The sequence below is a fragment of the Schistocerca nitens genome, chromosome 1 (genome assembly GCF_023898315.1).
Source record: "Schistocerca nitens isolate TAMUIC-IGC-003100 chromosome 1, iqSchNite1.1, whole genome shotgun sequence".
Classification (NCBI taxonomy): domain Eukaryota; kingdom Metazoa; phylum Arthropoda; class Insecta; order Orthoptera; family Acrididae; genus Schistocerca; species Schistocerca nitens.
In genome coordinates, this window is record NC_064614.1 from 671,167,369 (window position 1) to 671,455,726 (window position 288,358).

Below are 288,358 nucleotides of genomic sequence, written 5' to 3' on the forward strand. Positions count from 1 at the left end.
GAGTAAAAGTACGATACTTTCGGGTGGAATGGAATCACTAACTAGAATGGAATTGTTGAATCAACCAGTTCGAGATTACCGGAAGGGTGTTTAAGAAACGCAAGCGGGATCACTGCTCCGCTTTTTTCGAAGCCTGAATCTAGTGAAAAATATGTCAAGATCATCACCATCATCAGACCGATGACGTCAAGTTCTCCACCCAAACCTGGAGCGGTACAGCAGCGACCCGAAATGATCATTTGGACTAACAAGTGAACGGTACTGAAATAAAAATAATTAGAAGCTACTCAACTTGAAAAAGATTCCAGGTTTTTGTGTAGGTGTCATTAAATTTACATGGAATTATTACGGAACTATCCACTGTACCGAGGAAGGAGCAAAAATAATTCTTTAAGTATACGTTTCTGAGGTGATAATACTTTGAGTACTCTTCGTACCAAGATGTACAGGGAGGCACGCAGAGCCAAACTAAAAACGCTTTCTAATTTTAATTTCATGACTAAACTGTAGGCACACACTTCGAAGATAAAGAATGGACACAGTCCATTTAAAGGATGCTAACTCACCGCTTTTGCCAAAAGAGCAATTGTTTACTGATCTCTTACAAGAAATGAAAGGAAATAATTTGCCGCTTTAAAAATAAATGAAAGGAGGCAAAAAAGGAAAATAGCAGAAATATTCAGCGCTGGCTCGGTCTTCGCTTGAGAAAAAATTATCTCAGTAGTCTGAAGCAATGCCTGCGGTCTGCCGATCGAAGCAGCTGAAGTCCTGAAAGCTTGCATCATAAATAAGGTCATTTGCATCTCGATTTCTGAAATAACGGGATTTGCCAATAGGGCAGTGCTGGCTCTGATTTCTCATTTATTCGCGAATTAGCGGACTTTGGCAGCCGACTGCATTCTCATATCCAATTACTGCTCCCCGGCAAAGCGAAATCTGTGCGTCACAGGCCCAGCGCTCCGTTAATGGAAGTGATTGTATTCCCCCGAGCAGTCCGAAGGCGATAGAAGCGAATGGATGTCGGAAAGAGGTCTTCCGTGCGTTAGTGCTAAGCAGGACGAATGTTTCAGCACTACGGCCCCCAAGTCACAAGAAAGTAATGAATGGAAACGATGCGCGTAGCTGGCGCTATTGTCGTAGGTATTTACAGTTAAATCGGTACTACGGTTATTTTTATCTAACTTTTTAGAGGAACATCGTACGAGACGGAATGGCAGTAAGGTGTCCTTACGAGATATGAAAATTCGCACATTCGTAATAAATCGATTATTTTGAGTCATATTAGTCCTACACAAAGCTGTGCCGGATCTTCCTGTGCATTTTTCATCCCCGCACGGCGTTCCGCCACTGTGCTGCCATCGCCGTGCTGCGGCACCGCCAAATGTCGCTGAGAAAACTCAGCAACCTGCACAGCAAGAGACGGGGAATCTGTGCTCGGCGGCAGGGCAGCTGAGCGTACACCAACAGTGGCAACAGCGACTCCAGTTTGAGCGTGGCGGTTGAGCAGCTAAGCAGGAAGCAACCCGTTTGGACTTGCTGAACTTGTTTGCTACCAGTCCGCCGATATGTGAATACCTCACTGTAAACTATGGTGAGGGACAAGACGGTTGTTTTGAGAAATTTCGCAATGAAGTTTCAATAAAATCTCATAAATAAGGTATTTCAAGTACATCAATTATGATTTTTTGATTCCGATAGGTCATTGTTTCCAAATATTTGTAGAGCCATCGCATATTTTTTAAATCGTAGATTCCGTCCAAAATTTTATTCTCAACAATGTGTACTTAACATTGTTTACTTCCAAATTTAGTGCACTTAACGTGGGTTAGAATTAACTTACCACTATTTACTTGCGCGGTGAGTTCGAAAAACATTATAATGAAATGTCTACATGTGAGATAAAATCATTGTGCGAGTACACGATCATTATCACTAATCAGTATACCCCTTTAGTCAGCCATAGTGCCGGTAGTGTCAGTGTCGTCGTAACTGCCGTCTGCTTCACGTCTGCTGTGCTGCGAGCTACGTTAATTTAAGTATTAACTGTATTTTTATTACTTGTTACTTCTTCTTCCGTGTGTTTTTGCTTTTAGGAAGCTTTAATTGTCGAGTGCTAGTAATAGTGTTCCATAGATTTCGTGTTTGTTTTGAATACAGTCAGAGAGAGTACCTTTAGTCAGCCATAGTGCCAGTAGTGCTAGTGTTTGTTTTCAATACAGTCCAAAGACAGGTAGTGCTGTTTTCATTGTTTTCTACAAGAAGTGTCCAGCAACCACAGTTTAGTCAACAATCAGCCGCCGTTAGTGAATTAGCAGTCTAGTTAAAAGTTGATTAACTCTCTACAGTAAATTGATTTCTTAGGATGGATAGCATGTGGACTGCTGTGTACGGACGCAGGAGGAGCTGGCCGCTGTTCGCGAACATCTGAACGTGTTGATGGCCGCGGTCAGCCGTCTACAGGCTGCTGCCTCGGAGTGCAGCGGCAGTGGGGAGTCTGGTGCGTCGCATGGTACACCCCAGGTGTTACATGCTTCACCCACTGTCCCTGCTGTCGAGACATCTTCGCGGGTACCGGACGCGGTTGGGCCACCCTCTCCCCAAGGGGAGTGGCGGGTTCAGCGGCGTTCGCGGCGCACGAGGCGGAGGGTCAATGTGGAGGCTGGCCGTGTGCCATCGCCCGCTCTGAGTGGACATGTGGCCGCTCCTTCAACAAGGTCCGAGCAGGCACACGGGGGGAGGGGTTTATTAGTTATTGGGAGCTCCAACGTTAGGCGGGTGATGGAGCCCCTTAGGGAAACAGAGGAAAGGTCGGGGAAGAAGACCAGTGTTCACTCTGTCTGCTTGCCGGGGGGGTCTCATCTGAGATGTGGAGGAGGCCCTGCCGGCGGCGATAGAGAGCACTGGGTGCACCCGACTGCAAATTGTTGCTCATGTCGGCACCAATGATTCCTGCCGTCTGGGTTCAGAGGTCATCCTCAGTTCGTACAGGCGGTTGGCGGAGTTGGTGAAGGCGGAAAGCCTAGCTCGCGGGATGGAATCTGAGCTAACTATTTGTAGTATCGTTCCCAGAACCGTTCGCGGTCCTCTGGTTTGGAGCCGAGTAGAAGGCTTAAACCAGAGGCTCAGACGATTCTGCGGAGATCTGGGGTGCAAATTTCTCGACCTCCGCTATCGGGTGGAGAAATGTAGGGTCCCCCTGAATAGGTCAGGCTTTCACTACACGCAGGAAGCGGCTACAAGGGCAGCGGAGTACGTGTGGAGTGGACATGTGGGTTTTTTAGGTTAGAGAATTCCCTCCCTAAGCCCGACAAGACGCCTCCTGAGACGCGGTAAGGTAGGAGTAGGCAAAATGCAACAGGGAATAACAATATTAATGTGCTAATAGTAAACTGCAGGAGCGTCTATAGAAAGGCCCCAGAACTGATCTCATTAATAAACGGTCACAATGCCCATATAGTACTAGGGACAGAAAGTTGGCTGAAACCAGACGTAAACAGTAATGAAATTGAAACTTCCTGGCAGATTAAAACTGTGTGCCCGACCGAGACTCGAACTCGGGACCTTTGCCTTTTTTCCAGGAGTGCTAGTTCTGCAAGGCTCGCAGCAGAGCTTCTGTGTAGTTTGGAAAGTAGGAGACGAGGTACTGGCGGAAGTGAAGCTGTGAGGACGGGGCGTGAGTCGTGCTTGGGTAGTTCAGTTGGTAGAGCACTTGCCCGCGAAAGGCAAAGGTCCCGAGTTCGAGTCTCGGTCCGGCACAAAGTTTTAATCTGCCGAGAAGTTTCATATCAGCGCACACTCCGCTGTAGAGTGAAAATCTCATTCTGGAAACATCCCCCAGGCTGTGGCTAAGCCATGTCTCCGCAATATCCTTTCTTTCAGGAGTGCTAGTTCTGTAAGGTTCGCAGGAGAGCTTCTGTAAAGTTTGGAAGGTAGGAGACGAGATACTGGCAGAAGTGAAGCTGTGAGACCGGGCGTGACTCGTGCTTCGGTAGCTCAGATGGTAGAGCACTTGCCCGCGAAAGGCAAAGGTCCCGAGTTCGAGTCTCGGTCGGGCACACAGTTTTAATCTGCCAGGAATTTTCATATCAGCGCACACTCCGCTGCAGAGTGAAAATCTCATTCTAGTAATGAAATTCTAAACTCAGATTGGAATGTATACCGCAGAGACAGGCTGGACAGTGAAGGGGGAGGCGTGTTTATAGCGATAAGAAGTGCAATAGTATCGAAGGAAATTGACGGAGATTCGAAATGTGAAATAATTTGGGTGAAGGTCACGGTTAAAGCAGGCTGAGACATGGTAATTGGATGTCTCTATAGGCCCCTTGGCTCAGCAGCTGTTGTTGCTGAGCGCCTGAAGGATAATTTGGAAAATATTTCGAGTGGATTACCCCACCATGTTATAGTTCTGGGTGGAGATTTTAATTTGCCGGATATAGACTGGGAGACTCAAACGTTCATAACGGGTGGCAGGGACGAAGAATCCAGTGAGAAATTTTTTTAAGTGCTTTATCTGAAAACTACCTTGAGCAGTTAAACAGAGAACCGACTTGTGGCGATAACATATTAGACCTTCTGGTGACAAACAGACCCGAACTATTTGAAACAGTTAACGCAGAACAGGGACTCAGCGATCATAAAGCGGTTACTGCATCGATGATTTCAACCGTAAATAGAAATATTAAAAAAGGTAGGAAGATTTTTCTGTTTAGCAAAAGTGACAAAAAGCAGATTACAGAGTACCTGACGGCTCAACACAAAAGTTTTGTCTCAGGTACAGATAGTGTCGAGGATCAGTGGACAAAGTTCAAAACCATCGTACAATATGCGTTAGATGAGTATGTGCCAAGCAAGATCGTAAGAGATGGAAAAGAGTCACCGTGGTACAACAACCGAGTTAGAAAACTGCTGCGGAAGCAAAGGGAACTTCACAGCAAACATAAACATAGCCAAAGCCTTGCAGACAAACAAACATTACGCGAAGCGAAATGTAGTGTGAGGAGGAATATGCGAGAGGCGTTCAATGAATTCGAAAGTAAAGTTCTATGTAATGACTTGGCAGAAAATCCTAAGAAATTTTGGTCTGATGTCAAAGCGGTAGGTGGATCAAAACAAAACGTCCAGACACTCTGTGACCAAAATGGTACTGAAACAGAGGGTGACAGACTAAAATCCGAAATACTAAATGTCTTTTTCCAAAGCTGTTTCACAGAGGAAGACTGCCCTGTAGTTCCTTCTCTAGATTGTAGCACAGATGACAAAATGGTAGATATCGAAATAGACGACAGAGGAATAGAGAAACAATTAAAATCGCTCAAAAGAGGAAAGGCCGCTGAACCTGATGGGATACCAGTTCGATTTTACACAGAGTACACGAAGGAATTTGCCCCCCTTCTTGCAGCGGTGAACCGTAGGTCTCTAGAAGAGCGTAGCGTTCCAAAGGATTTGAAAAGGGCACAGGTCATCCCCGTTTTCAAGAAGGGACGTCGAACAGATGTGCAGAACTATAGACCTATACGTCGATTCAGTTGTAGAATTTTGGAACACGTATTATGTTCGAGTACAATGACTTTTCTGGAGACTAGAAATCTACTCTGTAGGAATCAGCACGGGTTTCGAAAAAGATGATCGTGTGAAACCCAGCCCGCGCTATTCATCCACGAGACTCAGAGGGCCATAGACACGGGTTCACAGGTAGATGCCGTGTTTCTTGACTTCCGCAAGGCGTTTGATACTGTTCCCCATAGTCGTTTAATGAACAAAGTAAGAGCATATGGACTATCAGACCAATTGTGTGATTGGATTGAAGAGTTCCTTGATAACAGAACGCAGCATGTCATTCTCAATGGAGAGAAGTCTTCCGAAGTAAGAATGATTTCAGGTGTGCCGCAGGGGAGTGTCATAGGACCGTTGCTATTCACAATATACATAAATGACCTTGTGAATGACATCGGAAGTTCACTGAGGCTGCTTGCAGATGATGCTGTGGTGTATCGAGAGATTGTAACAATTGAAAATTGTACTGAAATGCAGGAGGATATGCAGCGAATTGACGCATGGTACAGGGAATGGCAATTGAATCTCATTGTAGACAAGTGTAATGTGCTGCGAATACAAAATAACAGGTCAGCAACTGGAAGCAGTTAATTCCATAAATTATCTGGGAGTACGCATTAGGAGTGATTTAAAATGGGATGACCATATAAAGTTTATCGTTGGTAAAGCAGATACCAGACTGAGATTCATTGGAAGAATCCTAAGGAAATGCAATCTGAAAACAAAGGAAGTAGGTTACAGTACGCTTGTTCGCCCACTGCTTGAATACTGCTCGGCGGTGTGGGATCCGTACCAGATAGGGTTCATAGAAGAGATAGAGAAGATCCAACGGAGAGCACCACGCTTCGTTACAGGATCATTTAGTAATGGCGAAAGTGTTACAGAGATGATAGATAAACTCCAGCGGAATATTCTGCAGGAGAGACGCTCAGTAGCTCGGTACGGGCTTTTGTTGAAGTTTCGAGAACATACCTTCACCGAAGAGTCAAGCAGTATATTTGCTCCCTCCTACGTATATCTCGCGAAGAGACCATGAGGATAAAATCAGAGATTAGAGCCCACACAGAAGCATACCGACAATCCTTCTTTCCACGAACAATACGAGACTGGAATAGAAGGGAGAACCGATAGAGGTACTCAAGGTACCCTCCGCCACACACCGTCAGGTGGCTTGCGGAGTATGGATGTAGATGTAGATGTAATTGGTCTTCACAGGTATTTATATTTTACTTTTTTTTAAAATATCCATTTAACGCTAATGGATCAGACCCACCATAAGCATCACTTTTAAAATCTCGATACACACTGTCCTGACAATTCACTTGTACACTTCTACGCTTGTGATGTGTTTGACAAAATGAAATATAAATAGCGATAATGACGGACAATTATACTAATTCCTATAGAACCTCTCTAAAACACAAATTTGAGAGGTCCAATCGGTATCAGTTTATGGTACTAAGATTTGCATTACTAAGTTTTGCAACAATACTCCAACAGACACAAAAAGTAATTTATGAATCAGCACAATGTTAAATTAATTTTATTGTCGCCTTACTAACGCACGTAAACAATTTTAAGAACGGCCATTAGCATTTATGCCATCACAGGATGACGTAACTTCACGTAAATAATATAAAGACACATAGAACTGTTTACTTGCTGAAATAATTATTCACATCCACCTGATTAGCAACAACTTTTAAACCGCATTCAGGAAGATATTCAAAATTTGTATCTAAGTCGATATTCTCCACATCATCCTCTGATTTGTACAAATCGTCTCTGAAAGCATTTTCCTGGCACGGACAACGCACACATTGTGGTACTTATCAATGTTCACGCGCAGAAGTCCTGAGAAATTTCCTGAAGTGCTAATCTGAAATTAGAGATACATGTGCCATTTGTCTGTTAATCTTGGAAATATTAAATATTAAGAATAAAACACATCATGTACCATGTTTCACATATAATAATTATGTTTCTCATCGACAATCACTTATCATTGTTTCAGCTCAAGTCCACATACGTACAGTCTAAGACAAGAGAAAGAGACACCACGAAGGAATTCTTGGTATGGGATGGAAGTCGATAGGTGTGATGTACATATACAGACAAGCAAATGGTTACAGTTTCAATAAAGTTGGTTGATTTATTCAAGAGAAAGGGCTTCCAAATTGTGAAAGTCAGTAAAGAGTTAGTCCACCTCTGACCTCTTCGACTTCGTATTGATTGACAGAGTTGTTAGATGTCTTCCAGACGGATATTGTGCCAAATTCTGTGCAATTGGCGCGTTAGATCGCCACAATTGCAAGCTGGTTCGAGAACCCCGCTCCTAATGTTCCAAACGTTCTCAATTGGTGAGAGATCCGGCGGCGTTGCTGGCCAAGGCACGGTTTCGCAAGCACGAAGACAACCAGTTGAAACTCTCGCCGAGTGAAGAAGGGCCTTATCTTGCTGCCAGGATGGCTTGCCGTGAAGCACAGCAAAACGGTGCGTAGAACATCGTCGACGTACCGCTTTGCTGTAGGGTTGCGGGGGATGACAACCAAAGGCATTACCATGTTTTTCTGTAATAATGTATATGAAAAGAAATGGCGGGCTGTACTTCCCGCCGTCAAGGGTGTCTCCAGACAAGTCTTCACTGGTCATCACGCCTCAGTTCGAAGCGTGACTCATCACTGAAGACAGTTCTACTCCTGTCAATGAGATTCCAGACGGAAGACGTATCTAGACACGCCATAGACAGCGGTTGGGTACCAGCCTGACTGTCGCCCGCCCTACGGCCCGATAACCGGGAGTGATGGTCTGGGGTGTCATTTCATTTCATAGCAGGACTCCTTTGGTTGTTATTGGCATCACCCTTACAGCACAGCAGTACCTCGATGATATTCTACGCCTAGTTATGTTTCCCTTCACGGCAAACCATCTTCGGCTTACATTTCAGCAAGATAACGTCCGCTTGCTCACGACGATAGTTTCTACCGCTTGTCTTCGTGCATGCCAAACCCTATCTTGGCCGGTTAGATCGTCGGATCTCTCATAATTGAGAACGTTTGGACCATTATGGGCTGAACCCTCCAACCAGCTTGGAATTTTGACTATCAAAGGGTCAACTGAACAGAATTTGACACAATATCTCTCTGGAGGACATCCAACAAGTGAATCAATCAAGCCAAGCCGCATAACTGTTTGCATAAGGGCCAGAGATGGACCAACCCGTTATTGACTTGCTCAGTTTGTGAGGCTCTTTCTCTTGAGTAAATCATCTATTTCTTCTGAAACTGTAATCATTTATTTGTCTGTACATGTACGTTGAATCTACCGATTTCCATCCCATTCGGATAGTTACTTCACGCTGCATCGTTTTTTTTGTCTTAGATTGTGTGGTATAAAATCATTGTTCGAGTCCACTATCATTATCACTAACTAATGTAACTGTCCGTATTAGCCGCTACTTATATTTTATTTTTTCAGATATACATCTCAAGGCTTTTCGGCCACAGCCATCATCAGAGTCACATTGGAATCTTGATACACTCCATCTTGGCAATTCGGATGTACACTTGTATTGTAAGTAGGCAGCTTAGGTTTTTATACAAAATTGTTGAGGCTTTCGTGGCCACTTGTTGACAAACTGCCTATTGGCTTCTGTCTCGGGTTCTTCGGCCGACGTTCATCTAATGATTTTTCTGACGTTTCGCCAGCACGAGTGGCTGGCATTGTCAAAGCTTCACCACCGGCAATGGAGGGTGAAGCTTTGACAATGCCAGCCACTCGTGCTGGCGAAACGTCAGAAAAATCATTAGATGAACGTCGGCCGAAGAACCCGAGACAGAAGCCAATTAGGTTTTTATGTTGGTAACGCCACGTAGCGCTCTGTATGAAAATCGCTGACTGCGCTGTGTGCAGTCTGTGGCTGGTTGGACTCATTGTTGGAATATTCGCTGTGTAGTGTTGGGCAGTAGGATGTGAACAGCGCGTAGCGTTGGGCAGTTGGAGGTGAGCCGCCAGCAGTGGTGGATGTGGAGAGAGAGATGCCAGACTTTTGAGAGGTTACAATGAGCGGACGATCTGGAAGTGTGTCCGTCAGAAAAAGGAAATTTGTAAGACTGGATGTCATGAACTGACATATATATTATGACTTTTGAACACTATTAAGGTAAATACATTGTTTGTTCTCTGTCTAAATCTTTCATTTGCTGACCATGCCTATCAGTAGTTAGTGCCTTCAGCAGTTAGAATCTTTTATTTAGCTGGCAGTATTGGCGCTCGCTGCATTGCAGTAGTTCGAGTAACGAAGATTTTTGTGAGATAAGTGATTCATGAAACGTATAGGTTATTGTTAGTCAGGGCTATTCTTTTGTAGGGATTATTGAAAGTCAGACTGCGTTGCCCTAAAATACTGTGTGCCAGTTTAGAAATGATCAGAATAAGTAAAGAGAAAACAGCCTCAGTACGTTTAGTTTTGCTCAGCTGTTTGAAAATCAAATAATGTAAGAGTTTCTCCAGCACAGTCATTCCTTAATTTTCAAAGGGGACGTTTCATAGTATGATTAAGGCGTATATTTTCAAAAAATAAACCATAAATAGCGATCAAGATGCACAACTACATTGACAACTGTGAACTTCTCAAAAACACAAATTTCAAGGGTACGAACTGTTTCAGTTTACGGTTCTGATTTGCTTTACCAAGTTTTTCAATAATAAGGTATTACAAACTCAAAAATTAAGATATGATGCAGCACAGTGTAAAATTAGTTTCCTTGTCTCCTTACTACAGCACATAAACAATCTTAGGATGGCCATTAACATTTCTGCCATCAGTCACGTAAATTCACGTAAACGATGTCAATAAAGACCAACTTGGCGTTGTTTACTTCCTTTTATAATTATTTACATCAGCTTCATTAGCAACAACTTTTAAGCCGAATCTACGTGCAGAAACATATCCAGGATCTCTATCTGAGTCGCAGTTACCCACATTATCCTAGTAGCTGTACTTATCATTCCTGCAAAGAATTTTTCCGGCACGAACACCGGACACATTGATGTTTTTGGCACTTACCATTGTTTACATGCACAATTCTTGACATGACTGCCATTAGTGATAATCTTAAATCAGAGATAGAGCTACCATTTCTCAGTTTATCGTGGATCTATCAGGTAATAAGATTAAAGCACATCAAATTACGTGTTTTGTAACCAATAACTCTGTTTCTCATTGACTGTCTCTTACCATTGTTTACAACTGATATATACTTCTACTTCTCCAGTGGTCGCACAGCAGGCTTTGTTAAGCAACGCTATCATTTGGTCACGGAGTGCGAAATTGAATGTAGGGAACTTTTTCATCAACAAGTTTGATGTTTGACCAATATAATACTTCCTTGTTCTTGGAATCTCCCGCATAGCTGTTATTCTGCAAGTTACATACTTCTTTTCCATTCCCGCCTTCATATGCAGTGGCACACGTCATGAATATTGTCTATATTGATAGTTTTCAACATCTTTATATGTGTAGGACAGGCATCTTGGTCTGAGCATTGTCCATTGTGATCTTATTTGTTGAAACCTGTAGAAATAGTCTTGTTTGTTAAATAATCTAAATGACTTATTTAGAAAGTCTTATTACAATCATACAGAACTCTGTAGATCCAAAATCAAAACTTATTTTTCTTGTTGGTAACTATTTTTAGTGAATTTGATTTTGTTTATATTAATAAATTAAAACTTGCAAGTAAAAATTCTTTCCAAGTAAATTTACTCCCTCATCAATGGAGCATCTATATTTCCAACTTACACCTCCTCTCGGGTAATTTTTCTTTTTGCATACTTTCTAATAAAGTTCTTTTTTCTCTGTTGTGGCTCTACAGGTCACTGTGAACCTTTGCTTCTTCAGCAGTTCTCCATCAGTTACCACGATTTAGCGCTTGCACCTTCCACCCTCTTACAGCCCATTTCCTGTATGTCTGTAATGGCTCCATCTATCCATATGGTTCTGCCTTAAATTCAACTTCTTTGATCCCGTCGATTTCCATCTAACACTCTTTTAGCTACTTCCACATCACTCATCGGTGCCACATACTCTGTCCATCTCAGTCTGGCCGATTTCACTGTTCTTCAAAGAAATGGTTCAAATGGCTCTGAGCACTATGGGACTTAACATCTTAGGTCATCAGTCCCCTAGAACGTAGAACTACTTAAACATAACTAACCTAAGGACATCACACACATCCATGCCCGAGGCAGGATTCGAACCTGCGACCGTAGCAGTCCCACGATTCCGGACTGCAGCGCCTAGAACCGCAAGACCACCGCGGCCGGCAGTTCTTCCAATTGGTGGATCTAACATGCAGTGTATAGCACATGATCGTACCTCCTCATCCACCTTCTTCATTCACATGTTGCGCCAACGATTGTTTGAAGTATCTTTATCTCAAAGCCATCCAGCACTGCAATATTTCTGTTAATGAGTCAGGGGGAAAGGCAGATGATTCGAGATGTGATAGTATTAGTTGATTCTGAACAAGAAACGTCGTAAGGACAAGCCCTGTTCTGAGTGGTTCACGAGACAGAACACATTTTATGCAGTTTGTTATTTATTTTCCGAGTTATTCAAACTCTGTTAGAGTAAGTTGAGAAGAACAATTTGGTACAGGACACTTGTGGCCTATCAAGTGCGGAAGTTACTTCAAATGGGTCTACAAAAATTGTATAAGCTACAGTGCATGAGCAACGCACGAGATTTTCGGAATTCTTGCGCTCTCTTCGCGCAAACCATAAACAAAAAATTAACATGGCCATTTTTGTAGGAAATTTAATGTTATTCAGTTATGGACATGGAACAAGCGGCGCTCAACGACTCACAGCAGTGAGTGCCGTGGTGGCCGCCTGTCATGACAGTAATACACCGGACACAGTTTGACAGCCTTGACAATTTGCTGTTTCCATTGTAGCCCTATTGGTTACATCTAACAATGTGCTTCACGATAGCAGTTGAGTTAGGAGCTATGGCACTTTACAGATAAAGCTATCGTCAACCCAAAAGTTGGATCGAGCACGACAGTTCTTTCCTAGGCATTGTCCTGTTGGAAGTGGAATGCCGTTGCCTTCCCCCGACCTCTGAACTGACTTACCCAGCCAGTTACCTGAGGTGCGAATCGGCATTTTTCACATTAACGAACATTGTTATAGGTGAAAAAAGTGACAAATGAGAGATATGTATCCTAAGACTGATCCCACTCTAGCCCGAGACCTTTGGATCCGTAGCATGGCACATTACCACTTATCCATCGACTCGCTCCATGGTATGTTATCACGTTTTAACTTTTAAATTTTTTAATTAATCTGTTATATCTTGAGATTTTACTAATGTAATTAACTTAATAATTACCGCTAACCTCAATTTTCTTGCAGATCTGAACATAGTAGTTCGACTCTGTGACTGGCTGTGTAGCTGCTTCTACAAAGTACGATCAGGACTTGTAGAGGGGACAGTATTTTGAATTGGAACCCCTTCCAGCCGCGCGGTCTAAGGCGCCTTCCACAGTTAACGCAGCTCCCACCTTCGGAGGTTCGAGTCCTCCCTCGGGCATGGGTGTGTTTGTGGTCCTTAGCGTAAGTTAGTGTAAGTTAGATTAAGTAGTGTGTAAGTTTAGGGACCGATGACCTCATCGATTTGTTCCCATAAGATCTTACCACAAATTAAGTTTTAAAAACCACTTCCCGGCACCATACAAATTCCATGCTATAACGGTCTGAAATGCACCCGTGGTCTAGTGTGTTTTACCAGAGGGTTAGCTACCCTCTGTAATAAAAAAAACTGATTGAACGGATAAACAAAGAACCTGAACGGGTGTCACGGGACCTCCGCCCCGAGCAAATAGAACGAACTATATAGCCCAAAATGAAATCAACAACTCAAAAAGGGTAGCATCTTTGATTAGTAATCAAAACGTCCTCGGTCCCGGGTTCGAATCCCGCCACTGCTTAAATTTCGATTAATAATCAGCATTGGCGGCCTTAGATTTCCGGCATAAAAAGTCACCCTCGTTCTGCCAACGGCCTTGTCAAAAAGCGCAGAGGAGCGGACAGAGGTTCAGGGCACTCTCTTGTCCTAGGGGTGGGCAACTGCTCCTAAAGGTGGAAGAATCAGCAGTGATCAGACGCATGAGAATGCAGAAGACAATGGAAACCACTGCATTAAAGACACGTAACGTGTATCCACAGGACATGTGGCCTGTAATTGAAGAAGTGTTATGATGATCTCTCCATTGGCAAAAGATTCCGGAACAGACCATTATACCGATCTCCGGGAGGGGACTCCCAAGGGGCAGGTGACCATGAGAAAAAGATTGAATAATCAACGAAAAGATAACGTGCTATGAATCGGGGCGTGGAATGTCAGAGGCTTGAACATAGTAGGCAAACTAGAAAATGTAAAAAGGCAAATTCAAAGGTTCAATCTAGACATAACAGGGGTCAGTGAAGTGAAATGGAAAGAAGACATTGATTTCTGGTCAGATAAGTATAGGGTAATATCAACAGCAGCAGAAAGTGGTATAACGGGCGTAGAATTCCTTATGAACAGGAAGGTAGGGCAGAGAGTTGGTTCAAATGGCTCAGAGCACTATGGGACTGAGGTCATCAGTCCCCTAGAACTTAACTACTTAAACCTAACTAACCTACGAACATCACACACATCCATGCCCGAGGCAGGATTCGAACCTGCGACCGTAGCGGTAGCGCGGTTCCAGACTGAAGCGCCTAGAACCGCTCGGCAACACAGGCCGGGCGGGCAGAGAGTGTGTTACTGTGAACGGTTCTGTGATAGGGTTGTTCATATCGGAATCGACACCAAACCAATAACGATAGTTCAGGTATACACGCGGACGTCGCAAGCCGAAGATGAAGAGATACAGAAAGTATATGAGGATACTGAGATGGTAATGGGAGACTGGAATGGATTTGTAGGGGAAGGAGTAGAAGAAAAGGTTACAGGAGAATACGGGCTTGGGTTAAGGAATGAGAGAGGAGAAAGACTAATTGAGTTCTGCAATAACTTTTGAGCTGGTAATAGCTTTTAAGCTAATAATAGCGAATACTCTGTTCAAGAATCACAAGATTAGGAGGTATACTTGGAAAAGGCCGGGTAATACGGGAAGATTTCAATTAGATTACATCATGATCAGACAGAGATACCGACATCAGATACTGTATTCTAAGGCGTATCCAGGAGCAGATATAGACCCAGATCACAATATAGTGGTAATGAAGAGTAGACTGAGGTTTAATACACTAGTCAGGAAGAATCAGCACGCAAAGAATTGGAATACAGAAGTAGTAAGGAATGACGAGATGCGCTTGAAGTTCTCTAAGGCTATAGGTTCAGCAATAAGGAATAGCTCATTACGCAGTACAGTTGATGGGGAATGGACATCTCTAAAAAGGGCCATCACAGAAGTTGGAAAGAAAAACATAGGTAGAAAGAAGGTAACTGCGAAGGTAACAGAAGAAATACTTCATTTGATCGATGAAAGGAGGAAATACAAAAATGTTCCGGAAAACTCAGGAATACAGAAATAATGTCGCTGAGGGATGAAATAGATCGGAAGTTCAGGAAAGCTAAGATGAAATGGCTGCATGAAAAATGTGAAGAAATCGAAAATAAAATGACTGTCGAAAGGACAGACTCAGCATACAGGAAAGACAAAACAGCCTTCGGTGACATTAAAAGCAAGTGTGGTAACATTAAAAGTGACGCGGGAATTCCACTGCTAAATGCAGAGGAGAGAGCGGATAGGTGGGAAGAATACATTAAAAGCCTCTATGAGGGGGAAGATTTGTATGATGTGGTAGAAGAGGAAACAGGCGTGGATTTAGAAGAGATAGAGGACCCAGTATTAGAATCAGAATTTAAAAGTGCTTTGGAGGACTTAAGTTAAACTAAGGCAGAAGGGATAGATAACATTCCATCAGAATTTCTAAAATCATTGGGGGAAGTGGCAACAAAACGACTATTCACGTTGGTTTGTAGAATGTATGAGTCTGGCGACATACCATCCGCCTTTCGGAAAAATATCATACACACAATTCCGAAGACTGCGAGAGCTGACAAGTGCGAGAATTATCGCACAATCAGCTTAACAGCTCATGCATCCAAGTTGCTGACAAGAATAATATACAGAAGAATGCGAATGAAAATTGAGGATGTGATAGATGACGATCAGTTTGGCTTTAGGAAACGTAAAGACACCAGAGAAGTTACGTTTGATATAGCGTTCGACGATGTAAAATGGTACAAGGTGTTCGAAATTCTAATAAAAATAGGAGTAAGCTATAGGGAGAGACGGGTAATATACAATATGTACAAGAGCCAAGAGGGAATAATAAGAGTGGACGACCAAGAACGAAGTGCTCGGATTAAAAAGGGTGTAAGACAAGGCTGTAGCCTCTCACCCCTACAGTTCAATCTGTATATCGAGGAAGCAATGATGAAAATAAAAGAAAGGTTCAGGAGTGGAATTTAAATTCAAGGTGAAAGGATATTATTGATACGATTCGCCGATGACGTTGCTATCCTGAGTGAAAGTGAAGAAGAATTAAATGATCTGCTGAACGGAATGAACAAGCTAATGAGTACAGAATATGGACTGAGAGTAAATCGAAGAAAGATGAAAGTAATGAGAAGAAGCAGAAATGAGAACAGCGAGAAACTTAACATCAGGATTGATGCTCACGAAGGAGATGAAGTTAAGGAATTCTGCTACCTAGGAAGTAAAATAACCAAACACGGACGGAGCAAGGAAGACATCAAAAGCATACTAGCAATGGCAAAAAGGGCATTCCTGGCCAAGAGAATTCTACTAGTATCAAACATAAGCATTAATTTGAGGAAGAAATTTCAAAGAACGCACGTCTGGAGTACAGTATTGTGTGGTAGTGAAACATGGACTGTGAGAAAATCGACACAGAAGAGAATCGAAGCATTTGAGATGTGGTGCTACAGACGAATGTTGAAAATTAGGTGGACTGATAAGGTACGGAATGAGGAGGTTCTGCGCAGAATCGGGGAGGAAAGAAATATGTGGAAAACACTGATAAGGAGAAGGGGCGGGATGAAGGACATATGTTAAGACATGAGAGAATGACTTCCATGGTACTAGAGAGAACCGTAGATGGCAAAAACTGTAGAGGAAGACAGAGATTGGAATACATCCAGCAAATAATTGAGGACGTAAGTTGCAAGTGCTAATCTTAGATGAATCGATTGGTACAGGCGAGGAATTCCGTGCGGGCCGCATCAAACCAGTCAGAAGACTGATGAAAAAAAAAAAGAGGGAGAGAAAAGAAACACGCAACAGGGTAGTTATAATGGGGGAGCTAGGATGGTTATGTCGAATCGACTGATGTCCTTTGACATCTATGAACGTTAGAGCAACATGGTGGAGTACACGTTTGCAGAATACACCAAAAAGATTCTTCCGTATGGCTAAGCTCATGGTAATGGAAGAGCTGCTTGTCACCTTTATCAAGATCGTTATCCATCTGACTTTCACAAAAACATCAGCCACTTAATTCCGAAGACTGCAAGATCCGACAACTGAGAGAGTTATCATCTTAACAGAACATGCTGTCAAGTTGCTGGCAAGAATAATACACAGCAGAATGGAAAGGCAAATTGAGGATGTGTTAGAATACGATCAGGTTGGCTTTAGGAAAGGTAAAGGCACCAGAGAAAGACTAAAGAAAAATTAAGACACGTTCATAGGATCAGTGGGCATGGAAAAAGCATACGACAATATAAGGTGCAGTATGTTCGAAATTGTGAGAAAGACAGGCGTAAGCTGGAGGGAAAGCCGAGACATGTACAAGAACCAAGAGGGAACAGAAAGGATGAAAGACCATGAACGAAGTGCTCGGATTAAAAAGAGTGTAATACAGCAATGTAGTCTTTCGTACATACTGTTCAGTCCATACATCAAAGAAGCAATGAAGCATTAAAAGAAAGGTTCAATAGTGAAATTAAAATTCAAGATTGAAGGATATCAACGATAAGATTCTCTGAATACATTGCTATCCTCAGTCAAAGTGAAGAAGAATTACAGGATCTGCTGAATGGAACGAACAGTTCAATGAGTAAGAAAATCGATTGAGAGTAAATCGAAGAAAGACGACAGTAAAGAAAAGTAGCGGAAATTAGAACAGCGAGATAACATCAATGATGATTCAAAAAAAAAAAATCTACAACGTCTGACTCCATCGGACACCCTTTTCGCCATAATTACGCAACGTCTTCGTGAAAGGGGTATCTTCACCGTCGGCAGGCGTGGCTGTAGTGCCCTAAGAAGACGCCATACGCCCGAAGAGAGCATACTGCATCACGCTGAAGAGAACTCGTCAACAGTCCACGAGCGATTGCGCGCGCACCTGATGTTGCTACCACCACTATCTGGTCGAATGAAGAGTTTGGTTTATGAGGCTTCTGAAGAGACAGAAGAAGGACTGGTGGCACTAGTTGTGGGCGCTGCTGGGCAGACTACAGAGGCACCAGGTGTGAGAGGGCGTGTGTACCACAATACATTCGTGGGTACACTGAACTTTGTGGTCGACACATCAGATCTCATTTGCAGTGGATCAGAATGCCAACCCTCCTTTGAAAATGACAAAAACGGTTTAACTGTAAACAACAGTGTTTGTAAAAAATGATTAAGTTTCTTTTTTGTTTCTTGGAATCGTAAAAAATTGATGCACTGAGTCACGCCTAATAAATTACTTGTAAATGTGGTCGCGTTAGTAACACGTTTTCAAATGGTTGTAGCACAGAAACGGAACCTTTTCGGGCATGGGATCCAGTTCAAAATATTATCTACTCAGCCCCCTGTACAAGTCCTGCAAGTTTGTACGGGGAATTTTAGAGTACCATATAATGATACTCCAAAGAGTTAAAGGTACTACAACGCAAAGTACGATATTCATTAGCTGTCTACAGCTGAATAGTGTGAAGAACGTATCACAAATCAACACGTACCATTGTTATATAAGAAAAGACTATTCAACAGTTTGCAAATATTTGAAAGCGGAGTCGTTAAGTCAAATCGGACGAGGTAGAGAGTGGTCTTGGGCAGGCAGTCTAGTAGCAATGCAGTCGTGTAGAGTTGCAAAAGCTGGTACGAGGTACATAAGTCAACGGACGCATCAGAGCGAGAATGGCGTCATTTGCGACTGAAGGGAGCAGACGGCCATACTGCCGTTACGCAAACTTCTACTGCATTGCCTGGTCACACCAAGGATTATTTGTTTCGATCACTCTAGCCGTCCTTCACATTTGACCCTCTCAGTATCGCGTGACACGTAATCGATAGTAATCAATGCGTGCCCTGCAGGAATGCCAAGCTATCGTTTTCTCTGGCGAACGGGGTCATACTGTGTAGGTCGCAGGCGCGTCAACTTTCGGTATCATGAACGACAATTTAACAACACAGCACAGTTCTTGGATCTTAGTGTTTGTCTTATGGAGCCATCAGTTATTATGTTCCACGGAATTTCGTCTTAAAATGGCGTCTACTTTCAGTAGACGATTTATTTATTATTTATTTCTCGTTCAGCTACAGGCAAAGCGTGATACACTTACAAACATCAACATAAAAATTTAAATTAACATTAACAATGATTTACAATAAAATTTTCAGGGTTTCCAGCCACAAAAGTGCTTGGTCACTTATCACATGTATGTCCACCAGATTTCCTCCCTTAAGTCCGTGTACGTCGCACTCAACTACATGCTGCATGGTTTGACTCTCTCCGCACTCACAATTGGGGTCCTGGGAGAAACCCCTCTTTTTCAACAAATATCCGCACCGACCAACACCTGTCCGCAGACGATTTAGAGTTACCCACACTCTACGTTGGAGTTGAAGCCTGGAACTCGTTGAGATGGGTCCTCAATAAGGAAACTGTTATTCACTTTGCTTTCCTGCCATTGCTGTTTCCACAGGTTATCGATATCAATCTGTTGTTTGAGTTCTTTCCAGAAGGGATTTCTTGACATCAATCTGTCAGGGGGAGGAGGTAGGTCCCTAAACTTTTCTTTGTACCTCTGGATTGCTCTTTCACGTCTAATCGAGGGTGGTTCGATATTGGCAAGGACGGGCAGCCAAGGTTTCGGGGTGGGTCTTACTGTTCCTGTTATGAGCCTCATTGTCTCGTTAAGTTGCACATCAATATATCTGACATGCCTACTGCGGGCCCAGACGGGTGCGCAATATTCCGCTACACTATACAGAAGTGCCAGTGCTGATGTGCGTAGAGTTTCAGTGGAACATCCCCAGGTTGTTCCTGCCAGTTTCATTATGATGTTGTTTCTTGTTTTCATTTTTTGGGCGACTTCGTACAGGTGGCTCTTATATGTGAGAGTGCGATCTAGCTTAACACCCAGATATTTTGGCGTTCTATCGTTTTTCAACAATTTACCTTTTATTTGCACTTTTAGCTCACGATTTGCATCTTTGTTACACAAGTGCATTATTGATGCCACGGATTTAGTCGGATTTACTTTGAGGTGCCAGTTGTCATAGTATTGTTGTAGTCGTTCCAGATCCCTGTTTAAAATTTCTTCCAGTTCTTCGAAAGTAGACGATGTTTCTGTACGCATCGAAACGTTACTCCGTATATTAAGATATGGAGCTCATTCGCTTTCCTTCCTTATAATTTGTCAGACGTTGCTTGACACTTAAAGAGAACGTCAGAGCGTCAAACCTTAAAGGTTAGTAGCACTCATGGAAGGTAGTAATAACAGAGATGTTTTGGCTATTTACAGTGCACTAACAAAACACTCACTTTAAAATTTAGGTATATAAACCACCCTAATTTACTCTAAGATCACGCGTGAAATATAAGCGACTTGAAAAGAATACCTCGACGACCATGTTAAGAGATTTTGACAGTGGTTGTCACAAGTTTGCTACTGATTCGCTTTGGGGGAGGCAGTAGGCAGCTTGAAGAACGAGTGAAAGAATTTTTGCCAAGTTGAGGCTACTACGAGTTCCTGACGGCTAAGAAAAAGTGCAACAAAGTGCAAAAGTCAAACAAACTAGCATCATAATACTTATAAGGGGTCTACAGCTTTACGTGGAAGAAACAAGACAAGAGGAACTGCGCGGGAAACGTAGACTGTGTCTGTAGCAGAAATCTTGGAGTAAACGCCAAGAGACAGTCGTTAGAGCAACAACGACCTCCATAATTCGAGGAAACAACACTGAAAGCGCGGTCTTTGATTCCGTTTGTTGCAAAGGAAGGACATCTCTAGAGCTGCAGCTTCCTAAAGCGTGAGACCCTTCTCCCTGCAATATCGCGGGACGATCCAGGTGCAGAAATGTCGCCTTCTAACCTAAGCTCGTATTACACCGTCAAAGGTCTTTGAAAAATCTTCTATAAAAGCTGGGGCCCCAGTATACGCCAAAGATTTTTATAAAAAGTTATTTGACCTTAAAGGGAACGGTTAGTGCCTGTCAACAAGAGTAACTGTCTCTTGCGTTCCACCAGTTTAATTCGGCCGTACACAGGACAAACATTACCTGCGGTGCATCAAATATTGTGACAAAATTAAGTTATTGCACGTGTTATCACCCATCTGATATGCAGAGTTCACGGTGGCATATTCATAAGAATTTTTTCAGCTGACGCTTCAAAACTAGATTTATTAGGAAACTGAAGTAGGTGATGCAGGAATTTTCGCGTTGTACTAATTACACTGAAGAGCCAAATAAACTGGTACAGCTTCAAATGGTTCAAATGGCTCTGAGCACTATGGGACTCAACTGCTGAGGTCATTAGTCCCCTAGAACTTAGAACTAGTTAAACCTAACTAACCTAAGGACATCACACACACCCATGCCCGAGGCAGGATTCGAACCTGCGACCGTAGCGGTCTTGCGGTTCCAGACTGCAGCGCCTTTAACCGCACGGCCACTTCGGCCGGCACTGGTACAGCTGCCTAATATCTACATGGCCCCCGTGCGCGCGCAGAAATGCCGCAACAAGACGGCGCATGGGCTCGACTAACGTCTAAAGTAGTGCTGCAGAGAAATGACACCATGAATCCTGCAGGCTGTCCATTATGAGGGGGAGGAGATCTCTTCTGAACAGCACATTGTAAGGCATCCCACATAGGCTCAATAGTGTTCATGTCTGGGAAGTTTTGTGGGCAGCGGGAGTGTTTAAACTCAGAAGAGAGTTTCTGGAGTCACTCTGTAGTAATTCTGGACGTGTTGGGCGTCGCACAGTCCTGCTGGAATTGCCCAAATCCGTCAGAATGCACAATGGACTTGAATGGATACAGCTAATCAGATAGGACGCTTACGTACGTGTCACCTGTCAGAGTCGTACCCTAGACGTATCAGAGGTCCCGTATCACTCCAGCTGCACGCGGCAAACACCATTACAGAGGCTCTACCAGCTAGACCAGTCCTCTGATGACCTGCTGGGTCCATGGATTTGAAGTTGTCTCCATACCCGTACACGTCCATCCGCTCGGTACAATTTGAAACGAGACTCGTCCGACCACCGATCGAGGTGGCGCAGCGATTAGCACACTGGACTCGCATTCGGGAGGACGACGGTTCAATTCTGCGTCCGGCCATCCTGATTTATGTTTTCAGTGATTTCACTAAATCGCTTCAGGCAACTGCTGGGATGGTTCCTTTGAAAGGGCACGGCCGACTTCCTTCCTCATCCTTCCTAACCCAATGAGACCGATGACCTCGCTGTTTGATCTCTTCCACCAAATCAACCCAACCCAACTCGTCCGACCAGGCAACATGTTTCCAGTCATCAACAGTCCAATGTCGGTGTTGACGGGCCCAGGCAAGGCGCAAAGCTTTGTGTCGTGTAGTCATCAAGCGTACACGAGCGGACCTTCGGCTCCGAAAGCCCATATCGATGACGTCTCGTTGAATGGTTCTCACGCTGACACTTGTTGATGGCCCAGCATTGAAATCTACAGAAATTTGCGGTAGGGTTGCTCTCCTGTCGCGCTGAACGCTTCTCTTCAGTCGTCGTTGGTCCCGTTCTTGCAGGACATTGCCGGGCGCAGCGATGTTGGGGATTTGATGTTTTACCGGTTTCCTGATACTCACGGTGCACTCGTGAAATTGTCGTACGGGAAAATCCCCACTTCATCGCTACCTCGGAGATGCTGTGTCCCATCGCTTGTGCGCTTACTATAACATCACGTTCAAACTTAAATTTTGATAACCTGCCGTTGTAGCATTAGTAACCGATCTAACAACTGCGCCAGACACTTGTTGCCGACCACAGCACCTTACTCTGACTGTTTACATATTTCTGTATCTGAATACGAATGTCTATACCAGGTTCTCTGGCGCTTCATTGTAGTTCAGTAACTAGCGTCCCTTTCGCAACAAAGTAATCATCACCAGAAATGGGACATTTATGTCCTCTCATCAAAAAACGTCGTAGCACACAAGAGTTGAGATGGAATGCTTGGGTTTTTTATTAAATTAGGCCATAAAGACACGCACAAACACACATTAAATTAGGCAAATTAGGCCATTATTTCTTCATAATTGGCTACAGATTCATAATATCTCCCTGGTCTAATGCGTATAGTCTCTTGATTTTTTTAGAGGTTATCGTCGCGCCGGCCGGAATGGCCGAGCGGCTCCAGGCGCTTCAGTCTGGAACCGCGCTGCTGCTGCGGTCGCAGGTTCGAATCCTGCCTCGGGCATGGATGTGTATGATGTCCTTAGGTTAGTTAGGTTTAAGTAGTTCTAAGTTCTAGGGGACTGATGACCTCAGAAGTTAAGTCCCATAGTGCTCAGCGCCATTTTTTTGAAGTTATCGTCGCAATTCTTTCATTTGTGTGTTCGTTATCTTTTTCCTTTTTCCCATTTCAACATTCTTATAACTTTACTTTCACTCATATTTTGTTCCAAAATTCAATTCCCTAGTTGTCTGCATTTTTACTTTTTTTTTGGTTTCTGCAAAATATATTTCTTTGAGTCTACAAATAACACTTCAGAACTGCATGTTTCTAATGTAATTTTATTTCAAATGAATTTCCATTGTCCTTTAATCTCGCGTCAGGTGTCATCATAGAAACAGGCAGGTTTTTATTGTTCCCGCGTCAAATTTTGAAACTGAAAGTAATAAGGTTTTTTTACGATACCTGGTTACTGTTAATGTGCTCAAGCGTCACCCTAGAAGAGCCGCATTTATCCTTAGGGTTTACATCCCTAGGAGAATTGGCTTAACTTTGTCTAAACAGAAGCTTCCCTCCCAAGGTGAACACACGTTTTCTCTGGCTCCACTGCAAACTCCTGTCGACTCTCTGCTGCCCACAGCCTCATCAAAGTAGAGAAACCCCGCAAACTAACACGGAAGGTACGTAGCAGTGAAACAGTGCTAGAAAGATATTTTGTACGAATGTGACGGCAAATTTACAAAGAAGCAAGATTTTTCAATGGTTCCTCGAAGTTTTCAGTGACTGTCGCTCATCAAAAACATTAATGTGCGGATTGTAGTAATAAGTAAAACACAGCAACAGAGTTTTTGTCTCTTTGAAACAGAATTGCGAGTAACAAGCAATACTCAATAAACTTATTTATTGATCTGACTAACTCGTTTAAGTGCGATAGTGGCCGTACTAAGTGTCGACCAGAATTTTTGTAGCCATTACAAAATAAGTAAGATGCTAAAAAATAGATCAAAAATTATATCGAGAATGGCAGAAAGTGTATACATCAAATCTATCCATGATTGTAGAATATGCTGGTTCGCAGTAGAAGAATCACTGTGTAAGTGTAACCTAAGCTGTTTTGTTATTCACTATCTTCACACGCCGCGTGCAAAGGCCGCGCGGTTTAAGGCACCATGTCACAGATTGCGCGGTCCCTCCCGCCGGAGGTTCGAGTCCTCCCTCGGGCATGGGTGTGTTTATGTGTTGTTCCTAGCATAAGTTACTTTAAGTTAGTTTAAGTAGTGTATAAGTCCGGGGGCCGATGACCTCAGCAGTTTGGTCCCTTAGGAATTCACACACATTTGAACATTTTATCTTTTCATCTACTGTTAATTCATACAGACTTACATCTTCCCTGATGTGGACTGTGACAGTAATACTAGTACAAGCGATATTAATAATCATTCTGACCATATTTATTCTCTTTTCCATTTATGATATTTTTTATGCTATTTATCAATATAAATGTTACATTTCTCTGCTAATACCTGTATGTGTAGTCTGTGCAATATCAATAGACGAAATCAGCTGAAAAATTTATTAGTGTTTTTGTTTTGCATAGTTCAGGCGAACAGACTTTAATCAAAAATGGTTCAAATGGCTCTGAGCACTATGGGACTTAACTGCTGTGGTCATCAGTCCCCTAGAACTTAGAACTACTTAAACCTAACTAACCTAAGGACATCACACACATCCATGCCCGAGGCAGGATTCGAACCTGCGACCGTAGCGGTCGCGCGGTTCCAGACTGTAGCGCCTAGAACCGCTTGGCCACCCGGCCGGCGACTTTAATCACAAGACAAGTAAAACAACCAATTTAGTTTTTAGAAAAACAAAAAAAAAGAGATGAGTCGCTTGGAAAACTTCTGAACGCTGGAACCACCACAGAATTCCTGGCCCAGTTAATGCCAGGCAGATTTACATTTATGTGACCTAAGTACGGCGTCCAACCCAAGGAAGGCCGGTTCATTCTCTCGGCGGCAGCACGGGGGAAAGAGAACTTCGCCACTCCGCTAATGTGACGTGTAGCCTTTGGGGACGTGCTTGAAGTTATGTTGGAATGAAATTACGCGCGCGGAATAAAGCTGTGCTTACCGGCAAGAGGTGTACCATTTATACTAATAGCCTAATGGTGCACAGCGTCTTTCATCGCGGAAGCTATGGCATGCCCTTTGCTGAAATTAAGCTCTAAAGCTTCGAAACAGATCAGGCAATTTGTCGCTTTATATTCCTAAAGAAATTTTACGATTTAGAAGAAATCATGTCAAACTATCACAGCAGCACCATACAATAATTATATATATATAAAGAGAGAGAGAGAGAGGGTGGAAGAGTAACGGGTATAAGTGCAGATATTTTTATATGTGGTACCTTAATATGTACACGTATGTGTTGATGGTTTTTTCTCTGTGTCGAACAGCCTTCTCACAAACTTTCCTACCTTGATTTTTCCTGCATGGTCGTAACTGCACCACTAAGAGGACTGCTCCTGTCATATAAACTAACTGTTTTGCGTCCACGCGTCAACGTTCAATGCCTGACCTGCTGCCCAGCGGAAAATAAACATTAATGATTTGCTCTTGTCACATGTGCTTCGAGGTATTAACCAACCTACAAACATACGACTTGTAATAGCTACGAGTATAATAATTAGTTACAAATGACGTAAATACTGATGTAATGCTGTTCAGTACACCGACCTCAGTCACCAATAGATTTCCTTTTATCATCTCCATCCGCACAAAACATTTGTTATTCACTGCTGGATGTGGGCCTGCTCTAGACTTCTCCGTACATTATGACATTCAGCGTCTCGCGTACCGATTAGTCCTGCTTCTTCGTTTGTGCTGTCAATCGATCTTCCGTTAGGTCGTCCTTCTAACTTTTCTTATCAGCAATTCCCCTGTAGTTAGAGCACACAGTACTATCACCTTTCTTCTGAATTCGTCATTTGATACCACACCAGCAACTACGGACAATATGGCCACGCAAATGAAGAATTTAAGAAGTTTATTTGCCAAAAGAAAATGCCAGCCATTCTGTGGGAAACGCCCTCGCCTTTAAAGACCACCCGATCGGGCGAGGCCACCACCCTTTAGCCGGATTAGTTGGGCTTAACCCGTTACTTTCAGTCAGGAGAATAGCTACAATCCCACGGACACTGGCAAACTGCCCCTGTCATTCACAATAGCGATCAGTGCTCGCCGACAATCGCGGTCCATAAATTATCCCCTACAACTTGAAATAAAATTTACAGGGAAGATATGGATACGCTGTTCACGAGTGGATTAATCTCTTCTCGACTCTTTCTTTGTTTTCGGCCTTGTGCAGCAGCCATGTGTTGTCTTGCGAATGTTCTTAACACGTGGTGTGACACTACAACCATTTGCACTGTATTCATTCCTCATTCCTTAGGACTCCTCTACAATTTTAACCGCACTTTCTGATGATCCCTAGCTGCCTCAGGATGTGTCCTATCAACCCTTCTTTCAGTCAAATTGCGCCACAAATTTATTTGTTCCGCAGTTCGATTCAGTACCTCCTCATTAGCTATTCGATCTACCCACCTAATCTTCGTTTGTAGCCCCATATTTGAAAAGTTTCTGTTCGTTTCTTCACTTAACTGCTCATCATGCATATTTCACTTCCATAAAAGGCTACACCCAGAACAACGCGACTGTGTCCGTAACTTAATTATAAATTTTTAATAACTTGCTATCAGCATGCTGATTGTATATTATCTTGCCCTTACTGTAATTAAGCTTCAAGCCTATTGTCATACTTCTTCCGCTCAGATCCACCATTTGCTGAAGTTCTCCTGGATTCAAAGCAAACAAAATAATGCCATCTGTTAAAGGAAGGTTTATTGCATTTTCGTCCTTCATCCCACCTTAATGATTTGAAGACTTCGTCGAAGGCTGCAGTGGAAAAATAGTGTCACCATGCCTGCTTGTACATATTCCTCAATAAATTGATGTTGACACATTAGGATAGACAGCAAAGATATTATTGTGGCAGTCAACCACTGTGACTGTGAACCACAACAACTGTGGTAACTTGTTCTCGTTTCTTCTTCCCATGACTTCGTTAACAATTTGTGTACAGTCTGCTGTACAGTGCTATGCCCACTGTAGAGTCGGATTGTCCTTTCTCCTGCCTAACTTCGAAAAAATCAATAAAACCGCGGCACTGAAATACTTAAGACATTCTATGCTAAGAAAACAAAATCGTGCAGGACGGAAGTAAGTTCATAGAATGAGTTGGTATAGTAGCAGTAAGCCTAGTTACACTAGTACTAACTCTGTTTCATTCGTACGTAACGTGCAGTACTAAGATTCAGGCCCGGATCTAGGAGGGGGGGGACCTGCTATCCGCCCCGTGCGACAGTGCGGCAATTTCAAGGGGCGCCACGCCAATTTATATTCCTGAAGAAAAAGCCTTGTTTCACAAAGCGCCTAGTATTCCGCGCATGTTGGTCTATAGATTGTTCATATAATTTTGAAATGCATCCCATTTACTTTTTGAACATTTTTGAACACATTCTAAGTTAATCTGTGAACGAATCACAAGTTCATTTTTGAATGCTTGCATAGTGTACGTGATGTCTCTGCCAGGAAAGTCCAGGTCGCATCTAGAAAAAAAAGGGGGACGGTCCTATACGAGGCAGGCCGAATAAACCCGAACGGGTGAATGAGAATCGCTGTTTGTTTATGTGGTTGACTGGGTGTGCGAATGATCAGCGTTGTTATAATTATAAGCGAAATCCATAGTTTCAGGCTTCCAGAGTGGAAATAAACGACTAACAGGAATAACATCTGTGGTCATCAGTCCCCTAGAACTTAGAACTACTTAAACCTAACTAACCTAAGGACATCACACACATCCATGCCCGAGGTAGGATTCGAACCTGCGACCGTAGCGGTCACGCGGTTCCAGAGTGAAGCGCCTAAAACCGCACGGCCACACCGGAATAACAGGTACGTAAGATTACATATTATTCTAGCTGTATGAAAATGAAATTTTGGATGAAAATGTTTGCCAGTTCGTTACACTACTAAGGACCAGTTGTACAGTCCCCGGTTAGTGGCCGCTTATATTCTCAGAATAACGCGGAAAACGCTATGTACGAACAAGCAATAACGCCTACCCGGAGAATAAACGAGGGATACCTGAACCGTTGATTCTGGCAAGATTAGTGAAGTTAACCGAAGAATAAGTTTTGACAACTGCAGTAATAGTTATAGAATTAGTGATGACAAGAGTGTTTGTTAGAACGAGGAAGGAGAAGAAATGGAGACATCACACAGATTATATGGAAGAATATGGCAATTCCAAATTTATATAAAAATTTCGTTCTACTACCACTTTTCGATCTCATGCTTGAGAAACCGGAGTCTGTGAATAAAATGTGAAACTATTTCCTAACATAAAACTTTTTGCTCGTGGTAGGCCTAATAGGCATTTGATATTGGTACCTCGTGAATTGCATTCTGTCGTTTTATTTATGTAAAAGAAGTAGATAAAATGACTATTTGTGATAAAACAGTCTCGCTTATTTGGGGTATGCCACAACTGCTGTAATATCAGAAAGGCCTATTTCGTTTTATCTAGCAGACAGGGACAAAATAGACGTAATCAAATCGAAGAATCAGAACAGTCTTGGGTACGATTCGCTTTAACAGCTTTTTCTGTATTAGACAGCGACATTTTGATTTTTCATGTAGCAAAACGTTTGACAAACTCTGATGTAATAAATTTTTCGCAGAAAGGAAACCACGCCATGTACAACTGTAGCAAGATTAGAGAGAAAAAAATGCTGAGACCTAAGGATAGAAGAAATGCTTGTCTCTTACCTTTACTGGTTTTATGTTTCCTGTATTTAATTTTAAGTCACACAAAAGAGAAAGCTACCACCAACAAAGAGTGCAAATTTTCTGAAGAGTTGTTATCCTCCCGGTCACAAATAATCCCGCCCAATATTAGTCGTGAGTTTTTTTTTTTTTTTGGGGGGGGGGGGAGGGGGGGTTGTCAAACTGGCCGACTGGGAGCAGGAGAGGCACCACAAGACGTTTTAATTTCCACTGTTCTGAATATAGGTTTGATGGCTTCCATTACGAAATATATACGTTTGAATTCCACAGAGCGAAGTACAGTGACGTGCGATAGAAGAATTCTGTGAAGAGGCTTGGCACTGCACTTTAGCACACTTAAGACCAAATATATGTTTTATATTTCAAACTCTTCAGAAAGATGTTCGCTACAAAATGAACATATTTTTGAAAAATCCTATTTCAAACGCACGAGGGGGAGGGGTGGGGGGCGTCAATATCATGTATTTGACGCTGTTCGGAAATAAGGTAGATTCGGGGCTGCTAAGATTATTTTAAGAGCAACAGGGTAGACATCGATACACTAGCCTTTACATTTATCATAGACTCGAACAATTATCTCTGTGTTTGTGTAAATTACAATGACAGTAATGGAGAAGACAGGTATAATTATGCCTCTCGTACCAGTCCCTATTATGACAGCCATTTTTTTTTTTACGATGTAATGTGAGATGTTCGTGTCAGGCACCCATTGAACAGTTGTAATGCCGCCCGGGGTAGCTGCGTGGTCTTGGGCATCTTGCCATGGTTCGCGCGGCTCCCCACGTCGGAGGTTCGAGTCCTCCATCAGGCATTGGCGTGTGTGTGTTGTCCTTAGCCCTTAGCGTATGTTAGTTTAAGTTAGATTAAGTAGTGTGTAAGCCTAGGGACCGATGACCTCAGCAGTTTGGTCCCATAGGAACTTACCACAAATTTCCAAAAAAAAAAAACAGTTTTAATGATAACGAAATTATCACGACTGACGTTTTAACAACGTTTTAATAACTTTCTTTGTTTCTTTTCGGTCGAAAAAGAGGACACTAGAGAAACATGTTAAAAACTAAATGGATATTCGCCTAGCGGACACATGGCAACAACAGAAATTAATATGTAAATCTATGTCCGGTTCAGAGATTTAGCTACATTAGTTACGAATTCCGCGGAACATTACTCCGGTACATCAGTTCGATTAACTTATTAGCTCCAGTTCTGGCATGATGGCCGCGTTGTTTGGTTTCTTAATACCATATTTGTACATACACTATGATCCACATGACTACAGTAATACTGCGTACACCATGCTCACAAGTAATACAATAATTCTGTTCTGAAGAAGAGAGCAAACTGGTAAAGAAATGAAATTTTTGTTGTGCAACGGGTTGCTGATTTATTCAACAAAAAAAGAAAGTAACAATTTCAACTGTAAACAAAGCAGTTGCTGACTGGTGTAAATATTACCGAACTACCGGTTTAATAAGTCATGGTCACAAAATACTGACACTGCCGATAGAGCCGGCCGCGGTGGTCTCACGGTTCTAGGCGCGCAGTCCGGAACCACGCGACTGCTACGGTCGCAGGTTCGAATCCTGCCTCGGGCATGGATGTGTGTGCTGTCCTTAGGTTAGTTAGGTTTAAGTAGTTCTAAGTTCTAGGGGACTGATGACCTAAGATGTTGAGTCGCATAGTGCTCAGAGCCATTTGAACCATTTTTGAACTGCCGATAGAAGGCAAGCTCTGAAAGATTAGTTTGAGTCATGGAGAAATGTAGGAACAAGCGAAGAACTACTGACTCTACGACTTACCTTAGACGATCTTAAGGGAAGGCAAACTTAGGTTTATAACATTTGTAGACTTAGAGGACGCTTTCGGCAATATTGACTGAAATACTCTTTGAATGGCTCTGAGCACTATGGGACTTAACTTCTGAGGTCATCAGTCCCCTTGAACTTAGAACTGCTTAAACCTAACTAACCTAAGGACATCACACACATCCATTCCCGAGGCAGGATTCGAACCTGCGACCGTAGCAGTCGCGCGGTTCCAGACTGTAGCGCCAAGAACTGCTCGGCCACTCCGGACGGCTACATTCTTTGAGTTTCTGAAGTTAGCAAGGAGCGAAAGGTTATACACAGCTTGTGCAGAAACCAGAGTACAGTTGTAAGAGACGAAGGATACGAAAGGGAAGTAATAGTTGAGAAGGAAGTGAAATAGGATTGCAGCCTACCCCTAGTGTTATTTACTCTGTTCATAGAACAAACAGTAAAAGAAACAAAAGAAAAATTTGAAAATTGTAGAGGGAGAGGTAGACGCGGATGTAGTAGACAGGTTCAGATGGATGCGGATTGCAGGGGGAGTAAATAAGAACTTCGAGATTTGCTGATGACATTGTGATTTTGCTAGAGCCAGCAAAAGACTTGGAAGATCATCTGAACGGAATGGATACTGTCATGAAAAGATATTATAAGATGACCACCAACAAAAATAAATCAAGTGTAATGAAATGTAAAATTAAAGCAGGCGAAGAACTAGAAAACCAAATTAGACAGCAATAGTAGTAGATGAGTTTCGCTATTTGGGCAGCCAAATAACTGATGATGGCCGAAGTAGAGACGATACAAAATGCAGATAGGCAAGAGCGAGAGAAGTATTTCTAAAAAGAAGAATTTTCTGGCATCGAATATAAACTTAACTGTCGCGAAGTCTTTTTTGAAGGAACGAGGGGCATTCAATAAGTAATGCTACACTTTTTGTCCCCCCATGAACCATGGACCTTGCCGTTGGTGGGGAGGCTTGCGTGCCTCAACGATACAGATAGCCGTACCATAGGTGCAACCACAACGGAGGGGTATCTGTTGAGAGGCCAGACAAACGTGTGGTTCCTGAAGAGGGGCAGCAGCCTTTTCAGTAGTTGCAGGGGCAACAGTCTGGATGATTGGCTGATCTGGCCTTGTAACATTAACCAAAACGGCCTTGCTGTGCTGGTACTGCGAACGGCTGAAAGCAAGGGGAAACTACGGCCGTAATTTTTCCCGAGGGCATGCAGCTTTACTGTATGGTTGAATGATGATGGCGTCCTCTTGGGTAAAATATTCCGGAGGTAAAATGGTCCCCGTTTCGGATCTCCGGGCGGGGAATACTTAAGAGGACGTCGTTATCAGGAGAAAGAAAACTGGCATTCTACGGATCGGAGCGTGGGATGTCAGATCCCTTAATCGGGCAGGTAGGTTAGAACATTTAAAAAGGGAAATGGATGGGTTGAAGTTAGATATAGTGGGAATTAGTGAAGTTCGGTGGCAGGACGAACAAGACTTCTGGTCAGGTGAATACAGGGTTACAAATACAAAATCAAATAGGGGTAATGCAGGAGTAGGTTTAATAATGAATAAAAAAAATAGGAGTGCGGGTAAGCTACTACAAACAGCATAGTGAACGTATTATAGTGGCCAAGATAGACACGAAGCCCATGCCTACTACAGTAGTAAAAGTTTGTATGCCAACTAGCTCTGCAGATGACGAAGAAATTGAAGAAATGTATGATGAGATAAAAGAAATTATTCAGGTAGTGAAGGGAGACGAAAATTTAATAGTCATGGGTGACTGGAATTCGACAGTAGGAAAAGGGAGAGAAGGAAACATAGTAGGTGAATACGGATTGGGGCTAAGAAATGAAAGAGGAAGCCGTCTGGTAGAATTTTGCACAGAGCATAACTTAATCATAGCTAACACTTGGTTCAAGAATCATATAAGAAGGCTGTATACATGGAAGAATCCTGCAGATACTAAAAGTACATAATGGTAAGACAGAGATTTAGGAACCAGGTTTTAAATTGTAGGACATTTCCAGGGGCAGATGTGGACTCTGACCACAATCTATTGGTTATGAACTGCAGATTAAAACTAAAGAAATTGCAAAAAGGTGGGAATTTAAGGAGATGGGACCTGGATAAACTGACTAAACCAGAGGTTGTACAGAGTTTCAGGGAGAGCATAAGGGAACAATTGACAGAAATGGGGAAAGAAATACAGTAGAAGACGAATGGGTAGCTCCGAGGGATGAAGTAGTGAAGGCAGCAGAGGATCAAGTAGGTAAAAAGACGAGGGCTAGTAGAAATCCTTGGGTAACAGGAGAAATTGATGAAAGGAGGAAACATAAAAACGCAGTAAATGAAGCAGGCAAAAAGGAATACAAACGTCTCAAAAATGAGATCGACAGGAAGTGCAAAATGGCTAAGCATGGATGGCTAGAGGACAAGTGTAAGGATGTAGAGGCTTATCTGACTAGGGGTAAGATAGATACAGCCTACAGGAAAATTAAAGAGACCTTTGGAGAAAAGAGAGCCACTTGTATGAATATCAAGAGCTCAGATGGAAATCCAGTTCTAAGCAAAGAGGGGAAAGCAGAAAGGTGGAAGGAGTATATAGAGGGTTTATACAAGGGCGATGTACTTGAGGACAATATTATGGAAATGGAAGAGGATGTAGATGAAGATGAAATGGGAGATACGATACTGCGTGAAGAGTTTGACAGAGCACTGAAAGACCTGAGTCGAAACAAGGCCCCGGAAGTAGACAACATTCCATTAGAACTACTGACGGCCTTGGGAGAGCCAGTTCTGACAAAACTCTACCATCTGGAGAGCAAGATGTACGAGACAGGCGAAATACCCTCAGACTTCAAGAATAATATAGTAATTCCAATCCCAAAGAAAGCAAGTGTTGACAGATGTAAAAATTACCGAACTATCAGTTTAATAAGTCACAGCTGCAAAATACTAACACGAATTCTTTACAGACGAATGGAAAAACTAGTAGAAGCCGACCTCGGGGAAGATCAGTTTGGATTCCGTAGAAATGTTGGAACACGTGAGGCAATACTGACCTTACGACTTATCTTAGAAGAAAGAGTAAGGAAAGGCAAACCTACGTTTCTAGCATTTGTAGACTTAGAGAAAGCTTTTGACAATGTTGACTGGAATACTCTCTTTCAAATTCTAAAGGTGTCAGGGGTAAAATACAGGGAGCGAAATGCTATTTACAATTTGTACAAAACCAGATGGCAGTTATGAGTTGAGAGGCATGAAAGGGAAGCAGTGGTTGGGAAGGGAGTGAGACAGGGTTGTAGCCTCTCTCCGATGTTATTCAATCTGTATATTGAGCAAGCAGTAAAGGAAACAAAAGAAAAATTCGGAGTAGGTATTAAAATCCATGGAGAAGAAATAAAAACTTTGAGGTTCGCCGATGACATTGTAGTTCTGTCAGAGACAGCAAAGGACTTGGAAGAGCAGTTGAATGGAATGGACAGTGTCTTGAAAGGAGGATATATCAAAAAAAGGAAAAAGAGGATAATGGAATGTAGTCGAATTAAATTGGGTGATGCTGCGGGAATTAGATTAGGAAATGAGACGCTTAAAGTGATAAAGGAGTTTTGCTATTTGGGGAGCAAAATAACTGATGATGGTCGAAGTAGAGAGAATATAAAATTTAGACTGGCAATGGCATGGAAAGCATTTCTGAAGAAGAGAAATTTGCTAACATTCAGTATAGATTTAAGTGTCAGGAAGTCGTTTCTGAAGGTATTTGTATGGAGCGTAGCCATGTAAGGAAGAGAATAGAAGCTTTCGAAATGTGGTGATACGGAAGAATGCTGAAGATTAGATGGCTACATCACATAACTAATGATGAAGTATTGAATAGAATTGGGGAGGAGTTTGTGGCACAACTTGACAAAAAGAAGGGACCAGTTAGTAGGACATGTTCTGAGGCATCAAGGGATCACAAATTTAGCATTGGAGGGCAGTGTGGAGGGTAAAAATCGTAGAGGGAGACCAAGAGATGAATACACTAAGCAGATTCAGAAGGATGTAGGTTGCAGTAGGTATTGGGAGATGGTGCTTGCACGGGATAGATTAGCATGGAGAGCTGCATCAAACTAGTCTTAGGACTGAAGACCACAACAACAACAACAACAACACTTTTTGTCCGAAAGCAGGTTTATTTAATTCAGGATTCCATAAAACCAAATTATGCCCCACTCTTCTGACTTTTTTGGCTTTTTTCAGTATTCTGACCCCCACGAATTACTCTCTTGTGCTAAGCTTTTCATCTCAGAGTAGCACTGCAAACTACAACCTAAATTATTTGCTAGATGTATCCAGTTCCAGTCTCTTTGTTCCTCTACAGTTTTTACCCTCTACAGCTCCTTCTAGTACCAAGAAAGTTATTAATTGATGTCTTAACATATGTCCTATCATTCTGCCTTTTTTCTTCTCAGTGTTTTCCGTATATTCCTTACCTCACCGATTCTGCGGAGAACATCCTCACACCTTACCTTGTCAATCCATCTAATTTTCAAATTTCTTCTTTTAGCTACAAAACCCTGTTTGTCAACATAATATCTGTTCAATTGACGGCCTTACGCCACCTTATCGGGAGCGCCTGTAGGTCCGCGTGACACCACTCTACTGGTCGACGTAGGGACCAACGTCTTGCTGCGTCAATAATCCTACATCATCCATGTAGAGCTTCCCACGGAATGTATCGTTCATTGGGCCAAAGAGATGGAGGTCGGAAGTTCCGAGATCCGGGCTGTTGGGTGGACGAGGAAGAATAGTCCTTTGAGTGCCCCAACCTTCGGACGAGTGCGAAAAAATGGTTCAAATGGCTCTGAGCACTATGGGACTTAACATCTATGGTCATCAGTCCCCTAGAACTTAGAACTACTTAAACCTAACTAACCTAAGGACAGCACACAACACCCAGCCATCACGAGGCAGAGAAAATCCCTGACCCCGCCGGGAATCGAACCCGGGAACCAGGGCGTGGGGAGCGAGAACGCTACCGCACGACCACGAGATGTGGGCGGACGAGTGCGCCAGCACTACTAACAGAGACATCCAGTCGAGCAGTGAGGTGTTTGATTGTGATTCGTCCGTCACCTCGAATGAGAGTGTCCGCACGTTCCAAAACTGCAGAATCACAGCTGTGGGCTACCGCCCGTCACGCTGGAGATCGGACCGGTTTGCGTGGCCTTGTTGCAATGATGACAGACGCCTCGCCCAAGGACTCACCATGCTTTCGCTCACTGCCAAATCTCTGTAGACATTCTGCAAGCGCCTGAGAATATCTGTGATGCTCTAGTTTTCCACTAAACGAAGCTCTCTGCTTCGAATGCATCTCCGTTGGGGACGCCATTTCGAATGCTTTATATTGTGCCGCTACTTATCGGATCTTCATGAAACTATAGAGGCTGAAGCGAGGATATTCTATTATGGCCAACAAGAAATGCTGCATTTTTTTCAACCGAAACTGGCAGAGAAAAAAATGTGTTGCATTACTTATTGAACGCCCCTCGTATTCGTCTGAGTTGTAGCCATGTTCGGAAGTGAAATGTGGACGAAAAGTAGTTAAATAAAAAGAGAAGCTTTTGAAATACAGTAAAATGCTGAAGATTACATGTGTAGATAGCGAACTAATGAGGATGTAATGAATATTACTCGGGAGAAAAGAAATTTGTGACAGGACCTAAGTAAAAGGAGGGATAGATTATGGAACATATTTTGATCCGTCAACGAATTGTCAATCTAGTATTGGATAGTAGAAAGCATGAGTACTTCCCGGGTTCGATTCCCGGCGGGGTCAGGGATTTTCTCTGCCTCGTGATGACTGGGTGTTGTGTGATGTCCTTAGGTTAGTTAGGTTTAAGTAGTTCTAAGTTCTAGGGGACTGATGACCATGGATGTTACGTCCCATAGTGCTCAGAGCCAGAGCCATGAGTACAGTAAACTACAGTCTACAGTAAACATGATAAAACGGATGTAGATTGCGGCAGTTATTCGGACATGAAGATGCTTGCGCAACATAGACTTCCATGGACATTTAGGGCAAAGCAATCTTCGGACTGAAAACCAGAGCAACAAGATCCTTAAGTTTACCAAATTATGAAAACAAAACTTTTTGTTCATTTTCATGTACAACAAAAAAGGTCCTATCAGGAAATCGAGAAAGTTTTTACGACCAATCTGAATGGATGATGATGATTAGTGTTTTAGGGCGCACAACAGCGAGGTTATCAGCGACCGACCAATCTGAACACCGATTGTGAGTAATGCTTTGAATGAAATAAATCTTTTAAACCGTAATTATGATTAGTTGCTGTTTCCAATTTTAAACTTTGTAATTATAAAATATGAGTATCTGAACTGTTACAGTAGTACTTTTCACAGTGGAACCCCACAACCGAGACCCTCCCCACAAGGTTCCATCTCTAATGACGTCAACTCAGTGTTAATCCCTATCTTCCTTCCTTTCTATCATACAGGAGTGCAGAAGAGACGGGGGCAGAAATTTGATTCCACACCCAGAGTTGAATATGTTGCAACCTTATTGCGATCCCAGCCATACCTCCCAAAGATCCTTCCGTACATTATAAACGATATGCGTCGGTCAGAGATGGAAACACCATATCGATGGCCTTAAATTCACTGTCGACCACTTGGAGTGGGTTGATGCCACAGGAAGAGGCGACATACAACACACCGACCGGCCATCCGACTAGATGTTCAGCACCTGCGACCGGTGATAACAGAGGTGACGATGACGACAGCGTCGTCAGACTGGAGAGCAACACGGCCACCGAGACGTGCCTCCTAAATCCACTCTGTCAGAGTTCCTTTTGCATGACTTACGTGTGCCAGTGACAAAAGGAGATCATAATATCTTCTCGTGTTGACAGCCCAGTCAATGCGTCGTTCTCCGGCAACGTTTCAGCAAGCTTCTTACTTGCCATCTTCAGGCGAAGTCTGATATTTGTATAAAATACCGAGTGTTTGAGACTGTGGCTGTAGCGGGCTGGCCGAGGCTGAGTGCCAGCGTTGAACGCCGAGTCAAACAGTCCACCCTCCCGACGCCTGGTAGACTGCGAAATATCCTTAATGAACTTTTTTGTAAGCTGCATTTGTTATTACGGTGCTTTTCTTGTTCTTGAAGTCTGAACTTATCTTTTATAAATTTTGTAAAACTCAAAGAAATTTTGGGCAATAAACAGGTTTTAATACCACTTTCTGAGAGGAAATATTGAACTCTGTTGCTTTGTCTCGCAGTAAACTAAGAACTTTTTTTTTCAAGGAATTTGAATGAGGACTGTTTTTTATAGAAATAAGTGTAATTCAATGGCACTGTGTTTTTTTATTACTTTTTCATTCATGTGAAATGTGACTGCATTATGAAAGAGAGATTTTACTACTTTCAACTGTCAGAAATTTTTTCTTTTGTGTTATTGCTCAGTGTGGAATTTGAAAATATTGTAAGTGGGCTGCTTCTGTGTTGGCAGCGCTGTGTAGCGCCATGCATTGGATCTCTGACTGCGCTTTCTTTGTAAGAGACTCTGTGGCTGGTTGGACTCGTTGTTGGAAGTTAATCGCCAGTAGTGTTGGGCAGTTGGAAGTTAGTCGCCAGCAGTGATGGAAGTACTGTTGGGCAGTGGGAGGTGAACAGCCGGCAGTAATGGATGTTAAATGTGAGAAGTTTGCATTGATGTAGGGTAGAGGTCAGAAGTGTTAGCGTCGGCCTACGATCTGGAAGTATCCGACTTGGAGACTGAAAATTATTCATGATTATGTATCTTTGTGTTGGATGTCAATGACGATTTATATTAGTGTTTGAACTGGATGCCACATTATTAAGGTGCAAAACAAAAGATTCTAACTACTAAAGCCACTAACTAGTGATAGGCATGTGGTTAGCAAAGGAAAGTTTTTTTTTTTTTTTGCACACTTGCAATTTGAACCATTTTGAACAAATTTCTTATCTTTATTACGCCTCTTTCTTACCTTGATTCGGCTTTATTAATAGGAAGATCATCAATATTGTGACCAAGAACTTCTGTTACAGACTTAAGGACATAAAGAGAGGCTCTAACTCTCAGCTGACATCCGTCTAAAGTAGACACTAATTCCCCTTGCGCGTCGTTTCATAACATCCTGACATCTGGAAACAGTAAACTGGCGCGGAAACACTCTCCCTCTGACTTCGGCTGAACTATAGAACTCTTTACGTTAATCATCACACGTTGAATTGTGCAAAGCAGCTAAAGAAGTGGATGCGCATATTGGATGTTTCTCTTTTCTGTTCTTATATTTTCCTCCTCCTCGTTTTGTCTTCCTATTCAGCTAGCCTTCTGTCCACATCGGAAAGATAGCCTATTCTTCCTGGTTCTGTACGTCACAGTAAGAAGACTTTAAGAGTATGTGGAGCACATTTGCAATATTAAATAAACTATCAAAATGTTCTTGAAAACTAGGTAGCCCGTGCAGAACTTACGGGTCAGTCGCGTGTCTTAAGTGCCTGGAGCACTTCGTTATGATTCTGCAGCACTGTACAAGTGGGCACCTAAGCGCAAACAATGATGGGGAATTTGGTAGTTCTCCAACCTTCTCAGCTTTGTTAGTGTCTAACTTCTCCCACGTGTACAAGATTCAAAACATTTCCACACTTTTCAGACGACGGTTCAGATCCCCATCCGGTAATCCACATTCAGCTTTTCCGTGATTTCCCTAAACCTCCAGCCAAATGCCGGGATGGCTACTCTGAAAGGGCACGGCCTATTTCCTTCCCCATCCTTGAAACAATCCGAGCTTGAGCTCTGTCCCTAAGGACCTAGATATCGGCGGGACGTTAAACCTTACCCTTCTTTCTTTCACAAATTCACAACAATGTACCGTAATATATCGAAATAATCAGCAACCAGTTTCATAAAAGAAATTTTATTTCTTAACCGGTTTCGGAACCTTAGTGCCCTTCTTCAGAAGGCTGTACAGAAAATATACACAAATAAGTAGAAGTCAGATAAGAATATTAAAATTAAAGACGTAAAGTTTAAAAAATTTAAAGATAACAACTAGTACATACTTATAATTATCGCATTTTTTGCTGTGGTTCTAAGAAATACAGAAGCAGTAAGCATTACAATAATGAAACCATTAATATAATAAGGACTCGTAAATGCTTGCGTGTACTTCATAGTGCCTGTACAAAAATGGTCGTTGGTATTCACTTATTTTACTTATTATTATCTTTTTACATATTACTTGTTACGTTGCTCATGTGCATTTATATTTCTGTTTGCGACTTATGACAGTTATAATTGTATACAGCTTTGTTTTATTATTTTATAGTGCTTTTACCGCCATCCTGAGACCAACCCCAAGACATGCATGTCATTAGCTGATTAGCTCAGTTCTGGTATCATGTCTGCACTTGTTGTTTGGCTTCCTTATACCATTTCTGTAGAAGCACTATGAACCACATGTAAGCATTTATGAGCTCTTATAAAATTAATGGATTCATTAATATGTTACTTATTGCTACTATATTTCTTAGGACCACAGCAATATGCTGCATGCATCTTATTGTTGACACTTGCAAATAATGCGACTTTTATAAATCTCCGTCCGAACAGCCGTTGGTAGGCCCAACGGTACCAAATGACCGCCGTCTCGTCCTCAGCTGTTAGGAATCCCTCGATGCGGATATGGAGGGACATGTTATCAGTCAGCAGAACGCTCTCTCGGCCGTTGTCAGCTTTCGTGAGCGAACCGGTACTTCTCAGTCAAATGGTGCCTCAGTTGGCCTCAAAAGGTCTGAGTGCAACCTGCTTACCGTCAGCGCTCGGCAGACTCAAAGGGTCACCCTTCCAGGTGCTAGCCAAGCCCGACAGCGCTCAATTCCAGTGATCTGACGGGAACCGCTGTTATCACTGCGGCAAGGCCGTTGGCTGACAGTTATAAGCACGCCCCATTCTTATCTTTAAATTCTTAAATAGTTTTAAACTTTTCGTCTTTAATTTTAATATTCTTATCTAACTTCTACTTATTTGTGGTATATTTTCTGTACAGCCTCCTGAAGCAGGACACTAAGTGTACTGATTATTTCAATATATACAACTACAGCTGCCGAAGATGGATAAAATACTAAATGTAGCTTAAATGTGTTTTCATGTCACGTTAACCGCCGTTCATCTGAGTACGTCTCTAATACGCAGTAGTCTGTACTGTCTAAATATCAGAAAAGAATATTCAAACAAAATACCTTTGCTTATCCTCAAAAATTCTCCTTTCGCCACAATATACCGAATGCAAAGTTTATAGAGGTACTGGACAATAAACAAACATTCCTTTACTTATTTAAAACACCACATGAGAAGGTACAGTTGAGCATGTAACATGGATTCAAATTTTATATTACAACGACCGGGACATAAGTAAATTGTAATTAATAGGAGAGTTACAAGGATCCTTATACATAAGTACTGGACCACATACATCGATATTATAAAGTGAACAAAACATTGTTTACAATGAACCATATTACAATTACAATATTAAAACATTATTTACAATGATGCGTGACCTGTACCATAATTGAATGTGTGAGAACGGTGGTTAGGACATTGTATATTGAATGTTAGCCTCAGTTTGTATTACTGAACCAGTAAAGTATCAATTTAGAAATTTTAAATTATTGCTACTCATGGATATCTGACGAATGACTGTGCTGGTTGAGAAAGGAAGTTTGGTATATAAGCTTTCAGATATGGAGAGGATCTCCTCTGAAACAGTATTAACTTGTAATCCATTGTAAATATTTCTGTTTCTAACGAGCCATTTAGCATTTAATGTGATTCACCATATCTTAAGTTTGTTGGTATGTGCAGACGCTGCATGTCCCCATATGGGGCAGGCATACAACATGACTGGTTGTGTTATCGACAGTAGGAAACAGGTTTTCCTGTTTAGAGAAGCTCTTCTGTTTATTAAAGGATTTAAGCCAGCTAATACACATTTTTCTACGTCGGTTATTTGTTTCTTAAAGAAAAGACTTTCAGTTAGGTGAGCCTCCGGATATCTGGAATGTGTTTCAGTACTGAAAGGTGATGCTTACAGCAGTGCTCTGCGACCATCGTGGTTGCTGGCCTACCACCCAGAAGGAAATGGGAGGGGGAGGAGTAGCATTTCTGTGAATCTACTAAACCGCCTGTTTAGCATTTCCGGACTCTACGTGAAATAATGTTGCTATCGCATTTACTAATTAACTCTGTTTTTGTAAAAGAGGGATAGCACAACAGGCAGAGGACTGAACTCACATTTGCAAGGAGCAGTGTTTAAAAATTCCTGTAGCCATTCAACTATAGGTTTGTCGCGTTTTCACTAAACTACATTGCGAATTCTTAGATAATTTCTTGTACAGAGTCACCTACATCAAATATTTTACTCGAGAAGTAAAATTACGTTTCGGTGAATGATCGTATTTACGTCATTGAGATGTAGATGTTGTGGGACTGGCGACATTTCTATAAAGTACTGTTTCTGAGCTGTACAGTTTTACCATTAAATATTACACAAAAAAACTTTTATCCCTGAAAATTAGTGGTCTATGTTAATTGCCTGTGCAATAATACGTATTGCACAGTAAATGGTCCAGGGTGATTAAGAACATATACACACTTCACGATATTCCATTGACAAACGTACACGATGAAGGAATTTATTTCTAGAATACATTGCCTTACTTATCTATACTCATAGAATTTACGACAGCAAATACACAATAACGTGTACACTTTCTTTTTAAGGTACGATCAAACGCCTCGCTGTAGAATGGGTGCTGTGATTTACAGGCGCTCTGACAATAACTGCAGCTACCCGTATCAAACACAATATATTCATAAATGTTCCACATAAATTTTAATCGTTGTCTGATATTTTTATGATGCTGCGTTTATTTATTTATTGTACGACATAGTAGATATTAGTGCTGAATAATCTACCGAACAGAATGAATTAACACCAAGCGAACTCAATAATACTACAGCTTCACAGTTACAGCAGTCGAAGCAATTGGCCGCTGTGCACTTCGAGAGTCCAAGTGAAGCAGAAGGAAGATTCCGTGACTCCTCTTCACTCGTAAGAAACTATATGCCAACTGTTCAGGAAATTCGTTCATGTCGGCTATATACTACACCATCAGTTATGTCAGAGTTACCTATGTTGTTTCACATACGATTTCTCCGTTTATACCGAAATCAAGACCTATGATTAAGAAACAATGGCATGCTATTTTGCAAGAGTGTTATAATTTGCACTTTCCACACAAGGTGGAGTGCTTACCGGACGCGATTTTAATGACGTCGACATTAATTACACGGTAAAGGAGCCGTCCTTAACAGGTGATGGTACTATCGTGGTTTATGGACACCTCGGAAAAGGAAATGGGTAGTAATCTTGTTTCTGAAAGTTTCCCGCTGTCAATTAACGTTTCAGAAAAATAAACATTTTCCCTGCTGGATCATAGCTAAACAATAAAACGGTACTTCTGTCTTCGATTCCAGTCACTGACCTCAAACAAATTGTAGTGAGACTATGGATTTCGATCCATATGATTTGCCAAGTTATGGTCTGTGGTACAAAATGGTTCAAATGGCTCTGAGCACTATGGGACTTAACATCTATGGTCATCAGTCCCCTAGAACTTAGAACTACTTAAACCAAACTAAACTAAGGACATCACACAACACCCAGTCATCACGAGGCAGAGAAAATCCCTGACCCCCGGTCTGTAGTAATATTTTTGTAATGTTTATATTTCGTTCTTAGTTAAATTGTACATTCATGTGTTGTACGCTAGTTTGCTTCCGATATAATAAATAAATAAACTAAACTTGCTCAATATAGCATGTGGATTGGATGAGATATCTGTGAGATTCTACAAAGATTAAGCCTAATATTATCGCCGGCCGGTGTGTCCGAGCGGTTCTAGGCGCTTCAGTCTGGAACCGCGCGACCACTACAGTCGCAGGTTCGAATCGTGCCTCGAGCATGGATGTGTGTGATGTCCTTAGGTTAGTTAGGTTTAAGTAGTTCTAAGTTCTAGCGAACTGATGACCTCAGATGTTAAGTCCCATAGTGCTCAGAGCCCTGTGTGTGTGTGAACCTTATATTATCCTAATATGGCTAAGCTAAATCGGCATCATCATAAGGTGGAAACACCCTTATCTTCGCATCGTCAGGCAAGTATAATAATACAGTACGGGCCAGGCCACAATGCCAGGAGAATCAGGAAGTCAACGGCGTTGTTGCAAAGCGTTAATGTCTTACGACGCCACTTTGGTTTTATCTGCGACTGTGTCGCAAACTGTAAAAATTAAGCAGTAACGACACAAATGATATTTCTCACAACAGGGGACAATGTTAAAAAAATAAGATAGATTTATAGAACGTAAAATTGTTCCACTGTACGAGATCGCAATATGTTTCCTGTTTTCAACCGTTGTATAAAAATCGAAATACCAAAGTGATCGGGGATTGGAAATTAACCAAAATCGGGAAGCACAGCTAATCTCCGCGTTCTGTGACTGTGAGAATGAGGAGACGTCAGGCCACTCCTGCCGTCTCATTTATGCCGTCTCGTTCACTGTGCAGGACTTGGCACAAGCTACGAACAGAAATTGCCAAGTTATGGTCTGTAGTAATATTTTTGTAATGTTTATATTTCGTTCTTAGTTAAATTGTACATCCATGTGATGTACGCTAGTTTGCTCCCGATATGATAAATAAATAAACTACACTTGCTCAATAGTGCATTTGGATTGTATGAGGTATCTGTGAGTTTCTACAAAGATTACGTGAAAGAACTTGCTTTTCTTCTGGTAGCAGTTTATCTAGGCCGCTGGAGCCACGTGGTACCAAGTGGTTGGAAAAAGGCTCAGGTCATACACATTACGAGAAAAGGTCGTAGGAAAGACACGTATACCTGTACAGCTATTTCGCTGACTTCAATCTGTTTTAGAATTACGGAACATGTTTTTACGCTCGGGCATTATGACTTTTTTGAAGAACGAAAATCCCCTCTATAAAAATTACCTTGGATTCTGCAGACAGACTGTTTGCGTGGCTCAGCTCACTCTGTTTGTCCACGATTGCAGAGTGCCGCATACAGCTGCGCCAGGTTGATAACGCCTTTCTTGACATCTGGAAGGCATTAGATGCGCTTCCTCGTTGTCGTTCAATGAATAACGTAAGTGCTTCCCGAGTACCTGAAACAAGTGTGTGAAGAATTTCTGCTGTTGAAGGGAAAAACTAATTTCTTATGTATGCAATACGATCCATTTCCACGAAATAATGGACGCATTTACACACTACATAATTATAACTCCTTTCCATGGTAACGTGGTCTTACCTTTCTTTTTCAGGATAATCGAGTAAAACGCTTGCGGCAGAAGAGCGTGCAGCTGTTGTTAGAGCACGATAGCGCGGGTTATCATATCCGGAGGTGCAACATGAGTTCACTGGGAAATTTCACAATCCTGCACCAACAAGAGCAAACATCCTGCTAGACGTCAATAAGCCCCGAAGAACTAGAAATGTTACCGATGAATCATGCTCCGGGTGTGGTGTCACTGCCAGACACCACACTTGCTAGGTGGTAGCTTGAATCGGCCGCGGTCCATTAGTACATGTCGGACCCGCGTGTCGCCACTGTGTGATCGCAGACCGAGCGCCACCACACGGCAGGTCTCGAGAGACGTACGAGAACTCGCCCCAGTTGTACGACGACGTTGCTAGCGACTATACGGACGAAGCCATTTCTCTCATTTGCCGAGAGACAGTTAGAATAGCCTTCAGCTAAGTTAATGGCTACGACTTAGCAAGACGCCATTAGCCTTAAATAGCTTGTATATAAAGAGTCACTTGTATCGCCACAATCTCCAGATGTCTCATCAAGAACGATGTATACAAGGATGTATTAAAAGTTAAGTATATTCCAAAGATAAGTATTTTCTTTATCACATTCATTAAGTCTCCTGTTTCAGACCTCACTCCATCCTTCGTGAGTTAGCGCGTGCATCTTGGCCGCCTCTTTCAATTAGTGTGCGTAGTGTTGGCAAGTCTGCCGACACTACACCGGGAGACTTCCTGTACGACAGAGACTATTCAGCGAATGATAGAAGTAATCGATAGGCCCGAATGCAATAACTCGTCGTTTAAGCAAAGAATTACACGCGGATCAATAATTTTTAAAGATTTACAATTTACGCTACAGAAAATGCCGTGATACAATCCGAAACATAATCTGTGTATGTATATGTATTGCAGAAAAATAATAGAAAATTTGCACTCAGGATGCCACGACTGCGATGAAATGTGTTTGGTCCTTGAAGCGAAACAAAATAATTTGTGTACTTCCAAAAAGGCGAACCCATCCTTAATTCTTGATCACATTGTGTTTAGTGATCATGCCTCATTTTCAGTAGCCTCACATCAGAACAGGCTCTCCACTTTTTTCCCTTCCTTTTTTTTCTTTTTTTTTTTTTTTTTTGTTTCCATTGTCTTATCCGTCCTCCTCTTCGGTGTTTCGTGTTCCTCCTTTTCTTCTTCCTCCCTTTGCACTCCAGAAGGCCGGCCCAGGTGTCTGACGTGTAATAGGTGACCGGGTAATGCGTAATGACCTGGGCTGACAGATAGGGTTTGCATGTACTTCCTGGTGAAGGCCAGGCCCAGGGAGGAGTGACTGCCTGAGCTGCTACCTTCCCGTATTGCCAATTGGTCTCTTTGTCAGGTGTTCAGGAGGCCCCTGTGAGGGGGAGGGGGGGGGGCAGTTGGAAGGAGCACACCATCGGAGCTGCTGGAAATCATGAAGGATTTTCTCGCAATTAGCCAATCATTTTCCTCACAGTCAATGTCTACTAAAAGTAAACGGAATGAGGCTAACGATTCAAAGACCCTCCCAGCTGTACCACAGTTCCCTGTGTTTACACGTACTGAAGACATTCAGCCCTTTGCTACTGTAAATCTGTTTATTATTCAGAAAGGTGTTGATGCCATTGCTGGCACTATGAAATCCTGCTCTCGTTTATGCAATGGCACTTTGCTTTTGGAGACTACTTCTTATTCTCAAACACAGCAACTGCTTGCAGCTTCGCTCCTTCACATAGAGGGCCATCGAATGCTGAGTTCTTCCCACAGTGTTATTTACACTAGGCTGCTTCATGATCTGACCCAGGCAGAAATCCAAACATACCTCTCGGATCAGGGCGTCTTTGCAGTCCATCAGGTGGCAAAAAAGATAGCTGCATCCTTCGTGCCCACACGTACTCTTTTCCTCACTTTTGATACAGTGGTGCTTCCATCAGAGGTCAAAGTAGGTTATCAAGTTATCGCAGTCCGACGATACATTCCGAATCCAACGTACTGCTACCAGTGTCATCGTTACAACCACATTCGAATGTCCTGTCGACACCCGGCCAAATGTGCAACCTGTGGTAGGTATGCTAACGAGGGCGATTGCCCACCTGCTTCTTCCTGGTGTATCAATTGCAATGGCGACCATGCAGCCTCCTTCTGAGAGTGTGTCTTACGCTGTCGCTCACAAGTTGCTGGCTAGTCGGAAACCCTGTGCTCTACCATCCGGCACTTATAGTACTGTTTTTGCTACATCTCGCTCCACAATGGACAGGGCCACACAGATATGCGACCTCCAATTCAGCACCGCAGTCGTAAAATCGTCCATTGTCACTGTACCGTCCACATCTCGTCCTCCAGCTGTGCAACAAGCCACCCAACTTTCACCTCACGTGTCAAAATCGCCCGATACGCAACAGGCAGGCCAGAAAGGACAGGAGGAATACTCCCACGAAAACTTTTTGCATCACTCCAGCCAACAGACATCTGAGTCTTCCTCTGCCAACCGGAAAGGCTCCAAGAAATCAAGCAGAGGCAGACAGTCTTCTCCCTCACTGGCTCGGAGATCCTCTTCAATGTTGTTGCCATATGATACCCTCACCTGGCTGTCGTCCGTGCCACCGGTGTACACCGCCAACCATTTTTCTACCTTAGGCTCCACAAAACGACAGAGGGAGAATGCCGACGCCTCTGTAGATCTCTAGGAGCAGGATCCCCCCAGTCTCTGCACAGTATAGTAATGAGTCTTCGAAGGCTGGCACTCGGAAACCGCCGAGGTGACACTCTTTCATTTTTTCTCTCCTCCCCTTTCCTCGTCATGACTCCTCCAATGGAACGTTTGTGGCCGTAGGTCCAACAAAGAAGAATTACGGCTGCTCTTGGAATTGCAGGGTCCACTGCTTCTCTGCCTCCAGAAAACAAAATTGTGTCCTCACGACCGCTTTGACGTCTCACATTTCTTTCTGGTCCACTTTGACCATCCCCACAAGGACGGCATTCCATCTCGTTCCCCCCATACTGTTCATCCGGTATGACGCTCATAGTCAAATCATCTCCTTGACTATCCAGCTTCAAGCTGTTGCCGTCTGCACTTTCCTTCCTCACTTGACCTTTTACCTCTGTACTGTCCATCTCTTGGTGTCAACAGGGCAGATTTCCTCCAGTTTATTGGGCATCTCTCTCGCCCCTTTTTGCTGCTTGGTGACGTTAATGCACACCATCCCCTTCGAGGTTCTCCCAGCACCTGTCCGAGATCTGCCGTCTTGGCTGACCTTCTCAATCAACTTAACGTTATTTGTCTTTACACGAAAGCACCCACATTCCTTTCAGACTTCATACACACCTAGTCCCATTTGGACCTATCCTTCTGCACTGTCCAGCTTGCTCATCGTCTCGAGTGGTCCGTTCTCTCTGACACGTACTCGAGCAACCAGTTCCCGTGTGCTAGCCATTTGCTGACTCCTACCCCACACCCAAATGCCAGCTTTCTAAGGCCGACCGGACGTTCTACTCCTGCCTCGCAATCTTCTACGAACAGCATTTCCCCAGTTGTGATGACCAAGTAGAATATCTTACAAACGTTATCCTTACCACCGCAGAATGTTCCATTTCTCGCACTTCCTCTTTACCGCGCCGTATCCCAGTCCCTTGGTCGACTGAGGTATGCCGCGACTCAATCCGCGCATGAAGAACTGTCATCCAACGATGGAAAACTGCATTCGTTATAAACAATTGCACGCACAATGTCGTCGCGATGTTAGAGATAGCAAAAAATCGATCAAGGACGATTCCCCAACTTCGGCACTGACCCTACCAGATGATGTCATAGTGGACCCTATTGCTACCTCCAACACGTTGGGTCGCCATTTTGCGGAGATTTGGGGCTCCTCCCGCTATCACCCTGCCTTCCTCCATCGGAAACGAATGGAAGAGACTCCGATACCCTTCTCTTCACAGAAGCATGAGTGCTACAATGCCACCTTTACGATGAGGGTGTTAGATCATGCTCTCATTTCATCCCTATCCTCCGCAAAGGGCCGGACGATGTTTACATTCAGGTGTTGCAGTATCTTTCTCTTGCGGGCAAGCACTTTCTCCTTCACATGTACAATCGCATCTGGGCAGAGGGCACGTTTCCCAGACACTGGAGTGAGGCCACTGTCATACCCGTACCTAAGCCTGGCATGGATAATCACCTTCCTTCTAGCTACCGCCCCATTTCTTTCACTAGCTGTGTCTGCAAGGTGATGGAACATATGATTCATGCCCAGCTGGTGGTGGCTCGAGTATTGCAGTTTACTAAACACTGCACGTTGTGGATTTCGAACGAGTCGTTCTGCAGTCGACAATGCCACCTTTAGTATGAGGGAGTTACATCATGCTCTCATTTCATCCCTATCCTCCGCAACAGGAGACCGGACGATGTTTCCATTCAGATGTCGCAGCATCTTTCTCTTGCGAGCAAGCATTTTCTCCTTCACATGTACAATCGCATCATGTTGTGAATGGTTTTCTGCGGAAATACGAGACAGTGGCCGTGATTTTCGATTTGGAGAAAGCCTACTGTTGTAACCGCGACAGAGACTGTCGCGGGGTTGCCGCTAACGAGAACGTGGCAGAACCGACGGGAGCCGTCCGCGAACAATCAAGACGGACAAACGGGAATGAAAGAACAAGCATGACGACAGACAACCGAGCAAGACACCAAGATCAACAACAGAGTACTAAGCCACGGGGTCACAAGAGACAACCTCACGAGATCAAAATAACGCCCACTCGTAACGGAAAGTAAGCATACGCAACGTAAACACGATGTCCGTAAGCAAGATGTGAGCTGAATCAACACGAATACCAGACTGCCTCGATGAGTGAGATGCAGTCGCCTAAATACACGATAGAGTATGTCGCTATTGGCCACTGAGACCACGTGCTCCACAGTGGCGCCCTCGCGTTACACTCGGGCACAGACAAATATATGTTACTCTGTGACTCGGGGCCAGGAGCGTGTGCAGCCAAGGCTTGCGGCGCGACTGCTGCAGCGACCTCTAGTGGTCATCGAGGTCTATGCCGTCTGGCGCGGATTCGAATCGAAACCCGCGGTGCTCAGTACCAGACCTACGAAACCTGCTGAAGGACTGGTATTCTCCGTACTCTCTCTGTGGCCACATGCTCCATTTCCTTCAGGAATTTCTAAAATACCGAATTTTCAAGGTACGTGTGGGTTCCGCTCTATCGGACACATTTATCCAGAAAAAAGGTGTACCTCAGCGTTCCATCCTGAGTGTCGTCCTTTTTGCTATTGCCGTTAACCCTATTATGGCCTGTCTCCCGCCAGACATGTCCGGTTGACAGTTTTGCTTTCTATTGCAGTTCTCCACGGACTTGTCTCCTTGAGCAGCGTCTTCAGCGTTGTTTCGATCGCCTTTACTCGTGGAGCGTCGACAATGGCTTTCGCTTTTCCACCGATAAAACCGTTGCATGAATTTCTGGCTGCACAATTGGTTTCTTCCACCGCTGTACGTCTTGAGGCGGTTGCTCTTCCATTCGTTGAAACTACGAAATTCCTGGTGTCATGTGTCTTACCTTGCCGCCCACTGTACACCATTCCTCAGTGTCCTACGTGTCCTCAGCAGTACTTCCTGGGGAGCGGATCGGACCACTCTCCTCCATTTGTACCGGTCCCTTGTCCGCTCGAAACTAGAACATGAGAGATTAGTTTATGCATCTGCACGCCTCCATCTTACGCTGTCTCAATACAATTCATCATTGCGGCATCCATTTGGTCACTGGTGCCTTTTACACTATCCCGGTTGAGAGTCTGCATACAGAAGCTGCTGAACTACCGCTGTCATGCCGCCGTGATTTCCTCCTCAGCAGATATGCATGTCATTTGTCTGCCATGCCAGTCCACCCATCCTATGCCTCCTCCGTCAATGCCTCCTTTGATCGTCAGTATGGGGCGCGTCCCTCTTCTCTGTTACCTCCTGGAGTTCACTTTCGCCTGTTGCTCCGACAGCTTAACTTGACGCTGACGCCGCTTTCCCATTGGGTGTGAACCCTTTACCAACTTGGCTTCATGCGGCAACCCGTGTTCACCTTCGCGATAGTATCTTTTTGTACACTAATGGCTCTCGGACTGACCGTGGCGTCGGATGGGCCTTTGTCGTTGGTACCAGCGATTTTCGGTATCAGCTTTCGGAACACTGCATAATATTTGCAGCGGAGCACTTCGCCCTGTATCAGGCCACGCAGTACATCCGGCGACATAGTCTTTTCAATTGTTTCATCTGCTCCAGCTCTCTCAGTGCTCTTCAGAGTCGCTGAGTGCTGTACACCGTCCATCCCATAGTGCAATGGGTCCAGCAAAGCTTTCACTTTCTCACTTGTGATGGAGCCACTGTGATATTTATGTGGGTCGTTGGTCACGTCAGTCTGATGGGAAACGAGGCCATTAACTCTACTGCCAAGGCTGCAGTCCTCGCACCGTACCTCGCCCCACTAGTTCTTCCATTTCCTCCGACGATCTCTGTGTTGCCGTCTGTCAGCAGGTGGTGTCACTTTCATATCATCATTGGTCGTCCGTTCATAGGGAATTAAACGTCTCCCAGCGGCTTGGATGACCTCCTCTCGGCCCTCTTGCTGCGAGGAGATCATTAGCTAGGTTGCGTATTGGGCACTGTCGTTTTAGCCATCGCCATTTGTTAAGTGGTGATTCCCCACGACTTTGTGCTCATAGAACTCAACCTTTGACAGCTCGCCATTTCCTGATGGAATGCCCTTTCTTTAACCACGTATATTCTCATTTATGTTTACCGTTTGACTTACCGGTCGTTTTAGCGACCGACGAGCGGGCTGTCGACGGCGTTTTACTTTTTATCCTCCATAGCAATTTGGCGAAGGACATTTAATCTTCAGTTCAGGATCTCCGTTGTCTCTATGGCGTATTTTATGGAGCTATCTCACAGTCCCTGTCTTTATCCGTCGACTGGGCTTAACGTGTAGTCGTTTTTAACTCCTTTTTCATCTTCGTGTTCTACGGTTCTGACATCAGCGCATATGACCCTACTTGTTTTTGCGTCTTAAAACATAACAAAAAAATTCTTGCTATGGGGACATTTAATAATGCTGCTGTTTTCCACATCTGTCGCCAACGTACAAACGTCAGGGATCATGTGACCAAATACAAGGGCAGCCAGCAGCACTTAAAAAAGTTCATTTTCTTAGAAGGAGAGTTGAACAATGTGAAACAATAAGTGATAAACACTTGTTATGACCAGCGCTCCTCCCTCTAATGACCACAGTGTGTAGCGAGTAGAGAACTGACGGAAGTAAAGCTGTGAGGACGGGGCGTGAGTCGTGCTTGGGTAGCTCAGTTGGTAGAGCACTTGCCCGCGAAAGACAAAGGTCCCGAGTTCGAGTCTCGTTCCGGCACACAGTTTCAATCTGCCAGGAAGTTTCAAGTAGAGAACTAAACAGTGGCTCTGGAGGTCCTGGGTTCAGTGTCGGAGGGGGAGGGGGGATTTCTCCTCGTTCCAGTCACTTGAGGGCGGTTCCAGGTCAACTCAGCCTGCTATGAAATGAGTAGGTACCAATTTTTGCCAGAGGAGAAAGGCGGTCGGAATTATAGGTCCTCCACCAAGCCCCTACCATACCATAAGTGAGGCAACTGTTCACGAACTGAAGCCGCCTTTTGCAGGGACGAATATTAACATTGACCTAGTGATTCGAAGGATACGAGAGGCAACGAACAAAATAAAAAGTTTTTGTTTTACAACTCCTACCGAGCCATGAAGACTATCTCAAATGAATGTTGTTTCGAATGTTGTTTCCTAGCTTTCTGCAGTAAGTCTACAACAAAAGCCGGGAAGCTATAGATATCTGTTCCCGTTTTAGAAGAGCAATGCTTACAACTAGGAGCGAAAATGCGAGAAGGTTTCGATTCAAGGCAGTCGCATGAAGCTAGGTCAGAGTGACTGCGGTATCGGCCGCCATCCGGTCGGCCGCACTTTAAAACATGTGCGCCGCCAGTCACACCCCCGCATTTCCTACCGCCACCACTGCGGCATCAGGGCGCTGCCACGAACGCTTACGCTGCTGCTCCTACACGGAGTTCCAGCGGCGGATCTATTTAAATTCAAACATCGATGCACAGAACCCATTTTGTGTGTTTTCTATTTCATAACATTTGCAGACTTTCATAGCGGTCAGATCTCGTCATCTACGGAACAGTCGTTGTCCTGAAGACTGACTTATTTGTAAACTTTATGCCTGTATATATTTCAACTTTCAGACCTACTGTTCGGAACTGACGCTGCAACTACAGTTATGTATTCTTCCACTATTTGGTATTAGATGTAGAATGAATTAATATCCGAATTCTCTATGCACGAACCACATCTGTTCCTCGCTCTTGTATCCACTAACGAACCATAAAGCATGCAAAGCGTGTTACAACAGTGACGAAGAGTAATAGCAGTGACAACGTTTTAAGAATACCATGTCCCCTGCATGGCTGCCCTACGCACTGGATGGCGTCTCACAGGAACACCGTACATTTATAGTATTGATACTGAGCTGCGTGTCGTTATTCAGGGTGGACATTGGCAGTTTGGAACTACTCTTAGCAGTATGAGAAGTGCAAAGACTTGGGTGCGAGCTAGCTTATCAGCAGCTAGCAGCGTAAGACATCGTAGTTTCCTGACTTTCATTGCTTACATATTCCGCCCTCACAATCATATTCCGCACATCAAGACGCTTCATTCGAACCCAAACTCGATAAGATAAAGTCAATGTTGTATGAATTCATGTAAACGATATGCAAATAACTAATAAATCGCAAATGCGCACCGTGGTTGAAATACTCGAGGCTGGCGTACACACATACATTCCAGACACGACGGTCACAGGAGCTTTTAGTTCTAGAGAGGCAACCGCACGCCAGGAGGCCGGTCCCAACCGATCTACGTCGGCCGGTGACCGCCCTTAGAGCAGAAAGACGACCCCGTGTTCGGCTTAACAGCAAATTCCACTACATTATGTGGGAGCGGCCAGCCTACGCATTCTTTACACGTAGCACGCAATTTCAGAGATTTTCACAGGCAGACAGCAAACGCCAAACGCCGATATTACAGATTTCCGGATTGGTCGCCTTAAACGAAACGTCATTCTCCCGTTTTAGAAGAGCAATGCTTATTGGCAGACGATATTTCTGACGCCTTGAGCTGAAGGAGTAACGGAAGAGATCAAAAGATATACGCCTTCACATTTGGCGTGGAGAGAGGCCGTTCCATTGGCGCTCTTGGAGCGAGAACATGTAACAAGAGCGTGCGCGCTCGTACGTGTACTCAAAGAGCGAGAAACAAGTCTCTCCTCAGTACTTCACTGGGAGAGCACCTCTGTCGAGAACAAATCTAAGTGTGACTCTATACTGAGTCCTTACGATTAAGCGTTGTTCACTGTGTTGGCCGCCACACTTATTGTGTGGTGTGAAAGGACAGAGATATAGTTAAACGCCTGCAAGCGAATTTTTGAGTGGCATCATGGTGGACTGGTTATCTGACCGGTGTACCACACTAATAGTTAGACTATGGGGCATAGGGAGAGTTTGATTGACGAAGGTCAATCCAGATAGAACGAGAGTTATCTTATTTGTCAGCAGCGAGCGGCGTAGACAGCAGTCATTGCAGCGTACGCTATTGTGCACTACAGCTATTGCGAGCCCCCTATTTCCTCTACAACAGTACCCTTCACTGCATTTCACATGTGACAGCCTCAACCGTACCTAGCAACATTCTTTTTTTTTTTTTTGTCATCAGTCTACTGACTGGTTTGATGCGGCCCGCCACGAATTCCTTTCCTGTGCTAACCTCTTCATCTCAGAGTAGCACTTGCAACCTACGTCCTCAATCATTTGCTTGACGTATTCCAATCTCTGTCTTCCTCTACAGTTTTTGCCCTCTACAGCTCCCTCTAGTACCATGGAAGTCATTCCCTCATGTCGTAGCAGATGTCCTATCATCCTGACCCTTCTTCTTATCAGTGTTTCCCACATATTTTTTTACTCTCCGATTCTGCGTAGAACCTCCTCATTCCTTACCTTATCAGTCCACCTAATTTTCAACATTCGTCTATAGCACCATATCTCAAATGCTTCAATTCTCTTCTGTTCCGGTTTTCCCACAGTCCATGTTTCACTACCATACAATGCTGTACTCCAGACGTACATCCTCAGAAATTTCTTGCTCAAATTAAGGCCGGTATTTGATATTAGTAGACTTCTCTTGGCCAGAAATGCCTTTTTTGCATAGCGAGTCTGCTTTTGATGTCATCCTTGCTCCGTCCGTCATTGGTTATTTTACTGCCTAGGTAGCAGAATTCCTTAACTTCATTGACTTCGTGACCAACAATCCTGATGTTAAGTTTCTCGCTGTTCTCATTTCTACTACTTCTCATTACCTTCGTCCTTCTCCGATTTACTCTCAAACCATACTGTGTACTCATTAGACTGTTCATTCCGTTCAGCAGATCATTTAATTCTTCTTTACTTTCACTCAGGATAGCAATGTCATCAGCGAATCGTATCATTGATATCCTTTCACCTTGTATTTTAATTCCACTCCTGAATCTTTCTTTTATTTCCATCATTGCTTCCTCGATGTACAGATTGAAGAGTAGGGGCGAAAGGCTACAGCCTTGTCTTACACCCTTCTAAATACGAGCACTTCGTTCTTGATCGTCCACTCTTATTATTCCCTCTTGGTTGTTGTACATATTGTATATGACCCGTCTCTCCCTATAGCTTACCCCTACTTCTTTCAGAATCTCGAACAGCTTGCACCATTTTATATTGTCGAGCGCTTTTTCCACTTCGACAAACCCTATGAAAGTGTCTTGATTTTCCTTTAGCCTTACTTCCATTATTAGCCGTAACGTCAGTATTGCCTCTCTTGTCCCTTTACTTTTCGTAAAGCCAAACTGATCGTCACCTAGCGCATTCTCAATTTTCTTTTCCATTCTTCTGTATATTATTCTTGTAAGCAGCTTCGATGCATGAGCTGTTAAGCTGATTGTGCGATAATTCTCGCACTTGTCAGCTCTTGCCGTCTTCGGAATTGTGTGGATGATGCTTTTCCGAAAGATGGTATGTCGCCAGACTCATATATTCTACACACCAACGTGAATAGTCGTTTTTTGCCACTTCCCCCAATGATTTTAGAAATTCTGATGGAATGTTATCTATCCCTTCTGCCTTATTTGACCGTAAGTCCTCCAAAGCTCTTTTAAATTCCGATTCTAATACTGGATCCCCTGTCTCTTCTAAATCGACTCCTGTTTTTTCTTCTATCACATCAGACAAATCTTCATCCTCATAGAGGCTTTCAATACATTCTTTACACCTATCTGCTCTCTCCTCTGCATTTAACAGTGGAGTTCCCGTTGCACTCTTAATGTTACCTCCGTTGCTTTTAATGTCACCAAAGGTTGTTTTGACTTTCCTGTATGCTGAGTCTGTCCTTTCGAAAATCATATCTTTTTCGATGTCTTCACATTTTTCCTGCAGCCATTTCGTCTTAGCATCCCTGCACTTCCTATTTATTTCATTCCTCAGCGACTTGTATCTCTGTATTCCTGATTTTCCCGGAACATGTTTGTACTTCCTGCTTTCATCAATCAAATGAAGTATTTCTTCTGTTACCCATGGTTTCTTCGCAGCTACCTTCTTTGTACCTATGTTTTCCTTCCCAACTTCTGTGATGGCCCTTTTTAGAGATGTCCATTCCTCTTCAACTGTACTGCCTACTGCGCTATTCCTTATTGCTGTATCTATAGCGTTAGAGAACTTCAAACGTATCTCGTCATTCCTTAGTACTTCCGTATCCCACTTCTTTGCGTATTGATTCTTCCTGACTAATAACTTGAACTTCAGCCTACTCTTCATCACTACTATATTGTGATCTGAGTCTATATCTGCTCCTGGGTACGCCTTACAATCCAGTATCTGATTTCGGAATCTCTGTCTGACCATGATGTAATCTAATTGAAATCTTCCCGTATCTCCCGGCCTTTTCCAAGTATACCTCCTCCTCTTGTGATTCTTGAACAGAGTATTCGCTATTACTAGCTGAAACTTGTTACAGAACTCAATTAGTCTTTCTCCTCTTTCATTCCTCGTCCCAAGCCCATATTCTCCTGTAACCTTTTCTTCTACTCCTTCCCCTACAACTGCATTCCAGTCGCCCATGACTATTAGATTTTCGTCCCCCTTTACATACTGCATTACCCTTTCAATATCCTCATACACTTTCTCTATCTGTTCATCTTCAGCTTGCGACGTCGACATGTATACCTGAACTATCGTGGTCGGTGTTGGTCTGCTGTCGCTTCTGATTAGAACAATCCGGTCACTGAACTGTTCACAGTAACACACTCTCTGCCCTACCTTCCTATTCATAACGAATCCTACACCTGTTATACCATTTTCTGCTGCTGTTGATATTACCCGATACTCATCTGACCAGAAATCCTTGTCTTCCTTCCACTTCACTTCACTGACCCCTACTATATCTAGATTGAGCATTTGCATTTCCCTTTTCAGATTTTCTAGTTTCCCTACCACGTTTAAGCTTCCGACATTCCACGCCCCGACTCGTAGAACGTTATCCTTTCGTAGATTATTCAATCTTTTTCTCATGGCAACCTCCCCCTTGGCAGTCCCCTCCCGGGGACTATTCTGGAATCTTTTGCCAATGGAGAGATCATCATGACACTTCTTCAATTACAGGCCACATGTCCTGTGGATACACGTTACGTGTCTTTAATGCAGTGGTTTCCGTTGCCTTCTGCATACTCATGTCGTGGATCATTGCTGATTCTTCCGCCTTTAGGGACAATTTCCCACCCCTAGGACAAGAGAGTGCCCTGAACCTCTATCCGCTCCTCCGCCCTCTTTGACAAGGCCGTTGGCAGAATGAGGCTGACTTCTTGTGCCGGAAGTCTTCGGCCGCCAATGCTGAATATTTATCAAAATTTATGTAGTGGCGGGGATCGAACCCGGGACCGACGACGTTTTTGATTATGACTCAAAGACGCTACCCCTAGACCACGGGTATGCAACGTTCTAACGGATAATTATTCAAGCTGAGTAGGCACGGCTCTCAGCCATACTGCCAAGTCAATAACAATCTTAAACTTTGTACAGAAATTTCATTAGCGAATCGTATCCTTGAGAGGTAACTTCACATTCCGAAAAGAACAGGAAATAACGTGTTAAGTTCATAACTAAAAGTGCTATTGTGATTTCTCAGAATTTTAGTAAAATAAATAATAATTTTCGTTAGTTTCATGTTTTTCTTACACTAACTAGCACTACTCCAGTACCCAAGTATCCCACTAGTTACGTAAGAAATTTTGTGAATTTTTGTGTCATTTCCTTACAGCAGACTACTCCAGAAGATATTTATTGCTGAATGTTTTTCAGGCATTTCTTCTGTAGTAGTGTGGGGGTGGAAATTGCATCTTGCAGGAGCCATAGGGTAAAGGATACATCTCAGATCAATCCCTCGCTCACAGCAGCTAGTGACATTAGTATCATTCACTAAGTTTTTCGCTCTCGGTTTTTGTTTAACACGTCCTGGCACATTTTCTGTGTCTATCTTTTGAGCTTACTTTTCAGTCTTTAACTTATTTTCGTATGACTCAATTTTGTCTACTTTCCTTTCCACAATTTTATCGTACTTTTCATCCAGCTGGCTTGGACTTGAAGAACTGGAATCTCCATTATAACTTGAACTAGCTACTTCATTTCTACACTTGTTTGTAAGAGGGATGCAGAGTCATTATGAACGTCATTTGCATTTGTTAAATCATTCTGTATGCAATGTTTTATCAGGTACTAGGTGAGCACCCACCATTGACCGAGTATGCAGTTATTCCGTTTATATTAGTCTGTCTCCTCCTCCCCCTCCGTATGTTCGTCTCCTCTGCCCACAACTGTGTCCTTCACCCAATCTTTCTGTCCTCCTCGTCCACAACCTCTCTCTGTCCATCTCTTCCTGCCCCTCCTCCCAACTCCCTCTCTGCCCATCTGCTACTCAGTATCCTCTCTGTCCATTTGCTCCTTCCCCCTTCCCCTGTCCATTTGCTCCTTCCTCCTCTGTCCTCTTTCTCTTCCTCCCCCTCTCTAAGTCCATCTGCTCCTGTCCCCTGCATCTCTTCCTCAACACCTGTATCTTCTTCTCCCCCACTACCTCCTCCTTCCCCTTTCTCTCTTCATCTCCTCCTCCACTCGCTCAGTTCACCTCCCCCTCCCCCCTCTCTCTGTAAATTTCCTTCTTCCTGCGTGTGTCCACTTCCTCATGTCTCTCACTCAGTCCATCTCCTCCTCTCTGTACAACCCATAACAAGGGATGGCTTTTCTGATAGTGCATACGCGTGAATAGTGAGTTTCGGCATTAACATCTATTTATAAGTAGCTATTTAACCATGCGTAACGCCACGGTCCAAGCTAGTAACATATATAATTCTACTAACCCCCTAAGACATCCCCTCCACTGGTAAAAGCACAAATCGCACCCTGCTTCGAAGGAACCATCCCAACACTTTCCAATCTGTAACGTAAAGTGCCAGCTGCAGACACGTCAATCTATTTAAAGATGAACTTACAGTTATCGCAACACTATCTTACAGAGTTATTAATCTGGATAAAAAGAGACTTATGGAGACATTATTTGAGGTCGAGGAAAGGAAATCAATGTGTTATAAACCGTTGGGAACGCCAATTCTATACCACAAAGAACAAAGTAAACACTTGTGTTAAAATCTTTCATCCACGCTCTCTTTATCTTAAATTAAATGTGTTGTAATATGATTAATAGGCACGTCCTCAATCGTAGAAGGAATATCGCCAGATCAAATCGGATGTGACGTAATCGTGAACTAACTCCGCTGTTAAATCCAATGTATTTTGTAGTCAGAGACTTGACTGCGGGAAGGGATGATAATTGTGGGGTGTATATATTTGCAACAGCAACCTGTTGAACACCAAAATTTAGAAATAGACAGCAGATAAGCATGATAATGTAATTGGGCCAAAGAAAACATGACATTCGAATAGGATGTTGCAGTTCTTCTGGCATTAAATATTGACCTCGAACTGGTGTGGAAACTCCTGCAAGTGTACTTCTGCAACGAAGTACAGCTTCATAGAGCAGCCATGGAAACCAAGTGAAGTGCGAAGGTATGAATGGATGTTAATAAAATTAAGTGGGGTAGCAAGAAAAGGAGAAAAAAGTAGAAAGTGCGAAGGTATGAAAGGATGTTAAAACACTAAGTGCATCATCAATGAAAGAAATTAAGAGGTAGTACCTATAATTGCAGAGGAAATTTGGAAACAATCCTTACATGAAAGGGGTATCTAACCTTAGGTTTGTATAGCAGTCTTGCTCAGTGACAGAAGACTCGGAGGAATACGGTTAGTATCCTGACGGCGAAAAAGCTTTTCATGGTCAGTATTTCCCCTGTAAAAGTAGAAGTGCGTCGATATTTTTGGCTATGTACTAGACCTCTGTGCAGGGGTTATATTGCTGAAAATAATCTCAGATTACGATGTTCAGTTCGGTGGCACCTTTGGTGCGGTTAAAGAGTGCAGACTTTACAGTTGTACCGAGTTTCACCCTCTCACTTCCCTCTCGTCATCAAAACTCATTCATTGACGCTTTTCGAGTGCACGAATTGACCAATGATTTCCTGTGTCTAGAGGAGGCTGAGTGTTGCTATTTTCATTGCGGAGGCTTCTTTCATGTTCATCCTTACATTTTGTTTTTTATATTGTGGCAGAATAAATGAAGGTCAGATTTGCACCTTACATGAGAGCTTTATACATCGCAACAGGAAGGTGAATATGACACCTAACTTAAGTCGGTGGTTATGAATTAATGTGCCTATCAGTATGTGATGCAAAACAGGGATGATAATCAACAGTAATTAACACACCGTTCCAATATAATGCATGTCTAAGAGCAGAAGGTGCAACAAGCAGCGAGAGGCGTTTTAGTTTGGAATTTCAGAGGGGCGAGCAGAGGTAAGGCCGCGCTACAGAGGGTACCACAGAAACCACTTAAAGGGGAGTCCCAGGCGGAAGGTCAATGACAGACCAGGTGTCTCAGATGGGGAGAGCGAGTATAACGGCGCATCTGAGGGAGGACAGGAAAGAAAGCTTTTAGAAAACTGTGTTTCAGATTCCAAATGGATTCGAAACAAGACCAGTGACACATTTTCGATCATTTGTCCAGCAAGTAGTACATACACGAGAGAGTCAATGTACTGATTTAGGCGTCTGGAACGGGCACAAAATGTCCGATTGGCGGAAACGCGCTAGGAAGGAGAAAAGAGCCAAAGTTTCGACGCAATTTAATGTTAGGGATCTTACGATTCATAGAGAAAGTTTCCACAAAATAAGAGGAACGCTCCTATTGGTCGAAAAAAGCCGTGACGTGAAGAACAAAAGAACCCAGGTGGGGAGACAGTTCAGCTATGAGTAAGACAAGGTGGGAAATTTTTGAGGACTCTTCTCTGAACTGGCGTCAAGTTCAGAACAGAGCGCATAACGCTCTGTATGACGCAGAGCAGTAATTTGTGTGAACACTGCGTTCACAGCGGTTGATACCCAGCTAGAAATTAGCTGTAGCATTATTTAGCTCCAACTGTGGAGAAATGAACCAGACAATTAGTTAATTGTTCTTGCGAGAACTGAGAGGGCATGGTTGGAGCAGTAAATACCGCATGCTAAGGCATAAACTTGTTGGTTCACCAGCTTGCGTCTACTGTAAACTCGAGCGACCTTTGGTAATCTTTTGCTCAACTTGTCACATATGCACACTGCTCCAACCATGCGCGTGTATACCGCCACATTCTAAGACTAGGGATGAGTATATGGTCTCTCGCCTAACGAGAAACATAAGAAAAGTTTCTGCTGAAATTTCAGCAAAGGTGTAGTTAGTATTCAGCGGAAGATAGCTGACTAGCAGAAGACAGCTCATCGCAGCTTAAGGTAAACAGCAAATACCGCGTGCTAAGGCATAAACTTGTTGGTTCACCAGCTTGCGTTTACTGTAAACTCGAGCGACCTTGGGTAATCTTTTGCTCAATTTGTCACATAACTAACCATCCACTGTAGACTTGATTGTCATCCTAAAAATAGTACCCAACTTCGAACCAGAATAGGACGATTTTCGTAGTGCTGACCAACATCATAATGTAAGTGTAGGAACAATTTCGTAAAGAAACTTCTAGTTAAACTTTAATATTGTCGTGTTTAGGATAATGTAACCTTCGGAGAGTTAATATTTAATATTGTTGTGGTTAGGATTATTTCACTTTTTGATGTTGACGAGATGCGTTATCCTGACAACTGTTTTGTTTGCTGTCACATTGAGAACTGTGTAAAAGCGTGTATTTTTGTGCTAATATTGCGACATTAAACATGTCATTTCAACTTACACAGTTGTTTTCAGTACTAGAATAAGTAAACCACAAATATTGCACCTTACAATATTATTCGCTTCTGGCATGATTTAATCATCTAATACGCACATTCAAAAATACCCTCTACACACCGTCATTATAGTCACTAACACTACACACTCACATACCTGACATCCAAAGCTTTGAAATGGCTCCCTGTTGAAAGGCTATTAACATGAAGTAAGACACACGGGACGTAAGTAGGAGATCAGGACCATACCGCGGGGGTTATGAGATAGGCTCCAGTCGCAGACCCAGAGTGTGCCCAAAAACCGACCAAGAAAATCGGTAAGGAAAGGCGGTTTAAGAAATCACTGTAGAGGTATGTGAGTTCTCTTAACACTAGTGGCCCTATATGCTGCCATCCGGAAAAAGAATTCCCCTCGACCCAAGAATGTAAAATCAATTTGTTTTCTCAGTGCCATTCCTATAGCGTCGTTTCGTCCAAGTAGCTTCCTACAGAAACGACCACTACGAACAGACGTCTACCGTTAACTTGGCAAATGTGGCGAGACTACACTTGGGTCACACAGTTGTCACCCACATAGTTACTCATGTTCAACGACGAATTCTTGTTGTTAGGATCTGAAAGGTAGGTGAGAGAGAGAGAGATGAAGCAGATATGCTGTCTGACCAAAGACTTCCGCTTTGTGGCGAGGAGTTGCGAGAGACGTGACGATGGAGGGAGTAAGCAAAATGGATGGACGGGACGCGTGATGTACTTTCCCCTCCAGCCAGTACTTTTTCTGCTCCTAAATTACAATTACGTGTCACATTTTTCATCAATATAGTTCATTTAAGTAATATTTTTCGACAATAGTTCAGTTTTTTGCAGAATTATACGAGGGATGTTAAATACATAATGCAACACACATTTTTCTTGGCCAGTTTCGGTCGGAAAAATATGCAATTTGTTGAGAGGCATCTCGGAATATTCCCGCTTCAGCCATTATAGTTTCATGAACTTCCGATAGATGGCGGCGCTATACGTAGGCTTCAAAACGGCATTTCTGAAAGAGGTGCGTGCCAAGCAGAGAGCTAACATTCCGTTTCTTTTGGCGGCAAACCAGGGCAGTGCAAATATTCACACACATTTACAGATTGCCAAAGGACACCTGGCGGCGAACAAAAGCGCAATGATTCGTTGAGCGAGGCGTCTGTCATCATCGCACCAAGGTTGCGCAAATCTGTTCGACCTATCACGGACACACGCAGCTACGACTCTTTCAGTGTTACAACGTGCAGACACTCTCATTCAGAACACAGCAAAACACCTCGCTGTTCAACTGGACATCTCTGTTGGTAGTGCTGACACATTCGACCACCACCTCGGGCACTCAAAGGTGTGTGGACGCCGGGTTCCTCGCCGTCTAACAGAATCTCTGCGGAATTACTTGCGCTTTACGAGGTTGATCGTCACAATTTTTTTTAGCGATGAAGGTCGAGCCGGAAACAAAACGGTAATCCATGGAGTGGCATCACACCAACCGTCCTCCGAAGAATAAGTTGAAAGCCGCACCCTCGGCCGGTGAAGTGTTGGCGATAGTCTTCATGATGATATAAAATTAATTGTTGGTAAGGCGGGTGCCAGGTTGAGATTCATTGGGAGAGTCCTTAGAAAATGTAGTCCATCAACAAAGGAGGTGGCTTACAAAAAACTCTATCGACCAATACTTGAGTATTGCTCAGCAGTGTGGGATCCGTACGAGGTCGGGTTGACAGAGGAGATAGAGTAGATCCGAAGGAGAGCGGGGCGTTTCGTCACAGAGTTATTTGGTAAGCGTGATAGCGTTACGGAGATGTTCAGCAAACCCAAGTGGCAGACTGTGCTAGAAAGGCGCTCTGCATCGCGGTGTAGCTTGCTGTCCAGGTTCCTGGATGAGGTATTGAATATATTACTTCCCCCTACTTATACCTCCCGAGGAGATCACGAACGTAAAATTAGAGAGATTCGAGCGCGCACGGAGGCTTTCCGGCAGTCGTTCTTCCCGCGAACCATTACGCGACTGGAACAGGAAAGGGAGGTAATGACAGTGGCACGCAAAGTGCCCTCCGCCACACACCGTTGGGTGGCTTGCGGAGATGTAGATGTAGACTGTGAAAGGGTTATTTTGTTTGATGTTCTCCCTCGTGGTGCAACGATCAACTCTGAAGTGTATTGTACTGCCCTCAGGCCATTGAAAAAACCGTTTCAGCGAGTTTGTTGCCACAAAAAATGCGAAAGAACTTCTCCTTGTTCATAACAACGCAAGGCACCCGAGAGGAGCTAACAAATCTTCACTGGGCTGTTCCTCCTCACCCACCCCACAGCGCAGATCTCACATCTTCCGCCTTCCGTCTGTTTGGCCCAATGAAGGATGCACTCCGCGGAAAGCAGTGCGCGGATGGTTTGACAGATTATTGATGCAGAAAGACGATGGCTCCGACGTCGACCAATACGAGTGGTACCATGAGGACATACAAGCTCTCGCGGTAAGGTGGCAAAAGAGTAGGAAACAATACGGTGTGCTGGAATTCTCAATAAAACAAACTTGATTTCGGAAAAAATTGTGTTCCATTACTTATTGAACGCCCTTCGTAAAATTCCCTTAATCTGCATAGAAAAGGAATTTTTATGGGTGGTATCGCGAGAGGGGTTGGGTGGGGGAGGGTACAGCTTTACAAATTCTGCCAGGGTCGTAGGATCATCCCGGTATGGCTCTGCGTCCGTTACAACATCTCGAAAGAGTTAAATTGACTCTCGACGAAGCATTGGAAGGGAATTTTGCAAAGGCATTAAAAAATTAAAAAGGCAGGAGGGATAAAGGAGAACAGGCGAAAGTAGTACGTAAAGATAGGAAGATTAACGTCACAGGGCTATGGGCGACGCCAGCCGATGAAATGTAGGCGCCCAATGAAACGAAATGCAACTCTACTGCTCGTAGCTCAAAAATTTGAAACCATGGACTATACAGCCTCCTGCTTCAGACGAGAAGAATTAAATCGTTAATTAGCGTTTCTGAATTTTAAACCAACGCCCAGGGAGGCTTCACAATAACGCCGATTCGTAGCTGGCCTGCTCCAGACTGACGTTAATGAATTATCATATTAATCACCGTATTATCCCTGTCTCACTTTTCTAGAACAGAATTCCTCGTTCGGTGCCTGTAATCTCCTTTACGTCGGGTCGGTTTTTTCAACCCTTTTTGGCGTTCTCACTCATTTTTGAAAAAAGTATTTGTTTGACGGTTTCTGAGTCACAGTTCCACATACGCTTTTCTTGTTGTTAGGGAAGGTAGTAAAACAAAAAGAATAGACAAATTCGACATGACTTTTATGCCTAGTCAATGCCAAAATTTTTCGGAAGTCATTAGGTAGTCTATATGGACATAAGAATAATGACTTTATAGTTCGACTGCAATTCAAAAATGATTTAAATGGCTCTGAGCACTATGGGACTTAACTTCTAAGGTCATCAGTCCCCTAGAACTTAGAACTACTTAAACCTAACTAACCTAAGGACATCACACACACACCCATGCCCGAGGCATGATTCGAACCTGCGACCGTAGCGGTCGCGCGGTTCCAGACTGTAGCGCCTAGAACCGCTCGGTCACTACGGCCGGCTCGACTGCAATTACTGAATATGAAGATGGCACTGAAAACCACTTATAATTGTACAACAATCTAGTTTTTGGCGCAAACCATTGACTGGACTGTAGGCCCGAGTCCAGGTAGCAGCCTTTCTGTTAGACATGGTGCTAGGAGGGGAGGGGCTGCGGACCTTTCTCCCCAGCCGCCTTTTACCAAAGGTAAACATCCCTGGTACTCATTTTGACAGCAGGCTGAGTGGATCTGTGGCCAACCTGCAGGGACTGTAACGAGGAATAATCCGCGCCCCTGTCAGGATTTGAAGTTGGGACTGTAGGACCAAAGCCCAATGCTCTACCCACCAGACCACCGCGGTCACCAATGGCATTGAAATAAAATTGTTGGCCGAAAGCCATGCATATGATAACTGCACTAGTACTGAATGTTACGTCTACAGTAAAAAAAAAAAAAAAGAAACTGTATATTTCACTGGTTAGTCATTTAACATTTATGAAACCCTTTTGTTGCGCAGTGGTTTTATGTTGCTACAATCTGACTGCGACGTGCAAAGTTTATTGTTGAATACTGGATGCCATTGTTCTAATTTTGAAAGTGAGTTTTGATCTGCCCTCTACGCCCGAAGTGATGGTTCCTGTACCAGGCCAATAATGTGCTCTGTTTTATCTGTATCATGGCGGTTCATGTCTGGTTGACTGCGTCGTTCCTATCACGATGACATCACCGTAAATTATTGTAGAGATATTCTTATGAAGATAATTATATTCAAAATGGCTCTGAGCACTATGGGACTTAACATCTGAGGTCATTTGTCCCCTAGACTTAGAACTACTTAAACCTAACTAACCTAAGGACATCACACACATCCATGCCCGAGGCAGGATTCGAATCTGCGACCGTAGCAGCAGCGCGGTTCCAGACTGAAGCGCCTAGAACCTCTCGGTCACAGCAGTCGGCTAATTATATTCAATAAAAGTCCACAACTGTAGTCGTTGTTAAGTTACGAATTGTTATCAATCACTTAGATTTTTGGCATGAACTGTTAATGTACAGAGCTAGTACTGAGTGCGCCATCTGCATCAAGCACGTTAGAGAGTTCTACAAACATTGAAAAGAACTCAGTACTTTGCCAATTTCTCGTAATTTTATATATTTGTCTTTGCTCAAAGATTTCATCAAGATGTCTGATGCGTTGTTTTCTGAACTTGCTTTACAAATATATGTAATTTCAGTCATATAACATTCATTCAAAAGAGGATAGGGTACTTCAATAAGCTTTGCAATTTTAGAAGAGTTGCCATATCTGGCAATAATGATGGATCTCAGTTGTCTGTCTTTGTACACTACAACAGGCTCATCAGCCTTTGGATCAAAAACATTCAAAAATTATGAATTAACTTAATCTCAATGACAGCTTCTGACAGTGATACAGCCAAAGTAGATTTTGTAGCACTTCACTTTTTCTTGGATTTTCAAAACATTATATTTTCAAATAAACTAATTGCATAGCCTGATGTAGACTTTTATTCCACAAAATCGTCTGCCCAATCCACATCTGCTAAACAATCTAATAGATCAATATTTTCAGTCCTTCCATACATTAACTTCAACCGTTTTGTTTGATACAAAAATTTCATTACTCCCAAAGAATATATGAATTTAGTTAGCATCTTGCAATAATTTTGAAATATACTCAAACATTTTATTCTGTAGCTTATATCTGGCCATGGCCTGAGCTAATTTACAGGAAAACACATATAAAGTTCCTGCACTTAAAACCATGACTTGCATCTTGTATTGGTTCTAATTCCAAATTAACTTTCATCAGAGTACTGTACACTTTGAATACTCAGTTTGATATTTCTTACCTAGAGATTCAATAAAACTTTCCTGTCTGAGTTTCATTACATTCTTTTCACAATTATAAGTAACGTTTATCCCAAAATAATTCTCTATTTCTCCTAAATCTTTAATTTGAAATCACATGGATGACAGATTCTTCATTTTTTGTATTTTTCCTTAACTTTTACCACTAATTAACAAATCATCAACAAACATAATTATATAGGTCACGTAATTTGCAGTTATCATAACATGTAGACAATAATCGTATTTAATTCTTTTATGGGGCTCTGGAAAGTCCTTCCTTTCCAATGATAAAATAGCGATTCCAAATTACATGTTTTCTCATAAAGTATTTGAGCTAGAAAGTTGAAATTTTTGCACGTTATTTGTTGGAGTATCGGCTACAACGTAACACAAGGATTTTTTAAAATTTGGATTCAGTTGTTAGAGATTAATTTTTTCCATTGTTAAAAATTCTCTACCTTTTTGTGCCATTTTCTGTTTATGAATTCAACTATATACAGGTTTTTGGAAAAAGGCTGTGTTAAGTTACGCAGAATGGACTGTGTAACATTTGAAGCAAATTGGTTTGGTAGATCCTGAGAGAAGATGTAATTTTTTTGGAAAATTAAACTTTTAGGAATCGAGCTACGAAGTTAGGATTGCCTTTTTAATGCATTCTAGGTTCATAAGATGGACTGTCTTCACATTCTGAAAAGTCATCCTCCAGAATCCTGTTTACCGTGGCTTGTATTTCTAGGCTATTTACAGCCATGTCAGCAGCCCAAAGACGTTCCTTGTCCAAAGCAAGCATCATTCATACCATGTTGAAACCTAACTTCATTCCCAATTTTGCAATACTTTGCACTTTACAACGTTGCTATCATGAAAGTAGCAACCGCATCACACACACCATATAACACTATTTACACTTTCTTTGGGGTTTTTGAGTTTTTCCATGAACACACTATTTCAACAGTGCAGGTGCTGCTAAACTTCTAAAAATAGCTTTTATCACCTCCATTACTGCATCAGCCAGTCTATGTTAACGAGTGTACACTTCGCCAATTAGCAATCCCTTGTTGTACTTACACCAACTGTTTTCTCCTTTGGGACACAATTAACGATGGGAACTTTGATCGGTTGAAAAAGTAAGAAGACAAGAGCCCAAACAGCCTTCTTCACTTCATTAACTCTGTATGTGTTTTGAATAATAGCCGTTCCATAGTAGCTCTATATTTTGTCAATTACACTGTCAGTTAACCTTCGCTTCCCATCCAACCGTTTACCACCAATGAGTATTTGTTTTTTGTACGAAGCTTTCAGCGGCCAGTCTTGATCGCATTCGTTTCTATACGTGCCCATTAAATTCAAATTTCTGCACTACAACATCATCACCATAGGGCTTCAGTTCTTGAATATGTTTGAAACTTTAAGAACCCCTGACACCACTGTAATTCACATATCGCACTTTATCACACGCAACAGAACGCTGAAATATACTAGCAACACCAGCCACTTCCATTCCTCCAATACTGCCACTATAGTTAGCTGTGCAATTATTTTCATGTGTACCTTTATTTTTTGTGAATACCTACAACATTTAGATATTACTTTACATCTAAAACTTTCCCTGTATACATACTGGTGGCAGATACTACACCATGAAGAGATGTGTGTCCCCGTTTAAGCCTGGTACCATCGAATGCTGCAGTCAAATCTCTATTGCCACTGTTTTATATTACTGCCTCTTCCGCAGCTTTCTTCGTATATTCTGTACAGACATCTTCTACTTTAGACCTTATAAGTCTATTATATTTCGTAAACTTGGTTGGGGGATTTGGAAGATTCATCATGCCACCGAAAACTGCACCTGCAGTAGCGCCCTTACCAATTGTACGCAACGCATAAACAAATCTAATGTTGTGTTCATAGATTTTGCTACCATTTTCTTCATTTGGAGTTATTGCTACACTGTTCCAAAAGGTGGTCATGTATGAGCACTTACCACGCTCCCATTTCATTGGCAAGTCCTACATGATTATTTGTAGAGAAAAAAAACTGGTTCAAATGGCTCTGAGCACTATGGGACTTAACTTCTGAGGTCATCAGTCCCCTATAACTTAGAACTACTTAAACCTAACTAACCTAAGGACATCACACACACCCATGCGCAAGGCAGGATTCGAACCTGCGACCATAGCGGTCGCGCGGTTCCAGACTGTAGCGCCTAGAACCGCTCGGCTACCCCGGCCGGCGGTCAACAGTCCCCTAGACTTAGAACTACTTAAACCTAAATAAACTAAGGACATCGCACACACCCATGCCCGAGGCAGGATTCGAACCTGCGACCGTAGCGGTCGTGCGGTTCCAGACTGTAGCGCCCAGAACCGCTCGGCCACTCAGGCCGGCTTTTGTAGAGAGTTCCAGACCTATTTAATTACACTGAATACATCTTACACAGTTTGCAAAAATTCCATTGAGAACTGACATATCAAATATTTGATTCACATCCGATTCGCCCATAAAACATTCGTACTTTTCACTGACTGAACCAAGGTTCCTCTGGTAAGTACTTTCTTTCTCACTTTCATTGCAATGGGCAGGGGTACCAGCAAGGTTAGGTTCACACAATCGTCTTTATTGCTTACGGTAATAATCCAACATTTCTCCGTTTTTCAAAATCTTCAGAGGATTTTTAGTCACTTTACGTTTACCCATAATTATCCTCCAATAAAAGAGAGACTTCAATGAACAGAACCGATTACGAATATTTTCAAGATTACGAAAGTGTAAATAAACATGCAACACACGACAATCGAGCGAGCGATATATATCGAACTATCACGGGTTAGCCGCAACAATTATTTCGTAACACTTATTTTCTCTTACATCACTGAAATGTACATGCCGAGCACATAAATTCATGAGTACAACATTTGACAACAGTTTAACAGCGCCACAGTGTGTCATGCTCATGCAGAACATACTTAGAAAATAAAAATAGTTATAGTCTTCCGAACTGAACAAATATCAGTTGAAAGGGGAAAGTCTGTTCTTAAAATGCAAAAAAGTAAATATTAAACATTTCATGATTTTGAACCTTTCTGGAGCCCCTTAAAACCTAGACCTTTTAAAGACCCATCCAAACATCGCATCATCTCTCTCTCTCTCAAATAATGTAATGCCTTAAATAACTCACAAACTCTGCCTGATTAGTCCTCAAATCCTGGAGGATGCTTTACATAAATTTCCAAGAAAACTATGCCGCTAACAAGCGCAGTGTGTACATCCAGTTGTTCTAATATTAAACGATTTTGATAACAGTATAACAGAATAATTTCAATGTTTATGTCATAGCAATTGGTGAATAAATACCATTCGCAACTTCCTTCTGTTGAAAGACCTTAATAAGGCAATCTTGCTTTAGTGATATCTGTTTTTCTTGTAAAAAAAGTCTTCACATCAAGAACATTTACATTGACCGGTTTAATTTCTAGCTTCCAAAATTCATTTTTATTCAGAAATTATACTATTTTGAAATTCAATTTCGTCACCTACTTCTAAATTCCAAAGTTTTGAATCGTTGCTACTCAAAATTTTTGAACTATCAGCACTACAGAAGTTGCTCATGACGAAACCATTAAATCTATTAGGCTCTACATTCTCTAGCTGACTTTGTCAGTTCTCTTTCTTGATCATGATTATGATTGCTTGAACGCACTTAGATACCCTTTTCTTCAATTTGCTCATTTATGGATTCATTCTCTATGTTTCTATTCTCACTGTCCCTGAAATGTTCACTCCCAGAGTAAGAGTCCTTTAGATCAATACGCCTGACGTCCTATCCCACAGTTTCAACATATCTGGCAACGGTAACTTCATTGTTAGTCAATACTCTGCATCCAGCTTCACTGTTCTCATACACGTACAAAAACTCTAATTTTATACAACTTTAAATGTATAACAATAGGTTTCTTCCCAAACAATACATCATAAGAACGCTTTCCTTTCAGTAGTATTAGTTAACATTCTGTTTTAAAGATACACACCTGCACAAACGATTTCAGGACAAATTCTCCTATCTACTCTTGCGTCAGCTAACAGGCGTCATAAGATATCCATAATCGATCTGTTGTGTTTCCAGTGTGTGTGTGTGGTCTTCAGTCCTGAGACTGGTTTGATGCAGCTCTCCATGCTACTCTATCCTGTGCAAGCTTCTTCATCTCCCAGTACCTACTGCAACCTACATCCTTCTGAATCTGCTTAGTGTATTCATCTCTTGGTCTCCCTCTACGATTTTTACCCTCCACGCTGCCCTCCAATACTAAATTGGTGATCCCTTGATGCCTCAGAACATGTCCTACCAACCGATCCCTTCTTCTGGACAAGTTGTGCCACAAACTTCTCTTCTCCCCAATCCTATTCAATACTTCCTCATTAGTTATGTGATCTACCCATCTAATCTTCAGCATTCTTCTATAGCACCACATTTCGAAAGCTTCTATTCTCTTCTTGTCCAAACTATTTATCGTCCATGTTTCGCTTCCCTACATGGCTACACTCCATACAAATACCTTCAGAAATGACTTCCTGACACTTAAATCTATACTCGATGTTAACAAATTTCTCTTCTTCAGAAACGCTTTCCTTGCCATTGCCAGTCTACATTTTATATCTTCTCTACTTCGACCATCATCAGTTATTTTGCTCCCCAAATAGCAAAACTCCTTTACTACTTTGTCTCATTTCCTAATCTAATTCCCGCAGCATCACTTGACTTAATTCGACTACATTCCATTATCCTCGTTTTGCTTTTGTTGATGTTCATCTCATATCTTCCTTTCAAGACACTATCCATTCCGTTCAACTGCTCTTCCAAGTCCTTTGCTGTCTCTGACAGAATTACAATGTCATCGGCGAACCTCAAAGTTTTTATTTCTTCTCCATGGATTTTAATACCTACTCCGAATTTTTCTTTTGTTTCCTTCACTGCTTGCTCAATATACAGATTGAATAACATCAGGGAGAGACTACAACCCTGTCTCACTCCCTTCCCAACCACAGCTTCCCTTTCATGTCCCTCGACTCTTATAACTGCCATCTGGTTTCTGTACAAATTGTAAATAGCCTTTCGCTCCCTGTATTTTACCCCTGCCACCTCCAGAATTTGAAAGACAGTATTCCAGTCAACATTGTCAAAACCTTTCTCTAAGTCTACAAATGCTAGAAACGTAGGTTTGCCCTTCCTTAATCTAGCTTCTAAGATAAGTCGTAGGGTCAGTACTGCCTCACGTGTTCCAACATTTCTACGGAATCCAAACTGATTTTCCCCGAGGTCGGCATCTACTAGTTTTTCCATTCGTCTGTAAAGAATTCGTGTTAGTATTTTGCAGCTGTGACTTATTAAACTGATAGTTCGGTAATTTTCACATCTGTCAACACCTGCTTTCTTTGGGATTGGAATTATTATATTCTTCTTGAAGTCTGTGGGTATTTCGCCTGTCTCGTACATCTTGCTCACTAGATGGTAGAGTTTTGTCAGGACTGGCTCTCCCAAGGCCGTCAGTAGTTCCAATGGAATGTTGTCTACTCCGGGTGCCTTGTTTCGACTCAGGTCTTTCAGTGCTCTGTCAAACTCTTCACGCAGTATCGTATCTCCCATTTCATCTTCATCTACATCGTCTTCCATTTCCATAATATTGTCCTCAAGTACATCGCCCTTGTATAGACCCTCTATATACTCCTTCCACCTTTCTGCTTTCCCTTCTTTGCTTAGAACCGGGTTTCCATCTGAGCTCTTGATGTTCATACAAGTGGTTCTCTTATCTCCAAAGGTCTCTTTAATTTTCCTGTAGGCAGTATCTATCTTACCCCTAGTGAGATAAGCCTCTACATCCTTACATTTGTCCTCTAGCCATCCCTGCTTAGCCATTTTGCACTTCCTGTCGATCTCATTTTTGAGACGTTTGTATTCCTTTTTGCCTGCTTCATTTACTGCATTTTTATATTTTCTCCTTTCATCAATTAAATTCAATATTTCTTCTGTTACCCAAGGATTTCTACTAGCCCTCGTCTTTTTACCTACTTAATCCTCTGCTGCCTTCACTACTTCATCCCTCAAAGCTACCCATTCTTCTTCTACTGTATCTATTTCCCCCATTCCTGTCAATTGTTCCCTTATGCTCTCCCTGAAACTCTGTACAACCTCTGGTTTAGTCAGTTTATCCAGGTCCCATCTTCTTAAATTCCACCCTTTTTGCAATTTCTTCAGTTTTAATCTACGTATCATAACCAATAGATTGTGGTCAGAGTCCACATTTGCCCCTGTAAATGTCTTACAATTTAAAACCTGGTTCCTAAATCTCTGTCATACCATTATATAATCTGTCTGAAACCTGTCAGTATCTCCAGGCTTCTTCCATGTATACAGCCTTCTTTTATGATTCTTGAACAAAGTGTCAGCTTTGATTAAGTTGTGCTCTGTGCAAAATTCTACCAGGCGGCTTCCTCTTTCATTTCTTAGCCCCAACCCATATTCACCTACACGTTTCCTTCTCTCCCTTTTCCTACTACCGAATTCCTGTCACCCATGACTATTACATTTTCGTCACCCTTCACTATCTGAATAATTTCTTTTATTTCATCATACATTTCTTCAATTTCTTCGTCATCTGCAGAGCTAGTTGGCATATAAACTTGTACTACTATAGTAGGTGTGGGCTTCGTGTCTATCTTGGCCACTATAAGGCGTTCAATATGCTGTTTGTAGTAGCTTACCCGCATTCCTATTTTCCTATTCATTATTAAACCTACTCCTGCATTACCCCTATCTGATTTTGTGTTTATAACCCTGTAGTCACCTGACCAGAAGTCTTGTTCGTCTTGCCACCGAACTTCACTAATTCCCACTATATCTAACTTTAACCTATTCATTTCCCTTTTTAAATTTTCTAACCTACCTGCTCGAATAAGGGATCTGACATTCCACGCTCCGATCCGTAGAATGCCAGTTTTCTTTCTCCTGATAACGACATCCTCTTGAGTAGTCCCCGCCCGGAGATCCGAATGGGGGACTATTTTACCTCCGGAATATTTTACCCAAGAGGATGCCATCATCATTTAATCATACAGTAAAGCTGCATGCCCTCGGGAAAAATTACGGCCGTAGTTTCCCCTTGCTTTCAGCCGTTCTCAGTACCAGCACAGCAGGGCCGTTTTGGTTATTGTTACAAGGCCAGATCAGTCAATCATCCAGACTGTTGCCCTTGTAACTACTGAAAAGGCTGCTGCCCCTCTTCCGGAACCACACGTTTGTCTGTCCTCTCAACAGATACCCCTCCGTTGTGGTTGCACCTACGGTACGGATATCTGTATCGCTGAGCACGCAAGCCTTCCCACCAAAGGCAAGGTCCATGGTTCATGGGGGGGGGGGGGGTTCCAGTAGTATCATATAATTCATGTACATACGGAGAACATGCACTTTTTATTATTATTATTTATTTTATGGCCTTCATTGGACCACTGTAGTCAAAAATACAAAGTTGTAAACAATAACTTATGTGATATTTAGGTAATATAATTAGTAGAGTCTATATTCTTATATGAAAGGTGTTTTGCTCTTCTGTCTGCCCAATATTTCTTCATTCTTTCAGATATTTTCTTTCTTTCTTCATCTGAGACTACTCTTCCTGTACTCCTTTTATTGATTTTCGTTTGTAGTCTGGTTTGCGGGTCTTGCAATATTCTGGTTTTCTCTGTCTTGTTTTTTAGGTCATCTACTGTAATTTGAAGTTCTTTTATATCTTCCTTAATTTCTGTGATCCATTTAATGTCGCTCTTGCTATTCCACAATTTTTGTATTATTTTTTTTACTAATTCTGTTTTCTGGAGTTCTCATCAGATGTCCAAAGAATGAGCTGCGTTTCTTCCTGATTGTGCTCATGACTGGTTCTATTTTCTTATATACTGTTTCATTTGATGCTATTCTCCAATGTCCATTTATTTTATACTGTTTATTTATACATGTCCTAATTACTCTCCTATTTTTAGTATTCTGTCAATTTCTGCTGTATTAGTTGTTCTGAAGATAGTTTCATCTGCATACATTATTTCTGGTTGTGTAACTGTTTTATAGTGTTTTAATTTTGCTCTATAGATAGGCTTTTTTTGTTGTATGTAGTTTTGCTAATGTAATTTGCGTAGTTCAGTTTTTTTAATTCTATTCTGCCATGATGGCTTCTCATTTAGATTGTATGTTATTATTTCGCCTAAATATTTAAATTTATCAACAACTTTGATTTCTTGTTCTCCTATTGTAATTTTGTTTGCAAGTGGTGGATCAGTTAGCATAATCTCCGTTTTTTCAAATGATATTCTAAGGCCTATTTTCTCTGCTATTTCTTGTAGTGATTTCACTTGTTGCCTGGCTTCTTGAACGGTGTTGTCTAGGAGAGCAAGATCATCAGCGAATCCCAAGCAGTTTAAGTTAATATAATCTTTTGCACTTCCAATTCTTATCATGTTTGGATTGTCCTTGTACCATTCTCTCATTATGTATTCCAGTGCACAGTTGAACAGTAATGGTGATAGGCCGTCACCTTGTCTTAAATCTGTTTTTATGAGGAATGGTTCCGAAATTTCTCCTCTAAACTTCACTTTTGATTTGGTGTTGGTTAGAGTGAGTTGTATTATTGTAATTAGTTTTGGATGGAGTCCTAGATTTCTTAAAATTTTTAATATTGAAGGTCTGTGGAGACAGTCATATGCCTTCTTAAAATCTACAAATGTTATTGCCAGAGGTTTGTTCCGTTTCTTGTAGTATGCCAAAATCAATTTTAAACTAATTATCTGCTCGGCACAGCTTCTCCATGGTCTGAAACCTCCCTGATATTCCCCTAACTCCTGTTCTAATTGCTCCTTGATTCTTTCATATAGGATCTTGGATAGAATTTTGTATGTGCAATCTAGGAGAGAGATTCCTCTGTAGTTGTCTGGGTTGCTCTTATCTCCCTTTTTGTGTAGTGGGTGGATGATAGCTGTGGTCCAATGTTCGGAAAATCGTTCTGTTACCCAAATTTTTGTTAGAGCCATGTGTAACGAGGTCTTGACTGTGTCACTAGCATATTTCCACATTTCAACAAAAACGTGATCTTCTCCACATGCCTTATAATTTTTTTGTTCTTTAAGAATTTTTTCTACTTCTTGGAAAGTTGGAGGGTCTAGTTTGTTAGGTTTGGTTTTATTGGGGTATTTATGTTGATTTGTAAGGGTTCTTTGGGTTCCTCGCAATTCAGAAGTTTGTTAAATGCTTTTGCCATGATTTCTGCATTTTCTTTGTTAGTGTGTGTCATTCTTCCATCTTCATCTTTCAGTATTAGTGTAGGGGCCTCATATTGTTGTAGTTGTTTCCCAAAGATTTTATAGTAGTTCCTGGAGTTGGTTTTATGATACTTACCTTATATAGAGTTTATAATATCTTTATGAAATCCTCTCTTGATTCTTCTAATATTTTGTGTGAATTTTTTTCTTTCATTTTTTAGGTTGATGGTATTTTCTTCAGTTTTATGTGTTTGAAACTTTAACCATGCTTGGCGTCTATCTTCATGGAATTTGTCACATTCTTATGTCCACCATGCATGTTTCCTTCGTGGGTTCAAGGGAGCTAGATTCTCTTCTTCTTTTTTAAGATTAGGCACTAGTTGTTCTAGATCATCTGTTAATTTGATGGTTTGTGTTATTTGTTGGTACTTATTATTTTTAATTAGCTGATGTGGGTCAAACCTCCTTTTTATTATATTAGTTTTCTCTTCTTTAATGGAGTGAATTTGATTTTAATTTTAACCATATAATGGTCTGAGCCTGTGTCTACTCTTCTCAGTACGTTAACATTGTGGATCTCCTTATGAAAATTTTTGTCCATACAGACATGGTTTAGCTGCCACTCGCCCTTCCTCCAGTCCAGATGTTTCCATGTTTTAAGTTTACTTGGCTTCCTCTAAAAGTATGTTGATTTAGATATAAGATTGTGTTCTCTGCAGAGTTCTACAAGTCTTTGACCGTTTTTGTTCGTAAATTTATGTGGACTCCATTTTCCAATTATATCTTTATATTTCCTTTCTTTTCCCAACTGAGCATTTAAATCTCCCAATATGATTTTTACATTCTCTTTATTTACTCAGTTCACAGTTTGTTCTAGAAGGTCCCAAAATTTATCTACCTCTCCCTTTGTTTTTGTTAGACATTTTTTTTCATTTGTTGGGGCATGAGCATTTATTATTGTATAGGTTTTATTCATTGTTTTAAAGCTTAGAGTCGCAATTTTTGGTAATACGGCTTGGAAATCCGTTACTGAATCTATTATTTTTATGTTTACTAAAAACTCTTTTCCAAACTGGGGACATTGTTTCATTGCCCTCGGTCCTGGTTTCCCATTATAAATTCTGTATCCTTGTGATTCGAATGGGTCCTCTGTGGTGTTTCTCATTTCTTGGATCCCTGTTATTAAATTTTTTTGTTTATTTAGTTCATCTGTGAGCTCCTTGAGTTTTCCTGTCTGAAGTAGTGAGTTTATGTTGTGTGTTGCTATATAATTTATTTGCTCATGTTTAATCTTCTTGTTATGTTTTAGTGTGCATTTGGATGGTTGCTAACGCTCCGATTCGTTTCTGTCTTCTAGTTGACTACCCGCCGAATCCGATGTAGCCTTTTCCTGCCTTTTTGAGCAGGACGGTGGAATTTTTTTCCTAAAAGACCTTTCCATTTTTGACTGTCGAAGGTTGTCAACCTTAGTTGGAGCAAGCTCCGATTTACAACTACGGTTGTTAACCGCAGATGGTGTGTTTGGTCCGCGAGAGCTATTTTATTTCACTCAAGTCCGCCAGTGAACCGGTGAGGACTTCCCTATCCGCCACCTGGGACGCGCCACGTAGGAGTATCACCTCTCATCCTACTATGACAGCATAGTAGGTTCGTGGAGAACATGCACTTAATATGATTCCTTTCAGTTTTTCAAAATTATAAGCATGTGAATTTAAGCATTCTTTCCCGTTGTCGCATCTCAATTTCTTAATAATTCTATTAGTTAAATTTTTAATTTATTAACATATTACACACAACTTACTTTTTAGATTTGAAAGTGTAGAAGCTAGCTGCCTTACTATAATCAGCAATAAAAGGGAAAAAACTCAGGTCATATAAGTCAGTATGAATAATCTCTCATTTTTCTTTTACTGTGCTTCTATTGATTTCAGAACGTAAATTGTCCATTTTATCTTCATTAAAACTGCACACTTGATTAAGTCTGATTCTAAATTAGTTTGTAAAAGATTTGCTAATTAATGTTTACATGAAATATTCAAATTGTTAAAATTTACATGCCACTCTGTATGATGCCATTTCTCCTTTAGTAACATTCTATCCTTACTAATGACACTATTTACATTAATCTCTTTCTTATAAATTCTGCTGTCATGTTATACAGCATGTCTTCTTTCAAAGTAATAACAATTATAGTCTATAACAAAAACTGTTGAGATCTTGCTTAAAGAAAAAATCCTGTTTCCTAGAACGCGGTCGGCCGCTGATGGACCACAACCGCACTCACTCTTGCACTTCCTCGTCCCACTGAAACAGACGCCCACGCACGTCTTTCTACAGATCACCAAATATGTGAAATCACACTGTGAAAGATCCCAGCTGTCCGGAGGATGTTGCAATGTCCCCCAACCAAATCGGTGCAGCGTAGCCTTCGTCGGACTGACAGCGCGGGGAGGCAGGCATTATCGTTTGCTGTCGAATGTGATGAGAACAACCCTATCCATCAACTGTTCACAGTAGCTCTCTCTCTGCCACACTTTCGTATTCATAACGAGTCCTACTCCTGTTATACAATTTTATGCTGCTCTTGCTATCTACCGAGTTGTCTGACCAGAAACTCTTACGTACTTTCCATTTCACTTCGCTTATCCCCCACATTATCTAGACTGTGAATTTGCATTTCCTTTTACAGAATCTCTAGCTCTCCTACTACATGCAAATATCTCAGACACCATGCCCCGACTTGTAGAATGTTATCCAGTCATTGGCTATCCCATCTTTTTCTCATGGTCTCCTCCTCCTCGCCGGTCCCCTACCAGAGATCCGAATGGGCACTAATCCGGAATCTTTTCGGAATGGAGAGATCATCATGACACTTTTTCAGTTACACACCACACGTTTCTGAATACGCAAAATATGTCTTTAATGCAGAGGTTTCCATTGCCTTCTGTATCCTCATGCCGTTGATCATTGCTGATTCTTCCACCTCCTAGGGGCAGTTTTCCATCCCAAGAACAAGACGGTGCCCTGAACCTCTGTCCACTCATCTGTCCTCTTTGGGACGACAAAACAAATGTTCAAATGTGTGTGAATTCCTAAGGACCAAACCGCTGAGGTCATCGGTCCCTAGACTTACACACTACTTAAACTAACTTATGCTAAGAACAACACGCACACACCCATGCCCGAGGGAGGACTCGAACTTCCGGCGGCATGGGTCACGCAGTCTGTGATATGGTGCCTCAAACCGCGCGTCCACTCCGCGCGTCTTTGAGAAGGCCGTCGGTAGAACGAGGATGACTTCTTATGCTGGAAGTCTTCGGCCGCCATTGCTGATGGTTCTTATTCAAAATTTCTACAGTGGCTGGGTTCGAACTCGGGACCGATGACGGTTTTAGTTGTAGTCAAAGACACTACATCTAGTCTACGGGTGTGTATTCCTGCTCTAGGCTTTTTTACATTACCACAGTCAGCAGCACAGTAAGATTATGACAATCAGTATCACAGTTTATGGTACTGCTGTGGTTTTGACATTGCTTTGTGTAATCTATGTCTGCTTCAAGCAGAAAACTGCCTGAAGTATTGAGCATTCAGTTGCCAACGAACTGGGCTAAACACAGAAAATAACGTTTAGAATTAAGGGAATGTCAATCAACCACGTGGTGTATGCTAAGAATTAGGGCAGAAATTTTGTGTTTCTATATCAGGTTGTAAAACATATGTTAAGTTATTTTTTGCCCAGAAATGTAAACAGGTCCTAATGCTTACACTGAGTTTCTTGAAGAAGGGAGGAGTGTTGCACCACGACTCTGTCGAGTGGGGTGAACTGCTCTTGCGACGCTCTGTAAATCGACGTTGTACAGAGGGACGCGAGCATCGGTCTGAAGCCTGGACACTGTTTCACAAGCAGGTGTATTCAAAACGAAAGGGCGCTTTTTCAGGAAGCTGACGCAGCAGAAGAAGCTAGCCAATGCCTCTGAACGGTGGAGTTGGGCAAGACCGCATCGGAGCTAGGCTTCTGCAGCAGCTGACGAAACAAGAAATGAATGAAGCTGTCACCATCCAAATGGCGACATCCGGTTGCGACAGCCTATTGTCTCTTCCATGGTGGCGGTGTTATTGTTAAAGTATCGACAAGCAGACTTTTATAAACAAACCCCCACACCCAGCTCAAATATTCTCAGATACTTGCCGATGTTCTGTGTAAAAAACTGTATGGGAATGTGTAAATGGTGCTGAACACCGCTCTGTCCATCAGATGTTGGCTTCTTGGTGGAAATCACCGCAGTGCTAGACGAAATGTCCAGTCATCGACAAACGACTTGTCCAGTAGCCGCAGGCAACCACCTGAGCTGGCGACTTGCTGCATTCGCACTACTGCGTCCCCTGCTGGTAACTGCCTTCTGCTGGCATATTCAAGCTTTGGCTGCGGGGTGGAACAGTCTCTCTGTTCCTACACACCAGTTTCCAAGAGCCTCCATCGTTACTGATCAGCACTCAGTGCGGGAATACGCCTCCGACCTTGGCTGTGCTGGATGTTTTGCTTCAACCACACGGATGAGAAGTTAGTTAGGCTGCAAGGAGTTGTGTGTGAGACACTTCAGTGCAGTCCGGCACCGCGCTGCTGGTATGGTCGCAGGTTCGAATCGTGCCTCGGGCATGTATGTGTGTGATGTCCTTAGGTTAGTTAGGTTTAAATAGTTCTAGGTCTAGGGGACTGAAGACCTCAGGTGTTAAGTCCCATAATGCTTAGAGCCATTTGCACCATTTGAACTTCAGGGCAGCATCGTTGACGCCGCTGCCCATCATTGCTAACATTTGCTGTACTGGCTCCCGAACTAACAGTTGCTGATCCCAGCACAAGGCGTGCCGGCAGCCACCGACGTCACCGAAGAGCAATAGCATCCTGCCTGCTATACTCTGATCTGCTGTACTGCAGTCACTGTACTAAAACGAATAAAGAACTGTTGCAGACACGGATGTTCCATCAAGGCGTGCAAAGCGGTTCTAATCGCCACCACCATTACAACCTACGTCCAGGCGGTGAAGCGGCACCAATTCCTGACTTACAAACGGCCGATTTCTCCGCCGCCCTGGTGTCACGGCCCGACTGCAACAGCGTTATACACTGAGGAGACAAAATTCATGGGACAACTATATGCACATACACAGATGACGGTAGTATCGCGTACACAAGGTATAAAAGGATAGTGCACTGGCGGAGCTGTCATTTGTACTCAGTTGATTCATATGAAAATGTTTCCTACATGATTATGGCAGCACGGCGGGAATTAAGACTTTGAACGCGGAATGTTAGTTGGAGCTACACGAATGGGGCATTCCATTCTGGAAATCGTTTGCGAATTCAATATTCAGAGATCCACAGTGTGAAGACTGTACCGATAATACCACTTTTTTTTTCATTACGTCTCACCACGGACAACGCAGTGGCCGAGGGCCTTCACGTGACGACCGAGAACAGTGGCATTTGCACACAGTTGTCAGTGCTAACAGACAAGCAACACTGCATGAAACAACCGCAGAAATCGAAGCAGGACGTACGACGAACGAATCCGTTAGGACAGCGAGACGAAATTTGCCGTTAATGAGCTATGGCAGCAGACGACCGACGCGACTGCCTTTGCTAACAGCACATCGCTTGCAGCGCCTCTCCTGGGTTCGTAACCATGTCTGTTGGACCCTAGACGACTGGAAACCGTGGCCTGGTCAGATGAATACCGATTTCAGTTAGTAAGAGCTGATGGTAGGGTTCTAATGCGGAGCAGATCCCACGAAAACGACGCCATGTTGTCAACAAGGTACTGTGCGAGTTTGTGGTGGCTCCATAATGGTGTGGGCTACGGTTATACGGACTGGGCCCTCTGGTCTATCAGAACCGACCATTTATTGGAAATAGTTAAGTTAGTTGAGAGACCATTCGCAACCATTCATAGACTTCATGTTTCCAAACAACCAAGTCATGTCGCTGGACCACATTCGTTCGCGATTGGTTTGAAGAACATCTTGGACAGTTCGAGTGAATTATTCTGCTGTGCAGACTGCCCGATATATATCCCACTGAACGTTTATGGGACATAATGGAAAGGTCAGTTCGTGCACTAAATACGGAACCGCGATGTTATGGACGGCTAAAGAGGCAGTGCAGTTGAAGAGGAATGGACATTTCTAAAAGGTCAATCACAGAAGGTGGAAAGAAAAACGTAGGTACAAAGAAAGTAACGACGAAGAAACCATGGGTAACAGAAGAAATACTTCAGATGATCGATGAAAGAAGGAAGTACAAAAATGTTTAGGGTAATTCAGGAATACAGAAACACAAATCTCTAAAGAATGAAATAAATAGTGTGGGGAAGTAAGACGAAATGGCGGTATGAAAAAGTGAAGAAATCGAAAAAGTAGTGATTGTCGGAAAGGCTGATTCAGCATATAAGAAAGCCAAAATAAACTTCTGTAAAATTAAGAGCAAGGGCGGTAATGTTAAGAGTGCAACGGGAATTCGACTGTTAAATGCAGAGCACATTGAAGGCCTCTTAGAGAGAGAAGATTTGTTATCTGATATGATAGAAGAAGAAATACAATTCGATTTAGAAGAGACAGAGGATCCAGTATTAGAATCAAAATTTTAGAGAGCTTTTGAGGAGTTGAAATCCAAACAGACAGAAGGCAGAGATAACATTCCAACAGAATTTCTAAAATCGTTGGGGGAACTGGCAGCAAAACGACAATTCACGTTGGTGTGAACAAATTTTGAATCTGCCGACATACCATCTGGCTTTCGCAAAAATATCATCCATGCAATAGCTGAGAAGTGAAGGAATTATGGCACAATCATCTCAAGAGCAAATACATCCAAGTTACTGACAAGAATAACATACAGAAGAATGGGAAAGAAAACTGAGGATGTGTTAGATGAGGATCAGTTTGGCTGTAGGAAATGTAAAGGCACCAGAGAGGCAATTCTGAGGTTACGTTTGATAATGGGAGCAAGATTTTAAAAAATCGAGGCACGTTCATAGGATTTGTCGACCTGGAAAAAGTGTTCTACAAGGTAAAACAGAGCAAGATGTTTCAAATTCTGAGAAAAATAGGCGTAAGCCACAGGGAGAGATGGGTAATATACGATATGTACGAGAGCCAAGAGGGACTAATAAGTGTGGACGGCCAAGAGCAAAGTGCTCGGATTCAGAAGAGTGGAAGACAGGGTTATAGTTTTTCGCCCCTACTGTTCAATATGTACATCGAAGAAGCAGTGATCTGAATAAAAGAAAGGTTCACGAGTGGAATTACAATTCAAGGTGAAAGGATATGAATGATACGATTCGTTGATGACATTGCCATCCTCTGTGAAAGTGAAGAAGAATTATATGATCTGCTGAATGTAATGAACAATCTAATGAATACATAATATGGGTTGAGAGTAAATCGAAAAAAGACGAAACTATTGAGAAATAGTAGAAATGAGAACACCGATAAACTTACCATCAGGATTGATGACCACGAAGTAGATGAAGTTATGGAATTCTACTACCTAGACAGTAAAATAACCAAAGACGGACAGAGCAAGGAGGACATCAAAAGCAGATTAGCAATGGGCAAAAGGGCATTCCTGACCAAGAGAAGTCCACTAATATCGAACATTGGCCTTAATTTAAGGAAGAAATTTTTGAGAATATACGTTTGGAGCACAATATTGTATGGTAGTGAAACGTGGACTGTGGGAAAACCGGAACAGAAGAGAATCGAATCATTTGAGATATGGTGCTGCAGGCGAATGTTGAAAACCAGGAGGAATGATAAGGTAAAGAATGAGGAGGTGCTGCGCATAATCGGCGAGCAAAGAAATATGTGGAAAACACTGACAAGAAGAAGGGACAGGATGATAGGATATGTCTTAAGATATCAGGTATGATAGCACGTGGAATAACCTCCATGGTACTAGAAGGGGGTGTAGAGGAAGACAGACATTGAAATACAAATGATCCAAATGGCTCCAAGCACTATGGGACTTAACATCTGAGGTCATCAGTCCCCTAGACTCAGAACTACTTAAACCTAACTAACCTAATGACATCACACACATCCATGCGCGAGGCAGGATTCGAACCTGCGATCGTAGCAGCAGCGCGGTTCCGTGCTGAAGCGCCTAGAACCGCTCGGCCACACATTGGAATACATCCAGCGAATAATTGAGGACGTAGGTTGCAAGTGCTACACTGAGATGAAGAGGTTGGCACAGGAGAGGAATTCGTGGCAGGCCATATCAAACCAGTCAGAAGACTGATGACTCAAAAATTTAAAAAAATATATAGAGGCCTGCAGGGGATTTCAAATGACTTGTTGGGTCCATATCACATCGAGATGCTGCACTACACCGCGCAACAGTAGGTCCGACACGATATCAGAAGGTGTGCCACGACTTTTGTCACCTGAGTGTATTAAAACATCAGCGTAACTGATGGCGCGCAGATATCCTGAACTTATTCGTCCAGAATGAGAGCTCTTAGCAACCTGCAATTACTTTTACAAGTAATTTCAAACCTTCATGAAAGTTTTCTCCCTGACACCCCACAAAATGGTGAGTGAAAAATCGTTCATCGCTTACTACACTTCTGTACTACTAGCTCCACTCGCCACGCAGTTTACAGACAGTATCTACACATACCATTGAATGTACTTGCAACTAGTTTTGCTTAAAATGCAACGCAAATTACCCAGACTGTACTCATTCAGTGTTTCGTAATGAGAGCACTCAGCGAGTTCCAACAACCGTTAAGCATAATTTCAAACATATCCGAAACCGATTCTCGCTTACATGCAAAACATTTAACACGTTAACTCATTTGTAACGTAATCAGGCGTTTGATGCTGTTTTATACTTGGGAATTCAATTCTTTGAAGAATTGGAGATTAACTGGTAAATAAACATTACTATTTCATCTATGAGCGCTAGCAGCAGCTGACATGAGAGGAAGCAGTGAGGAGAGAGAGAAAGGGAAAGACGCTAAGAAGCAACGAAGATAGGGAGAAATGAAGTGACGTGACTGGTCGGGTAAAGATGAGGGAATTTGCTTTCTTTCTTTCAGAGATCAAAACTGGCCATACACGTTAATTTTTTGGGAAACTGTTCGAGGATTGTTATGAATGTGACAGAACAAAGTGCTTCAGTTTATGCTCAAAACAGCAGGGTATTTATCTGTGGGCAGAGTGCAGAGTGGTTTGTTATAGAGGCGGACAGCAGCAACAGCAAAGGAGTTGGCGAACATTTCTGTTTGTGGATGGGCACGGCTAGGATACTAGATAAGCCGGACTTTATGTTTCAGTTATGAGGAGATGACAGGCACTTAATCCCGGGTGCGCGGTAACTGGGCTACATGAGCACTGAGGAGCCGATGTAGACATAGCGTATGGTAGTCACGTAATTTCTCCTGCCGCAATCAACCTAACTGGCCGGATGAAACACTGACCCGGTCAAATAGACTGATGCTGCAGATGTAACGCACATAAGTATTCGTGGTTAGCTCCAAATGCCTAGCGTTCTAACGTCGCCTGCCCTGTTGGATTGCAACGCAACAGCAGACGCTCGGTAGAACGAATGATTGCACACGTTCACATCTTTCAGCCTGTGGAAATGTGTTTCGGAATTTTTTTGAGAGCACGTAGGAAAGTGGAAGTCGTCTTGTAGGTGGCGAAGGTATTTTCTGCCCATCTGAAACGCTCATCTAAAATTACTCACAAGTTCTTCACTGTTTCCTTGTATGGTACTGAAATACGACCGAGAAGGGAGAGAGACAACTGTTGGTGAAAATCTGAACTCACTCATTCCTAGTGATATAATAAGACTACTGACTCACGAGAAACCGACGCTCCATTTTCGAGTTCCCGGTGTTACCATGAAAGGGTACAGTACCGCCCGACATTGAAAATAGGTACAACATACTTCATTATTTTTGTCAGAACAACACATTTTTTTTTGTAAAATAACTCAATTTCAATTAATACAGCGAAGCCGGGTACCAGTGTAGGAAAGAATGACAATGTATTTATTTAATTGATCACATGTGCACTCCCACAAAATAAATCCCTACATCCAGTTTGGTGAGATCTGTGAAATGAATGAATGTATGGTCGTCTGCTAACCGCAGATAGTGAATGTGACTATATGATCATCTTTGAGACGATCCTTTGGCCACCTTTGGTGGGGCCAAAGATATGAAATTTACCTGAGCTTTGAGCGCCTGAAATGTGGCTGACCAATACGGTAGCAAGGTGCTCCCCCACTTCGGCAGAGGTGCGAGACAACCTGAAGAATGGCCATGTTTCAGCACTCTGCCACTGGATCTTGTGCTGTTAAGACCTGTCTTAGTTGTGCTCCGTAAACACAAAAGAGTGGAGACATGGTATGCGTGTGGAATATTTAAGAGTAGTTTGAAGTAATAATTTCTCTATTTCAGGAACTTTTGTGGGGAGAATTAAATGTCAGGCAGGTAATATTAATGGGATCATAGTAATCTTCGGAAGTGACCAACGGTCACAATGAAACTACGTGTAGCAATAAGTTGAAATACTTCCGTGTGCTTAAGTTAAGCTGAATTACTAGCGTGTGTACTATAAGTTGAAATATTTAAGAAATAGCGTGTGCAGGACTTGAAATTAGAGGCGAGTAGTTCCACGTGGTGAATACTGTGTGAGTCTCAATATGTGTATGAGACAAAGGTTAAAGAGAAGTACTCGTCCATGGTATCAGTTGAGGACTCGTGTGTGTGATGAATATGTTCTTAATATTACTTTGCGAGATATGTTTCCGTGTGACGCTTGATTCAAACTATAACACTCTGAGAGAGAAACAAGGTGAGCCAGCCGTCTATCCAGCAACGCCACTTGGCTTGCATTGCACAGGAAGACGTGCATATATCTCCAGAGTTCATAGTAGGAAAGTAGAATTACGAAGTGGGGCAGCGTCGTGTGAAACTGGGATAAATATTAATTGAAGTGGGAAAGCTGAAAGTGATAATGTTGTGACTATTCCCTGTGTAGTATTTCATGTCGTAGTGTTGTGTATGTCATGTAATTTTAAGTATGTGTGGTTTGCATGGGAGAGTAGCAAGGTAATTTCAGAGGTAGTGGGTTATGCGTGTTCCTTTTGTACTGCTCGGTCTGGAGGAAAGTTTCGTGATGATGATTGTGAGAATCGAAGTGTGAGAAATAATAAAAGATCCACCATCCTATCCAGAAAGTGCACTGTAGCGTTAAATAATTACGAGACCATAATATAGAGATTCACCAATGTAAAGCCATGCCCACTGGGCGGAATTTCTCATGTGTTATTGTTGTAGGTTATAGAATTTGTGTGTTTAGGTTATAGAATTTATCGGAATAAATAAGATAGTGAAAAGAAAAAGATTGGTGGACTTTTCCTTCGAATTTTATGTTGTCAAGATATCCAGAAATTATAATGTGTGCGCCACTCATATTCAGTGCGATGGCCACGTGTTGATAAAAGCCGTTAAATAAAAAAATGAAAGAAAATGTGGTATTGCCAGTGCGTAGTGAACAGTCAGAGTTCTGTAAATTACTGATAGTCGGATGCGTGTTTCCGTTGCGTATTATTCATATAGGAGGATAACTTGTAACTTAATTGTGAGTACGAGAGTTCATGTTACTCGATAAATAAGAATGAATCCACTCGCTTGGCAGACCACTCATCTTGCAGGCCTGACTGCTTGATGCCACAGTATGAGCAAGGCATGTGGGTGCCTCTCAACCATAACTCACTATTTACTAACAAAAAACGTAGTTTTCTTCTCACCATAAACTGAAGCTTCTGTAAATGGGACTAGCCTTTCCTACACTCTCACTTTCAAACAAACGTTTAATAGCTGTGACGAACGAGCTCCTCAGGTGATGTCGGATGCCTTGCAGCCGTCTTTGTCCAGGCTATAGAGCCCCACCTTCGTATCCCTTTTCGTAGGGCCTGTTCATGACAGAACCACCACATTTCTGCTTCCTGTCAAAAGGACGTCAGCTCCTTTCTATCAATAACAGATTTCCGCTGGTAACGATTCAGTTACACTGGTCAAAAAGTCAGGCCATGACGAAAGATACTCTACCTAATCTTGACGAGCATAGGAAGAGGAAGAAGCACGCTCCCCACAGCTACGTGACATGTGCGGCTCTGTCGTTGCGTAACCGCTCTAAAATTCATTTCAGTACGCGTAACCGTAGTGAGGCGCCTCAGCTATGTTGTTTCCTGGAAGTATAGATGCAGTCAAGCATTGGTCATTGCACGAGGTAACAAGTGCCAGATGATTCAGTGAAAAACTTACGTGTTGTTAGGTGGAGTTACTTTTCGTTTTCGCCATTCAGCACTTCAGTTGCATTTGTGAAACCTTGTTCAGGAGATGTTCATATAGAAGAGTACTGTATACTTTTAAAAATATGATCTCCAACTCCGCCGACAAAATTTCAGGTCCCTTAATATATACGAGAGACCCTTGATTTCCTATGGCTCGCTAAAGAGTAATTGCATCTCATTTGATTTCGTGCCCTCATTTATGTTTTTATATGCATTGCTCTGAAAATACACTAACAAGGGGAGGCCGCCAATTGTGAAATTCAGATTCGATTCATACTGCGCATAATAAAAGCTCATGGCCAGAGGTGTAATGTGTCAAAGCACCAAGATGCACTTCTCAGCCGTTGTCGAGAAAATCGACAGTTAGAAGAAACCGTTGCGGTGACATACTCTCTACGATTAATAACGTTCTACACCATCGTGGCGCAGCGGTAAGCGCTCGGGTTCGTAATCCGAAAGTCGCCGAATCGAATCTCGCGCCATGCAACATTTTTTTATTATTAGTTTTTTGTAATTCAAATATAAACTATTAATGAATTGCTTATGCATGTTGGTGAAGACGGATCGCTCTCCAATTGTACAGCCTCCATTTTCCCGTTTTTTTTTAACAGGGTGTACCAAAGCTCTCCCGTCCGCACTGATTTTCGACGATGTTATCAGTTGCGCTAGGGACCGCATCTACCTTCTTTCGAAGTTAGCAGGCAACTACGCTGTTATGCGGCGGCTCATTTCGGCCCATTCAACATCTGTCCTTCAAGTGATCTGTCCTTCAAGTGTAACGAGCGAGTAACGGAGTTTATATTTCATACCTGCCACAGCAAATTTGTGTTCGTGGGGTCTCTATTCTAATTCGAACGTTTGACTTAAGCTATACGTATTCGTTTCGGAATATCGTTTCTACGTCTTCCGTTAACTATACGTGGTTAACATTATGAAGACAATTAACAACATTTGTGAAATACAACTTTGTTTGCGGAAAACATAATGATGTTCGAAGTCGCCAGTTTTTCCACGACAAACGACTTTCAACAACTTATTATATGCATAATTGTTGCAACTGATTGCCGGGAATTATATACGTGTGTGTGTGTGTGTGTGTGTGTGTGTTTATACACACATTTCAATTACAAAAAACAAATACTAAAAAAAAAAAAAAAAAAGAAGGTTGCATGGCGCGAGATTCGATCCGCCGACCTTCGGATTACGAACCGGAGCGCTTACCGCAGCGCCACGACGCTACAGAAAATTCACCGCAACGGTTTATTTTAACTGTCGATTTTCTCGACAACGGCCGAGAAGTGCATCTTAGTGCTTTGCCACATTACTCCTCTGGCCATGAGCTTTTATTATGCGCAGTATGCATCGAATCTGAATTTCACAATTGGCGACCTCCCCTTGTAAGACAAAAAGACGACGTACCACGACGGAACTAACCAAATGGGACAAATTGGTAGATATGATGTAAATATACAAACAAATGAGAAAAATTTCAGAAAAATGATTTCTTCAAGAGGAAGAGTGAGCAAGTCAATAACGCCCTCTGGGCCCTTATGCAAGTAGTTATACGGCTTGTCACTCATGGACAGAGTTGTTGGATGTCTTCCTGAGGAATGTTGGGTAGTCAAAATCCCGAGCTCGTTGGAGGACCCAGCCCGTGATGCTCCAAACTTTCTCAACTGGGGATAATCCGGCAGCCTGTGCTAGCGGACACTATCTTGCTTAAATGTAAGCCCGTGATACCTCGCCATGAAAGTAACAAAACTGGGCGTCAAATGTCGTCGACGGACCGCTGTGCTGTAGCGGCACCGCGGATGACAAACCGAAGAGGTCCTGCTACGAAAAGAAACGGCGTCTCAGGCCATCACTCATGTATGTGGGGCTGCATAGAGCTAGGTTGGTATCCCACCGCGGTCTCGGGCATATCCAGACACGTCTGCCGCAGCTCGTGGTCTAGTGGTTAGTGTTGTTGCCTCTGGATCACGGGGTCCCGCGTTCGGTTCCCGGCCGGGTCGGGGATTTTGTCTGCCTGGGGACTTGGTGTTTCTGTTGTCCTCACCATTTCATCATCATTCGGGAAAGTGGCGAGACTCGACAGCGAACAGGTTGGGAATGTGTAAGGGCGCTGATAACCGTGCAGTTGAGAGCCCCACAAGCCAGATATTGTTATTATCATCATCACACATCTTCCTGGTCATCAGGGCTTAATTGAAAGCGGGACTCATCACTGAACACAATTCTGCTCCAGTCAGTGATATTACAGGCCGAGGACGTTTCTGGAGACACCCCAGAGAGGTGTGGAATACGAACCTGACTGTAGCCCTCCACACGGCCCGACATCCAGGATTGGGGTCTGGGGTGCTATTTCTTTTCATTGCAGAACCCCTTTCGTTGCCATCCGCGGCATGCTTACAGCACAGCGTTACGTCGACAATACTCCATGCCCCGCTTTGTTGCACTTCATTGAAAGCCACTCTGCGCTTACATTTCAGCAAGATAATATCCGCCCGCACACGGCAAGAGTTTCTACTGCTTGTCTTCGCGCTTGCCAAAGCCTATCTTGACCAGTAAGGTCGCCCGATCTATCCCCAGCTGAGAACGTTTCAAGCATTACGTGCAGGGTCCTCCAACCAACTCGGAATTTTGACGAGCTTACTCGCCAGTTGGACATAATTTGGCACAACATCCCTCAGGAAGACATCCAACAACTCGATCAATCAATGCCAAGCCAAACAACTGCTTGTGTAAGGGCCGTGGTGGACGAACGCGTTATTAACTTGCTCAATTGTGAAGCTTCTTCTCTTGAGTAAATCTTATAGTTTTTCTGAAATTGTGGTAGTTTGTTTGTCTTTATATGTACATTACATCTACCGAGTTCCATCACATCTATCGATTTCTGTCACATTCCGGTAGCTCCTTCGTGGTGCTTCTTTTTTTTTGTATGAGTGTACTTTCACAGAAACAAGGGTAATTACTATAGCTATTTACAGTTATATTAATGGTGTACTTCTGGGTGTTAAGCCGAGTTTATATTTCCATTTTCGCACAATGTCTTTTTCAGGGGCTGCGAGTTTTGCCGTTATGTGTACTCGCTGCTTGGACAGTCTGGTTGGATTCCAGGCAGCGAATACACGTAACAGCAAAGGTTGCAGCACCTGAAGAACAAACATTGTGCGAAAATCAAAATACAGGCTCAGCTGAACATCCAGAAATACACCATTAAAAATAACGCTTGAAAACCTAAGATATCACGCAAAAATGTTATTTGTAACGAGCCACCAGAGCCACATTATGCCAAAACACTCACTTATGACACTGCAGCTAGGCTTCGCCAGTAAATTTCATCCTTTAAGATTTACCTTACGTAGAAGCCCGCTTTGGATTGATGATAGGGGTGGGGGGTTGGGGGGGGGACAGGGGGGGGGGACGGATGTAGTACTCAAAAACACCTAGAGCACATGTTCGAAGTGAGTGTTCTCATCTTGACGGTAGTGAAGTGGTACATTATTTTGTTTTAGATGGAACCTACAACGGAACTCTCGGAATGGAGGAAAAGACAATATCTGTAGCACATCTGACCGCTGTAAGCTCCAAATAAGAGGGGACGAGTCGAACCGCACTATGACGTACCACACTACAAAGCAGGTTATGGTAAAGTCATTGCCTCGCCTCGCAATAAAATACCATTGAATCTTAATTGCACTTCTGCAGAACAGATAAATTTCTCTGTCAACTCTTCATCTTCCTGGACATTGTAATATCTGAGGCTTCTTACGGCTTGACTTCGTAACGAACTGGTGTTGGAACAAATGCTTTCCACATTGCCGCCACTAGATGATCCCATACACTATATCGACTTAGCTCATTTTCACGTGCATTGCGATTCTCAGGTTTTGCTGTCACCATGTGGTTGGCTTTTCCTTTGCTTATGCGCACCGTGAATACTACTGTGGGCCTTACACTCACAAGCAATTGAAATACAGACAGCTGCATAGTCCGAATTAAATTAGTTGGCATTTGACAGCGCTTGACTGCTCCCGCCAGCTATGCACCAATAGAGGTCACGAGTTATTGGCCTCCACTACATTACCACTTACGTTGCGCAAAGCATTGTGTCAATCAGTTCTCAAGCTGGAAACTTCTCCGGGTGCAAAAGTTTCATCTACTCTGTCCCTATTTAAAATTAAAAGCATTTTACGTCCTGTTGGGTCTGCTGCACGGTGTACAACGGTATAAGACATTACGGAAATGAATGCTCCAGACCAGCTGCAATAAGGTAATATGTTTTTTAATGTTTTACACGACAGGCCTGTTCCGGCTTATTGCCATTATTAAGCGATGTCTAGTTGGAAGTGACGACCGTATTGCATCTGTAGTAAAGTCTTTCTGTCATGTCTCGGTAGGTATAAAAGTTCTTGTAGTTACGAAATGTAAAAATATAGGATCATAGTAAAGAACTATCGTAGCTGAACTGCCAAAATACCGGGTGATCAAATAGTCAGTATAGATCTGAAAACTTAATAAACCACGGAATAATGTAGATAGAGAGGTAAAAAATGACACACATGCTTGGAATGACATGGGGTTTTATTAGAACCATCCCATATTGCTAGACGTGTGAAAGATCTCTTGCGCACCTCGCTTGGTGATGATCGTGTGCTCAGCCGCCACTTTCGTCATGCTTGGCCTCCCAGGTCCCCAGACCTCAGTCCGTGCGATTATTGGCTTTGGGGTTACCTAATGTCGCAAGTGTATCGTGATCGAACGATATCTCTAGGGATGTTGAAACACAACATCCGACGCCAATGCCTCACCATAACTCCGGATATGCTTTACATTGCTGTTGACAACATTATTCCTAGACTACAGCTATTGTTGAGGAATGCTGGTGGACATATTGAGCATTTCGTGTAAAGAACATCATCTTTGCTTTGTCTTACTTTGTTATGCTAATTATTGCTATTCTGATCAGGTGAAGCGCCATCTGTCGGACATTTTTTAAACTTTTGTATTGTTTTGGTTCTAATAAAACCCCATGTCATTCCAAGCAAGTGTGTCAATTTGTACCTCTCTATCTACATTATTCCGTGAGTTGTTCATTTTTCAAATTTATACTGACTTTTTGATCACCCGGTGTCTGACAAAAACTTATTTTTAGGTTTCGTAACTACAAGAACTATTTATACTTACCGAGACATGGCAGAAGGCATTACTACAGATATGGCCGTCACTTCCAACTAGATGTCATTTAATAACGGCAATAAGCCGAAACAGGCCTGTCGTGTAAAATACTAAAGAACATATTACCTTATTGCAGCTGTTTTGGAGCATTCATTTCCACAGTTTAACATGTTAAGTCACAGATGCAGTTCAGATATTTTACGTAACTTTTGTGAGAGAAAGAGATTGTAAAGTGATTTTCTGTCGCCGCGGGCAGCGGAACGCTGTGGTGGCCGCCTGTACACTGTACAGTGCGGCACCTCCTAATATCCTGTCGACTTCCTTTTGCCCAGCGTAGAGCAGTAACTCGACGTGAAAGTCTATTGCACAAATATAGAGCCATATTGCCTCTATAGCCGTCCATAATTGAGAAAGAGTCGCCGGTGCAGGATTTTGTGCACAAACTGACCTTTCGCTTATGTCCCATAAATGTCCAATGGAATTCATGTTGGGCGACCTGTGTGGACAAATCATTCACTCGAACTGTCCAGAATGTTCTTCAAACCAATCGGGAACAATTGTGGCTTGGTGACACGGCGCATTGTCATCCACAAAAATTCCATCTTTGTTAGGGAACATTAAGTCCACGAATGGCTGCAAATGCTCTACAAGTAGCCGCATATAACCGTTGTCAGTCAATGATCGGTTCAGTTGTACCACAGGACCCAGTCAATTCCATGGAAAAACAGCCCACACCATTATGGAGCCACCACCTATAAACGCAGTGTCTTGTTCACAACTTCGGTCCATTGCTTCGTGGGGTCTTCGACGCTCTCTAACCCTACCATCAGCTCTTACCAAATGAAATCTGGACACATCTGACCAGGCAACGGTTTTCTAGTTGTCTAGGGTCCAATAAATATGGTCACGAGTCCAGGAGTGGCACTGCGGGCGATGTTGTGCTGTTAGCACACGCATTCGCGTCGGTCGCCTGCTGTCACAACCCATTAACGCCTAATTTCGCAGCACTGTCCTAAGGGATACGTACGTCGTACGCCCCAGATTGATTTCTGCGGTTACTTCACACAGTGTTGCTTGTCTGTTAGCCCTGACAGATCTATGCAGATCAGAATATTTAATTTCTGATGAAGGCACTCGTAGAAGTGTTCAAACCTGGTAAAAAGACTTAAATTTCGTGACCGAGGGCTGTAATTCCTTTAACTTTAATTTATAAACGGTCTCTGACTACGCAGCCATGTTTGAAACTGTCACATGATAACATATATCACACTAGTGTTGGACGCAGAGCGCTTCTGTTGCCATCAACAACGTATATCACGTGACTGGGACGTGGTGAGACCGTGTTCTGTACGCGGGCGTGACATCTGCGCGCACAATGGACAAGACGTGCGATATCAGCGCAGCTGATCGCGACCGCACTGTGAGAGCGCTACGTGCAGAACACTGCAACGCAGAGCTCGTGTAGGTTTTCACTTAGCATCTTATCCAGGGCCTCCAACGTAGTATTTTAGTTCTGGAAAAACCGCCGTCACCAGAGTCAACTGCCTAGGCGACACCGTGTTGATGCCAGGTGCTGTTGCACATTACCACAGACTGTAAACGCAGGCCAGAGGCGAGCAGATTGTCCCCAAATTCAGTGCCATAAAACAACTAGCAAGGAGCCATATAACCCAGAACTACTCCTCACCAGAAGGTGGAAAACTAACCCCTCTCACACTGAAAGTTATTAATGACGAAATGGTGTGTTATTACTTTCAGAGTTAGAGAAAGTTGCTCTGATTAAAGTGTAACATTAAAGAATATCTGACTGGTACTGAAAATACAAGCACATTAGACTGATACCATATTTAAGTGCAACTCATCAATACTGCACATCTGATTAGTAATTTATATTATACTTGACTCTAACTGAATATGGCATCTGACTAAGTCTGACATATCGAGTGCAATGAAAAATAGTTATGCACCCAAGGATTAACTAACGTAACTCACTAAGAAGTGTACAGAAGATAAAATTCTGACTAGCAACGGAATTAATTTAGTATTCTTCAAATAAAAGTTTATACCAGATGCGTTTCTGACTCCACAAAGACAGCCCCATTCTATGTGTACTGCTATTCTGCAGCTAACCACATCTTAAATATCCGGCAGTCCTGTAGAACCAGAGAACAATTTGGCACCTACCTGTAATCATGTTCATAGCCTGCACCACACCGGGACTAAAAGCTCAAAGAAAAGTGTCGTGCATCAAGTGATCGCGCAATGGACTATCTTGGTCCTGATGACGTGCTTACTAAAACATTCGCATCTTTTCACCAAAGTATTTTCTTACTGAATGGTTCAAATGGCTCTGAGCACTATGGGACTCAACTGCTGAGGTCATTAGTCCCCTAGAACTTAGAACTAGTTAAACCTAACTAACCTAAGGACATCACAAACATCCATGCCCGAGGCAGGATTCGAACCTGCGACCGTAGCGGTCTTGCGGTTCCAGACTGCAGCGCCTTTAACCGCACGGCCACTTCGGCCGGCTTTTCTTACTGATTCTTCGTCTAAAACAATAGATTAATCTTCACATAGAAGATCTCATCTACTGAGGAACAGTCAACAAATGCTGTTGTGGCATTAATGCTAAAAGCTAAAGTTGCAAGTGTTGAACGGGTTGTCATGTCAACATAATTCTAAATCGAGTCGCCACGCCTGTCCCTCATGTAGGCCACTACAAGCTGAACACGCATCGTCTCAGAACTGAGTTCTGTTTATAAGCGGTTGTGGATGGTAAGAGACAGCTATCAAACATCTGGCGAGAAACTCAGAGAACAGTTGTTGACTTTATTGAAAGCAGTCAATGTTCACTTTTGATGTTATCTCTCAGAATCGTTAAGTCCCAATGTGCAGCTTCGAAATGCAGGTTTAATGTTGACCTCATGGTGAGAATCAGTGTCATGGAGGATACCTCAAAGGTTAAACGTAAACTCGTTATTTTACAGAAATACTGCGTAAGAACATAAGTCCCTCTCATAATAGAATTGCAGGTGTGATCCACTGACAGAAGATTTCGGTAAAAACATAATTAATTTGTGGAACGAAATAAAATAAAACGCTTTGGTAATCCTCGTGGCACAGTTCTGTGGTACTCGTACAATATAGTGCCAACAATGAAAAGATATGTTAGAAGAAGAGTCAAACAACATAATACTTCCTTCCACAAACATATCTCGGAATGACTTCCACAGAAAAATCAGAGAAATTCGGGCTCACGCGAAGTCTACATGACAGCCGTTCTGTCTGCACGTCATTTGCGCCCTGAACAGGAAAGGGAAATTATAGTAGTGCCTAAGCTGCCACCATACACTGTAAGCTGGCTTGGGGAGTATACATGTGGGTGAACATCAGTGTCGATCACGGAGTGCCAAACCGCGAACGAGCGAGCGTGCGGGCTGTGTGCTGGCCGAGAATCGTTCTGGCTTGTGTTTGCTCGGTCCTTCTACGCATTATCCGCTACTGCGCGACGTACCGTTTCATTTAGGACAGCGGTGTGGCATTTTTCGGTCGGCATAACTCTTCATATCGGCAGAAATGTTGCGTCAGCGGCGTTTACCCTACCTATTTGTTCACGGTGTAAAGGAGGTCTACAGGTCCAATGGCTGTTTACAAGAAAGGAGGCAGTCTAGAGATCCATCGTTACAAGCCCTTAAAGTTGAATGGAAATGACGGCAGAACAGGGATGAGAATTCTCAGTATCTGTTATGCACTTTTATAACTGACAGGGGCTGCAAATCTGCTATGGAACAACACTACAATACCATGCAGAAGGAATTTAAAGATTTAGGTAGCAATGAATGTGCGAAATATTACAACGATCCCTAGACAGGATTCATTGTCCTGTACATGAAGAAGCTCCTTGTGGCAAATTTTCAGGTATGGAGCACGTAAGAAATTGTTGGTACAACAGTAAAATTCCTGAGGAATTTTCAACAATTTTGGATGGAACTGAACCAAGGGTATGGAGGCGTTGCTTAAGTCAACAGAAATGCCTGGAACGATTTTTCGATTTAAAACTATTGTTCAATTTATAGAGAAAAAAGAGTGCAGAGATGAATATTAGAAGATCTAGAATGACTTCCAAACCTCGCATTTTAAATGGACTTGGCTGCACTCCGTCCATAGTAAGGCATTGCAAGCTGAGAAACAACTTCTGATTTGATGTGAAACATTTAAAAACAAAATCGCCTTGTAGAACGGACTCATTCTCACAAATATAGTCCATTTCCCGAAGTTCACAAGCATTAAAGGAAACTTGAGGTTTGTAGAATTCATTGTGGCCTTGAAAAAACTACAAGATAGTTATTTGAACGTCATGAGGACACTGCAAGTCTTGCATCGGTTTTCGATTTATTTTCGAGACCATTTGACATTTGACTCGAAAGAGCCCCTGTGCATACGCAGGTGTAACTGATTAATCAGCAATGTAATTCCTGTTTGAAGATAAATCCTTTTACGTTATAATTTTCCATGGCGTCTACAGTGTTTTCCTCAGGTAGAGCTTCCAGATCTCCTCAATGTTTCAATATTTCGATAAATACATGTGTCCGTAAACGACCTTGTTTTCATCATGAATTACGTGTCAACCTGAGTGCGAAAGTCAGCGAAATCGCCCGCGTCTGTCCGTATGCCGACAATGTGTACTAGATAAAAACTGTATTATGTCTTCTGCGCGCCAAAAGTAATCAAATAATAACGAAAATTTCTTCTGTTTGTGATCCACGTTGTTAGGAAATGTGAAATATGAAACCAAGTCGTATGCATTGCGACTGCACTGCCACTGAAATGCAGCGCGTTCACAGTTTCCTCCTGTTCGCCCTCCTCAGCTCAGACATATGCTGAGCAATACGGCACTCGTGCCAGAGAGTGGATCGTGAGCCGATTTCTTGGTCAGTCTTTGATGCTTGTCTAAGCAACGCAGATTATGATCATTTTTAAACTTCTAGAATTAAATTTTCACTCTACAGCAGAGTGTGCGCTGATATGAAACTTCCTGGCAGATTAAAACTGTGTGCCAGACCGAGACTCGAACTCGGGACCTTTGCCTTTCGCGGGCAAGTGCTCTACCAACTAAGCTACCCAAGCACGACTTACGCCCCGTCCTCACAGCTTTACTTCTGCCAGTACCTCGTCTCCTATCTTCCAAACTTTACAGAAGCTCTCCTGCGAACCTTGCAGAACTAGCACTCTTGAAAGAGTTTGGAAGGTAGGAGACGAGGTACTGGCAGAAGTAAAGCTGTGAGGACGGGGCGTCAGTCGTGCTCGGGTAGCTCAGTTGGTAGAGCACTTGCCCGCGAAAGGCAAAAGTCCCGAGTTCGAGTCTCGGTCCGGCACACAGTTTTAATCTGCCAGGAAGTTTCATTTTTAAACTTCGTTAGTGGGTTGATTGAAGTCTGTGGCTCATTGCCTGAAGAATGCAGAGGAAAAATACCACTCCAGTTACAACCCTCCGGCTGTGAAGGCTGGTCTTGAGCTGTCTCCAGAATGGTTTTGGGCGCTGAGGAAACGCATGAGCGCCGGCCGTTGTGGCCGAGAGGTTCTAGGCGCTACAGTCTGGAACCGCGCGACCGCTACGGTCGCAGGTTCGAATCCTGCCTCGGGCATGGGTGTGTGTGATGTCCTTAGGTTAGCTAGGTTTAAGTAGTTCTAAGTTCTAGGGGACTGATAACCTCAGAAGTTTAGTCTCATAGTGCTCAGAGCCATTTTTTTGAACTCATGAGCACTATAAAAACACAAGTAAAATAACCATCTGAGCCATGAATAGGAACATTTAGCTAAACAACCTGTTTCATCCTAGTGACTTCTCCAACGTTCCAGCGAAATGGGTGCGCTTATTGCTGGAGGGAGTACAGCGATATGACAATGACAGAAAGAGAGGACAACACCCCGTAAGACACGCAAGAAAATGGCAGAACTTAAACGACTCGTAGACCAGAGTACGCAGTACTGTCATGCTGCTAACTGAGCAAGCGAACATTCATTCATTCTGAACACTAAACGCATTTTCTATATCCGCTGTAGGATGTCAGAAATTTTTTATACAGACGAAATGCATTGGGTTGCGTATTATCCAACTGGCCAGTTTCAGCTTGTGTTCATGATCAGATGCCTACGATATCAAATATTAATGAGAGAAAAAGGTGAAACGCTTCCTCAACATCTTTACAATTCGCAAATTGCAGCTTCTGTTATATTACTTTCAGCTGTATCGGTGATTTGTTTCTCATTTTTAAAAATTACTTATTGCTATACAGCACGTCCAAAATCCATAAATATTGTCTTTAGCATCGCATTTGTCACACGGAACGCATTGTTTTACGCATCATACAACTGAAATGCTTTTGGCAAATTCCTTCCTTGTCCTTTCTTAACGTATTTAACAGTACAACGTGTCCTCCCACTTCCTTAGACGTAAACACAGTCGTTATAAAAACGCGGAAGCAGGCAACGCTCAAAAGATATATTTATGTTGTGACGCTTTATAGAGTCGATGTATACCGGCAGAAAGTGCAACAGTCGCCTAGCTACAGTACTGCATTCGAAACATGCCTCACCGTTATTCTTAATAAAAAAAACTGTTACACAGTTTACATTAATACCGCTTACACTAACGTCACGAATACGAGGGGCGTTCAATAAGAAACGCAACACTTTTTTTTGTGAAAGCAGGTTGTTTTACTCAGGTTTCCAATACAAAATATTATTCCCCACTCTTTCGGCTATAAAATCCTATTTTTCAACATAACCTCCTTTCAAAGCGATGGCCTTACGCCACCTTCCTGGGAGGGACTGTATCTCGGAATGTTAGCACTCTGCTGGTCGACGTCAAAGCCAACATCTTGCTACTTCAGGAACCTCCTGGGTATCCACTCAGGGCTTCCAGCGGAGTCCATCCTCCAGTGGGCCACACACATGTTCAGCGGAAAGTGAGATATCCGAGTATAGGCTGGATAGGAAGAACACTCCCGTGGAGTTTTATGAGCTCCTCTTGGGTGCGTGGACTTGTATTAGACGTCCAGTTGAGCAGCGACGTGTTTGATTGTGATCCGTCGATTACCTCGAACAAGTGTCCGCACATTCCAACATTGCAGGAGTCACAACTATGTGCGGCTGGCTGGCATGCGGGAGATCGGACAGGTGTGCTTGGCCTTGTTATGACATAACAGACGCCCTGCCCGCCGATTCACAGTGCTTTTGTTCTCTACCAGATCTCCGTAGACATTCTGCAAGCGCCTGCGAATATCTGGCCTGTTTGGTTTTCCGCCAAAAGAAACTCAGTGACAGCTCTCTGCTTAGAACGCTCCTCCGTTACAGATGCCAATTTCAAGGCTACGTGTAGCGCCACCACCTATCGAAACTTCATAAAACTTTGGGGGCTGAAGAGGGAGTCTTCCAAAATAACCCACGACAAATTCCGCATTTTTAACCGAAACTGGCGGAGAAAATAAAAGTGTTGCATTAATTATTGAACTCCCTTCGTACAGTGAACTATTCTCGTTATTGTTGCATAAAATATACAGCGGTATGTCAAAATTCTTCTGTATCCGTAGTATAGGTGTTCTTTGAGTTCATTAGATAGCATGGTACTTAAAAATTCACAGTACTTTCGCTAATAAGATAAGATACGACAGTCATTACTACGTGTCTGTCCTGGTGGTCTAGCGGTTTGCTGGCACGGTATCTCAGCGTGTTCGATCAGGGGACTGCCTACCCTCTGTGATAACAAAAAAGTGAATGACGTTTGCGTGAATGGTATTTACTAGGTGTCAGGTGACATCCGCACAGGATTCCTGACGAAAAATGACGAACTAACGGATAGAACGAACGAAACAAAGCGGTGAGGCCCGTGACCAGAGACTCAGACGTCACGGGATCGAATTCCGGTCGGACCACGGCTACTCTGAATTTGTCTTTAATCTAGCTTTCACCTATCAACGATGTTAGGAGTTGCGAGGTGCCGGGGCTATCAGTGTATTTAACACTAAATTCTTCTCGAATCTTCATACGGAAATGATGCTCTAAGCCCCCCCTTTTCTAACTCCTACTTTTGCTGTTGCACATGGATTAAGAAGAAACGCGAACTGACTGTAATCGACCCTGCAAGTGGAGTAGAAAAGAGTTTGGCACCTTGTAAGACGTATGCGTTGCCGGCGATGGGCGAGGCATGGCAGAGTCTCTGACCAGAGAGTAGTATGTCGTTAGTTGTTGCTTGTCGCTAGTCTGCGCTTGTCTGCGCGAGTCGACAGTAGTCTTGAGTAGTCTGCGTGAGTCGGCGGTAGTCGGCGCGTGTCGGCTGTGTGCTCTGCTCGGGACTCTGGTCAGGACTCTGGAGGATGAGTATTGTTGTAGAAGGTAAAGAAGCAGCCTTGCGTATATCTAATAATGTATGTTAATTGTCATTTAATTTGTTCCAAAAAAATGCCCCAATAATAATTTTTACAATATAAAGTAACTTTTTTTAAAGAAAAGCATTCATTCCAATTTAAAGAATATTTTCAATGCACGATCATTCCTTCCAGAATAAAAAAAAAAAAATACGCCAGCATTGCACGAAGCTGTGTCAAAAAATTTCTACATAAGAGCAGATATATTTGCAGTTTTTAGTGAGGTAAGAATATTTGCTTTTTTTTATTCAGAATACAGGGCCGAAGGGCAGCGCTGCTGTCTTCATCAAATTTATCAAGTTACAAATTTTTTTTTATTATTTTGGTGTTTAGGAATTTTTTTGTTTCGAACTTAACATTAAATGAGAAAAGAATTTTGTGGGAACATTAAATGTGAATGCATTTCTGCACACAGATTATAAATGGGAGCCAATTTTGTTCAGAGGTTAGAATATTAGGAAAATTCATTTAATTATTAATTTTGTGGGGAGTTTACGTTCGGCTCATGATTCATGGTTCATGGTTAATGGTTTCATATAAAATTTCTGAGGGGAGGTTACAACCTGCAATAATTTAATTGGATAGAAATTAAGGAAAGTTTCATTAACGTAGTGAGAATTGAAAGGGTTGCTCTACCGAATAACGGAATGAAATTTCCGTCCGGAATAACAATTTGATTTATTATGACTAAACTCAAAATAATAAACAAAACACACGAAACGTTTACAATACATCAAATTGGATACTCAAATAAAGGCTGTGAAGGTGAAGTTGTCCATAAACTAGATTGTGACATTTATGACCAAGTGGTATGTGGAGCCAATTCCTTGCAACTCAAATCTTAAGAGAAACACACAGCCAACCCAACATTAATTGCTCCTACAGTAGTGATAACTCAGACAATGAACACCCAAGACAGAACAAAGTTAGAAAAGACGAACAGGCGCGCTCTGCTGAGCTCTGATTATCACCTAGCAAAGTTGCCTGCTTTGCCGGTGCTGCGGACATACATTACCAAGCTGTCTTCTTAACTGCAAGGACACGATCTGGCATACCGGAGGCAATGGCTGGTTGCTTCGACGTCCCGTCGTGGTGATGATAATGTCGCGAGTATAGCCCGAAACTAATTATCCTGGTCTGGTTGTTCCAGACTAAAAGTCTAGCAATACAAATGCGCCCCTGAGGGAGACGAACAAGGCTGGTTCAAATGGTTCAAATGGCTCTGAGCACTATGGGACTCAACTGCTGAGGTCATTAGTCCCCTAGAACTTAGAACTAGTTAAACCTAACTAACCTAAGGACATCACAAACATCCATGCCCGAGGCAGGATTCGAACCTGCGACCGTAGCGGTCTTGCGGTTCCAGACTGCAGCGCCTTTAACCGCACGGCCACTTCGGCCAGACGAACAAGGCTCGCCACACAATGACTGACGGTACAGTGATTGATTTTAACAAGCGAAGTCACACAGTAACTCCGATACAGTCAACTTTAGCCAAAACTGCCCAAGACAGACAACATAGGTGGCTTGTATGCAGAACGCTCAATTGTCAACTGTACTCAGAAAGTTACGTTGAAGTCGAAACTTCAGCAACTTCGTCAAACAGTTACAATCAAATAAAAGTATATTAGACAGCCAACGGAAGGCAGGCTGTCCAGAGCAGCGAGAGCTCAGTCTTGTAACCTACTCCGACCGAAAGACGAGAGCCGACTCCTCAAGAGCACCCGTACAAGCCGAACACTGAACATTGCCGCCCCCACGACAGTGGCCGTGGTTAAACGTTCCAATCAGCAACTCGAAAACCGGCGGAAAATTCCACTCTATTGCCGAAACACAACCATTCCACCAGTGGATATTCTTGGCGCCAATTTCTGCGCCGATTTTGCTACGTTACGGAGCTATGCCCTGAGCAAGCCAATCACAGTTAAGATTTTGCAGAAAACGCGGGAATTAGCCCGCCAAGACTGCCTGGGAACACAAGTCATTCCCACGCCTCGCTGGTAGCCCGCCAGAAACGGATTTCACTAAGTTTGCCGGCCGAAGTGGCCGTGCGGTTAAAGGCGCTGCAGTCTGGAACCGCAAGACCGCTACGGTCGCAGGTTCGAATCCTGCCTCGGGCATGGATGTTTGTGTTGTCCTTAGGTTAGTTAGGTTTAACTAGTTCTAAGTTCTAGGGGATTAATGACCTCAGAAGTTGAGTCCCATAGTGCTCAGAGCCATTTGAACCATTTTTCACTAAGTTTCTGTGAAGTAACGTAATCTCTAGCCCAGCCACCCCTTCCCGCCCATCTGGGCGTGTCGCTCCCGCTCTTATGACAATGTCGGCGTCTGGAAAGCATCCACTCGACTCCCTCACACCCGTTGGCTTATCCCCTTTCAAGCTCAGCTACACGTTTTTTACTAGCCACTCGACGAGCACACTGGATCGGATGTGTGTTTCTGACGGATTAAGAGATCACGTGTTGGCTGCTGAACGGTGGCCCACAGCTTTTATGGTTCACCTTGCATATTTATGCACGTTAACCCTCCCACAGCAGCGGGTCTGGCAGGGCAGTAGTTTGTGGAAACTTAATTCATCCTTATTTGTGGATCCCGAATGTCGTCATCGGATAGAAGAAGCGTGGCACACATGCATTTGCTGTCTCCCGATGCACCGTATGGTTCTTTTATGGGGGCTATAATGTGCAAAGCCGGCGATACGAATTGCTCTCACAACTTTTAGCGAGAAAAAAGTGACAGGACTCCGAGATACAATTGAGTATTACTACATGGAGCTTCCCCCAATGATTTTAGAAATTCTGATGGAATGGGGGAAGTGGCAACAAAACGACTATTCACGTTGGTGTGTAGAATATATGAGTCTGGCGACACACCATCTGACTTTCGGAAAAGCATCATCCACACAATTCCGAAGATGGCAAGAGCTGACAAGTGCGAGAATTATCGCACAATCAGCTTAACAGCTCATGCATCGAAGCTGCTTACAAGAATAATATACAGAAGAATGGAAAAGAAAATTGAGAATGCGATCAGTTTGGCTTTAGGAAAAGTAAAGGGACGAGAGAGGCAATTCTGACGTTACGGCTAATAATGGAAGCAAGGCTAAAGAAAAATCAAGACACTTTCATAGGATTTGTCGACCTGGAAAAAGCGTTCGACAATATAAAATGGTGCAAGCTGTTCGAGATTCTGCAAAAAGTAGGGTTAAGCTATAGGGAGAGACGAGTCATAGTACAATATGTACAACAACCAAGAGGGAATAATAAGAGTGGACGATCAAGAACGAAATGCTCGTATTAAGAAGGGTGTAAGACAAGGCTGTAGCCTTTCGCCCCTACTCTTCAATCTGTACATCGAGGAAGCAATGATGGAAATAAAAGAAAGGTTCAGGAGTGGAATTAAAATACAAGGTGAAAGGATATCAATGATACGATTCGCTGATGACATTGCTATCCTGAGTGAAATGCATGGGGCTTAATTAAAATAGAATGCAAATAATTTTAATTTTTTGCTTTAGTAGCTGTCTGTCCGTTTACGAAGTCTCGTAAACGGTTGGCCCTGACTAGTATTATTACGCAATCTGACTGCTTAGAACAATAACAAAGAATGAAATGGAAATTTTCATTAACACAATTAATTAATTAATTAAGTCCCCAGCAACTATAAAACCTACGAAACCAAAGCACAAGTGTAACATTTCTGTGTGTGGGAGTATGACTCAACGTACGCATCTGGCACGGTTCTTCTTCAACAACACAAGAAATTTTAAATATCATTTATACTGAATTAATTAAAGAAAATAGAAATACCATAATTACTCAAGAAAACCAGAATTACACTCTAATCCCAGAACACAAGCCAGATGCTTTGTTGACTGAACCTGTAATGAAGCATTATTTACGACATGGAAATAATGAAAAATAAATCAAGTTTCGTTACCTTCATATATTGACCAAAATCACTCTAATCATTACAATATATCTCCACACCGACTCGCTATTACCACATCTCAACAAGAACTTTTCAGTATCACATCTCAGCAAGCACTCCCTACTAGCACATCTGAACACGAACTGACTACTACGAGTCCTCGACAAGCACTGCCAACTACGACATCTCAATAATCACTGCCCGTGGAGGCGGCGGAACAATGCTCTCTAGCGATCTCTGGCGCTGTGGCTCAGTGTAGCCACCTTTCAGAAAGTGAAGAAGAATTTAATGATCTGCTGAATGGAATGAACAGTCTAATGAGTACACAGTATTGTTTGAGAGTAAATCGGAGAAAGACGAAGGTAATGAGAAATAGTAGAAATGAGAACAGCGAGAAACTTAACATCAGGATTGATGGTCACGAAGTCAATGAAGTTAAGGAATTCTGCTACCTAGGCAGTAAAATAACCAATGACGGACGGAGCAAGGAGGACATCAAAAGCAGACTCGCTATGGCAAAAAAGGCATTTCTGGCCAAGAGAAGTCTACTAATATCAAATACCGGCCTTAATTTGAGGAAGAAATTTCTGAGGATGTACGTCTGGAGTACAGCATTGTATGGTAGTGAAACACAGACTGGGGGAAAACCGGAACAGAAGAGAATCGAAGCTTTGAGATGTGGTGCTATAGACGAATGTTGAAAATTAGGTGGACTGGTAAGGTAAGGAATGAGGAGGTTCTATGCAGAATCGGAGAGGAAAGAAATATGTGGAAAACACTGATAAGGAGAAGGGACAGGATGATAGGACATCTGCTAAGACATGAGGGAATGACTTCCATGGTACTAGAGGGAGCTGTAGAGGGCAAAAACTGTAGAGGAAGACAGAGATTGGAATACGTCAAGCAAATAATTGAGGACGTAGGTTGCAAGTGCTACTCTGAGATGAAGAGGGTAGCACAGGAAAGGAATTCGTGGCGGGCCGCATCAAACCAGTCAGTAGACTGATGACCAAAAAAAAAAAAAAAAAAAAAAAATACATGGAGCTCCGCGGCGTTTCCTATAGGGCCCCATCGCCCGAGCGTCAAGAAGTCCATCGTATTCAGGCGTGCATTTTATCGATCACGAGACTGATTGGAGAGACTTCCTATCCGTGCTCGGAGCTTGGGTAACGCCGATGGCGAACGTATTTACATGCATCATGTGTCCAGGGAACAAGCGCGTAATCGGCAAACCTTGAACACAGTGCTACATATTAATGATGTTCGGGTCTCGACGTCAGAACAGGGCATTGCTGCCGGATTTCTGGAGCATTAGCCCTCCTTTTCAGCCAGCCGCTGTGGCCGAGTGGTTCTAGGCGCTTCAGTCCGGAACCGCGCTGCTGCTACGGTCGCAGGTTCGAATCCTGCCTCGGGCATGGATGTGTGATGTCCTCAGGTTAGTTAGGTTAAGTAATTCTAAGTCTAGGGGACTGATGACCTCAGATGTTAAGTCTCATAGTGCTTAGAGTCATTTGAACCTCCTTTTCACCGGAACGCCGGCGGACAATGGGATAGGAGAAGACATTTTGCGACAGATGCAAACGGGGGTGACTGGTACGGATGTAGAGGCGTTATTAACCCCTAACTGAAGATGACATACCTATGGCGCTCACCAAGGGTGCGATGCGTAAATCCCCTGGGTCAGATGGGTTGACACTCGAATTTTACCGCGAATTTGCAGCCCTAATGATGTCCCAATAGGTGTTGATGAATAATGAGTTATTGCGCCGTGACACGGACGTCCCCTCGAAATTCATGGCGGGAATACTTATTACCAATATCGAAATTGGCAGGGAGTGTCAGCGCCCATCAATTTCGACCGCTCATGATGTTCAACACTGGCTACAAGGTCTCTGGACGAATGTTGGCGTCAAGGCTCTAAACTGTAATATCCAAGACATTACTACCAGTAAGGGGTAGTCTTGGGGTTCGAAGCAACATCCATTCTATTCTAGGTGAATGATCCAAATTGCAAGTTCTAAGTGAAAGAAATACATATCGTTCTGACTGACTGAATATCAAGAGCACAGATACTTTCTCGTTCGTACATCATACTCGAAATTTTATGGAACGCGCACGCTCTTGTTACAAGCTATTGAATTGTTTAGTACTGTTGGAAGAACTGTGGCAATCGTCGACTGATAGAACATCCGTTGAACAGTGATTATTGTGTGTTCTATACACCGTGTTTTTGCATTAGACGCCATCATTTAGATAGCAACCTTATACGTCACAACGGACGCATACTTGAGTACAAATACTCATCTCGTCCATTGTAGAATAATGTTAATTGTGAATAGTGCAGCCCATCCTGTGAGAGTGTTTAACAGAATACAGTTAATTCTACCAGATCAAATTGATATTTTTGGTGTGAGTGGCTCCTCTCCCTGCTAGACAATAGTTATTACTGGACACGTCGTAGCAGGCAGTGCAGAGAGCAGCAGATCAACCGCCGCGGGAAGGACCGGGTACGTGGGTTCAGGCACACGGTCGTTAAATATCCAGCCCCGTTCCTACGTCTAGGGATGTTGTTCAGTCTCAAACGCTAAAGGCTAGCTTTTATTAGTACTGTAATCTACCCCATTTCCTCCCGGGCGTGTTACACCTACCTTAACAGTCCACCAAATTTTCAGAATTCGTATTAGCACCACATCTCAAATGATTCGAATCTCTTCTGTTCCGCTTTTCCCACAGTCCGTGTTTCACTGCCATACAATGCTGTGCTCCAAACGTATATTCTCAGAAATTTCTTCCTCAAATCAAGGCCCATGTTTGATACAAGCAGACTTCTCTTGGCCAGGAATGTCCTTTTTGCCATTGCTACTCTACTGTTGATGTCCTCCTTGTTTCGTCCGTCATTGTTAATTTTGCTGCCTAGGTACCAGAATTCCTTAGCTTCATCTACTTTGTGACCATCAATCCTGATGTCAAGTTTCTCGCAGTTCTCATTTCTGCTACTTCTCATTACTTTCGTCTTTCTTCGATTGACTATCAGTCCGTATTCTGAACTATTAGACTGTTCATTCCATTCACAGACCATGTAATTCTTCTTCACTTTCACTTAGGATAGCAATGTCGTCAGCGAATCGTATCATTGACATCCTTTCACCGTGAATTTACTCCTGAACCTTTCCCTCTTGGCTCTTGTGCACGTTATGTATTACCCGTCTCTCCCTAAAGCTTACCCCTGTTTTTCTCAGAATTTCGTACATCTTGCAACATTTTACATTGTAGAAAGCATTTTCCAGGTCGACAAATTCTATGAACGTGTCTTGATTTTCCTATCTCCTTCCTTCCATTATCAACCGCAACGTCAGAATTGCCTCTCTGCTGCCTTTACCGTTCCTAAAGCAAAACTTATCGTCATCTAATACATCCTCAATTTTCTTCTCCATTCTTCTGTTTATTATTCTTGTAAGAAACTGTGATGCATGAGCTGGTAAGCTGATTGTGCGCTAATTCTCGCACTTGTTAGCTCTTGCAGTCTTCGTAATGGTGAGGATGATATTTTTCCGGAAGTCAGATAGTCTGTCGTCTGTCGCCACACGCATACATTCTACACACCAACGTGAATAGTCGTTTTGTTGCCACCTCCCCTGATGATTTTAGAATTCTGATATAATGTCATCCATCCCTTCTGGTTTATTTGGCCTTAGGTCCTCCAAAGCTCTTTTAAATCCTGATTCTAATATTGGTTGCCCTCTCTCTTCTAAATCGACTCCTGTTTCTTCTTCCATCACATTCGACAAATCTTCCCACTCATAGAGGCCTTCAATGTACTGTATCCACCTACACGCTCACTCCTCTTCATTTAACAATGTGATTCCCACTACGTTCTTAATGTTACCGCCCATGGTTTGACTTTCCCGCATTCTGAGTCAGTCCTTCCAACTTTCATGTCTTTTCCGACTTCTTCACATTTTTCGTGCAGCCGATCTGCCTTAGCTTCCCTGCTCTTCCTTTTTATTTCATTCCTCAGTGACTTGTATTTCTCTATTCCTGATTTTCCTTGACTATTTTTGTACTTCCTTATTTCATCGATCAACTGAAGTATATGGAGTAAGAAGGGCAACCACCTTACGTACTTCGTTCTCTGACTGGACGAGTATCATAAAGTCGTCGACATATGCACGACACGTGAAGGAACTCGCAAGGGGTCCACCGAAGTTCGGCATCAGTGGTTCGAGAACTAATTCAAACACCACCATCGACAAAGGACATCCTTGCCTAACTGAGCTGCAAACAGAAATCATTCCTGCCTCCCTGCCGTTGTCTCTCACCGTTGAAGGAGCGCCGCGAAGGAGGCGCATGAGGACAGTAATAATTCCTGAGGTATCGCCAAGCATTGCATAGTCGAGTCAAGGAAATCATTATTGATCCTGTCAAAGGCACGATCAAAATCCACTAATACGAACGCCGCTCGCATGTGACATGCTTCCATAAGGGCGGTTGGTTGTTGTTCTCCCGACACGACACACGAAACCGAGAAACGTCACCTTTTGTTTGAACATTGTTAGTGCTTCGTGAACACTGAAATTAAACGCAAAACGTGTGTGGAAACATATTCAGTTATGTCACCATAACTTGTAAGATAAATGCTGCAGCCACAGCACCAACACAACACTCCACCCACGGCTCCTCACAGTTGTTCTGCGCTCGGCAGACAGGCGACTATCGATAGTCAACGATAAAATTCTATGCTCGAGGAGATTCTGCGCAGAATCGGAGAGGGCAAGAATATGTGGTAAACACTGAAAAGGAGAAGGGACATAAAGACATAAAGAATGACATCCATGTTACTAGAGCGAGCTGTAGAGGGCAAAAACTGTAGAGGAAGACAGAGATTGGAATACGTCCAGCAAATTGAGTACGTATGTTGCAAGTGCTACACTGAGGCGGAATGTTTGGCACAGGAGAGGAATTCGTGGCGGGTCGTATCAAACTGATGACTCAAACTGATGACTCAAAAAAAATTTCCAGTTGGAAATAATTTGGCACGATGTCCCTCAGGAGGACATTCAACAAATCCGTCATTCAAAGCCTAGCCGAATAACTGCTTGCATAAGGACCAGAGGTGGACCAACGTCATTGACATGCTCAATTTGTGAAGCTGTTTCTCTAGTATCAATCATCGATTTTTTCTGAAACTGTAATATTTGTTTGTATATCTACGTCACTTCCACAGATTTCCTCCCATTCGTATAATTCCTTCGTGGTGCGTCGCTTTTTTTCCTTCTTTTTTCCTCTACCTATCTCTCTCTCTCTCCCTCTTTCTTAGAGTGTCTGTAGATGTTGTTTATCAGCTATTGGTAGCTTACTGTTTACCTGATGCAATGGTGTTTTTCAAAGAAAGTATTTACCTACATCTATATCTACATCCCCCCCCCCCCCCATGAACCATGGACCTTGCCGCTGGTGGGGAGGCTTGCGTGCCTAAGCGATACAGATGGCCGTACCGTAGGTGCAACCACAACGGAGGGGTATCTGTTGAGAGGACAGACAAACATGTGGTTCCTGAAGAGGGGCAGCAGCCTTTTCAGTAGTTGCAGGGGCAACAGTCTGGATGATTGACTGATCTGGCCTTGTAACATTAACCAAAACGGCTTTGCTGTGCTGGTACTGCGAACGGCTGAAAGCAAGGGGAAACTACAGTCGTAAATTCTCCCGAGGGCATGCAGCTTTACTGTATGGTTAAATGATGATGGCGTCCTCTTGGGTAAAATATTCCGGAGGTAAAATAGTCCCCCATTCGGATCTCCGGGCGGGGACTACTCAAGAGGACGTTTTTATCAGGAGAAAGAAAACTGGCGTTCTACGGATCGGAACTTGGAATGTCAGATCCCTTAATCGAGCAGGTAGGTCAGAAAATTTAAAAAGGGAAATGGATAGATTAAAGTTAGATATAGTGGGAATTAGCGAAGTTCGGTGGCAGGACGGACAAGACTTTTGGTCAGGTAAATACAGGGTTATAAATACAAAATCAAATAGGGGTAATGCCGGAGTAAGTTTAATAATGAATAAAAAATAGGAGTGCGGGTAAGCTACCACAAACAGCATAGTGAACGCATTATTGTGGCCAAGATAGACACGAAGCCCACGCCTACTACAGTCGTACAAGTTTATATGCCAACTAGCTCTGCAGATGATGAAGAAATTGATGAAATGTATGATGAGGTAAAAGAAATAATTCAGATAGTGAAGGGAGACAAAAATTTAATAGTCATGGGTGACTGGAATTCGGTAGTAGGAAAAGGGAGAGAAGGGAACATAGTAGGTGAATATGGATTGGAGGTAAGAAACGAAAGAGGAAGCCGTCTGTTAGAATTTTGCACAGAGCATAACTTAATCATAGCTAACACTCGGTTCAAGAATCATAAAAGAAGGTTATATACATGGAAGTATCCCGGAGATACTAAAAGGTATCAGATAGATTATATAATGGTAAGACAGAGATTTAGGAACCAGGTTTTAAATTGTAAGACATTTCCAGGGGCAGATGTGGACTCTGACCACAATCTATTGGTTATTAACTGCAGATTAAAATTGAAGAAACTGCAAAAAGGTGGGAATTTAAGGAGATGGGACCTGGATAAACTGACTAAACCAGAGGTTGTGCAGAGTTTCAGGGAGAGCATAAGGGAACAATTGACAGCAGTGGGGAAAGAAGTACAGTAGAAGAAGAATGGGTAGCTCTGAGGGATGAAGTAGTGAAGGCAGCAGAGGATCAAGTAGGTAAAAAGACGAGGGCTAGTAGAAATCCTGGGGTAACAGAAGAAATATTGAATTTAATTGATGAAAGGAGAAAATATAAAAATGCAGTAAATGAAGCAGGCAAAAAGGAATACAAACGTCTCAAAAATGAGATTAACAGGAAGTGCAAAATGGCTAAGCAGGGATGGCTAGAGGAAAAATGTAAGGATGTAGAGGCTTGTCTCACTAGGGGAAAGATAGATACAGCCTACAGGAAAATTAAAGAGACCTTTGGAGAGAAGAGAACCACTTGTATGAATATCAAGAGCTCAGATGGAAACCCACTTCTAAGCAAAGAAGGGAAGGCAGAAAGGTGGAAGGAGTATATAGAGGGTCTATACAAGGGCGATTTACTTGAGGACAATATTATAGAAATGGAAGAGAATGTAGATGAAGATGAAATGGGAGATACGATACTGCGTGAAGAGTTTGACAGAGCACTGAAAGACCTGAGCCGAAACAAGGCCCCGGGAGTAGACAACATTCCATTACAACTACTGACGGCCTTGGGAGAGCCAGTCCTGACAAAACTCTACCATCTAGCGAGCAAGATGTACGAGACAGGCGAAGTACCCTCAGACTTCAAGAAGAATATAATAATTCCAATCCCAAAGAAAGCAGGTGTGAAAATTACCGAACTATCAGTTTAATAAGTCACAGCTGCAAAATACTAACGCGAATTCTTTACAGGCGAATGGAAAAACTGATAGAAGCCGACCTATACCAACGGAAGATCAGTTTGTATTCCGTAGAAATATTGGAACACGTGAGGCAATACTGACCTTACGACTTATCTTAGAAGAAAAATTAAGGAAAGGCAAACCTACATTTCTAGCATTTTGACAATGTTGACTCGAATACTCTCTTTCGAATTCTGAAGGTGGCAGGGGTAAAATACAGGGAGCGATAGGCTATTTACAATTTGTACAGAAACCAGATGGCAGTTATAAGAGTCGAGGGGCATGAAGGGGAAGCAGTGGTTGGGAAGGGAGTGAGACAGGGTTGTAGCCTCTCCCCAATGTTATTCAATCTGTATATTGAGCAAGCAGTAAAGGAAACAAAAGAAAAATTCGGAGTAGGTATTAAAATCCATGGAGAAGAAATAAAAACTTTGAGGTTCGCCGATGACATTGTAATTCTGTCAGAGACAGCAAAGGACTTGGAAGAGCATTTGAACGGAATGGACAGTGTCTTGAAAGGAGGATATAAGATGAACATCAACAAAAGCAAAACGAGGATAACTGAATGTAGTCGAATTAGGTCGGGTGATGCAGAGGGAATTAGATTAGGAAATGAGACACTTAAAGTAGTAAAGAAGTTTTGGTATTTGGGGACCAAAATAACTGTGATGGTCGAAGTAGAGAAGATATAAAATGTAGACTGGCAATGGCAAGGAAAGCGTTTCTGAAGAAGAGAAATTTGTTAACATCGAGTATAGATTTAAGTGTCAGGAAGCCGTTTCTGAAAGTACTTGTACGGAGTGTAGCCATGTATGGAAGTGAAACATGAACAATAAATAGTTTGGACAGGAAGAGAATAGAAGCTTTCGAAATGTGGTGCTACAGAAGAATGCTGAAGATTAGATGGGTAGATCACATAACTAATCAGGAGGTATTGAATAGAATTGGGGAGAAGAGGAGTTTGTGGCACAACTTGACGAGAAGAAGGGACCGGTTGGTAGGATATGTTCTGAGGCATCAAGGGATCACAAATTTAGCATTGGATGGCAGCGTGGAAGGTAAAAATCGTAGAGGGAGACCAAGAGATGAATACAGTAAGCATATTCAGAAGGATGTAGGTTGCAGTAGGTACTGGGAGATGAAGAAACTTGCACAGGATAGGGTAGTATGGAGAGCTGCATCAAACCAGTCTCAGGACTGAAGACCACAACAACAACATATCTACATCTACATCCATACTCCGCAAGCCACCAGATGGTATGTGGCGGAGGGTACTTTGAGTACCTCTATCACTTCTCCCTTCTATTCCAGTCGCGTATTGTTCGTGGAAAGAAAGATTGTCGGTATGCCTCTGAGTGGGCTCTAATCTCTCTGATTTTATCCTCATGGTCTCTTCGCGAGATATACGAAGGAGGGAGCAATATACTGCTTGACTCTTCGGTGGCCGGCCGGAGTGGCCGAGCGGTTCTAGGCGCTACAGTCTGGAACCGCGCGACCGCTACGGTCGCAGGTTCGAATCCTGCCTTGGGCATTGATGTGTGTGATGTCCTTACGTTAGTTAGGCTTAAGTAGTTCTAAGTTCTATTGGACTGATGACCAAAGAAGTTAAGTCCCATAGTGCTCAGAGCGATTTGAACCATTTGAACTCCTCGGTGAAGGTATGTTCTCGAAACTTCAACAAAAGCCTGTACCGAGCTACTGAGCGTCTCTCCTGCAGAGTCTTCCACTGGAGTTTATCTATCATCTCCGTAACGCTTTCGCGATTACTAAATGATCCTGTAACGAAGCGCGCTGCTCTCCGTTGGATCTTCTCTATTTCTTCTATCAACCCTATCTGGTACGGATCCCACACTGGTGAGCAATATTCAAGAAATGGGCGAACAAGTGTACTGTAACCTACTTCCTTCGTTTTCGGATTGCATTTCCTTAGGATTCTTCCAATGAATCTCATCTGGCATCTGCTTTACCGACGATCAACTTTATATGATCATTCCATTTTAAATCACTCTTAATGCCTACTCCCAGATAATTTATGAAATTAACTGTTTCCAGTTGCTGTCCTGCTATATTGTAGCTAAATGATAAAAGATGTTTCTTTCTATGTATTCGCAGCACATTACACTTGTCTACATTGAGATTCAATTGCCATTCCCTGCACCATGCGTCAATTCGTTGCAGATCCTCCTGCATTTCAGTACAATTTTCCATTGTTACAACCTCTCGATATACCACAGCATCATCCGCAAAAAGCCTCAGTGAACTTTGGATGTTATCCACAAGGTCATTTATATATATTCTGAATAGCAACGGTCCTACGACACTTCCCTGCGGCACACCTGAAATCACTCTTACTTCGGAAGACTTCTCTCCATTGAGAATGACATGCTGCGTACTGTTATCTAGGAACTCTTCAGTCCAATCACACAATGGTCTGATAGTCCATATGCTCTTACTTTGTTCATTAAACGACTGTGGGGAACTGTATCGAACGCCTTGCGGAAGTCAAGAAACACGGCATATACCTGGGAACCCGTGTCTATGGCCCTCTTGAGCCTCGTGGACGAATAGCGCGAGCTGGGTTTCACACGGTCATCTTTTTCCAAACCCATGCTGATTCCTACAAAGTAGATTTCTAGTCTCCAGAAAAGTCATTATACTCGAACATAATACGTGTTCCAAAATTCTGCAACTGATCGACGTTATAGATATAGGTCTATAGTTCTGCACATCTGTTCGACGTCCCTTCTTGAAATCGGGGATGCCTGTGCCCTTTTCCAATCATTTTGGAACGCTACGCTCTTCTAGAGACCTACGGTACACCGCTGCAAGAACGGAGGCAAGTTCCTTCGCGTACTCTGTGTAAAATCGAACCGGTATCCCATCAGGTCCAGTGGCCTTTCTTTCCTCTTTTGAGCGATTTTAATTGTTTCTCTCTCCCTCTGTCGTCTATTTCAATATCTACCATTTTGTCATCCGTGCGACAATCTAGAGGAGGAACTACAGAGCAGTCTTCCTCTGTGAAACGGCTTTGGAAAAAGATATTTAGTATTTCGGCCTTTAGTCTGTCATCCTCTGTTTCAGTACCATTTTGGTCACAGAGTGTCTAGATATTTTCTTTTGATCCACCTACCGCTTTGACGTAAGACCAAAATTTCTTAGGATTTTCTGCCAAGTCAGTACATAGAACTTTACTTTCGAATTCATTGAACGCCTCTCGCATAGCCCTCCTCACACTACATTTCGCTTCGCATAATTTTTGTTTGTCTGCAAGGCTTTGGCTAAGTTTATGTTTGCTGTGAAGTTCCTTTTGATTCCGCAGCAGTTTTCTAACTCGGTTGTTTTACCACGGTGACTTTTTTCCATCTCTTACTATCTTGCTTGGCACATACTCATCTAATGCATATTGTACAATGGTTTTGAACTTTGTCCACTTATCCTCAACACTATCTGAACTTTTGTGTTGAGCCGTCAAGTACTCTGAAATCTCCTTTTTGTCACTTTTGCTAAATAGAAAAATCTTCCTACCTTTTTTAATATTTCTATTTACGGCTGAAATCATCGATGCAGTAACCGCTTTATGATCGCTGATTCCCTGTTCTGCGTTAACTGTTTCAAATAGTTCGGGTCCGTTTGTCACCAGAAGGTCTAATATGTTATCGCCACTAGTCGGTTCTCTGTTTAACTGCTCAAGGGAGTTTGCAGATAATTCACTTAAAGATATTTCACTGGATTCTTTGTCACTGGCACCCGTTATAAATACCAAGTCCTAACTGTAATACAGGAGGACTTGTCCTGTAGAGTTACGACGAATACTGCTGTTTGCCAGTGTTGCCAAGAGAACTTTTCAATCCATGAATACAGACACTCAGACAATTTCTGGAAACAGTAGTTAATGACGAATGTTTTAATTTTCTTTTGAATCTGTGGGAGTCTCCCAAACTCGCGACTTATAGTAGACGTAAGATAGTTGAATACCTTCCCACCAGAGTCCGTCATTCCATTCTGAACCTTATACAACGAGCCACGAAAATTATTTTAGCGGCGGAAGTGAAAAATTTGCAACCCAATGGATCCACTTAACCAGCCTACAACAATCAGTTCTTAATGCGTGGGATGAGATGTTTTCATCGAATGTCCATTCCGTACAATTCTGTCCGTCAGCAGAATCCTTTTTGTCCGTCCAAGTGTTCCCCCCTTTCCTTTCCTCTCCTTTGCTGGCCATGCAGCCTTCTTCTGCACTTCCCTGCAGGTCCTTTAGCGCGTTGTCAATCAATCAATCAACATTCTCGTGCTTCCCACAAGTTGACGCCTGCAGCAGAAGTCACTGTCTCCCGGATGACTTAGCACTCCTTTCCACCCTCCAATTGAGTTTGACAGAGACCATCCAAATCGTAACGGTTCGACGTTTTTTTTTCCACGTCAGTGTGCGGATAATGTTTGATAAAGAGATTGCTCATGCATAACCAGAAAAAGACCAAATTATTTCTCTTTTCTGCAGCTCCCGCGAAATATTTTTTCCCTCCACAGATGAAGTCACACATCAAAATTTTGTTTCAAACACAGGAGATACTGGCTTAATTTGTGATTGATACAAAGCTGTTTATTATTACCCTCTTTTACGCTGACAGAAAGTTATAAACGTTACTGGCATATTACAGACAGAAATAAAAAAGAAACCAAAATATACAGCCAACGAACGTGCGGCCTTTGTAATATGCACTGCTATGCACACCTCGAACATCGCACACCGGCTTTTATCACAAACAGTGAATGGTACATAAATAGTGATACCAGTACAGTAATATGCTACAGGAAACAACTAACATAATTTGTATGATAAAAAAGAAATATTACTGTCATAATCTACGCACAAATAAGAGGAATAATAATAATAATAATGAACGCAATGCAAGACGTATAGCGATTGTCGACAATGGACAGAACATTGCCTGTACGTGGAAATAATAAATAGTACTAGTGTTCTGTAGCCTATTCGAAGACCTGATCTGCATCTGAGATTAATGAATATCTGGCTTGTAACTTTCATTCAACGAAACAGAAACCAGATTATTTAGAGGCTGTTGGCATGATTATTGATTGTTTATTCTCGTTGAAATGATGGCTTGTGACCCGTTCTTGGAGTATTGCTAGGAGATTCTCTCCTGACCAGCTCTATAGGTGCTAGTGACTAGCAAACGTTACATAACTAGAAAATAGCGTGAACAGTCCGTCGGTATACGTGCCAGGGGACCTTAATAAATCGCGGCTACTTCGGTTTAATCATTGTCTTTGACTCAAAGTGTCATTTCTGCTTGGTTCAAATGGTTCAAATGGCTCTGAGCACTATGGGACTTAACATCTGAGGTCATCAGTCCCCTAGAACTTAGAACTACTTAAACCTAACTAACCTAAGCACATCACACACATCCATGCCCGAAGCAGGATTCGAACCTGCGACCGTAGAGGTCGCGCGGTTCCAGACTGAAGCGCCTTAACCGCTCGGCCACCAGCGGCCGGCATTTCTGTTTGTCTCATTACATATTTCTTATACTTACCTTCTGTACTGTACTACAGCAGTTCTTTCTCTGGCTGAAAGTATCATTTCCGTTTGTCTCATTATGGTGTGGCAACGCCTGCTAGAAATACTGCATTACACGTTACCGTTCCCTTTCTTTGCATGGGTCTCACAGCTAGTAAGATGGGTTTTTGACGCAGATGCTTCTCCTACAGACGCTGCACGTGGACCAACAGACGTGTATCTATCCAGTAGTTCGCAACCAGTCACGAACAGAGTGATTTCCGAAATGTTTTATAGTGCATCTTAATGAAAATTAAGGAAAATTAATAATTGCGCTTTGTCACTGTGCCGTTTCTAACAAATAGTATTTCTTCCCAGATATTAGAGAGACCAACTGATATATTTCTGATCATTTGATATGAACATTGTATCAACTTTTTTGCTAACATGCCGCGCAACATTGAAAGTAGTAAGCCGCGTACCACAATCAACTCGCAGAAAACTGATTTGCAAAATTCAACAGTAATGTGATTTTGGATCACGCAGTTTCTAATATCAGTCAGCTTAATTTAGATCAATAATGCACGACGTTGTTATGTCCCGTTCGGACAGTTAGAGTAAAATTAATACCGACAGTTATGAATCAGACCTGATTCTAAATCCAAATAACAATATTATTTCATATTTGAACATTTCTTTCTCTGAGGACGGTCAAAACCCGATATTAAATGTTGTAAATCAGCTCCTTTGAAAACCACAGCCTCTCAAAAAATGCAAAATTTTCCAGACACAAAAGTCATAAAACCGGATCATCACTCACCAGACATTACGAACTCTTTGCAGAACAATGACCTCAGTCTTCTGTTTCAGCAGTTATTACAAGAAAATAACAAAACAATGTCAAACCAATTTGGCACTTTACTCAAATCTGTTCAAAAGGCGCAAAGAGAGGCTGAGGTAGACGAAAGGCTCAAAGCAAACACTGATACATACCGCCAAGACAAAGCTTTAACTATTGCTAAGATCAAAATGGTAGTTCCTAGCACAGTCGTGACCAAATTACAAAAGAAGCCACACAAACATTCGGAACAGATACAAGAAATAGAAACTGACGCAAAAAATGATCGATGCTACAACGAATGAACAGTGCGAAACACTGATCTGAGGTCGACGACCTTTCAAGTAAAGTAACGCAGTTACAGCTAAATGCAGATGACAGTCAGATGGAACCCAACCGGTACACTTTACAGAAACAGAAGAATACCAATCGCTAGAAAATTTTAAGCAAGAGCATATGACAATTAACAGGCATATCAAGCAAGAAGTGAACAAAACTCGCGCTCATCTTGTAGAAACTGAAAAGAGATTAACTTCTCAGGATTGTACTCACAACTGCACAGAAAACTACAACGAACGCGAAATGGAAAATATTCAACAGCAACATTTAAGCGAACATTTGTGAGAAAAAGGCTTTGCACAAACACACGGACATTCTCACACTTACTAGGATACACAAAAGTTTTACGATACACAGAGACGTCACAGCTTTGACAAAAAACTGTCTTTATCAGTAAGGAAATTTAAAGTTTTTCGAATCTGAGCAAACGACTTACATGCCTCTAGACTGGGTCCAAGAGTTTTTCATTAACACCTACTGGCCAGTCAAGCACAAATTAGAATTTACTTGCAATTTTTTGGAACGAGAAGCAGCAATGAGAATGCACGACAATGTTTTTCAGTTGAAAAATTTCAGAGCGCACAGCTTGGTGTCAAGGACAAACTTCTAAATTTACCAAACTTTGGAAGCTCGCAATCTGGAACGCCCATACAATTTTTTGAACACATGATACAACAAAAGTAACATTTGTTAGAACCTTGCAGCTCATCAGCGTTAATCCAACTTCGTATTTCGAAACTTCTAACATCATTACGGAATTCGCTACTGACAGGGCACTAGAATTATAATATTCACGCATTTCGAGACGTTTTACAGTTACTAGAGATTGAGAAGGAGTCTTACACCCAGTAGAGGAATAACAATTTTTCACAGGAAAACTGCAACTATCAGGACAGAAACAACAGAGGTTAGTCAGGGTCACTTAATAAAAAGAGACGAAATCATTTTGGCAAACGACAGACGATATCGAAACCAAAATTATAACAACCAGAACTTCAATGGATCATATCAGAATAATTACCAGCAGAATCCTAATTTTCATCGCAACAGTCGGTAGACATTCAACATCGCAGGCAACATGAACCACTCCTCACACCAACAGTCATGGTCACGGTCACACATACACAACGATAATTCAGGAAATCATTACGTGCAGACGAATAGCAATTTACACAATCACAGACAACAGCCATACCATCAGAACTCAACTGGTGATAGGTAACACTACCAGAATCAAAATAACCGTTATGGGAACAGAAATAACGAAAATTGGAGAAGAGGAAATTTTAATAACCAACAAAATCTTTCTTTAAATGAACCAAATAGCCATTTCCATCCACAGCAGCCATCGCCGAATAATCAGGAATAACAAAGACCAGTGCAGATAGTTGAAATTTCATCACTCAGCACACAGACATGACAGCGAAGTTCGACAACAACCAGAAGTGCAGGTGACAGAAGATGCGCTCGGGGAGACAACATAGGATACTTCTCATTCAGACAACATTATTGAAAATATGATCTGCTTAGAAGCCATAAGATATTCGTTATTACGAGAGAAAGAAGAAACAAATGGAAACACATTTACCATCCAGTCATCAGTACACAAATAAGAAAACACACTTTAAATGCAGTTTCAGACTAAGGCTCTCCCGCCGCAACAAAATTAGAATAAAAGGTGCTGTTGCAGGAAAAGGAGTTGATGTCAGATCACAAACACATCTAGAATTCATAGTACAAGGTCACACTTTTGAGCACACTTCCTGATCGTACCTCTAACTACAACAGAAGCAACCCTGGGTATTGATTTGCTGAACAAACACAAAGTACTACTGGATTTGCTCATTGCTGTACAACAACGATGCACAGATTTCATTCGGCTTTGAACAAAGCTCATTTAGCAGCCGTTAATCTGTGTGAACCTGTTACGACTAGTAGACAAGGTTTTTGTAGCTTACTTTCAAATGTTCGCACCATTGAGGAAAGCAACTGCCAAAACTGTCTCCGTAGCACTTGTCAAGAACTGCTTAGCAGCTGGACATACTGACAAAGTTATTTCTGACAACGGACCTCAATTTAGATCAAGTTTTTGGATTCTCACTTTAAACAATAGGAAGATTAAGACAAATTTTATATCCCGCTACCATGCCTCATGCGATCCAGCTGAAAGGATCATGAAGGAAACTGGGAAGTTATGCAGACTTCACTGTCATAAGAAACAAAGAGAATGGGACAAGTACATCAAAATTTTTCGGGATGCCATGAATTCTTTACGAAACGATTCTACGATACTTTCTCCTTACTCAGTGCTCAAAAACACCAGACAGAATTACAGAAATCATACCAATTCCTAAGCCACGATGCTTGCGACATCGACAGATAGTAGACATTGCACTAGTAAACATCAAGCAAGCAGCAGAGAAGAGTAAACTACTTCAAAAGACAAAAGACAGAGCGAAATTTCCAGGTAGGTGAAAAAGTCTTGGTGCGTTCACATCGAATATCACATTTTCAGCAAATTCTTTTTAACTTACAATGGTCCTTACCACATTCGGCGAATTTGTCATCCCAGTGCCTTTGAGGTGGAATCATTAGAAACTTAACGCTGTCTTTGCCTACACCAGATTCCCAATGTCAAAAAATTTCGCGAATAAAGTCTGTTCTTGCACTTTTTATACTGTTCACACACAATGATGGAGAGAGAATGCAGTCAGCAACAGTATCTGTCTATGGCGATTTCGAACATTTACTTGTATGTAGAATTAAGACAAATTTTTATTTCAACCTGTACATATGCATCTCATCATTTATCTTGTTAGATATAAGAGGAAGCCTTAGAGAGTAGATTTTGATTTTTTTGATGATTTTTGCCTCACATGCATGTCTTTATACAATTTACTTCACTGCAGCAGATTGTGTTTCACACAAGTAATCTTTGTATACCAACTCTTTATTGTTTACCCTCTACCTGACATGTATTTGGAGTACTTTAAACAGGTACTTCTTAGATAAGATTTCTTAGTCAGTTCATACGTATATAAGATACCCTTGTGACCACAAATTTTACTTATATTATGTTTGACAGACTGACGACTGACTCTGTAATAACGTCAATGCTAATTTACTGAGATTATTTTGTTTTACTGATTAGGAATGAACTTACATTTTTTACTGTTTATTGCTTATGGGATTATGTCATTTGTTTAGCAATGTGATTTGTAAAACTCTGACTAAGCACCGTTGAGTGATTCTGTAACTTCTATGTTTGCCCACGTTTTTAATATGTTACAACGTTTACCTCTATGTTATTCTTTGAGTGTACATATGATTTTAAGATTTATGCTTAGACATCTGCACTGTTGTGAAACTAAGCTAAAAAATTTGCGATTTCACAACAGAGACAGCATAGCCCTCTTCAATTGCAATGAAAAAATATTTTTGTGTCAAATATGGAACTTTACGCTTAGCAGTATGGTTGTGAGATATATTTGGCTTTGTGTTGTCAGCGTAGAATTTAATAGAGTGATACAGTTTCCTCTGGGTCTGCTCCTAACCTACTGACACATTAACCTACTCTGCTTATGCTACGGTTGTCGATGTCAGTGGAAAGAAAGTAATTTGTATCTTACACTGAATCTTCGGCAATGATCACTTCAAGAAACGATTCTACAAGACTTTGTACAGTCATGTTATTGTAGAATTCTGTTGCATATATTTTACTATCGGCAGTACTCTTTACTCAAGACACTACAAAACTAGTGCAGTGGATATCTGACATTCGTGAGGAAACTAATTTTTAGCAAGAAATTTCACAAAATATACGCAGTGTGTTTTTCTTGCTGCAACTAATGTTATTGAAGACTTTCACATTTGCTAACTTGTATCTCATGAACACTGATGTTTACGACTATGTTTGTGCGCCTGTGCACAACGAATTATTCCTTTTGTACTCATTATAGTTATTGTATTATTTGGACTTATGTACTTCTTCATCATGATTGTAGCACTTAGAAAATTTTAACTTCGTTAACGAATTTTGAAGGTTAACCTTTGTCAATTACTAATATCGTTCACAAAATTTTGGCTGGAGAGGCCGAGGGACTGTGATAGAGGGCTGTAGATATTTTCATGGGCATCCCTGTAGCATTTGGATGTCATGAACGCGTAAGCGCCTTTGTACTATTTGAAATTACAAGCACGCGCAGTATCATCAGAGATGCTGTGTCACCTGGCGGCTTGCTTGGACCATCTCTGCTTTTCAAGATTCACTGTTAGCCCCGACATGAGGATGAGGAGTGAGAGCAGTCATAAGTAACAGTACGGCATAGGCAGTTATATACTGAGCAAGTGGAACACGTTCTTCTGTTGATTAATTGTTTGAGATGAGGAAAGAGAGCGAAACATTTTGAGAATAATATTTTGTTATGATTATTTTGGAGGCTAATAGAAGAGGATTTCATTTAAGGTAATTCATTTCATATTTTATACTTTGTTGCAGTGGCTTGTAGTTACGCACTCTTGATTCAGACAGCCAGGGACTTGAATACAGGGAAAGAAAAACTACCGTGCATAATTTTCTGTTTGAATTTGGGGTAGGAATAACCGTTGAATATTTAATGTCATTTTTACGAGCTGCATTTTTGAAAGGATCTCATTTTATGTTAAAGGCTACTTCCGTTTGTCCTCTCAAGGATTTTTTTTACTTTTTTGTGGCTATTAATGTTTGTGAACCAAAGAAAGAGATAATTTTTCAGTGTGGATCTTTTCTAATCAGAAAACAAATTACAATTGATGTCGTAATTGATCCCAAGTCTTTGTCCGCATCCAAAGTCCACGCCAAAATATGAGTTATCATTTTTACTTATTCGAATTTATTGTAAGCCAAGTATGCTTTGCCTTTAAAAAAAATCGAGAGAGCTTATTCCACCAGGTGCACCTCAGTAATTAGTTGTAGCTCAGCAAATGCGAAGCTATTTCATGACAAATGCAATGTCTCGGTGTTTCCATTGTGCAACATGTAAGCCAAAATTAAATAATAAAAAAGGGAACATCGAGTTTTTCCAGCGCCATTTTATTAGCTTAAAATTTTAATGATTCACATATTAAATTCAGACTGTATTCTTGCCATTACGAATGTTTAAAGAGACAGAGAAACCGATAGTACTTTCAAATTGCTTTCTCGCTGTCAGATTTTGCAACACGAATTGTTATATACAAAGCTTACGAATACTGGTACTAAAACGTGCGTTTCCATATAGATAGCTTGCACTACCAACAAACAACAATTTTACTTGATTGCAAGTAGCATATTATCTATATGAAACTAATTTTCAGAGTATCATTATCTGCATAATCGAAGGCCTACTACTAAACCTAACTCCGCGGCCGGCCGGCCACTCTTGTGTTCATTACTTTTTCAAATATTTTGGAAAAGTAGGTCAGTAAGGAAACGACGATAATTGTTTTAAACCTGTCGTGTCACGGTTTTATGAAGTGGCTTAATAATTGCATATTTTAACTTGTCTGGAAAAATTTCCTTTGCCAGTGATGCATTACATATACAATACCACTAAGGACATTACTTATTTTGGAACAACATTCCAGGATTCTGTTTGAAATACGATCAATCCTACAAGAGCTTTCGTATTTTTAGAATTGTTATAATTGTATTTATTACAGTGAAAGATGTTGGTGCTATTTCTAGATGCTACATGCGAGGAATGTCTCCTGTTGGTTTGTCCGACGTTTTCGTTACACGTCGTATATTTATATCTTAAGCTGATTAAAACAAGAGTTGCAATCAGGGAGTGGGAATAAAACAACAATGGTAATATTGCAGTGAGGAACAAAATGGAGTGTGGGCTGTGGCAGCGCGACCTTGTTCGTGAAGGCAGAGACGCAGAGAAGGCTCTGAGGCGCCTCTTCAGATGCTTGCGACGCTGCGAGAGGCGCCGTATGCAGTGAACACAACGCGAGGAGCAGTGTGCAGCCTGGTGCAGGGCGCCGTACAAGCGCATTATTTTGTGTGCCCGGGAGAGGGCGCGCCAGCTGCCGATGCTAGCTCAACCGTGCCCTTCACGCAACGGCCAAAAAGAGAGCTGCACAGCTCCAAAATTAACAGTCGCACAGCGATCCGCTGCAATAAAAACAAAAAAAGCGTGTGCAGTACCCCATTTTCGCACTGTTCATTGTGGTACTGCCGCGGCATCACGAATATTGCTGGCAAAAAGCTGTGAATCCGGAACGAATAGTTAGCAGCTTTTAAAGCATATTTGCTGTCTACGTATGGCAAATGAAACCTATAAGGGGCAATCAAAACGAGGCAGGTGGAAAAAAGTAATTAAAATGTTATTTCAAAAGCAATCGCCATAGCAGTCAATACATTTATCCCACTGGAAGACAAGACGGTCAGTGCCTTCCTGGAAGTAAATTTGCTGTTACCTACGGAAGCATGATTGTATCCTGATATGCACCACGAGTGTTTTATGATGGTCCCCCTGGTCGAGAAATAGAACGCCTTATCACAAGAACTTACTGACATTGGGGCCACTATGCGAGCGCGTTGCGCAGTTGGAATCGTTGTCCGTCGTATTTCATCACACACCTTATTAAGAACATGTCCCGCTTTCATCTCCCACATGCGAGGAATATGTATTGCAGGTCTGTCCGTGCGTTTTCGTTACACCTCCAGATATATGGAAATAGCGTTTGGAGAGATCAGAACTGTATCGTGGATGTGTAAGTGCTCCCCAGCGAAACTTCTGCAACGTAGTCGAAACAACAGGCACGCCAGCCCCGGGAAAGTCATGATGATCTTTTTCTTTGACTACAAGGGCACGCTGCTCATTGACTTTCTGAAACACGGCGCTCTAATTAACGCACAGAGGTACATGGACACTCTCCAAAAATTGAAGCGCGCCATCGAGTCCAAACGCCCAGGAATGTTGACGGAGGGCCAAATGTCCTTTTAACCTAGGGAACAGGTGATAGTCACTGGGTGCCAAGTCAGGACTATAGGGTGGGTGGGTGATTATGTTCCACTGAAACTGTTGCAGGAGAACAACGGTTTTCCGAGCGATGTGTGGGCGAGCGTTGTCATGGAGCATGTGAACGCCCTTGCTCAACATTCCTCTTCTCCGGTTCTGAATTACCCGTTTGAGTTTTTTCAAAGTCTTGCATGGGGGCTTAGTTAAAATAGAATGCAAATAATTTTAATTTTTTGATTCAGTAGCTGTCTGTTCGGTTACGAAGTCTCGTAACGGTTGGCCCTGACTAGTATTATTACGCTATCTGACTGCAAAGAACAACAACAAAGAATGAAATGGAAATTTTCATTAACACAAATAATTAATTAAGTCCCCAGCAACTATAAAACCTACGAAACCAAAGCACAAGTGTAACTGTTCTGTGTGTGGAAGTATGACTCAACGTACGCATCTGGCACGGTTCTTCTTCAACAACACAAGAAATTTTAAATATCATTTATACTGAATTAATTAAAGAAAATAGAAATACCATAATTACTCAAGAAAACCAGAATTACACTCTAATACAAGAACACAAGCCAGATGCTTTGTTGACTGAACCTGTAATGACGCATTATTCAGGACATTGAAATAATGAGAAAGAAAAGAAAAGTAGTTTGTTACCTTAATTTATATTGATGAAAAGCACTCTAGACATTACAATCTCTCCACACCGACTCGCTACAATCACATCTCAACAAGAACTTTTCAGTATCACATCTCAGCAAGCACTGCCTACTAGCTCATCTCAACAAACACTCCTCACTACGACATCTCAGCACTGACTACTACGAGTTCTCCCAAAGCACTGCCCACTACAAGTTCTCAATAATCACTGCCAGTGGAGGCGGCGGAACAATGCTCTCTAGCGCGATCTCTGGCGCTGTGGCTCAGTGTAGCCACCTTTCATATGCCCTTCCTCCACGGGCTAGAATTTGATGGTATTTTTGCCAGCATTGGTGGTGAAAATACCACCAAATTCGTAAAAAAAATACAGACAAAAATAAAAGATAATATTCATGCGTAAATATCATATAACTAGATAAAATTTTGGCTTTGCACTGACCTTTCAATAACCTAATATATAAAATACAGTAAGCAATACAAATTCTTTCATACATGTGACTTTACATAACAGTTTACACAAGTATTATGTGGTTAAACAGTTCAATCAATAGCGTCAGCAATGACGAATATGTGCAGGTAAGAGTCTCATAACTTTTCACAAACAGTAATACACAAAAAAATCAGTTTATACAAATATTCACATAAACGCTTTCCATAGCTCAAGAATAAGCAGTTGACAGTTCCAGCAGTAGCACCCAGCAATGGTCAACAGGTGCAAATACCTACAAGTGACATTTTTTCAGTAGAAACAGTCCATCAGTGGCACACAGTAATGTTGAATAGGTGCAGACACCAACAAGTAACACCATTTCAGTATAAGCAGTTCCATTAGTGGCACCAGCAATGTTGAGCAGGTGCAGACACCAACAAGTAACACCATTTCAGTAGAAGCAGTCCATCAGTGGCACCCAGCAATGTTGAGCAGGTGCAGACAGCAACAAGTAACACCATTTCAGTAGAAGCAGTCCATCAGTGGCACCCAGCAATGTTGAGCAGGTGCAGACATCAACAAGTAACACCATTTCGGTAGAAGCAGTCCATCAGTGGCACCCAGTAATGTTGACCAGGTGCTGACTGCAGTCCATAAAATTCACTATCACTAATCACACTGTTCATCAGCAGAAATTAAACACGTCCTAGTGGCACCAATCATGTAGAAAAAGTGCAAATAACAGTTCATAATATTCCCTATCACTAATCACACAGTTCATCAGCAGAAATTAAACATGTCCAGGTGGCATCCACCATGTTGAAAAGTGCAGCACCATCACTAATCAGACAGTTCAGGCATGAACAATAGTTTGAATACACATACAATGCTTTTACACTAAACATACAAATCATAACAAACACACAAATGATATCAGATAATTGTCCTATTAACTATTACAATACACAAATACCAGTAAACCTATAATATTTATGGGTGTCAGTGCAAGCCAAAATAAACAAGTAAAATAATATTTAGGACATAGGTTGGGATCACTTCTCTGGGATTATAAAAGGAAAACACACAAAACACACTCACTCATCTTTCATCCACATTAGTGCTACTGTGTAATTGAATAGTGTTAACCGTGTAAATGCAATTCTGTCAAAATTTTATGTTCATCATGTGTATCAAGTGGTAGTGGCAGCAATGTATAACAGTCAATAACACACTCCTGGAAATTGAAATAAGAACACCGTGAATTCATTGTCCCAGGAAGGGGAAACTTTATTGACACATTCCTGGGGTCAGATACATCACATGATCACACTGACAGAACCACAGGCACATAGACACAGGCAACAGAGCATGCACAATGTCGGCACTAGTACAGTGTATATACACCTTTCGCAGCAATGCAGGCTGCTATTCTCCCATGGAGACGATCGTAGAGATGATGGATGTAGTCCTGTGGAACGGCTTGCCACGCCATTTCCACCTGGCGCCTCAGTTGGACCAGCGTTCGTGCTGGACGTGCAGACCGCGTGAGACGACGCTTCATCCAGTCCCAAACATGCTCAGTGGGGGACAGATCCGGAGATCTTGCTGGCCAGGGTAGTTGACTTACACCTTCTAGAGCACGTTGGGTGGCACGGGATACATGCGGACGTGCATTGTCCTGTTGGAACAGCAAGTTCCCTTGCCGGTCTAGGAATGGTAGAACGATGGGTTCGATGACGGTTTGGATGTACCGTGCACTATTCAGTGTCCCCTCGACGATCACCAGTGGTGTACGGCCAGTGTAGGAGATCGCTCCCCACACCATGATGCCGGGTGTTGGCCCTGTGTGCCTCGGTCGTATGCAGTCCTGATTGTGGCGCTCACCTGCACGGCGCCAAACACGCATACGACCATCACTGGCACCAAGGCAGAAGCGACTCTCATCGCTGAAGACGACACGTCTCCATTCTTCCCTCCATTCACGCCTGTCGCGACACCACTGGAGGCGGGCTGCACGATGTTGGGGCGTGAGCGGAAGACGGCCTAACGGTGTGCGGGACCGTAGCCCAGCTTCATGGAGACGGTTGCGAATGGTCCTCGCCGATACCCCAGGAGCAACAGTGTCCCTAATTTGCTGGGAAGTGGCGGTGCGGTCCCCTACGGCACTGCGTAGGATCCTACGGTCTTGGCGTGCATCCGTGCGTCGCTGCGGTCCGGTCCCAGGTCGACGGGCACGTGCACCTTCCGCCGACCACTGGCGACAACATCGATGTACTGTGGAGACCTCACGCCCCACGTGTTGAGCAATTCGGCGGTACGTCCACCCGGCCTCCCGCATGCCCACTATACGCCCTCGCTCAAAGTCCGCCAACCGCACGTACGGTTCACGTCCACGCTGTCGCGGCATGCTACCAGTGTTAAAGACTGCGATGGAGCTCCGTATGCCACGGCAAACTGGCTGACACTGACGGCGGCGGTGCACAAATGCTGCGCAGCTAGCGCCATTCGACGGCCAACACCGCGGGTCCTGGTGTGTCCGCTGTGCCGTGCTTGTGATCATTGCTTGTACAGCCCTCTCGCAGTGTCCGGAGCAAGTATGGTGGGTCTGACACACCGGCGTCAATGTGTTCTTTTTTCCATTTCCAGGAGTGTAGTTAGTCAACGTCATAGTCATCATGTCAAGACCAATGTTTGCCAACCCAGATCAAAATGTACAGTTGCTGAACAACTGTCAGTGAGCCAAGATATGCAATTACTTCCTCTCTCCCAAAAAAAAAAGTATATACTGCTTAGTGATTTAACAAAGTGTGTGTGTAGACAATCTTCCTTCTACTTGAGTGTTCTAGTCTGCCATCTTTATCCTCCTTGTTCCATATAGACCAACAAAAAAAAATATGCTCCTCACTTACTTCACCTCTTATCGACCAAAACTCCAATAATCATCAGCATCAATACATCGATACATATAAACCTTTGTCCACGAAAACTCCAATAATCATCATCATTACTTTACCTCTTATCCACCAAAACTCCAATAATCATCAGCATCAATACATCGATACATATAAACCTTAGCACCAATATCATTTCACTTCCATAACAACTCTTTCCTCTAGTCAGTCTCCTCGAACAAGTACAGACAAAATCCTAGTGCAACTTCAATTCAGCATCCCATACAATCCGAAGACACAGTGTCCACACACAACCTCTGTATAATCCATCTGACCCAAATCTTCTACTCATTATAAATTATAAGATACATTTTGGTTCCTTGTCCATCATTAAATAAAAGAAATGCATACATGACCTCTAACAGCCTTTTGTTTGAATAACTTTCAGTAAGTAAGTACGATTACGAAGTGTTAATGATCATAATATTTCAGTGTGTACGCCACTTCAAGAATTATGGCAAACAGAAGCAAACTTGTGGAGTATTTCTTGTGTCAAGTGTCACTTCCTATTTCAATTACTCACGAAAAATGCAGTGTAATAACTGTCAATGGTCTAACCTAGTGTTGGTATGTCATGTCGTTAGCTTCCTTCCTATTAGCATAAATTTATACAGCTTCCATAAAACGTCCATCTCATGTGACTTCTATGAAATTTCTTGTACTAATGTCGTTCGTAGCATTATAGCAGTTCATTTTCTTATCTTAAAAATATCAGGCACTGAGCGTAAGCAAAACATGCAATAGCGAGTAAATATACCAGTAGAGAACAGAATGTCAACAAGTGGATGCAACACAATCCCTACAACGAGGCTCTGCCAAGCGAACAATCTATAATTAATACCATAGTGTGACCTAAACTCTATGTTTGTACACAGTATATCAGCATTTCTATATACCAACTTGTAGTTATGACAACAAAACAGAAGTGTGTAAATATGCAATCCATACGCACAGCAGCAAACATATATCTTACGTAATAAACAAGTCATTAGCATCATTCAGCATAAGCAAATAAATGTTCATATGTAATCTTAATAAGTAAACATGAAGGCGCAAGCAGATAAATCACAAAGTGTAACCTACATACCTAACTACAGTCAGCACAATTAATCAGTTGACAATTACAATTTAAATAAATAAGCACAGCAGGCACATAATAAAAAAAATATAACATCAGTGAAAAAGCAGTGCAGCCAAGCGATGCATAATATACACAAGTAACAACCCTATTCATTAATCACTCATTGTCAAAATCAGTTAATGTGCGCAAGCACGTCGCTTCACAAGTAAATTCATAGAACATGAAATTTAGCACAAAGTATGAGTCACGTAATCGCAAGCAGCAAATTACGTCTAAAGTACGTACCTAAGTGGAAATATGTTACCTGAAAAATAAACTCAATTAACAGTTACCTTTTTTAGTTTATTACTTTTTTTTTTTTTTAATTACATTCTTCCTGAAATTTTTCTCCATAGCAAGTCGTCTTAATGTCATACACACACAGAATTTACCTGAAGGTCTTAAATACTTTATACAATCGTATCCTGAAAAATACTGAACGTTAATAACATAATTCATCAAGTCACTATATCTTTATACTGAATTTAATCCGAGAAATTAGACTGTGTATTTGTTTACGTCTGTCAGTGCATTCGCACTGAGCGCTCGATCAGCTGTAGGCGCGTGACGTAGGAAGTAATTGTTTGCGGTCAACGACAGCCTTGTGCGGCGCGCAGACTGACTGTTGCTTTGAGTATGTGCCGCCGCCAAAACACAGCGCGGTATCCTTGTACTCTCCGTGTGTTTACGTAGCTGTTAGTTTCTCACAAGTATGTCATTCCACAAAAATGTTAACGTTGCCTGTTGACATAATTTGCATTTGGCAAGAACAGAACGAATACGTTTTTCCATATTATTGAAGTAGCAATTTTCCCGTAATTTATGAAAGCATTTTCTGGGACCAAAGTGCGCATAACTAAAATGTGTGTACCAAATCAATTTATTGACCCACTCATCAGGAATACAAACTAACCAAACACAGTTGTCGACCGATTTTCGTTTGAAAAGAATATCATTGCGAACTAAATAATACTGTCTGATCGCTACGCTTTCCTTTCTCCTCCACTTCTCCTTAATGTCCTTCCAGATTGGATCCTTATTTTGCTCCTTAGCGATGTCATGGAGCGAAGACGAAATAAAATTCTCAAACGCAACACCTTGAATGTACATCAAACAATAATGGTTTTCTTTGCAGTCTTCTTCAGCACTTTGTTTCAAACCCATAGGTGCACGTGATAAAGCATCAGCAACAATATTTGAAGATCCCTGTATGTAAACAATACTAAAATCAAATTCCTGTAGATACAGCGCCCATCGTGACAATCTGCCATGAGTTAATTTTGTCGACATAAGAAATTCCAAAGCTCGATGATCAGTGTAAACCTTAGTATGTCTACCAAACAAAAATGTGCGAAATTTTGTGAAAGCCCATACAACAGCCAAAGCCTCAAGTTCCGTAATCGAATAATTCTTTTCGGATTTAGAGAGAACACGACTTCCAAATGCAGTAGTCTTCTGTACTACAACGCCGGTTTCTTCTATCTCTTGAAATAAATGTGCACCTAGGCCTTTGTATGATGAGTCCGTCGCCAAACAAAAATCTTTAGATAAATCCGGATGCGAAAGAAGTGGAACAGCAACTAAAGCATCACGAAGTTGTTCAAATTCTGACTGAGCTTCCTCATCCCAACACCAATTAGAATTCTTTCCAGATAGTTCACATAAACGAGGTGTGGCCAAATTGTCCAATCTAACAAAGCGTCTAAGAAAATTACAGACACCAAGGAAACTACGAACATCACGTTTTGTGGTAGGAACAGCATAATTACGAATAGCGTCTAGTTTCTCTGGATCAGGGAGAATACCTTCTGTAGAAATAATGTGACCGAGAAATTTCACCTGTGAACGACCAAATTCAGATTTTTCTAAGTTCACTGTAATGCCAACTCTTGCAAAAATACGTAATAATGAATCTAAAATTTTGTTGTGCTCACTCCAAGAATGTTTAGCAATAAGAATGTCGTCAACATATGAAGTAATATTGTCACGAAGATAAACAGGTAAAATTTCATTTAAACTACGAATGAATGCTGCAGAAGACACAGTAAGTCCAAACGGTAATTTCCGAAGTCACTTTTGGGTAAATCAGTCAAATCGTGTTATTCTTTACCTACTGTCTAGATAGATGGATAGTAGAAGAGTTGTTTTTATCGATGCAAAGAATAGTGAAAGAGGAGGCAGCGGTGCATAAAACTAAAAGGGAAATAGCACCACTACAGCTCGGGGCCCTGTGAACGCTACGGCACAGGGTGTAGTGAATCCCCTGAGGACATTAATAGCTGCACATAAATTTCAGTTTGTGACTTAGAGGCAAATTTGGCGGAAGTGCGTACGTAAATTGATCTAACCATGAACATGGATGTATGTCATTCTTAGAATTGCGGAAGATCTTAAATTTCCGAACAGTCAAAAAGTGTTTATAGTCAAAGTTTTCGCCTCGTGGCGACAAAGACCTACCGCGTCTGTCCCAGTCCCAATGTCGATTATTGTCAAGTTCGCGCGCCTGGCGCTCTCTTGTTGCATCCCGTAAATGAAACAAATTACTTTCTTCAAACCCCTCTGCTATCTGTGATTCTAAATTTCATCTACTGTCTTTTCCTACAATTTCGCCTTCGATTTGTTTGACTTGCTTCCGTAATGCCTCAACTTCCCTTTTAGCGTGTTCATTAAATTTTCCCTGATTGTCAACATGTTTATTTATGCTCTGGTACTCTTCGGTTTCTGCAAATGGTAATGGAGCTGTATCATCTGAATCTCTATCCCCATTTAAACTAAGACTTGTCAATTTATCTGAAATTTCCTCAACTCTTTCCGATGAGTCACCTAATTGTTCTTTCTGATTATTTACGTCTTCCGTAAATGTCGCGACTCGGGTTTCGGTATTATCACATTTAGTAGTTAACTGTTCACATTGTTGTGTTAGATTATTTATTCTGTCATTTGGTACGGATTCCTCGATTCTCTCAAATATTTCTTCCTTATCGTGTGCATGTTGTAAATTTAACTCTGAAAATTTTTGTACTATCACGCGATCTCTTTCTTCCTGTTCTCGATCCTGTTCCCTTTGTCTAATCTCTACTGCAATTAATCTATTATTGTGAGAATTCAAAATCGGTTGTACTTCTTCTCTGATTTCTTTCTTTAATTCATCTTTCATATTTTTGAAACATGTCCCTATTCGTGAGTCTAACCGTGTTTCCATTGTTTCCATCTCTGTCTTTAATTCAGATCCAAACCGTGTTTCCATTGTTCCCATATCAGTTTTTAATTCAGATCGTAAAGTTCCCATCTCTGTTTTAATTGTTCCTATTTGTGATCCCAGTGATTCCATTGTTCCCCTCTGTGTTTTTAATTCAGATTCAAACCGTGTTTCCATTTTTAATATAGCACTCATCAACTGCTCCATAGTAACTGATTCGAAACTCCTTTCGCCCCCTAACATTTCCCGCAAAACCAGTTTCCTTCGTCATAGCTGTAAAGCTATCTGTGTTCGATACTATTTCAGACTCTTCTATCGTTAATCTCGTATTCTGTGAATTTCCTGATTGAGAAAAATTTTGAAATGGTTCCGGACTATTTTCCCGACTTATTAAATTGTTTTCCACTCCATTATTCATCATACTGTTGTCCTGTGTTGGCGAGTTCGCCATGTCAACAATTTCGGCATTCTCACTGGCCATCATTTTTGCCTTTTTCATCGACCGCGTAATCATTTACAAAACATACAAAACTCGTCACTCCAACAATACCATTCACACGAAATGTTTCCCTCAAACACGATTAATCGAACAATTGAAATAATTGCACTAATTGTCAAACCCGTAGACAAGACAACAGAAATGAAATTTTGCAAAAAAAAAAAAAATACCATTAGAAGAATGACAATTACCAAATCTACACATGCAAAATAGACTACAATTGCTAAACTACAAATTACTACAACAATACTACTGTCTACTATTTTTACAATCAGAAGATTCCAAGGGACGATCCGAAGCAGCGGTCGCCACGTGCATGGGGGCTTAGTTAAAATAGAATGCAAATAATTTTAATTTTTTGATTCAGTAGCTGTCTGTTCGGTTACGAAGTCTCGTAACGGTTGGCCCTGACTAGTATTATTACGCTATCTGACTGCAAAGAACAACAACAAAGAATGAAATGGAAATTTTCATTAACACAAATAATTAATTAAGTCCCCAGCAACTATAAAACCTACGAAACCAAAGCACAAGTGTAACTGTTCTGTGTGTGGAAGTATGACTCAACGTACGCATCTGGCACGGTTCTTCTTCAACAACACAAGAAATTTTAAATATCATTTATACTGAATTAATTAAAGAAAATAGAAATACCATAATTACTCAAGAAAACCAGAATTACACTCTAATACAAGAACACAAGCCAGATGCTTTGTTGACTGAACCTGTAATGACGCATTATTCAGGACATTGAAATAATGAGAAAGAAAAGAAAAGTAGTTTGTTACCTTAATTTATATTGATGAAAAGCACTCTAGACATTACAATCTCTCCACACCGACTCGCTACAATCACATCTCAACAAGAACTTTTCAGTATCACATCTCAGCAAGCACTGCCTACTAGCTCATCTCAACAAACACTCCTCACTACGACATCTCAGCACTGACTACTACGAGTTCTCCCAAAGCAGTGCCCACTACGAGTTCTCAATAATCACTGCCAGTGGAGGCGGCGGAACAATGCTCTCTAGCGCGATCTCTGGCGCTGTGGCTCAGTGTAGCCACCTTTCAGTCTCACAGTACCTGTCAGCGTTAATTGTGGTCCCAGCGATTCAGCTCCGACGACGAGATAGAAGAAGAGGTTCATAACTTTCTGAACAGCATGGCGGCGAGCTGGTATGACATGGGCATACAAAAACTGCCACAGCGTCTAGAAAAATACATCGACAGAAATGGTGATTATGTCGAAAAGTAGCTAAATGTTCAAGCTGATAACTGATTTAAACAATTGTAAAAATAAACAGATCTATGTACTTGTAAAAAAATAGGAGATCTTACTTTTGGGATTACCCTCATATTAAACAATATTCGTAATACAACGAGGGCTGTTCAGTAACTAATGCAACACTTCTTTTCCTCTAAGCAGACTGGTTTTATTCAGGATTCCGATACACCATGGTATACCGCACTCTTCTGCCTACAAAACCCCTTCTTTCAACGTAATCTCCGTTCAGTGCGAAGGCCTTAGGCCACCTTACTGGGAGGGGCTGCATGCCCTCATGGTACCACTCTACTGGTCGACGTCGGAGCCAACGTCTTATTGCATCAATAACGTCCCCACCATCCGTGTACTGCTTCCCGCGAAGTGCCCCCTTCATTGGGCCAAACAGATGGAAGTCGGAAGGTGCGAGATCTGGGCTGTGAGGTGCATGAGGAAGAACAGTCGAATGAAGTTTCTTGAGCTTCTCTCGGGTGCGCAGACTCGTGTGAGGTCCTACGTTGTCATGGAAAAGAAGAAATCACTTTTTGCATTTTTGTGGTGACGAACGCGCTGAAGTAGTTTCTTCAATTTCCAAAAGCAGCAGAGTACACTCCAGAGTTGATCGTTGCACCGTGAGGAGGGACGTCAAACGTAATAACCCCTTCACAGTCTCAGGAGACCGTTACCATGACTTTACCGGCTGATGATGTAGTTTTGAACTTTTTTCTTCGGAGGGATGATGGTGTGGTGCCACTCTATGGATTGCCGTTTTGTTTCGCGTTCTAAGTGATGAACCAATGGTTCATCGCCTGTGACGACGTTCGATGAAAAACTGCCACGATAATCCTCATAACGCACAAGCAATTCCGCATAGATGGTCCATAGTTGCTGTTTACCGTCTTCTCTTAGGCGGCGAGGAACCCAGCGGGTTGGTTCAAATGGCTCTGAGCACTATGCGACTTAACATCTCAGGTCATCAGTCCACTAGAACCATTTAAACCTAACTAACCTAAGGACGTCACACAGATCCATGCCCTAGGTAGGATTCGAACCTGCGACTGTGGCGGTCGAGCGGTTCCAGACTGAAGAGCCTAGAACCGCTCGGCCACACCGGCGGGCGAACCCAGCGGGTAGATGAAAGAGTGTGTCAGCAATACCAACACAGACGTCCAGTTACACAGTGAGGTGTTTGATTGTGATCCATCGCGTTGCTCTTGTTTTCGACGAAAGTAACTCGATGACAGTTCTCTGCTTGGAACGCACCTCCGTTAGAGACGTCACTTTGACGACTACATAGACCGCCATCACCTATCGGAACTTTATGAAACTATAGGGGTTGAAGCAGGAATATTCCACGATGTCCTAAAACAAATTCTGCATTCTGAAAGTGAGCGAGAAAAAAAAGTGTGCTTTACTCATTGAAAGGTCCTCGCACATTGATTGAACCGGGTTGAAAGGTCAGAAACATATACAAACAAAAATCACAAGAAAACTGTCAATAAAAAGCCAAACGAATGCCATAGTGATGAATACTAAACGATTCCGGTTGGTCAGAGGATCACGAAACTGAAATTTAATTTTGTCTAGGGAAAGTGTTAATTACTAAGTGTTAATTAGTTAGCAGAAATGAGACCTTTTGACCTCGTGCTTCGAATGAAATAAATGAGGTACTTCAAAAGGCTTTTCACAAATAGTGTGAAAATTGAGAGGAGCAGTGCTGTCATATCAGGCTTTGCAGTATTTCATGATGGAAGATATCCTCCACATAACCTATTACGCCATAGCGGAAATAGATGGTTCTGACTTACGAATACATCGCAGTAAAGTGGGGGACAATTTTTAAAACACAATCCAGGCAAAACCGTGCAAATAATGCTTATAAAGTAAATAAAAGTGAAAACATCTTTTCTGAAAGAAACGGATAATTTCAAGCAATTTTATGTAGTGGCGACCCCTGTCTCTTATGCTGCATCAGAATCAATTTTTATTACATAGCATTTAGACGATGACGAACAAAGCCATTTTCATCTGAACCAATCGATTCAGTGGTCACAGTCGTACAAGTTTCAGTACATAAGGTATAGGTTATTAGTGAGGGAGCGAAAGTTCAAACTGGACAAGTATAGGACGAAATTGCCGTGGCTTTTCGTTTGAAGAAACCACTGCGGAATTTCCATAAACTGACTAGGCGGAAGCCACTAGATATGTAAATCTGGATCGCCGGACGGAGTTTGAATAAGGGATCACTGCTTCAGGAAGCGTGAGACCTCTCCGGGCCACGAAAGGTCTTCACAACTACGGTTTTCTGTATAGCAATAGAAAAATTATTGCGATGAGAACTGAAGCAGGCTAGCTCTAGAAAGGGTTTGTACATCACCTGAAGATCGAGCGGCGGCTCCGAAACGCTTTACAGTGTTTTAGAAAGAGGAAAACTGCGACTGATGGCATTTGTTCTTTTCCTTTATTATCACTGTAAATCAAAAACATAAAAACGAATCTCGACTAAAATCGACAGGTTTTGACGCAATTCTTCTCCTCTTCGAATCTTGCGCCTGTCTTTTCATCGCTACGTCGCTACAACCCAAGATCTTCATTTTATTCTACAACCATCTCCTCCTTCTGCGTCAAGCTATCCCCGGATACCGTAGCAGATGTCGCACAAATCTGTCTCCCCTTCTTCACACGGTTGTCTAATACTTATTTCTCTGCGTACACTTTAGTGTCTCTTATTTTCCTAACTGACCCGTCCAATTAATTTTTAAGGTTTTCCGCTAACACGTCATTTCAAATACTTCCAGTTTCTTCTCCATCTATCTCACTGCCCACATTTTACTTTCAGACCATATGGTAGTATTCCATATTAACAATGTGCTCCAGCGGAACCGTCTACGACTAGTAATCAAAATGTGCTGAGTCCCGTTTTCGATCTCAGCCACTGCTTAAAGCTGGAAGAATAAGTAATGATTAACGGCACAAGGAAGCGTATGGCAATGTAAACCACTGCATTAATTATTTACTATCAAAAACAGTCTTGATCACAATTTATTTATTACGGTGACCGGTTTCGACCACTACTGTGGTCACCTTCAGACCAATGAATAAGAACCTCCTTGTGGTGGTAAATCACTACCAGTGATTGAGTAGTGATTTGAGTAGTGATTTACCACCAGAAGGAGGTTCTTCCTCATTGGTCTGAAGATGACCACCGTAGTGGTCGAAACCGGTCACCGTAATAAATAAATTGTGATCAAGACTGTTTTTGATAGTAAATATTTGTAACACATTGATCACTGTTCACTCCCACAATGTATTCAAAAGTAATTCACTGCATTAAAGTCAAATAATGTGTGTCCACAGTGTATGCGGACTACAACTGAAAAAATGCCATGATGATCGGTGTGTTAGCAAGAAGATTTTGAATTAATTGCCCTGTCGGATCTCCAGGAGGGGACTGCCAAAGGATAGGTGGTCATGAGGAAAAGCCTGAATAACAAAAGCGGAGAATGGAGAGACGGTATTGATTTATGGTCAGACGAATATAGGGTAATATCAATAGCAACTGAAAACGTTTTAGCGGAAGTAGGTTTCGGCATAAATCGGAAGGGAGGGCAGAGAGTGAGTAAGTTTGAACAATTCAGGGAGGAAATTATCGTCATCAGAGTTGACAGCAAACATCAACAACAATAGTTCAGGAGATGCTGACTTGCAAAGCAGAAGATGAGATAGTGGAACTATGCGAGGACATTGAACGCATAATCCTATACGTAAAGAGAGTTGAAAACTTAATAATCATGGGGGCCTGGAAGGCTGTAGTAGGCGAGGGAATAGAAGAAATTCAGTTTTTACTGGATAGTATGGGCTGGGTAGTAAGAATGAGAGAGGAGGAAGACTGGTTAGGTTCTGTAATAAATTTTAGTTAGCAATAGCGAATTCAGTGTTCAAAAATAATAAGTGGAAGAGATACATCTGGAAACGGTCTGGGGACCTGGTAAAATTCCAGCCGTATTGCATCATGGTGAAACTGAGATTCCGAAATCAAGACAGTGAATTGTAAGGCGTATCCAGGAGCAGATATACAGGGTGTTACAAAAAGGTACGGCCAAACTTTCAGGAAACATTCCTCACACACAAAGAAAGAAAATATGTTATGTGGACATGTGTCCGGAAACGCTTACTTTCCATGTTAGAGCTCATTTTATTACTTCTCTTCAAATCACATTAATCATGGAATGGAAACACACAGCAACAGAACGTTCCAGACTGACTTCAAACACTTTGTTACAGGAAATGTTCAAAATGTCCTCCGTTAGCGAGGATACATGCATCCACCCACCGTCGCATGGAATCCCTGATGCGGTGATGCAGCCCTGGAGAATGGCGTATTGTATCACAGCCGTCCACAATACGAGCACGAAGAGTCTCTACATTTGGTTCAAATGGTTCAAATGGCTCTGAGCACTATGGGACTTAACATCTTAGGTCATCAGTCCTCTAGAACTTAGAACTACTTAAACCTAACTAACCTAAGGACATCACACACATCCACGCCCGAGGCAGGATTCGAACCTGCGACCGTAGCAATCCCGCGGTTCCGGACTGCAGCGCCTAGAACCGCACGGCCACCGCGGCCGGCCTACATTTGGTACCGAGGTTGCGTAGACAAGAGCTTTCAAATACCCCCATAAATGAAAGTCAAGAGGATTGAGGTCAGGAGAGCGTGGAGGCCATGGAATTGGTCCGCCTCTACCAATCCATCGGTCACCGAATCTGTTGTTGAGAAGCGTACGAACACTTCGACAGAAATGTGTAGGAGCTACATCGTGCATGAACCACATGTTGTGTCGTACTTTTAAAGGCACCGATGTCGACATTACATTGGGCCAACTGGCGGTGAATCGAGGAAGTACAATACATACTGACGAAACTAAAATGAGCTCTAACATGGAAATTAAGCGTTTCCGGACACATGTCCACATAACATCTTTTCTTTATTTGTGTGTGAGGGATGTTTCCTGAAAGTTTGGCCGTACCTTTTTGTAACACCCTGTATAGACTCAGAACACTATTCAGTTGCTTCTTTTCTCTGCTGCTTCACCTTTCCTCATCTTTACGTAACGACAGGGGCAAAGTGATAAAAACTACAAAGCTTCAGAGAAAATTTATTGTCTTTGACCTCTTAAAGCACACAAACGTAACAGATTTAATGTAATAACTATTAAGATTTTAGTGGCTGTAGTACGAGGGTAATCCCAAAAGGAAGGTCTCATATTTTTTTGTAAGTACAGAACTCTGTTTGTGTGGCTGTTGGTCACACTGTTACGAAGAGTGCTTCACGCGCTGTGTGTAAACATGCGCACGCCGCGCTGAGGCGCTCAGTCTTGGCTTGGCAGCCGTTGAGAATGGAGCTCCCGTTGGATGTTACCGCCAAGTGCGAATTGCGCGCAGTTATTCGGTTTTTGAACGCAAAGGTCACTGCGCCGACTGAAATATATCGCCAACTGATGGAAGTGTATGGTGAGTCGTGCATGGATGTCAAAAATGTTCGTAAGTGGTGTAGAGAGTTTGCAGCTGGTCGGACCGAAATTCACGACGAACAAAGGAGGGGGAGACCGTCAATTTCTGAGGAGACAGTGTCGAAGGTTGAGCAAAGCATGTGCGAAGATCGGCGGATCACCCTGGTTGATCTCTGCACGTTGGTTCCTGAGGTTTCCCGAAGCACTGCTCACAGAATTTTAACGGAAACATTGAACTACCGGAAGGTGTGCGCAAGATGGGTGCCACGTATGCTGGCTGAGGACCACATGCGGCAACGAGTTGATGGTTCCAGCGCATTTCTTCACCGCGTTGCAGCCGAACAGGACAACTTTCTGGACTCAATTGTCACGGGTGACGAAACTTGGGCATACCACTTTACACCTGAGACCAAGCAACAATCACGCCAGTCGCGGCATCCTTCTTCGCCAAAGCCCCGGAAATTCAAACAAACACAGTCTGCCGGTAAAGTCATTACAACCGTTTTTAGGGATCGGAAAGGGGTATTGTTGGTCGACTTTATGCCCACTGGGACCACAATTAACGTTGACAGGTACTGTGAGACTCTGAAAAAACTCAAACGGGCAATTCAGAACCGGAGAAGAGGAATGTTGAGCAAGGGCGTACACATTCTCCATGACAACGCTCGCCCACACATAGCTCGACAAACCGTTTCTCTCCTGCAACAGTTTCAGTGGAACATAATCACCCACCCACCCTATAGTCCTGACATGGCGCCCAGTTCCGTAGGTTAAAAGAACATTTGGCCGGAAATCGATTCAGCTTCGACGACTAGGTGAAAGAAGAGGTTCATAACTTTCTGAACAGCATGGCGGCGAGCTGGTATGTCATGGGCATACAATAACTGCCACAGCGTCTACAAAAATGCAAAGGCAGAATTATCTGGGAGTACGCATTAGGAGTGATTTAAAATGGAATGATCATGTAAAGTTCATCGTCGGTAAAGCAGATGCCAGACTGAGATTCATTGGAAGAATCCTAAGGAAATGCAATCCGAAAACAAAGGAAGTAGGTTACAGTACGCTTGTTCGCCCACTGCTTGAATACTGCTCAGCAGTGTGGGATCCGTATCAGATAAGGTTGATAGAAGAGATAGAGAAGATCCAACGGAGAGCAGCGCGCTTCGTTACAGGGTCATTTAGTAATCGCGAAAGCGTTACGGAGATGATAGATAAACTCCAGTGGAAGACTCTACAGAAGAGACGCTCAGTAGCTCGGTACGGGCTTTTGTTAAAGTTTCGAGAACATACCTTCACCGAAGAGTCAAGCAGTATATTGCTCCCTCCTACGTATATCTCGCGAAGAGACCATGAGGATAAAATCAGAGAGATTAGAGCCTACACAGAAGCATACCGACAATTCTTCTTTCCACGAACAATACGAGACTGGAACAGAAGAGAGAACCGATAGAGGTACTCAGGGTACCCTCCGCCACACACCGTCAGGTGGCTTGCGGAGTATGGATGTAGATGTAGATGTAGATGTAGACAGGAATGGTGATTATGTCGAAAAATAGCTATGTGTTCAAGCTGTAAAGTGATATAGACCACTGTAGAAATAAACAGGTCTATGTACTTATAAAAAAAATAGGAGACCTTACTTTTGGGATTGCCCACGTATAATGCGAAAGCACTGCATGATCACCACAGTAGAGTCACACCGATTGCTTCTGTAACGAGTAATTGGACTGTCACTGAAAGAATTGTGTCTATCTGGTAACGGGCTGCTGAACAAATAGTGCTCTTCGCTCTACGCACCGTAGATGTTGATGACGCGGCTGACAACCGGGCCACGGGCACGCTTTCCGCTACAGACGCAGCCAGCATTATGCAACGACGTGTGCACCGCTACCCGCGGCTCCCACACTGCGCAACAGGCCGCTTCTGCCAGATTCAGAGGCCTCTCACGTGCAACCTGATGTGGAGGCCAGCAATACCTGCTCTGTCTACTACAAGCAAAACACGGTTACTCGCTAAGCATGCAGAGTTTCAATTTTTTACCCGTTATGAACCTCAGCACTGTTAGAAGTAAGGCATTTCTTTTTATTTTTTATTCATTTTTTTTTCAAACCGTCAGTCTTTACACTGATTTGATGCTGTCCTAATATCTTCTATCTTTTGTTAATGTTCTCATCTGTAACTAATGACCACACCCCACATATTCCATAATTTGACTTGATGTTCCCCTGCTATTTTCCACTCTTCTGCTCACTCCAGTTGTAGGTAAACTATTGCCGGGCCCCTACCAGATGTCTCCTAGAGCCGCCCCTTCTTGTGGCAAGGTTCTTCCACGGATGTGTTTCCTAATGTTCTTTTTAGTACAGGAAGATCGCGATTATTTGAACGCGGATTGTCCGGTTTGCGGATTATTTGTTCATAGTTAGGTAAAAAAAAAAACAGAGATACTTCAAGGAAGGTTTACTAGGAAAATAACGGGTGCAACCAACTACAGGTGGTTGAAACATGAGAACTAATGACATATACCAAAAATACACAAAAAATATAGAAACCATTGCAAAGCGAAGGTTATCTTCCTTGCACACCTCTACTGAACGATTAGGAACAGCTAACGAAACCAATATTCTTGTATTTCTCGAAAAACGTGTGATGATTTGTGGCACATCTGCGACTTAGTGCTTGGCGGTGGCGCCATTGCTGGCCAAATTCGGAGGAGTGTGGAGTGGGGGTTATTTGGCTGCTCTCGGTGCGGCAACATTAAAGGGTAAAGAGCACGTTGAAAACGACGGTGGCGTTAATAAAGAAATAACACTGCAGTTTCTCTAAAAAGCTTTAGGTTTCGCACTGGCGAGGAATGGTCTGAAAATGGAAAAATGTGTTCTGTAGGGATGAGTGGTGTGGCTAAAGGATATGGGGGTCCGTGGGTAGTAACTATGGAGATGAAGGAACGTGATGGGCTGGACAGGGAAGAGAGAGAAGCGATGGGAAGAGACAGGTAGGGAGGAGAGAGGCGGAGTCCGGCGCGCAGTGGGGTGACGGGGCGTATTTGGTTGGAACTGCATTGAAGGGGATATGGAGCGTGTATAAGAGTTGGTATCGCAGGATGTGTTGGAAAGGGACGGCAGCTTACCAGGATCGGTGATCAGACGGGAACCAATGGGGTCGTAAAAGTTGATAATTTTCAACTCACTTAAACCGACGTTTTGACTCTCGGCAAAATAAGAACCGTCGTCTGGATAAAACAGAATGAAAAACAGAAAAAATGGACGATTCTCTCCCGAAAGCGAACTGAAAGCAAGCGATATCAAATACAGTGTGTTTTAAGTGTAGCTGTATAAATCATTTGTCAGTTTTCGACGAGTAACACGTATGTAGTGCACTGGGCTTTCAAATCTGACGCACAGCACTTTTTATAAATGCAGTACATAGCAATTTCTGGTAAAAACAAGTGTATTTCGTGTTATCTGTGAGTTCTGTTTAAATGTTTGCAAGACTACACTGGATTTTGGGGTATGATTTGAAAGGCTACAGGCGACTATGAGTTTACACCCTGACAGCAATCACTTTAACTAGTAAGTCTTCCACTTGGCTACCTGGTCCATGAGTCTGCTAAATCGGTTTTCCCCGTTGACTGTGATTGTTGTTGCTAGCCTGCATTATAGGTTATCACATTTAGCAGAATCTAAATGAACCTAAATGCTGAAATATTTTAATGAAATAGTGGCGCTGTCATTTTGTAGTCAGTTGTCGATGGATGATTAATATATCAGCAAGGGACTGATCTTTTATAAAAATTATGGCACAGATTTAGGGCAAAAAATACAAGTGGTGACAAATAAATCATGATCTATTGGCAACACAAATAGACGGAACAAAGAGTTAACACTCCACTGGGTGGCGATTGGTCGGCAAAGACTAAGGTTTGTCTGACTAAAGTATTTACCCTGGCTCAAAACATGTATAACGCAATCTGAAATTATCTAATGCTGAATAGACTTTGACAGATTTATTCTGCACAGAATTTATATTACGTTGGTGCAGCTGTGAACAAGTAGTGAGACTGCGGTTCTGTTCTAAAAAGCCGGAGCATAGTGTTCCCCTTCCACGATGTGTAGCACTGTCTCAAAAAAATGTCCAAATGTGTGTGAAATCCTATGGGACTTAACTGCTAAGGTCATCAGTCCCTAAGCTTACACATTACTTAAAGTGGACGACAGATTGGTTTAAGGGGCGTAAAAGATGGTTCACTAAAACTGGTTAGAGAACTAAGACTGAACGAAAAAAAAGAGTATCATAATTTTTTGTGTGTTGATGGTCCAACATTTTGTAGACTACTGGAAATGGTTTTCCCCATACTCTCGCATAGGATACGTTACGTTACGTTACCGACCCCGCGGATAAATTTCTGCAGACGCCTACATCCCCACCATCAAAAAACTCAACAGCAGAATGACAGACGCAGTTTCACCAAGTCTGTATTTACCTATTACGCTACAACATGTTGTTACTGGCAAGTCTCTCGAAGATTTGAAATTTACAAGCACAATTTCACCTTATAGTATTTGAGATATAGGTATGGAAACATCTCATGCAAGCGCATTATAAAAATGAATGGATGTATGTGTGTATGTTACACGTCCCCTCCTAAACCAGTGGACTGATTTCAATCAAACGTGGAACGCATATCCCTTATTGTCAGGCAACAATCGCTGTGAGGGTAAGAACAACTTATCTGTCATAGTTAAGTGATAAACAATGATAATCTGCGAAAAACTGCTGCATCATGTATGACGTTTAAATTTATTACTTCTGTGCTACTAACTGTATTCTAAATAAACTTCGCGGACAGTGTCCACATAAGCCGGTAAATGCATCTACGAAGTTATGTCAAGGCACTACACATAATTCAGGAGATATGCCGTTAACACTGAAATATGTTATAACCTGTCGCATTTACTATTTCTCTGCTGCTAACTCTATTCGAAACACATTTTGCAGACAGTATCACCACGTGCCACTGAATGTACCTACAAAATTATATCATTGTATGACACACATGGCATGAGGTATGACGTCTTCAACACTGAGAGGCATGAAAAAAATGAAGCACCATGCATGAAGTTTTAATAGATTTATTCTTTACTACTAAGACACTCCTACAGTGGAGTCAACTTACGGAACTCCCTAGTCATCTTAGTCATCTGGCAGCGCTTTCGACAGATTTCAACCATAAAGCGCCAACGGCTGTAGGTGGAAACAATAGCCGTCTATAGGGCTATGAAGAGGTGGTGCCATAGAGACGTTTACAGAATCGCGTTGTGCACGTAGATGTGCGAAATAACTGCGCCCAGCGAAGAGAAACTGTTTCACAGATTCAAAGGTGTTTTCACGACTATATGAAATGAAATGTTTTCGATATTACTCTACATACACATTTCATTTTTTGTTTTAGTTGTTAACAGAAAATTGACAAAATGGATATTCCGGAAATGCCGTGTTTTTCAGCTAGTTGCATAATACGTGCACTGAAGGATTATATTCGGGTGAGTAATGTATACACAGACATAAATATCTACATACACTTTTATTCATAAATTTGCATTAATTAAAATTTTTAGAAACATATTTCTTCGTGGCCGTTCCCTCTATTTTCTGAGCACTAAATCAAGTGATCCATCATTCTCACGACTTCTGTTATTTGTACTCATATGCTTCAACATCCCACTATACCGGTAATGATTTACACATTTCGATGCTCCCTAATAATAACGGTCGTTCGCCTTATTGTGTACTCATTTCCTGCACAACAGAAACAAACATAACATAACCTCCTTGGTCTGTGTTACATGCGAGAGACCGTAACAAGGATAATGTCAGTACTAGCCACAGACGTGATATTTCAAGGCAGTGCAATAAATTTCCGAAGTTCTTACGTTCTCAGTGTTATTGCGCAATCACTCAATCTCACTCCTAATCGATAAACATTATTGAACATACGGGAAATGTTGCAATTATTATTGACCGTCTGGGGACCGCTTTAAAAACTACAAACACACACACACGAGCGACGGTTGTGTTATTTTGTTTCGTCTCGTTTTGTCCATGTTGGATAACAAATTTACGTTTGAATTTGTGCTACTCATGGACCACGACCTATTCTGAGAATAGCAGTGGAGCCAGAGGTGCCAAATATATTAATAAATAATACAAAATAGACCCATTTTGCAGTGACTAGCATTTTGAAACTTGTATTGTAGAACATGAAAACCACATAGCAACGACGATACACTGGACGGATGATTGAGTTTCTTATAAAACAATTACGTGCATTTTTAAACTTTTTAACTTGCAAACAGAATGACGTGCTACAATATTAAGCGGACATTTTAATTTAAATGTTCAGGGCACAACTATCAGAAAGTTATATCGAAGTATTGTCATATCACATAATCTAACTCTCCTTTATATAGTTTATAACAAGCGTTATGGTAACCAGTAGTGCCGCTATTAACATCTCCATAGACACATCCAAATTGCAAAACAAAATGCGTAAGTACTCGAAGTTAAACTACAAGATTAATGAGTGAAAATTGAATTGAGGACTAATGATCGAAAAATGCTTTGTTTTAGCACAATGGAAAGATGTATACAAACCACTTGGCGTCATTAAAAATTTAATATATTCTGTAACGTAGCCTACAGCTTCCAACAACAGCGTTTCTAAACCACTTTAATAAAATTAACTGAATTTTCGTCGGTGCTTGGCAGTACCTGATAATGACATTAAAAAGGAAAACGCTTCCTAGTGTTCTCCAAAGCTATATTTATTTGGTCACGAACCGGCATTCGGTTTCTCAGACCATTTTCAAGTGACGACAGACTGTCGCAAACACAGATAAGCAAAATGTGCGACTTACGCAGATATTATCGGGTACAGTAGACTCAAAAATTGCCAAGTGTTTACATAGGAAAACATTACAATAACTACATTAACTGAAAAAGGGGATAAAGAAAGTTTCTGTGTGGAGATATATTTAATAGGTAACAGATAACATGAATTTATTTTGAATCTAGTATTTGTAATGAAAACTTAATTTAACAACGGGGAAAATGGAAACTGAGTCAGATCATTTAATACTTTCTGCGTCATATCAAAAATTTATCTAATAATAAAGACACATTGCAACTGTTGGCACAGAGTGGTGTATATAAAATCACAGGCAAGTAGAGAGAACAAGAGTATATTGGTCATCCAGAAAGAGCTGTGGGCATTAGGCTACGTGAACAATAGAGAACCTGGAGATTAAGGAAGGAACATTCGGCCTTGATGATAATCTTTCACCAGAAAAACCATTCCTATGATGTAAAACGCGAAGTTTTACGGTTTATAATTTATATAAAAAACAGCTACCTGCCACATGTATGGTTTAAAAAGGTTTATTATCTTCAGACCATGACCGGTTTCGGATTTTCCTTTACAAATCCATCTTCAGATGGCAGATTACACGCATTCTTAGTTGGACCTAGTTTTGTTTGTGTTATTCGTTTGCTGCACTGGGAAAGAAAAGAAATATTTTGTTGTCATATCGGTAATGGTATTTTTACAAAAGATTTACTTCTTTTACAAGATCTAATTGCTCATGAGATGGTTTTTATAAACATTAGTAAACTTGCAGGTTAGTGTACTTACGAGCTGTGTAGTTCTGCCTGACGAAATATTCGTGCGTTTATGTTTTCGAACGCAAGCTTCATTCACTTTTCAATATGCGCTATGTGAGTGCTATTCCAGTCAATGGGCGTCACTTTTAACCTCATCATTTTAATTACACACGCAGCACACACGAATAACGTTTACAAAACGTGGCCCAGCTTCACATTACAACCAAGAAACAACGTTTGCAAAGAGCTTACAGTCATAACAATGTTAACTTACAGATGCTGTATGGTCGATATGGGTACAGTAAAATATCTCTTTGCTATTGTATGAAATTAATCTAAAATGGAATAAATAAAATTATATAGAAATAAGATTACAAACATTATATGTAGTACAGAATAACTGTGTGTTACTAATTAGTTGTTACAATAGTAGGAGATAAATTCAATATATGACATAATATGCAATGCACATGTTTTCATTATGCAATTTTCTATATTCTCAACTGTATGATTGTTTTCAGCAAGATGGGTGGCAAGTGCAGATTTGCTTAGGTTTTTCAGACATAGGGCATCAAGGTGTTCCTTGAATCTTGTTTCAAAAGCTCTACCTGTTTGGCCAATGTAGAATTTAGGACAGTTGTTACACTTGAGTTTATACATTCCAGATCTTTTATGGGGTATGCTATTGTGTGGGAGTGAGTGTATGACTCTTTGTTGGAGTTTGTTATTGGTAGAGAAACTGATTTTGACATTCTTTTTCTTGAATAAGTTGGAAATTTTATATGAAAGTGGGCCTATATATGGTAGGGCTACATATTTTACTGATTTTTTGTCTTTCACAGTTATTGTGGCTGTTGCTTGTTGCAAAGACTTATTGCTAGCAATTTTTACTTTTGTTTTTTGAGAGAGTGTGTCTATGATTGAAGCATCATAGCCATTATTTTGGGCAATTGATTTGATTATGCTGATTTCTTTGTGCTGTTCAGTGGGGGTGAGGGGGACTTTATGCATACGATGTAGCATTGACCGGAAGTTAGCCATCTTATGTTGGTTCGGGTGGCAGGATGTGTTACTGATGGTAACATCTGTGGTTGTTGGTTTTCGAAAGATACCAAAATGGTGTTTGTTATGTATGCTTGATATTTTGAGATCCAGAAAATTGATCCTATTATTTATTTCATGCTCCACTGTAAATTTGATGTTGTTGTGTAATTTGCTCAGATCTTCAGCTAAGGCATCAATTTCGCTGCTGTTACCATCAAAAAGTAATAGAGTGTCATCTACGTATCTCTTGTTGTAAATTATTTTACTGTTCATTTGGTTATTAGATGAGAAGAACTTTTGCTCAAGATGGTTAATGTAAATATCGGCTAATAATCCAGCAAGACTGCTACCCATTGCAAGGCCATCATTTTGTTTATAGACTTTATTATTGAAGGTGAAGTAATTATTAGGCAAAATGAGTGTGAGGATCTCTATTAACTCATATATTTCTGGTAGATTGATCTTTTTGTGTTTTAAAAGGTTACTTTTTATTATGTTAATTGTTTCATCTACTGGGATGTTAGTGTATAGGTTTACAATATCTAGTGAGACAAATCTAGCTGTTGGTGGTATGTGGATGTCTTTGATATGTTCTATAAGGTCCATTGTGTTTTTAACTGTATAACTATGTTCGAACATGTAGTAAGTGGTAAGGAGATCCTTCAATTTTCTGCTTATGTAATATGCTGGGCTGTTTCTTGAGTTCACCACAGGGCGTATGGGGGAATTTTCTTTGTGGATCTTAGGCTGTGACCGAAGTTTCGGTGCAGTTGGATTCATGGTAATGCAGTCCCGAATTTCATATTTATTTAAAAGGGATTCAAAGCTGTTGAGTAATTTACGAAGTTTACCTTCAAATCTTGTTGTGGGGTCGGATTCTAGTTCTGTGAAGTTATTGGACTGAATAACGTTTACAAAACGTGGCCCAGCTTCACATTCTGCCAGTCAGACTCTTAAAGATATCAATAATAAACTTACTGCTAACAAAGCTCTCATGGTAAAGGCTGATAAAGGAAATTCAGTAGTTGTTTTGTATGAATCAGAATACATTGATAAAACTCTTGAATTTTTTCAGTCCAATAACTTCACAGAACTAGAATCCGACCCCACAACAAGATTTCAAGGTAAACTTCGTAAATTACTCAACAGCTTTGAATCCCTTTTAAATAAATATGAAATTCGGGACTGCATTACCATGAATCCAACTGCACCGAAACTTCGGTCACAGCCTAAGATCCACAAAGAAAATTCCCCCATACGCCCTGTGGTGAACTCAAGAAACAGCCCAGCATATTACATAAGCAGAAAATTGAAGGATCTCCTTACCACTTACTACATGTTCGAACATAGTTATACAGTTAAAAACACAATGGACCTTATAGAACATATCAAAGACATCCACATACCACCAACAGCTAGATTTGCCTCACTAGATATTGTAAACCTATACACTAACATCCCAGTAGATGAAACAATTAACATAATAAAAAGTAACCTTTTAAAACACAAAAAGATCAATCTACCAGAAATATATGAGTTAATAGAGATCCTCACACTCATTTTGTCTAATAATTACTTCACCTTCAATAATAAAGTCTATAAACAAAATGATGGCCTTGCAATGGGTAGCAGTCTTGCTGGATTATTAGCCGATATTTACATTAACCATCTTGAGCAAAAGTTCTTCTCATCTAATAACCAAATGAACAGTAAAATAATTTACTACAAGAGATACGTAGATGACACTCTATTACTTTTTGATGGTAACAGCAGCGAAATTGATGCCTTAGCTGAAGATCTGAGCAAATTACATAACAACATCAAATTTACAGTGGAGCATGAAATAAATAATAGGATCAATTTTCTGGATCTCAAAATATCAAGCATACATAACAAACACCATTTTGGTATCTTTCGAAAACCAACAACCACAGATGTTACCATCAGTAACACATCCTGCCACCCGAACCAACGTAAGATGGCTAACTTCCGGTCAATGCTACATCGTATGCATAAAGTCCCCCTCACCCCCACTGAACAGCACAAAGAAATCAGCATAATCAAATCAATTGCCCAAAATAATGGCTATGATGCTTCAATCATAGACACACTCTCTCAAAAAACAAAAGTAAAAATTGCTAGCAATAAGTCTTTGCAACAAGCAACAGCCACAATAACTGTGAAAGACAAAAAATCAGTAAAATATGTAGCCCTACCATATATAGGCCCACTTTCATATAAAATTTCCAACTTATTCAAGAAAAAGAATGTCAAAATCAGTTTCTCTACCAATAACAAACTCCAACAAAGAGTCATACACTCACTCCCACACAATAGCATACCCCATAAAAGATCTGGAATGTATAAACTCAAGTGTAACAACTGTCCTAAATTCTACATTGGCCAAACAGGTAGAGCTTTTGAAACAAGATTCAAGGAACACCTTGATGCCCTATGTCTGAAAAACCTAAGCAAATCTGCACTTGCCACCCATCTTGCTGAAAACAATCATACAGTTGAGAATATAGAAAACAATCTGCAGATATTACACCTCAAAGACAAAGGTTTCACATTGAATCTCCTAGAGGAGATTGAGATTCATACACATAAAAACAGGTTCCCTGATCTCATTTTGAATGAACAGACAGAGTCAGTTAACACCCCCTTCCTAAATAACTTTGAAGAAGCTTTCACTTTTTTAAAAATAACTTAAGCCTAATATTCCATCAAAAAGATTCAGTATACAGGCCCCAAAAACTGCTTATATGTCATTGAAAAAAAAATTGCATAATGAAAACATGTGCATTGCATATTATGTCATATATTGAATTTATCTCCTACTATTGTAACAACTAATTAGTAACACACAGTTATTCTGTACTAGATATAATGTTTGTAATCTTATTTCTATATAATTTTATTTATTCCATTTTAGATTAATTTCATACAATAGCAAAGAGATATTTTACTGTACCCATATCGACCATACAGCATCTGTAAGTTAACATTGTTATGACTGTAAGCTCTTTGCAAACGTTGTTTCTTGGTTGTAATGTGAAGCTGGGCCACGTTTTGTAAACGTTATTCGTGTGTGCTGCGTGTGTAATTAAAATGATGAGGTTAAAAGTGACGCCCATTGACTGGAATAGCACTCAGATAGTGCATATTGAAAAGTGTATGAAGCTTGCGTTCGAAAACATAAACGCACGAATATTTCGTCAGGCAGAACTACACAGCTCGTAAGTACACTAACCTGCAAGTTTACTAATGTTTATAAAAACCATCTCATGAGCAATTAGATCTTGTAAAAGAAGTAAATCTTTTGTAAAAATACCATTACCGATATGACAACAAAATATTTCTTTTCTTTCCCAGTGCAGCAAACGAATAACACAAACAAAACTAGGTCCAACTAAGAATGCGTGTAATCTGCCATCTGAAGATGGATTTGTAAAGGAAAATCCGAAACCGGTCATGGTCTGAAGATAATGAACCTTTTTAAACCATACATGTGGCTGGTAGCTGTTTTTATATAAATTATAAACCTTAAGTACAACAGCCACGTTTCTCAACATGTCGTCTTTCGACAAAATAGCGCGAAGTTTTACATTCTGTCAAGAAAAGCAGAAAGTGACCCTACTCGAAATCAACAAACGCGTGAAATATTTGCCGGTCTAGTATCAAATAATCAGACTCAGTTTTCATTTTCCCCTTGTTTTCGTTACAAATACCAGAGCCAAACTACAAATTCATCTTATTTCTCAGTTGTTAAATGTACATCCACACAAAAACTTTCTCTATCCCCTCTTTTACTTAATGTATTTATTGCAACGTTTTCCTACTCAAACACTATGTTCTTTTTTATTATCTGTGCAGGTAATATCTGTGCAAGTCGCGCATGATGTTTATTTGTGTTTGCGACTTTCGTATGTTACCTGAAGATGGCCTGAGAAGCCGAAAGCCAGTTCGTAACCAAAAAAATATAGTTTTGCTGAACATTAGAAAGCGTTTCCCCTTTTAATATCAAATTTAATGAATTACAATTCACGTTTTCTTAATTTATTTTTTGCAAGTATTCGTGGGGATACGCAGATCAACTGCGACTGTTGCTGAACGTGCTAGTCCATAGTCCGTATCACAACTTCTCGCCACAGTGGCGTTCGTATTAGCGGTTGAAATTGCTTGGCAAATCGCTCGTGTGTGGCGGAGTCGAGACACGCAACCGATTGCAGGGATATCACGTGCGACGGATCGCTGCGATCCGTCGCTCGTGTATGTGGGGCCCTTTAGAGACGCAGAGACGAGAAACTTTGTGCGGAGGCGCGGTGCGGTTTCCCTCTGTTCTCTGTAGTGCGAACGCAAATGGCCCCAGCGGGCAACAGTGTGTACGGGACGGGTGGCGGCGCCGCGATAGGGCGTCGGATAAGGCCGGCAACTCGCTACCTGGCCCCTCTGGCACGCCGGCTTCCGGTCTCGCCTGACCTCCCGCATACCTGGCCGACTCGGCTCACGCCTCACAGCAGCCAGTGAACAGCGCACGGACGCCCCACACCACACGCTGTCTCGTCACCAGCCGTCTCACCGTCGAACCGACACAGGACCAATCTCAGCACGTATCGTATTGTACTCACAAGGGAACCTCCCCACCGCACCCCCCTCAGATTTAGTTATAGGTTGGCACAGTGGACAGGCCTTGAAAAACTGAACATAGATCGATCGAAAAAACAGGAAGAAGTTGTGTGGAACAGTGAAAAAAATTAGTAAAATATACAAACTGAGTAGTCCATGCGCAAGATAGGCTACATCAAGGAGACTCTCAGCTCAGTAGCGCCGTGGTCCCGTGGTTAGCGTGAGTAGCTACACAACGAGAGGTCCTTGGTTCAAGTCTTCCCTCGACTGAAAATTTTACTTTTTTTATTTTCGCAAAGTTATGATCTGTCCGTTCCTTCATTGACGTCTCTGTTCACTGGAATAAGTTTAGTGTCTGTGTTTTGCGACCGCACCGCAAAACCGTGCGATTAGTAGACGAAAGGGGAACCGAAAACATTTGATCGTAAGGTCATAGGTCAACCGATTCCTCCACGGGAAAATACGTCTGATATATTCTATACGACACTGGTGACGGCATGTGCGTCACGTGACAGGAATATGTTGTCGACCCACCTAACTTGTACACTTAGCGAATGGTTAAAAAGATTCTTCTACCTTGCCCGATGTAGGTTTTCTTGTGGATGTGATAATCACTCCCAAAAAAGTGATGAAAACATGAGAGTTTGTCACATAAACTGAATATAAAAAATTAAACTTTTCACTCGAGGGAAGACTTGAACCTAGGACCTCTTGGTCCATAGCTGCTCTCGCTAACCATGGGACCACGGCGCTCCTTGACTCCAAGTGTCCTTGATGTTGCCTATGTTCGCATGGACAACTCAGTTTGTATGTTTTACTAATTTTTTTCATAGTTTCACAAAACTTCTTCCTGTTTTCTCGATTGATCTGTGCTCAGTTTTTCAAGGCCTGTCCACTGTGCCAACCTATAACTAAATCTGAGGGGGGTGCGATGGGGAGGCTCCCTTGTCAGCACCGGGGCCGTATTTAGGATCTGCAGATCCCTGGTCTGAATCTGCGATGCGGACCCAACAGACAAAATTTTTTGATAAGTAATCCGCAACAATAATACACTGACGGAAAAGAAACCGCAACACCCAGGAGGAGGTGTGCTACATAAATGAAACTTTGTAGACATTTTCTACATATGAAAGATGGTGTTTGTTCAAAATTCGCTCCAGTCACATAAGAGTGGCGTTAGTAGTAGAGGATGCAAATCAGATTTGCTTTAAATATAAACTGTAACGGTCGTGAGCGTTAGTTACCTTTGACACTGTACGTCGTGAGTTGATGTTAGTTAAGTGTGCCTTTGAGCCCACAAAGTCGCCATTATCAACACCTCCCTGAGTTTGACCAAGCTCGCGTAATAGAAGCTGGATATTCCATCTGCGTTACTGCAGAAAGACTTGGCAGTAATACAGCCACTATATATGATTGCTGGCAGCGGTAGTAGCGAGAATGGGAGGAAAGATCACCTTGTTTGGTGTATGGGTCTGGCGCATCGTATTGCATCTGCAGCAGCGATTTGAGCAGCAATTGGGACCACACTGACAATGAACTGTCATGTAACCAATCGGTTACTTCGAGGACAGTTTCGAGACAGACGGCCTGTAGTGTGCACTCCACTGACCCCAAACCACCACCGTTTGTGACTTCCGTGGTGTCAAGCGAGAGCTCATTGGAGGGCAGAGTGGAGGTCTGTTGTGTTAGCCGGTCGCGGTGTCCGAGCGGTTCTCGGCGCTTCAGTCCGGAACCGCGCAACTGCTACAGTCGCAGGTTTGAATCCTGCCTCGGGCATGGATGTGTGTGATGTCTTTAGGTTAGTTAGGTTTAACTAGTTCTAAGTTCTAGGGGACTGATGACCTCAGATGTTAAGTCCCATAATGCTCAGAGCCGTTTTTTGGTCTGTTGTGTTTTCTGATGAAATCCGGTTCTTCGTAGGTGCTAGTGACGGCCGTGTGTTGGTTAGAAGGGGCCAGTTGAGGGCCTGCAGCCATACTGTCTGCGTGCTAGACAGAACAGGGCTACACCTGGTTCAAAATGGTTCAAATGGCTCTGAGCACTATGGGACTTAACATCTGGGGTCATCAGTCCCCTAGACTTAGAACTACTAAAACCTAACTAACCTAAGGACACCACACACATCCGTGCCCAAGGCAGGATTCGAACCTGCGACTGTAGCAGCAGCGTGCTTCCGGACTGAAGCGCCTAGAACCGCTCGGCCACAAAAGGCCGGCGCTACAACTGTTATTATGGCCTGAGGTGCGATTTCGTATTAGAAAAAGAACATTCTCGTTGTGTCTTAGGAGTCTTTTCCGGCGTAATAAGTCTTGAAAGTATCTTTGGTTTGTTGCCGGATCCTAAAACCAACTCGATACAGTATTTCGGCGATCCAGCTGTTCGCCATCTTCAGGTGAACGCTGCTTCTGCTGCTGAGTCCCGCTAAGATCAGTTCTCAGTGGGACTCAGCAGCAGAAGCAGCTTTCTCCTGGTGATGGCGAACAGTTGGATCGCCGAAATATTGGTGGTTCAAATGGCTCTGAGCACTATGGGACTAAACTTCTGAGGTCATCAGTCCTCTAGAACTTAGAACTACTTAAACCTAACTAACCTAAGGACATCACACACATCCATGCCCGAGGCAGGATTCGAATCTGCGACCGTTGCGGTCGCGCGGTTCCATACTGTAGCGCCTAGAACCCCCCGGCTACCCTGGCTGGCGCCGAAATATTGAATCGAGTTCGTTTTAGGATCAGGCACTCTGACTGCAAATTTGTGCATGAGTCTGGTGATTCGACCTGTTGTGCAGCCATCCACGAATAGCATTCCGACAGGATAACGCTAGTCCACATACCGCTGTTGCAACCCAGCATGCTCTGCAGAGAGTAGATGTGTTACCTTGGCCTGCTCGATTACCGGATCTGGGACATCATCGGACGACAACTCGAGTGTCATCCACAAACATCATTAACCATCCCTGTATAGACCGAGCAAGTGCAACGGTGGTGGAACTCCATACCACAAATTGACATTTCCACCTGTAAAACACAGTGCACGCATCTTTGTATGCTTGCATTCAAGATTATAGTGGTTACAGCGGCTGTTAATGTACCACCAGTGTACTTGCAATGGCGTATCTCGTGTTTACATTAACCTGTGATCTTACAATGTTAATCACTTAAATATGGCCGGCCGTGGTGGCCGAGCGGTTCTAGGCGCTACAGTCTGGAACCGTGTGACCGCTACGGTCGCAGGTTCGAATCCTGCCTCGGGCATGGATGTGTGTGATGTCCTTAGGTGTTAGGTTTAAGAAGTTCTAAGTTCTAGGGGACTGATGACCTCAAATGTTAAGTCCCATAGTGCTCAGAGCCATTTTTTTTAACTTAAATATGCCATCTAGACAAATGTATTCCCGAAACTTCGTTACTCTACATTAATTACTTTTTGGTATTGTGATTTCTTCGGTCATTGCGTTTCACAGCAATTCTCGATTTAAAAGTCTATAATGCAGTAGTTAAGGTTTATTATTTAACTGTTTAATTCTCCACCAGTCGCACCATTGTATTTTAGACAGGACGTGGCTTGTTTTAATTGCCCTTCGCCTCTGGTAACTTTCTCGGTATAACTGATGCCAGGTATTCCTTGCGACAGTATTCTTCTTCTTCCCTGGCTTTCCTCACCGCTTCTTTTCTGCACACAACAGTGTTACCAAATCAGCTTTCTTAGAGCTAACTCTGGCTTGTTTTTAGTACCATTTTGTTAGCAAATGAGTGATTTAGCTGGAGTCCGGAAGTATGGCCTTTGGTATTTTCTATGGCTTTCGTTTTCTTAACTACAGAAAAGTATTAAAATATATGTAGATAAAAAGAAAACTATTTGCACTGAGCTAGGATTTCAAAATACGCTTTAATATTCCGTGAAAATATATTACTAGACAATTAAAAAGCAGAAGAAAGCAAACTTAAGATGTGTTGGTGTGTGTGCGCACGTATGTTCGTGTGTGTATATGCGTGTGTGTGTGTGTGTGTGTGTGTGTGTGGGCGCGCGCGCGCGCGCGCTTTCTGGGCTCGTCAGAATACATACAGAACAAAAACATAACTACAAAATATAATCAATTGGAAGCGTAACTGGAAACACTGTTGCAGCATAGCGGACATCAGCAAAGTATCGCAACTTTACAATAATGAATGAACCTCTTCTATGCAAATCAGAATTTGATTTATGCCAGATAAATCATAAGTCGTACGATTCGTAGTTTCAATAAATAATGTGCCACCGACTGAACAGAGGAGAGGAACAGTGTAGTAGCTTGAAATTACAGATTAAAACTGTGTGCCGGACCGAAACTCGAACTCGGGACCTTTGCCTTTCGTGGCTTGTTAAGCTGTTAATCTCACTACCAACGGATTCCAGATAAAGAAAATAAATTATTGGAAAAATAAAATGTCACTTAATACACGTTATTTTATTTCAGCTTTTTCTGGCTTCTTTTTGTAGACACGGCTTATTTCGTTTTGGAAAGCTTATTTCGTTTTCGAGAGCTGGTAACACTGGCCCACAAACAATTTAGTCAGTACGTGCTTCGCTGTTGTACGGAATGCAATGCGTGACCGCTCTCGTTCTGGCCCTTTTCGCTCACGTTTATTCTTCATTAAGCTGTTTTTTTTTTTTTTTACGTAATGTAAGCAAATCGTTTTAGTTTTTTCTTATTTTTAATATCAGTGAATAGAGCAGTACACATTCGAAATGTTTTAGTAAGTGGAGCCCAATAAAACTTGAAGAAATTCGTAGACATTTGCAAGCTCAGAATCAATCAAATCGAAATTTTGAGAAGAAGCGATTCCGATTTCATCGAGGAAGAAATAACAAATACTGACCACAATTCAGAAACTGAAGTCCAGGGTAGTGACATAGAGATCTAAGATGAAACAAGGCTGAAGATTTTTTATGTTGGGAAGGATAAAATGAGGAAACGATGCAAATCAAGTTTATTGTAATCTTCAGAAATTAAGAAACAATACTGTAAAATTTTTACCTGGCCCAAGAAGAACAGTAAGAGATTCCTTATCTCCTATTGCTGTATTTTCGAAACCTTTCGATGTAAACGTGTTTGTTGAAATTCTAAGAAACACTAATTCAAAAATCTAAAAATCACGCTAACTCTATGCGCGACCCTGAGACTATACTGATCTAACCGGTAAAGAATTACTGGCCGCTATCGCTAATGGTAAGTGGAAGTGTTATGAGCAAAGGGTAGGCCAGAATGGCACTTCTGAGAGCAGCCATTACTTCTCACAGGCTTCTACTAATTTTCAGGATCCTCCGATTTAATGATAGCACAACCCAGCAGGAAAGGAGGAAACTTGATAAACCTTCTGCCAAAACATGTACAAAATCCTTTTTGTTTGCATTTCATATATCATGAAAAAGTTAATACAATTATACACTCAAAACACATAATATTTTGAACATAAAATGCTTAAAATACGTTATTTAATACATTTAATGTAAAATATGGCCAATAATTAAAGCAAAACAAAGTGTTGTAATGTGCAACCGCTCCTGTGATTGATGTTGGCGCAACCATCAGAAAGTTAAAATAGTGCTGTACCATTCATGATCTGATGCACTGAAAGTACTAAAAAACGCAAGTAATTTAAATCAGTAAAGCATTCAAAACGATATCATCCCTACGAACAGCTGTCATTTGTCTAAAAAGAAAAAGAACAGAAAGCTATGCAGAATTCAATGCTTTCATTTTAAAAATACCGCATTGTACATTACTATAAGCAACCATGTTTGTTACGCAAACGCTAGATAATAAAAATAATATAACAACCGTGCACATTATACCCATATTTAATTAGAATACAATACTTTTCCAAACAGGCTTAATTATATGTAAGCAGCCCGGGAGCTTAAATGAACAAAAGCTCACTGCTGCTACACATAAACACCTAACACACAGGTAAGTGGGTCGGATATTTTATGACCGTGCGCCTAAATCACACGTACCTGGTTACCCTCGGCACTAGTGCTCCTCTCGTTGCCACCGCCAACTAAAGATAATCCTGTAATGTTCGTTATTTAACTGTAAGCTGGGGGAGCATTCGCACAATGAGGATTATACATATCTGATAAAGAAGCAAATACAATCTTGAAGTAAGAGAATGTGGGTTACACTATTCACAACTGATTCGCTTACAAACTCGATACAAATAAACTCAACAATACATTCTTGAAGTAAGAGAATGTGGGTTACACTATTCACAACTGATTCGCTTACTAACTCGATATAAATAAACTCAACAATACATTCTTGAAGTAAGAGAATGTGGGTTACACTATTCACTAAACTCAACAATTTGGGAATATATGAACTCAAATAGAACACATGCCAATCAATATACATAGGACAAACATCCAGGAACTTAAGCACATTTGCTGACCACTTAATAGCCCACAACCACCACCCAACGACAATAGCAACAGACTTAAAAATATTGAAATACACCGACAGCCTATACCACAAACTAACAGTAGAAGAAAACTTCCACATACAGAAGGTAATTGCAGAAGGCAAACAAGTTTTAAATCAATACACTATACTCTGTAAAGCCACATTCTTTAAAACGGTAAAGGAACTTTACAGAAAAGGCAACATAAACAGCAAAAGGAGCTTACACACACACACACACACACAAACACATACACACACACACACACACACACACACAAACAGGCAAACATAGAAACAGAGAGAAAAAGTAAACAAAATTCAAATTCCGTGCCAAACTCAATCGAGACCAAATGAACAAATCAAGGTACGAACAAAAACTGTCTTTAGGCCTCATTTTGTTAGATCAGTTACAACTTAAAATTTTTTACTTTTACAGATGTCCAATAAATAAAATCCACTGATGATGGTACGGAGGTGTTGAAACATATTTGGGTAACAAGGCAAAACAGTGTTTTGCGTAAAAGGCGGAATCAAGTGGTTCAGATGGCTCTGAGCACTATGGGACTTAACAGCTGAGGTCATCAGTCCCCTAGAACTTAGAACTACTTAAACCTAACTAACCTAAGGATATCACACGCATGCATGCCCGATGCAGGATTCGAACCTGTGACCGAAGCGGTCGCGCGGTTCCAGACTGAAGCGCCTAGAACCGCTCGGCCATAACGGCCGGCTTAAGGCGGAATCCATATCCAATAATTTTAACTGCAAAACGCGGAAGAAATGCAAGGGATGCAAATCGAAAAGATGTAAATATTAATTGATACTTCAGCCTCGTGGTCTTTTTGGATGAGAATGAAATGTATTGTCGTGCCGTTTAGTCATTCAGTTCGATTTTAACATCGAAATCACGCAATATTCCAATATACTGTTTTAGGTTTGACACGCGGACAGTTCTAAACAGCCTAATGCTGCTACCGAGCGTTTTCACAAGCGCACGCGTGACCGTTAGCAACGCGGCTGACTTGATCTATCGACACGATATCTGAACGAAAGTATCTCCACTCGTCAGTTTTAATAACACATTTTACAGGGTAATTCCCGTGATGATGTTACCAACTTTCAGGGATGGTGGAGAAGGGTAAATGTATCAATTTGAGGTAAGCACTTTGGTCCAGAAGCGACGGAGTCGAAAATTATAAGCGAAAATCGTTCTGATATCTCTGACAGTGGAATATATGTACTGGTACCGTTGTTGCTAAGATTGTAGGGTAGGCAAGATGCGAGGTCCCGTGGCTACCAGTGTATTTAATACTAAATTCTTCTAGAATCTACATATGTAAATGATGCTCTAAGCCCCCCTATTCTAACTCCGACTTTTGCTGTTCCACATGGATTAAAGAGAAACGCGAACTGACTGTAATCGACCCTGCAAGTGGAGTAGAAAAGAGTTTGGCACCTGCAATAATTTCATTTGATAAATAAGTTAAATAAAGGAAAGTTTAATTAACGTAGTGAGAAATGAAAGGGTTGCTCTACCGATTAACAGAATGAAAGTTCTGTCCAAAATAACAACATGATTTATTATGACTAAAATCAAAATAATAAACAAAACACATGAAACATTTTACAATATATCAAATTGGCTCAAATTGGATACTCAAATAAATGCTGTGAAGGTGAAGTTGTCCCTAAACTAGATTGTGACATTTATGACGAAGTGGTATGTGGAGCCAATTCCTTGCAACTCAAATCTTAAGAGAAACACACAGCCAATCCAACATTAATTGCTGCTACAGTAGTGAGAACTCAGACAATGAACACCCAAGACAGAACAAAGTTAGAAAAAGAAAAACAGGCGCGCTCTGCTTAGCTCTGATTGTCACCTAGGAAAATCCCTATCTGCCGGTGCTGCGTACATACATTACCAAACTGACTTCTTAACTCCAAGAACACGATCTGGCGTACCGGAGGCAATGGCTGGTTGCTTCGACGTCCCATCGTGGTGATGATAATATCGCGAGTATAGCCCGAAACTAATTATCCTGGTCTGGTTGTTCCAGACTAAAAGTCTAGCAATACAAATGCGCCTCTGAGGGAGACGAAGAAGGCTCGCCACACAATCACTGACGGTACAGTGATTGATTTTGACAAGCGAAGTCACACTGTAACTCCGATACAGTGAACTTTAGCCAAAACTGCTCAAGACAGACAACATAGGCCGCTTGTACGCAGAACGCTCAATTGCCAACTGTACTCGGAAAGTTACGTTGAAGTCGAAACTTCAGCAACTTCGTCAAACAGTTACAATTAAATAAAAGTATATTAGACAGCCAACGGAAGGCAGGCTGTCCAGAGCAGCGAGAGCTCAGTCTTGTAACCTACTCCGACCGAAAGGCGAGAGCCGACCCTTCTAGAGCACCCGTACAGGCCGAACACAGAACATTGCCGCTCCCACGACAGTGGCCGTGGTTAAACGTTCCAATCAGCAACTTGAAAACCGGCGGAAAATTCCACTCTATTGCCGGAGCACTACCATTCCACCAATGGAGATTCTTGGCGCCAATTTCTGCGCTGATTTTGCTACGTCACGGAGCTGTGCCCTGAGCAAGCCGATCACAGTTACTATTTTGCAGAAAGCGCGGGAATTTTCCCGCCATAACTGCCTGGGTACACAAGTCATTCCCACGCCTCGCTGGTAGCCCGCCAGAAAGTGTTTTCGCTAAGTTTCTGCGAAGTAACGGAACCTCTAGCCCAGCCGCTACTTCAGGCCCCTGCGGGCGTGTCTTTTGACAATGTCGGCGTCTGGAAAGCATTCACTCGACTCCCTCACACCCGTCGGCTTACCCTTTCAAGATCAGCAGTGTCCGCCTGTCACCGGACCACCAGGGTGACGAGAGACGCTGCGTGGGAAGTCCGCGTGTGAAGGAATAGCGACTTTTCACCGCATGCAATTAGAGAGGAAAATCGTAAGATAGAAATAAATATGAGAGGGGGCTCATGCCACCTCTCAAAGATTCAGAGGTGGTAGTACAGACATAACAAGAGAAAAAGTCAAGCAAACATGGGCTCTAAAACGCATACCTTAGGAGTTATGAGCAGTTGTTCATCTTCGATACTGTCAAACATATCTGTTCTGCGGCAAGCTCTTTGGTTTCCATATTTTTGGAGGAGATATGGACCAAAACAAGAAAAATGTGCCCAGTAAACATGGGCTTTAAAATTCATACGTTCAGAGCAATGGGCATCTGTTCAGTTAAAGAGATGTTTTTCCGAGTAGCAAAGATGAACAAGTGTTCATAGCGCTAAAGGTATACGTTTTAGAGCGAATCAACGTCCCTGAAAGTTAGTAATATCGTTATGGGATAGCTCTGTATATGTCTCTTAATTAAAATGCTCAATGTATTACGATGACGTTCACATTTGTTGATGCCGTAAGCGTCGCGACGCGGCTCATTGTTGGTATCGTGACAAGACACACAAATGTTGAATTTCCACATTTCCGTAGTAACGTACTGATACTGAACGCTTGCAACTGATGCAAGACGTAATATTCGTGGCGAAGATTTCAGTCATTAGCATCGAATAAAACAGCTTCGGTTTTGCAAGCGACTGTTGTACTGCATGCTGAGTCTATCAGGAAAGCTAATGCACGACTCTCTAACAATTACCCCCTGCGCTTTCGAAGGATGCGACTATCGATAGGTAGTCTGGTATGTTATAGTGTGCTTACAAGCGGAAGTTTCGATTAACGTTATTCGGTAACTAGTTTGCGTCTGTATTTGATCAGCCAAGTGATCTGCTTGGAGTAGAACGAAACCTACTGTCGTCTCGTTTGATCAATCAGTTGAGTTACTAGCGCTTCAACCACGCCAAATCACTGTTCGGGTAGTTTGTTCTAGATTTGGCAGGCTTGGCGTCGTAGCTTTGCCGTTTTAAAATAGAGCTTTAAATACTGAGCGAAGGCAGAGCTTCTCGCCAAAACGCTCACGGCAGCAACTTTAACGAATAAAGTTATCTAAAATGGTTTTCTCCAGCCTCGATAGCAGATCTCGCATATGGCTATCTCAAACCAAAGTTCCACCTTCAAGTTATTTTATCTTGACAATTCTCAAATCTGCTTTGCTTCAAAGACTCAATATTGGCCAGTCGGCAATTTTATCAAAATTAAAACATAAATAGCCTAACCGTAAGCATTATGTTCTCTGTGTGCAATCACACAGATTTTGAGAAAAAAACAGACCACACATGACATCTAGAAATAATTTCAACCTTTTCTTAAAAGCAAATGTGTCAACTATTACTTTTAACCAGAGCAGGTTCAAATGTAAAGCAAGTAATCCTGGCCTGAAATTTTAGACTAACAGGTATTCAGACAATGCTCAACAGCAATATTTAAAAGAGGGGCCACAACCAATGCCTAACTAGATATTATCAAACATCAAAGGCTGTAAGAAGCGAGTCCTTCCATTATTCGTCAGTCGGTTTGGATCTCTGGCGGAGCGCCTCTCCATCCAGTCCAACGAGCACATTCCTATCTACTGAGGCGGCAGAGCCGGTACACATCCACGGAATTTGTATTACATGAAAGCACAAAACAGGTCACTCATCAATTAGCGCCGAATAATAGGGGAACGAAAGACAGAAATCGTGGCGACGTGGCCGCCCGTACACAGTACCCGAATAACGCCGCACAATCCAGACGCAATATCGACGCCGGGCTTCCTGCCTGGCAGGATATTTCACGTGCAGTATGTTTTCATCCACAGTCTGCTCCTCTACCACGCGGCGTGCGGCAGCTATCCCTCTCTTCGCACGGGCACTACAGGAAAACAGACTGCCAATTCCCGCGCCGGATATCCCGTAGGCCAGCAACAACTTCCGCCTCCTAGAACACTACCCGTGCTCGTTTTCCTTTTCGAGTCCCGCGCTCGACCAGATAAGCGACTCCTAGACAGAGAGGTCCCAAACATAGTCGCGAGGAAGTGTGGTCAACCTAGGCGGTTAGTGCCAACGATCACTGTCTAACAAATACAGTCACGGCACTCTGGTGCGAAAGTTGTTACCGTTTGACCGATGGAGCGACACTGGCGCTCCAAGCGGTGAGAAAGCAGACAGTCAAACGCACCGTAAGGATGTTTGTTTTTAATTATTTTCTACTTAATTAACGAAATAATTATTGTACTTTTGTGTTCACTGCGTTAGTAAGTTATCAAGAGACGCGATTTATCGTGAAACTAATGTAAAAACAGCTGAATCACATTGATTCAGTGATATAAGCTACAACTCATTCCTGAAGAAATACTTTCGAATAAGTCTGCTTGCAGCTTATTCTGCTGAAAGCAAGAGAATATAAACACATTTCACGCATGAAGTGCATATATTTCTGTTGCTGTCTGTTGTCGTTATCTTAGGCGCTCTTTCTAATACACGAATACTTTTGTAAAGGTTGTAACACCGAAAATGCAGAATACATGGGCACCTGCTACCGGTATATATATATATTAATCGTATGTAAATATTTGTAATTTAAATGGTTCAAATGGCTCTGAGCACTATGGGATTTAACATCTGTGGTCATCAGTCCCCTAGAACTTACAAATGCCGGGATGGTTCCTCTGAAAGGGCACGGCCGACTTCCTTCCCCATCCTTCCCTAATCCGATGAGACCGATGACCACGCTGTCTGGTCTCCTTCCCCAAACAAACCAAACCCTAGAACTTAGAACTACTTAAACCTAACTAACCTAAGGACATCACACACATCCATGCCTGCGGCAGGATTCGAACCTGCAACCGTAGCGGTCACGCGGTTCCAGACTGAAGCGCCTAGAACCGCGCGGCCACACCGGCCGGCTGTAATTTAAATGCTTTCTTTTAATAAGTAAGGACATTGCTTCACTGTATGTGTACATTTAGGTAGAAGTCTATTTACGTTTCATTGTATTTATCTGTGTTTCACTGTGAAACTTATAAGCTCTGGGAAAAAGTCAAAGGAATTGTCATTTGCATCGACTAGCAACGATAATAGCAGTGCTTGTGCGTTGTAAAATCTTTGGGTAGGGAGATGTTGCGCAGAGCGCGCGGAGAGAGCGACAGACGGGTTCCAGCGCTTGTAGTGTGCGGGAAGTGTGGTGTTGACGCTCTCGCAGTAGAGAGTACCATTTCGGCAGCATCATGTACGCGCGCCGGCCAGATGACTAGTAGCAGGAGGTAGGGCAGTGGACGGGCGGAAGAGGCTGTATTAATTACGATTGCCCATTCCTGTAATTAGCCGTGGCCCCACAAGATGCTACCGTCTTCAACAACAGCAGCAGTTCCAGCAACACAGATTCGTCATGGCTCCGAGTTTCGTCGCAAGCACAGCACTGAAGTAAGACTGTTCATTGGTAGGAAGTATTAACGGCTAACCCAGCAGCACAACTGAATGTGATGTGATTAATGAACTTTATTTAAATAATAATCGGTTAAATTCAGGGTGATTGTGTCCTCATTGCCCCCAGACATTGTTATCAAGCAGGGTCCTTGTCCCCTTTTTCCTTATATGCTAACCGAAGTTTCAGAATCCATCACTGGAAAAATTCCAAATCTATAGAAAATGCACAAATTATGAGTGCGGAAGTTTTATTTATTTTACATATAGCATGGAGCACATGGCTGTTTGGTTTGGTACGCATTCTAGTATTTAATTCTGTTCAAGTCAGTAAAAAAAGCTCAGTTGTTCAGACAATAATGTGAAATCTAATTTGAAAATTAAGTAACTGTAAAATAAAAAGTGCTTGCCTTTCTCTGAATTTCTCTGATAACGTTTTGTTGAGGTTTCTGAAAGTCATTGTTCACGTAACGATGTTCAATACTAACATACAGTTTAAGTGGATATTTTCAAATCATTACTCGATTACCTTTTTCAGAACTTAACGACAAACTGAACGTAAAAGTGTCTTTTCAGTTTTCTTTATCATTACATACTCACTTAAAATTAGTGTCAAAAAACGTGACAACCTTCAGTTGCCACGTCAGTGTTTAATAATAAATGTTTTTCTTTCCCATCATCTTGTACATGATTTTGGATGTAAATCCCCCTAGTGGGCTGGCGACCGTAATTATTTCATTTTCGTTAATTAATGTAACTTTTGGATTCATGATCAGTGGTACCCCTTTTCTGTCCAGTGTTGTTCGTGAGTGGATGCACAAAATAACTTTCATTTTTCCAAATTGTAGCCCTGTTCGGTTTAATTACTTTTTTTTATTTTAGTAGACTTTTCTATCAGAATGATCGGTTGTACAATTTCGCCCTACTTATCGGTATTACTTATTCGGGAAAGATAGCCTTATCCAATTAGAAAAATTCCATTACGTATACACTCGATCCACGGTCATATTTTATATCGCAAGCAGGATAGGTCGATCAGTACGGGGGGAGGTTACAAGGTAATTACTTTTGCTTCAAAAGCAAATGTGTAGAAAGTTCTCGTTGTTTGTGGCTCGAATTTAGCAACAATTGTGGAACTGATTTCTTCTGTGTTGGGAAACAGTTTTATTGCTTTTGACTATTTATTATCACGTCTTTGTAGTTTTCTCCTAAACTACAGTTGTGGTGACTTATTTGGTACGTTAAGTAATATAGCTGTTACTTTCGGATAGGCTTCCTACGTTCCACACTCACACACTGGGCTGAAAGCGTAGCGAACGAAACTCAATTTTGTTACATAGATATACGATGTCTTTCTGTAAGAGGTCAGCTCTTCTGGTGTTAACAAGCAATTTTGTGTTGTTAACAGAAAACGACAGTATTGAGTGAATGTCCGTACGTTACAAGAGAATCGTAAATAAACTTTCTTAGCCGGCCGGAGTGGGCGTGCGGTTCTAGGCGCAACAGTCTGGAGCCGAGCGACCGCTCCGGTCGCAGGTTCGAATCCTGCCTTGGGCATGGATGTGTGCAATGTCCTTAGGTTAGTTAGGTTTAATTAGTTCTAAGTTCTAGGCGACTGATGACCTCAGAAGTTAAGTCGCATAGTGCTCAGAGCCATTTGAACCGTTTTGAACCAAACTTTCTTATAATGCATCGTTTCGTGATTCTCCCAGCGCCCTTAGGAAACTAAATAAGTACAAATGTGGTGTAATTTTTTAGTTGTTGTCGATTTTTACGGCACTACATACACTCCCCATCGTCAAAACAATGTTACAGACCAATGTAATCCGATGTCGTATTCAAAAGTGTCGCTTGCTGGCTGCTTTGGACGCTGCTACCGTTTGGGGCAGGGGGGGGGGGGGGACAAAAATTAGAGGGAATGTTGCGACTGTTACGTTAGACTGTGGTGCCAACCTAGGTTCATAGTGCCGTACAGGGCACAATCCCTCCTGTTGCACGTTCGTATGTGCTGCACCGACATCTTACAGTCCTAGCAACGCGTCTCTGGATTCGCCCGATTTCTGATGCCATGTCTTCCTGATAAAGATTCCAAACGCTGGAACAGAACTCTAAAACTGTCGTGCCAAGTGCGTTATCGACTGCATCTTCGTCGCCGTACGCACCGTTGACTGCTACGCGGGAGACGACACATTAAAACTATCGACAGTGTCTGCAGCGCGACCTCGCTCACTGTCTCCGTGGCGAGGGGGGGGTCGTCAAGTAGACACGCCACCAGAGAACTCCGAATTAACACGGTGTCACTCTCTGCGAATCTGATTGGCTGATGCAACGTTTTAAGCAGCCGCAGACTAGCCCCACTTTGTTAGTCCACAGACTTGCCAACCTTAGTGTGGAAGCCTGCAATGAGGAAATTAAATCGACTTAGCACGACGCTATTAAGCATTACTATGTCTCAGTGACTCATCGTATTGTATCAGCATTCAAGATAGTTTCCATCAACAACATTACTCACACTGTGTACAACTCAGCACCACAAAACGACCTCGCCACACTACAACTTCATGTATACATCAGTTGTGACAGTACCATCACACATATCGCTTTGTGAGTAAAATTGGCAGGTTAACTGTGCTGGGGGGGAATTCATCGTTACTGGCTTCTGGTGTAAGATTCGTGAATTTCTCTTCGCTGAGGCAGGCCTCAGTGGTCACACCAATATGAATACGGGATGGCTTAAGCTCTCATCTACTGGGTTACTGGTTCGCAGAAATGTTGTGGCAACATTTCCGGTTGCCCTCGAGGTGGCACTGTCTTGGAAGGTAGCTGGATGATCACAGGCCCCCTGAGTATTTCTGCTGTAACGAATCTGCATTTCCTGCCGGTGGTTGCAAATGTGCAACACCGACATTGTGCCTTGTCCAGTGTGGGACAAGTCTACAATCTAACTGTCCTGATGGTGTCAGCCAATCAGGAGAGCCATCGGCATAGCCACTGTAGTATAAACGTCTGAACCAATGAGTGGCGACACGGCATATACGGTATATCAGCCTCCGGACAGTTAATGACAATAACGTAAGCGATAGTGGAGAAGTTTTGGTAGGCAACCCCAGCGTGTTGAGCGGAATTGTTGGTCGTCATTGCGGCGAAAGTTGTAAATCCTCTCCTCCAGGCGGTAGTTTTCCGGTAGCAGAGAGGAACGTTAGTTGCCGTGGAGTCGGTGCGAGGATGCATGGCCGAGAGGTCACATCGAGAGAGGAAGGCAACTGGGCACAGCCTGAATCGATCGGGTAAGTGTCGCCTTTTTAGCACTAGCGCGGATTTTGCTCTGAGCAGCTCACGTTTTGCTAGGTGAATTCCGCACCTTGCGTTGCTTTTTCAGTGTCTTTACTTGTTTGGATCTTGCATCTGGTTTTAACTAGCGGTTGCGATCTGCACATAGTTTGGAAAGCCAGCCGCGGTTCCAGAGCAAACTTTTGCTCAATTAAAACTTGTTAGCGGAACATTGTGTCCTAAGTGAGCTTCGCTCAAGCAAGCATTTGTTGTACTTTTGGGCATATCAACGTGCATTCCATTGAGCAAATTAATTTCGTTGGATTTTTGCAGAGACAATTTGTCTCTTACCTGGGCATTAAATAAGAACCGTTCATAGATCCATTTTCGAGAAAATTTTCACTTTGCTGGTGAACCAATTTAGGGAAAATAAATCTTATATTTAAAAAGAATTTATTCATTTTCCTCCTTTTCTTTAGTCCTATAAACAAATTTGGTCAGGCGACTCACAATAAAGAAATATAGCCGATTTGTTCTGCATAACTGAATTGTGCTCTTACTGTGACGGTTTTCCATTGTAAAGCAGGTGCCTCTAAACAGAAGAATATACGTGTGGTAGGAAATCTGATTAATTTATGCGACGAACAGTTGATGAGAATTGCCCTTATTTATGTTCAACAGTTTTGGAATCACAGAGCACTATGCCGGCCGGTGTGGCCGTGCGGTTCTAGGCGCTTCAGTTTGGAACCGCGTGACCGCTACGGTCGCAGGTTCGAATCCTGCCCCGGGCATGGATGTGTGTGATGTCCTCAGGTTAGTTAGGTTTAAGTAGTTCTAAGTTCTAGGGGACTGATGACCACAGATGTTAAGTCCCATAGTGCTCAGAGCCATTTGAACCATTTGAACAGAGCACTATCACTTTCTGTGGTTAGCAGTTTACTAGGTTAAGAGAATGTAAGGCTTACACCAGTTTGAATATCGTTTGTACGATGAGCACATAGGTGTGGCAGACAGATAGCACTTTCCACTGCCGATCCCCAGCGTGTCACACTCACACAGCAATAATCCTATGAGCTGCACATTTTAGCTATTAAGTGTACATATTGTAAATAAGCTTATTAATGTGTTATCTTCTTGTCGGGGTCGGATTCTCCTTATTGGCAACCTCAGCTACTGACTCATCAACAAGATCCGTAGAAAAAAATGAGGTTTAGCTGTAAGGACTCAGTGCTGCTGTTGGCTGACACTGTGACGTCACTGAGGAACAGCCTCAGTCATGGGAACAGCACTATAACGTGGGGGCCACTCACTTATGCTTCACTATGTATTTGTGCAATGCTTTAGTTTCTGTTGTGCTAGTGACCTGTATGGCATTTTCTTTACAGATGCGCTACACTTTCCCTGAGCCCTTGAGAAAATCCAAGCCTTCTTTGGCTTTCCGTATATGGTCGTCGCAGTTCATGTGGCTTCCCAGTCTTCTTTCGAGGAGCAGGCGATTCGCTTGTTACAGTCACAGTACAAGTTATCCTCAGCAAGTTAAATCATGTGGCGTGTTCCAGACTTTCATCACGAGATATGCAACTGCACAGTATCATTTGTTATGGGCATTAGCTCGACATGTCCTCTTTTAAATAAAGCTGCCATTCATTTCACTATGTGGAAAATTTATCCATTTCTCTCTGCATTTGACCGAGCGAGGTGGCGTAGTGGTTAGCAGAGTGGACTCGCATTCAGAAGGACAACGGTTCATACCAGCCACCGGCCAACCTGATTTAGGTTTCCCGTGATTTCCCTAAATCACTTCAGGCAAATGCCTGGATGGTTCCTTTGGAAGGGCACGACCGGTTTCCTACCCCGTCCTTCTGTAATGCAAAAGGACCGATGTACTCGCTGACCCCTCACCCGAATCAACCAGTCAACCTTTCTGCATTTGTTTTGGGGTCATCCAATGACGATAGTTTCCCGAAGATGACAGAATCGTCAGCAAACAATCTGATACTATTGCCCATAGCTCGTTATCTTCGTTTTCTCAAATATTCACCGCCCAGTGTAACGTAAGTGGTTCTGTTAGAGAAAAATGCAACGCTCTTATTTCACGCACCTATAACAGGCAGTCAAATGAAAACGACACTGGTGGAAAAAAACAAGTAAACTGTTTATTATTTAAAATGTAATCGCCACAACTATTAATACATTTACCTCCCTGTGATTCAAGACAGTCAGTGTCTTCATGGAAAAAATTTGTGGTTGCCTACTGAATGACATCTACTCGTGCTTCAGCTACACATCCCGTTCAAATAGTTAGACTGAAAGCGAGCCTAATGCTAGTTTGCAAGAAGTAAGTCTCAGTTAACTAATTTAAGAACTGATTAACATTTAAATCAACTTTGCTTGCATTGAATTAGTGAGATGTTATCTCCCTAAGTAGTATAAGATTAGATTCGAAGTAAAACTCTCGTATGAACATCAAGCGAAATATAAAACAGCAAATATTTCATAAAATCAGATGGCTCTGAGGGAGCCTGACTAGAAGTTGGGCGGGTTACACAAATAACGTCACAACCACACTTTGGTACCCAATTAAAATTTATTTCACGAAACAAATAGTAAGAATATCAAATTACGAACAATAAAGATCAGTACAGGCCTACCTGATACAGCGTTCATGACACAGTCAATATTGTATGACTGTTTCTAAACACGTGGCAAAGGTCTCGGTTTGGTATAAGAAGGGGTTCATCTCATCTGCAAGCACATGCACATTCATACTACAACACACGCACAGAAGGAAAAGAACATAAAGATTAGCTTGATAGGTTCCCGGGATTTACGCCGGATAATATTGTAGAAACCGCACAATATTTCAGCGAGACAACTGCCCGCCATCTTCAGGTGCTACTGTCGCGTCGCTGAGAAGCGCGCCAATTTATATGCTGGCTTTCTAGAACAGCGCAGGCGCCAGCGGGGCATAACGTCATCGAAGACCAATCGTAGACAGCGTCGAATACCAGAGTCCTCTGCTGAAGAAACGGGTCGCGGTCTGCGGAAGCGCGCCGCGGCGCGGGAAAATGCGGCCGGGAGCGACGGAATACGTATAAGCAGTGACCTAATAAACAGAGACACGGGGTTTCACCTGAGCAAAGCCTGGGAACCAGCCTTGGCGGCACTAAGGAATCGTCGGCCACAGATTAGCAACCGCATCGAGTCAACGCAGATGGGAAGCCTTAGCGCAGATGCTTAAATCGCGCGCCAACACCTCGCGCGCGCGAACGGGGTCCGTCGCTCCCGGCCGCATTTTCCCGCGCCGCGGCGCGCTTCTGCAGACCGCGACCCGTTTCTCCAGCAGAGGACTCTGGTATTCGACGCTGTCTGCGATTGGTCTTCGATGACGTTATGCCCCGCTGGCGCCTGCGCTGTTCTAGAAAGCCAGCATATAAATTGGCGCGCTTCTCAGCGACGCGCTCAGATTGCAAAGCCTGGGCTACTCTCAGGGTGGAATCTCCGTCTTCGAAGATTGTGTGTGTTTGTCTGTGTGCCCGCCGCTTGTTGCTGTCGCTGTTCGTTCGTTCGTTCGTCCGTCCGTCCGCCTGCCTGCCTGCCTGCTCGCTGTCCATCGCCGTCGTCGTAACTGCCTGCCTGCTCGCTGTCCATCGCCGTCGTCGTAGCCGCCGCCGCCGCCGCCGCCGCCGCCGCCGCCTGCTGTTCGCCGCCGACCATCGCCGACGCCGACGCTGACGCCGCCGCTGCCTGCTGCACGTCCGTCTGTCCGTCGCCGTTCGTCTGCAATGAGTACTCCCACCTCCACCGTCATCTACACCTCCCCCTCCCCTTCTCCCACAGTCACTTCCTGGAGTGCCGCCCCTGGCCTCCCTCCTTCCGCCTCCCCTTCCCTTCCCCCGCTCACACATCCCCCTATCTCCTCCCCTGCTGTATACCCACACCTCTACACCCTTCCTCCAGCTTCCACACCCTCAACAGCTCCCACTCCTACCCCCGCCCTCACGTACGCCTCTGTTGCCGCCTCTGCTGCCGCCCCTCAGGTCGTTGGCTTCCCCTCTCTCACCGACCCCGTCGCTTCGTCTTCTGCATCTCCCGCACGCATCACGTCGCGCCGAGCCACCATCGCCACCACTGAACCAGCTGCTTCTCCCGGTGCCTCCGCTACGCCACAGGGATCTGCCACCCGCCACCTCCCTCTCCTCCCCGTCCCTCTCCCCTCCTCCCAGCCTCCAGTCTCCAAAAAACCCCAAAAGCGCGTCCTTACCGACTCTGCTCCCGAGACTTCCCACAAAAAATCAACACCACCTCCCCCTCCCCCTCCCCCTGCCGTCACCATGGACACCACCCCTCCTCCTGCCACCCATACCTTGGCCCCCACCCTCCACACCTTCGTCCTGTCAACTCCCGATCCTAAGTTCCTCGACGCTCGTACCCTCACCAAGGAAATACGAAAGTACTTACCTGGTGCTCCCATTTCCCAACTCATTCCCCGCAGGGACTCAGTCCTTATCAAGTCCCCGTCCCCATCCTTTCACACAGACCTCCTGCGAAAACTCCCACGAGTTATGTTTGGCCCCCACGCCTCTCTGACACCCTTCCTTTCCGCTTCCACTCCTCGTCAGCCCCAGCCTCCCCGACGCCCCCCCACCTACACCGCTGTGATCACCAAGCTCAGCCCGGTGATCACAGAGGATGAAGTGTTGGTAGAACTGAACTCCCACCCGGACTTGGAAATCCGCTCTGCCCGCCGTATCCACAATGCCTCTGGTCCCACCTACCTCATGCGGGTATTCTCTGAATCCGCCCCATCCATAGACCATCTCCTCACCCAGGGTGCCCTGATATACCACCGTCGCCACCCTGTTGAATCCTCCAAATCCCCTCCCCAATCCTACCGTTGCCAGCGGTGCCTGATGTACAATGACCACCTGACTCCCAACTGCAAAAACCCCCCCACCTGTCCCCATTGCAAGGCCTCCCACTTTCTTAAAAACTGCCCCAACCTCGCTGCTCCTCCTTCCTGTAATACCTGCAATGGCCCCCATCCCACATACTCCCACAAATGTAAAGCTAAACCCCCTCCAGCCACCCCTGAACTTACGGTCCCAGTTCGTCCCGTCGATCCCCCTGTCCATCCCAACAATTCCCTCCGTCCACCCCCCACGGCCGAGGACATCATCCGGTTCATTACCGTTGTCCTCCAAAACATTCACCCTTTTCAGCGCCCCCACACCTTCCAACAAATATCCCTTGCTGCTCGCTCTGTTTTCCACCTGAACGCCTTCGCCACTTACTCCCACAACCAAGCCCACTTCACCTTCACCCGCCTCGACACCCTAGTTTAAGTCTCTTCCCTTCCCTCTCTTCCCCCCCTCCTTCCCGTCATGGCGCGGCACGAGTCTCGCATCCTCTTCCAGAACATTCGCTCCTTCCGCTCCAACAAATACCTCCTCATGCACACCCTCTCCCACCACCAGGTCGACACCTTCCTCTTGAACGAAACCTTTCTCCAGCCCCACCATTCTATCCGCACCTCCCCCTATATCCTCCACCGCACTGACGCTCCTGGTCCTCGTGCGCAGGGTGGAGTCGCGATTGGTCACCTTAAGCATATCCCTGTCCGGCCACAACCTCTCCTCAATGACCCCACTGAACACCTTATCCTTAGCGTCTTCTTCCCCTCCCTCACCATTACCTGTGCCACCATCTATGTCCGCCCCACTGCTCCTCTTCCTTATGACTTCATCTCACACATTGACCACACCTTCTCCACCTATGTGATTGCCGCCGACCTCAACATCCATAGCCGCACTCCTGCTGCCCTTCGGCGGTGGCATCAGTTCCTCTCCACACTTCAAGGTGACCTAGTTCCTCTTCCCCAGCACACCCGACCTGAAAGTAACACCACCCCCGATGTTGTCATTGCCTCCGCCAACCTCCTTGGGCGTATCACTGTCGCCGTCCTTGACCCCACAGGTAGCGATCACCTCCCTGTCCTTCTCACCATCGCATCTGCAAACCGCCCCCCTCCGGCTCCGCACCCTGCACCCCCTCCCAAGGTCGTCCATGACTATCGCCGTGCCAACTGGGATGCCTACCGGGACTCCATCTCCGCCCAGGTCGAAAGCCACCCTCTTACCTATCACCATCCTGACGACATCAACCACGCCTCGTCCTTCCTTCAGCAGGTAATTACTGACGCCGTGGAGGCCCATGTTCCTACTAAAACCATCCACCCACACCGTCCCACTCTCCCTCCGCGGGCTGTCCTCCTCCTCCGTGAATCCCGCCGCCTGTATCGCTCCTTCCTGCGCACTCGTGACAGGGATACACTCCAACGCCACCGGCAAATACAGCGACACGTACGGAACCTTATTGCAGCAACGAAACGCCGAGACTGGCGCCAGACCTGCACACGACTCAACGCCACCCTCCCTATCAACTCCTCCAAGTACTGGTCCGCCTTCCATCGTCTTACTGGTTCCCTTTCCGCTCCCCACTACCCCCTTCTCCATAACGATCGCCCCCTTCCTGACAACCTCAGTAAGGCCAACCACTTCGCTTCCCACCTTTCCGAGGTCTTCTCCATCCCCGATGATCCCCACTTTGATTATTCTCTTTTCCCCACGGTCATGGAACGTGCTGATACCTCGGTCGCTCCTCTTGCTCCTAGTCTCCAGTACTTGGGGCAGTTGCCCCCCTCCGACATAAACACTCCCATCACAGCACAAGACATTAAACTTATCCTCCGGTCCAAACGTAACACGGCCCCTGGTCACGACTGTGTCACCTACCGTCACCTTCGCGAAAGCCCCTATTCCTTCCTGACTGTCCTCGCCCATCTCTATAATGTCGTCCTCTCTACTGGCTTCTACCCTGACCTGTGGAAGACCTCCCGCGTCCTCTTATTCCTCAAACCCAACAAACCCCCTTCTGCCGCCTCTTCCTATCGTCCCATCTGCCTCACCTCCGTCTTCAGTAAGGTCTTTGAATCCATCCTCTCCCGCCGTATCCATCAGCACCTTGCTCAACACCACCTCCTCCCCCTTACCCAGTGTGGCTTCCGACCCTCCTTCTCTGCTGACGACCAACTCCTCAACCTTGTTCACCTTCTGTCCCTCCAGCTCAACTCCCGTCGCTCCGCCATTTTTGTTTCCCTTGACCTCCAAAATGCCTATGACCGTGTATGGCATCCCGGTCTCCTCTTTAAACTCCAAACCTACGCCCTGCCTATCAATTTTGTCCGTCTGGTTGCTTCCTTCCTCTCGCACCGTCCTTCCTATGTCACCCTCCACAACACCAACTCCCGTATCTTTTATCCCACGGCTGGCGTCCCCCAGGGTTCTGTCCTCTCCCCTCTCCTTTATCTCTTGTATACAGCTGATATGCCCAAGCCACCCCCACCAGTCCACCTTCTCCAGTATGCTGATGACACCGCCTTCCTGGCTCTCTATCCTACCCTTCAACGGTCTCAACGTACCCTCCAAACCCACCTTAACCAGTTCACCACTTGGTGTAACCAGTGGTTCCTCCGTCTCAACCCCTCCAAAACCCAGGCAATCATCATAGGCCGCACCACTCGCTCCTTCCGCCTCCATGATTTCTACCTCACCCTTTATGGTCGTCCTATCCAACTCACCCCCACCCTGAAATACCTTGGCCTCACCCTTGACCGCCACCTCACCTGGACCCCTCATCTCCTGACCATCCAGCAGAAAGCCCATTCCCGCCTCCGCCTTCTGAAACTCCTGTCTGGCCGGACATGGGGCTTGCATCCTTCTACCATCCTGCACACCTACAAATCCCTCATCCGTCCTATCCTCTGTTATGCCAGCGTTGCCTGGATCTCCGCCCCCACCCGCTTTTACAAGGCCCTCCAAATCCTTGAACGCCATGCGCTCCGCCTTGCCTTCCGTATCCGCCTTCCTTCCCCCACACGGCTCCTGTATGAACTGATCCCCTTCCCCCACCTCCTCCTGTTCCTCCAACATCTCCGCATCCTTTACATTGTTCGCAGGCTTGATCCCCCCCACCCTCTGGTTTCCTCCTTCCTCTCCACCCCCCGCCCGTTGTCGCGCCTCTATCGCTGTATCCCTCCCTCTCTCCACCTCCATACCCTCCATCTCCTTTATCAGGGCAATTTCCAACGCCTCCCCCTCCCGGATGACGAACTTTGCCGTGACATCTACCCTTCCTTCCAACTATAACCTGGCCTTGTCCCCCCCCCCTCCCCAGGGCCCCTTTCCCTCTTTCCTCCTTCTCCCAGAGCGGATTTTCCTCTGTCCACCCCTCCCCTGAGACCCTGCACCCCATACTTGCCTCTCTCCTTCCCACATCCCTTCCTCCCTGGCCCTCTTCCACGCGCCCCCCCGGTCACCTCCCCCATCTCTTCCCCTCCCTCCCTTCTTCAGGTCTCCCTCATCTCCTAGCGCCTGGCAGATCCTCTGTGTTGCTCTTCATCAGTGTGCCACATCAGTGTTGTTTAGTGCTGTTTCTCGTGTGCGTCAAGAGGTGTGATTTTAATTGTGTCCTGCCTTGAGGTTCGCCGTCAGTGTTACATTATGTGCTATGCCTTACGTCGCTACCTTTATGCTCCAGTCATACTGTGCCTCGTGTTCTTTTAACCGTCGCAGTGTGTGGCTTTTTGTGTGTGCCACTTTTAAACAGTTTTTTATCTCCATTTTAGTCTCCCCTTTTTTTTTTTTTTTTTTTTTTTTTTTGCCTTCCATGATGTTCCCCTTTTTTATATCTATGTTCACCTTATTCTCTCCTTTGCTGTTTTTAACTGTCTTCTGTTGTTTTGTTCTATGTCTTTCGGCTGAAGAGCAGCGCCTATGCTGCTGCCAGCCCGCCCCGATGGGGAATTGAAATACAATAAAGGAAAAAAAAAAAAAGCGACGCGACAGTAGCACCTGAAGATGGCGGGCAGTTGTCTCGCTGAAATATTGTGCAGTTTCTACAATATTATCCGGCGTAAATCCCGGGAACCTATCAAGCACATGCAGCGCCGGGAAAGCCTCAAACAGCACAACATAAAGATTAATTTGTACACCGGATAGAACCACGATGGGCCTGAGAAACGCTAGCTTAATTGCTCAGCAAATGTTCAAGTGTGTGTGAAATCTTATGGGACTTAACTGCTAAGGTCATCAGTCCCTAAGCTTACACATTACGTAACCTAAATTATCCTAAGGACAAACACACACACACACCCATGCCCGAGGGAGGACTCGAACCTCCGCCGGGACCAGCCGCACAGTCCATGACTGCAGCGCCTTAGACCACTCGGAATTGCTCAGTCATGTAGCCTGTAGCTTGTGTAGAAATTATCCACTTATGAAATACAAAACAAGCCGAAATATATAGAATGAAACAAAATCTCATTCGATCCGAAATTCAGTTTAAACAGCATGCTTGACTGAGTAGTAACGTTGAGCGGAAGGCTCTCCACGTGGTGAGAAGACACGTGGTCTAGTCTAACTTGCCAATAGAAAGAAGTGCCGAACTCACAAACTGAATTTAAAATTAAAACACAGAAAAGGAATTCTAACATGGCAATCGGATAACATACACGCAACACAACAAGATATCGGCTGAAAAAAACGCTCTCCCATTACTAAGTAGTGGTAGGATAAATAATCGTGTTACTAAACTGAAATATTAATAAGTATCGTCGCATTTCCTACCTGAAATAATTACTCCGGTGTGACTTACCATTATTGCACTCTTAAGAGACGTATTAGTATCTCAACCTCAATAAACCCCTTACACATTCCAACTACCTAAACTTCCATTATAAGAGAGGACCAGAGGAGATGTCCCAGAGAACAGTGCTGTTACACGCTACTAGACCGAGGTCCCCAGGTAAGAAATGGACTGAGACGACATGTTCCGGATACCCGTACCAATTTCTACAGTAACTGCTGACCAGTCTTCCCTAATGCCTCTTTGGCCCAGCAGAAGCTACTTTGTCTCTACACAAAAGCTGGCTAAACCGCCACTATCACTCAAAGAATCCCTGCCCAAGAACCAGAGCACAAGGAGATACCACACACACAGACCCACGAGACAAGGGATGGAGGATGGGAACAAAGAAATATAACATGGGAATTTAATAGACAAATGGGTAAAGGAAACATAGAGCTATATACACCCTTGAACTTGAAACAAAGATGGCAAAAATTCCGAAAGATGAAGTGAAAATTCCCATACTGGCAGGGAACGAACATATAAGAGGGCAGTGGGAGGCAATCCTGCTCACAAGTTCACGAATAAGTTCGTTCAGTTACGCCAACAAAACAATCTAAAAAATTTTCATATCAGCGCACACTCCGCTGCAGAGTGAAAATCTCATTCTGGAATCTAAAAATTGTCAAACTCACTTCCGAAAAATCCCAATACATGTCGATCACTTACCCATCATTTAGGAGAATTAAGATTGATCATGTGGCAATATTTAATGACTACCAAAAAGAAATTCACTATGTGCAAGTACACAAATGTGCAAATATCGATTCGGCTCATTATTTAACCAGAATCAAAATTAAATTCACACCCAAAAGAAAATTCAACAGGAAAACACCGGTGGTTTCATAATTTGATCTACACAATATCCAAGAGTCTAAAATAACAGAAGACTGGAAGAAACTGCAAACTGACATCAATATAGAGAAAGATCTCATCCCTCTTCACAAAAAACCAAGAATGTGAATACGCGCAAAAGAAAGAAGAAAGGCGTTTCAAAATTACAATTGCAACAAATCAGAAGAAAAACAGAAGAAATTCCTCGAAGTTGCAAACAAACACCCAAAATTTTAAGACAAAATAAACGACAATATGCAATGACAAACTGGAGTGAATTGAAGACAACTTCAAAAATTACAACACACACGACTGCTACAAGAATTCGTAACATAACCTCTGCTTTATAAAACAGGATTGTAAATTAGCCTTGACAAATAAAGAAAATTGCCAAGAACTAGCCACATATTTTTCACAGCTATTAAATTGTCCGGAGCTCAAAGAGAGATTGCCGGAAGTGCATCTAGAAATCACAACAGAAAGTTCGTCACCACCAACCGAAGAAGAAGTTTATCCACACATCCAGAAACATAAAAACAACAAAGCATCAAGGGAGGACGGAACTGTACATGAACTCTTGAAAAAAAATTAGGCCCAAACCCACTCAAATAAATTATACAAATAATTCGAAACAATTGGCAAACCGAAAGAATCCCGGATGACTGGAAGAGCGCTCAAATCCATCAACTACATAAAAAAGGCAACAAATCAGATCTCTCTCTTACCGTGCACCTACCAAATCATGTCAGCTTGTCTCTTGAATAGAGCACAAAAGCAATTAGAACCCAAATTAGCAGAATACCAAGTAGGATTCAGACCTAACAGGTCACGTCCAGAGGCAATTTTGACCTCAAAACCATACTCAAAACGCGAGCCCTCATACAAAAACGTCTAGTATGCACATTCGTTGACCTCGAAAAGGTGCTCTACTCTGTAGACAGACGCTCACTGTTCCAAATTTAGAAGAGAGGGGACTAGATCCAGAAACACGAAAACTCATGAAACAAACACAAACTGGCACGACATCTAAATTGAAATTTATGGGGGAAATCTCAGAACCCTTTGACATTCAAACAGGTGTGAGGCAAGGAGACGGGCTCTCTCCTATTCTGTTCAGCACCGTCCTAGACAAGGTTATGGAAGACTGGGAGAAAGAACTCAATAGAAGTGGGTTTGGAAATCAATCCTAAAGACTTTTCCAAAAACAACTTCTACATACCGTACGTCTCATTTGCGCACTATTCGACGAAATTTGCAGAAGACAAAGAGACACGTAAACAATGTGCAGGATAAGTAGGGCTACAAATCTCATTTGAGAAAACTGAATTCTTATGTTCAAAGGCAGAAAACACGAGCCTGAAAATCAGTCATGAAACCAACAGTTCTCTATGCCAGCGAAACAGTGACGCTTAACAGAAAACACTAACTTGAAGACTCATAAAAGAACAGTGAAAGGTCGTTAGGAAAATTTTAGGAGTAAGACTTACCCAACACGATTACAGACACAATCAGTCAGAACAACAGAAAAGTTTTCAAACATCGATACTGACATTAAGAAAAGCCGAATGAAACTCTCTGGTCATCTCAACAGACTACCAGAAAGGCGACTGAACAATTCAATACCTTGACTAAACGAAATTCGAAAGGACCTCGACAACGCGAACGTAAGACCGAACGACACCTTCAGACACAAAGTAGTCAAATGGGAAGTTACATCAGAGCAACCAATACAAAAACTGTGCAGGCCCAAAGGTTCGTAAGAACGTGAACAAGCCTTCTGGGAAAGAATGAAAGCCTATTGGAACAACAAGAAGAACCCAAAGAAAAGCTGCCTGAGTTATTTGCTTAACGTCTTACATTTACTGCGAGAATCCCTACAATATAAATATTCTCTCCTAAGAGTCGTCAAGCGCTTTTTCTCTGGTGTTTCGGCAGATATTTGAAATTTTCATTCCAAACAAATACTGCTCATCTCGTCTCTCACGCGACTCCCAGTGTCGATGAAATCGCCGGTTTGTTTCCTGTAACAAACAAAATGCTTTTAAAGCGGAATTTCAAATGTGTGTGTTGCGCTGATTCGAACTACATACCTAAAACAAACGAAATTGCAAATATCTACCGAAACACCATATTTATTTATTTATTGCTCTCTGTCTGTCTGTCTGTCTCTCTCTCTCTCTCTCTCTCTCAGAGCGCTCTCAAGAGACAGAGAGAGAGAGAGAGCTCTGACATTTACAAGTTTCAGCTTAACAGGATCCAAGCATACTAGGTGTTACAAGTATAAGTGCAGATTTGAGAGAATTGATACCTTAATATGTACTTACTTAAGTGAGGTAGTTGTTTTTTCTCTACGCCTAACAGTCTTCCTACAAACACGTCACATAATTTACTTCCTGATGTTTTTTGCACTGTCGTAACTGCACAACTAAGTGAACTAAGCCTGCCAATGTAAAGTAAACGTTTTACAACCATGCGTCCAACCTTCAACACTTGATCTGCTGCCCGGAGGAAAATAGCACAGATGGGTTGCTCTTGCCACATGTACTTGGAGGCACTAACCAACATACTATTCCTAATAGCTATAATTATTAGTCTTCAAATGAAGTTAACACTGATGTAATGTTGTTCAGTTCACTCTCCCCAGTCAGAAATCTCTACATTTATACCCCTAAAACCTTGTATATAAAAGCTTTCTTGTACAACGACAATAAGAAGATTGAACGTATTTTACTGGTTAAATGAAAATCTTTTGTAACATGAAATACACTGGTGTCCAAAATTAAAGCAACATACGGAAATTTTGCAAGGTTGCCTGGTTAATGTGCTCAGTGTGGGGCGTGACCACCTCTGGCAGCAGTACAGGCCTGACAACGACGGGGCATGCTGTGAATGACGTCATCAGCATCACGTTGAGGCAATAACGCCCATTCGTCCTGCAGAACTGCTCGCAAGTCTTGGAGAGTGGTTAGTGGATAATGACGTGATGCAACCCGACTCACTAGCGCATTCCAGACGTGCTCCAGGGGATTCAAGTCGAGAAAGTGAGCAGGCCATGCCATGCGTGCAATATCTTCCATTTCCAAGAAAATATCGGCCACCTGTGCTCTATGAGGTCGAGCATTATCGCCCATCAGTACGGAGTCTCGGCCCTCGCAACAAGCGCACATGGGGTCTCAATATCTCTTCACGATACCTGACAGCAGTTAAACCTTGCCGATTTATCCGTACAATTTCATGAAAAAGTTTACAAATCTTTAACATATTGCAGCGTGTCAGCAACTGTGAAATGTACAGCAAATAAACAATTTTTTTCAGCCTTCAGTTGCAAGGTAATTTTACTCGTTTAAGTAAAAAAAAAAAATTACCTTGCAACTGAAGGCTGAAAAAAAATTGTTTATTTCATGAAAAAGTGTTCCACTGGTCAACATAATTCCTGTCCATACCATTACAAACCCTCCTCGATATCGGTCTCTTTCCGTAATGTTTATGTCCCGAAATCGTGTTGTGCATTTCCACCAGATACGAATCCGTCCAGAACCACTTTCCAGACGAAATCAGGATTCATCTGTGAAAAAAAAACTCGGCGTAGTATTCGACCGTCCAGGTAGCCTGTTGACGACTGCACTCTTGACGTTCCCTTCTGTGAAGACGCGTCAGGGGCACACGTACGGCAGGTCTCCGACAATAAAGCCATTGTGCCGAAACCTTCTCTGCATCGTTTGCCTCGATGCGACACGTCCAGTGGATGCTGCGAGGTCAGATGCCAGCTGCTGTGCAGTACTAAGGCTGTACTGTCGCGAGCTTAGAGTCAAATAACGGTCCTTTCTTTCTGACCTCACACGTGATCGGCTCTGCCCTGGTCTTCAGGATACAGTTTCGGTCTCTATAACCTGTAACCACATCCGAGAAACAACAGAACGATTCACGCTAAGCCACCGGGTCACATCTACATCGATACTCTGCAAATCACACTTAAGTGCCTGGCAGAGGGTTCATCAAACCACCATCACAGTAATTCTCTATTTCACTCTCGTACAGCGCGCGGAAAAAACGAACACCTATATCGTTCCGTGAGATCTGTGATTTCCCCTGTTTTATCATGGTGATCGTTTTCCCTACGTAGGTCGGCGCCATCAAAATATTTTCGCATTCAGAGGAGAAAGTTTGTGATTGTTTTAATGGTGTCCACCCCAAATCCTGTATCATTTCAGTGACATTCTATCCCCGGTTTCGCGATAATACAAAACGTGCTGCCCTTCTTTGAACTTTCTCGATGTACTCCGTCAATCCTACCTGGTAAGGATCACACCGTACAGCAGTATTCTAAGAGGACGGACAAGCGTAGTGTAGGCAGTCTCTTTAGTAGATCTGTTACATTTTCCAAGTGTGCTGCCAATAAAACGCAGTCTTTGGTTAGACTTCCCCACAACATTTTCTATGCGTTCCTCCAATTTAAGTTGTTGGTAATTGTAATTCCTACGTATTTAGTCGAATTTACGGCCCTTAGGTTTGACTACTTTATCGTGTAACCGAAGTTTAACGGATTTCTTTCAGCACTAATGTGGATGACCTCACACTATGCAGCGTCAATTGCCAATTTGCGCACCATACAAATACCTTTTGTAAATCGGTTTGCAATTCGTTTTGATCTTCTGATGACTTTACTAGTCGATAAACGACAGCGTCATATGCAAACAACCTAAGACGGCTACTCAGAATGTCTCCTAAAGCGTTTAATTATATATGAGGAACAGCAAACGGCCTACAACACTACTTTGGGGAACGCCAGAAAACACTTCTGTTTTGCGCGATGTCATTACGTCATTTACTACGAACAGTGACGTCTCTGACAGAAAATCACGAATCCAGTCACATAACTGAGACGATATTCCATAAGTACGCAATTTCACTATAAACCGTTTGTGTGGTACAGTGTCAAAAACCTCCTGGAAATCTATTAATAGAGAATCAATTTGAAACCCCTTGTCGATAGCATTCAACACTTCTACGTTATTCATGTTGGTAGCTGTTCTTGATTCGAGTTCTGGAGTATTTACTTCGTCTTCTTTGGTGAACGAATTTCGGAAGGCTGTATTTAGTAACTCTGCTCTGGCAGCACTGTCGTCGATAGTATTTCCTTTGCTATCGCGCAGAGAAGGCATTGATTGTGTCTTGCCGCTAGAATACTTCACATACGGCTTGAATCTCTTTGGATTTTCTGCCAGGTTTCGAGATAAAGTTTGGTTGTAGAAGCTATTTGCTTTAGCTTTGAAGTAAGAGATTTTGCGTGCGTTTAAATTTGGCATTTTTTTATCGTTGTTTCTGCAACAGTGTTCTGCCCGTTTTGTGTACCAAGGAGAATCAGCTCCGTTATTTGTTAATTTATTTGGTATAAATCCCTCAACTGCTGCCGATACTATTTCTTTGGATTCAAGCCATATCTGGTCCACACTTACATTGTTAGTTTGGAAGGAGTGGAGATTGTCTCTCATAAAGGCGCCAAGTGACATCAGTTTGCGACTGTCCTGCTTCCATTCTTCCTTTGGCCCTCCACCGGAGAGAGTCTGGTAAGCGTCCTCGTTGTGCCATGCTGCACCGTCTGTGACTGTGTACACAGCGATTGTGGATGTGGGACTACCGGGAAAACACTTTCCCTTTTGACAGGTGTCCTGATGTCACTACTGGCGTGGTTGCCTGTTGACCGGGCCGTCTTCCGTGCAGAACACGATCGTACGGACACCTCTTGACAGTGTGTATGATTATATCATTAATTAGCCACCAGGACGAGGAAAGCGGTTTGTTGCTTTAATTTTGAACACCAGTGTCGTACAAACATTAAAGTTCTGTCACATGACTGTGTTGCTTCCTAGAAAGATTACGGAAAGAGTTCAGTATCTGATAGGATACAAGTGCGGCAAGGTTCATCCAACTATTTGAGGTTGCTATGAAATTTTTGTACTTGAGGTTTATTATCAACACAAAAGTTTAAGAACTTATTTCAGTGTGCTATAAATTACGGAAACAGCCACAGAAATGGGTGTCTTTATTTTCAACTTTTAGGAGCTGCAAAAATGCCGTAATTGAAATACGTTGTGGTTATTGGTGCTAAAATGTATCTAATGCACCAAATACTACCGAACCAAGGGTATTTGCAATATCAGGTGAGGCGCGAGCTCAGGTCGAAGAATCAGTAAATGTAAACGTAGGAATAGCAGACGTCAGGCTCGGATTCATTGGAAGAATTCTCAGGAAATATAGCCCATTCATGAAGCAGATGCCTTACAAAACCCCGGTACTTCACTATTGCTCATCAGTCTGAGGTCTGTACTTCAAAGGATTGATAATGGATGTGTAGAAAGTTCCAAGAAGAGAAGCGCGCTTCGTGACAGGTTCGGTTAGTAACTGCGAAAGTATCGCAGGGGTCTTCATTCAAGTTCAGTGGTAGACGTTACGAGCGAGGTACTGTGCATCATTCAATGGTGGACGTTATAAGCGAGGTATTGTGCATCACTTTGTGGTTTACTATTTAAATTCCGTGACTGTACTTACCTAGAAAGGTCACACTATTTCTTCTTCCTATACATATTTTGCGAAAAGGCGATAAAGGTGAAATTAGATTCGAGCTCACACTGGGGCTTACCAGTAATCGTCCTTCCCGTGTACCATTCGCAACTTGGAACAGGAGAAGGAAGTGACAGTACCTACCACCACACATCATAAAGTGGATTGCAGAGTATAGATACAGGTGTTGGTCGAATACATCCAAAGAAGTGAACTTTCTCTTAACTGCCTATTAATCAGTCATCTTACAATTTTGTATCGCTGTATCCTTGATTTTTGTCCTGCAATCGGTAAAAGGGAGTCATAATTTCAATGGAAACGCTGCCATCATATTTTCACTACCAGTATCTCTGCATTTTCTTTTTCAGAGATGGTGAAACAAATTATTATTATTGTTTCTTTTTTTTGATAGTCTCTGAATGCCACCATATGTTGCCTTAATTTTTACGTTTGCCTCTAGAGCGCGATATACACTCCTGGAAATTGAAATAAGAACACCGTGAATTCATTGTCCCAGGAAGGGGAAACTTTATTGACACATTCCTGGGGTCAGATACATCACATGATCACACTGACAGAACCACAGGCACATAGACACAGGCAACAGAGCATGCACAATGTCAGCACTAGTACAGTGTATATCCACCTTTCGCAGCAATGCAGGCTGCTATTCTCCCATGGAGACGATCGTAGAGATGCTGGATGTAGTCCTGTGGAACGGCTTGCCATGCCATTTCCACTTGGCGCCTCAGTTGGACCAGCGTTCGTGCTGGACGTGCAGACCGCGTGAGACGACGCTTCATCCAGTCCCAAACATGCTCAATGGGGGACAGATCCGGAGATCTTGCTGGCCAGGGTAGTTGACTTACACCTTCTAGAGCACGTTGGGTGGCACGGGATACATGCGGACGTGCATTGTCCTGTTGGAACAGCAAGTTCCCTTGCCGGTCTAGGAATGGTAGAACGATGGCTTCGATGACGGTTTGGATGTACCGTGCACTATTCAGTGACCCCTCGACGATCACCAGTGGTGTACGGCCAGTGTAGGAGATCGCTCCCCACACCATGATGCCGGGTGTTGGCCCTGTGTGCCTCGGTTGTATGCAGTCCTGATTGTGGCGCTCACCTGCACGGCGCCAAACACGCATACGACCATCATTGGCACCAAGGCAGAAGCGACTCTCATCGCTGAAGACGACACGTCTCCATTCGTCCCTCCATTCACGCCTGTCGCGACACCACTGGAGGCGGGCTGCACGATGTTGGGGCGTGAGCGGAAGACGGCCTAACGGTGTGCGGGACCGTAGCCCAGCTTCATGGAGACGGTTGCGAATGGTCCTCGCCGATACCCCAGGAGCAACAGTGTCCCTAATTTGCTGGGAAGTGGCGGTGCGGTCCCCTACGGCACTGTGTAGAATTCTACGGTCTTGGCGTGCATCCGTGCGTCGCTGCGGTCCGGTCCCAGGTCGACGGGCACGTGCACCTTCCGCCGACCACTGGCGACAACATCGATGTACTGTGGAGACCTCACGCCCCACGTGTTGAGCAATTCGGCGGTACGTCCACCCGGCCTCCCGCATGCCCACTATACGCCCTCGCTCAAAGTCCGTCAACTGCACATACGGTTCACGTCCACGCTGTCGCGGCATGCTACCAGTGTTAAAGACTGCGATGGAGCTCCGTATGCCACGGCAAACTGGCTGACACTGACGGCGGCGGTGCACAAATGCTGCGCAGCTAGCGCCATTCGACGGCCAACACCGCGGGTCCTGGTGTGTCCGCTGTGCCGTGCGTGTGATCATTGCTTGTACAGCCCTCTCGCAGTGTCCGGAGCAAGTATGGTGGGTCTGACATACCGGTGTCAATGTGTTCTTTTTTCCATTTCCAGGAGTGTACTTAGGGTTTGTGCTTCATCCGCAACTCTTAATACGTTTGAACTAAATATCTTCAGTTCGTCTTTTATGTAAGATATTAGCGTCAGCCAGTTAGTTCAACCACACAGAAGTACTCTCATAACTTTCTCGATAAAACTTTTGGTTTTTTTCGATACAAGAACGTCATGGTCGATAGTTCCTGGATCACTAAGACTGAGGGAAGAACGAGTCTGTTTGTAGTCTGAAAACTCGTTCCGTAGGACTTCAACAGGCTTTTGGTCTTTTTTGCCTATAACTTACGCGTAACTTTTCCAGCTGACATTAGGAAACATTACGGTAGCCGCTCGACTGTATCTGTATTGTTCGGTTTTGCCTCACTATCGAATTTACTAACTCAGGAACGATGAGCACAAAGGAAGTAGTTCGGTGTACGTCTTCCGTTAAGAATGCACTGAAGCGTGGGAAGTTATACCGTCAAAGCCTGAAGGAATACGTAAGTTCAGAGCCACACAGCAGAAACGCTAAAGTGGCATCAAATCGATAGCCGGGGAACATTAAAAGTAGATGAGCGTGCAATCGTACAGCACAAAGGTCAACACAAGGTCAAGGCTGCCAATGAAAGCGCCTTTTCTCAGCTGCGAACCATGCAAGGAGGGCGCTGGACAACAGTGAGTGACCTTTAAGTAAGCTCAGGTTTGCAAGAGGGAACCCCCAAGCACTATTTTATCCATAATGAATCTTCAGCTCTCACTGAGTGTGTAAGATCAACTACAGAAAAAAAACTACGGCCAACCAGTCGTTATTTCATTCATTTTTACTTCTTTTTTTCTTTCCTTTTTTTCTTTTTTTTTTCTTTTTGGTCTATCGGATTCTAGACAGACGTCAGGACGCAGCCGTCGGCTGATATACAGCTACAGAGCGGCAAGTTAAATGTTTATCTTTTTCTGTGTTTTCCTCGTAGTATATTTATTAAATTTCGCCCGTGTTTTTCTGTTCAAGTGGTTCAATTTCGTGTTTTTGTAGTGATGAGCTCATTCAGTCTGTAGCGCAATAGTTGCTCAGTGAACAGCCAGCTACATTAACGCATAAGCGTCCATTTGTGACACACCTCGAGCGTAGCAGGTTGTGTATGTAGGATTACTTTACTTCTTCAGTTAGTCTTGCAAGGGCGGTTAAGATGTGTGTATACTGTGTGCGGATGCAGGAGGAGCTGGCCGCAGTTCGCGAACAGCTGAATGCGCTAGTGGCTAAGGTCAGTCACCTTCAGGCTGCTGCCTCTGGTTGCAGCAGTGGAGGAGAATATGGTGCGCCACATGGGACACCTCAGGTGTCGCTTCTTTTGCCCGCGGGCTCTGCTGCCGAGGCACATCCTAGGGTGTCCGACGTGGTGGGACTGCCTTTTAACAGCAGTGACGACTGGTAATGCGTTCGCGTCGCTCGAAGCGGAGGGTCAATGTAGAGACTGGTTGCCTGGCCCCTCCCATTGTCCCTGTGAGTGGACAGGTGGACGCTCATTCAGTAGGATCCGAGCAGGCACACGTGGGTGGGGGGAAGGCTTTACTAGATATCGGCAGCTCCAAGGTTAGGCACATTATGGAGCCGCTTAGGCAGACAGCGTTCGGGGCTGGAAAGTGAGCCAATTTGCATTCGGCATGTCTACCGGAGGGCCTCATCCGAGATGTGGAGACGGTTTTTCCTGCAGCTATAGAGCTTGAAGGTTGCGGTCTTCTGCGGCCCAACGTCTCCTGTCGCATGAGTTCTGAGGCCTTCCTCTGTTCATACAGGCGGCTGGCGGAGGTGGTGAAGGTTGCTGGCCTCGCGCGCGAGGTACAAGCAGAGTTCACAATTTACAGCATTGTTCCCAGAGTTGATCGGCGTCCTTTGGTTTGGAGTCGAGTGGAGGGTCCCAACCAAAGGCTTTGTCGACTCTGTGGCGGTGTTGGCTGCGTTATCATATTGGGATTTGTAACGATCCCCTTGATAGATCAGGGTGCACAACACAAAGGAAGCTGCTACTCGGTTAGCACAGTACTTGTAGAGTGCACATAAGAATTTTTTAGGCTAGGTGGTAGTTTGGGATGTTCTGATGAACACTCCCCAGTCAAAAACTTGTCAGTAAATTGCCGAAGCGTTCGTAACAAAATTCCAGAATTTACTGCCCTCCAGGAAAGTTCTCGCGCTCAAATTATTCTTGGGACCGAGAGCAGACTCAAACCGGAAGTGGAAAGTTCTGAAGTACTTAGCGAGTCATGGAATGTACATGAGAAAGACAGATTAGAGGCCACGGGAGGGGAGTGTTCATTGCAGTTGACAAGAAAATTGTCTCTATTCAGGTCGAAGTTGAGCGTGACTGTGAAGTTATCTGGTCGTGTATAACTGGTGTAGGTGAAACCAAGTTAGTTTTTGAATGTTTTTACTGGCCATCCGATTCCACTGCGACAGTTCTAGAGTCATGCAAAGAAAGTCTACGGCCAGAAACGCGTAAATATCCAAACCATGCAATATTAGTTGGAGGCGACTTTAGTTTTTACTGGCCATCCGATTCCACTGCGACAGTTCTAGAGTCATGCAAAGAAAGTCTACGGCCAGAAACGCGTAAATATCCAAACCATGCAATATTAGTTGGAGGCGACTTTAACCTACCAAGTGTAGACTGGGATGTCTATGGATTCATTACGGAGGTATAGACAACTCGTCGTGAAAAGTACTTTTAAATACGTTTTCTGAAAACTGTCTTGAGCAGCTAGTTCGGCAGCCTACGTGCAATGGAAATATCTTAGACCCTGTAGCTACAAATAGGCCGGCCGTATCGACAACGCCAGTATAGAAACGAGGATTACCGATCACGACGTCATTATAGCAACTATGTTTACGAAATTTAATAAATCAGTCAGGTGGGACCGCGCGAGATTAGCTGAGCGGTCTAGGACGCTGCAGTCATGGACTGTGCGTCTGGTCCTGGCGGAGGTTCGAGTCCTCCCTCAGGCATGGGTGTGTGTGTTTGTCCTTAGGATAATTTAGGTTAAGTAGTGTGTAAGCTTAGGGACTAATGACCTTAGCAGTTAAGCCCCATAAGATTTCACACACATTTGAACATTTTTGAGTCAGGTAGGTGAAGAGAATCCTACAATTCCCCAACATTGGCGATCTTTTACAAAAGCTCGAAATTTAGCGCGAACTTCAATGCGAGATGCTTATAATAGTTCCCACAACGAAACTTTGTCTCGAAACCTGGCAGGAAATCCAAAGAGATTCTGGTCTTAGGTAAAGTATGTTAGCGGCAAGACACAATCAATACCTTCTCTGCGCCATAGCAATGGTAATACTATCGAAGTTAGTGCTGCTAAAGCAGAGTTACTAAGCACAGCCTTCTGAAATTCCTTCACTAAAGACAACGAAGTAAATACTACAGAATTCGAAATAAGAACAGCTGCTGACATGAGTAACTTAGATGTAGATATCCTCGGAGTAGTGAAGCCACTTAAATCACTCAATAAAAGCAATTCCAGACTGAATGCCGATTAGATTCCTTTCAGAGAGTGCTGATTCAATAGCTTCCTACTTAGCAGTCATACACACACACCAAAAAAGTTTGCATCACCCCGTTTCCCAGAACTCCTGAAGATAGACGTTGACTGTGGATATTGTATCACAGACACAGTCCTTTTAACTGTTCAGAGATGTCACTAAACCCGCCCAAAGATGTAAACAAACAGACATGAGCAGAACATATTAAACGGAGAGGGTCCGACAGCCGATCAGTTCCAGTCATTCCACCGGGAAGGAGGTACACGGCTCGCCTTGTCTGTAGTTAAACCATACCTAGACAGTCAATACCGCGGTTCGATCGCGTCCACATTGTTACTTTGTGCTAGGAAGGGCTCTCAACAAGGGAAGTGTCTAGGCGTCCCGGATTGAACCAAAGCGATGTGGTTCGGACATGGAGGAGATACAGAGAGAGAGGAACTGTCGATGACATGCCTCGCTCAGGCCGCCCAAGGGCTACTACTGCAGTGGATGATAGCTACCTACGAATTATGGCTCGGAGGAACCCTGACAGTAACGCCACCATGTTGAATAATGCTTTTCGTGCAGCCACAGGACGTCGTGTTCCGCCTGAAACTATGCGCAATAGGCTGCATCATGCGCAACTTCACTCCTGACGTCCATGGCGAGGTCCATCTTTGCAACCACGACACCATGCTGCGTGGTACAGACGGGCCCAACAACATGCCGAATGGACCGCTCAGGATTGGCATCACGATCTCTTCACCGACGATTGCCGCAAATGATTTCAACCAGATAATCGTCAGAGACGTGTTTGGAGGCAACCCGGTCAGGCTGGACACATTAGACACACTGTCCAGAGAGTGCAGCAACGTGGACGTTCGCTGCTGTTTTCGGGTGGTATTATGTGGGGCCGCCGTACGCCGCTGGTGATCATGGAAGGCGCCGTAACTGTTGTACGCTACGTAACCCATAGTGCAACCATATCGGCAGCATATTGGCGAGGCATTCGTCCTCTTAGACGACAATTAGCAGCTCCATCGTGCACATTTTGTGAATGACTGGAATAGATTGAAAAGGGCTGGATGTGGACGCCGGGATCCAAAAATCACTCTGAGGGATCTACGCCGAATCGCCGTTGAGGAGTGGGACAATCTGGACCAACAGTGCCTTGATGAACTTGTGAATAGTTTGCCACGACGAATACAGGCATGCGGTAATGCAAGAAGACGTGCTACTGGGTATTAGAGGTACCGGTGTGTACAGCAATCTGGACCACCACCTGTGAAGGTCTCGCTGCGTGGTGGTACAACATGCAAAGTGTGTTTTTCATGAGAAATAAAAAAGGCGGAAGTGATGTTTATATTGATCTCTATCCCAATTTTCTGTACAGATTCCGGAACTCTCGGAACCGAGGTGATGAAAAACTTTTTGTGATGCGTGTACTATCGCTGCTCGACGAAAGGTACGTACCCAAATAATGGAAATCTGCACAGGTCACATTTATATTCAGGAAAGGCACTAGGAGTAATCCACTAGATTGCAAGCCCATATCTTTAACGTCGATATGCAGCAGAATTGTGGAACATATATTGTGTTCTAACGAAGGGTATATTGACACACAGTCAACACGGATTTAGAAACATCATTCTTGTGAAACACAACTAGCTCTTCACTCACACGAAGCGTTGAGTGCCATCGACACTGAATTTCAAATTGATTCCGTATTTCTAGATTTTCAGAAGGCTTTTGCCACCGTACCTCACAAGTGGCTTGTAATAAAACTTCGTGCTTATGGAATGTCGTCTCTTATGCGAATAGATTCGTGATTTCCTGTGAAAGAGGTCACAGTCCGTAGTAACTGAGGGAAAGTCATCGAGTAAAACAGAAGTGATTCGTGGCTTTCCCCAGCGTAGTGTCATAGGCCCTCTGCTGCTCCTTATCTATCTAAACGATTTTTGTCGTTTATCGTCTAGTAAAGTCATCAGAAGATCAAAACAAATTCCAAAACGATTTAGAAAAGATATCTGCATGGTGCGAAAAGTGGCAATTGACCCTAAATGATGAAAACTGTGACGTCATCCACATGAGTGCTACATGTATAGTAATCACACCGAGCAAACAAGAATCAGCTGAGGAAATTGTAACTAATGTCTTTCAGATAATTATTCAGTGGTTCTGTGCAAATGGACTCTCATTAAATTTTGAGAAAACACAGTTTATAAAATTCTGTATAGTAAATGGCATAACACGATTGATAAATATAGACTATGAACAGATGCCTGTTGCTAAGGCAGAATATTCTAAATTTCTGGATGTGTGCATTGACGAGAAATTGAATTTGGAAGAAACACATCGAAGATCTGCTGAAACGGTTAGGTTCATCTAATTATGCTATTAGTGTTATGGCAAATTTTGGTGATATACAGACCAGTAAATTATCCTACTGTGCCTGTTTTCATTCATTATTTCCATATGGCATCATTTTTTGGGGCAATTCGTCATTAAGAGAGATAGTATTCATTGCACAAAAGCGTGTAATCAGAATAATCACACTGTAGACATTTATTTAAGGAACTCGGAATATTCACAGTACCTTCGCAATACATATGTTCACTTATGAAATCGAAATTAAAAAATAACAGCGAAGTGCATAGCTACAACAATAGAAGAAAGGATTATCTTCATTATTGTGGATTAAATCTCACTTTGGCACAGAAAGGGGTAAATTATGCTGCCTTGGTCATTTGACAAATAGCATTAAAAGTCTGACAGACAGCCAACCAACATTTAAAAGCAAATTAAAAGAATTTTTGAATGACAACTCCTTCTACTCAATAGATGAATTTTTAGATATGAAGTAGTAACTGTAAAAAAGTAGTAACTGAATTTTTATATATGAAGTAGTAACTGTAAAAAAATTAATTATTTTGTATAAAGAAAACTTACATTAAAGTGACATTTTCCACATAATTACGAAATGTCGTATTCATGATCTATGGAACAAGAATTTATGTATGTATGTATATAAAGAAGACCGCATAAAGGACGCTGGTGCGACTTATTCTCGAGTACTGCTCGAGTCTTTGGCATCCGTATCAGGTCGGATTAAAGCAAGACATCGAAGCAAACCAGAGGCGAGCTGCTAAATTTGTTATCGGTAGGTTCGAATAACAACTAAGTGTTATGGAGATGTATCGAGAACTCAAATGGGAATCCCTGGAGGGTAAACGACTTTCTTTTCGAGGAAAACTACTGAAAAAATTTAGAGAACCAGCATTTAAGGCCAACTACCGAACGATTCTACTGCCGCCAGCATACACTGGACGTAAAGACCACGAAAATAAGATACGAAAAGTTAGGGCTCATACGGAGTCATATTTGCGAGTGGAACAGGAAAGGAAATGAGTAGCAGCGGTACAGAGTCTCTCCACCATGCGCCGTACGGTTGCTTGCGGAGTATGTGAATAGATGTAGATGTAGATGTAGATGAAGATAGTGTGAAAGGGAAGAAAAAGCAGCTGCCAATATTATAAAAAAGAAAACTTTTATGCTATTGATGAAACCTTCTTGGTTTATCAGCCGAATAGTGACACGGTCCTATCGCAGCGTTTCGTGGAGTTTCTTAGTCGGCCAAGCGATTTCGCCCGAGGATAACGAGTTCGAAACCCGTCGAAACGTCGCGACAATACGACACCACGATTTGGCTGATAACCCAAGAAGATTGCATCAGTGAAATTCGCCGAGAAAGCCTGCATTCCCATATAGCTGCGACTGATCGAAGGTCCAGTTTATTACTGTGTACTGGTCCGGGATACAAACCCGGATTCTTGTACATCGCGGGCAGTGCTCTGTGGCTTCAGTCAGTCTCAGTTATTGCTCCCTCTGCATATCTCTAAAATTCAACAACGTTTCTCACACATGACATCCTGGAAAACCGTGGATCAACGCAATCAGGCAGATGCGGAATTTCTTGGCTTCCGACAAGCATTTCACTCTGTAACACAATGATTTTTTATCGAAAGTACGATCGTATGCGATGTCGAGTGAAATTTGTTCCTGGATTGAGGGTTTCATGATAGGGAGGACAACGCATGTTATCTTGGACGGGAGTCATCGTCAGATGTGGAAGTAAAAACAGGCGTGCCCCAGGTAAGTTTGGTGCGACCCTTACTGATCGCACTGCATAGTATTGGTTTGGCTGACGGTGTTAATAAGCTACCACATATATTCAAGGACGGTGTAGTTATCTGTGATGAAGTACTACTGTGTGAAGCTGCACACATATTCCGTCGTATCTTGATAAGGTTTCAAAAGTAGCGCAAAGACTATAAACTTGCTTCGAATGCTCAGAACTGTAGAACTGTGCATTTCACAAAACGAAATAAAGTGCAGGGTGTCTGAAAAGGTATGGTACAGCTTTAATGTGCCAAAGCATCCATCTAATTAAGATATTCACCCCATATTTCCCTTATGTGACTATTTCACAAAAAAACTATGCCGTTTAATCAATTTCAACATGTTCCTCTTTGGTGGCCCGCACAACATACAGTGGAAATGGAAATGAGCGTTTCGGCCAAAGTGGTCGTGCGGTTAAAGGCGCTGCAGTCTGGAACCGCAGGACCGCTACGGTCGCAGGTTCGAATCCTGCCTCGGGCATGGATGTTTGTGATGTCCTTAGGTTAGTTAGGTTTAACTAGTTCTAAGTTCTAGGGGACTAATGACCTCAGCAGTTGAGTCCCATAGTGCTCAGAGCCCATTTGAAATGAGCGTTTGGCTTCATTGGCCGGGAGGCCTCTTGCGGGCCAGGTCCGTCCGCCTTTGTGCAGCTCTTATTACAGTCGACGCCACATAGTGCGACCTGAGCGTCGGATAGGGATGAAATGGTGATGAAGACAGCACAACACCCAGTCTCTGAGCGGAGAAAATCTCCGACCCAGCCGGGAATGGAACCCTGGTCCGTAGGACGGCAATCCGTCACGCTGACCACTTTTTTTTCGCATTTTGTTCATTATGATTCGTTGTATTTCGTCGTAGCGGACGTCACATGACATCCGTTGAAGCTCGTTGTGAGGCCAGCCAGCTCTCTGTCCGAACACGCTGAGCTAGACCACTCAGCTATCGGGGCGGACACAGCATACAGTCTGTGTGTCTATCCACGTTCGAAGCACCATATCCGCATCAGATGTAGCAATGGCAGTAACGATTCGCGTCCGTAACTCACTGACGTGGTTGACAGACATTTGGTAGACATACCCCCATAGAAAAAAGTCCATCGGTTTTTAACGTCAGGCTACCTATGAGGCCGGGGAATTATACCATCCCTGCCAGTCCAGTGATGTCAGAACACCCCCTCTAGAAGATCTCGCACAGTCTGAGCCTAATTTGGTCGTGTACCATCTTGTTGGAGAAAGACTGTGTCTTAGCGGTCAGCCAGTTGTGGCAACGCAAACAGCTCCAGTGTATCAATGTGTTAGAATTAACTGTTTTCTCTAAGAAGAAAAATATACCTCAATGCAATCTACAATCAAAAGACACCACACATTCACTTTAGGTCCGTCACGTACCTCTTCCGTCACAGTATGCGGATTGATTGTGTCTCATATGCGAACATTGTGTTTGTTTGCCTTGAAAGGTGGCTACACTGAGCCACAGCGCCAGAGATCGCGCTAGAGAGTATTGTTCCGCCGCCTCCACTGGCAGTGATTATTGAGATGTCGTAGTGGGCAGTGCTTGGGGAGAGCTCGTGGTAGTCAGTGCTTGTTAAGAACTCGTAGCAGAGAGTGTTTGTTGAGATGTGCTAGTAGGGAGTGCTTGCTGAGATGTGATACTGAAAAGTTCTTGTTGAGATGTGATAGTAGCGAGTCGGTGTGGAGAGATTGTAATGTCTAGAGTGCTTTTCATCAATATAAATTAAGGTAACAAACTACTTTTCTTTTCTTTCTCATTATTTCAATGTCCTGAATAATGCGTCATTACAGGTTCAGTCAACAAAGCATCTGGCGTGTGTTTTTGTATTAGAGTGTAATTCTGGGTTTTTTGCGCAATTATAGCATTTCTAATTTCTTTTATCACGTCAGTATAATTGGTATTTAAAAATTCTTGTCTTGTTGAAGAAGAACCGTGCCAGATGTGCGTTGAGTCATACTTCCACATACAGAACAGTTACACTTGTGCTTTGGTTTCGTAGGTTTTATAGTTGCTGGGGACTTAATTAATTAATTGTGTTAAAGAAAATTTCCATTTCATTCTTTGTTGTTGTTCTATGCAGTCAGATTGCGCAATAATACTAGTCAGGGCCAACCGTTACGAGACTTCGTAATCGAACAGACAGCTACTAAAGCAAAAAAAAAAATTAAAATTATTTGCATTTCATAATAATTAAGCCCCCATGCACGTGGCGACCGCTGTTTCGGATCGTCCCTTGGAATCTTCTGATTGTAAAAATAGTAGACAGTAGTATTGTTGTAGTAATTTGTAGTTTAGTAATTGTAGTCTATTTTGCATGTGTAGATTTGGTAATTGTCATTCTTCTAATGGTATTTTTTTTGCAAAATTTCATTTCTGTTGTCTTGTCTACGGGTTTGACAATTAGTGCAATTATTTCAATTGTTCGATTAATCGTGTTTGAGGGAAACATTTCGTGTGAATGGTATTGTTGGAGATAAAGTGTCATTGTGTGTAATTTTCATATAGTGACGAGTTTTGTATGTTTTGTAAATGATTACACGATCGATGAAAAAGGCAAAAATGATGGATAGTGAGAATGACGAAATTGTTAACATGGCGAACTCGCCAACAGAAGAAAACAGTATCATGAATAATGAAGTGGAAAACAATTTAATAAGTCGGGAAAATAGTCCGGAACCAATTCAAAATTTTTCTCAATCAGAAAATTCACAGAATACGAGATTAACGATAGAAGATTCTGAAATAGTATCGAACACAGATAGCTTTACAGCCATGACGAAAGAAGTTGGTTTCGCGGGAAATGTTAGGGGCGAAAAGAATTTCGAACCGGCTATTATGGAGCAGTTGATGGGTGCAATATTAAATTTGGGCTCTGAATTAAAAACAGTGACAACACGGTTAGACTTACAAAAGGGAACAATGGAAACACGGTTAGACTCACTGGGATCACAAATGGGAACAATGGAAACACGGTTAGACTCACAAATAGGAACAATCAAAACCGAGATGGGAACTTTGGGATCTGAATTAAAAACTGATATGGGAACACTGGAAACACGATAAGATTCACGAATAGGGACATGTTTCAAAAACATGAAAGATGAATTAAAGAAAGAAATCAGAGAAGAAGTACAACCGATTTTGAATTCTCACAATAATAGATTAATTGCAGTAGAGATTAGACAAAGGGAACAAGATAGAGAACAGGAAGAAAGAGATCGCGTGATAGTACAAAAATTTTCAGAGTTAAATTTACAACGTGCACATGATAAGGAAGAAATATTTGAGAGAATCGAGGAATCCGTACCAAATGACAGAATAAATAATCTAACACAACAATATGAACAGTTAACTACCAGTCGCGACACTTACGGAAGACGTAAGTAAACAGAAAGAAAAAATAGGTGACTTATCGGAAAGAGTTGAGGAGATTTCAGATAAATTGACAAGTCTTAGTTTAAATGGGGATAGAGATTCAGATGATACAGCTCCATTACCATTTGCAGAAACCGAAGAGTACCAGAACATAAGTAAGCATGTTGAAAATCAGGGAAAATTTAATGAACGCGTTAAAAGGGAAGTTGAGGCATTACGAAAGCAAGTCAAACAAATTGAAGGCGAAATCGTAGGAAAGGACAGCAAAAGAAATTTGGAATCACAGTTAGCGGAGGGGTTTGAAGAAAATAATTTATTTCATTTATGGGATGCAACAAGAGAGCGCCAGGCGCGCGAACTTGACAATAATCGACATTGGGACTGGGACAGACGCGGTAGGTCTTTGTCGCCACGAGGCGAAAACTTTGACTATAAACACTTTTTGACTGTTCGGAAATTTAAGATCTTCCGCAATTCTAAGAATGACATACATCCATGTTCATGGTTAGATCAATTTACGTACGCACTTCCACCAAATTTGCCTCTAAGTCACAAACTGAAATTTATGTGCAGCTATTAATGTCCTCAGGGGATTCATTACACTAAATGAATATGTGCCGTAGCGCTCACAGGGCCCCGAGCTGTAGTGGTGCTATTTCCCTTTTAGTTTTCTGCACCGCTGCCTACTCTTTCACTATTCTTTGCATCTATAAAAAACAACTCTTCTACTATCCATCTATCTAGACAGTAGGTAAACAATAACCGGATTTGACTGTTTTACTCAAAAGTGACTTCGGAAATTACCGTTTGGACTTACTATATTTTCTGCAGCATTCATTCGTAGTTTAAATGAAATTTTACCTGTTTATCTTCGTGACAATATTACTTCATATGTTGACGATATTCTTATTGCTAAACGTTCTTGGAGTGAGCATAACAAAATTTTGGATTCATTATTACGTATTTTTGCAAGAGTTGGCATTACAGTGAACTTGGAAAAATCTGAATTTGGTCGTTCTCAGGGGAAATTTCTCGGTCACATTATTTCTACAGAAGGTATTCTTCCTGATCCAGAGAAACTAGACGCTATTCGTAATTATGCTGTTCCTTCCACAAAACGTGCTGTTCGTAGTTTCCTTGGTGTCTATAATTTTCTTAGACGCTTTGTTAGATTGGACAATTTGGCCACACCTCGTTTATGTGAACTATCTGAAAAAAATTCTAATTGGTGTTGGGATGAGGAAGCTCAATCAGAATTTGAACAACTTCGTGATGCTTTAGTTGCTGCTCCACTTCTTTCACATCCGGATTTATCTAAAGATTTTTGTTTGGCGACGGACTCATCATACAAGGGCCTAGGTGCACACTTATTTCAAGAGATAGAAGAAGACGGCGTTGTAGTACAGAAAACTATTGTCTTTGGAAGTCGTGTTCTCTCTAAATCAGAGAAGAATTATTCGATTACGGAACTTGAAGCTTTGGCTGTTGTTTGGGCTTTCACAAAATTTCGCACATTTTTGTATGGCAGACATACTACGGTTTACACCGATCATCGAGCTTTGGAATTTCTTATGTCGACAAAATTAACTCATGGCAGATTGTCACGATGGGCGTTGTACCTACAGGAATTTGATTTTAGTATTGTTTACATACAGGGATCTTCAAATATTGTTGCTGATGCTTTATCACGTGCACCTATGGGTTTGAAACAAAGTGCTGAGGAGGACTGCAAAGAAAACCATTATTGTTTGATGTACATTCAAGGTGTTGCGTTTGAGAATTTTATTTCATCTTCGCTCCAGGACATCGCTAAGGAGCAAAATAAGGATCCAATCTGGAAGGACATTAAGGAGAAGTGGCGGAGAAAGGAAAGCGTAGCGATTAGACAGCATTATTTAGTTCGCAATGACATTCTTTTCAAACGATAATCGGTCGACAACTCTGGTTAGTTTGTATTCCTGATGAGTGGGTCAATAAATTGATTTGGTACACACATTTCAGTTATGCGCACTTTGGTCCCAGAAAATGTTTTCATAAATTACGAGAAAATTGCTACTTCAGTAATATGGAAAAACGTATTCGATTTGTTCTTGCCAAATGCAAATTATGTCAAAAGGCTAAGCCTCCAACAATTTCTCACAGAGCACCGTTGTTTCCTATCATTCCAGCGAAATTAAAGGACATGGCTGCAGTCGATTTGTTCGGTCCAGTGGTTCGTTCTACTAATGGTTTTGCGTACATTTTCGTAGCAGTGGAATTGACATCAAAATATGTGTGTTTTACACCTTTACGCAAAGCAACAGCTCGTTCAGTATCTAATGCTTTCATCAAACATTTTCTTAAAGAAGTTGGTCATGTTGATAAGGTCATATCAGATAATGGATCACAGTTTCGCTCTAAAATTTGGCTTCGTACTCTACGGCGTCGTAAGATTAAACCAATTTTTATTTCACTTTTTCACCCTCAATCTAATGCTTCAGAGAGATGGATGAAGGAAATCAATAAATTGTGCCGTCTTTATTGTCATCAGAATCACAGAACTTGGGATCAGTATCTTCATATTTTTCAAAACATTCTGAATGAACTTCCTAATGACTCAACTTCTTTACCGCCTCTATTGATATTAAAAAATAAAGTACCAACAAATCGCATTTCTGAAATTGTTCCTTTTCCGCCTTCACGGAAACTGCGGCATTCTGAAGTTGTCAACCTGGCTCTACGAAATATTGCATCTGCGGCTGCTAGAAGAGAGAAATCAGCGAAACATCCTGGTCGTTTAAAAATTTTGTCAGTTGGTCAAAAGGTGTTAATTAAGTCTCATCGTTTGTCTCATAAAGGAAAAGGCTTATGTCGCAAATTTTTTCTGCTTTATAACGGTCCATACAGAATTCGCAAAATTATTCATGATAACACTGTTGAAGTAGAAACTCTTAAATCTCGGCGCTCTAAGGGAATACATCACATATCTAACGTTAAAATTTTTGTGGAATGACATACTTGTGAGAAACTAACAGCTACGTAAACACACGGAGAGTACAAGGATACCACGCTGTGTTTTGGCGGCGGCACATACTCAAAGCAACAGTCAGTCTGCGCGCCGCACAAGGCAGTCGTTGACCGCAAACAATTACTTCCTACGTCACGCGCCTACAGCTGATCGAGCGCTCAGTGTGAATGCACTGACAGCCGTAAACAAATACACAGTCTAATTTCTCCGACTAAATTCTGTATAAAGCTATGGTGACTTCATAAATTATGTTATTAACGTTCAGTATTTTTCAGGATACGGTTGTGTAAAATATTTAAGACCTTCAGGTAAATTCTGCGCGTGTCCGACGTTAAGACGACTTGCTATGGAGAAAATTTCAGGAAGAATGTAATTTCGAAAAAAAAAACAAAAAGGTAACGATTAATTGAGTTTATTTTTCAGGTAACATATTTCCATTCAGGTACGTACTTTAGACGTAATTTGCTGCTTGCGATTACGTGACTCACACTTGTGCTAAATTTCAAGTTCTATGAATTTACTTGTGAAGCGACGTGCTTGTGTACATTTGTTGATTTTGACAATTATTGATTGATGAACAGTGTTGTCACTTATGTATATTATACATCGCTTGGCTGCTATGCTTTTTCACTGATGTCACATTTTTTTAATTATGTGCCTGCTGTGCTTATTTATATAAATTATAATTGTCACCTGATTAATTGTGCTGATATGGTTATGTATGTAGGTTATACTTTGTGATTTATCTGCTTGCGCCTTCATGTTTACTTATTAAGATGACATATGAACATTTATTTGCTTATGCTGATGTGATGCTAATGACCTGTTTATTACGTAAGATATATGTTTGCTGCTGTGCGTATGGATTGCATATTTACACATTTCTGTTTTGTTGTCATAACTGCTCTTTAATTTGGTATATAGAAATGCTGATATACTGTGTACGTACATAGAGTTTAGGTTACACTGTGGTATTAATTATAGATTGTTCGCTTGGCAGAGCCTCGTTGTAAGGATTGTGCTGCATCCACTTGTTGACATTCAGTTCTCTACTGGTATATTTACTCGCTATTGCATGTTTTGCTTACGCTCAGTGCCTTATATTTTTAAGATAAGAAAATGAACTGCTATAATTCTAAGAACGACATTGGTACAAGAAACTGCATAGAAGTCACATGAGATGGAGGTTTTATGGAAGCTGTATAAATTTATGCTAATAGGAAGGAAGCTAACGACATGACATACCAACACTAGGTTTAGACCATTGACAGTTATTACACTGCATTCTTCGTGAGCAATTGAAATAGGAAGTGACACTTGACACAAGAAATACTCCACATGTTTGCTTCTGTTTGCCATAATTTTTGAAGTGGTGTACACACTGAAATATCACGATCATCAACACTTCGTAATCGTACTTAATTACTGAGAGTTATTCGAACTAAGTCTGTTAGAGGTCATGTATGCATTTCTTTTATTTAATGATGGACAAGGTAACCAAAATCCATCTTATAATTTATAATGAGTAGAAAATTTGGGTCAGATGGATTACACAGAGGTTGTGTGTGGACACTGTGTCTTCGGATTGTATGGGATGATGAATTGAAGTTGCACTAGGATTTTGTCTGTACTTGTTCGAGGAGACTGACTAGAGGAAAGAGTTGTTATGGAAGTGAAATGATATTGGTGCTGAGGTTTATATATATCAACGTATTGAAGAGGTATGATTGAGGTATTGAGATTATGTGAAGTTGATGATTATTGGAGTTTTCGTGGACAAGAGGTAAGGTAAATGATATTGATGATCGACGTATTGAAGAGGTATTATTGAAGTATTGAGATTATGTGATGCTGATGATTATTGGAGTTTTGGTGGATAAGAGGTGAAGTAAGTGAGGGGCATATTTTTTTTTTTTTGTTGTTTTTCGTTGGTCTATATGGAACAAGGAGGATAAAGATGGCAGACGAGAACACTATAGTAGCAGGAAGATTGTCTACACACACACTTTGTTAAATCACTAAGCAGTAGATACTTTTTTTTTGGAGAGAGGAAGTAATTGCATATCTTGGCTCACTGACAGTTGTTCAGCAACCGTACAATTTGATCTGGCTTGGCAAACAAATTGTCTTGACATGATGACTATGACGCTGACTAACTATTATTGACTGTTATACATTGCTCCCACTACTACTTGATACACATGATGAACATAAAATTTTGACAGAATTGCATTTACACAGTTAACACTATTCAATTACACAGTAGCACTAATGTGGATGAAAGATGAGTGAGTGTTTTTTGTGTGTTTTCCTTTCCCTATCCCAAATTGGTACCAACCTATCTCCTATATATTATTTTACTTGTTGTTGTGGCTTGCACTGACACCCATAAAAATTATAGGTTTACTGATATTTGTGTATTTGTAATATTTAATATGACAATTATCTGATATCATTTGTGTGTTTATTATGATTTGTATGTTTAGTGTAAAAGCATTGTATGTGTATTCAAACTATTGTTCATGCCTGAACTGTCTGATTGGTGATGGTGCTGCACTTTTCAACATGATGTGTGACATTTAGTCATGTTTAATTTCTGCTGATGAACAGTGTGATTAGTGAAAGTGAATATTATGGACTGCGGTCAGCACCTGTTCAACATTACTGGGTGCCACTGATGGACTGCTTCTACTGAAATGGTGTTACTTGTTGGTGTCTGCACCTGCTCAACATTGCTGGGTGCCACTGATGGACTGCTTCTACTGAAAAGATGTCACCTGTTGCTGTGTGCACCTGCTCAACATTGCTGGTGCCACTAATGGAACTGCTTATACTGAAATGGTGTTACTTGTTGGTATTTGCACCTGTTGACCATTGCTGGGTGCTACTGCTGGAACTGTCAACTACTTGTTTCTTGGGCTATGGAAAGCGTTTATGTGAACATTTGTATAAACTGATTTTTTTGTGTATTACTGTTTGTGAAAAGTTATGAGACTCTTACCTGCACATATTCGTCATTGCTGACGCTATTGATTGAACTGTTTAACCACATAATACTTGTGTAAACTATTATGTAAAGTCACATGTATGAAAGAATTTGTATTGCTTACTGTATTTTATATATTAGGTTATTGAAAGGTCAGTGCAAAGCCAAAATTTTATCTAGTTATATGATATTTACGCATTAATATTATCTTTTATTTTTGTCTGTATTTTTTTGACGAATTTGGTGGTATTTTCACCACCAATGCTGGCAAAAATACCATCAAATTCTAGCCCGTGGAGGAAGGGCATATGAAAGGTGGCTACACTGAGCCACAGCGCCAGAGATCGCGCTAGAGAGTATTGTTCCGCCGCCTCCACTGGCAGTGATTATTGAGATGTCGTAGTGGGCAGTGCTTGGGGAGAGCTCGTGGTAGTCAGTGCTTGTTAAGAACTCGTAGCAGAGAGTGTTTGTTGAGATGTGCTAGTAGGGAGTGCTTGCTGAGATGTGATACTGAAAAGTTCTTGTTGAGATGTGATAGTAGCGAGTCGGTGTGGAGAGATTGTAATGTCTAGAGTGCTTTTCATCAATATAAATTAAGGTAACAAACTACTTTTCTTTTCTTTCTCATTATTTCAATGTCCTGAATAATGCGTCATTACAGGTTCAGTCAACAAAGCATCTGGCGTGTGTTCTTGTATTAGAGTGTAATTCTGGGTTTTTTGCGCAATTATAGCATTTCTAATTTTCTTTTATCGCGTCAGTATAATTGGTATTTAAAAATTCTTGTCTTGTTGAAGAAGAACCGTGCCAGATGTGCGTTGAGTCATACTTCCACATACAGAACAGTTACACTTGTGCTTTGGTTTCGTAGGTTTTATAGTTGCTGGGGACTTAATTAATTAATTGTGTTAATGAAAATTTCCATTTCATTCTTTGTTGTTGTTCTATGCAGTCAGATTGCGCAATAATACTAGTCAGGGCCAACCGTTTACGAGACTTCGTAATCGGACAGACAGCTACAAAAAATTAAAATTATTTGCATTTTATTTTAATTAAGCCCCCATGCAACCTTACCATCCATCTGGAATGTCACTCCGTCAGAAAATGGTAGGTTGCTCTGAAAATTTCCAGTCGCCTCTAAACGGTGAAGAACTTCCGCAGCGAATTGCATACGTTGTGGCTTGTCTTCCGGTTTCAATGCGTGCAGCAGTTGCAGTCGGCATGGATACATCAGTAAACGTTTCCGAATGACCTGCTGCACTGTCGCGCTAGGAATTTGGAGCTCCTGCGACGTCCTCCCAACAGACGTTGAAGAGCCACGCGAACGCGATATACTCTTGGCACTTTCTGCCTTCAGCCAGAGTACAGAATAACTGTCCATTGCTTTGAGCGGAAGACAGTAACGTCGCTCACGTACATCCATCACAGTTCACGAGCGAGTAAGTCACGCTGCTGCCGTGAGCCGGCCGCTATAGACGAGCGGTTCTAGGCGCTTCACTCCGGAACCGCGCTGCTGCTACGGTCGTAGGTTCCAGTCCTGCTACGGGCATGGATGTGTGTGATGTCCTTAGGTTAGTTAGGTTTAAGTAGTTCTAAGTCGAGGGGACTAATGACCTCAGATGTTAAGCCGCATAGTGCTTAGAGCCATTTGAACCATTTTTTGCTGCCGTGAAACAAAGCGTCACTCTCGACCACGTGGTCAGCAGTCGTCACAGCCACGCCCTTTTGTCACTCGATCGCTATCTCGCGGATCCAGCTCTCCCTCTAGCTCATTGGTAATCTCACACGAACTCCACTCTCTCCATCACAATGTTAATCCAGGTGTCGTTTAAGTCCTTTCCATAATTACCCTGTAGAGTTGCTTTCTGCAATTATTGGCTTCTCCGTCTGTATGGGAGTTGCGCCGTGTACGACGCTATGAGTCTAGGTTGGCTCTAGCTGTCTATGTTGGCCACACTTCCTCCCGACTGTGTTTGTGACCCCGCTGGCTAGGAATGGATTACTAGGCCGAGCGCGGGGTTGGAGAAGGAAAACGAACACGGGCAGCGTTCTAGGAGGCGGAAGTTGTTCCTGAACGTCGGGATGTCCGGCGTGGCGAATTGGCAGTCTGTTTTCTTACAGTGCTCGTGCGAGGAAAAGGTTAGCCGCCGGACGCCGCTTGCTGGTGGATGGTTGGAGCACGAGCAGACAGTGAATGAAAATATATTGCACGCGAAATATCTCACCGGACAGGAAATCCAGCGACTTTATTGCATTTAGACTGTGCAGCGTTATTCAGATACTGTGTGCGGCTAGACATATCGTCACGATTTCGGTCTTTCGTTCACCTAGAGTGCGGTGCTAATTGATGACTGACCTGTTTTGTGCTTTCATATAATACGAATTCCGTGGGTGTATACCGTTTCTACGGCCTCAGTTCGAGGGTAGAATGTGCTTGTTCGATTAATGTGATTCTGGTTTGCTATGCCCTCTGTTATAGCGATGTTGCATTTTGACGTTAATGTACGCTGTGTTGATTGAATGGTTTTGAGGCTTGTTATTTTTTCTTGGAAGTACCTGTGCCAGTACAATGTGTGTTTCTTGTTTCTAACACTGGCTTTCTTCAGGTGCGATCTGAGATGTCGTTATAGTCTGAACGGAGTTCTGATTTTTATGCCAAAGGATTGGATGGAGAGGCGCGCCCAGTGATAAATGAGGGAAGGAACCGCTTCTTATAGCCTTTTATAATTGATAATATGTATTGAGTCATTGGTTGTAGCCTCCCTGTTAAATACTGTCTGTTGAGCATTGTCCAAACAGCTGTTAGCCTAAAATTGCAGGTCAGGATTAATTGCTTTACACGTGGTTCTGATCTGGTTAAAAGTAATACCTGCCGCATTTGCTTTTAAGTAAAGATTGGAAGTTTTCTAGATGTCATGTTTTGCCTGTTTCTTTCTTTTTTTTCTTCTAAAAGTCTATGTGATCTCTCAGAAGGAGAGATAATTTTTACGGTTCGGTTATTTATTTATTTTTTTAATTTGGTAACATTGGCGACTGGTCAAAATTAAGTCTTTTAACGGAAGTAGATTTGAGAATTGCCAAGATTAAATAAGTTGAAGCTAAAACTTTGTTCTGAGGCAGCTTGTCTTCATTTTTGATTAAGTGACTTCTCACCTTCTTTTAAAATTTAACCTCATTGGTTGTTCTTGTACTTGTCGTTTAAGAAATTTCCGAATCTAGTACACACTTCTAACTTCAGTCTAATACATGAGATAAGAATCATGTGTTATTGAAATTTTAGTTAGTTTTGCTATTGTACTGATTTTTAATTGTAGGTCATTGTTTTCTGTAATATGATCACTGTTCGTATGTCAAATTTTAGTTAGTTTTGCTAGTGTACTGATTTTTAATTGTGCGTCATTGTTTTCTGTAATATGATCACTGTCTGTATGTGAAATTTTAGTTAGTTTTCCTTTTATACTGATTTGTAATTGTGAGTCATTGTTTTCTGTAATATGATCACTGTCTGTATGTGTTGTTATATGAAATGGTGTGTATTAAAAGCGAATTGTATGAATGTCACTGAACTCTATCAATCGCTCCACCCTTTGTCTATCCTAGGGTCCCATACCACGAACCAAAGTAGTATTATCTCGTCAGTGAAGGTTGCTGTCGGCTACAGATTTATGAATTCTAGTATAATATATTTCTATGTTAAACTTTAATCTGATGTATTAGTTTTGAATTTCCTGTTCTCCTCCTTAAGTCTAGTAATAAATTGGGATCCTCTGTAAGTAGGAACAATATCGATTATTTTCAGTGACTTATGTGCACACTTTATGAACTTTGCTTTTTATTTTATTGTATTTCAAGAAATTACTGTATTATAGATGAAAAATTCAACCGGTTGCCTGTATAGTCCAGTGCTGAAACCATTATACTGTATTTCTTGTTCTCGCCATAGCTGTGTTCTGATAATGATCTATCGAAACGCTTAACAATGAATAAGTTAATCTACGATCAAGACATTTCCAACATTGTATCTCGCGCACAATCTGAATGATCACTTGGCTCAAAGATTGAAGAATTTCTCCATCAACTGATGAGAAATTTGATTGCTTTCACGGTCGAGACTGAGTTACACCGCAAGTAAATTCTCAGGAGCTTACAAACATCCGCTCATGGCCGGGTGCCTCGCGTTTACGATACGATAGGCGGGGGGAGGGGGGGGGGGCGGGCTTACAGTCTTCGGCTCATTCGTAAGATACTAGGAAAAAGCAGTCAGCAAAGGGGATCGCCTACAGAAAACTCGTGCGATCCATTCTAGAATACTGCTCAAGTGTGTGAGATCTGTACCATATAGTGCTGCCCAGGAATATCGAATGTTTACGAAGAAGGGCAACCCGAATGGTCACAGGTTTTCGTCATAATGGAGAGGGTCACGGAGGTGCTGAAAGTCCTGAACTGCCAGACGAAGAAGACTCCAATCCTTAATAGCCTACTTACAAAGTTTCAGGAACCAGCTTTTTAGTGAAGACTGTAGGACTACTACAACACCCACGTATCACACATCCAACAATAATGAAGCTAAACAAGTAGAATATTATCTTCATAGATATCAAATCCCTTAACAGAAAATGCCTGATAGGTGTCCTCCACAAACCTCTGCAGCTGGTGACACTAACAGGAATTTTCTATAGAGAAGTCCCCCAGTGTGATTTAAGCGGATGCTTTCTTCTTCAAACGTGTCACTGCTTCAGCTTGCTTCTACCCATCGTAGGAACAGTAGTCACATTCTCGTAGATATATTTGCAACGAAATCCCCAAACATAGTAATTCGCATCTGCTCCTGGCATACCTACCCATGACATATTTCACATTATGTGTTCGCTAGAATGTCCCGAAAGAGAGACCACAAATGACTACATACCGAGACTTCAAATGAACTATTTATCTGGACTTACAACTGAGGCGTAAGTAATAGTTTAGAGGACGTCTTCTTTTCCCTTCTCGGACATACAAGAAAAACTCCCACGGATTTACTAACAAATTTACTAAACTACATGACAAATACGCTAGCCTAAAGACCGAAAAATTAAGAAGAAAACCTGCACCGTGGCTAACGAAAGAACTAAAACAGCTTATGCATATCAGAGACGCTGCACATCGGCCATACAAACTGCGTCCCACCTTTTAAAACCATACTGCTTACAAACAGAAGCGGAACAGAATCAGTCAAGCTATGAGGAGTGCAAAACTCAGACACGCCCATACATTAACCGGCAACAGAAATAGACAAGCTGTTCTACCGAAAAACCTATGTGGTCAAGGTATAGGCAAAGTAAAGCGTGTAGCTGATCCCTTGGACCCAGCCGATAAACAGAAAGCCGGCCGGTGTGGCTGTGCGGTTCTAGGCGCTTCAGTCTGGAACCGCGAGACCGCTACGGTCGCGGGTTCGAATTCTGCCCCGGGCGTGGATGTGTGTGATGTCCTCAGGTTAGTTGGGTTTAAGTAGTTCTAAGTTCTAGGGGACTGATGACCACAGATGTTAAGTCCCACAGTGCTCAGAGCCATTTGATAAACAGAACTGGTAATTCCTTCACATTACCTGTAACCACAAACGAAACAGAGTCCCGGTGATTACTTCGTGGGGGTACGCGACTGTAGCCATGAAAAATTCTATCTAAAGCATGTTACTTTCAATACCGTCAAAAAAGCCATCATGCGCATCAGATCAGTGTCTATTGGACACGACGGCATCACAATCCAAGTGATGCTTATTTTTGCTCACTACTGCCTAGTATAACAGGTACATTCAACAACTCGTTAATCACAAACTCTATCCGTGGGGCCTGGAAACAGAGACTAATTAAGCCACTATCAAAAAAGGATGCTGCCACACCACCCTCTGATTATCGACCTTTATATATTCTTCCTGCACAGCGATGGCCTTAGAATATGTAGTCCACGATCAGCTAAGAAAGTACCTAACTACAAATAAACTACAAGACGAATACCAGTCAGGTTTCCGTAAACATCGCAGTAGAACATCTGCCTTCATAAAGATAACAGATGACCAGAAGCTTGCCAGAATGCACAACAGACGAATATCACGTGCCTCTTAGACTTCAGCAAAGGCTTTGACACTGACGGATTCGACACTGCCAAACGTTTTTCTTTTGCGAGTCGTCAATCTACTGGCTGGTTTGATGCGGCCCCTCACTAACTCCTCTCCTATGCCAACCACTTCATCATGGAGTAGCACTTGCAACCTAAGTTCTCAATTATTTGCTGCACGTATTCCAGCCTCTGCCTTCCTCTAAAAATTTTGCCTTCACCAGCTCCCTACAGTACCATGGAAGTTATTCCCTGAGACCTGAACTGATGTCCTTCCATCCTCTCGCTTCACCTTCTTAGTGTTTTCCAAATATTCCTTTCCTCGCCGATACTACGGAGAATCCCCTCATTCCTTGCCTCATCAGTCCAATTAATTTTCAACAGTCTTCTGTAGCACTACATCTCAAATGCTTCGAGTCTCTTCTTTTCCGCTTTCCTACAATCCATGTTTCACTTCCATACAATGCCTTACTCCAAGCGAACATTCTCAGAAATTTCTTCCCCAGATTAAGGTCTACGTTTGATGCTAGTAGACTTGTCTCTGCCAGGAATGTCATTTTTGCCAGTGCTAGCCTGCTTTTGATGTCCTCCTTGCTCCGTCCGTCCGTAGCGTCACATCTCAAATGATTCGAATCTCTGTTCCGCTTTTCCCACAGTCCATGTTTCACTACCATGCAACGCTGCTCTCCTTCGTACATTCTCAGAAATTTCTCCCTAAAATTAAGACCTCTGTTTGACACAAGGAGGCTTCTCTTGGCTAGGAATGCCGTTTTTGCCATTACTACTCTACTTTTGATGTCCTCCTCGTTTCGTCCGTCATTGGTTAATTTCCTGTCTAGGTAGTAGAATTACTTAAAATCATCTGCTTCGTGATCACCAATCCTGATGTTTAGTTTCTCACTGTTCCCATTTCTGCTACTTCTCGTTACTTCCGTCTATCTTCAATTTACTCTCAATCTATTTTCCGTACTCATTAAATTGTTCATTCCAATTAGCAGATTCTGCAATTTTTCACAGAGGATAGCAATGTCATCAGCGAATCTTATCATTGATATCCTTTCACCTTGAATTTTAATTCCACTCTTGAACTTTTCTGTTATTTCTGTCATTGCATTGTATACCGATCGAACAGTAGGAATGAAATTCCAGATCCTTGTCTTATACTCCTTTCAATTTGAGCACTTCGTACTTGGCCTTCCACTCTTATTATTTCCTCTTGGTACTTATACATATTGTATATTACCCGCCTTTTCTTATAGCTTACCCCTACTTTTGTCAGAATTTCTAACATCTTGCAGACTTCTCGATCGCCTTTCCCAGGTCGATAAAACCTATGAATGTGTCGTAATTTTTCTTTGGTCTTGCTTCCATTATCAACGGCAACGTCAGGATTGCCCTCTGGTGCCTTTACCTTTCCTAAAGTCAAACTGATTGTCATCCAACACAACCTCGGTTTCTTTCCCATTCTTCTGTATATTATTCTTGTAAGTAACTTCGGTGCATGAGCTGTTAAGCTGATTGTGTGATATTTCTCGCACTTGTCGACTCTTGCAATCTTCAGATTTGTGCGGATGATGTTTTCCTGAAAGTCACGTGGTATATCGCCAGACTCAAACATTCTACACACCAATGTGAATAGTTGTTTGGTTGCCACTTCCCTCAATGATTTTAGAAATTCTGATGGAATGTTATCTATTCTTTCGCCTTATTTGTTTTTAAGTCTTCCAGAGCTCTTTTAAATTCTGATTCTTATACTGGTACCATTATCTGTTGTATATCGACTCCTGTTTCTTGTTCCATAACCTCATCAGACAATCCCCCCCTCACAGAGGTCTTCCGTGTATTCTCTTAACCTCTGCGCTATCTCCTCCGCCTTTAACAGTGGTATTCCCATTGCACTTTTAATCTTATCGCCCTTCCTTTTAGTTTCAGCGACGGTTGTTTTGATTTTCCTATGTACTGAGTCAGTCCTTCAGACAGTCATTTCGTTTTCCGATTTCTCCACATTTTTCATGCAGTCATTTGGCCTTAACGTCCCTAAGCTTCCTGTTTACTTCGTTCCTAAGTGACTTGTATTTATTTATTCCTGAATTTTATTGAACATTTTTGTAATTCCTTCTTTCATCGATCAAATGAAGTCTTTTTTCTGTTACACATGGTTTCTTCGCAGTTGTCTTCTTTGTACCAACGGGTTCTTTTTAACTTCTGTGACAGCCTATTTCAGAGATGCCCCTTTCTCTTCCACTGAACTGCCTCCTGTGCTATTCCTTATAGCAGTATTTATAGCTTCAGAGAACTTCAACCGTGCCTCTTCATTCCTTAATACTTCCGTATCCCTGTGCTCTGCGCATTGATTCTTCCTGACTAATCTCCTGCTCTTCATCACTACTAAATCTAATATCTGATTTCGGAATCTCTGCCTGACCATGATGCAATCAAATTGAAATCTTCCCTATCTCCTGGCCTTTTCCACGTATACCTCCTCCTATTGTGATTCTTGAACAGAGTATTCTCTATTACTAGCTGCAATTCTTAGTTCCCATCCCATATTTTCTATAACCCTTTCTTCTACCCCTTCCCCCAGAACCGCGTTCCAATCCCCATTACTATTAGATTTTCATCTCCCTTTACTTATTGAATTACCCCTTCAATATCCTGGTATACTTCCTCTGTCTTTTCATCTTCGGCTTGCGACTTCGTCATGTATACCTGAACTATCGTTGTTGGTGTCGGTTTGCTGTCGATTCTGATGAGAACGACCCTATCACTGAACTGTTCACAGTAAAACACTCTCTGTCCTACCTCTCTATTCATAACGAATCCTTCTCGCGTTATACCATTTTCTGCCGCTGTTGATACTACCCTGTACTCATCTGACCAGAAATTCTGATCTTCTTTCCATTTCACTTCACTGACCACCATTATAACTAAAATGACCCTTGGCATTTTCCTTTTCAAATTTTCTAGCTTTCCTAGCACCTTAAAACTTCTGACATTACACGCCCCGACTCGTAGAACGTTATCTTTTTGTTGGTTATTCAATATTTTTCTCATGGTCATCTCCCCCTTAGCATTCCTCTCCCGGAGTTCCGTATGTGGGACTAGTCTGGAATCTTTTGCCAGAGGAGAGATCATCATGACACTTTATCAACTACAGGTCATATTTGTCTTTAATGCAATGGTTTCCATTGCCTTCTGCATCCTCATGCGGTTGATCATTGCTGATCCTTTCGCCTTTCGGGTCAGCTTCCCACCCCAAGAACAAGAGAGTGCCCTGAACCTCTTTCCGGTTCTCCGCCCTCTTTGACAAGGCCTTTGGCTGAATGAGGGGTAATTCTTACGCCGGAAGTCTTCGGCCACCACTGTTGATGTTTTTTATTAAAAATTTAAGCAGTGGCGGGTTTCAAACCCGGGACCGAGGAAGTTTAGATTACTAATCAACGACGCTACCCACTCCCCTCTCTTTTTTTAAATCTGTTTTGGTCGTTATTGCTCGTTACAGTAGTCCGGGGAGGATGTCCCATGACACCCGTGCAAGTTCATCGTCTATCCATTCATTCAGTTTTTTATTACAGAGGACAGCTAATCCTCCGACCAAGCACACTTTTTTTGTAAAAAACATTTGTTAAAAAAACAATGTTACACATTCCAAATATATACTAAGGACATATACTAACCATGTACACATCTTATATATAAAATGATTTAAACAAAAACAGTTTGATCATTGCAGTTATGTTGATGTTAAAGAAAGACAACAGAAGATTGTTTTACTGACTAAATTACCAGAAAGAATTAAGTTAAACATCAAGAAAAGTTTTTTTTTTTTTTTTTTTTTTTTTGTAAAGACATTTAAACTTAAACATGAAGAAATCAAATCTGCACTTTGAATTACATGTGCTCCAATCTTTATAAAGGCATAAATAGCTCTTTATGAAGGATATCAGCAAGTTGGTGGGATAAATTTAAATATATTAATGTGCACAAGGTCTCTGTGAGAGACAGGTTAAGTGTAGAAACTGATCTTTAACCTTCTCAGCTTAGTCCGACTAGCTATGAGCATTTCACACTTATGTATGGAAGCCACCAAATACAGAATGTGGAAGATTTATGCCCATCGCACCTAAAAACAATTTAATAATCGTATTAGACAATTTCTGAAATACTTGAGAATGGCGGAAAGGAAATATTATAAAGTTGACTAGCCTTCCAACTACACTTTCTGGACATTAATTGAATGTTAAGTATCTGAAGTGATCAGACCTGCATAATAAGTCTTTCACTGCAAAACTGACTTACACGTCACAGTGCAAAAATGAACAAGGCAATATGCCAGCCATTGAACAATACATTATATCAGATAGAATCTTATGGTTTTAACCAATCGATAAGGACATTTCCATAAAAACTGTCAATTTCCAGATTTCTAATATAAACCAATAATGCAGCTTTAATGTTCTGTGTTTTGACACTCTTAGATGCACAATCTGACTGTCACACAAGTTCAGTACATTAGCTTATAAAATTTCAAAAACTACTCTTTGAAGTAGAAAAAGCACACACTAAAAAATACAGTAAAATTTTAAATAATATCCTTAAGATAACTACAATACATCATTGTGAACACAGTCTTCTTTTTTATATTAACCAATGCCCATTCTTTCAAATACAATTTTTAACATATCACCGAACTTTTTCTTGTGATTCTAATACCTTCTAATTTTGTGGAATTCACACAGCATGTGTACCTTGAACTTTATGGTGCTGCCGGATCCTAATTTGTTAAGGACGTAATTAACAAAATTTTCCAACAACCAGTACACAGCTTCATTTTTTGCCTCTGGGAAATAGCGTGCTTCAGGCCTGTGCATCTATGACAGCGATATATACTCAAGGGATGTCGTAATCAGAGCTATTTGCTCCCAGATCCGCTTCCAACTATTCATGTGACCATTGCAAGTATATCTATGAATTATTGTGTTTGCTAGATGGCATTGTTGACATAAATTTGTTTCACAGAGTCCGATTGTGTGCAGTCTTTCATTCAAATGGTTCAAATGGCTCTGAGCACTATGGGACTTAACATCTGAGGTCATCAGTCCCCTAGAACTTAGAACTACTTAAACCTAACTAACCTAAGGACATCACACACATCCATGCCCGAGGCAGGATTCGAACCTGCGACGTAGCGGTCGCGCGGTTCCAGACTGAAGCGCCTAGAACCGCTCGGCCATACCGGCCGGCAGTCTGTCATTGGTGCTAACTATGTTGTTAGCTGTCTTGTACTATGACGTTTTTATATTAGACGTGAGCACATTAGAACTAATGTTTTTCCAAATCTCAGTCCACTCAATGTTTGGAAACTGTCGTTCTATTTTGTTCCCTCCCCCCGCTTTTCTTTCGTTCCCGCTTTATGGCTCTTGATGTTAAGTGTCGTGACTGCCTGAGTTCGAAACTTACATAACTAAACTCAACATAGAAAATTTTCACATGCTATAAACGACTGTTGATATTCTGCACGTCTGTCGGGGGAAACGGGCTTCGAGGTTTAATGATCTCGAAAAGTTGGCTGGTTATGCTTTCTCGCGAGTCTCTTATTAAATTAACTTGCCTTTTGATAAAAAGTGCAGAGGCTTTATCCGTTGTACGAGCTAATCCTAGTCCACTTTAGCAGGTACTCTGAGCACTTCACCCCTTCACAAAAAGTTGGTGATTTTGGACATTATTCTCCTCGCTATCATTCTCGGTATTGTAAACAGCTGGGCAGTATCATAAGCTTTAGCAAGGATGCATGAATTGATATACTTTGTTCTTTGAACTTGGTTCATATGTCGAGTTAAATTCTCTATAAAGGCTCCTTGCACTTTATCTGCTGCAACTTTCCAATTTAAAGCCGTCATTTTCATGGGGCATGCTGTCAGTTTGATCCCAAGTGTTTTATGTTGTCGGACTAAGTTTGCCCACTCGACGTTGATGTTATCTAAACCTCTGAGATTTAACATCTTACTTTTTTTTCGTGTGCATTGGCTCCAGATGCTTTGCAGTACGAATCAATCACTGTTGCTAGCGTGGTTACTTCGTCATTAATCCTTATAATGACCCCTATATCGTCAGCATAGGCTCTTATAACTGTTTTATTTCCTGGTAATGTTAAGCCTTTTAATCTAGCATGGACATGTCGGAGGAAAGGTTCCAGCGAAATGGCGAAGAGCGACATGGACAGAGAACTTCCTTGAGGAACACCTCGTTGTATTTGCATCGGCCTGGATCGTTGACATTTCACCGCTATTTTAGCATTTATTCCAGTTGCTGTGTTCTTATTCAACTGCATGACCCTATCGTTGAAACCTATTTTCTTCAATGTCTGTAGAAGATATTCATGATTTGCCACATCGAACGCTTTATAAATTTTTTTAAAAAAATTAAACCACACTTAATGTTTGTTACAGAAGTTATTGCAATGATATCCCTGAATTCTGCTAGATTTTGGAAAATGGTTCCGCCTTACACGGAGTTCTGATGTTGACTAATTGTCCGCAGCTCGTGGTCGTGCGGTAGCGTTCTCGCTTCCCACGCCCGGGTTCCCGGGTTCGATTCCCGGCGGGGTCAGGGATTTTCTCTGCCTCGTGATGACTGGGTGTTGTGTGATGTCCTTAGGTTAGTTAGGTTTAAGTAGTTCTAACTTCTAGGGGACTGATGACCATAGATGTTAAGTTCCATAGTGCTCAGAACCATTTGACTAATAATTTTATCTGTAAGGCATGAAATTCTCTTGTTTACTATTCTAGCCATTAATTTATAATCAGAATTCAGTAGTGAAATTGGACGAAAATTATTTAAATCTTTGTTTCCATTATTTTTTGGCACCAGAACAATTTTACTCTTCTTCAACTCAGCCGGAATCATTTTACCCTGAATAATCTCATTTACAATGTCCGTGACTTTCGCACCTACTATTGGCCAGTAACGTACGTAAAAGTCTGCTGGTAGACCATCCGGTCCTGGGGATTTTTTTGGTGGTGAGGCGCACAGAGTCTCATACATGTCTTCTTCACTGACAACCTCGAGAAAATTTTCGTTGTCATCTTCTGTCAGCTGTGGGGCTAGGATGTCAAGGAAGTCTTCCAAGGAAGCATCATCACTACTTTGATGTACAGAATATAGGTCGCAATAATAGCGATAAATCTCGTCCATGATACCCTGCTGGGTTCTGAGAACGTACCGTGTTTTGTTCGAATTTCGTCAATAAAAGTCCTTCTCCCGTTTTTCGTATGCTTCACTAAATGATACAGGGAAGTAGTTTCATCTTCTGACACCGAATTTGCCTTCGATTTTATTTTCAACCCTTCCATTTGACTTCTCTTGATATTAATTCTCTTGGCTTTGACTTTTTTGATGTCTGCTATCCGAAGTGAGGAACCTGCTGAGACTTGATCATATAGATCTCTCAAAACGTAATAGTAATATTCTACAGTGCATTTCATTTCTCTTACGCTCTGGGCATTGTATTGAGTAAGAACGTTCCTCAACTTTGACTTCGCCATTTTAACCCACCAATCGATAGCAGTGGCATATCTACTACGAGCACGCAGGCATATTGCCCATGTTTCTTTAATCAGGTCTTCTAAATCGCAATTTACTAGCAAGGAAGTGTTCAAATTCCACTGATTCTTGAATCGGCGAACCGGCTGTCTTGTTAGATTTATGCAAGCTAAGACACTTGAATGGTCTGAAAAGTGAATAGGAATGATTTCTACTTTTGTCACGGAAGTTTCAGGATTTTTAGATATATATAATGTCTCAACCCTGTTACGTTATTTTGCCGTGACATAAGTGAACTCAACAATGGAGGGGTATTTGATTTTCCATATATCCTTGAATTCTAAACCAGTGACTAGTTGTTTTAGTTCACTTGAGAAATTAAAATTAGGTAACTGATCTTTTCGATTTAAGACACAATTAAAATCACCTCCAAGTAATAACTGTCTTGGAGTTTTCCTTAACAAGTATATCAGGTCATCTTTGAATAAACGTGCCCTGTCAGCTCGATGAGAACTTCCTGAAGGAAGTTGATGATAGTCACATCATAGATATTTAGTCCTATTACCCTTCCGGATTCCAGTCGTTCCACCTCGCTTACTGTAATTTCCTCCCTCACCAAAACAGCTGTTCCAACACTTGTTTCGGGAGACACATTTATGTAACTGAGAAAACCGGGAATTACTAAATCGGAAATTATAACTTCTTGTAACAAGGCAATATCAGTCGCGGATTTGTACAGAAATTCCTTAAGGGCCGATAATTTCAAACCGAACGTAATTTTATTTATATTTATAGCGGTGACAGAATAAGATTGCGTCGTTGCGCTGTCACTGTGTAGTTATTTTGATGAACTAATTTAGTTTCCTGTGGTTCAGGGTTCAATTAAGCTATAACAGTTTTCTCGGAAGGCTGAACATGGAATAACTCTTCAGTTAGTTTATTAGTTACTTTCCCTTTTTTTCTACTTCTGATGTTTTCTCTTGTACCGCAAGTAGACTGATTCCCTGGTAAACTTTCTGATTTTTCCTCCAGTGATGCGTGTAGGACCGTTTCGGACCGAACAGTCTTTGGGCTTGGGTCGCAATTACCGGATTTTCCCTTCCCTTGGTTACGAGCTACATTCTCATTTGGTTGCGTCGGTATTTTACTTCGCGGCTTATCTGGAGCAGCAGCAGACGCTGTAGCAATTTCTGTTGCCGGCGCCTGCCCTGAGGTGTTGACCGTGATTTCAGTTTGGCCACCACTTCCTCGTTCTGCATTAATATCACTTACTTCCTGATCGAGGGAAACAAATGGGGGCTGCATTTTTGCAACCTCTCCACGAATTTGTTTATTAACAAATAGCTGCTGATCTTTGCAATCGCCTGCTGCACCTGTTGCTTCTTGTAAATTAATACTGATTACACCCCCTTCATTTTCTGGTACCGTATGTGTATTATCTTTCCGTTCATCATTTTCCATTCGCATTTTGCCTTCCGGTTCCTCTGCCTCCTCATCGCACTGTTTTTGCTTGCAAAGTGAGGGAGCTGGACAGGACAGCTCGTCCTCTGAACAACTATCAGTTGTCTCCAGAGGTAGTTTTTTCTGTTGCATTTCAGTTTCACGAGTAGTGGTAACAGGGTTTCTCTTTGTTGTTAACGGGGCAAATTGACTGTTATCGTGAAGGGAGACATCAGCTTGGCCCCCAACGTTAACATCCTCAACCAGTTGATCAGAGCTATTCTTTGGTAATAGATCATTTAAGGTAAGCTTCTAACGCTGTATCATATTACTTTTAATTACAACAGTTCGCCGCGGAGATTCCTGTCTGAAGTGGCCGGTTTCGTTACATACATGACATGTAGCTTCCTGACCTGTATAAACAATTTGTGCCTTATACCCACAAACAGTTATGTGAGACGGAATATTCGTCTTAACGTCCATCTCTATACAGCAGACACACGTTGAAACACTGCAGTTTAAAGCGAGGCGACCGTCATTGATTTGCAATTGGTTTAACGTCCTCATAGTTTGAAACAGCTTCCTTAATCTTATCATTTCCAATTTCAATGGGACGATTCAAGACACGAACGGTTTTGTAATGAATGACCGCTCTATAGATGGAAACCTTACTTTTATAACCATTTCTATGCACAAAATCTACTTCATAGCCCCACTTTCGTAACACTTTATCAACAGTTGCAGCACTGATTAACTTGACAAAAACACAGTATTTTTCCTGATCCAGTTGCCAGGTATGGACGGTTTCAGAATTGAGACCAATTACCTGTGAATCCAGTTATCTATTTCCAGGGATGTCGGCTGAACAGGACAGGGATTTCTTGCCAAAAGCAAATACCAGAGTATTCTTCCTGAGGTTTGTAGCCATGGTTAATCCAGCGACGCAGTTTCGGTTAGACAGTTCCAATTAGCAGCAGCAAGACCAGAAAGAGCGATCAGATCACAAGGAATAGGAACGAACACGGAGATTAACGGACGGACAGCACTCGAAGCACAAGTACAGCGATGTAAACACTGAAGTGCAGCGCAGCGGTTAACAGCGGCCACTCGCTAGCGCGGCTGAAACTGAACTAAAAAAGATGATGAAGGACGCACAACACCCAGTACGCTGCCGGGAATCGAACCCGGGCCCCCTGCGTGATAAGCGGAAACGCTACCGCTACGCTATGGAGGCGGGCAGAAAATGTGTTCCCAGACCGGGACATTTTCGTGATTTCCGTAAATCGCTCCAGGCAAATATCGGGATGGTTGCTTTGAAAGGGCACGGCCGAATTCCTTCTCAGTCCTTCCCTTATCCGACTGGGCCGATGGCCTCGCTGTTTGGTCCCCTTCCCCAAATCAATCAATCGATTCTTGAAATGATAATTAAATGGACACCCTAGCTGCAAACAGGCGTTGATGTACTTCATTGGGGACATGTTGAAAATGTGTGCCCCGACCGGAACTCGAACCCGGGATCTCCTGCTTACATGGCAGACGCTCTATCCAGCTGAGCCACCGTGTGCACAGAGGATTGTGCGTCTGCAGGGACTTATCCCTTGCACGCTCCCCGTGAGATCCACATTCCCAACATGTCCACTCCACTACATTCGTAGTGCGCCTAATAGATGTTTGCCCATCATACTCTTCTTGTCTTATTAGCCCCAGATATCGGAAATCCTTACCGCCTTTAGCCCTAAATGGGACAAATGTCAATTAATCTCCTTCAAAAACAGTCTAAGGGTAATAACAGACGAAATTCTAAATTGAACCGACTACGTAAATGCAGTGCGCAAGAAGCCATCAGCGTCTATCCATAGCCTACAAAGACATAAACTTGGAAAAGAATCTTGAAACACTTTACTTCCAATTGTCTATACTTCCAGTTGTCTATCACAGCCATGTTATCCTGCAAGACCTTTCCCAGGAAAGCTAACGGCGTCTGGAAGTGGTTACGAGTATCTGTGTTCGTCATATTTGTGATGTTCGGCTAACTGATCATATTTCACCATAATATGCACAGCTGTCCTGGCTTCGTGCAGACAAACGCAGAGATTTCTATACCGCCTTATGTACTGGCCGCTTACGTCTCCCCTCGACTTTAACGCTCTTGTCAGAACAACTTGACAGAAATATCCATTCCCATCAAAGCAAACTCCTTTTTGTTCCATGCCATTATTCAGCCACTGTCTGGAAGTTCTTCCAGTAACAGGAAGACAGCTTTGGAATAACCCCACTCATTATATTAAAGAACTGAATAAAACCTCCAGATTCAGAAGACAGTTAACGAGATATCTAGTAAAGTAACAATAAAGATTACCATTGTCCCGTACGCACTCTTTACCCCCGCATGTCCTTCTATCCAACTAGATTTTCGTCATTCCCCAAAATTCTTGGCTGGTGCAGTCTTCATAATTTAACTTTCTCCAGACCTCACTACATCTACATCTACATCCACACTCCGCAAGCCACCTGACGGTGTGTGGCGGAGTGTACCTTGAGTACCTCTATCGGTTCTCCCTTCTATTCCAGTCTCGTATTGTTCGTTGAAAGAAGGATTGTCGGTATGCTTCTGTGTGGGCTCTAATCTCTCTGATTTTATCCTCATGGTCTCTTAGCGAGATATACGTAGGAGGGATCAATATACTGCTTCACTCTTCGGTGAAGGTATGTTCTCAAAACTTCAACAAAAGCCCGTACCGAGCTACTGAGCGTCTCTCCTGCAAAGTCTTTCACTGGAATTTATATATCATCTCCGTAACGCTTTCGCGATTACTAAATGATCCTGTAACGAAGCGCGCTGCTCTCCGTTGGATCTTCTCTATCTCTTCTATCAACCCTATGTGGTTGCAGAAATCTATTTTGTATACTTATAAATTCTTTTTATTTCTGCCTCTATCATTGTCTGGAATTATTATTGTCATTATTATTATTATTATTATCACTACTATTGGCAGCAGCAGCAGTAGCCCTAGTCCTGCCGGTATTAGCTTTACTGGTTCATAGTCAGTATTATTTACCCACTTGCCACTATAGACACTCATATCACTTTAATACTATTTGTCATATTAAAATTAATGTTTCTTAGGTAACTATGACATAAAAAAACGTGCTGTATGTGTGAAACTCAGGTCGAAATGTAAGAGAGGGCCCAGCAGCCCTAATCAGATCGGACCAGATAAATAAATAAGTAAGAAACCCTGTTCCAGTAGGGACTGCGAAGACAAGATGAGTCTAATTACAGTGCACGGAGACACTAAAGCACTCACTCTTCCCGCACTCCTGGTGTGAATGGAATGGGAAATAGTTCTAAGAATCGATGGAATGCGAAGTACACCTTCCCGTCAAATCACAGTGTTTGCAGCTTGTAGATCTATATTTTGTGGGACTAGCACTTACGACAGAATGGAATTTGGAAGGTGTGGACTGGAGGCAGAGGCGAGCTGATGCCTTGGATCAGTAGACCGTCAGCCTCACTTCGTAGGCCGCAAAACTCTGACGTCTTCGAATTCAAGTCCATTACACGTTTATATATTGTCTTAGTTTTCTCCATTGTTGACAGTGTTGTCACTGTAAAAGCAACCGCCTGCAGTTGGTCTACTAATCCTGATTTTTATTACATTAAGAGGCGTTACTGTTTGCATCAGGATACCACTGGTACTATTTACGGTAAACAGGCACATTAAAGGTGATAATAGCGAACTGTAATCTGCTTCTTCTTCTGCCACCCCAGGGTCAGGCCTAGGGCTTGTTCCGGTCTCAGCAACTCACCCTCAGTCTTCCTACACTTCTCTTGCTCTGTGGTTTATAATCTGCAGCTAGTTTAGGGAGTCTTTGTGGTGACACACGAACTACATATTCTCCCCATTTTTCTTTGTAATGGATTGCCTTTTGAGTTTCTTATTCTTGCCTTATTACTCCGTTTCTAATTTTGTCTTCCCTAATGCAGCCTTTGACAGATCTTAGAAATTTCATTTCTTATGCTTCTATTTGCTGTAAATCTTTCTTCCTCAGCACCCAACTTTCTGCCCCACATAATGAAATACGAATTGCCATGATTTCATGAAATTTCAATTGCGTCTCTTTCCTTGTTTTATGCTTAAGTGTTCTTCTTAATGTGCCACATATGCACTAGTGAGTCTTAGTATTTTCTCTATATCCATATCTTCACCATATGATACGTCACATTCTAAATACTTGAAATAGGCTACCTGTTCTATCGGTTTATTATTGAGAATTATTTTTGTTCGTACTGAGTGAATACCTAAAAAGGCCGTGACTTTAACTTTATTTATAGAGATACCCAGATTGTAGCTTGCACTTATCTCATTTAGTGTATGTGATACTATTTGTGATTTATCTTCACTGTGTTGTATGATATCTTGACCATACATGAATAACAACATGTTAATATTTTTATTCAACCCAATATTTATGCCTGATGGTGTTGTACTTCTTTTGAAGCTACACCCTTGTTTCCCTCCTTGATTTGTTTGATTTCAGGCTACGGTCGCCGGTTCGAATCCTGCCTCGGGCATGGATGTGTGTGATGTCCTTAGGTTAGTTAGGTTTAAGTAGTTCTAAGTTCTAGGGGACTTATGACCACAGATGTTGAGTCCCATAGTGCTCAGAGCCATTTTTTGATTTCAGGTGTTATCCCTTTATCCGTGCCACTTCTAATATTGGTGTTCATATATAGGCTTTTTCTGTAGTGCAGGCACACTTTTTTACAAAACTAAAACGGAAGGGAGAATCACTTATTTTTTTCAGTAATGTTTGCATAATTTTTCGGTGCATCATGTATAAACATATTTACATACATGCAGACACTCTAATGGCGTAGTTCCACAAATCTGAACAAAAAGAGTATTTGAATTTAAAGACATTATATTGTTATACAAGTTACAACATAGAGGGGTGCACTCAGCCTCGTGATTCCAACTGAGGAACTACTCGACCGAATAGTAGTGGCTCCAGTCAAAGAAAACAATCATAAAGACTGGGAGAGCAGTATGCTGGCCACACACCCCTCCTATCCGCATCCTCATCTGAGGATGACGCGGGGGTCGGATGATCCCGATGGGCCACTTGTGACCTGAAGACGGAGTGGTTTTAATGGATATAAGTGCAGATATTTTTATTCGTGACTAAGAACAGTGTATTGAACAACATTACATTACTACTTCATTTTCAGACTAATAATTACAGCTATTAAGAGTAATAAGTTTTCAGGTTGGTTAGTACCTCCAAGTAGCTGGAGCAAGCTATTAATGCTCATTTTTCCATGGCAGCATGTCAGTTGTTGAGGGGTGGACATGTGGACGCAAAACGGTTAGCCTACACTGCCAGGCAGAGTCCTCTTAGTGGTGCACCGACAACCATCCAGAAAACATCATATTATGTGATGATTTTGTGTGATGACTGCTCGACATACAGAGAAAGCAACCATCACACTGATGTGTGTAGATATTAAGGTGCCACACGTAAAACCATCTGCATTTATACCCTATGCACCCTGTACACACATAGATGTTCTTCCTTCTAAAATGATGTAATGATGTTACTTTTCTATCTACGCGCACATGTTATCTGGAAAACAATATTACGTTCTGTAGATTTCAGATGTGACTGTATGTTGTAAACATACATTTTGCACCATAAAACCACATCTGATACCTACGAAAAATAATTTAGTTATCGAAAATAAATCTATTACGAACAGTAGGACAGTGATACACCTTTTATAAATATAGTGTAAATCAGTGGTCGTCAAACTTTATTGCTCGAGAGCCAATATTGACATTGTGGAGTGCGTATGTGCCGATCTTGTTATTAACTGGTAACCTACACGAATTATCAACCCCAACAGACTAGGTACAGTAAGGGCGCGGTAGCTGCCCGCCCCCCGTCCCAAGTACTGATCGTTAAATTCATGTTATTCGAACACTTCGTGTCGATTGTTCTCTGTTTCTGGTTGCTGCCACCCTCACCCTCAGCGACCCCAAAGCTGTGACACTACAATTACCTGATGAAATGTTGTTTTGTTTTCCGTGTGAGAGGATGAATAACTTATTAGTAACGTAACTATACTTATATTTAAACGCATTACAGTCAACGTTCGTAGCTTTATACCACTTTTATCAGTTATTTGAAAATACTGGACACAAAGTAGGAATTACTCACCACAATAGACATCGAAACATTTTACATATTTTACATCTACCGCTAATGACAGCTAGGGAAAGTGCAATTTATACTAATCATGCTCTGTTACAGTTATATTTCAGTTTCAATACTGATACAGATTTACCCTCTTATTCATGTTAACTTCAGACAAGTTAAAAAACATAAAGCGTTTTTCACACATCTACTGCTCTGAGTAACTTTAGACCTACCAGAAGGAATTAGGTGTTAAGAAGAAAAAAAAGAAGGGTTGATTTAGTATTGTAGGTTTAATTTGAAATAACAAGATTTTTTATCGACCTGGTATTGTTAAATTTCGAATACTGTCACCAGAAGCTCTTTTCACAGCCAGCGCAATTAAAGTATAATAACAACACTAAGAGCTTGTAAGGGGGTGAAAGCACACCGTCTTCAGGCCACAAGTGGCCCATCGGGACCGCCGTGTTAATAGCATATTTGGTTTCACACAACAAACAGAACAGCAAAAAACAATTAATGCACCACTTGAACACGAGTTAGTCATGAGACAGAATGTTCCAGACGTTTAGGTGTATATAAACTGCAGGGCCAAAGAGACTGGTACACCTGCCTGATATCGTGTAGGGCCTCAGCGAACACGCAGAAGTGTCGCAACACGACGTGGCGTGGACTCGATTAATGTCTGAAGTATTGCTGGAGGGAACTGACACCACGAATCCCCCAGGGCTGTCCATAGATCCGAAAGAGTACGAGGGTTGGAGATCTCTTCTGAACAGCACGTTGCGAGGCAGCTCATATATATGATCAATAACGTTCATGTATGGGGAGTTTGGTCGCCAGCGGAAATGTCGAAACTCAGAAGAGTGTTTCTGGAGCGACTCTGTAGCAATTAAGGACATGTGGGGTGTCACATTGTCCTCCTGCAACTGCCCAAGTCCGTTGGAATGCACAATGGGCATGAATGGATGGAAGTGATCAGACAGGGTGCTTACGTACGTGTTACCTGACCAAGAGTCGTACCTAGACGTATCAGGGGTCCAATGTCACTCCAACTGTACACGCCCCACATCGTTACAGAACCTCCACTAGCTTGAATAGTCCCCTGTTGACATGAGGTTGTCTCCATACTCGCGCACGTTCATCCGTTCGACACAATTTGAAACGAGACTCGTCCGACCAGGCAACATGTTTCCAGTCATAAACAGTCGGTGTTGACGGGCCCAGGCGGGGCGTAAATTTTTGTGTCGTGCAGTCATCATTGAATGGTTCGCACGCCGACACTTGTTAATAGCCCAGCATTGAAAATCGCAGCAATTTGCGGCAGGGTTGGACTTCTGTCACGCTGAGCGCTTCTCTTGGTCCTATTCTTGCAGGATTTTTTTTCGGCCGCAGCGATGTCGGAGATCTGATGTGTTACCGGATTCCTGATATTCAAGGTACAGTCGGGAAACGGTAGTGTGGGAAAATCCCCACTTCATCACTACCTCGGAGATCCTGTGTCGCATCGCTTGTGCGCCGACTATAACACCACATTCAGACTCACTTAGTTCTTGATAACTTCCCATTGTAACAGCAGTAACCGATCCAACAGCAGAGAAAGACACTTATTGTCTTATAAAGGCGTTGCCGACCGCAGCAGCACCGTATTCTGCCTGTTTACATATCTCGGTATTTGAATACGCATGCCTATACCAGTTTCTTTGTATAATAATGAAACAGAATCATCTCAATAGATTTTCTTATACATTTTGTAGCTTACATTGGGTGTTTAACCCAGGTTGAATACCATTTCCCAACAACACTCATCCTAGGCCCCATCTGAGTTTACAAATGCAACAGACACGACTGTAAACATGAATTCACCCATGGCAACCGACACAACATTCACTGAGAGTGATAATTCTGCGCTGGAATTTATTGGTTGCTATTGCACTTGCTCACAGAGTTGTGTCCCTTAGTGAAGATGTTGACTTAAGACCGTAAGCCGATAAAGTACGCCTGACAGAACGCGCCAATAAGCAACCAATAGCAATGAGTGTGCTTCTCTCCGAACTGTAGCAATCTTTTCTTTCCTGTGTACCCACTTGCATCGAATCAATAGTCTTTCTGTTGATCTTGTACGTCCGCAGGCCGACAGAAAGCCCAACAACAAAGTTTTCATAAAGCCTTCAGAAGTGCTAACAGAATGAGTTTCCTAACCACCAACGACTGCACCGGCCATTACAAGAGATTGGAGTGCACTAAGTAACAAAGAGGTGGCCGGTCGACTTGACACCAAACGAAGCGACGTAATTCATCGATCCGTGTGATCGCGGACGAACAAAGCGTGTGGCCCTGAACGGAAGATTTGCACGCAATTTGGTCTTGCGCGTAACATCTGCTAGTTCGCGCATTGTGTTAAAGGTGAAGGTCTGATGTCAACAGGTGCGGGCAACTAACGAGACGCGAGTTAGTAGCTGCTGAATATAAACCGGGAAAGTCACAGACATGTGAGACGAGTAGAGCAGCAGCAGTGTAAGTCCAGAATTGACACATCTGGAGTAGCTGCTTATCTGTACTCCACATTACGTCTCTTTTCCAGAGGTAAAATCGACGAAGTCCATAGTTCCCTCTTTGCGTCGCTTGTTGCAGCGCCAAAGGTCCTTTTTTTTTTATGCGCTAGGAAACCCAGCCTACACCACACTGTCAAACATGGATTTAAGCAGTGGAGATATATTGAACGTTTCTGGATTTAAGCAGTGGAGATATTGCTACTGAACGTTCTGAAGAAATAAACCACGCATAAGGATAAATCATCCGAACGTGAACAGAATGACGCGAAATTAAAAATGCTTGTCTATAACGATACGTCTTGATTTTAGATCGATTGTAAAAGTTAGGTTAAGAAACAAAACTAAAGCAATGCCTATTTTGTTTTAAGAATTCACGGAGTTTTAGTACAGTTATTTATGCTATTTCAGTTTAACTTTTCACTCCAGTGGAAACTGCACATGGAACAATTTGCTTTGATTCATAGTTCTGGTCAATCTACTAGTATTAGGCATAAAGTAAGTAGGAACGAAGCTATATGGACAGTGAATATCAGGAAAGTGTGTCGCAGTTATGGAAACCTCTAAATAAATGAAAAATGAAACGAAAGTAGGGTCGCTATAGAAAAAAACTGCTAAAAGAAAGCCATGTTGATGGTCTTACCTACTCAGACCCTTGAAAAATCTGTAACGAAACGGAAAAGAACTGTTAACGGAAAGGATATCAACTGGCTGAAAGAAAATTATTTAGATTTGAGGGTAGATTAACAAAACTATGACATCAGTTCCTATTTTGGTAACTCGCGAAAAGGGTAAAGGTCGTCCAGTGATTTCTGTTGCAGTTTTTGAGCAAGAGGAACTACATGCAATGAGAAGACAGTAACAAAGTAAAGAAAAACGATATGATGGATGTATTACCTTTTATTTCTCCACATCAACATGCCTTCATCATATCTTTCCTGTGACTTTAAACACCAGATCGTGAAAAAATTCACCACATCAGCCAGCAACGTGAACAAGATTATAAGAATGAACCACTGTATGACATTTAATTTGTAAAGCAATGTATTCTCATCTATGGTTCCAGTGGAATGTTAAACTTGGAAGCATTGTAATGTTCAGCGAAGAACCAATGTAAATTCATTTAATTGTATTGTTTTATACTAACTGCCTAAGCATATAATGTAGAAATCAATATTTTGAGTATTAAAATATATGTTTCTTACTTTTATAAGCAACTATCTCATATGTAAAACTGTGTAGTTCATAAATAGTCCTTCTTTTTAATTTTTTCGAATATTCATTTTTCTGCACAGCATGTTTTTTGACTTATACAACTTCTACTGGGCACGTCTCTTATATACATATGAGGGCTGGTTGAGGAAATAAACCACATCGCAAAATATTGTAAATGACGTAATACTGGACAATTAACTTTTTCAAAGTTTTCAGAATCGCAATCGTAGTGGTTGGATCATTAGTGCGTATTCCTGTTTGTCATTCTTTTCGTTTTACAGGCAGTTAAAATAGTAGATAAATTCCGGTGCGTACTGAGTTCAATTTCATACACTAACTTTACCTTCCATTTTTCCCTTCATAAATCATTTACACTTGTGAAAACGGAAAACGAACAGTTCTAAAGATGGAGAAGGAATGTGGATTAGGGTTTAATATCCTGTCGACGTCCAGATCGTTAGAGACGGATCACAAGCACGGACTGAGGAAGAACAGGAAAGGTAATAGCCCAAGTCCTTTTCCAGGGAACTATCGTGGCATCTGCCTTCAGCAAAGAAGGAAAACCACAGAAAAACTTAACCTGTGCGACTAGATCGGGATTTCAAAGTCATTGCTGTTCAATTCGGGTTCAGTTTGTAACCAAGATGCCACCTCACTCCATATCTACAACAACATCCATATGTTGCAAATCACTGTGATGTCTGTGGCAGAGGATACTTATCACTGTACGGCTTTTTCTCGTTCCATTCTCGTACGGAGCGCGGAAGGAATGATCGCCTAAACACATCTGTGCTAATCCTGTCTCGCGATTCCTATGGGAGTGATACATAGGGGTTACAGCATATTTGTGTACAAAAAATGGGATAGGATGTGAGTGCCACAAACTAAAATTTTCAATATTCAGGTAAATATGTCTTAAATATTTGATGATTATATTAATTTTATGAAAAAAATGTGTGTATATCAAAAGACCTCTACAAAACATGAAACAGTTTTCTTATGAATATGTATAAAAGGAACAAAACTTATACGGAAAAAGAAGTAAGTGCCATCCTTTCGTTTTCTGGAAAACACTGTAAGTGCCTTGCTGAGTTTGAGAAAAGGATGTAAGTCAAGGGTTTATGTTAAAAAAAGACTGTAAGTCCATTGTAGTTTTGAGAACGTTTAATAACTTTACATATAATTTTACTCTTTCAGTGCTAGGCTAATATAAAAACGATATAAAATAAAATTCTGGATGGCTTTTTGAAGCAAAGTTGTTTGTCTTCAGTTTATTTCGCTTCTTCTTTCATCGGTAAGTATAAGCCACCTGAAAACCAAAAACTGAATCAGATGTCTAAATTTATTTTGGGTGTTTCAGCTTTATACATAATATTTTGACTTTTTATTCACTTTGGAAATTCGTTCTGATATAGTTGACAGTTTTTGACTAAATCAATTTTATTTTAAAAACACGTATATATACGAGAAATAAAATGCAAAGTTATCTGCATTTAGTAATCGAAACAAACTTACAGCACTGTACTTCTTTCCTCCAAGCAGTCCTACTCCTCATCTTCTTCCTACACCTCCATGTTGCAGGCCTCTTCATCTTCGTTCTCCAACAGGGTTCGGTAGAAGTCCTTGTCTTCTTTCTCTATACAGGGTGGTCCATTGATCGTGACCGGACCAAATATCTAACGAAATAAGCGTCAAACGAAAAAACTGTTCGTCTAAAATTGAGAGTCATATGTTTGTGACTATTACAGCGCCATCTATCACAAAGCGAAAAAAGTGGTCCAATTAAAACATTCATATTTCTTTACGTACTACACGAACATGTAGTAAAAAATGGGGGTTCCTACGTATTTAAATAAAAACCCAGTTGATATCCGTTTGACCTATGGCAGCGTGATCTAGCGGGTCAACCATAGCGCCATCTGGTTTCCCCCTTCAAGCTAGACGAGTTTCGTTCTTTGTAGTTTTTTCGTTTGATGCTTATTTCGTGAGATATTTCGCCTGGTCACTATCAATGGACCACCCTGTATAATCTTTCTTCTTTTCTTGTGAGATTTTGGATTTAAAGTATATTTTTGGCAAGTCATGAATATCCAGTACATTGTCAAGATTAGCATCTTTCTTTAAAACATCAACTTTTTTCCAAGTTACCACAACGTCACCTTTAAGATCCACAACGGATGTCACTTTCACTGTGCTAGGATTCTTGTGGGAAATGCGGAAGTGGGAAATTTTACTTATAGCCAGATCTTTTGTATTTAGGTAGTCTTTAGCAAAGCCTTTAAAATCTATGAAGTTATCAGTATTCATGGATACTACAGTAAAAGGTGTTGTCAATTTTGCACTTGCAACTAACGCTTCAAGATCTTTAGGTGTTATTGCTTTCGTAGCTTTGCGTTTTTTCTCAATCATCCCAAAATCATGGTTACAGCTCATGTAGCTGTGTCCACTTACAAGATCTTTCACATTAATTGAACGATAAATTCCTTTGTGGACTAAATAAATAATAGTTATTAACATCATCTGGTTTTTGTTTTGTGCCCCGCAATTATCGCACCATAACACAAGCCTTATACGAGGAAAATGGTCTCCAGTAGAAGAAACTTTGAACAAACAAGAAGCTATTTCGTTAGCGCCACGGCCTCCAATCCCTTCATGCCACATATACATATATGCAGAGCCATTGTCTCCAACATGCATTCCTAGACTGTAGCAAGATAGCTGTCTGCAATAAAACATAGTGCTATCTGTAAGCACTGGAACAGACATAACTTGTTGTAGGTCGATGCATAAGGTTGTATAAGTAGCCGTTGGAAGCTACAAGATGTAGAGGTAGGGGTGTAAATGTGGAAGCATGTGGGAAATGTGGAAACGTCTAGTATCTGGCCTGCAGAGTGCTGCACTCTAGCGGGGCAGCCAGAAATTGTTGCAATAGTTCCTATTTGTCACGGTAGATGGTTAGCAGTCAGTTGAACAACAGACGCCGTGACAGTAATGCAATTTACGTTCACGCATTTTCTAAACCTTTTTAGAGGTAAGTTGTGGTATTATATTTATCTACACACTTTGTAGTTATCTTTCTTTACGTCTGATTTTATAAAGGGAGGTGCATAGAAGGTTTTAGCAGTCCTTTGTCAACTTTAAATGGATAGTTGCTTAATGTAATCTACCGAAATTTAAAATGGCCATTGTGTAGGTAATGAGGAAGCATACATACGATGGCATTGTGGAAACGTTTCCACAGTACCAACATCAAATACATTGATTCTAATACGTTTGGCGTCTGTTTCTAGATGCCACGAAATCTAACTGATCGGAAGCTAAGAGCTATTGTGAAGAAGTGGGATGCTGAAAACATGATTAAGGCTATAATAGCCTTAAGGTAAACCCCGATGGGGTTAAGAAGAGCAGTAAAAGCTTCCAGTGTACCTCAGACGACACTTCAAAGTTTTGTAGATAGTGATATGTCACCTGAAGAATGTGTTTCTTTAAGACTTGGACGTAAGCCTGTACTACCTGATGCTATTGAGAAACAGTTGGTACAGTATCTCATTGAAATGGATAATCTCTTCTATGGTCTTACCAGATTAGATGTCAAGAGAATGGCATATCAGCTAGCGGAAAAAAATAATATTAAACAGACTTTTACTTCAAATGCTGCAGGTAGAGCTTGGTTTGACCATTTCCTTAGACGACACAGAAATAAACTCACAATCCACAAACCTATGGGGACCTCATTCTCGACAGAAAACGGGTTCAACAAAGAAGCTGTAGACAAGTTTTTTGAAATTTTGGAAGCTGAGTACAGTAAACATTCCTATAGTGCTGATCGTGTGTACAATGTGGACGAGACTGCGCTCTCTGTCGTCCAGAGCTGAATACCATATGTAACTGGACTGAAAGATAAACGTCAAGTAGGTGCCCTCACATCAGAAGAGCTAGGATCCCTGGTGACTGTCATATGCTGTACGAGTGCTGGCGGTACTTTCGTACCACCAATGATGATCTTCCCCAGGAAGAACTGGACTGATACTCTACTGAAAGGAGCACCACCTGGAACAATTGGTAAATGCCATCCTTCAGGCTGGATACAAATTGAGCTCTTCTCCGAGTGGTTTGACCACTTCATTTCTAAGGCACATTCCTCAAAAGAATCTCCTGTGTTGTTAAGTCTTGATGGACACAACAATCATGCCAGAAACCTTCAAGTTATAGAATGTGCACGGGAGAACCACGTTACAATTGTGAACATCCCGCCTCACTCCTCTCATAAAACTTAGCCGCTTGATGAGACCTCTATGGGCACTCTAAAAACCTAGTATGCTGTGTATGTTCGCCAATTTGTGCGGCACAGTAGCCAGCCATTAGGACCATATGGCATATCTGAGTTGTTTGGGAAAGCCTACCTAAAGTTCCAGAATGGCTCTATTGCTTCAAAAGGATTTTTGGCGACTGGTTCAAATGGCTCTGAGCACTATGGGACTTAACATCGATGGTCATCAGTCCCCTAGAACATAGAACTACTTAAACCTAACTAACCTAAGAACATCACACACATCCATGCCCGAGGCAGGATTCGAACCTGCGACCGTAGCGGTCACGCGGTTCCAGACTGAAGCGCCTAGAACCGCACGGCCACACCGGCCGGCTTTGGCGACTGGAATTTTCCCTTGTGATATGACTGTTTTTGCGGAAATCGACTTTATAGTTGCCACGTCGGCTTTAGATGAGGCCAGAAGTCTGAGAGGAACTTATGAGAATCCAGCATCTCCAGATGGAAGTAATGACAGACAAGAAGACACTCAGAACGCATTCAGACTGTGGCAGCTGACAGTCCAAGTGAAGATGGCCAAAGAGAAAGCAGAAGATCAACATCGTTGTCAAATACCTCATCAAACACGTGTGTGTCCCCACCCCACAAGATATCATGCCAATCCCTCCTCCAAAGAGGAGGTTTCCAACACAGGTCGTAAGCCAGGTACATTAGCTGTCTTGAAATCTTCGCCTTATAAAACACGCATTGAAGACTCCTTACTGAAGGGTAAACAGAAGCTTCCTAAGGCACCTGCCAAAAGCAAGAAAAAACGTGAAGCTCCTCCTAGAAAGCCATGCAAAAAACAGCTTAAGTTATATGAGGATTCAGATGAAGAGCCCAATGCACCAACTGTCACTTGAGGCGAGTCAGATTTTGATCTCCCAGTTGGCGAAGAAAAATCTACTGAAGAAGATGCCAATTGTATTTTTTGTCGAGGCGCGTTTTCCAAAGATGTTCGGGGAGAACTGTGGATTAAGTGTGTAGAGTGTGAGGAGTGGAGTCACTCTTTGTGTGCCGGAAATTAAGGAGATAACTATATATGGGATTTTTGCAAGTGAACTTCGCTTATGAAGCATTTTTCTGTTACAGTTGCGTTTAAAAATATTTTTGTGTAATTTAAATTTAATATAAAATAAAATAGTTTCTAACATTTTCAACAGTTTTCGTTTGAAGTAGTCAGTTTCCCACAATTACAAGGCCTTTCCACATTACCCGCACTTCTTGAAAAATTAATGAGTTGTGCAAGCAGAAAATGTTTTTTAATTTTTAACATATTTTGTTTTTGTGTTTCATAATATTACATTCACTGCTAAAACATTATGAATTAGCTTTGGCTAATTTTTGAAACTGAAAGAGAAGTAAACATTTCTTTTATACAGCAAAAACAAACTGGGTTTCCACATTTACACCCCTACCTCTAATATCTTGTTTCATACACTTATGAGCTTTTCCCATTTTCGGTGATGGAACTCTTGCTGGGCTTTTACTTCCTGTTTTGCCTTTTCACTGGTGGTAGATTGCAAACTTTGCCTTCAAAAAGTCAACTACAGGTACCAACTGCAAGAGCTTTAAATTTTAGGTTTGGAAAATCTTGTTTTAACACTTTTGCGTAAAAACTGTATGTAACATCACTTGCAGGATTTCGTTTTTAAAAGCCACATACATTCGGTGTCTATTTAGATCAGGTGACAAAAACTCATTACTTGATTTTTTTCGGCTGAAGTGACTTTCGTATCTGGGGAATGAGTTACATGAGATCTTACAAGATTTCTATCATCTTCTGTAAATTTAAACTTGTGTGCATTTGATGCGGGTGTTTTCCGTCTTTTGTCCTCAAAAACCAAGCAACCTGATTTCTTTTTTGTTTGTAAAACAACCAGTTTCCTTTCAGATATAGATAAAATTTCTTTGAAGGTTTTCTTGCACACTTGTACATTTCTCCCTGTACCATCGGGGATGTTATATGCAAAAGTACAAGTCCGCCTACTCTCTGCTGCACTTTCGTACGTCTCATGACGTCTGCGGCCAATAGGTAACATTTGAATATGATTCAACAAATATGTTCATTGGCTTTCTTCATCAACTTTATAAAACTTCAAAAGAATAGCTGTTTCTGTTCGCTGCTTATGTTTTTACAGTTGTACTTATAGGAGCAGCTTGCCTGTCCTGCTGGTGGTTGTTTTGCAGGTATCTCTTTCTCACGACTGTTAATGTACGGCTGGCCCTTTTCTCTTGCTTCACGTCTCTTGCGAACAGTCACCTTCTTCCTAACAGGCTTTTCCATTTTCTGGTTGGTACACTAAATACATGACCGAAGAACACTCTAAAACACACATGTGAAACGACCGAAATCGCTGCCGTGTAAAGTACTGTCACCAACTAAAGCAGCTGTGTAGCTGAGGCACATACACATGGCGGTGGCACTTACATCCCTTCCCATCTCAGCCCCGCTGGCGCTTGTACAGTGCTGCTATCTTCGAACTGCTCTTGAAACTAGTAGGAAATTTTCCGGCACTTGCAACCTTTCTCGTTTCATTACGCTTGGCTTATACAACCCTTTTTACTATAAAAGTAATTTTTTTAATTTTTGGTACTTACATCCATTTCCATTTTTTGTACTCATTTCTACTTAGTGAATAGGATACCTTGGGATGGTTTGTATCTGTCTTCCAGCATTTGACAGTTTATTACTTCATCATCTCCTCGACGCTTTCGCAAGGTGCACACAAACTTGTGACCATTCTCTGTAAACGTGTACTATCACCTGTTAGTCCTATTTGATATGAGTTCCATACAAATGAGCAATAGTGTAGAATGGGTTGTGCGAGAATTTCGCAAGCAATCTTCTTTGTAGCCTGATTTCCATAGCATTCGACCAATGGATCACTTGCTTTACCTACCACAGAAGCTATGTCATCATTCCATTTCATATCCCTACGCCAAGGTATTCCGGTTGTGACTCGCTGATTTTCTAGTCATAGGTTATACGTTTTTTCCCTTTTATGATGTGCTCAATTTTCCGTTTCTGAACATTTAAAGCAAGTTGTAGCCTTGGCACCACTTTGAAATCTTATCAAGATCCGACTGAATTTTTGCGCAGATTTTCTCAGTCGGAACATTACAGATAACCGCATCATCTGCGAAAATTCTGGTGTTACTGTTAATACTATCAGCAAGATCATTAATATACTAAACGAGCACGAATGTTCTCAGCATACTTCCCGGGACACTTCTGAAATTACTTCTACGTCTGTCGATGAATCTCTATACAAGATAACATGCTGCGTCGTCCCTACCAAGATAGGTTCAGTTCAGTCATAAATTTCGCTTGATAAACCCGTACGAACGTATTTTCGATAATAAACGTAGGTGTAGCACTGAGCCTAATGGTACACGGGGCTCAAGAAATACTGGATACGACTGACTGTCTTACCCATGGCTTGCAGGATATAGTGTGAGAAACTCACAGTGTGAAAAACTGTGAGTTAGATTCCACATGATCGATGTACCCGAGGTGCTTGGAGCGGATGAGGTCGTTCTGTTTTGTATATATGATTGCGTTTGCACTCAAATTCTACAACAAACTGATGTCAAGGATGATGGATGGTGGTTTTATAGATAGATTCTGGTACCATTTATTTCAACTACTGGGTGCAGTTTTCATGGTTGAAAGAGGGGCTATCTCGGCCGTAGATTCGATATACAGTAGAATATTATCTCCCCCGCGCGGAAGGTGAGTGGCACGAGCGACGATTACCAGAATCTGCTCCCTGAACATCTCAACGCGGGGCTCTGTTTTCGCATTTGCGTTGTTGAGAAAGTCAGAAATCGTAAGAGTGGCTTCAGGTAGATCTCCAATCGTATCGTTTCCGAGTTATCATTTTCATTTCACCATAACTGCTGCATTCTACACCATCAACAATCTCCTGCATACAGGGTGGAAAAAACAACGTGATAAGTATTCCAGAGTAGGGTAAGGGACATTGAGTAGAGCAATATTTTCCAAGTGACCATAGGAGCTACGACCATGAAACTTCTAGATGGGTGTGGGTTTTTGACTAGGTGAAAGGATGGCGCTGTTAATCTGATATCAATAAACCTAACCCCTCCTAAATAATAGAAGGAGACAAATATCTAACACACACAGAAGTGCTACATATAGCCAACAAAGGCAGAAAACGCAGCCTACTAGAAGCACTTGAAATTAACAAACACTTAGCCCTAAATTCCCAGCTGGTCCAAAATGACCAAATGCAACTGAGCACATCACCACTCTTAAACTTTACACAATAAAGTAAACCTGCTACTAACCACAAAGTGTCCCAGTAGTAAACAAATTCACACCCCAATATAATGTAATATCCCTTACGTGTTTACATTCCTAACTGTAACTCAACTGTAACAATGTAATATTTGGTATATATTAATGCACAATTTTCTAATAACAAAATGTAACCGCCAAAGAAAACATCGCTGTTGTACAACCAACAATTAATGTCCAGTGCAACTGTTCACAACAAATACCAAAAGTTTCTAATACCAAAAAACTGTAAATTTGTAATAACGTGTATTCTAAATAATTCTAATCGTTCTCATACATGGTACTGACTAACCATAAAATGGGATTTATTATGTTAAAGAACAGTTTTACAGAACGAAAGTCTAAAGACCCGTTTGGCAATTCCAAAGACAATACCACAACTAAAGATCGTATGTAAGTGTGTTGTATCTTAGTCCAGAATGTTTGGTTCGTAAGAACACAAGCTCGTTGTAAACAATAGCCAGTAGTTATCTGAAGATGGCCTAATAAACCGAAAACTAGTTCATACAAATAAAAATCAGTAGAACAAAAAACCGCCTAAGTGTTATTCAACCCTCAAATAAATGAGGAAATGAAAATCTGGGAAAAGGATCGGGTGTCTGATTCTAATAAACGCATCTTAGAATGAAACAATAATATTCGTGAAGTCATACTGTGATTTCTGAAATGTTAGTGGGAAAAGATAGACAGCTCTATAGGGGGTATGCATTTGCATCTGTGGCCGGAACTGGAAGCATACTGTTCATAAAAATCTGAAAGCAAGGCTTCAGAGTGAAGATGAAAATTACTGAAACTCTGTAGTAGTGATTTGACTGCTCCTACTGTTCGTCTCATTGCCGTGGCTAGATCTCACCACTTTTATGTGCAGGTGGAGGCTGAAGTAGATGCAAAAACAGACCTGCGTCTGCGGCTAGGTGTAACTCGGCCTGAAATATTCTGGGTCCCCCAGCTCTTCAGCTCGGAGAGGCGTCCGGCGCCGCGGCTGGCAAGGTGTTGCAGGCATATGCTGAAGAAGATGAAGTCTAGCCATGAATTGATTTTTTTCCATCTACTTCCGAATAGGAAGACTCGGGTTTTCTACGTAACTTTTGATTCGTTGAGCTATAGATATTCCGATCAACGACAAGTAAAATGTTGCCTTAAAAGGAACTGGCGCCCTCTCCGATTTCAGGCGGTTAATCTGTAAAACGTTTCCTATCATCTGGTGCTGAAAAACTGCGTCGTGCTCTCTCTGTCTTTTTCTATGGCCAGTGAGGTGGCTCCTCAACAGCATAACCATGTCTCTTCCCACCTCCAAATTATTCACGTTAGCCAGTCCTTGCTGCTCCTGCAACGCGTTAAACATTTGTTTTTTGTAGTGTCTGAGATCAGTGGCGTCTCACGTTCACAAAGGTGGCTTGGCTGTGGGTTCTCACTCCACATCCCGATCTTTGTCTCCTGGGGGTGGTGTATTTTGAAGAAAATCCCATTTTATACGTTTTACTCACAAAAGCAACTTTACAGACCTTGGGAAAAACGGCATTCCTCCTCCTTCCACATACGAGTTGTAAAAGTATCTTCCGGTGTCCCTACAGAAGACTGTATTGTTACTTCAGTGACATGTACTTGAGGCGTTTTCTCAAAGGAATGTTGGTCAGCCAAGTGGCGTTGACCTGTGTAGCTCATGGCTGGTATTTGTCCAGGGCTGGGCCTCTCCTGTCAGACGTGTTACCTAACCATACCTTCTGGCTTGCAGCTCAACTTAATATGTTTCCAAAGTGGCATCCTGCTTAGCCTCAACCACGGTATACAGTATAAGAGTGTAAACTATAATATTAGCTACAGGCAATCACAGGTACTGACATACATATCATTAGGCAGTGAGGATTAATTGTTATGATATGATTAGTCTTTTTAACTCTGGTTTTATGTTAGCTACAGGACAATATTGGGAAAAAATAACCGCGTAAAAAAACCTATGTACTCTATATTGGTTTTCCAACCCTGTTAACCAAAATAAGAGAATCCTTTGTTAGTTTGTGTTCGTCAGTAATGGACATGGGTGATGGGCTCAAAAAGCAATAACACATCACACCTGCGCCGCTTTTCAGTTTAGGTTCGTATTTTTATGTAGCGTTTTCATCTTTATTTTTTTCATGAAGTGTCTTTTACCATCGACTGGACACTTACTTGAGCTATTTTATCTTTGCCGCCGTCGCATTTTCAGTTCTCCTAAAATAAATAAATAAATGAAATCAGATCACCGAAGTTAAGTCGCACGTGGTCGGCACTTGGATCGGTGACCATCGACGCCGCCATGCGCTCTTGACCTACCGAGGTGCACTCAGCCTCGTGATGCCAACTAATGAGCTACTTGACCAAACGGTAGCGGCTCCAGGTCACGAAAACTGACTACGGCTGGAAGAACAGTGCGCGTACCCCATGCACCTTCATACCAGCATCCGACGACACCAGTCGCCTGAGGATGACCCGGCTGTCGGTCTGTACCGTTGGCCGTCCAAGGTCTGTTCGGATGCAGTTTAGTTTAGTTTAAAATAAATTAAAAGCAGAAGGAGAGATGCATTTTGTCTTCTCCATCAACTGTTAAACTGAGCAGATGTGAAGAGAAGGGCAAGCACTTTTTTGTAACAGTGCTGATAAAACAAAAATGAAGAGTGTTCAGATACCTTGATGTGACTATATTAATTTACTTTATATTTAAGTTAATAGAAGAACTCTGCAAATAAGAATCTCCAACAAAATTAGGAAAAATGTTTCTTCTGCCAGTCCCATTGAAGAAGCGATAAGAAATGGAGATGTTATACCCTAATTCTAGGGGTGCATATTAATATTGGTCTGAGTAGTAGGACAATGGATGTTCTGGGAAGAAAAGTGGGACATCAGCGCCAGCGCTTTCTTATTTGCGGTGTCATATTGCAGCTGAGCACATGTCATATGCTCCTGACATTAGCATCAGCACTAACTTATCACTAAGGCCGTTCTTCAAATCCGACTATGCTAAGACTTCACTATCCTTCTGATGGGTTGGTCTTTGTATATGATATACAACTCATGGTTGTATCTCCTCCTCCATCTTCCTCTTTCACAGACTGGGCTGGTATTTCTTTCAAATCCATCCAATGTTTCAATATCTTTAGTTGTTAATGTCCAGGCTTCAGACACATATGTAGTCCGCAGCCCGTGGTCTTGCGGTAGCATTCTCGCTTCCGCGCATAGGGTCCCGGGTTCGATTCCCGGCAGGGCCAGGGATTTTCTCTGCCTCGTGATGACTGGGTGTTGTGTGTCTTTCATAATCATTTCATCCCCATCGACACGCAAGTCGCCAAAGTGGCGTCAACTCGAAAGACTTGCACCAGGCGAACGGTCTACCCGACGGGAGGCCCTAGCCACACGGCATTTCCATTTCCAGAGGCATATGTAAACACTGGTCTTGTAAGTGATTTATAGATAGTTAATTTAGTGGTATGAGTCAGGAGCTTTGAGGATAGAAGTCTTGTCAGGGCAGAATAGGCTCTATTGGCTAGTATTAATCTCTGCTTGATTTCATAGGAGGTATCATTTAGATGCGTAACTGTAGAGCCCAGATACTTGAAATGTTCAACTCTCTCAAACGTATAATTGCCCATTGTTATTACATTTGGCATATTTTCTCTATGTGCTTTTCCAGCTGCCATATATTTTGATTTTTGTTCATTAATAATTAACCCCATGTTCCTACTAGCCTGTTCGAGAGCTGTAAATGTCTCTTCCATTGCTTTTTGGGTTCTTGCTATTATATCTATGTCATCCACGTAGGCCAGTATCTGCACTGATTTATAGAAGATCGTTCCCCTATTCAGAAGATTTGCATTTCTCATCACCTTTCCAGGGTGGCATTAAAGAGAAGACATACCAATGCATCCCCTTGTCGCACTCTGTTTTTAAAAGTCAATGTATTGGACATAATTCCTCCTATTCTTACACTACCTTGTGTTTCGCTCATTGTCATTCTCACCAGCCTTACCAACTTTCTCGAGATTCCCATTCCATCTAGAGCTTGATATAACTGCTCTCACTGAGGTGGGTGGGACATGTGGCTCGCATGAATGATATAGAAGTACCAAAAAGAATATTACAAGGAAAGCCAGGATGGAAGAGAGGACGTGGTCGACCAAGAGCCAGATGGGAAGATGGAGTAATCAAAGATCTTAGGAAGATGGGCTATAGAAACTGGAGAGTATTGGCAAAGGACAGAGAGAAATTGAAGAAAACTGTAGAAGAGGCCAAGGCTCATCATGAGCTGAAGAGCCAAGAAACAAGAAGAAGAAGAAGACTATGCTAAGACAGTTGTGCATGTTATATTTCACTAACAGCAGCATCAGCACTTCCTTCTCTGCAGGGCCATTCCAGGAATCAAGATCAAGTCACATGCTAAGGCCAAGGAGGGGTGAGGATGAGAACATGAGGCCTCCGCGCCCCACATCCCCTGGCACCCCTGGTCGGCAGCCAAATACAATAAAGTATATCAACTCCCAAAATATTTTGTCAATTAGGTTTGCATTTATAATTTCCAAAGACTCGTTGAAGGACAGCCTCACCAGTTACATTGGTAAATTTCATTTGAAGCAACAAATTAATTGCCACAGAACGTTGGAATGAGTAGGTAGCATATTTCTTTAAAAAACCAACATTTTCTTATAAAATACCTATCATGTTACCCTTAGTTGGGAAGCCTGCATGCCTGAGCGATACAGATAGCTATACCGTAGGTGCAACCACAATGGAGGGTAATGTGTTGAGAGACCAGACAAACGTGTGATTCCTGACGAGGGACAGCAGCCTTTTCAGTAGTTACAGAGGCAACAATCTGGATTATTCACTGACCTGGCCTTGTTGGAATATCAACCAAAACGGCCTTGCTGTTTTGGTTCTGCGAACAGCTGAAAATATGGGGAAACTACAGCCTTAATTTTTCCAAGAGCATGCAGCTCTACTGTGTGGTTAAAGTACGATGGCGTCCTCTTGGGTAAAATATTCTGGAGATAAAACAGTCCCCCAGTCGTATCTCCAGATGGAGACTACTCAGGAGGATGCCGTTATCAGGAGAAACAAAACTGGCGTTCTACGAATCTGAGCATGGAATGTCAGATTCCTTAATCGGTTAGAAAATTTGAAAAGGGAAATAAGCAGGCTGAAGTTAGATATAGAGTGACTAAGGAAAGTCCGGTGGCAGGAGAAACAGGGCTTCTGGTTAGGCGAATACAGGGCTATAAGTACAAAACCATATAGGGGTATGTAGGAGTGGGTTTAGTAATGAATAAAAAAACAGAAACATGCATAAGCATAGTGAACGCATTTTTGTAGCCAACATAGACACGAAGCCCGTACCCACCACAACAGCACAAGTTTATATGCCAAGTAGCTCTGCAGATGATGAAGAGATTGAACAATTGTATGGTGAGATAAAAGTATTTATTAGGATACTTAAGGGACATGAATATTTAATAGTCATGGGGGGGGGGGGGCAATTCGATAGTAAGAACAGGAAGAGAAGGAAAAATAGTAGGTGCATATGGACTGGAGGAAACGAATGAAAGAGGAACAAGCCTGGTAGAATTTTGAACAGACCATAATTTAATCACAGCTAACACTTGGTTTAAGAATCATGAAAGAAGGTGGTGTACGTGGAAGAGACCTGGAAACACTGGAAGGTTTCAGATTGATTATATAATGGTAAACAGAGATTTCGGAAGATTTTAAATCGTAAAACATTTCCAGGGGCAGATGTGGAACCTGACCACGGTTTATTGGTTATTAATTGAACATTAAAACTGAAGAAACTGCAATAATGTAGGAATTTAAGTAGATCGAATCTGGATGGACTGAAAGAACCAGAAGTTGTAGATAATTTCAGAGGGAGCATTATGCAATGATTGACACTAACAGGGGGAAGAATGGGTAGCTTCTTTGAGAGATGAATTAGCGAGAGCAACAGAGGATCGAGTAGGTAAAAAGACGAGGGCTAGTAGAAATCCTTGGGTAACACAAGCAATATTGAACTTAATTGGTGAAAGGAGAAAATATACAAATGCAGTAAATGAAGCAGGCGAAAGGAAATACAAACGTCTAAAAAAATGAGACTGACAGGAAGTGCAAAATGGCTATACAGAAATGGCTAGAGGACAGTAAGGATTTAGAAGCATACATCACTAGGGGAAAGATAGATGCCGCCTAAAGGAAAATTAGAATACCAATAGCTCGGATGGAAAACCAGTCCTAAGCGAAGAAGAGAAAGCAGAAAGGTGGAAGGAGTATATTAGAGCATCTGTTCGTATGTAAGGGAGATGCACTTGAGCACAATTTATGGAAATGGAGGAGGACTAGATGAAGATGAGATGGGAGATATGATACAGGGTGAAGAATTTGACAGAGCCCTGAAAGACCAAAGTCGAAACAAGGGCTGCCGCTGTGGCCGAGCAGCTCTAGGCGCTTCAGTTCGGAACCGCGCTGCTGCTACGGTCGCAGGTTCGAATCCTGCCTCGGGCATGGACGTATGTGATGTCCTTAGTTAGTTAGGTTTAAGTAGTTCTAAGTCTAGGGGACTGATGACCTCAGATGTTAAGTCCCATAGTGCTTAGAGCCATTTGAAACATTTCGAAACAAGGCCCTGGGAGTAGACAACATTCTGTTGGAACTAGTGACAGCCTTAGGAGAGCCAGCCATGACAAAACTCTTCTATCTGGTGAGCAAGATGTATGAGATAGGCGAAATACCGTCAACTTCAAGAAGAATATAGTAATTCCAATTCCAAAGAAAGCAGGCGATGGCAGGCTTGAAAATTACCGATATATCAGTTTAATAAATCACGGTTGCACAATACTAACAAGAATACTTTACAGAAGAATGGAAAAACTGGTAGAAGCCGGCCTCAGGGAAGATCAATTTGGATTCCGGAGAAATGTAGGACCAAGCGAGGCAACACAGACCTTACGACTTCTCATAGAAGATAGGTAATATCATTTGTAGACTTAGAGAAAGCTTTTGATAGTGCTGACTGGAATACTCTCCATCAAATTCTAAAGGTGCCAGGGTTAAAATACAGGAAGCGAAAGTCTGTTTACAGTTTGTACAGAAACCAGATATCAGTAAAAAAAAAGTCGTGGGGCATGAAAGGGAAGCAGTTGTCGGGAAGGGAGTGAGACAGGTTTGCAGCCTATCGCCGATGTTACTCAATCTGTATATTGAGCAAGCAGTAAAGGAAACTAAAGAAAAATTTGGAATGGGAATTAAAGTTAAGGGAAAAGAAATAAAAACTTTGAGGTTTTCCAGAGACATTGTAATTCTGTCAGAGACAGCAAAGGACTTGGAAGAGCAGTTGAGCGGACTGGACATTGTCTCTAAAGGAGGATATAAGATGGACATTAACAAAACCAACACGAGAGCAATGGAATGTACTCGAATTAAATCAGGTGGTGCTGAGCGAAAGCGATTAGTAAACGGAACACTTAAAGTAGTAGGTGAGTTTTGCTATTGGAGCAGCAAAATAACATGATGGTCGAAGTAGAGAGGATATAAAATGCAGACTGGCAATGGCAAGGACAGCCTTTTGGAGGAGAGAAATTTGTTATCACAGAGTATAGATTTAAGTGTCAGAAAGTCTTTTTCGAAAGTATTTGCGTGGAGTGTAGCCGTATATGGAAGTGAAACATGAACGATAAGCAGTTTAGTCAAGAAGAGAATAGTAGCTTTTGAAATGTGGTGCTGCAGATGAATGGTGAAGATTAGATGGGTAGGTCACGTAACTAATGAGGAGGTACTGAATAGAATTGGGGAGAAAAGAAATTTCTGGCGCAACCTGAATAGAAAAAGGGCTCGGTTGGTAGGACTCATTCTGATACGTCAAGGGATCACCAGTTTAGTATTGGAGGGAAGCGGGGGGGGGGGGGGGGTTAAAGATCGTAGAAGCAGACCACGAGATGAATACAGTAAGCAGATTCAGAAAGATTAGGTTGCATTAGTTACTCAGAATGAAGAGGCTTGCACAGGATAGAGTAGCATGGAGAGCTGCATCAAACCACTCTCCGGACTGAAGACCACAGCAACAACAACATAATGAATTAGGAATTCGTATTTATAGAAAATTTGTTTTACCATAAATATTATCCTACAAATCACAGAATGAAGGCTTCCACGACGGGCGCTCCTCGGCTGAGTCTTGCCAACTTGAAGATGTCCAGCGCAGTCCTGGACGAAACGTCAGGAACGGAAGAGTTTCCTGGAGCACGACCTCAAATCCCGAAAGGTTTAACAGCAGCTATTACCCCACAAACCCTGAAAACGAGAAAAAAAATCAAGTGCTGTTTCACATCCCAGTTGTTCCTGTCACCAGTAGATGACTGCACTGTAGAAAACGAACAAAGCCCTATCTTTATACCAAGAATTCTTTGGTTTTATTACTGCCACTAATACATGGTCGCACTGTAGAAACATGGGTAGATAGATCTTTGAAGCATGAGTGGTTATCACTGTCACCAACAGATGGTTCCATATTTCAAAAAAGGAAATAGAAACTTAAATTACTTATTTTCAGCGACTAAGATGCTGAAAAATTCTAAAATGTATGTAAAATGCGTAGGCAGGTAAAAAAGTACAATGTTTACGCTGGTTGTCTAGTGTCTATTTGAGGTTAAGTACATGGGAAAAAAACAATGTAAAACTCAAATCAAATAATTTATTTATTTATTTCGAGTCAAAAACATTACAACAATATTTACAATATACACAATATAACAAATCAGGTCAAATCATAAAAGAACAAACTAAACGGTATTAGCCCAAAATTGTGCAACGGCAGCAGCATTGTCTGAAACATCAACAAGCTCTTGTGTGGAACATGATACAGGACATCTAGGACAGTTAATTAAATGTTTGGTTGTCTGTTCTTCTCCGCAGTCACACAAGGTGGAAGATTCCTTCATAAAGCCCCATTTAAACAGATTGTCCTTAGTTCGTCCGACGCCACTCCTGAGCCGATTTAGAGACTTCCACACTGTCCAGACTTGATTTCCACCAGGAGGAAGGGTCTCAGAAGGAGTCATCCAATCATTACTGTCAGATTTTGCTGTCCACTGAGATAGTCTGGCTGCTCCAGTCCGACCGGTGAGGGGTGTAGTAGTTCTCATGAAGCTCCTCCTAGATTTGAGTCTACTAATTGGTGGCTGGTATCCATGTAGCAGGTGATCGGTGTTATGATCTGCTTTATGTCTCTCAAGTTTGGCTGCGACTTCACGCCTTATGTCTGGAGGAGCAATACCTGCTAGTTTGTGGAGTTTATCAATAGGTGTAGCTTTGAGGCATCCCGTTACTGTCCTGCAGGTTTCGTTCAGGGCCACATCAACCTGCTTTGCATGAGATGACTTGTACCATACAGGACATGCGTATTCAGCTGCGGAATAACACAAGGCCAAGGCTGATGTTCTTAGTAGTTTGGGATCTGCACCCCAAACGCTGCCAGTGAGCTTCCGCAGGATGTTGTTACGAGCAGCAACTTTCTGCTTAGTGTTAGTGCAGTGTTTTCTGTAGGTCAACGTTCGATCTAAGGTGACACCCAGATATTTGGGGTAGAAACAATGTTCAAGCTCTTGATCTTCCCAAAACACTGTAAGTTTTCTATAGGCCTCTCGATTGCGTAGGTGGAAGGCACAAACTTGAGTTTTAGCAGGGTTCGGTCTTAAGTTATTGACTCTGTAGTACTCAGATAGGTCCTTGAGAGCAACAGTAAGCTGGTTTTCTACTGTGTCAAAATCTCTGGCTTGTGTGACTAAGGCAAGATCATCTGCATAGATGAAACTCTTTGTAAGAGAAGGTTGAGGCTGGTCATTTGTAAATATATTGAACAATATGGGGGAAAGGACACTTCCCTGAGGCAAGCCATTCCTTTGACTTCTCCATCTACTCTTTCTTCCTTGGAACTCCACATAGAATCGCCGGTTTTCCAAAAGTGTCTGCACAGTTCTGGTGAAATTAATGTCTCTAGTGATGTAGTAGACTTTGTGCAATAATTGTCGATGTTGAATGGTGTCATATGCTGCTGTGAGATCCACGAAGACAGCCCCGGAAATGTATCCTTTTTCATATCCCTCTTCAATATGTTCAGTCAGATTAAGGACTTGTGCTGTACAATTCTTTCCAGGTCGGAAACCTGCTTGTTGAGGTATGAGTTGTTTTTCAACAATGGGAGTGAGTCTATTTAGCAACATTCTTTCATAGATTTTATACAAATGGCAAAGGAGCGAAATCGGTCGGTAGTTCTTGGGATCAGCTGCACCCTTTCCAGGTTTTAGTAAGGGAATAACTTTAGTTTTCCTCCAGATGGCAGGGATCTGTTTCCGCTTCAGACAACCATTATAGAATTGCAGAAGCCATCTTTCCGTGATGGGACCAAAATGTTTAATTTGCTCAATCATTAGGTCGTCTAGACCAGGCGCTTTACCATTTTTGCATTTCTGAATTGCGGTTCTGAGTTCTTGTAAGATGAAGTCATTTGATAGATGGTTGTTTTCACGTTCAGGTTCTCTTTTGAGTTTTGTTCTATCTTTAGAACAATTGACCCTTCCATTCTGAACTAGATGATGAGCAATTTGATCTGGTGCAATGTTTGCATGGCCATGATTGTGGACAGGGTCGTTGTTCAGGCGTCGCAGCAACTGCCAGGCTTTCTGACTGCTTTTAGACATATCAAGGTTCTCGAGTAACTCTATCCATCGTTCTTTTTTGGATTTGGCTAAGGCTGAGGATAAATTTTGGCCAGCAGTTAAGGTTTCAATGCTGTAAGGATTATCATTGAAAAGTTGGATATAGTTATGTAGATGCTTCACGGATTCTTCTGTCAAGCCAGGTATGTAGTTAACTCGACAGCCTCTGGGAGTTGAGAGTCTTGAGCATCTTTTCACGGCTTCTACAAACTCATCGTAGTTGGAAACTGAGGGTTCTATGCGTGAAACTTCTGAGTCAAGGAGATCAGCTCAGAAGTTTCACGCATAGAACCCTCAGTTTCCAACTACGATGAGTTTGTAGAAGCCGTGAATAATGTGATGTTACAATATTGCAAAAATACGTCTGCATTATAAAAGAAAGTGCAATTTAATTTCCACATTTACACATATTCACTAAATTAATTTAAAAAATTCTAAGGTATGTACTCTAATGCTAGATTTTCATGCCTAATAACAGTTGACATATTATAAAGTATGTATAAGGACTCCATGTCGTAAAACTAACCTGACCAAACTTATAACTGCAGGAAAATAAAAGTTAGGTAAAATACTACGCTAAGCAGGCAAGCATGGATGCTTGGAAGTAAATGATTTGAGGCATTTCCATTACTTGTGGAAAGCACTGTAAGTTTCCAGTAATACTGTTGTGTACACAACTATGAATAGGTTTGGCGTTCAGCGTTCACGAAGCCCTTAGTATGTGGAAAGTTCCAGTGTACTTGAGGTCACTGCCACTGTCTGCGTCAGCTCTGTCCATTCTTTTCCTTGATCCATACAGAGTGTTTTTTATTACACTGTTCTTTTATCCCGTTAAATTGTATCGTGTCTGATGATTTCAGTCACTCTCAATTGTAATTCATTCTGTGTTCAGACGAATAACTCATACATAACAAGCGTACTGGTCAACGATGATTCTGAGTGGAAGATATTTATATTAAGACATTTTCACGGTTATGTGTTCTCTCCCCCCTTTCTTTGTTATATTTCAGGTGACTCTATGAGAAGATTTTAGTTTATTTATTGAAGATTTTAACGTATGGATTGTATAACTCTGTTATCTTTTTACATCGTACATATTATAACAAATTAATCTTGTCAGTATTTGAAGCATTACGATGGAGAAAATGTACATCTTTGACCTATGTATGTTAAAATCAAGTGAACAATTTCGTTCACCTTTTATTATAAAACAAATGGGTACACTTGGTGTCCTCCCCTGTGACCACCTCTTCTCTTGTCTAGAGACATGTGAGACTGCCATTTTTGCACTCTACAAAGTTTCAGAATAAAATTTCAGTAGACATACGTTATTTTCTCATTGTGAAAGGGCCTTAGCATTACTACCATTTGTAAAGATCTTTATATGTTTCAGCAGCTTAATTACGTTGGGAAACGATTAGTTGGGTGATTAGTCGATTAGCAGCGCGGGATTATAGGCACGTTTGTACCTTTTCAAGTCGAACCTACACTCACAATTTCATTAAATACGGAATCCGACGATTCGTGTCATCCAGTACGACTCATTAGTCTCATTGTACTGCGTATTACCAAGGTCAGTCGTCACCAAGTTTATCTGCTGTCCTACGACGATATCTGCGCCTGACTACACCATAAAAAACGATCTTAAATGTAAAAGCGCAGGTCCTGGTCCAGTGGTGAGTTATGTATAAATCTCAACTGACAGTTCTCCACTCCCTCTGTGGCCTTTGTGGTTCACCCTATCTCACGAAACATTAGCTTTCGGAGCCACAATGCAATCCCTCATTCTATTTTTTAATATTTTTGAGGTATATATTGGAATGTGATGAGAGAACTATAGTGTTACACACTTTATTTCTTGGATTTTAAAGACTCCGGAATTTTCATGTTATTATATTTCATGTATATGTTTAACCACGATACAAATATTATATTACATGTGAAACGTCCCCTTAGAACAATTTATACCTGAGTGTGCTTAAACTGACACACGATGTTTTTAGCGCAACGCAATCTGACTTTCAATAATCCCTACAAAAGAATGGCCCTGACTAACATTAACCTATACCTTTCACAAATCACTTACCTCACCAAAAATCTTCGTTACTCGAACTACTGCAAAACAGCGAGCGCCACTACTGCCAGCTAAATAAAAGATTCAAACTACGGAAGGCACTAACTACTGATAGGCATAGTTAGGAAATGAAAGGTTTTAGTAGAGAACAAACAATGTATTTACCTTAATAGTGTTGAAAGATCATAATATACATAGGAGTTCATAACATCCATTCTTACAAATATCAAAACTCCGCCATTTCTCTCCCCACATCCACCACTGCTGGCGGCTCACCTCCAACTGCGCAACGCTACGCGCTGTTCACATCCAGCTGCCCAACACTACAATGGCAGACAACAATGCAAACTAGCCACAGACTGCACACAGCACAGCCAGTGATTTTCATACAGAGCGCTACGTAACGTTGCCAATAAGAAAACATAAACAGCCTACTTACACATGGTCTACATCTGAGATCATATATATGTGATGATCTCTTAAGGGGACTGTAATAGAATTTAGCCTTTCCATTACTTTGATCTTCTTGTTTTGTATTGCAGCCACTGACAACGAAGCAATAATTGAGTCTTTTTCTCTTTCTTAATATCGTTTCGATCTTTTGTTTTGTTTCAGATGGGAGCAGGTTGCAGTAGTTACGCAGAGTTGAAGAAGCTTAGCATGAAGTGCCGCAGCAAGCTCTTAAGGTATGCATTTTAGTGTCTTTGTTTACTAGACATTTTTGCTTCGAATGACTGTTCCCATCGTATCCCTGTGCATTGGGCGTTCCTCCTCAGTCATCTTGTATTTGTATCATCTTGTATTTGTATCAGCTGATTCCTACCATGTTTGTGCAGCAGGCTGGAGAACATGCGAATTTGATTCTGTTCGGCTGTTAAAATACTTGATTTTATATTCGAATACATTTTTCTAGCCCTGGATAAAATATGGCCGGCCGATGTGGCCGAGCGGTTCTAGGCGCTTCAATCTGGAACCACGCGACCGCTACGGTCACAGGTTCGAATCCTGCCTCGGGTATGGATGTGTGTGATGTCCTTAGGTTAGTTAGGTTTAAGTAGTTCTAAGTTGTACGGGACTGACGACCTCAGATGTTAAGTCCCATAGTGCTCAGAGCCATTTGAACCATTTGATAAAATATGGAAACACGACAAACACAACCATGCTTGATACGGTGTAGGAAACCAATCTCAGAGTGGATAAATACATATCCTATATGGTTTTCAAGTGAATATTACATCTTTCTTCCTCCATAATATTGCAGGTTGAGGCAACCATGTTGGATCTGGATAACGTCAACGCATCTTTATCTCAAAATTAGATCACAAAGAAAAAACACGAGAAACACGAATTCCAGTGATGAACGACACCGTGTGTCTCAAGTGACAATTTTCCCTGTGACTTTTGTGACGACAGCTGAAGTGCTATGAACACCTCTTCAGCGATGAAGAAACATGAGTGAGAGCTTCGATATCTTTTCGCTCTCTAACAGGGCTAGAAAAATGTATTCGAATATAAAATCAAGTATTTTAACAGCCGCACAGAATCAAATTCGCATGTTCTCCAGCCTGCTGCACAAACATCGACTTTCAACACCAAAAAATCTGAAGTGTGTGGACTGAAAATTTTACAACTGATGTTAATTTAACTGTGAAGACGAAAAAAATCAACGGTTTCACTGACGCTTTTGTGGGCGCTGCTCGAATCCAACTTCTTTCTTGTGCTTAGACGCTCCTGGATAGCAGCTCGACCGTGGATATTTGCTTGCTATGATGATGGCTTCTTGACGTTTCTTCCTATCACCGACACATCTGACCTATTAGGACGTCCTCAGAAATACCCGGCACTGATTTCGTCCAGTAGTTCTGCTATCAGTGTCGACTAATTTATTGGAGTTACAGTTATATTTTATGGTTCTTTCATCTAAAGGTAAGTTTGCAAACAGTTTCGGGGCATCGAGCGCGTTCAATCGGAATTAAAGGGCATGGGAAGAAAATGAAACGTTTACCTATGACATTGTAATTGTGTCAGAGACGGCAAAGAACTTGTTGAGTAAAAAGGACAGGGTCTTGAAAAAGAGATTATAAAATGAACATCAACAAAAGTAAAATGTAGAGTAATGGAGAACAGACGAATTGAATATGCTGAAGGAATTACAAAATGAGTCAGCGAAAGTAGTGGACGAGTTTTGTTGTCTGGGGAAGAAAACAATTGACAGTGGCAGATATAATAGCTATAAAATCGTTACTGAAAATGAGAAATGCCATTTCCTTCATGTGGGGTACCACAGCCATATATTTGTTCAAAGATATTTTAAGTGTTTACACCTGGGCTTTTTTTGATAAGTATTCACTTTATTAAAGCTCATACTGAGCGGACGATTGGGATGGGATTCGGTTAATGAAAAGGGGACATACAATTCAAGGTTTATTTCCCCAAAACAATTAATTAATTGTAATAAATTACACTGTGGCTTACAAATTACAGTGACACAAACAAATCAAGCTGCTTACAATATGAGGGAATAAAGATGTTATATGCCACAGGTGAACAGAGAAACTTATTTGTGTCGTTTGAATCACTGCCAAACAAAACTGTTTACAATTTGATACATTAACAAATAATCATTGTGCATTAAACTACATACTTTCACCTAATACAGTTAAATTTTATAATGTGAAGCACAAATGTATAATTTACAATTAAATTTTCAGTCGAAGTTACTCCTTCCTATACCTTCTTTAAAAGAGTGATAAAATTTCCAAAAGGTATCTCAATTAAAAATGCCCTAAAATCCTCAACACAACAACACGTACATGACTAGCTCAAATAATAAATATATGTATGGCAAAGCCCAACATTTGCTTCCTTACAGAAAGTTTGCTGATTTCAACAGCGCAGACCACATTCAAACTCTAGCCAACATGGGCCGCTTACTGGTCAAAACATGTTACGACTGCGGCAGCGAGCAAACTTACACAGATAATAAAAGAACACAGGCCACCTAGCAATCTTACCAAAATCAGTTTACAAGAAGGAGGAAGAGGGGGGGGGGACATAATAAATACCATACGTAAGTGCACTTGCTAAACCTACTACTAAAAATAAAGTATAAAAGGATTTCAATTAATGACAAAATCCGGGATAGGCCCGGCAATATTGCACCTGATCGCTAGTAGCCAAAATAAGGTTGACAGATACCAAGGTCTGACATCATCTTAGGGCTAACTGGCACAACAAATAAATAAGAGTAAAAGAACAAGCAAATGGCAATGCCCAAGAATTTAAATAGGATTAAGTACACACAAGGCTAAAATCAATTGCTAGCACCTTGGACATCGTCTTAGGCTTAATTGACACTACAAATAAATAAAGGTAAAAGAACAGGCAAATGACAATGCCCAGCAATTTAAATAAAATAAGTAAGCACAAGGCTAAAAGCAATTGCTAGCAACTTAACAAGCACACATAAAAATATCAGACTGCTGCCACATCACAAAACGGAACAGGCACGCGCGCAGTCCCCAGCAAGCCAGAAAACCAATAACACACACTCCAGCAACCGAGCCAGCCTGACCACAGTAATTTCAACTCAGAATCAGGGCGCGTGAGCACACCGGGTCCACGCAAAACACACACTGCCAAATAATTCCCACCAACAGATACGGCTGCCCCCCTGGCGGGAAAACGGGGGCGACGACCGGGTACACACCAGCAGAAAACTCGACACCTAGAATCCGGCTAAAACGGAATCACGCAGAAAATATAAACAACAGCTGAAGTAAGGTGAAACGAACCCCGCCACCAGACCGGACAGAGCAAACACACAGAAAGACTGCCCTGCAGTCCTTACAACTCCTGGGTGCGGAAACCCAAGCGGTATCGTGGCACCCTTTTCAGAGGCGGAGAACCTCGAGCGATCGCGTGCGGGAATCCATCAGTTGTCCACTACACCACATCATCAACACCCCACACTGCCCAATGCCCAAATCAACGAGACCACACCTCCGTGCCGGGGCGGAAAGCCAAATACCACCAGCTCGGTGCGAATCCAACTGCCGAGCCGAGCGCACGCGGCCCCCCGCGAAAAACGCTCCAGAGGGCAGCAGCCGCCTCAGCGCCTGCGTAGGCCGAACCAAACGGAAACAAAAATACAAGTCGCTATCGATAGTGCCGGATACGCAACGCGCCAGAGAAATGGCACACGTATGACTGCTCTCAAGTGCAGTCTACAAAAAAACAGAACATAGATACAGCAAGTAAGAGTTTGTCTTACTGATACACAAAAAATATTTTGCAGCGGGCTATTTAAAATTGTACTTACAGTTGTCAATACACTGTAAAATTATCCACTATTAAGCGGCGGACATAGCAGATCCGAGACGGAGCATATAACATGCAAGCGTCAAAATTAAAGCCAGAACGCTTACTGAGTATGGTAATAGTCATCTTCGAAACTGGTGCCACGTTATGTGCCACTGTATAAGCTCACTAACGTTGTTGAACATCAATCGTCACCATTCCACGCAGGAAACCGAAACAGAAAGATACACCAGTTCAGATCAGTATGTTCATAGCTCGACAAATGCGTCAGAGAAGTAACGTACTGTATGTTATTATAAGCATATAATAGAAGATCTAAACTGTAAAAATAGTTTGCCAAAGCACCAAATGTCTCTGTACAGAGTGGTGAAACCCTGAAAAATGAGAAAAGAAGTTTTTATTGCATTTTACACATGAAACAATTACAAATACAACTCTGCGAGACTGAACATCGTTAGAAATATCAGCGAATTACTTCATATGTCATATGACAAATTAGGTTTACATTGCAAGGTGCCGGGGCTAGCAGTGTATTTAACACTAAATTATTCTAGAATCTTCATATGGAAATGATGCTCTAAGCCCTCTCCCCTTTTCTAACTCCGACTTTTGCTGTTGCACATGGATTAAGAAGAAACGCGAACTTACTGTAATCGACCCTGCAAGTGGAGTAGAAAAGAGTTTGACACCTGCAATAATTTAATTCGATAGAAATTAATTTGATAAATGAAAGTTTCATTAACGTAGTGAGAAATGAAAGGGTTGGTTTACCGATCCACGGAATGAAAGTTCTGTCCAAAATAACAATTTGATTTATTATGACTAAACTCAGAATAATAAACAAAACACATGAAACATTTACAATACGTCAAACTGGATACTCAAATAAATACTGTGAAGGTGAAGTTGTCCATAAACTAGGTTGTGACGCTTATGACCAAGTGGTATGTGGAGCCAATTCCCTGCAACTCACATCTTAAAGAGAAACACAGAGCCAACCCAACATTATTTGCTGCTACAGTAGTGAGAACTCGGACAATGAAGATCCAAGACAGAACGTCAGAAAAGACGGGAACAGGCGCGCTCTGCTGAGCTCTGATTATCACAGAGCAAAATTCCCTAATCTGCCGGTGCTGCGGAAATACATTACCAAGCTGTCTTCTTAACTGCAAGGACACGATCTGGTGTACCGGAGGCGATGGCTGGTTGTTTCGACGTCCCGTCTTGGTGATGATAATGTCGCGAGTATAGCCCGAAACAAATTATCCTGGTCTGGCTGTTCCAGACTAAAGACTTCCTATCAACACAAATGCGCCTCTGAGGGAGACGAAGAAGGCTCGCCACACAATCACTGACGGTACAGTGATTGATTTTAACAAGCGAAGTCACACAGTAACTCCGATACAGTCAACTTTAGCCAAAACTGCTCAAGAGGACAACATAGGCCGTTTGTACACAGAACGCTCAATTACCGATGTGCTCGGAAAGTTACGTTGAAGTCAAAACTTCAGCACCTTCGTCAAACAGTTACTATTAAATGAAAGTATATTAGACAGCCAACGGAAAGCAGGCTGTCCAGACGCAGCGAGAGCTCAGTCTTGTAACCTACCCCGACCAAAAGGCGAGAGACCAATCTCTCAAGAGCACCCATACAAGCCGAACACAGAACATTCCCACCCCCATGACAGTGGCCGTGGTTAAACGTTCCAATCGGCAACTCGAAAACCGGCGGAAAATTCCACTCTATTGCCGACGCACTACTATTCCACCAATGGAGATACTTGGCGTCAATTTCTGCGCCGATTTTGCTACGTCACGGAGATATCCCCTGAACAAACCAATCACAGTTATGATTTTGCAGAAAACGCGGGAATCCGCCCGCCAAGACTGCCTCGGAACACAAGTCATTCCCACGTCTCACTGGTAGCCCGCCAGGAAGTGTTTTCACCAAGTTTCTGCGAAGTAACGGGATCTCTAGGCCAGCCGCTCCGTCAGGCCCCTGTGGGCGTTTCGCCCCCGTTCTTATGACAATGTCGGCGTCTGGAAAGCATCCACTCGACTCCCTCACACCCATCGGCTTAACCGTTTCAAGATCAGCAGAACCCACCTGTCACCGGACCACCCAGGTGACGAGACACACAGTGTGGGAAGTCTGCATGTGAAGGAATAGCAACTTTTCACCGCATGCAATTAGAGAGAAAAATCGAATTTCTCAGAGTAAGATAGAAATACTACCTCTCAACATTAACCAGAAAGCGACATTTTATGGCTGATGATAACTTGCATTCAGAGTTATTGTAATACGTGGCTCTGCCAGACAGGACAGAAACTTAGAAAGTTACGTCACAAATGACAATCACAGAGATATATTTAGAAAAAGTGACAAGAGTAGTTTGCTATAGGAAAGGAATGACATGTAAAAAACAGAATGTATCACGAAGATAAGATCGTTTATAATCTAGCATCATGGACCTAATTCGACAGACGTAAATAGTGCTACTAGCAGCTAAAAGTGGCAAATGAACATCATTGCCAATGTGCGAGCTTTATTAAATTGAATACTTGTTAAAAACAGGCGAGATGGAAACCCCTAAAAGTCTGTGATCTTCAGACATAAACTATGTTAGAGAATCTCTGGTTAAAGTATTTATATGGCGTGTAGTATGATATAAAAGTGACAAACCGACAATTAATAATACATACAAGACGAGACTGCAAGCCTTTTAAATGTAGTGCAACAGAACAATGCTGAAAGTGGATGGGTAGATTGAATATCTAGTTAAGAGATACGGAACGGAATGAAGCAGAAAAGAAATTTGTGAGACAACTTGAGTAAAGGAGGGAGAGTTCGATAACACACATCTTGAGCCATCAAAGAATGGTTAATATGGTAATGAAGAAGAGTGTGGGAGATAAAAATGGTAGAGGGAGACAGAGGCTTAGCCCAAGCAGACTAAAAGGGACGTAAGCGGCAATAGTTACACAGAAATGAAAAGACTTGTCCAAGGTGTACTAGCGCTATCTTCGGAATGATGATCACACCATGGCAAGATCATTATGTGTGTGTGTGTGTGTGTGTTTACATGTATGGAGATGGAGACAGACAGAGAGAGAGAGAGAGAAAAACTTCACGCCTCCCTCGTCTTGCATCTCTTCAAGTTTTTTTTTTCTTTAGTGCTCATATTTAGATGCTTCTCTATTTCATCACATAGTACGATTGACAAGTATTCAATAGTTGTTCACTTCGTACATACTCCAGTGATTTTAGTAATGGACCTATTTCATACCCAACTACTTGGTCGATGAACAATAGTTAGTTACGTACACGCCTACTCACTTGTTCGATGACCGATGATAATGTAGAAGGTGGACCAGACCATCGATAAACTTTCAGAGAAGGTATAATGGACCAAAACAAGGAGAAAATACATAGTAAACATCGGCTCTAAACTGTGTACTTTAAGAGCTATGAGCACTCGTTCATCTTCGCTCCTGTGAGACACAGCTCTTCTACTGAAAGTCTTTCCGTTCTGCGTTTTGAGACGTGGTAGTATGTACCAAAACAAGAAAGAAAATGTCCAAAAAACATGGGCCCTAAAGTGCATATCTTAAGAGCTACGAGCACTTTCTCGTCTTTACTACTGTGAAACACATCTCTTCTACTGAATAAATGCCCATAGCTTGAAAGGTGTCTGTTTTAATCAGCAATCATTCAAATGTTCCATTTATTTACGTGTGGATTACTGGTACGTACTTTTGTTTCTGTATCGCTAACACACTAATCGAGTTCCGTATTTTTTTCTGCTACATCGGCTAGACCTAGGTCTTTGCCTGAGGTCTTTCGAGCGAGTTTTGCTCAGCTAGTGAATAGCGAGGGCGTAGCCGCCTTACTTGGGCAGGTTAATTTCTGAACGAAGAACTGGCAGTTCAGGGGTAGCAGTGAGTTGGAGTGTGTTTGTTGTTGTGGTAGCGAGCAGGAAGACAGTACTGGCCAGATAGTGGTCGCTGGAAGCTTTATGTGATGGTCAAATAGCTGTCTGATGTATTCTGTTTCGGCTCAGCGTGACATTGGTATGAAGTGGTAACGACAGCTGCTACAATAAGAGGCACTGAAATGTAGAGGGAGAGAGAACTATACATGAGTGCAGTAGTAAGTTCGTATTGAGAATGTGAGAACGACAAGAATATATTGCTCCTCTCTGTTTGTTTGCTCAGGAACACAAGATTATGAGTACTTTTTGTTTACGACTTGGCGTGTTACTTCGGAACAGTGTGGTTGCTTAGGTCTTCTTCTTGAATGTGTAGCAAGCAGACTGGCACTAACGCCTATGATCAATGTATGGTGGATGTTGCTCTGTTTATGAACTGAATTTCACTGATGATCGGGTGTGGTAAGACGGTTCTTCATTCACCAAGTAGAATTTGCCATTCTCATACCATTTTAAAAGGTGTATTAAGGAGTCGATCTTTGTATGGCTATGCTGAGTGCATAGATATTTGTAGATTAATCAGTTGAACTGTGTAAATTATTATTTTGTAATGATTCAGTTGGTCTGCTTGTAGTAGCTCTGAATATAATTGCTCGATTTGTAACCATTCTTTCTCATATAATTACAATGACTATGATGATTACTACGATACAAATTGTTGATCCAATTCTTGATACTACGTTTCAAAAGGCTTTTTCTAATCTTGAAGCAGAATAATAATCATAAGGTTAGTGAAAATCTCGTATTTTATTTCAAATTCGCACGTTTCATAAATGCAATTAACTGACGAAAAAATTTTATTAGTTAGTAAAAGAGACCAAGTGTGAGATGTAGCCCAATGCATACGTCGAAGTACTTAACCAAATAACCTCGTACCTAATCCAAGTTTGTTTTTTCAGTCAAAAACCATTTCTGCTCATAGTCGCTGCTAACAGAAAACAATTTTTCAGACTAGTAAGTTATTCTCAGGTCAGATAAGGTAAACCTCTTCGAACGCTTCGAGACGATGGCTGCTCAACACGTTGTTCAATAGTTCCGTTTTGATGTGGCATTGCCAGGTCATTTAGATGAAATACACTCCTGGAAATAAGAAATAAGAACACCGTGAATTCATTGTCCCAGGAAGGGGAAACTTTATTGACACATTCCTGGGGTCAGATACATCACATGATCACACTGACAGAACCACAGGCACATAGACACAGGCAACAGAGCATGCACAATGTCGGCACTAGTACAGTGTATATCCACCTTTCGCAGCAATGCACGCTGCTATTCTCCCATGGAGACGATCGTAGAGATGCTGGATGTAGTCCTGTGGAACGGCTTGCCATGCCATTTCCACCTGGCGCCTCAGTTGGACCAGCGTTCGTGCTGGACGTGCAGACCGCGTGAGACGACGCTTCATCCAGTCCCAAACATGCTCAATGGGGGACAGATCCGGAGATCTTGCTGGCCAGGGTAGTTGACTTACACCTTCTAGAGCACGTTGGGTGGCACGGGATACATGCGGACGTGCATTGTCCTGTTGGAACAGCACGTTCCCTTGCCGGTCTAGGAATGGTAGAACGATGGGTTCGATGACGGTTTGGATGTACCGTGCACTATTCAGTGTCCCCTCGACGATCACCAGTGGTGTACGGCCAGTGTAGGAGATCGCTCCCCACACCATGATGCCGGGTGTTGGCCCTGTATGCCTCGGTCGTATGCAGTCCTGATTGTGGCGCTCACCTGCACGGCGCCAAACACGCATACGACCATCATTGGCACCAAGGCAGAAGCGACTCTCATCGCTGAAGACGGCACGTCTCCATTCGTCCCTCCATTCACGCCTGTCGCGACACCACTGGAGGCGGGCTGCACGATGTTGGGGCGTGAGCGGAAGACGGCCTAACGGTGTGCGGGACCGTAGCCCAGCTTCATGGAGACGGTTGCGAATGGTCCTCGCCGATACCCCAGGAGCAACAGTGTCCCTAATTTGCTGGGAAGTGGCGGTGCGGTCCCCTACGGCACTGCGTAGGATCCTACGGTCTTGGCGTGCATCCGTGCGTCGCTGCGGTCCGGTCCCAGGTCGACGGGCACGTGCACCTTCCGCCGACCACTGGCGACAACATCGATGTACTGTGGAGACCTCACGCCCCACGTGTTGAGCAATTCGGCGGTACGTCCACCCGTCCTCCCGCATGCCCACTATACGCCCTCGCTCAAAGTCCGTCAACTGCACATACGGTTCACGTCCACGCTGTCGCGGCATGCTACTAGTGTTAAAGACTGCGATGGAGCTCCGTATGCCACGGCAAACTGGCTGACACTGACGGCGGCGGTGCACAAATGCTGCGCAGCTAGCGCCATTCGATGGCCAACACCGCGGTTCCTGGTGTGTCCGCTGTGCCGTGCGTGTGATCATTGCTTGTACAGCCCTCTCGCAGTGTCCGGAGCAAGTATGGTGGGTCTGACACACCGGTGTCAATGTGTTCTTTTTTCCATTTCCGGGAGTGTATAACAATTGCATACAAGAAAACATAAATTTAAGTCAGTCTTATTAATCTAGGAGACATTAAATGAAACAAAATATTCCGTTGTGCTATTGAAGTTTGGGTGTCTGAAGAACCAAATGTCAGATTGCATTTTTTTGATCTGAGCTTTATTCATTTATAAAGAAATTAAACATAAATCGATACAATTTAACAGTCTCCGTACATGCTCTTAAGGTATGCAATTTGGAGTCAATATTTACGGGACTTTTTCCTTGTTTTGGTTCAAACTACCTCCTCCGAAAATGTGGACTGCAAGTTGCTTACAGTAGAAGAGACTTTTCCCCAGTATCGAAGATGAACAAGTTCTCGTAAATCTTAAGGTACCGCACGAATTTTAGTGCACATTACGATTAAAATTATGCACTGTGTTGTACAGCGCCACTGTATAAAATGCTTTAATTATAAATTGTGAAACCAACGTTCCGGCAGTGTTCCAGTTGCCTTCTTCTGGGTTAGACTAGCTTTGGCAGAGGGAACGTCCTCTGTTTATTGCAGATGATCGGTGCCAATAGTCATACTTGTCAAACATATTTCACCTTGGACTGTAATAGGCTAGTCATGCCGAAAGGGAGAGGGTAGGAAAGAAGCTATTCGTAGGCTAGCCAGCTTGTCAGTGATAGGTGACAGTTTGCAAATCAGCGTTTGGTTTCTGATGGGCGCGTTTTCTTCATGGTGCGCGCGGAAATGCACTGATCGTCCCTCTTTAGATGTTTGTTTAGGCTGGTGCGTACGTGCACGGTGTGGCTTCTGCCCTGCGACCGCTCGCTGCCATTGGAAGGGATAGCCGGCAGCCAGGAAGCCTGCTACATTCTAGGGCCAATAAAGATCCGCAGACACGACGAATTGATACCAATCGTCTGCAGTAAGTAGAGGTAACGTCTTTGATTAGTATTCAAACCGTCCTCGGTCCCCAGTTCGAACGCCACCACCGCTAAAATTTCGAATAATAATCAGCATCGGCGGCCGGAATTTTCCAGCATAAGAAGGCACCCTCTAAATCTACATCTACATGGATACTCTGCAAATCACATTGAAGTGCCTGGCAGCGCGTTCATTGAGCCACCTTCACAATTCTCTATTATTCCAATCTCGTATAGCGCGCGGAAAGAATGAACACCTAATTCTGCCAACGGCCCTGTCAGAGCGGGTGGAGGAGCGGACAGAAGTTCAGGGCACTCTCTTGCCCTTGGGATGGGAAACTGCCCTGAAGGGGGAAGAGTCACTAATTATTAACGGCAGGAAGATGCTGAAGGCAATGGAAACCACTGCACAGAAGACACATAATGTGTATCCACAGGACATGCGGCTTATAATTGAAGAAGTGGCATGGTGATCTCTTCATTGGCAAAAGATTCCGAAGTAGTCCCACATTCGCATCTCCAGAAGGGAAATACCAAAGGGGATGTGACCGTGAAAAAAGGAACGATAACGTCGTACGAGTCGGGGCGTGCAATGTCAGAACTTTGAACGTGGAGGAAGCTAGAAAATGTTAAGGCTGAGTCTAGATTTTTGGGGGTCAGTGAATTGAAATGGAAACAAGACAAGGATTTCTGGCCAAATGAGTATAGTAGCGGAAAACGGAACAGCGGAAGTAGGATTTTTTATAAATAGAAAGGTAAAGGAGAGAGGTTGTTACTGTGAACAGTTCAGTAGTAGGGGGGTTGTCATCAGAATCGACAGCAAACCTACACCGACAACGATAGTTCAGCTATACATGCCGACGTCGCAAGCCAAAGATGAAAAGATAGAGAAAGTATATCAGGATACTGAACGAGTAATCCAGTATGTAAAGGGAGAAGAAAATCTAAGAGTCACGCGGGTGTAGAATGCGGTTTCAGGGCAAGTAATAGAAGAAAGGGTTACGGGAAAATAGGGACTTGATAGCAGTGGTGAGAGACCAGAAAGACTAATTGAGTTCTCTAATAAATTTCAAATAGTAATAGCGAATACAGGTACTCTGTTCAAGAATCACAAGAGGAGAAGGTACACTTGGATTAGGCCGGGAGTTACGGGAAGATTTCAATTAGATTACATCATAGTCAGACAGAGATTCCGAATGCAGATACTGGATTGCAAGACGTACCCACGAGGAGATATAGACTCAGATCACAATGTACTACTAATTGTGAGTAGGCTGAAGTTTAAGGCATTAGTCAGGTCAATACGCAAACAAGTAGGATAAGGAAGTATTTAAAAATGACGAGATACGCTCGAAGTTATCTAAGGCTGTAGATACTGCAAGAAGAAGTAGCTCAGTAGGCAGTAGAGTTGTAGAGGAATAGATAATTCTAAAAAGGGCCATCACAGAAGTTCGAAAGAAAAACAGCGATACAAAGAAGGTACCTAAGAGGAAACCATGAGTAACAGCAGAAATACTTCAGTTGATCGATAGAAGAAGAAAGTACAAAAATATTCAAGGAAATTCAGGAATACAGAAATACAAGTCGCTGACGAATGAAATAAATAGGAAGTAGAGGGAAGCTAAGACGAAATGGCTGCTTGAAAAACGTGAAGAAATCGAAAGAGAAATGATGGTCAGAAGAACTGACTCAGCATATACGAAAGTCAAAATAACCTTCGATGAAACTAAAAGCAAGGATGGTAACGTAAAGAATTGAATGGATATTCCACTGTTACATGCAGAGACGAGAGTGGATAAATCGAAAGAGTACACTGAAGGCATTATGAAGGGAAAAATTTGTCTGATGTGATATAAGAAGAAATGGAAGTCGATTTCAAACAGACAAGTAATAGAATATTAGAAATAGAATTTAAAAGAGCTTTGCAAGACTTGAGACCAAATAAGACAGAATGGTTAGATAACGTTCCATCAGAATTTCTAAAATCATTGGGCAACAACGACTATTCACGTTGGTGTGTAGAATGTATGAGTCTAGCGATATACCATCTGACTTTCGGGAAAACATCATCCACACAGTTCGGAAGATTGCAAGAGCTGACAATTGCGAGAATTGTCGCAGAATCAGCGTAACAGCTCTGCATCCAAGTTGCTGATAAGAAAAATATACAAAAGTGTGGAATATAAAATTGAGGATCTGTTACAGGACGATCAGTTGGGTTTTAGAAAAGGTGAAGGCACAGAGAAGCAATTCTGACATCGGGGCTGATAACTGAAGCAAGACTAAAGAAAAGTCAAGAAACGTTCATGGGATTTATCGATGTGGAAAAAACGTTTGACAGTGTCAAAAGGCGCAAGATGGTTGAAACGCTGAGAAAAATAGGGGTAATATGCAGTATGCAAAAGAGCCAGGAGGGAATAATAAGAATGAGAGACCAAGTACGAAGTGCACGGATTAAAAAGGATGTACGGTCGGGATGTAGTTTTTCGACCCTACTGTTTAATCTATACATCGAAGAAGCAATAATGGAAATGAAAAAAAGGTTCAGGACCAGAATTAAAATTCAAGGTGAAAGGGTATGGATGATACAACTCGCTGATGATATTGCCATCTTGAGTGAAAATGAAGAAGAATTACATGATGTACTGAATGGAATGAACATTCTAATGAATACAGAATATGGATTTAGAGTAAATCGAAGAAAGACGAAAGTAATGAGAAGTAGCAGAAATGAGAACAGCGAGAAATTAACATCAGGACTGACGGTCACGAAGTAGATGAAGTTAAGGAATTCTGCTACATAGAGAGCAAAATAACCAATAACGGACGGAGCAAGGAGGACATCAAAAGCAGACTAGTATTGGCAAAAAGGGCATTCCTGGCCAAGAGAAGTCTGCTAGTATCAAACATAGGTCTTAATGTGACAAAGAAATTTCTGAGAGTATACGTCTGGAGCACAGCATTGTTGGTAGTGAAACATGGCATGTGGGAAAACCGGAAGAGAAGAGAACCGAAGCATTTGAGATGTGGTGCTACAGACGAATGTTGAAAATTAGGTGGACTGATAAGGGCCGGCCGCGGTGGCCGTGCGGTTCTAGGCGCTCCAGTCCTGAGCCGCGCTGCTGCTACGGTGGCAGGTTCGAATCCTGCCTCGGGCATGGGTGTGTGTGATGTCCTTAGGTTACTTAGGTTTAAGTAGTTCTAAGTTCTAGGGGACTGATGACCAGAGCAGTTGAGTCCCATAGTGCTCAGAGCCATTTGAACCATTTGACTGATAAGGTAAGGAATGAGGAGGTTCTGCGCTGAATCGGAGAGGAAAGGAATATGTGGAGAACACAAACAACGATAAGGGACAGAATGACAGGACCTGTTAAGACATCAGGGAATACCTTCAATGGTACTAGAGGGGGGTGTAAACCGTAAAGACTGTGGAGGAAGACAGAGACTGGGAATGTGCATCAAATGACTGAGGATGTAGGTTGCAAGTGCTACTGCGAGATGAGGAGATTGTCACAAGAGAGGAATTCGTGACGGCCGCATCAAAAGACTTACAAGGCTGATGACACAAAAAACTATTTTATATAATGACGCAGTACAGACCCAACAGAATATTAATTATCATGACACCGGCCCCGGGAGTCTACGTAGCAATTTAAAGCTCCTGTTTACTAACTCTTATTCTTGTGTTGCTCCCGAACGTTTGTCGGTGGAGTTCTGGTTCATCCTGCTGACTCTGAAACCGGAGTAATTGTCAGTAACATCGAAAGATACTGAGGTGACGAAACTCACGGAGTTGCGATTTGAACATATACAGATGGCGGTAATATCGCGTGCACAAGGTATAAAAGGGCAGCGCATTGGGGAAGCTGTCATTTGTACTCAGGTGATTCATTTGAAAAGGTTTCCGACGTGATTATGGCCGCACGACCGGAGTAACAAACTTTCAGCACAGAATGGTGGTTGGAGCTAAAAACATGGAACATTTCCTTTCGGAAATAGGGACTTCAGTATTCAGAGATCTACAGTGTCAAGCCCGTGCCGAGAATACCAAATTTCAGGCATTACCTCTCACGATGGACAATGCAGTGGCCGACAGCCTTCACTTAACGTCTGAAAGCAGCAGCGTTTGTGTCAGAGATGTCAGTGCTAACAGACGAGCAAAACAGTGTGAAATACACGAAGAAATCAGTGTGTGAAGTACGACGTACGTATCCATTAAGAGACTGCGGCGAAATGTGGCCTTAATGGGCTATGGCAGCAGCAGATTAACGCAGTTGGATCCCAGAAGATTGGAAAACCGTGACCTGGTCCGATGAGTCCCGATTTCAGTTGGTAAGAGCTGATGGCGGGGATCGAGTGCGATGCAGATCCCACGAAGCCATGGACCCAATTTTTCAACAAGGTACTGTGAAAGCTTGTAGCATCTCCAAAATTGGGTGGGCTGTGTTTACATGGAATGGACTGGCTCCTCTGGTACAACTGAACCGATCATTGACAGGAAATGGTTGTGTTCGTCTACTTGGATACCGTATGCCGCCACTCATGGACTTCATGTTCTCAAACATGTCACCAGGCCACAATAGTTCATCAATGGATGGAATAATATTCCGGACAATTCGAGGGAATGATTTGGTCACTCAGATAGCCCGACATTGAGTCTCATTGAACATTTATGGGACACAATCGAGAGGTCAGTTCGTGCACAAAGTCCTGTACTGGCAATACTTTCGCAATTATGTACGGCTATAGAGGCAACGTGGCTCAGTATTTCTGCAGGGGACTTCCAACGAATTGTTGAGTCCATGCTACAGTTCGCTCTAGTACCATGGAAGTAATTCCCTTATACCTGAACAGATGTCCTATCATCCTGTGCCTTCTCTGTATCAGTGTGTTCCACATATTCCTTTTCTCTCCGATTCTGCGCAGAACCTCCTCATTCCATACCTTATCAGTCCACCTAATTTTCAACATTCGTCTGTAGCACCACATCTCAAATGCTTCGGTTCTCTTCCCTTCCAGTTTTCACACAGTCAATGTTTCACTGTCATACATTCTCAGAAATTTCTTCTTCAAATTAAGGCCTATGTTTGATGCTAGCAGACTTCTCTTAGCCTGAAATGCAATTTTAGACACTGCTAGTCTGCTTTTGATGTCCACCTTGTTCCGTCCATCATTAGTTATTTTGCTGCCTAGGTAGTAGGTTTCCTTAACTTCATCTACTTCGTGTCCATCAGTACTGATGTTAAGTTTTTCGCTGTTCTCGTTTCTACTGCTTCTCTTTAATTTCGTTTTTCTTCGACATATTCTCAATCCATATTCTTTACTTATTAGATTGCTCATTCCAATCAGCATATCATGTAAAATCCTCTCCACTTTCACTCAGGATAGCAATGTCATCAGAGAATCGCATCATGATATCCTTTCACCTTGAATTTTAATTCCATTCCTGAACCTTTCTTTTATTTCCCCCATTACTTCTTCGGTGTACAGAGTTGACAGAAGACGGAAAGACTACATCCCTGTCTTACACCTTTTTTAATCCGAGCGCTTCGTTCTTGGTCGTCTACTCTTACTACTACCTCTTGGTCTTGCATATGTTGTGTAATACCTGTCTCTCCCTATAACTTACCCCTATTTTTCTCAGAATTTCGAACATCTTGCACCATTTTACATTGTCTAACGATTTTTCCAGTCGATAAATCCTTTGAAGGTGTCTTGATTTTTCTTTAGTCTTGTTTCCATTATCAACCGCAACGTCAAAATTGCCCTCTCGTGTCTTCACCTTTCCTAAAGCCAAGCTGACCGTCACCTAGGACATCCTTAATTTTCTTTTCTATTCTTCTGAATATTATTCTTGTCAGAAAATTAGAAGCATGAGCTGTTAAGCTGATTGTGCGGCAATTCTCGCATTTGTCAGCTCTTGCAATCTTTGGAATTGTGTTGATGATATATTTCCGAAAATCAGATGGTATGTCGCCAGACTCATATATTCTACACTCCAACATGAATAGTCGTTTTGTTGGCACTTCTCCAAATGGCTCTGAGCACTATGGAACTTAACATCTGAGGTCATCAGTCCCCTGGAACTTAGAACTACTTAAACCTAACTACCCTAAGGACATCACACACATCCATGCTTGAGTCAGGATTCGAACCTGCGACGTAGCAGTCGCGCGGTTCCGGACTGAAGCGCCTAGAACCGCTCGGCCACCACCGCCGGCTGCCACTTCTCCAAATGATTTTTGAAATTCTGTTGGAATGTTATCCATCCATTCTGCCTTATTTGATCTTATGTCTTCCAAAGCTCTCTTAAATTCTGATCTAATACTGCATCACGTATCTCCTCTAAATGGACTCCTGTTTCTTCTTCTATCACATCAGACAAATCTTCCCCCTCATAGAGGCCTTCAATGTACTCCTTCCGCCTATCCGCTCTCTCCTCTGCATTTAACATTGGAATTCCCGTTGCACTCTTAATGTTACTACCCTTGCTTTCTATGTTACCGAAGGCTTTTTTGAGTTTCCTGTTTGCTGAGTCAGTTCTTCAGACAAGCACTTCCTTTTCGATTTCTTCACATTTTTCAAGCAATCATTTCGTCTTGTTAGCTTCCCTGTGCTTCCTATTTTATTTCAGTTTTCAGTGACTTGTGTATATGTATTCCTGAAGTTCTCTGAACATTTTTGTACTTCATTCTTTCATCGATCTACTTAAGTATTTCTTCTGTTACACACGGTTTCTTAGTGGTTACTTTCTTTGTAACTATGTTTTCCTTCCCAACTTCTGTGATTACTCTTTTTAGCTTTGTCCATTCCTCTCCAACTGTTCTGTCTACTGAACTATTCCTTACTGCTGTATCTGTACCTTTAGGGGATTTCAAGCGAATCTCGTCATCCATTCTTTGCGTATTTATTCTTCCTGGCGAATCTCTTGAACTTCAGCCTACTCTTCATCACTACTACATTGCGACCTGAGTCTATATCTGCTTCTGGGTACGCCTTACAATTCAGTATCTGATTTCGCAATGTATGTCTGACCAATATGTAATCTAATTGAAATTTTCCTGTATAACCCGGCCTTTTCCAAGTATACCTCCTCCTCTTGTGGTTCGTTTACAGAGTATTCCCTATTACTAGCTGAAATTTATTACAGAACTCAATTGCTCTCTGTCCTCTCTCATTCCTTGTCCCAAGCCCATATTCTCCTGTAACATTTTTTTTACTCATTCCCCTACGACTTCAATCCAGTCCCTCATGACTATTAGATTTACATCTCCCTTTATGTACTGGATTACCCTTTCAATATCCTCATATACTTTCTCTGTCTCTTCATCTTTAGCTTCTGACGTCTGCATGTATACCTGAACTATCGTTATCGGTTTTGCTTTGTTCTCGATTCTGACAAGAACAACCCTATCACCGAACTGTTCATTGTAATACACTCTTTGCCCTACCTTTCTATTCATAACGAATTCTACTCCCGTTATATCATTCTTTGCTGCTGTTGATATTACCCTGCACTCATCTGACCAGAAATCCTTATCTTCTTTCCATTGACCTCATTGACCCCCACCATATCTAGCATGAGTCTTTGCATTTCCCTTTTCGGATTTTCGAGCTTCTCTACCACGTTCAAGCTTCTGACATTCCTCTCCCCGACTCGTAGAACGTTATCGTTTCGTTGATTATTCAATCTTTTTCTTATGGTCACCTTCCCCTTGGATGTCCACTCGCGGAGATCCAAATGGGGGACTATACTGGAATCTTTTGCCAATGGAGAGATCATCATAACACCTTTTCAGTTACAGGCCACATGTCCTGCGGATACGCGTTACGTGTCTTTAATGCAATAGTCTCCATTGCCTTCTGCATCCTCATGCCGTTGATCATTGCTGATTCTTCTGTCTTTAGGGGCAGTTTCCCACCCCAAGGACAGGAGAGTGCCCTGAGCCTCTGTCCGCTCGTTCGACCGTCTTGACAAGGCGGTTGGCATAATGAGGGTAACTTCTTATGTCGGAAGTCTTCGGTCGCCAATGCTGATTATTAATCAAAAGTTAAGCGGTGGCGGGTTTCGAGCCCGGGACAGAGAACGTTTTGATAAGTCATCAAAGACGCTACCCTTGACGACGGCTGTCGTACGCCAGGTAAACGAAGGTCCGACACAATATTAGGAGGTATTCCAGGACTTTTGTCTCCTCAGGGTAATACGCTAATCATGGCGAAAGGGAGAGGGTAGGAGAGAAGCTACTCGTGGACTACCCGGCTGTCAGTGATTGGTGACAGTCTGCAAGTCAGCGCTTGGTTTCTGGAGTGCATGTTTTCTTCCTGCTGTGCGCTAAAATACACCGACAGACCCTGTACAGCTGTTAGTTTAGGCTGGCTTGTCCGTGCACTGTGTCGCTTACGCCCCGCGCTCGCGCGGAGCCTGTTAGAGAGCGGCAGTCGGCAGCCACGATGCCTACAATACTGGAGAGGCAATAGAGTTTCACAATTATGACGTATTGACACCGATCATCTGCAATGAGCGAAGACACCTTTCTTCCACCAAAACCAGTCTTTCCCTGAGGAAGGCCGTTGTAATACGGTCTAAATTTACCGTTTATACCTAACTACTTTATACAACGATGGGGTACAATACCCAGAAGAATTTCAGTGGGCCACGGATATGTACGCACCTACACAAAGTTATATAGAGCCCATTTTTACTAGAATTGCCCTGCAGAAATGCTGAGACATGTTACGTCTATAGCCATCCATAATTGCGAAAGTGTTACCGGTGCAGGGTTTTGTGCACGAACTGACCTCTCGATCATGTCCCATAAACGTTCGATGAGATTCCTGTCGGGCGATCTGGTTCGAATCCTGCCTCGGGCCTGGATGTGTGTGATGTCCTTAGGTTTAAGTAGTTCTAAGTCTAGGGGACTGATGACCTCAGATCTTAAGTCCCATAGTTCTTAGAGCCATTTGAACTATTTTTTTGAACTGTCCAGAATGTTCATCAAACCATTCGTGAACAACTGTGGCCCGATGACATGGCGCATTACGACCCATAAATAGTCCATCGTCGGTTGGAAACATGAAGTTCATGAATGGCTGCAAATAGTCTCCAATTAGTCGAACAACCCGGGTTCCCGGGTACGATTCCCGGCGGGGTCAGGGATTTCCTCTGCCTCGTGATGACTGGCTGTTGTGTGATGTCCTTAGGTTAGTTAGGTTTAAGTAGTTCTAATTTCTAGGGGACTGATGACCATAGATGTTGAGTCCCATAGTGCTCAGAGCCATTTGAACCATTTTTAGAAATCAGCATAGATTGCATCATTTAGATTGCCATCGATAAAATGGGGGCCAATTATCCTTCCTCCCATAATACCGCACCATACATTAACCCGCCAAGGTCGCTGATGTTCCACTTGTCGCAGCCATCGTGGATTTTCCGTTGCGCAGTAGTGCATCTTATGCCGGTTTACGTTACCGCTGTTGGTGGATGACGCTTCGTCGTTTAATAGAACGCGTACAAAAAATCTGTCATCGTCCCGTAATTTCTCTTGTGCCCAGTGGCAGAACTGTACGAGACGTTCAAAGTCGTCGCCATGCAGTTACTGGTGCATAGAAGTATGGTACGGGTGCAATCGATGTTGATCTAGCATTCTCAGCACTGACGTTTTTGAGATTCCCGATTCTTGCGTAATTTGTCTGCTACACATGTGCGGATTAGCCACGACAGCAGCTAAAACACCTACTTGGGCATCATGATTTGTTGTAGTTCGTGGTTGACGTTTCGCATGTGGCTGAACACTTCCTGTTTCCTTAAAGAACGTTACTATGCGGCGAACGGTCCGGACACTTGGATGATGTCGTCCAGGATACCGAGCAGCATACATAGCACACGCCAGTTGGGCATTTTGATCACAATAGCCATACATCAAGACGATATCGACTTTTTCCGCAATTGGTAAACGGTCCATTTCAACACGGGTAATGTATCACGCAGCAAATACCGTCCGCACTGACGGAATGCTACGTGATACCACGTACTAATACGTTTGTGACTATTACAGCGCCATCTATCACAAAGCGAAAAAAGTGGTCCAATTAAAACATTCATATTTCTTTACGTACTACACGAATATGTAATAAAAAATGGGGGTTCCTATTTTAAAAAAACGCAGTTGATATCCGTTTGACCTAAGGCAGCGCCATCTAGCGGGCCAACCCTAGCGCCATCTGGTTTCCCCCTTCAAGCTAGACAAGTTTCGTTCTTTGTAGTTTTTTCGTTTGACGCATATTTCGTGAGATATTTGGCCCGGTTACGATCAATGGACCACCTAGTATATTCGAGGATTTCACATTACTGCGTAGCGACTGCTTGTTTAAAACTGCTGTTTGCTACCATCTCCAAATCAGTGATTTTTGACAGTGTCGTATATTCCTCAAAAATAAATATTCATCGATATAAAATCGTGATAGCTGTGGAAAGGAGCCGTAGCCCGAAACGAAGCTTCCGGTCTCATACGCGCGCCTAGGGAAAAGCAAGTGATTTTCCGTCGAATCTTGGAGGAGCGGGGCGAATGCTGGTGGCTGATGTCAAAGGCGCGGTGCTGTTTAGGAAGAAAGGGAGGCCCAAGCTGCCCCCTAGGGAGCCGCGGAAGAGGCAGAGGCCAGGGGCGCCACGGCACCCGGGAGACGCCTGCCAGGCGGGCCAGCGCGCTGCAGCCGCGGCGCCGGCGGCGGATGGCTCAGCTCGCAGCCTGCTACCCGTGTCTGCAGGCAGACGAGCGGCAGCCTTGGTTCGCTTGGATATGTGATTCAGCTCAGAACTGCGAAGTCGCTCCCGTCGAAGTTCCCGGCAGAGAGATGTTATGTCGCAGAAGCCAGACACGTTGTCGACTCGTACCATTAGAACAGCAAGTGTCTCCTGGATGCTGTATTTGCATTGCTCTCTATTTCCACTTGTCAGAAAAGGTCAAGAGCGGTTAATGGCTGCGCAGAATGTACCAGTTGCGGCTTACTTTGCAGCCCAAAGAAGTTGGAAAATATCTTGGAGAGCACGGCCGCACGTGCGGGCCCTAAAGGAGAGGCCGGGGAGGTGTTCGTTTTCGTAGAAGTTGATGACCCACCTACTCCGCAAAGAACATTTTACTACAGATGTTTATATTTTTACGTCTATCAGTTTCCAAGCATCTTAGATAATCTTTGGAAGATAAAGTAGCACGAATTCGGTATCAAAGATCGATAGCACCCTCACATGTGTTGCATGGGGGCTTAATTAAAATAGAATGCAAATAATTTTAATTTTTTGCTTTAGTAGCTGTTTGTCCGATTACGAAGTCTCGTAAACGGTTGGCCCTGACTAGTATTATTACGCAATCTGACTGCTTAGAACAATAACAAAGAATGAATGGAAATTTTCATTAACACAATTAATTAATTAAGTCCCCAGCAACTATAAAAACCTACGAAACCAAAGCACAAGTGTAACTGTTCTGTGTGTGGAAGTATGACTCAACGTACGCATCTGGCACGGTTCTTCTTCAATAACACAAGAAATTTTAAATATCATTTATACTGAATTAATTAAAGAAAATAAAAATACCATAATTACTCAAGAAAACCAGAATTACACTCTAATACAAGAACACAAGCCAGATGCTTTGTTGACTGAACCTGTAATGACGCATTATTTAAAACATGGAAATAATGAAAAATAAATCAAGTTTCGTTACCTTCATATATTGACCGAAATCACTCTCATCATTACAATATATCTCCACACCGACTCGCTATTACCACATCTCAACAAGAACTTTTCAGTATCACATCTCAGCAAGCACTCCCTACTAGCACATCTCAACACGAACTGACTACTACGAGTCCTCGACAAGCACTGCCCACTACGAGTTCTCAATAATCACTGCCAGTGGAGGCGGCGGAACAATGCTCTCTAGCGATCTCTGGCGCTGTGGCTCAGTGTAGCCACCTTTCATATGCCCTTCCTCCACGGCTAGAATTTGATGGTATTTTTGCCAGCATTGGTGGTGAAAATACCACCAAATTCGTCAAAAAAATACAGACAAAAATAAAAGATAATATTAGTACGTAAATATCATATAACTAGATAAAATTTTGGCTTTGCACTGACCTTTCAATAACCTATTATATAGAATACAGTAAGCAATACAAATTCTTTCATACATGTGACTTTACATAATAGTTTACACAAGTATTATGTGGTTAAACAATTCAATCAATAGCGTCAGCAATGACGAATATGTGCAGGTAAGAGTCTCATAACTTTTCACAACCAGTAATACACAAAAAATCAGTTTATACAAATATTCACATAAACGCTTTCCATAGCTCAAGAATAAGCAGTTGACAGTTCCAGCAGTAGCACCCAGCAATGGTCAACAGGTGCAAAAACCAACAAGTAACATTTTTTCAATAGAAACAGTCCATCAGTGGCACCCAGTAACCAACAAGTAACACCATTTCAGTATAAGCAGTTCCATTAGTGGCACCAGCAATGTTGAGCAGATGCACACAGCAACAGGTGACATCTTTTCAGTAGAAGCAGTCCATCAGTGGCACCCAGCAATGTTGAGCAGGTGCAGACACCAACAAGTAACACCATTTCAGTAGAAGCAGTCCATCAGTGGCACCCAGTAATGTTGACCAGGTGCAGACAGCAAGAAGCAACATCATTTCAGTAGAAGCAGTCCATCAGTGGTACCCAGCAATGTTGAGCAGGTACACACAGCAACAAGTCACATTTCTCAGCAGAAGCAGTTCCATAAAATTCAGTATCACTGATCACACTGTTCATCAGAGTTTATAAGCAGAAATTAAACATGTCCTAGTGGCACCAATCATGTAGAAAAGGTACAAGTAACAGTCCATAATTTTTACAATCACTGATCACACAGTTCATCAGCAGAAATTAAACATGACTAAATGTCACACATCATGTTGAAAAGTGCAGCACCATCACTAATCAGACAGTTCAGGCATGAACAATAGTTTGAATACACATACAATGCTTTTACACTAAACATACAAATCATAACAGACACACAAATGATATCAGATAATTGTCCTATTAACTATTACAATACACAAATACCAGTAAACCTATAACATTTATGGGTGTCAGTGCAAGCCACTACCAACAAATAAAATATTTAGGAGATAGGTGGGTAGGATTAGGAAAGGAAAACACACAAAACACACTCACTCATCTTTCAAACACATGAAGTACTACTGTGTAATTGAATAGTGTTAACTGTGTAAATGTAACTCTGTCCAAGATTTGATGTTCATCATGTGTACCAAGTAGTAGTGGCAGCAATGTATAACAGTCAATAATAGTTAAGTCAACGTCATAGTCATCATGTCAAGACCAATGTTTGCCAAGCCAGATCAAAATGTACGGTTGCTGAACAACTGTCAGTGTACCAAGATATGCAAATGCTTCCTCTCTCAAAAAAAAGTATATACTGCTTTGTGATTTGACAAAGTGTGTTTGTAGACAATCTTCCTTCTACTTGAGTGTTCTACTCTGCCATCTTCATCCTCCTTGTTCCATATGGACCAACAAAAAAAATATGCTCCTCACTTACTTTACCTCTTATCCACCAAAACTCCAATAATCATCAGCATAATCTCAATACTTCACTAATACCTCTTCAATACGTCGATACATATAAACCTTATCATCAATATCATTTACCTTACCTCTTGTCCACGAAAACTCCAATAATCATCACTTAATCTTAATACTTCAATAATACCTCTTCACTACGTCGATATATATAAACCTCAGCACCAATATCATTTCACTTCCATAACAACTCTTTCCTCTAGTCAGTCTCCTCGAACAAGTACAGACAAAATCCTACTGCAACTTCAATTCATCATCCCATACAATCCGAAGACACAGTGTCTACACACAACCTCTGTGTAATCCATCTGCCCCAAATTTTCTACTCATTATAAATTGTAAGATACATTTTGGTTCCTTGTCCATCATTAAATAAAAGAAATGCATACATGACCTCTAACAGACTTAGTTTGAATAACTCTCAGTAATTAAGTACGATTACGGAGTGTGAATGATCATAATATTTCACAGTGTGTACACCACTTCAAGACTTATGGCAAACAGAAGCAAACATGTGGAGTATTTCTTTTGTTAAATGTCACTTCCTATTTCAATTGCTCACGAAAAATGCAGTGTAATACTGTCAATGGTCTAAACCTAGTTTTGGTATGTCATGTCGTTAGCTTCCTTCCTATTACCATACATTTATACAGCTTTCATAAAACCTCCAGCTCATGTGACTTCTATGAAGTTTCTTGTACTAATGTCGTTCGTCGAATTATAGCAGTTCATTTTCTTATCTTAAAAATATAAGGCACTGAGCATAAGCAAAACATGCAATAGCGAGTAAATATACCAGTAGAGAACAGAATGTCAACAAGTGGATGCAGCACAATTCTTACAACGAGGCTCTGCCAAGCGAACAATCTATAATTAATACCACAGTGTAACCTAAACTCTATGTTCGTACACTGTACATCATCATTGCTATATTCTAAATTGAAGAGTAGTTATGACAACAAAACAGAAATGTGTAAATATGCAATCCATACAAAAAGCAGCAAACATATATCTTACGTGATAAACAAGTCATTAGCATCATATCAGCATAAGCAAATAAATGTTCGTATGTAATCTTAATAAGTAAACATGAAGGCGCAAGCAGATAAATCACAAAGTATAACTTACATACATAACCATATCAGCACAATTAATCAGGTGACAATTATAATTTAAAAAAATAAGCACAGCAGGCACATAATAAAAAAATATGACATCAGTGAAAAAGCAGTGCAGCCAAGCGATGCATAATATACACAAGTACCAACCCGGTTCATTAATCACTCATTGTCAAAATCAGTTAATGTGCACAAGCACGTCGCTTCACAAGTAAATTCACAGAACATGAAATTTAGCACAAAGTATGAGTCATGTAATCGCGAGCAGCAAATTACGTCTACAGTACGTACCTAAGTGGAAATATGTTACCTGAAAAATAAACTCAATTAATCGTTACATTTTTGGTTTTTTTTTACTTTTTTTTTTTTTTTTTAATTACGTTCTTCCTGAAATTTTCTCCATAGCAAGTCTTCTTAACGTCGGACACACATAGAATTTACCTGAAGGTCTTAAATATTTTATACAACCGTATCCTGAAAAATACTGAACGTTAATAACATAATTTATCAAGTCACTATAGCTTTATACTGAATTTAGTCGGAGAAATTAGACTGTGTATTTGTTTACGTCTGTCAGTGCATTCGCACTGAGCGCTCGATCAGCTGTAGGCGCGTGACGTAGGAAGCGATTGTTTGCGGTCAACGACTGCCTTGTGCGGCGCGCCGACTTGACTGTTGCTTTGAGTATGTGCCGCCGCCGGAACACGGCGCGGTATCCTTGTATTCTCTGCATGTTTACATGTAGCTGTTAGTTTCTCTAAAGTATGTCATTCCACAAAAATTTTAACGTTAGATATGTGATGTATTCCCTTAGAGCGTCGAGATTTAAGAGTTTCTACTTCAACAGTGTTATCATGTATAATTTTGCGAATTCTATATGGACCGTTATAAAGCAGAAAAAATTTGCGACACAAGCCTTTTCCTTTATGAGACAAACGGTGGGACTTAATTAACACCTTTTGACCAACTGACAAAATTTTTAAACGACCAGGACGTTTAGCTGATTTCTCTCTTCTTGCAGCCGCAGACGCAATATTTCGTAGAGCCAGGTTGACAACTTCAGAATGCCGCAGTTTCCGTGAAGGCGGAAAAGGGACGATTTCAGAAATGCGATTTGTTGGTACTTTATTTTTTAATATCAGTATAGGCGGTAAAGAAGTTGAGTCATTAGGAAGTTCATTCAGAATGTTTTGAAAAATATGAAGATACTGATCCCACGTTCTGTGATTCTGATGACAATAAAGACGACACAATTTATTAATTTCTTTCATCCATCTTTCTGAAGCGTTAGACTGGGGGTGAAAAAGTGAAATGAAAATTGGTTTAATTTTACGACGCCGTAGAGTACGAAGCCAAATTTTAGAGCGAAACTGTGATCCGTTATCTGATATAACCTTATTAACATGACCAACTTCTTTAAGAAAATGTTTGATGAAAGCGTTAGATACTGAACGAGCTGTTGCCTTGCGTAACGGTGTAAAACACACATATTTTGATGTCAATTCTACTGCTACAAAAATGTAGGCAAAACCATTAGTAGAACGAACCACTGGACCGAACAAATCGACTGCAGCCATCTCCTTTAATTTCGCTGGAATGATAGGAAACAACGGTGCTCTGTGAGAAATTGTTGGCGGCTTAGCCTTTTGACATAATTTGCATTTGGCCAGAACAGATCGAATACGTTTTTCCATATTATTGAAGTAGCAATTTTCTCGTAATTTATGAAAGCATTTTCTGGGACCAAAGTGCGCATAACTGAAATGTGTGTACCAAATCAATTTATTGACCCACTCATCAGGAATACAAACTAACCAAACAGAGTTGTCGACCGATTTCCGTTTAAAAAGAATGTCATTGCGAACTAAATAATACTGTCTAATCGCTACGCTTTCCTTTCTCCTCCACTTGTCCTTAATGACCTTCCAGATTGGATCCTTATTTTGCTCCTTAGCGATGTCCTGGAGCGAAGACGAAATAAAGTTCTCAAACGCAACACCTTGAATGTACATCAGACAATAATTGTTTCCCTTGCAGTCCTCTTCAGCACTTTGTTTCAAACCCATAGGTGCACGTGATAAAGCATCAGCAACAATATTTGAAGATCCCTGTATGTAAACAATACTAAAATCAAATTCCTGTAGGTACAACGCCCATCGTGACAATCTGCCATGAGTTAATTTTGTCGACACAAGAAATTCCAGAGCTCGATGATCGGTGTAAACCTTAGTATGTTTGCCAAACAAAAATGTGCGAAATTTTGTGAAAGCCCATACAACAGCCAAAGCTTCAAGTTCCGTTATCGAATAATTCTTTTCTGATTTAGAGAGAACACGATTTCCAAATGCAATAGTTTTCTGTACTACAACGCCGTTTTCTTCTATCTCTTGAAATAAATGTGCACCTAGGCCTTTGTACGATGAGTCCGTCGCCAAACAAAAACCTTTAGATAAATCCGGATGTGAAAGAAGTGGAGCAGCAACTAAAGCATCACGAAGTTGTTCAAATTCTGACTGAGCTTCCTCATCCCAACACCAATTAGAATTCTTTCCAGATAGTTCACATAAACTAGGTGTAGCCAAATTGTCCAATCTAACAAAGCGTCTAAGAAAATTACAGACACCAAGGAAACTACGAACATCACGTTTTGTGGTAGGAACAGCATAATTACGAATAGCGTCTAGTTTCTCTGGATCAGGGAGAATACCTTCTGTAGAAATAATGTGACCTAGAAATTTCACCTGAGAACGACCAAATTCAGATTTTTCCAAGTTCACTGTCATGCCAACTCGTGCAAAAATACGTAATAATGAATCCAAAATTTTGTTGTGCTCACTCCAAGAACGTTTAGCAATAAGAATATCGTCAACATATGAAGTAATATTGTCACGAAGATAAACAGGTAAAATTTCATTTAAGCTACGAATGAATGCTGCAGAAGATACAGTAAGTCCAAACGGTAATTTCCGAAACTGGTAACAGTTACCAAAGGCTAAAAAGGCAGTATATCTTCTACAATCAGGGTGGAGTTCTATTTGCCAAAAACTTGCGCGCATATCAATCGTGGATAAAACTTTAATTCCATGGAAATGTTGAAGAAGTTCATCTAAATTTTGTGGACGGTCAGTTTCAGGAATAATAATATTATTTATCTGTCTGGAATCCAGAACCAAACGAATTGTCCCATCCTTTTTAAGAACAACGTGTAATGGGCTGGTATAAGGGCTGACTGCTGGCTCAATAATGCCCTGATCTAACATGTATTGAAGTTCATTCTTAACCTTGTCTCTGTAAGCCAAAGGAATAGCGTACGTTTTCCCGCGAAATGGTGTGTGTTCTTTTACTTTAAATAAATATTGTAAGCCTTGTATAGTTCCTGTGTGATGACTAAACACTGTAGCATGTGAAGTCAAAATATGGTGCAGCTCTTCTCTTGCAACGTCATCTGGCACTTCAGCTTTTTTAACCTTTTCATTAGTTAATTCTTCGCTATTAATTATATCCTCCATCGCGTCTCTGTATTTATTGTCATTGTCATGAATAAACACACTGTCGTCATAATGCTCAACAAAAACATCAGAAGTAAGAAACCTTAAACATTTTGTATCTGATTCAGATCTTGCTAAACACTCGAAAAATTTCAAACATTTCGGCATTCCGGCAACAGTCAAATTCACACTTCCTTCTTTAAAGTTCAAAATTGCCTTATGTGTGTTAAGAAACTCCATACCTAATATAATTTGTGTGTTGAGTAATGGAACAATAATAAAATTAGCAGACAATTCGTATCCTTGACAAATGAAATTTAGATTGGCCTGTTGTTTAACTTCCACACTTTTTCCAGAAATCGCTCCTCGAATTGTAGTTTTAGAAATAGGTAACACAGGACAGGCAATAGTTCTTTCACATATTCGAAAAACTGATTCACTAATGACGTTCAATGGGCTCCCAGAATCTAAAACTGCAGTGAACTTATTCTTACCCACACATACTTCAATAACAGGATGTAAAAATGCGTCTACATTATTCTCCTTTTCGCCTAGCAAAATGTCTCTCATATCTTCCAGGCGTACGTAGTGTAAAGTTGTAGTGTCATTACTTTCTGACCCGTCTATATTGCTGCCAGAAGCCGAAGCTGCTAGTCATTGTCGATTGTTTGCGTCACGTCTTTGATTATTCCCGACATTTCGCGGATCAATTTCTACTATTTCCACTTGTCTCTCTGAATTTCTGTCACGCGGAGGATGCCAATTAGGTCCTTCCTGTCTGTTAGATGCAAATTCTTGGTTGTGTCTGTTATTAAAATTTCTGTTTTCCTGTCTGTCTGCATAACTACTTCTTGTATAATTTCGACTGTCACTTCTGTAATTATTGTTGTATCTACTACCCTGGTCATTTCTGTAGTTAGAATTTCTATTATTGTATGGATAATTTTTGTCTTGATGATACCGATTACTGTTTCCGTATGATTGATCATTCCGGTAAGAATTACCGTTATTATAATTGTCTGTGTAATTTCTGTTAGAACGTCTGTTATTGTCATAAGGCTGGTATCTATTGTCCTGTCTGTTACGTCTGTCATTCTCAAAATTACCCATATAACGCCCGTTCCGATCACTATCCCTTTTCTCTGAAAATCTATCGTAATTACTGTTACTGAAAAAGTTACAAGAAGTCCCGTCGTCGTTGTCATACTCAAGTTCTTGTAACAAAGTCTTAAAAGTCTCAATGTCATCTTTACATCTTCCAGCTAAAGCAATTTGTCTTATGGATTGTGGCAGCTTAGTTAAACAAATGCGAATTAATTCAGTCGGGCTATAAGGGTTGGAAAGGAACTGATTCTTTCGAATCATGTCTTCAAAATATTCCGCTGGCGTGCGGAACTCAGACTGTTTGAAATTACGCTGCATAATAAGACTGTGTTTGACTCTGTCTTGCGTGTTTTCGGACCAATATGCCGATAGAAATGCATGATAAAAATCATTCACATTATTACAATCTCTAATGAGTGCGCGCATCCGCGTCGCCGGTTCATTTTCTAAATATCCACACATAAATTCCAGTTTGTGACCTAGTGGCCAATTTGGTGGGAGTGCGTACATAAATTGATCTAACCATGCACATGGATGTATGTCATTCTTAGAATTGCGGAAGACCTTAAATTTCCGAACAGTCAAAAAGTGTTTATAGTCAAAGTTTTCGCCTCGTGGCGACAAAGACCTACCGCGTCTGTCCCAGTTTGAATGTCGATTATTGTCAAGTTCGCGCGCCTGGCGCTCTCTTGTTGCGTCCCGTAAATGAAACAAATTATTTTCTTCAAACCCCTCTGGTATCTCCGATTCTAAATTTCCTTTGCCGTCTTTTCCTACGATTTCGCCTTCAATTTGTTTGACTTGCTTTTTTTAATGCCTCAAATTCCCTTTTCACGCGTTCATTAAATTTTCCCTGATTTTCAACATGCTTATTTATGTTCTGATACTCTTCGGTTTCTGCAAATGGCAATGGTGCTGTATCATCTGAATC